The 243,793-nt window shown below is 43.6% G+C and overlaps 2 protein-coding genes, 1 long non-coding RNA gene and 1 pseudogene across 5 annotated transcripts; 2 read left to right on the forward strand and 2 right to left on the reverse strand.

Moving 5' to 3' along the window:
- Positions 1-46,732: 46,732 nt before the first annotated feature.
- LOC131276137 (uncharacterized) lies at positions 46,733-50,793 on the reverse strand. Its single transcript, XR_009183611.1, has 2 exons — positions 50,530-50,793; positions 46,733-47,787 (listed from the first exon to the last, which is right to left on the reverse strand). It is a non-coding gene; the product is annotated as an uncharacterized lncRNA (long non-coding RNA).
- An 8,378-nt stretch (positions 50,794-59,171) lies between these two features.
- On the forward strand, positions 59,172-242,616 carry SH3GL3 (SH3 domain containing GRB2 like 3, endophilin A3). Of its 3 annotated transcripts, XM_058294748.2 has the most exons (10): positions 59,172-59,307; positions 159,706-159,774; positions 163,983-164,055; positions 166,466-166,609; positions 170,259-170,392; positions 195,450-195,608; positions 206,513-206,616; positions 207,733-207,842; positions 234,756-234,950; positions 242,122-242,616. In XM_058294748.2, exons 1-9 carry the CDS (start codon positions 59,263-59,265, stop codon positions 234,782-234,784), a joined length of 867 nt encoding a protein of 288 aa, XP_058150731.1. In that variant the 5' UTR covers positions 59,172-59,262; the 3' UTR covers positions 234,785-234,950; positions 242,122-242,616. The 3 variants fall into 3 exon arrangements, with proteins under 3 accessions (XP_058150731.1, XP_004472141.2, XP_004472142.1); XM_004472084.4 differs by lacking the exon at positions 234,756-234,950; XM_004472085.4 differs by lacking the exons at positions 59,172-59,307; positions 159,706-159,774; positions 234,756-234,950 and having other exon boundaries at positions 166,473-166,609.
- On the reverse strand, positions 76,203-113,980 carry LOC139438261 (kelch domain-containing protein 9 pseudogene; annotated as a pseudogene).
- Positions 116,156-116,800, forward strand: LOC131278064 (ubiquitin-conjugating enzyme E2 N). The gene has a single exon (XM_058294749.1). It carries the CDS (start codon positions 116,191-116,193, stop codon positions 116,647-116,649), a length of 459 nt encoding a protein of 152 aa, XP_058150732.1. The 5' UTR covers positions 116,156-116,190; the 3' UTR covers positions 116,650-116,800.
- Positions 242,617-243,793: the final 1,177 nt, after the last annotated feature.

The following is a 243,793-nucleotide window of genomic DNA, read 5'->3' on the forward strand; positions in this document are numbered from 1 at the left end:
CCGTCCCCGCAGGGGGCGCCCCGGCCGCCCGCCGCCCGCCGACGCCGCCCCCTCGCCCTCGTGCTTGGCGTAGTTCACATTCTAGCCGCGCTCGCGGCCTCGCCGCCCCGTGACACCCGGCAGTGATAAATCAGCGGGCGGGCCGGCTCCCCGGCACCGGCTGGTACGGGCGGCGCGGGCCCCGCCAGCCCCGCGCTCCTGCCCGCGGCCGCGCCCGCCGCCTCCCCCTGCCCGCGGGGAGCGCCCCGCAGCCGGGCCTTGACCACCGACAGGGGCTGCGCGATCTGCTTTGTCCTTTTCGTTTCTCTCTTCCCCTTCCACCTCTCCCCTTGCTTTGCCGGGCTTAGGAGGCCCTTTCAGGCCAATGAACATGTTATCAAGTCACAGGCAACGCGGATATATTTTTCATAAATAAACGAGGCGCCCTTAAAACCATCTTGCCGCCTCCTTTTCTCTGTAGTGCCTGGAGGACCACGAGGGTGAAAAGGCGTATTTTAGGGTGGAGAAACATTTAACCCTGACACTGACTTTTCAGCAGCTTTACTGAGCTCTAGTGTGCATCCCACGAAATTCATCTGTATTTGGGAATTGTGCTTCCCTAGCCATGTCCTAACTTTAGAACATTCTCACACACACCCCAAAAGAAACCTCAGCGCCCTGGTGCAGTCACTTCTCTTTTCCACCCCAGCCTCAGGCGACGGTGAATCTGTCTTCCGTCTCCAGAGCTTTGCCTTTTCTGGACATTTCTTACGAATGGAGTTATACAATAGGCCGACTTTTGTACCTGGCTTCGTTCCCTTAGCCTCGTTTTTGAGGTTCAGTGCTAATGGTTTTTTTTTTTTTTTTTAAAGATTTATTTATTTATTTAATTTCCCCCCCTCCCCCGGTTGTCTGTTCTTGGTGTCTATTTGCTGCGTCTTGTTTCTTTGTCCGCCTCTGTTGTCGTCAGCGGCACGGGAAGTGGGGCGGCGCCATTCCTGGGCAGGCTGCTCTTTCTTTTCACGCTGGGCGGCTCTCCTTACGGGCGCACTCCTTGCGCGTGGGGCTCCCCCACGCGGGGGACACCCCTGCGTGGCAGGGCACTCCTTGCGCGCATCAGCACTGCGCATGGCCAGCTCCACACGGGTCAAGGAGGCCCGGGGTTTGAACCGCGGACCTCCCATGTGGTAGACGGACGCCCTAACCACTGGGCCAAAGTCCGTTTCCCGCTAATGGTTTTTATAATAGAGCCAAGCGCTGTGGAAGGCCCCCTCTGGTTAGGGGCAATGGGGGGCAGTCAAGGGTCACAGGAAACACAAAGCATCACAACTAGTAGTTGGTATTGGTTTCTGTTCTCGAAAGATCCAATTCACCTCCTCAATTCACCTGCTGTTGAACTGACAGATCAAGGCCATTTAACTTTATGAGAAAAGGGCTTTCGCGCTCTCCCCATTCATATGGTTTAATGGAGCTCATGTTGAAGTATGCCGCATCCTGCAAAGCGTCCCCATGTGGAAAGCTTTTTTAAAAACTAGTATTAAGTAGTTTTGAGGGAGAGAGAAATGAAAAGACAGAAGGGAAGAGCTAGGGCAAGAAAAAGGAAAAAGGGAAAGAGGGGAGAGTCAGGGACTGAGGTTTGTGGGGGCGGCGGGGAGGAGCACGAGAGAGGACCTGTGTGTCCTGCCCAGGCTACAGTCGCCGCAGTGAGCCTGGAGCATTCATCATGGAGTGTTCACAGCAGCTGCCTTCCCCGGGGAATCCTGCAGCCGAGGGGGTACTGGAGCGCCAGGGTGGCTGCGCGTTGGAGTCACCAGGGGAGCTTTGAAACAAGGCCCAGCCCAGCCTCAGCCCTCAAGCAGTTTAGGGTTTATTCTCTGGAGGTGGGGCCTGGGCCTAAGGGGGTTTGAGAAGCTTCCTGGGTGATTCCAATGCTAACCGGTGGGCGAGGTGGAGCAGCGCTTCCCAACACTTGCACTTACAAGAATGACATGAAGTTCTCGTTCAACTGCAGATCCTGGTTCAGTAGGTCCCAGGTGGAGACCTGGGCGTCTACTTTTTCGAAAGAAGCTCCCAGGTGGCGGCGCTGGTGCTGCTGGCCCCCGGGCCACACTTTGCAAGGTGTGGAGCTACAGGAAATCCAAGGTTTTTGGCACAGCATAGGGGTGTTCCATCATCTTCTGTGGTTCTCAAAGTGTATTCCCTAGATCAGCAACATCAGCATTGCCTAAGGACTTGTTAGAAAGGCAAAGAAAGGCTTGTTAGAAAGCCCCACCCCAGTCTTACCTGAATCAGAAACTCTGGAAGTAGGGCCCAGCAACTGGTGTTTCAACAAGCCCTCCAGGTACAGATGCATATGAAGACAAGATCTACTTGTCTTTCCCACAATGCTATGCCTTTCTATACGTGTTCCTTCTGTCTGGGATCCTGCTTATCCCTGTCTACCCCTCTGTCCAAAGCTCCCCACCAAACTCCTATTCATCCCTCAAAACTTATCTCTTCTGTGACACCTTCTATCCAGTGGTATGTCGACAAGTGTTTCACATCTGGCTCTCCAGACCCTATTTTGTAGTATTTGCTGATTTCTGTGGTGTAAATTCTCCCACCATGGCCATTTTTAAGTCATCAAGATGGAGAAACTGAAAGCAGAGTTGGCAAGAGGTGGGCACAATTGGCTCTTACTAGCCAGTTGCCGTGTACCATTACTTCTTTATCTTTCTACTTAACCTATTGTATTGCATATTTGGCTGCAAATCTATCTTCTCGCTAGATGATGAGTGTCTTGAGCTGCTTCCATGTCATTCCTCTTTGCTGTCCTCCATCACCCCCAGATTGGGGCCTGCATGTATTTTTGTTGAATTGAACTGTGTCTATTGCAACAGCAGTATATACCCATACCCACACAAGCAAATGAACCATCAAAATAAAAAATTTTAGTGGAATAATTATTTTAACTTTAAAAATAATTAGATCTAGATTGAGCACAATAAAATGATAAATGTGTCATTTGTATTTTATCACCAGGGTTTGGATACATGACAAATTTAATTCTGAAAGTGTATATTAGAAAACTTGTGAATTAGAAACACGGCTTTTGCTTAGTTGAAAGGTTTGCATAGATGTGGAAGGTTCCAGAGAGGGGGCCTCACATGGAGAAGGGAGCGAGGAGCCCAGGGAGGGACATCTAGCTAAGCCTCTGACTGGGTTTCCTTATTGCCCTCCTCCACAGTTCTCATTTGCAACTTAGGGCACTGGTTTAGATTGCTAGCCCTAAAGATCTGTTTTACTCCCAGTTGCTAATTTACAATTTAGGATTTCAAAAGCTCTTCAACCTGGGAAGAAAGCATGGATTCGGAAATGCTGCTTTCTCCATTTTTTTTTTTAAAAAAAGCATTTCTAGTTTATGGGAAAGGGTTAATTGCCTCGTATGCTCTAACGAGCCAAGGGCTTGTCTTGGCATCTTGCCCTCCTTCCTCCTGATGAATTGCCTGACACTTGCCTGATCCTTCCGTCCTTCTCCTTAGAAAATAACATTTGGTTCTGGCCAAGGCAGAAGTCCGGCTTTGCTGATTTAAGACCATAAGGAATGTGACAGGAAATTTAAATACCTTCATATCTCTGAAAGCATGAGTCCTAAATAGGAGTGTTAACATAAAAATTCCATGTTGGTTCTGCAAGTACAACAGATTTGCTTTAATGTCAGTAGTTCAGTTACTATTTGTTCATCACCAGTTCTCTTTTGAAACTTCAAAACTAGGATTCAGCTGAAATTTCATATAGTGCTAGACGACTTTAAGCCTGAACCGTAATTTCAGGTTCAGATTTCAATGGCTAAATTTTATTGTGTGAAGAATCAGGAGGCAAACACTTTTTCTCTTATTAATTTAATCTTGCATTTCAAGTGATCACAACATTGATTCTATAGAGCTAGAATTTTCAATACACTGTATTGTGTTATTTTAAAATACATATAAACAACTGTGCTGATTGAAAAGACAATTTTGAAAGATTCTCCAAGGTTTAAAAACGTTTGGCAAGTGGGAGTTAAAGAGTAACTATTTTGCAACGCAAAAACGTAAATGTTTTAGAAAATGCTAGAGAAGAAGACGTGCTGATCACTTTGAGCTCTAATTAAGCAGCTTCTTTTTAAAGTTCAGGCTTTAATTTAATTCAAGATATTCTTCTCTTGCTACTCAAACACTGTCACAGATTCATCTACTTCAAGATCATTTGTATTATATTTTTACTTGGGTTTACAACTTGGGTTTTGACATCATGCAAAGGAAAAGAATAAAAACTAGTCTTATATTTAAACAAATATGCAATTCCAGAAAAGAAAACCAAAATGAATTGACAGGAGGAAATGAAGATCTCAGCAAAGCTTTTATCCCTTTCTTACTCAGGTCTCCCTAGTGCATCGAACTGAAGGTATAAGAGTGGAATTGTCACAGATGTCAGCCCAGGGCTCTGTAGTTCCTCACTGGTCCAGTCAGTCCCCCAGTCTCAAATCCCGGGGAGTTTTTCTTTCTACCCTGTCTTTCATAGTCCATTTCCAGACAATTGTTAAGTCCTGCCAACTGTTACTCATTATGCATCTAGACTATATGCCCTTTTTCTGTTCCTTCTCAGCTTAACTGTGTACCACAGTGACCTGGGGTGTCCCATAAGAGTCTACAGTTCTAGGGTTCTTCCCTCAAGGTTCTGATTCAAGGTGTCCAAGGTGGGTCCTAAGAAGCTGCATTTCTAACACGGCAGCCAGGGGATTTTGAGGGACTCTCATGGGGAGCCAGGGAGGTTTTCCTAAGGACGCCTGGGGGGATGAGCCACAGGATTAAAGCTAAGAGGGGGAAGCATGTTCCAGACAGCCAGACCAGCAGGTGAATGCCCTGGGAAGGAAGGAGGTACAGGAAGAAGACCTGGGAGGCTGGAGAGCAACCTCCCCAGGGCACCCCAAGGGCAGGGGGGCCGCCCTCCCAGGCTACACGAAACAGCTCCGCCTTGGGCAGGCAGAATCTGAGGTGCCTATGAAAATGTCAACTGGAAGCAGGAGTCAACTCCTGATGAGCCAGTGAAAACGATGGGGAAGAAAGAGAAGCACTGAAAAAATCAAGAGAAAGGAGCCTTTTAAGAGAGGGGAAGGGGTTGACTTGATCCACGTCACCCTAAACAGAGCAGGTATGTAATGAATGTTTGCTGAACCGAATAGAAGTGGCGCCCTGGCCAGGAAGGTAAGGGTGGTGGCAAGGCTGCTGAGGGCAGCAAGTAGAGGGTCCCCATGTGACCTTGGTGAAGGCAGGCTCAGGGGAGGGGGTGGGTGGGCGGTGGTGACTGAGGAAGGACTAAGTGATGTGTCTGTGGAGATGGTGAGTGCTCACACTGGGTAAACATCCCTGAACAAGGTAAGGGGTGTTAGTTGGATGGTGAAGCAACATCGGGGGGGCACTAGTTTGAGGAGGGGAGAGTAGTAAAGAAGCAATGAGGGCAACTCTAGCCTTCCCTGAATATGTGACCTCTTTCCTCCTGCCACATGGGCTTTCGACACCTGAGCTAATGAAGACTTCCCTCGCAGCTTCCCCATCTTTGTGATCGTTCACATTGTTGAAAATTTCCTTTTTCAAAATCCCGCACCCACAGAAACATTTCTTTTTAGGTGAGAGCCATGGTTCACGTTAGGTTATCTCCACAGTGTTTGGCATCTGCTTTCCTGAACCAAGGATTCGTGAGCTCTAATGCTCTCTGAGCGTGCTCAGCACCAGGTCAGGTGCTCTAGCATCGCGTCAGAATCCTCTAGGTGAGTATTGTTAGCCACACTGCTCTTATGGGGAAACTGACCTTCCACCACCCCTCCACTGGTGCATGGTCAAGCTGGAGTTCTAGCCTAGTTCTGCATGGCTTAGAAGCCCCCTTAACCCAAGCTACCCCTGCTTCAACTGTATAAATTCCAAAATGACATGACCACTTTTTCCCAAAGTTCCCAATCTGTTCGCATTCCAGAAGGTTCTATTTTTTTTTAAAGATTTATTTTTTATTTATTTCTCTCCCTTTCCCTCCCAATGCCCCTGTTGTCTGCTCTGTGTCCATTCGCTGCATGTTCTTCTTTGTCTGCTTCTGTGGTTGTCAATGGCATGGGAATCTGTGTTTCTTTTTGTTGCGTCATCTTGTGTGTCAGCTCTCCATGTGTGCGGCACCATTCCTGGGCAGGCTGCACTTTCTTTTGCGCTGGGCAGCTCTCCTTAAGGGCGCACTCCTTTTGCGCATGGGATTCCCCTACGTGGGGGACACCCCTGCCTGGCACGGCACTCCTTGCAGGCATCAGCACTGTGCATGGGCCAGCTCCACACGGATCAAGGAGGCCCGGGGTTTGAACCGCAGACCTCCCATGTGGTAGGTGGACGCCCTATCCACTGGGCCAAGCCCGCTTCCTGAAGGTTCTTTCTAATTGAGGTGTAAGTAGTCTCTTCAGGGGCTCAAGGCAAAGTCCTTGCTACTCTGCTCCCAGCTTCCCCCTTCTGCCTCACCCTCTTCACAAACCTCATGGAGAGTCAGCCCAGGGAAGGTGCCTGCTGCTCACCTCCCAGAGGCACAGGTCTGCCCTGCTCTGTGCCACTTTGCTGCCTCTGCCTCCTGAAGCAGGAGCGTGCCTGAGCCAGCCTGGTGTGGGGTACAGCAGCTCTGACCGAGGCACTTCCAGCTTGGAGAGAAATCACAGCTACTCAGCACTCTTATCAAAACGTTGGGCACTATGGGAGGTGCTGGTGGATGGTAGCTCATTTAATCCTCCCAGGGCAATCATCTCCCCTGCACAAGTGAACTGCCTCAGAGAGGGGAGGTGACTTCCAAGGTCCCCTACCAGGGGGTGTTGGAGCTGCGACTCAGCCCAGGTCTACCCACCTCCCAAGCCCACTTACTACATCATCTCCCCTGCAAGGGTGAAAGTAGAGCAGAGGGTTCTTCAGGTCTTAGAGCTGGACTTTTCCAGGAAGGATTCAGAAAGGAAGACTCAGGAGTAGCAACTGCTTAAGATAACCTGTCACTATTTCTCATGTCTTGGTAAATTTAATGTTTTAATAATGAATCTATCAAATTCCACATTCCCACTAGTAGGGATCCATTTAGCAATATGTCTTTTCGTGCTTTTCCATTTGGTGTTCAACCAATGATGGATTCCTAAAACTATTTCTGGTTGCACCTGTTACAGACACATTTCTGACAGGAAGAATTTGACCCAAAGTCCAGCAAATTAGTTCAAAGAGTAGATAGAGGTGAACCACCTGGAGGGGAAAGTCATCTTCAGGTCAACTCAGCTGATCTCCTGGAATACCTTCAGCCCAGCTCATGCTGAAAGGAACAGAACTGCATGACTCCCAGCCTCTGCAGGTACACAAAGCCAGTGAAGGTGCAGCTCAGAGGGGGTCAAAGGTGTGCTCGCAGTCCCCAGAGCCAGGGACACCAGCAGACTTGGTCCTGGGACCCTGCCGATGCCGAGCACCTACTCGTTTGGGATCACTGAGGCATGCTCCCACCCCAGGACCAGAGCGCAAACAGTGACTGACCCCTTGCACCTCTGCTACACTGGTGGCCTCCTTTCAGCCAGAAGAGCAGACACCGTTCAGAGCATTTATCACACAGGCTACAAGGAGCCAGAGGGAATCTTCGTCCATCATCTACACCAATGTTGCCAGGGCTAAGAGCTGTGGTACACCTGTGCCCACTTGGGAATGAATTCTAAATGTCTGGGGTTCTTAACAAGGGGTCTGTGAGCTTGAAGTGAAATTCAAAAAAACATTATTCTTGTGGGGATGTGTTGGTGCAGGTGTGATATATTTATTAAATAATACACAGTATAATGTGGACTTGGTAAGGGTTCCTCAGTTTTCACCTGACTGGCAAAGGGGTCTGTGGAATGAAAAAGGTTAAGAACTCTTGCTCTAGATTTAAAAATGGAAAGCAAAGTAAGTTTATGAATTTTATAAAGCTCTCATTGTCTTTTAAAAATGCTACTGCCACACTCTGTACCCATTAAATTATGTTGTGCTTTCATTTTCATTCATCTTTAAGAACTTTTAAATTTCCTTTGTGATTCCTTCTTTCATCCCCATTGGTTGTTTAGGAGAATGTGGTTTAGTTTCTAAACATTTGTGAATGTTCCTAGCTTTTGTTATTGATTCCTAGCTCCATTCCATTATGGTTGGAGGAGATGCTTTGCATGATTTCAATCTTTTAAAATTTATTGATGCTTGTTTTGTGACTTAGCATATGGTCTGTCTTGGAAAGTGATTCATATGTAATTGAGCAGATATATATTATATTATTGAATGAAATGTTCTATATTTGTCTGTTAGGTCTAGTTGGTCTATAGTATTTTCAAGTCCTGTTACCTAATTGATTTTCTGTCTAAATTTTCTATCCATTATTAAAAGTGGTATGTTGAAGTCTCCAACTACTATTGTAGAACTGTCTATTTCTCCTTTCAATTCTGCCAATTTTTTTCTGTGTATTTTTGGGCTCTGTTGTTGGGTGCATGTGCATTTATAATCACTATATCTTCTGGATGAATTGACTCTTTTATTATTAATATATAATGCTTATCTTTGTCTCCTGTAACAGTTTTTGACTTACAGTGTATTTTGTTTGACATTAGTCTAGTCACTCCATCTTTCTTTTGGTTACTAGTTGCATGGACTATTTTTTTCTTTTTCCATTCTTCCACTTTCAACCTACTTGTATTTTTGGATCCGTAGTGAGTCTCTTGTAAACAGAATATAGTTGGATCATGCTTTTTTATCCATTCTTTGAATCTCTGCCTTTTGAATACATTTCAAGTAATTACTGATAAGTCAGGACTTACTTCAGCCATTTTGCCATTTTTTGTATGTATTAGATCTTTTTTGCCACTCGTCTCTTCTATTACTGTTCTCTTTTGTATTTAGTTGCTCTTTTGTAGTGAACCACTTTGATTCCTTCCTAATTTGCATTTCTGTATATATTTTAGATATTTTCTTTGTCTTTACAATGGGGTTTACACTTAACATCCAGGATCTATAACAACCTACTTTGAATTGACACCATATTAACTTCAGTAGCATGCAGATCTAAGCTCCGGTACTCCTCCATCCCCCTCTTTATGTTGTTCTTGTCACAAATTAAGTCGTTACATTTGTGTGCCCAGTAACATAGATGTATGATTATTTTTATGCATTTGTATTTTAGATAATATGAGAAATAAAAGTGCAATTATAAACCAAGAATTCAATAATGCTGTATTTGCATTTAGTCATGTAGATACCTTTATAATGGATCTTTAAGAACTGTGTAGTGTCCTTTCCTTTCCTCCTGAAGGTCTCCCTTCAGCATTTCTTATAAGGTAGGTCTAGTGGTAATGATCACCCTCAGCTTTTGTTTCCTCCCTCAGTTTTGAAGGACAGTTTTGCCTGATGCAGAATTCTTATTTGGTATTTTTTCTCAGCATTTTAAATATATCATTCCATGGTCTTCTGGCCACCATGGCTTCTGAGAAATAGGCACTTAATTTTATTGAGGCTCCCTTGTGTATGACAAGTAGCTTCTTTTTTCTGCTTTTAGGATTCTTGTTTTATCTTTGGCATTTGGCAGTTTGATTACAATGTGCCTCAGTGTAGCTCTTTTTGAGTTTATCCTACTTGGAGTTTGTAGAGCTTCTTGGATGTGTGCATTCATGTATTTCCTCAAATTTGGGAAGTTTTCAGCCATAATTTCTTCAGATATTCTTTTTGCCCTTTTTATTTTCTCTCCTCCTTCTGAGAGTCCCATATGCATATGTGCGTACAATTCATGGGTTCCACAGGTCCCTTAGGCCCTATTCACTTTTTCCTCATCCCTTTTTCTTTCTGTTCCTCATACTGAAAAATTTCACCTACCCTATTTTCAAGGTTGCTGATTCTTTCTTGTGCCTATTCAAACCTGCTATTAAACTCTTCTAGAGGATTTTTAAAATTTCAGCTATTACACTTTTCATATCCAGTTTTTTTGGTTGGTTTCTGCTTAAAGTGTCTTTCTATTGAATTCCTCTTTTTTGTTCATGTATTGTTTTCCTAATTTCCTTCAGTTCTTTGTCCGCATTTTTCTTTAGATCATGAACTTATTTAGGAAAGTTGACTTAACATAACATTTTGATTAATAATTCCAATTTCCAATTTCTGGGATTCCAGAGAGATGACCATCTTTTCCAGTTTCTTTGTATGCCTTGCAATTTTTTCTTGTTGTTGAAACCTGGACATCTGAATACTTTAATGTGTTAACTCTTGAAGTAAGATTCTCTACTTTCCTCAGAGTTTTTCCCTTATTGTTGAAACCTATAGTGGCCTATTTATTTGGTGATTTCTTTCTAAACATGTGTCCTGCCCTGCACATATGCATGGACATATAAATTCCCTGGAATATAGGAATACTTCAAATACCCCATTTTTTCCAGGAAGTTCTCTGAAGTCTTTTCTCCTGGGCCCCAGGTACTCAACTGTATGTACTAACCATGTCATCTTTGTCCCAGTGGGTACTGTTTTATTGCTCTTTTATACTGTGCTAGTGGCCATGCCTGCTGTTTCTCCATCCAGAGTAAGTTCTGGGAAAGGCAACACAGAAATGAATATCTTGAAACAGTCCTTCAGTCTGTTACCAGACAGATTGGAAGAGACATACATACACACACCCATCAATCTATGAATAAGTAGGACTCTGTTTCCACTTAACAGGGACCTACACTGGAGATGTAAGCTACAGCTACACTGAACCACAGAATGGGTGGGGGAAGTGTTAGTAAAAGCACCAAGAGGCTTTCTTAGCAGTTTTTGTTTTTGAAGTTGTTCATTTATTCCCAGCCCATCGGTCTTTCCACTAGTGCAGTGGTTTTCAACCTTGCGGCAGGTCGACATGTCCTGGGGAGTTAAGAAACTTTCCCCTAGAGATACAGATTTAACTGGTGAGGGGAGTGGTCTGGACATTAGGTTGTTTGTTTTTTTTTAATTACAGTAGTTTGTCATAGCAAACTACTGACTCATACAGAATGATAGGAGCCACCTTTTTAGTAGTAGGTGAGCTTAGATAAATTCGCTAAGGGGTACTAGTTAATAGAGTCAAGTTTGCTAAGTTCTGGTTAGGGATATGGAAATGACCTGAAGGAAACTTCTCTCTGGTTCAATTAACTTTGCTGGGTTCCAGTATCTCAAAGGTAAAATATTAAAAATAATCTCAGAGCCCTACACTAAGAAGAGATTTTAGATATGATCCAGTATAATCACCTTGTTTTACCAAAGAGGAGTCAGAGGCCTAAAGTTTTAATGGGATATATTCAACACTCCCAGTAATGATAGTGGCAAGTCAGAGATCAAACTCTTGAGTTGGCACCCAACCAGTTACTGCAGTCTTTTAACTATTTCCCATATTTTTGAGGAAGGGAACTGTCTTTGAGATTCCTCGGCTGCTTTTGCCACAACTTACCAGCCTTTCCCTCCAGGTCTTCTTGGAGGCTGCACAGTGTTCCACTAGACTCTGGAACGTTACAGTAGTTGATTCACACAATTCCTACAAGTTCAATAGTTGTTTTGCTGGAGGGACTGATTTCTGGAGCTTCCTACTCTGCCATCTTCCCACAGTCTTTTCCTAGCAGTTTTAAGTTGCTTTTTTCTTGACCCAGTGTTCACTTCGTTGTTGTAAAACATTGATTGTTCTCCAGAGTCCTGAGAGCTGATGCAAGCGTCTGCTTGTTTTTCACTATCTCTGTGGAGGGACAGGTTTACAAAAGCCATCTTGCTGGTGTCACTCTCCAGTATTTTCTCCGGTTGTGAAGCAGTTCCTTAGGAATCCCCTAGGTGGTGTGTGTTAAGACACCTCTGGAAACAGTCACCCCAAGAATATCCTCTTCCTTGGGGTAGTTCTAGACTCCAGCCTCCTAGCCAAACGCCCAGCCCTTGAGGTAGTGGTGGTAGAACTGGGGTTGATGACACCCCCATGGTGTCAGGTGGCCGGAGACTCCTTCGAGTACGTGTAATATTTTGTGTGTCTGCACAGATACACATTTTTCTCCTCCATAATGTCATCGGATTCTCGAAGGTTCCTTGGACCCAAAGGTCAAAATGCCACTTGCTTTGTGTCTCTGAAACAATGATCAGGCAGGACTGTATGAAAAGAAGAAAGAGGAAATGTTAAAAATTAAAAAAATAAAAGAACTTTAGTAGAAAGTGGAGTTTCACCTCTGCTGGGAGGTCATTGGTGGGGAGGCTGGGTCAGAGTGCTTCTTCTGGGTGCACTTTGATGAGCAGATTTTACTTCTCTTGTTTTAGGTGCCAGGTAGGGCTAGGGAAGTCAGGGAAGGCAGTGGGGGGAAATGCCAGCAGTCTTAGGAAATCCTACCTTCACAATTAAGCTTCTTCAAAGAGTTGTCCCTGCTGGATTCTCTCCATTTCTAGTTCCCCATTCATCACTCAAACCGCTGCATCTGACCTCTCCTCTCACCAGTAGAAACTGCCCTCTCCAACACTGTAACTGACTCCATTTTAAATATCCTTCAGATGCTTTGCAATTCCTGCCCTACTTGAGTTGCTTATAGTTCTTTACACAGATTTAAATAATTAATCTTTATCTTAGTCAAAGCATGCCCTGCCTACAACACTTTTAGCCTAAACGTATCTATTTGATATATTATGAGTATATTCTCTGGAAAAGAAATGGATTTAAAAAATTTAAACATGAATTCTGACTCTGCTAAGTAGGCTTGATATCCACATTCATACATTCCTTAAATATGTAGTAAAATCACATTGGGTGCCCATCACTGGATGCAATGGCCAGCCTGTCTTGGCCAACACAGTAGCTTTCTGCATGTTACAGGCAAGCAACAAGTGAGGTCTGGGAACTCTTAAGAGAATTAGTCTGTGGTTAGGGTTTCACTTGTTCCAACTGAAACTACATTATTCATCCAGTTGGTCTAGTGGCCCTGGAGAGCTTAGTCCTTCACACAAAGTTAAGACAATCAGAAGGTACTTTTCCATTTCACACACACACACACACACACACACACATACACACCCACAGAGTCAGCCACCATTCAAAAGTCAGGCTAAAATGATCAGTTGGGTGGTGATTTTCCAAAGTGTTATCAAGAGACCCAAGGTGAATGTAGATTGAGGAAGAATTTGGTGCCAAAGTAGTAGGAAAATCAGGACGTATAGAATAGGTGCAGCTTCATCTTCTGAAGTTTCTAATATTTGACAGGGAGAGAAGGCTGTGTAGCCATGTGGTCTGAATATATGTCTAAAAGTACAAAGAATGAATCAAGACAGTGAGAGGACTAGAGAGGGATTTTCCTGTTATCTTGGAATCTCAGTTAAGTGGGTAAGGGTCTCAATCTTGAGTGCTGCCAAAAATCTGCCCCCAAGAGTAGTCACTACTTGCAAGACCTGCTGGGAGTTGCAAGATGGTCCCTGCTCCCAGAGACCTACCTGCTCCCCACCTTCAGTTGAAGAAGAGCTTGGAGTCATGAGACTGTCGCTGGCCTTGAGGGAAGCTTGGCATGCTTGGGCTATGCTTTGTCTTGTTGGTGTCCCGACCTGTTCAGACCTGACTATCCAATCATCCACCCGCCCATCCATCCATCCATCCACCCACCCATCTGTCCACTCATGCCACACATCAGGGGAGCTCACAGGTCAGGAATGGAAGGCCACACAGGGTATCTGATTCCCCAACCCAATAGGGGAAAGGAAGACTCTTGGCTCAGAACCGCTCCAGGGGTGAACCCGCGGTGCGGGGCGTGGAGGAGCGGTCACCACCCGGCTCCGCAGCCACTCGCGAGGGGCTCCAGCCTGGACAGGCCTCCTGCCTTGCGCCTCCCTGCGCGCTGCGGCCTGGAGAAGGCACAGCATAGCCGCGGCGGGGGCCCCGGCGCGCCTCTCCTGGGTGGGCGCCCCCGCGGCGCGCCGAGCCCCGGCTCCGCTGCAGACGGCGCGTCCCGCGCGGGCAGTGCCACGCGCGCATGGCAAGCCCTCGGCCCGGCACTCCTGCTGTCGCTTTCCTCCGGGAGTGTCGCCCCCCTGGCCGGGCGGGCGCCCCCCGCCGCGCCCCCCGCCAGGCCCCATCCCAGGGCACCCCACGTGCCCCCACCCGCTACCCGTAACCCTGTCCAGAGGGACGGGATCGGGCAGGCGGGGCGCTCGGGGCCGAGGGTAAGGGGCTCTGAAACCCGCAAATCCTTTAAACCTCGAGACTCCAAGGGCCCTCCCTGCGCCCTCGAGGACCCCGCGGGCGGCGCCCCTCCAGGCCCCGGCTGCCAGAGGCCGCCCGGGCGCCGCGCCCCGGCACACTCAGCGTGAGGTCATCTGCCAAAAGGAATTTCCTGTCCCTTAACCACTAACTGGAGACGGTCCCCGCCCTCCGCCCGGTCCCCGGGCTCCGCGATTCACCGAATCCCTCAGGCATTTACTGCGGGGCAGCCCGGCCCCGCCCTGCAGCCTCGTCACCGCCGCAGACGCGGGCCGAGTTTCCCCACCGACGGCAGAAAGGGCCGCCACGTGAGCGCGCGGGGGCTGCGGCGTCCCCGCGTCCCCGAGCGGCGGCCCCGCGTCCTCCCTCCCGGGGCCCACTCCTCCGGGGCTGGGCAGAGCCCGGGCAGGGGCAGGGGTCTCCGGGGGAAACTGAGGCCTGCTGTCTACAGGGTGCGCTGGAGAACGCTTCCCATAGCAGAAGCTGGACAACAGTAGGAGACAAAGTGAACGGGTGACTCTTAGGCTAAGAATCTAGCTATTCAGGCAAAATAGGTCTCTTCCTAGGGAAATGATGAAGACGCAAAGGCCCCCTCCTGCTGGGGTGTGTGTGGGGGGTGCAAGTTCCTGGGCGTGTGCTAATCCCCGTTTCTAACCCGGTCTGCGCACAAAAGGAACACATTAAATGTTTGTGACTTAAAGCTGGGAGGAATATTTTTCCTAGCGCTTGTGCCTTTGGGTTTGGGGTGCCCGATGGGGGAGGGGCCTTGCGCCCGTGAGTGGGGGAGGGGGCTGGAGGATCAGATGGCCCTGGCAAGACAGGCCCCTGGTGGGACGGGGGGGGGGGCTTCAGGATTCTAGGTGAGGTCCACTGAGACAGGGACTGAAGGCAGGAGGGAGGGAGGGGTTTGGGGGGCGGGGATCCTGGGGGACAATGTGTCAAAGTGTGAGCAGGATTGATGAGGGGGGCTTCTCCCCACTTCTGGCTTGGGCTGGGGGTGTGAGGACACCAGGTGCCCTGGCCTGACGTGGGCTTGCTATTTGGAGCTTCAGGGCATGGCACCGTCGCCCGGCTCTCACCGGGCAGGTCCCTCTGGCCCGAGTCACAGCCACAGCGGGGAGCGCCCTCCAGTGGCACCGCAGGTGCAGACCTGCAGGGGAGCGGGGATGGCCCTCCCAGAGGTGAGCTCCGCAGGTGAGTACCTGTGCGCGCCCCTCCTCCTCCTCCCCCCAGAAATAACTTCAGCGAGGCTTTGAGGGAGCCCGATAGAGTGGCTCGTCCAGGGACATTGCAAACAGGAAGGATTATTGACAATGTGTCTCCCCTGGAGAGAGCTCAGAGAAGCGGAGTATTTAGAGAAGGGGGTCTTTTCCTCCTCATTGTTTGATTTGCCTCCCAACAATCGTAATTTTAAAAATAGCATTTCTCTGGGTTTTCTGATGGTAAGCCAGTTATTTGCTTATGAAGAAAATTTGGACCATATAGAAAAACCACAGAAAAATAAAAATGCCTCCTCACCCTATCCCCAGAGGCAGCCACTCTTTCTATTATATATTATGCGTATTGTTCTGATTTACTTTATCCACTTAAAAGTATACCGTGAATCTTTCTACATGTCAATAAAGATTCTTTTACATTATTTTTTAATGATCGTTTAGCATTCCTTTCTGTAGGTCTGCCAAAAATTATTTAACCAATCCTTCTATTGGGCATTAAGTTTCCATCTGTTAGCCATAAAACGAGGCTGTTACGAAGAGAGCTACGGACCAATGTACGCGTACATACATAATGAGGTTTGTAGGATAAATTCCTAGAAAGTTTGTTGGTCAGAAGATGTGCACATTATTAAGACTTTTGATTCACAACAGCAAATTGCCCTCCAGAAAGCTTGTTTCAATGAACACTGCCACCTGTAAGCGTGAGAATGCCCATTTCCCCACAACCTCACCTAAACTGAATATTTTCAATCTTTGAAAATGTTTGCCAACTTGAGAGTGGAAAACGATAATGTTTATTTGTTTAAATTTCCATTTCTTTAATTATTAGTAAGGATAGGCAAAGCATCCTTTCACCATTTTCATTTCTTATGTAAATTGCCTATTTATACTGTGTTTATTTTATTAAATGTTTATTATGTACTAAACATTGGGCATTTTCTACTGTGTTTTTGGCTTTTACTTATTAATTTTCAAGAGCCTTTATAAAACAATGTTATCTTTTTGTTTATCACACAGTGAAAGCTTCACTATGTGCCATTTAACTTTAAGCTTTTTTTTTTTTTGGCTTACAGAGGTTTTAAAATCAACAAAATTTTATATTATCTTTCCACTTTTATAAAGTCCTCTTTTTTATCTATGCCTTTATTTTGATGTCTGGCATAAGGTAAGAGCCTAATTTAATTTTTTTTGAAAAGTTGGGCCAATTTCCCTGACATTATTGAGAACTCTATCCTTTACCCCAAAGATTTAAAATATTGCTTTGATTAATATTTCCTTGATTTTTCATATGCTTATTAACCATTTGCATTTCTTCTTTAACAAATGTCTTAAGATATTTGACAATTTTTCATCTTCTATTGATTAGGGAGAGAAATTTATAAAATAAGGGTATAAATACATTTGTCCCATTCATGTTGCAACTGTATACCTCAGTTTGCCCTTTAAGAATTAATTTCCATAGACTGTTTTGGCATACAGAGGCTTTATATTTTCTTTAGTCATATTAATCACTTTATTTATGGTTTCCGGTTTGTTTGTTTTTTTTAAGATTAAAAAAAAATGTATTTATTTCCCCTCCCTCCATTGTTTGCTCTCTGTGTCCATTCATTGTGTGTTCTTCAGTGTCTGCTTGTATTAAGCAGCTCTGGGAACCAATCCTGGGACCTTCTGGAGTGTGAGAGAGGCGACCATTCTCTTACACCACCTCAGCTCCCCGGTCTGCTGCATCTCTTATTGTCTCTCCTCTGTGTCTCTTTATTGCCTCATCTTGCTGTGCCCGCTCTCCACATGGGCCACACTGTGTGTGAGGCAGCACTCCATGTGCTTCCCCAGGCACCTGCCTTCACCAGGAGGCCCTGGGTATCAAACCCTGGACCTCCTATATGGGAGATGGGAGCCCAATTGCTTGAGCCACATCTGCTTCCCCATTCGTTTTTTATGCTTAGAAAAGCCAAAGTTCATATAAATTGTCACCTCTATTTTCTTCTACTTCATTTTGTTTTCTCCGTCCCCTTCCCTCTCCCCCTCTTCTTTCCTCCCTTTCAGCTTCCATTCTAATTTATCTGTGCTTTATCTTGTATGTTACATTAGGCAGGAATTCTATCCACTGTCCATGACTCGGGACACTGCAGCCCTCCATCAGCGCAGAGACTTGGGCGCTGACGTCTGGGGCAAACATCCCAGCGTGCACCCTAGTCCTGGAGGACCCTCTGTTCTACACAGCCTCCTCTCGGCTGAGTTGACCAGAGGCGCAACCCGGTCACTCCAGAGCACTGAAGGGGTGTGGGCGGTGGACTGACCGGCAGAGGGTGAGGGGAGTTGAAGAGGCCCGGTGCCTGGGGAGCCCAGCGCGGTGCTGGATTCTTGGTGCCTTTAGGGCTTCATGTGGGTGGAGCCAGGCAGGGCACCGATGCACCGCGGTGATGCCAGCGGGTGTTTGTGAGAGCTGGAAATGCTCAGCATCAGGCCAGGCCACTCCATGCTTGGAGCAGCAGTTAGCACAGGGGACAGAGGGGGCGGCGGGGTTCTCGGGGCTGAAAATGCACGGTCAGGGCAACGACCTCTGCCTGGTGCGTGGGGAATGGCCTGTCCCCGCGTTTCAGGACCGTCCTGATGCCCACCCTGCTCAGCCTGCGCGGAGGAAGGGGCTCTGGGGATCTGGGACAGCCTGCCAGCCCTGCAACCCCCACCCTAGGGGGTCTGTGCTCCTTCTCTGCCCTGAGTGCTCCCAGACAGGACCGAGGGCACCTCTCCTGGCCACGGCCTGTGACCCCCGGGCAGCTTTGCTGGCCCTTCCTGGCTTGCTGCAGAAGCCCCTGGGACCACCCTTTCTTGCATCTGTTTGCAAACGTGGACTTAAGAAGTATGGGCTTTACGGAAGCTACCTGGACCCCCCACCCCCGATAGTTGAGCTCGTTTCTTTGGAGAATCCCCAGGGTCCCCCAGGACCCCCCCTGAATTCCTTCTTGCAAGAAAAACAACAAAGCCCCACGCTCTGGAGGGAACATGACCCTGGATTTCTGGAACCGTAACAAACACCTTTAGGTTCAAATTCAGGTTGAGGATTCACCCCCCGTGCTCAGCCAGAGGAAAGAGCCAAGACGAGGCGAAATATCCCTGTGGGCTGTCACGGCTTCGGAGAGCTTTATTTATTTTAGAAATAGTTCTCTTGTGTCCCAGAGCTTACAAAAATTTTTTTTTTTTGTCTGCCCCAAGCTTCTGGCCTGGCCCCTCACGTGTACACACGCCTGACGGGAGGTTGCCTTCAGAAGTGGGAAGTCGTCGCAAGGGGCGGCAGGGGAAGGCAGACCCCAGGACTTCTGAGAAGTTAGCTGTCATTTACGGCGGGGAGGCTGACATATCTGGGAAGCAGCAGGACTGCGGCCACCAAACCAGCCCAACTTGAGAAGCAGATGGGGCATTGCTAGGGCAGCGTCAAGCGCTGGGCCAATGGCGCGTTTCGTTAAGTATCAGAAATCGCAGGCCTCGGCCAAGCCTCTTCCTCCTTCCATCTGATCCCAGCCGCCCCAGCCGGTCTTTTATACAGTATGTATTTATTTGAGGAGGAAGCACTTCTATTGCCCACGGGGTCTGAGTCTCCACTTTGGCTTCCTGAATTTAGAGTTGAGTATGTCATTTGTTGGCTTAGGAGTAAGCTTTGATGGGGGTGTTTACCCGGTTAGTAAATGTTTGGAGGTATAAAGTGCCCTCAGAGGTCTACCGTCCCCATCTCCCATGCTGGAAAGGAATCTCCTCTGTGTCAGTTCTGCTCAAGGTTTGGAAACAGAAAACTCAACTCAAACTGGCTCGGACAATAAAGGCGTTTATTGGTTCTTATAGCCAGAAGACCAGAAACGGGGGTGGGCTTCAGGGCTGGTTCGATCCAGGGGCTGAGTGAGGCTGTTAAGGATGGGGTTTACTTTGTTTCATCCTCTCTGACAGCGTCATCCTAAAACTGGTCTCCCACAAGCGGCGCACTGGCTGCAGCAGATCTGGACTTCATGTATGGACACCATGCTCTCCAGAAGATGGGAGAGTGTCCCCTCCTAGAGCACCCTCAGAAAGATGAGCAAACTCCCTCCCCCCCCCCCAGAAGGCCCTCACCTTGCCCAGAGACCTGGATTGTGTCACGTGCCCACAGGGGAATGCGAGTGGCTCAGGCAACCATGGTGGCAACCATGATCTAAGCCTGGTTGGCTTAGACCAAAGAGAACTCACTCTTGGAACCTTCAAATCATACGAGCTCTGCACAGTAGGATGTGGGTAAGGAGTGAGTGTTGGTGGCATTCCCACAGCGCCATCCGCACCGTCCCTGGCACCCCTGGCAGGTGGTTGCCAGCTTTCAGGGGTGGAACACGCGACTGCCACTGTAGGTCGGCTGGGGCTGGGACACGGTCCCTTGTTGGGTGGGCGATGGGCTGCCTCAGGACCTGTCCCAGTGCCATCACCTGATGCCTCGTAGAATGAGGCCAGTTCCTCCTTCAAGAGATGGCCCTTCTCCTTTTTGATCAGAGAAGGGGACGAGATAGGACAATGACTTGACTGTCCACACCTTCTTGGTGTCGTGGACTGCGGCCGGGGTGGCGGCGGGGGGCGGCCTATTACCGATACTCCAGCGGCGGGGCGGAGGAGGTCTTGAAGAAGCGTACCGTGGGAGAGTCTTCGCTGTGCCTGTCGGAAGGCGGCGCTTGCTCACACGTATCGGGGAGGGAGCCCCTCTTGCCGGGCCAGTTTAGTGTCCTGTGGGATTGTGGTGTTTTGAAAGATTAGACCTGACTCCTGGGTGTCAGGGCTCACCTGGCCTCGTGAGTGCCTTGTGAGCACAAGTGCTTTGCTGCAGCCTAAAGTACTATAATTTCAGAGATAAAAGAAGCCACTTCACCGGAGTGGATGTGGCTCAAGCAGTTGGGCACCCGCCTCCCCCACGGGAGGCCCCTGGTTCAGTTCCTGGTGCCTCATAGAGAAGAGGAGCGCAAGGAGCCACAACGCGCCGTGAACAGAAGTGGCTCAAGGGGTAGGGCATTCACCTCCCACCTGGGGGTTCCTGGGTTCCGTTCCTGGTGCCTCCTGAGGGAGCTGGGGAGCGGGGGGGATTAAAAAAAAAGAAAGCCGACTCTGGCCCCAAATACCAACCCACTGGCCAAAATGTATCCTTATACCATAAGCTAGTGCTAAGAGATGTAATTAAAGCCACCCGAAAATAATGATGTAGCTAAACCCTTATTCCAATCTTTACTCCTCATTTCCTTCTCACCTCTTACTGTATCAGAAGAACATTCCTTAATCGATAACAATGGTAGCTGTCAGTAAACCTGGTGACAGAGAGATTATTTTCATGTGACTTTGTATTGCAGCACCTAGTGTCTGGGACATAGTAGATGCTCAGTGCTTCTTGGCGGGAGGAAGGAAAGAGACAAGGAAGGAAATGGGGGATCTCGGTTTTGTTCCTTGGCTTAAGGGGACTGCTTCTAACTTTTCACCATTTCACGTAACTGGCTTTTGTTTCAGAGTAAGTATTGTTTAAAGTACTAAGAAATGCTTTTCATCAGTTATTTAATTTTCATCAATTTATTTAGTTATTTAATTTCCATCAGTTTATTTAATTTTCATCAGTTTATTTAGTTTTTCTCAGTAAAGGTAGTTCCTCAAATTTTGGAGCGATGGACAGAGTGCAGTAGCAGCACCTGGACTTCCCGTTAAATATCGATGAAGATAGGCCAATAGGAAAATCCTCACCCAGCGTCAAGGACGCAGGAGAAGCCTTGAGCCGGAGCTGGGAGGCACTGGCACCCCATATGCCACCCAAACCACGTGACTCTATGGGACCCAGCCGTGGCCGGGGCCCCCGGTTTCTTTGCCAGCAGAGTTAGCCAGGCTGTGCCCTGCCCTCCGGCTTCCCAACAGGGCAGACTCTGGGTTCCGAATTCATGTCTGCCGAGGAGGGTCCCCCCCAGCCAGAGAACCCGAAGGTGGGCGGGAACGACTTGCCCTCTTCAGTCGAGGCTGCCAGGCCTGCGGGAGAGGAGCAGGCCAAGCCTCTCCCGGCAGCGTCTTGCCCGGGTGGGCCGGGAAGTCCAGCGCCTGGTTCTGCTTGCCTGCTCCTCCTCCTCTGGGACTTAGTCACACCAGCAGGGCTGTGCTCCTGGCGCTCTTTGGCTTGCCTGGATAGGGGACCACACAGAACAAGGAACGGCTCGGGCCTCACAAGGCAGCGAGCAGGCCCGGCTGGGCGAGGAGGGAGACGGGGCCAGCACCCACGGGGCTCGCGGAGCGCTCCCGGGGCACCGAGGGCCCCCGCGCACACTGGCCGCACCGTCCGAGGAGGGCTGCGCGGCGGGCACCAGGGTGGGCTTTGGGGGGTGGGGGATCTGCAGCCCCAGGAAAGAGGCCCCTGGCCCTGAAGGCTGGCAGGCAGGTCCTTTGTTTTAGCCCATCTCCTGGGACGGATTGGACACATATTAGCTGCTTGACAACTATGTTTTGAAGAGTGAGTATAACACAAAAACATTTTACTAAGTACCTGCTTTGCATTTTTGATACATGGCAAGATGTTATTTCCTTTGTTAAAACAAAGACCAGTCTTGCAAAGAAAAGAATGTAATGTCTGAAGAAGTGACGGACCCTCTTGAATCACGATGATAAAATGTGGGTTCTGATTCAGTCGTTCTGGGGGGGCACCCACGAGTCTGTGTTTCTAATAATCTCCCAGATGAGGGGGTGCTGCTGGGCTGGAGCACACTGTGAGGAGTGAGAACTTGACCATTTCGGAAGGAGCTCTTGCCGGAAGCTTTCCTTTCTGCTCCCCTCTCAGCACCAAGATGTACAGCTGACATCTCCTGAGCTACTGAAAACACAAGCGATGGCCCTGCCGATCCCTCCGGAAGTAAAAGCAAAAAAAAAAAAAAACCCCAAAGAAACCCAGAAAACAACATAGATTTTGTTTCCACTACGAAGGACATGAAGTTCTTGGGAAGCCCTTTTCAGAAACGAAACCTTTTCATCATGCTTTGATTAAAGGTGCAGCATTTGCTTAATCGAGCTCCATGGACCGAACAGCTGGACAAATCCCAGTTTGGAAAATTATTGCCAAATGTTGTAGAATCTCCCTTCCACCACTGGGTTGGGATTCTGTGCTTGGGACAGACGGGTGTTTAGGAAATTGCTTGCTTCGCTGGACGTTGCCGACCCTGGGATTTGTGTGTGATTATTACCGAAACCATGGCTCACGAACGCTTTTCCAAATTATGACTCACTCCCCCTCGCTGACGCCTCCCCACGTTTGCTAGCCGTAGCCATCCTGATCACTCCTTTTGTCATCTGACTCGCAGACGGGTTCCTGATCTCCTTTGATATACTGTACATGACATCCTAACAAGCCCTTCTCTTTAATCAGAGGCCTCACACATACGCCACCTTCAGAAGTCAGGGTGGGGCGAACACGGAGCAGATGTGTTTCTGCAGGTCAGATGGAATGAGTGGATTTGGAACATACACTTGGCATAATCTTTAAATTAACCCTGGGATCTAATTTTAAAATAAAACCCCACCTTTTTCTTGGGGCTGAGACATGGTAGCAAGCCGCTTTTAGCAGCAGGGAGAAAGCCCAAGCCCTGGGATAACTTTTCATAAATCTGTCTGGAAGGATGGGATTTCATGTGGAAATTCTTGGCCCGGGGGGGTCTCACTGTTTAAAAATCTCTCGGGGAAAAAGCACATCCGTGTTCAGGCACCCAAACGGCTACATACCTGTGGCTTTTAGGAAGCCTCGTGAAAAGGGGTCAGTGCACTATCAGCCTCCACATATGGAGTTTTCAAAATCATGTTGCTGGACGTGTGCCCACAGTAGGATGAAAATAAGTTAGGGTTCTTTGTCTGCCTTGATGGACGTGTTCGAGAAGGGCTGCGATGAGATGCAGATGGTGAGCCGAAGGTTGGGCTAATTATCCAGGAAGGGCCCTTTTAAGCCTGTGATATCTTAATTCCGTGTCTGACACATCCCCCCGTTTCCTCCACTCCAGCTTCAGGCTGCTGCACGTGGCTGAGGAAGGGACGTGCCGGATGTGGCTCTGTGGGTCCCCCGCCTTCCCACGTGGACCTGCCTGCCCTGGGTCCCCAGTGCTGCCTGCCCAGCCTGTCCCCAGCAGTCCCCATCCTGCCCTGCAGTGGCTTTTCCATGAGTCCCAGCTTTCCTGGCAAACGACACCGGCTCGCCGCTCCCAGCCCACCCCTTTTGGCCATCAGTGTCACCCCAGGAAAGGAAGAGACCAGTTGGACTGCTCTCCCAGAATTTCTCTTCCTTACCCACAAATGGGAGCATTTCCATTGTTTTCTCCTTTGGGAGGCAGGGTGAGGTCATGGAAAATACCTCAGTTCTTCAGTTGAAATAGATTTGAATCCTAGCCTTGCTCGTGCCCTTGAGAGACCTGGGCGATCTCTCCGAGCCTCTTTGCTAACCATATTATTCTGCATTTATTCAATGTGGATTGACCTTGTGCCGCATGGCAAGCACCGAGCTAGGTTTGGGAGGTCTGAGGGTGAATACGCCACAATCCCTGCCCCCAAGGAGCTTGATCTAGGGGGGAGGGCTGGAAATAACCTGGAAATAATAATACAAGGTGTAGGCGACAGTGGGGTCAGTAAGGACATGGCGAGAGCCCACGGGAGAAGCACCTGCTCAGGCTCGTCTTCTCGGAGGAGGCGCTTGTGGTGGGAAGGGAGGACCAGGGCATGGAGAGTGGGGGGCAGCGACGGCAAGGGCACAGCGCATCCAGGGGACCGCGGGGGGACGCTGGTGGCTGAAGCTTGGAACGGGGAAGGACGTGGGGGAGGAAGGGGCAGCAGTGGGACGCGAGGCTCGAGAGGAATCAGAGCTGGAGCACGGAGGCCCCTGCGAGCTGGAAGGCAGGACCGTGGACAGGGCTCCCGAGGCGGACAGGAGGTCAGCGTCCCCCTTTCTCCGCCCGCGTCCTCCGCCTCCTCGGCGGGTCCCGCCGCTCTGCTTCCAGAACCCCATCCGGAGCCGCCGCCTCCTCCCCACCCCCGCCGCCGTCTTCCTCCAGGAGGTTCAAAACCAAACGGGCCAAGGCCAGGTTGAGCGAGAGATGATGATGGTCCGAGCTAAAGCCGTGGGTACGGAGAAACGTGGATTTTCCTGGGTGCCCCTAGGGAGAGAAAACCTTCAGTTCCTCAGCTGGGTGCTGGAGATACGAAGATGAATGAAAGCCAAGGCAGCCCCTGAGTATGATGGAGGTGGACTCAGATGTGACCTTCCTACACATGCCTCTTCTGTCACTTTTACTGAACCTGTGGTTGGCGCTGGGGTTGGTGTATGCTCAGGAGACTTGAATCTCTGGACTGGCCATGAGCCAGCTGGGCCCTGAGCCTCAGCAGAGTTGCATCTCCTACTCTCTGGTTCTTTGGACTTACCCAGGTCAGCTAACAGGGAGGTGAGGAAGGTCAACCACCACACCAGGGAAACGAGAGTGCCTACAACTGCAAGCAGGAGACTCGCATCCATCAGCCATGTGGGAACTAAGCCCCCTCTCGATATAGAGATGGAGTGGACCTCACCATCCCAGGGTCCGATGGAGGAATAAAATATGGATTAGAGTGGACTTACTGATATTTTACTATAGAACTATTGTGACTAGTAATAGAAGAAATTATAGCATTGAGATGGAGAAAAGTGGCCAGAGTAGTTGCTGAAGGTAGGGACAGGGAAGAAAAGATGTGATGTGGGGGCATTTTCTGGACTTGGAGTTGTCCTGAATGATATTGCAGGGACAGATGCAGGACTTTATTTATCCTGCCATAACCCACTGCATGTACTGGGGGAAGAGTGTGAACTACAGGGTAAACTATTATCCATGTGGTGTAGCAGCGCTCCACAATATGTTCACCGAGTGTGATGAGTGTGCCACAATGATGGGGGAGGTTGTTGGTGTGGGAGGAGGGGGGTCAGGAGGTGGGGGGTATATGGAGACCTCTTACGTTTTTTAATGTAACATTTTTTGAGATATATATAGCTTCAAAAAAATACAATTTACAAAAATGATGGGGTGGGGGGTGAGGAGTGGGTTATATGGGAACCTGTTATGTTTTTTAATGTAACGTTCTTTGTGATCTATCAACTTTAATAAAAAAAAGTGTTAAATAAAAAAAAAAAATTGAAAGCCAACGTAGCCTCCAGGAGAGATGGGCCGGAATCAAACAAGCCTGCACGTCAAGGTCAGGTTGATGTTTGATGAGGCTAAGGAGGGCGGCCCGTGGTCCACGTCCCCCTGGTACCATGGCCGCCTTTGAAGGCAGGAGCTGTCCAGCTGGGGCGGCCAGGGCACGCTTCCCTAGGAGGGTTTGACTTGTGCTGAATTCCAAGGACTAGTGGCGGCAGCTCCACAGGGAAGGGCAGCCTGGGCCTGGCCGAGGGGACAGACGGTGAGGAGCGTGGGGGCACCAAGGCAGGTGGGGGCACTGAGGCAGGCCGGGGCCAGCAGAGAGCCAGGGGCGGCGGGGCCAGCTGAGGGCCAGGTCGGGTGGTGGCCAGGTCTCCTGGCCATGTGAGGGGGCACCCTCTTCCTCCAAGGAGCAGAGGCCAGGCTGGAAGCTGCTGGTGTATCGGGGTGCCATGAGGAGGCTGTGGACATATTTCAGGGCTTGGGGGTGAGGAATGGCGAAGCTGGGGGCGGGGGGTACATGCATCAGAACTTGGTGATGAGGCGGGCATCCCAGCTGACCTCAGAGAGTGGTGCACGTCCCTTCTTTTCAGACCCGTCGGTCCAAAGCGACGTCCCCTGTCCATCCCCGGTGGCAGAGTGACCCGGGAGAGGCTGTCTTCAGCTCGGTGGGCCCAAGCAGCTAAAATTCAGAAGTTCTACGGAAAGGAAGAAGTGGAATGGATATCGGGGCACAACTGGCCTTCTCTGCCACGGAGGCGAACCCGACCCAATGAGGACAAACCAAATCTAAGGTGCAAACTGCTCCTCCAGGACCACTGAGTCTGCCCCGGAAAGGGGAGGAGCCCACATCCCCAAATCGGGGCCTGAAGGGCTGGTGCGGTCGCGGAGGCCACGTCTGCTCTGGGCCGGGCTTCTCTAGTGTTGGATGGGCAGGGGGGCGTCTCTGAGGGGGGCGTGGAGGAAACGACCACCCTGGAGAAGAGCGCTGGGAAGGCAGGCCCTGGGGCGCCTTGCTCCGTGTCCTTGCGTGGGCGCGGGTAGACTGCGAACCCCACCAGTGAGCGGGCGCGAGGTGGGGTCGGAGCTCCTCGCCTGCTGTGCGGGGGGCAGCTCAGGAGGATGCGCGTCTTCCTGGCCTGGTGGTGATGCATTTAAAAAATGTCCCCCGCCTCGTTGTTTGTGCTCGCTGTCTGCTCTCTGTTGTGCGCTCTCTGTGTCTACTCGTCTTCTTTTTTAGGAGGCACTGGGAACTAAACCCAGGGCCTTTCCTGTGGGAGGGAGGCGCCCAATCACTTGAGGTACCTCCCTTCCCTGCTTATTGTGTCTCATTGTGGTTCCTCATTGTGTCCTCTTGTTGCATCACCTCCTTGTGTCATCTCATTGCATCAGCTCACTGCGCCAGCTTGCTGTCTTGCTCATCTTCTTTAGGAGGCACCGGGAACCAAACCCAGGACCTCCCATGCGGTATAGGCAGGTGCCCAACTGCTTGAGCCACATCCGCTTCCTAGATGAAGTGTTTTTATCATCACAGGAAATTATTCATCAATCAGTGTTCACTGTGACCTTCAACTAAGCAATAACAACCGAAGACATGAAAGCGTGTCTTCACCTTTTGGGAACAGATGATCATGGCAACAGGTATTTCAGGATCCCGTGAGATAAAAGCCCTCTAGGCTAAATGGACTCTCGTGATATTTAAGGGATACCTCTTGTGTGACAGAACTCCCTATTCCAGCTCACTTTCGTTACTCGTGCACACCCCTGTGTTTCCTTTCTCTCACTAAGCTACTGGAATGGATCCTACGGCTGCCATAACAGAGCCCGCAAACTGGCCGGCTACACACAGCAGAAAGGCCTTCTCGTCCAGCTCCAGAGGCCAGAAGCCCAGAACCGAGGTGTTGGCAGGTCCTTCCTCCTCTGACCGTTCTAGGGAAGGCCGCCTCCTCGCCTGTCCCTCCCCTGGGGGTCGCTGGCCGTCCTTTGCGTTTCTCAGCTCGTCGCTGCCCCCTCCACTTCCTGCCCCGCTTCCCATGCCTTCTTCCCTGTTTTGACTCCTCTGTGTCTCTGTGCGTCCTTTCCCTTATAAAGACACCAGTCGTCAGGTTTAGGGTCCACCCCGATCCAGTATGACCTTTCCTAAACTTGATTCCATCTGCAAAGACCCCCTTTCCAAATGAGGGCACGTCCTCAGGTGCCGGAGGCCAGGACTTTGGGGGACACCATTCCATCCCCCACACAGAGTAAGTGACAGCGGAGCAGAACAGAAGTTTCTGAATATAAAGGGCCGAAGGCACATGGGTGTGACTTCATTGGCAAGAGGGGCCCACAGCCCAGGCCATGGCGTCCTGGGAGGGGGAGGATGGCAAACGACTCACCTGCCGGGCTGCGTTCACTCGGTGCTCGAGGCAAATTACCTGCTACGTGCATTTTCTTTCTTTTCTTTTTTTCCTAAGCAAAATAGAGGGGACCCACTCCCACCACATGGAAGGATTTCCAGATTGCAAAACTCTTCCAGGAAAAATAAACTTTGCTAGTATAGTAAAATGCAACGTGGATTTCCAAACACTGCTAGAACCACGTCGCCCGTCTGAAATGAAGACAGATTCTCATGACAGGAAAGAACCACGTTGCGAAAGGAAGGGAGGCGGCAGAGAGAGGGCGCTCATCCCTTTCTGCGGCTGTTTCCCTCCATCCAGGGGCCGCTTCCGGCCACAGCTCCTGCCTGGTAGCAGCCTCGGGAGGGGTGGCTTGCCCAGCATCTCCGGGGAACTAAAATTGCAAACGCTACCTCTCCATGCTCAATTATTTTGTCTGTGGACAAGATGACACCCAAAGAGTTGGAACGAGGTGGAGCGGCCCGACCCTTCTCGGGCACAAGCAGCCCCCTTTTCCAGAAGCCCCAGTCAATAGTGGGAAATGCCTGCTGGCAGGAAGCTTTTAAGTTACCCAGCCCATTAGACACAGCCGACGGGACCTGAGCAAACGTCTCTTAGAGTCCAGCTATGAATGGATAATGGAATCTATGAAAGGAAGGATCAATGAGGTGGTGTAATTTGCAATAGAGAGGGACGGAGGATGGCTGGGGAGACAACTGAGCGCTGGGCTTACACCTCGCCCATGTTTTTACAGAAGCCTTGAGTTAGGAGAAAACAGATGGACTGTCAAGTTATTATTTTATAGTCTTTTGTAAGATTTCTGGGTAAGACAATGATCCTCAACCAGGGGCAATTTTGCCCCTGTAGGGACATGTGGCATTGTTGGGTGTGTTGGGGGCGGGTGCTAAACGTCCTACAGCGCACAGGGCCCATCCCGCTGCCCCCACCCCCACCCCCGTCCCCACCACAGAGTTATCAGGTGCAAAACGTCGACAGTGGCAAGGCTGAGACACCTGGTGTGATAGGATGGCCACATGAAAGAGAAAAAGGGGGAAGGCACCGTTCTGGGAAGGAAGTCTGCTCTGCCCCATGAGGCTGGACTCTCCAAGGAGGCGTGAGGGAAGCTGCGCTCATGCTGTAAGACTTGTTTCAAGGCAAAGCAGAAAGAAGAGATGGGACAGCTCAGGCAGTGCGTGCAGGTGGATTATGCAGTTCACCTCTGCTGCGCTTTTAGTTGCTGTCTGGGCCTGCTAGAATCAATTCTTTTTGAGAATCTTGAGTGCACAGTCAAGTAACAGAGAAAAAAAATGATTAATAAAACCAAAAAGAATTGTTGCCAGCCTGTGTGGGCTGCTACAGATCTCTTGGGTCCAGATACAAAGGCAGATTCACAAGTGTTGGTATCGGGGCTACTTCAAGTCATGTGCTGGGGCAATCCCAGAAAGTCCCAGCATTTTGGTTTTGGGTGCAGGCGCCCCGCTGGACAAGCCTACCCTTCCAGCACCAAATGTCCCAGGGTCTGCATGGCCCCGCCTTTGGGCTCCTCCTGTTTTTTTGCCATGTTTTCTATAGCAGGTGAAAGAAACTCTTCTCTGCTTGCAAGTCTTAAAACCAGCTAGGATTTGGAAGGGCAGAGAATTTTGTCTCAATTCAAATGTATTTTAAGTTTTTAGATGTCCATGAATCCAGGGTCCGTCTTCCCTGCCTGCTCTTCGAAGGCTCGGTCTTCCCTGTCCGGCCCACTGGCCTCTTCGGTATCTTTTCTTGTTCTTGCTCTTTCTGTTCTTCTTATCTGCACACCTAAAACCTCAGCCCTAGAAAAGAAACCCAGCAAACAGCACTCCGCCCATCAATGGTGTGCCCTGCAATCGTGCAACCTGGTGCTACTGTGCCAACCTTGTGGAGCTGATGCAGAGTAAATGAGTCCGTGCATGGAAAGCTCAAACTGTGTTTGGCAAGAGATAAGGGGTCAATAAATGGTAGCTGTGTATTACATTTCAGTGACTTCAGTGCTTGCCATCACTCCTTTCAACACATCCTCCGAGTCCTGAGTTGCTTATTTATTTTTTTAAGATTTATTTATTTCCCTGCTTACCCTCCCTGCTGTTTTTGCTCTCTGTGTCCATTTGCTGTGTGATCTTTTATATCTGTTTCTCTTTTTGTCTTTTCTCATTTTTTGTCCTCTAGGGTTCACCAGGATTTGATCCTGGGGATCTCTGATGTGGAGAAAGGTTCCCTGTCAGCTGCGCCACCTGGTTTCTGCTGTGCTTCACCTTGACTCTCCCCTTTGTCTCTCTTTTGTTGTGTCATCATCTTGCTGTGTGACTCACTTGCGCAGGCACTGGCTTGCCATGTGGGCACTGGCTCACTGTGCAGACGTGGCTACTCGGCTCACCATGCGGGCACTCAGCTCACCCCGTGGGCACTCGGCTTACTGCACAGGCACTGGCTCGCCACGCGGGCATGCTTTCTCTTCTTTTTCACCAGGAGGCCTCAGGGATCGAACCCCGGTCCTCCCATATGATAGGCGGAAGCCCTATCACTTGAGCCACGTCCACTCCCCCTGAGTTGCTTACTTCAACCCAACGCCTGGATGCTCTAATTCATAAACTCTTGCCTGTGTGCCTGAGCGTGTTATTCTGTGTGTGTGTTTTTAGAGGACATCTTGGCTGCATATACGACTCTTGAGTTACATTTTCATTTTCTTATGATTTTGTGGACATTTCTCACAAAGGGTTGCCGTGGGAAAGTCTAAGGTAAACCCGATTGCCCGCCTCCATCCGTGTTTATGATTGGCTTTTTTGGTCTGGGTTCCCATAGGAATCTTTCTCTGTACTTAAGTGTAATGTCTTCACCAGAATCTATCTTGGTGTTGGTCACTCTGTATCATTTTCTCCCCTTGAGGTCTTTTTAAAAATTTACTGTGGGAATATATATATATACATATAACATAAAATTTTCCATTTTAATCATTTTAAGTGTACTATTCAGTGACATTAAATACATCCTCAGTATCGTGCTACCATCACCACCATCTATTACCAAAACCTTTTCATCAACCCAAACAGAAACTACCTATTAAGCAATAACTCCTCATTTCCCCTTCTCACCAGCCCGTGGTAAACTCTTATCCACCTTTCTGTCTCTGTGAATTTCCTTGTTCTAGATATTTCATGTGAGTGGAATCATACAATAGTTGTCTTTTTGTATCTTCCTTATTTCACTTAGCATAATGTTTCCAAGGTCCATCCATGTTGTAGAATGTATTAGAACTTTATTCCTTTTTACAACTAAATAAAATTCCATTGTATGGATATACCATATTTTAAAATATCCATTCATCCATTGATAGACTGTTGCTTTCACCTTTTGGCTATTAATAATGCTGCTAAGAATACTGGCATATGTTATCTGAGTCCCTGTTTTCTATTCTTTTAGGTATATACCTAGAAGTGGAATTGCTGGGTCATATGATAATTCTATGTTTAACTTTGTGGATTCCTTGGGGTCTTTGATCTCAAGATTTAAATTTTTAATTCAGACAAAATGTCTTGATTTTTTTCTGTTCTCTTCTTCAGGAACACTAAATTAGTTATATGAGCAATTTCCTTTTTTTCCATATCTGTATTTCCTCAATGATTTTAAATATCTTTATTTTTTCTCTTTCATTTGAGTGATTTTATTAAACATATATGCATAAACCTGACGATATTTTCAGCCACAATTTACATGCCTTTATATGATTCTGTAGTATTTTTATTTTTCTTCATTTCTTTCCTAACATCTGCCAACTAACTTGACATCTTGTGTTCATTGTCTCCTCCGTGAACTCTTCTATCACTTGCATCTCTTCTTTTGAGTCTCTTTCTTTTAAAATAAACCATGTTGTTCTATAATTTTATTGAGATAATAGAGGACTATTTGTCTAAATTCTTTCCATATGTCTTTGAATAATTTCTCTTGAGTTACTTTGTGTTTTTTTAGTGGAAAGTTCCAGCTTGCATTTCCTCTTCTTTGAATGGGGTTAACTACTAAAAAAGAGTAAAAAGGATTAGAGTCTCCAGCTTTCACTTTATTATTCTTCATTTCTCCCTCTGGAGTTTGTTATGGTTCACAGACAGCCCTTCACATCCCAGATTCCCTCTGCTGTGGACTGACCACCTTCCCCCATCCTTCCTGCTCCCTGTTTCCTCTGGAACCTTCCTCGTCTAGGTGCTCAGCCATGGACTTAGGCTATAGCATCCAATGGCATTGAACTATGCCCCTCCGGTCCACCAACCAGATCTCAAAGGGTCCTTTCATAATGGTGACCCCTTCCTTTTGGGGAAGCATGTACGCTGCTCCTTTAGAGGTTCTGAAAGTCGCTTGTCACAGGCGCATCACTCATACCCGCGCAGCTGCTAGGTGTGCTCCTGGCAGGCAGCCCTCAGCTGTCAGCCCTCTTTGCAATACTTACTAGAGAGGCTGTGATCCAATAACTGGCTGATGCAGGGATATAAAAATCAGCCCCCTCATCCCAACTGGTGACATCTCTGAGGGTCCACCTAGCGTTCCAGTCCAGCTCCTTTCTCTGCCCAGTCCTGCTTCCGCTCACTTCTTGCACAGGTGTTGCTCTCAAGAGACCCCTTCATGAAGGTTCTGCTTCTGGGGATACGCAACCGGCAGCCATGTTGGCTCTCAGCCTGCCCCTTGCCTCCACCCACACTGCAGAGATTTGGGCAGATTTGCCTCCTCTTTTAATATCTACACCAGGATATATCTTGGTGTTGGTTATTCTGTATCATTTTCTCCCCTTGGGATCTTTTAAAAACTTTTTTGTGGTTATATATATATATTATAAAATTTACCCTTTAAACCACTTTTAAGTGTACAATTCAGTGAGGATAATTTCATATACAATACTGTGCTACATTCCCACCATCCATTACCAAAACCTTTCATCAATGCTGTTTCTATTAAGCAATAACCCCCCTTCCCCTTCTCACCTCTCTATTTTGACTCTGGGTTCTTTTTAAATACAGTAAGAATGAAAGCATTTTCACTCCATTCACATACCTCAAAACTCATGGACAAAATAGAGAGTCATCCATGTTGCTGCGTGTATCAGTTGTCACACTCATTTTTATTGCTGAGAAGTAGCTTATTGTATGCGTATACTAAAATCTGCTTATCTGTTCTCCTATTGATGAATGTTTGGCTGTTTTTGGCAATTATGAATAAAGTTACTAGAAACATTCACATTCACGTACAAGTCTCTTTACGGACAGATGTTTTCACTTTTCTAGGGTAGATACCTGGCAGTTCGTTGGAGGGTTGGTTGTTTAACTTCATAAGAAACAGCCAAACTATTTTCCAAACAGTTTCCAAATTGTTTCATTGTGCATTCCTACCAGCAATGCATGAACGCTCCAGTTGCTTCACATTTTTGCCAACATTTGGTATAATAACTCTTTTTACTTGTAGTCATTCTAGTGAATGTGAGACGGCATCTCATTATAGTTTTAACTTGAATTTCCCTCACAACAAATGATGCTGAGCATCAAGCTTGTGCTTGATGATGTGTCTATTCAAATCTTTTGCCCATTTTTAATTGGGCTGTTTGTCTTTTCATTATGGATTTGTAGGAGTTCTTTATATATTCTGAATATGAGTCTGTTAGATATAGGTATTGTGATTACTTTTTCCCAGCCTGTGACTCTTTTTCATTTTCTCCATGGTGTCTTTTGATAAGCAGATTTTTATTTTGATGCAGTCTAGTTTATAAAAATTTTATTTTATGTTTAGTGCTTTTTGTATCCTTTCTAAGAAATCTTTACCTATTCTCCTGCTTTTTTCCCTAGGAGTTTTATAGATTTAGCTTTATGTTTAGATCCAGTCCAAAGTAATGTTTGTGTGTGGTGTGTGATAGGGAACATACATTTATCCACTTGTTTCAACTCCAGTTGTTGAAAGACTGTCTTTTCCTCATTGAATTGCCTGGTGTCTTGGTTGGAAATAAATTTTCTTTATATATGTGGGTCTGTTTCTAGACTCTATTCTCTTCAATTGGCCTATTTATCCATCCTCTACCAACACCACATTCTTTTAGTTACTGTAGCTTTATAGTAAAATTTTGAAATCAGGTAGTCTGTGCTTAAGCCTTGTTCTTCTTTTTCAGGATTGCTTTGATTATTCTACATCCTTTGCATTTCCACAAACACATCAGAATTAACTCAGATTTCTAAAAAAAGTAATGCTTTGATGGATTTTTGTTGGATTGATTTGCATCTATAGGTGGAGTTTGGGCAGAATTGAAATCTTGGCATTAACGGGTCTTCCAATCTGTTATCTTGGTGTGGACTTCAGTTAGACTTTGACCCTTGATGTTCTTGCTCAGGATGTGTACATTAATGTATGTAAGTATACGTATGTTCGACAGCTGAGCCATAGAAAGTTCCTTGCTCTTCTTCCACGGAGCTGAAAACTATCTTCAATCTCTAGCACCTGCCCTCTGGCTCAGCAAAGCGAGATTGTGTTTATAATCTACCGCTGGGAAGAGTTAGCAGTCAGGCATGGGTTCCTTTTTACTTGTAGATGGCAGGGCCATGGTTCCGCTGAGTGATGGCCCAGTGTAGCTCACAGCGCCCACGGGAAGAGAGTGGCTGGAAACGGGAAGAGGCACCCCAGGTTAATATTATGGAATCCTGGGAGAGAGAGAACTTGTGAAAGCTCTGGCTGAAATGGCTGGTTATTTGATAAAAATGATGGAAACACCAGCCACTCTAGGCAGATGTGTCCCATGTAAACATATTTATTTTTTCCCCAAGAAGCGTATGTCCCTTTCGGGGCTCGGCTCAGGCTTTGGATCTGAAAAGATAAACAGGCCTTCACCTCCTCGTCTCTCTGCGCAGCATTGATCTGTATTCATTTTAAATCTCACAGTCGAAATGCCCCTGGGTCCTCATCATCCTGGGGGAAACCCCACTGATGTCTAATTTACCTTCTTGGCAATTCCTCTTCCCCATAAATCTAGACCAAGGCCAGGGTGAGCGTCTCTGTCGGAATCTGTCTCGACCATGCCTTAATTAGCCCAATGGAGATGGAACACCATGGCCATCAGGCCTGGAAATTAGGCCTGGGAAATCCCTGGTGGTGTTTAGGCCATTATTACTCAGCCTGGGTTGGCTTCTGAGCTTTTAAGTGCATTAGCACACTCTGCATTGCCTAGGCCGGCCGCTCGTGCTGCTTACTTGTCAAATTATTTCTCATGTGCGCAGCTCACCTGACGATGGTGAAGCACTTTCCTGGCATTGGGAGCTGCTAGTTATCCTGAGGGCTCTGGGGTCTGGGCCTAGTTTTATAGATGGGGAAGCAGTAGACCTGGCTGAATTGAGCGAGTGTATTTTTGGTCTCCTTCAAACGCTTCACGCTTGGAACTGGAGCCGTTTTTTCACAAGGCTGGATCTAAAGTTTCCATCTGGCAGCCTGAGTGAGGCCGTGATTGGGGTATCAGAGTGAAGCAGAGATGGGAACTGCTTCAGTATGTGGCCCTGGAGCGCACCCAAAGGGGTAGCTCTAGTGTGGACAGCCATTGTCACAGTTATGGATTCATGGGGTGGTGGGCTGAAGTTACACAGCTGTCCATGTTCCTCAATAGAAGTGGTTTCCTGGAGGCTACCCAAGGGTGACAGCAGAACCAGGACAGACCCAGGGCTTTATGACATCAGCCTACATCAGAGCCACCTCCCCCACATGGGGGGAGGGGCTGTGTGGAAGAGAGGGAAGCAGTCATTCATTCATTCAGCCATCACGGGGTAGATGTAGAGTCTGAAGGAGATGTGCAGCCAGGCAATGAGTCTCCAGACTTGGCTCAGGGAAAAAGCATCCAAGGAGGCAGCAGCTGGGGCCAGGGGCTCCGTCCCCCAGGACACATTAAAACAGGGAGTCACAGCAGCCCAGCCTATGAGCTGGATCTCAGGTTGGAGGAAGAGCCCGGGGTTGGCGTGGGAGCACCTTATCCTTGGCCAGTTGCCGGGAGGCATGACCTTACTCTAAGTCCTGACCCAGCTGAGGAAGGGGAACTTGAGGACTTCCTATCTCAAGCCTGGATCCTGGGCTCTAGGAGTTGGGCTGAAGCTTTGAGAAGGGACACCAGGACTCCAGAGATGGGTTTCTAAGACCATCTCAGAAGGGACAAGTTCAGGGCGTAAGACAGGGGCTCACGGCAAGATTTTCCAGATATACTAATTTGGAAAAATATCGCTTTTGCCAGTTCTAATATCAAGAAGAGCCCTCCCAGCCAGGTGCACAGACTTACCACTCTACAAAGGCTCAATTCTCTACTCTAGTAAAGTTCTGAAATATGTGGAGGCATAAGAATCATTGGGGGGTTGATAAAATGCTCCTTCCTTAGCCTTGACCCTATGGATTTGGATTCAGTGGGTCTGGTGTGGGATGGGAGAGGTTTGCTTCGGGTAGGGAGGTAGCTCAGGCATCTGTATTTTTAACATACCAACGAAGAGATTCAGAGGCACGCCTGTGATCCATGGGGACAGTTTTAGAAACACTGCCAAGTGCCACTGGAGCGCAACTTTGGCCTGGGGCCAGATGCAGAAGGGAGTCCCTGGCACAGCAGCCTTGGATCAGGATCCTCAAACGTTCCTGTGGCTATAGCTCAAGATCTGTTTCATGGGCCACTTGCCTAGATCAGATTATGGATCTAGGATCTCGCCCAAATACCCAGGCCATTTGCTAGATCTGATTACGGATCTAGGATCCAGTCCAGATGATGTTATTTAGGTCCCTGCCCTTTGTTCTTCAAACTCTTAGCCCTGGTTCTTTCGCCTCACCACTTTGCTCACTCGCTCCACTCTTCTCACCATCACCTGCCCTGGGTGGTCTCCTGGGATCTACCAATTCTCATCCAGATCCTCTCTTAGCCCTTTCTCCAGCCTCCATCCTAGGCCAGTGACCTTTGACTGCCACCTGTTACTAGTAAGACCTTGCAAACGAAAAACTTCTAAAAGCTGCTGATCCAGGTAAGATGGGGTATTTGTAACCAACTTTAAATTGGTGATGGGCCACGGAGGCTGAAACCTTGTGACTTCTGCTGGCTTTTTCTTTTGGTACAAGAAAGGGATAGCCGGTTCAGTTACAAAACCTTGTGAATTTTGTTTCAGAAATCTAAGACTGCTTTGGGAACCCTAGCTGTGGTATCATGTAAGTAGGAGGCTCACATATTCATGTTGATTCTATATTTCACATGAAGAAACAGCCTTTCCTGGTGTTCAAAAGCAGAGGCAGCCCATGCAAAAGTTTTAAGTTTGTGAAGTTCTTTCCTTGCTCCTCACTTCCCGTTTTCAGAAATCTTGTTTGGACTTCCCCATAATATCTAGGACTCACTGCCTGATCCTCCTACCAAGACAAAAAGGAAGCAACAGATAAATTAATAGTGGAGTGAAAATTAGTTCCATGTGTGACCACTACCAGGAATGTGTGTTTGGAAAGAGGGTCCATGGAAAGAGAAGCTCCAAAAAGCAACATGCCAAGGGCGTGATTTGAGACATGCAGGCCAGTGGTGGAGGGAGATATTTTGGGTCTGTGTATCTTCCTGGACTTCAAGAGTCCACTGGTCTCACCTTTGCATGCAGGTGGCTCTGCACAGAATGGTACCTTTGGAAAGCCCTCATGTGGGAACTCTGGCTTGCTTTTTTTTATTTAAAGATTGACTTTTTATTTACTCCCCCCCCTCCCCCGCCCCGACCAGGTGTCTGCTGTGTCCATTCACTGTATTCTTCTATGTCCACTTGTATTCTTGTCAGCACCTGGAATCTTTGTCTCTTTTTGTTGTATCATCCTTCTGTGTCAGCTCTGTGTGTACGGCACCACTCCTGGGCAGGCTGCACTTTTTTCACGTGGGGTGGCTCCCCTTATGGGACACACTCCTTGTGTGTGGGGCTCCCCTATGTGGGGGACACCCCTGCGTTTCACGGCACTCCTTGCGCGCATCAGCACTGTGCATGGGCCAGCGCACCACACAGGTCAGGAGGCCCTGGGTTTGAACCCTGGACCTCCCATGTGGTAGGCGGGCACTCTATCCATTGAGCCAAATCCACTTCCCTCTGGCTTGCTTTAAACTAGTAAGACTAGTCCATGGCAAGCAGCACCTCTGATAGGGTCGTGATTGGGCACTTGACTCCAACTGAGCTGCTCACCCTACCCCCGTCCCACCCAGCCTCAAATTATTGCTACAATCATGGGGATTTGACCCAAACTGGACCAGTCAGAGGCCTTCCCTGGGATAGGAGAGCAAGCTCCTTCCCTCCAGTGGAATGCCGCACTATGTGGGGCAGGAGAACTGCTGCTGTCCATGACTCCAGCCCTGGGGAAGCTGGGCTGAGTGAAGGAAGCCACCAATGGGGAGAAAAATGCAGAGAGAAGGCCAGGCAGAGACCTACCAGGGTCATCTGGGAGTCTCCGGCACGAGCAGAGCTGCATCAGGGCTTAGGAACGGAGCAGAGCACACAGGTGCTGCCACCTCTGTCCCAAACTCCAAGGGCTCAGCAGCTATGGCAAATGGGATCTTCTCTCAGCATATTTCTCTTTGGATACTGTTGGTAGGCAGAAATTTTTAGGGTCTTGATATATTGGAGAGAGCAACCCACTGCCTTGTGATGCAGATTGCAAATATTTTCCTAGTCTGTCATTTTTCTTTCTACCTTGTCCATACGGTATTTTTTTTTTTTGCCATGCAATTAAAAAATATTTTATATAGTGGCATTTATCTGTCTTTACTTTTATTGTTTCTGAATGTTGAGTGAGAGTTGTGTTCTCTTTTGTGATAGAGGTAAGTATAAAAAAGCTGGCAGGGAGGGAAGTGGCTGTGGCTCAATCAGATGAGCTCCCATCTACCATATAGGAGGCCCTGGGTTCACGTCCCGGGGCCTCCTTGTGAAGGCAGGCTCGCCTGCACGCCACGGAGTGCTGCCCGGCCGGCAAGCAGCGTGGAGAGCCAACTCAGCAAGGTGATGCAACGAAGGAGGGAGACAAGCAAGAACACATAAGAACGCGCAGTGAATGAACACAGAGAACAGACAGCAAGCAAGCTGCAAGGGGGGAGGGAAAATAAAATAGTAAATACGGACTCAGAAGAACGCGCAGTGAATGGACACAGAGAGCAGACAGCACGCAAAAAAAAGCCACGGGGGGGTGGGTGGGGGATAAAAAAAGAAAAGCTGGCAGGGAAGCTGGGGAGATGGGTGTGGCTGGAGTGCTAGAATACAGTACGGAGGGCAGACACGACTGAGGCCGGGCCTTGTTTCTCAGCGGCAGTGATGGCTGAGGAAAGTATTTCCCTGCCCGCTTGATAGGTGCTGTCCCCTAGCCAACACCCTGTCCCCACACCCATACCAAGACCAGCCTTTGAAAGAAGTCATCTTCAACGTGCCAGGGCCTGCAGGTGCTGCTCCCTTTCCAGGAGCACAGAGGGAGGCTGGGCAGGGGTGAGGGCGGGGCAGGGCATGAACGAGACACAGTCGACGACATGTCAAACGTCCAAGGCAGTTGTGGCCCAGAATGCAGAGCCTATAACTGAGAGCGACTCGGGACTGAACTGTCGTTCGCTGCTCTCGTGCGTGCCGTCTGGAATCGTCAGATGCGAGCAGGACTGGCCAAGAGGCATCCTTCTCTGATGTGGGCTCAGCGCGGCCAGAAAGATTGGAGTCTTACCACAGCTGCCCCTCTTTCAAAAGTTATGTCTTGTTTGAAAGAAATGACAGAGTCATTGAAAGAAGATAAAAAATCTCTGCGTGATACGACTCAGGATTTACGGACCTGTGTCATTAAAAAATAATAGGCCCCCATTCGCTGTGACGGCTGTTGCCTCTAAAATCCTTTCTGGGCAGGGGTTTAGGTTCAGCCCAACGAGCCTGGCTTGTTCCTCAAATTCCTCCTTAAGAGGAATGCAGAATTTCAGACACTGTCAAAAGCCCCTCTGGAGTGACAGAGGTGGATTCTGTGAGCTCTGGAGCTCAAGCCACCGGGGCGTCAAAGCCCTTCCTTAGGGTCAGCTCGTTCTCCAGGGCCGAGGAAGCTGCGGCCCCAGCGCGCCCAAGGCTTGGCACCCTGCCCCTGCTCGGCCCTGGGGGGTCCCTCTTCCACATGGGTCACATTCCCAGGGACGCCTCACTGCCCCCCACCTCCCCCCCAGGCCCTCACTCCCAGCCATCGAAAAAAGTGGGGGTGGGGGAGTTACAGGACTTTGAAGCTATTTCTAAACTATCATCACTTAAGAAACACAGTTTCATCAATGATTCAAGACTGAATTACTTTTCTGCTCTCTCTGTAGAAAATATATCATGAAATCATTGTCATGTGAAGAGGCAGTTAACATCAGAGAGTACGAAGCCAAAAAGGATAGGAAAAATGTGTGCCAGCATTTTGTGGGGGAGTGAGTGAGTGAGGGAATGAATGACGCTGCTGTGATCATGGCATTTAGCTGGATGTTGGTGCTTACCAGTTACCACGTCCTGCCTCCCTGCTCCTTCTACCCTTCTTTGCCCTGCTTCGTGATCCTGCAGCTGGACTCTGGAACTATTTCTCCGTTGCCAGCTGGCTTAATGCCAGGCTTTGTCCGAGGAAGCTGCTGGAGGAACGCTGGAGGAAAAGAGGACCTTCTTGATCTGCTTCTGGCAGGCATCCCTCTTTTCTTGCTTCGGGGCATTTGGCCACGCCCAGTGGTATAAACCCCACAAGTTTCAGGGGTGCCCCAGGGAGTGGCTTCCCAGTGGGTTCTTTCAGCGGCCCAGCGTCTTCCTAGGGAGTCTTCCAGGCACCCCGGGGGCTTCCCAGCAGGTCTAGTCTACACCCCAGCAGGTGTACTGCTTGCCTGCCCCCGCCTGCGACTCCTCAGGAGACCTCTCTGCGGCGGGCCGGAGCCACGCCCTTCCCACTGAGGTCAAGGACGTCTTCCACTTCAGGTAATGGGCTAGGGAACCCGGACCAAGCCTCCCTCAAACAGCAATGAGAGAAGCTGGATGAAACATCAAGTCTCGAAGCTGCCAGAGACCTGGAGAGGCAGTGAGAAGGAACAGTGCCAGCATCTCAGAGGCCACGGCGAGCCTGAAATGTGAGCCTAGCATTTGGGGCTACTTCCCCCCTTGGGTCATGGGCCAGTTCCTGCAGAGGCAGTTGAGGTAGGCTCTTGCAGCCTGGCGGCCTGGCGGGTCATCACGGACAAATCTCTTCCTCATCCAATCCGTCATCAAATCCGGACACGCATCCCTGAGACCCTTTCTGGATCCAGGCCCTTCTTCTACCTCCCAGAACCGCCGTGGCTCAAGCCCCCAGCGCCTCCTGCCTGGCCTGGGGCCATGCTGGCGCCTCTCCAGTCTGTTCTTCATGGGAGGCTCCTCCACACCTGCAGCCAGGACCACCAGGCTTCTCCCCTGCTTACTGCTCGAACATCTCCGTGATTCCTCATTGTTTTGAGGATGCAGCCCCAGATCTCTAACAGGACTGACGAGGCTACCGCGCCAGGCTGTCTTGGCACCGTGCGCCCCCCTGCTCTGGCACTGCGGGGCTTCTTGCGGTTCTATGCCCTCTCCTGTGCCAGAGCCCTTGGATGTGCTGCCGCTTCTGCTGGAATACTCTTTCCCTGGGGCAGAATATCTTCAGGAGGCGGAAGTTAGAATCGGGGTGACTTCTGTGTCCCATGACCTGAAAGAGTAGCTGTTTGAAGCTGGCCTCCCCTCGTCTCGGTCTCGTGTCCTCTCTGGATGTTGCTCGCAGCGTGGCTTTCTCTTGCCCAGCTGGCCAGGTTGGTCTGATCACCCGCACTCCCCAGCTGAGTGTTTAACCAGACCTATCAGCGTGTACAGTGCAGGCAGAACAAAACGTTCAAGAAGAAAATTAGGTGAACGGTCTCGTCCAGCATTTCATGGGATCCAGTTCACTGTACAGGGATTTGAGCCAAGGACAGAATTAGGAGCAGACTTCCTACTGGGCAAGGGTTTTATCTAATAAAATCTATGTGAACGCTTCCTTCTTTGAGAAGGGGTGTTTGTGTGGGGACTTTGCTACACAGAGAGCACCAGGGTCACGTGGTGGTTAGCCCAGTTCCCGGGTTGTGCAGGCTGAGCAGTCTCCTCTAAGTTACCCTGGGAAACAAGGGGCCACAGCTATTTGGGGCAGAGCGTGAGTGCCGAAAACTCCAGGAGGAAATGGGTGTTCTGCCCAAATCTGCGGGGTGATCACATGTGACCCCAGCACTTTCAGCACGTTCGGGTGTGCACAGTGAGCATCCTCAAAAGGAAAACAATCTGCTGTGCTCCTTCACTGGCCAAATCACGGCACTAAGAGATGAACTCTTAGGGAGTTGACCGGAAACACTGGAAACGGGAAAATGAGGATGTGAGATATTCCTAACGCAAGAGAACAACCGACAGAGTGTGGGGGAAAGCACAGCGCCGTCTCTGAAAAGATTGTTCTAGTATCTGGTTGTAAGATTTTCTATTCCCTCTTAAAACCTGGGTGTTCTCACCATGTGCCCTGAGTCACCTGGGAAATGCTACACATTTGTCTGAGTTGCTGTAGAACCAGGGCTCTCCATCCACTCCTCCTTTGGGGCATCACAGCCTTGGGCCCTCAGGCCACTGGGCCCAGTACCCTTCCTTCCCAGGCATCTGCTCACAGCACTGTGTGATCACAGTCCACAGACCCTGTCCATACAATCACCCAGACGTGGCTGGCCCAGCCTTGAAGATTTTAATCAGAAGCGCTTTCTCCAATAGTGTTTTGATGGTTATCTAGACTGTCATCTTCTCAGTTAAAAGCCCAGTCCTGCCTTTTACTTCACTGAATCCCCTTTCCAATGGTCAAAGCCCCTATCTAACCAGTAACTACTAAAGAACCTATACCCCCACACGCACCCTGATTGGGTTACATTAAGTGCAGTTGCATCAACATGACAATGGACCAAGAATTTTTTTTAGGAGGTACTGGGGATTGAACGGAGGACTTGTACATGCTCAACCACTGAGCTACATCTGCTTCCCTAGACTAAGATCTTATCATCGTCCTCTATCTGCCCCTAAAGCTTCTTTCCAGCCTTCTCTCCCTCTGAACTATTTCCCATTTCCTGAATCTGCCTCTTCCCAACTTTCAAATCCCATTTCCACCACCTGAATCCCTCACCCATACACATTTGTGTGTGCACATGTGTACACACACACACACACGTATGGAAGTCTAAAACCAGGGCATACTCACGGTAGTCATACCTCTTTATTTGGAAGAGTCAAGGTGAAAACCAGATTTCACTGGCTTGGGCAAGCAGGCAGTGAAATTTGCTGAAATAGAACCAAAATTAGCAGGGAAGATGATGTCATTAATGGATATGTTGAGTTTGAGATGCTTATGGATATCCAACTAGTGATATATAGTAGACTCTTGTATATAAATTATGGCTCAGGAGCTCACACAGAGCTATGATAATAACATCTATAACAACAGCAAGAATATCATGGTTAACATCTACGTAGTACTTACTAAGAGCCAGGCATAAGATTAAATATCTTTATTTATTCTCTTAATCTTCACAATGTCTCTATGAGGTATATAGTATTATTGCTGCTGATTTACAGATGAAGAAATGGAGACTAAAAGAGATTAATATTTGCCTAAGATCACAAATTGACATAGATTTAGGAGTGATCAATATATAGGTAATAATCAAAGCCCTAGGAATAGATGTGATGATCCAGAAGAATAAAAATGTAGAGTGAAGAGAAAATAGTTAAGGGAAGAACCCTGAGAAATTAAAATATTTAAGGAATGGATGAAGGAAGAAGAGCCTGTGAAAGAGACTGAGGTAGAAAAACCATAGAAGTAGAAGGAAAAACATGGAGCTTGAGGGAAATGAGTATTTCAGGAATAAATGAGGAAGCTTAACAAACCAAAAGCATAGCACAGGAAGATAAAAATTAATACCAAATATGTCAGTTGTAATAATAAATTTAAATGTAAAACTAAATGTTATACTTTATCAAAATATTGGTTCAATATATAAAATCCAATGTTGTGCTGCTGACAAGAGACAACTTATGCGATGGTATGACATGAAAAAATTAATAAAAGGATGGGAAAAGATCTGTCAGGCATTTAAAAGAGGATTTGAGATGTGCATGTCAGGTAAAGTAGAATTAAACACAAAAAGTATAATTTTATATGAATAAATAGTACAGTTGCAATGAAGAGGTAAATCATGAAACCCTAGGTATTAAATAATAGTTTGGCAAAACACACCCATTTAAAAAATGATCAGAAATGCAAGGCGGTAACTTTTTGTTCAGAATTATTGTCTGCCCAGCAGGTCCAGTGCAGTTTCTCCTGGCTTCTCATTAAAATATCCATTAAACATTTTGGGAAAAAAAAAGAGAAAAGGAAAACTCATCATAATATTGAGAAATAATGTGCAGATAGCTTAATAAAAGCTTCTAAGCAGAAAATAACCTTAAATTAGAAGGCAGACAGCACTGTTTTGAAAAGTAGCCTGTGAAAGTTGTGTTTGGAATTCTAGAAAGTGGAGGGCAATAAAATATATGTGACGGTATAATGGCCAAAAGTTTTCCAAATTTATTTTAAAAAAATATAAACACACTGGTCCAAGAAAATCAGCATATCCCTGGAAAGACAAAGTAAACCACAGTGAATCACTTCAAAATCAAGTAGCTGAAAACAAAGGATAAAGAGAAAAACCCAAAAAGCAGCTGGAAATTAAAGGAACATTACATACAAAGGAACAAAGATAAGAACTACATACTATTTGTCAGAAAATATGCACCTCAGATGCAATGGACTAGCATCTTTAAAGTACCAAAAGAAGAAAACCTAGAATTCTGTACTTACTGAGAATCTTTCTAAAATGAATGTGGAATAAACTTTTCTCAAACTGAAAAGCTGAGGTAATTCATTGCCATTAGACCTGCTTTACACAAAATGTTAAAGGAAAATGATACCAAATGTAAACTGGGATTTACACAAAGGAAGGAATGAAAAGCATCAGAATTGTAAACATATGGGTAAATATAAAAATAATTTTTCTTGCATTTAAAATTTCACTTTAAACATAATTGACTATTTAAAGCAAATGCAACAACAATGTATTACAGGGTTTACAACATATAGAGGTAAAATGTATGATAACACAAAATAGAAGTACACTCTTGTAAGTTTCACCTATCATATGTGAAGTATATTATTTGTAAATAGACTGTCATGTTAGAATTGAATATTTTAAGTCCAAGAGCAACTACAAAACAAAGCAAAACAAAAACTACAAAGAGCTATAGCTAATAAAATAGTGGAAATAAAATGGAATACTAAAAAAACGTTTATTTAACACAAAAGAGGATATGAAAAAAGAAAAAAAAGAATGAAGGACAGATGGGAGAAACAGAAACAAATATCAAGATGTTTGATTTAAGCCCAACCATAGAAATGATTGCGTTAAATGTAAATGGCTTAAGCACTCCAGTCAAAAGTCAGAGCTGGTCAGACAGGATTAGAAAAAAGACCCAATTATATGCTATCTATAAGAAACCCAGTTTTCATATGAAAACATAGATGCATGAAAAATAAAGGATGAAAAATGTACCAAGAAAGCATAATTAAGCACCCAGAAGTTCATGTATTTACTACACCAGCAAATGTGGAAGACCAGCTCCACCATTTTGTCCATGCATTTGCCATCCCTCTAGAAGTGACTCAACTTAAAAAAAGTTGCACCACACAATGTGTTTATACCTACTAGTTTTTTTCAGGCACATCCCCTGGCATCTCTTCTGAGAGGCACTGCATGGGAATGTCCATGGTGTGGGCCTTTTGTGTTGCAAAATAAGGTGTAATCACAGCCATGTGTTACACATTCATTCCCAAGTGCAGTACTCTTCCAGTAGCTCTAGCACCAATATCACTGCTGCCTCTCTACAGCCTAATCTCTTTCCCCCTGAGCAACATTACCACTCAAGTTCAGGCTACTTTACCCCTGAGAACCATTCTTTTTAGCTGCCAAGGCAGGGTATCCCATGGCTTAGTTTTATGGAATTCAAATGGGCACCCACTATAGTCCCATAATCCCAGACAACTATGCTCTTTAGGTTGGAAGGAAGGACGGAGGAGACAACAAACCAAATCAGTCTTACTGGTCAGCTGCTACGCTGATTCCATGCTGTGGTAGCTTTGAATCTTCTTAAACCTTGAAGAAATCCACGTATCTGCTCATGATTGGGTATGTGTGTTTAGACGTCCACAAAATTCCTTTTAAAAATGTAACTAAATTCTTACTACAGCAATACGTGTGCCTCATTTGAAAAGTCAGATAATACTACATGGCTTATAAGGAAAGTAAGCAGTCTCCAACCCCAGCCTACCTGAACTCCAATTTCTACTCCCCATGTCCACGCCTCAAAAGAAATGCTTTAAGCTATTTCAGCTTTTCTCCTATTTTAAAATTTTGATATTTCAATTAAAATACTTTGTTTTTTAAAATTCTAAATGTGGATAACATGCTTATACTATTTATGATTTTTAAAATTTTAGAAATCACCACGTGACTTCCTCTTAGGGAAGATGAAAATATTTCCTAAACTACCATACTTCCCCTTTCCCCATCCTCTCAATTTAGCTATAACAGATTTTCCACATTAATGTTTTGTATAGCCATTATTACGATTATCCAAATATTGTTCACAGCTGGATCACGAAATATATTATGATTACATTTCCCTTATTATACTATTGTAAATAATCACTTTATTTCTTAGTTACTTAGTTTTCTATGTCTTTATCACTGATTAAGCCCCAAAATTTCTCAAAGACCTCTTCTTGAAGCATGCCAGACACACCAAGTATTTATCAATTTCATGTCTTTCCCTTATAGACACCCCTTTGGAAGCCAGCGTTCTCCAGAAGGGAGGAGGTGGAGGCAAGGAGGGCCTCACTGGGCAGGAAGCAGATTTCCACTTCTCCACTTTCAGGCATGCCTGGTGTGTCTAATTCAGAGTTTCTCTGGAGACTAAGAGCCTCCTGTCTTCTGCAAAGAGGGGGAAGGTCACTCTCTCACTGTGCACTTGGGGTAGGAATCTGGAGGCACAACTGCTCTTTATTCAGGTTTGAAACTTGTCCTGCTTTCAGGTCCTTTTGGAGGTAACTTTGCCTCCAATTCCTGAAACTTCCCAGGCTTCTGCACTGGGAATCCATTTGCTTCTCACCAGCTTCTCTTCCGCAGGCAGGTTTCTGCTTTCACAGCTCGGCTAAGTCAACACCATTCATTCAACTGCTTTCTATTTCTCCAAAATTTGGTGACATCTCTAACCTATCATCTCTTCTTCTATTTTCCTTGTCCTCGAGAGTTAGAGCTTTCTTATTCCTTTAGTGTTCTTTTATGTGGTTTTGAGAAGTGGAGATAAACACATGTGTTATGTCTGCCTTGTTTAGGTAGAACCTCTTCAGTGAACTTCATGTTTAGGTGATGCAATAAAATCTGTTTTGGGTAATGTTTTAATCTGTTAAAAGCTGCTCAAGCAGATACCATAAAATGGGTTAGCTTCTAACAATGGGAATTTGAAGCTTATGGTTTCCAGGCTGACAAAAATGTCCAAATCAAGGTATCACCAGGCAATGCTTTCTCCCTGAAGACGGGCTGCTGGTGATGCCGACTCCGCGGTCACACGGTGAAGCACATGATGGCATCTGCTGGGCTCTCCCTTCTCCTCCGGGCTTCCTTGCCTTCACTTCCTGCTTCTGTGGCTCTCTCTCTTCTCTCCATATTTATACCTTTTATGAAGAAATCCAGCAAGAGGATTAAGACCAACCCTGGGGCATGCTTTAACCGAATCACCCCATCAAAAGTTCCTGCTTTTAATAAGTTTAGAGCCACAGGAATGGATTAGCTTTAAGAACATGATTTTCTCGGGGACACATAATCAACTTCAAGCCATCACAGGTAAAAAGGAGTGGTGGAGAATTAATCTACACAATTCATCCCCATGTCACATCTGTGAGCACTAGGTCTATTTCCTAGAGTTTTGGGGGCACTCTACATGGACATTTTTATTTGTCTTCTTGGTATGTCTTCCATGCTCATCCTCATTTTGTAATAACACTGCTCAGTGCATAAGCAAAAGCAATTTCTCCCAGAATCACCTTTGGTCTTTTTACTTCCCCCCTCCCCCTCCCCCTTCCCCTCCCCCTTTCCCTTTTTATCTTTCTTTCTTTCTTTTGAAATGGCCCCTTTTGGCCATGGCCATGGGTGTGTGTTTTCATTCTGTGGATTTAGCCTCTAGAGTGGATTTCTCCATTTTGCCCAGACTCACTGCTGGAGACAGCGTGAGTGGAGCTTCAGATCCTGCAGGTGGAATGGAAAAGGGCCATTATGGTCATCTGGTCTCCAGGTGGACTATCTAAGATAGACCAGCTATCTTGTGCTGTTGGCATAGCTCCTGTACTTTATTATTCTGAAGAGTGTCTGCCTTTTTCTCAGACTCGGATTATATTACGGGCATCCCTTTCAATTATCTTAGCCTTGGAAGGCTCAGCCTCCAGGAAGAGAATGGAGAGAACTTGCCCTGTCACAAAAATACATATTTTTAAATTCAAGCAAATAACGTTGGGTGGATCAATGAGTATTTTGTGGTCCCTACTTTTTTTAGTGATTTATTTTTATGTCTTCAAAAGCAGTACAATGGAGCCAAATATACTTTTGTTACAGCATTGTCTCTTTCCATTCTTTCCATCTGGGCAGGCCTTGCTAATTCAGCATAAACCACCTGTATGCTATAATTTGCTTAATAAATCCCTCTGGTGTACGAAGTTCTGTAAAATCCATTTTTCAAGTACAGTAAAGTAGATTTGAGATACTTCAAAGAGATAAATCTGATACCTTGGATATAAATTCTGGGAATTTTTAAGGTACATAATAGAAACATGAACATAAGGTAGAAGTATCCTTAGAAGGATTGGCTAAATTAGTTATTGACATGAACAAAAGCAGAGGAAGCAGAAAGAAACCACAAGTTACCTAAAATGTCACCAAAGCAGGTTGTGACTTGGATAAGATACCCAGGCAACGAAGCAAGCTCACACTCTGCTCCTCAGATTAGGTGCCATAGGGCTGCGTCCTACAAGAGGGGACACCTTTTCCTAATTTACAAAGGTGATGGAGGGGCTGGGGACAGACCTGAGAGCAAAGGCTGCTTTATCATATGCAGATTAGAACAGATCATACAATTATGAATTATAGGAAAATGTGTCATTAAGGGAAAATTGATGCTTTGGCTTTTAGGCAAATTAGGCTTCTCCAGGACACTCCAGCAGACTGGGACCCAAATCGGGTGTCCCCTGGTGCTTCCCAGGTGGCCATTTTATTTGAGTCTTGTGGAGGAGAGAAAGACAAGGCCTGGAAGCCAGCATCTCCGCGCACAGTTGTAGCACATGGTTTATAGCGTTAAGAACGTTCTAGGTATTCCTAAAAACTCAAGTGTTTCCGTCTATTCCAATTAAATTATCTGCAAGCGCCTGAACATCTAGACTTGCAAAACTACTTAAAATTGAACTCCGTATATGTTTGGAAAACAAGTAAGTATAAGGCAAAATTCAATGGGCCAAGATTGTGAATTCACACATCTCGGGGGAGAATATCTTCCAGGAGATAGGAAGAGGCTCAAAAGCTCTTTCCCTGGAACTGAAGACCTTGGAAATGAGTTGGGGCAGTTCTGCCTGGGGGTGGAGGTGCCCCCTCCTGGGGACGCGTCTGGAATTTAACTGCCAAGGGGAGAAGAGGAGGGAAGGGCTCCTCTTCCTCATAATCAGAGAGAAGTGTGGGAGGGAAACGGGGTTCCCAGGATCGTGCTCATGTGGAGATGTGGGGGTTGGTGGGAGCCCTCGCCAGATGGACCTGATTTTCCATCTAAAAACCAGGTGAGGTCATCCGACAAGTGCCGGTGTCGGGGGGGGGGGGCGGGGGCGCAGAATGCAGAACAGAGGTGACGGGCTGTTTTTGAAGTTTTCAGACTTCAGCGTATTGCATGGGGGTGGCCAGGATTATGTATTTGGTGATTTGTTTTAAAACAGAAGTAACAGACCAGCAAAGGAGAAAACGTGGGGCATTTGTGCATTGGTTTAAGCACTATAACTTAGCTCTTGTTTTTAGGATTGCTGCTCTATGTAATCAAAATTGTTGAAAGCTATGAGCTTTGAAAATTTTTTTTACATGTGTGAAAGTGCACACGCCATAAGGATATTTGACGAATTTTCCTAACTTAAACCCTTTCGTGTAACCGGTGGCCAGATTGGGACGTGGAATATTCCAGCGCCCAGAGGTCCCACGGTGACTCCTTACCAGTCATACGGCACCTGCCGAGGGACCAGGATCCCGATTTCTAATAGCTTTGGTCAAGTTTGCTTACAAGTCAATGAACTTTAAAGCCCACCCCCTGCTCTCAGAACCTACGGAGAAGATCTTAAATCATGCATTTGCTTCTCAGATTTTGTGGACTGACATGGTGTCACGCTCTGTACCTGTCAGTGTGCATCCGTGTGTGTGTGCGGGACGAGCTTGATCAAGGCTTGCGCTCGGTGCATGGGGAGGCTGGGCGTAGAGAGCCTCCTGCCAATAGGTCTGGCAGACGCCGTTGCGTGAGCTGCGTGGGCTGTGCGGCTCCCAGAGTGCGTGGGCAGAGGATGTGTGCATGGGAGGGACAGTCTGGAGCCCGAAGTCACAGGGAGGGACGGTGGTCACCGATTCAACAAGTGCTTACTATCCCTTTTTTTCCAGCTCAGAGTCTGGAGAGAACAAAAGCAACAACGAACTGCAATGAAAGAAGGGTCATATTAGGGTACAAAGTAATTCTGCCACCAAATATACTACTATGTAACACCAACAGAGCATTCCGCCTTACCCAGGTCAGGAAAAAGCACCCCAAGGGGCTAGATGGGGGTAAACATTCAGCGCCTCGCCAGACGCCAGCTTCTCCCAAGCTTTTATGGGAGGGACACTCTAAGGAAACCTGCTCCCCTTTTTCAAGTGTCAGCTCCTACAGGACAAACAGATTCATCTCTGCTGGCCCAGTCCCCAGCATGAGGCCAGGCACAGAGTAGGTGCTCAATAAACGGGCACTTTACTGAATGTACGCACGGATGGTCATTGTACCTTAGAGCAAGGGAGACTCAAAGCTTCTCAATCCCGACTCTTCCCAGCCCATGCGTGGACTGCGGAGACCTGCATCACGAGGTCTCAGCTGGTTGTGGCCTGAAGTGGGGGCCACGCACACCTCACAGCGCCCCACGAGGGTGCGTAGCGGGGCCGACGTGCCCAGGGCGCACTGAGACTTCCTCTCCCCTGCGCATCTAGGGGCGTCCTGTGGCCTGGGCCGTGGAAGGGGTGCACGCCGGCCTGCCCCCTCTTTCCCAGCTTCAGGGGTGACAGCCTGTTCTTCTCTTTGGGCAGAAGCAGGCTTGGGCTCCTGCACCCACGTGGGCCAAGGTGACAATGCAGAGTGTTCGCCTCTAAAGTTTCCCAGCCAAGGTGTCGGGCCTCCGGGAGAGAATGCGATGCCACCACCGTAGGGAAAGACCCCCCTCGCACGCCGGCCAGCTCATCAGAAATGCAGGAGCCGTTGGCCGTGCCTGTTCACTCTTCATAAAGGGAATGTGTGTTAAATACAAAGCGGCATCCTGGGGCTCTGCGACACTGCCCAAGCCTTGTCACTTGCGCTACTCAAAGCGTTGGTCCTCGCCCAGCAGTTGCAGCAGCAGCACTTGGGACCTTTTAGAAACACAGAATCCCAGGTCCCCTGAGACCCATTGCTTCAGAATCTTATTTTAACCAGATCTCCAGGAGATCCCTGTGCACATTAAAGATTGAGAAGCTCTGCTTTCCAGCGCCATGGAGCCACGTGTTTGACCGTCTGTTGATGCTCTGCTTTCACTTTTAGGTCCCTTGCTGCCCCCTACTGACCAGAGTCATAGCCGCAATTAACTAAACTATCCGCCCACCCAGGGACAGACCCTGCATCGCCTGCTTTCTTGTAAGCGTAGAGGCACATACAGGACACGTGGGCGATGCCTGAAAAGCAAGACACTAAGTAGGTCCCTGCTACGTATAAAGACAGCGAAACCCTTTGCATGAAGGGAAGCACAACCGCTGCTCAAGAAGACAGTGGAAAGTAGGAACCCCACCTGGGGACTGACCTTTCTGTAGCTCGTAGAAGAATGGGTGGAGGAAGGGACACTGTCTCCTGGCAGAGAGTCTTTTCTTAAAATTGGATGTCTGCGTCCTTCTGTCTGGGCCCTCCTAGGGAGTACAATTCCATGGCTGTCACTCACATCTAAGTCCTGACAACAGTAGATACGGCACCTTCGGGCATCGCAGAAAGGTCGACTGCAAAGAGCTGCCCTTGAGCTTTTGTTGGCTCTGGTGGTGGCTGATGATGCACACAATCAGAGAGCTCAAATAGCAGGTAAAGCGTGGTGCAGGACTCCAATGTCAGTAAAGGGGCTAGAACGAGCCCTGGGTGGCAGGGGGCGGCTCTCGTGGCCACTTCCCCTTCCTTGAAATTCCTCCCTTGGTGCCCCAACAGCAGCTCTCTTTGAGCTTCTCCCGCTTCTCTGGCTCACGCCATGGTACTGGAGCAGCCCTTCTCAAGACGCGAGAGGATAGCAGCTGGAGTCCCAGCCATGGCCCAGGACCTCCAGTGTCCTCAAGCTGCAGCCACTGTTTGGCACAGAGCACCAGTCACGTGAGCTGAAGGCGCTGGTGTGCTCTTAAAAAGCTTTGAGATGTGAGTAAATGGCCTGCTCACGGCCAGGCGCTGAAGGCTCAGGTTTACCTCTGCTACTTCCCAGCAAAACCACCAGGGGGCAGCAGGAGCTTAGGAAAGCCCCCAGCTCAGCTCCTGCATCTCCACACCGAGTCTGCACATCTATTTACCAGAAGGGAAGGGTAAAAATATGGAAATGTAAAGCGACACCTCCGTAACTAACTGACAGAGCCTAGCTAGACTACGCCCTGACTCAGGATTCTGTTTATAGAATCCAGAACTCTGCAGGTAAATGGGATATGAGTTCATTCACCAGCAAATTCTATTTGCCTTCTCTGTTGAGATGCTGCCCTTCACCCAATCCTCACTTTTAAATAAAGGAAAACGCTTCGGCTCTTTCTTTTTCCCCTCTGCGTTTTAAAGTGAAAAGGTTTCTCTGGCCTTTCCTTGAACCGATCAATTGCTTTTCCATCAGCTTCATGTAAAACAATAAGTGGAGAAAATCTATACATTTGTTCCTCGTTGTGATCTTGCGAGTTCAAGGCAAATTGCCATGTTCCACATCTGGGATTCATCATGTCTGCTTCGTTGCCTCGTGGACGGGCATACATCTTTCCCAGATGTGCACACATGGAGACCTGAAAGGGCTACGGAGTTACAAGGAAAGAAAATAACACACATGCGCTCACCTTTCTGCTGGCAGCCAGGTATGTGAGGCTATTGCTATGAAACGGAGGGAAAGAGCGCGTCCTCACCTGGGCTATCTACCTGGCACACTGCGCGGATGCTGTGCCGGGGGCCGCAGCCCGAGCAGCGCAGGATGCTTCTTGAGAAGGGCCTCTGGGTGGGAGTTTTCTGGGGTAAAAAGAGAGACAAAGCTGGAAACGGAGTAGTCACGGTTAATCTGCTATCTAAGGGTAGATGGAAGTCGTCAGTATTTAGATCAGCTCTCCAAGGAATGCCAAGACCTGCATTCTGGAACTTGTGTCAGGTCATATGACGGGTTTTTTAAATGACATGGAGTTTACGGCAAATGGAAGACACAAATCCATGATTCTTTGCCCCCCTTTCACTTTTTTCTATAGTTTCTTCTCTAATGGCCATGTATCGTGGGAGTGACTATAACCATGTCACATGTACATCAATTTGCACTTAGAATTGTTCAAATCCTTTGATGCACTAATTTTACACCTGGGAATCCATCCTAAGGAACTATTCATAAATACATGGGAAAAAACCCTACTATAGAAAAAGATGTTTAATGCAGTGTTATTTAAATCACGAAAAATTTAGGGAAAAATCTTTAACTGTGAACTAATAGGAAAATGTCATTGAGAGAACAAAGCAGAAAATGAAGGAATATGCATAGTTGTGGCATTGCCATATCTAAGTTTTGCATAGAGAAAAGAAAGACTGTGAAAGTAAAATATACAAAATATTAAGAATGGTTGGTTGGATGGTGATTCCAAAGGTAATTTTTGATTCCTTTTACTTTTCAATATTTTCTTTGTATTTTAGAATCGAAAATATATACTTACAAAAATGTTTCTACTGAATTGAAGACAATTTTGTTACTCTTTTATCTCAAAATTTACAATTAAATTGTCTTAACTTCATCTTTTCCTCCCTGCCTTAGAGCGACATCATGCACCCCAGGATGCACTTGAACTGGCTCGTTTGCTGTTGCAGAGAAAGGAATGTGGGCCCACCTGGTCTCTGCAGGGGGCCTCTCAGAGGGCTGGGGCCAGAGCACCAGGTGGGCTGAGAAGAAGAGATTGGGCCGCCCCAGGCCGTGTGCCCTCCCCTCAGCTCATTATGCTCCTGTCCTGGCTTCCAGGCAGGGTTTTATTGATGTTGATAGAGAACATAAATTCAGCTATTCTACGGGCTAATGGCAAGCACTGGGTGAATAAAAATAAAGTGTCTAATTTCCAAAAGAAAAAGGGCCCGAAACTCAGAGAAAACGTGAGTAACAAACAGATAATAGTGATGAAAGAAGGAACTTTTATAAGAAAACAGATCGCATGTAATAAAATGACAAAACAAAGACCAAGTATGTTCTTTTCATTGTAAATGTGAATGCTTTAAATCTCTCTAGGAAAAGGCAAAGACACATTTTGGCTCACAAACAAAATTAAATGTTATTCTGTTTTTAAGAGCGCACGTCTTAAAAAAAAAAAGGGAGGCGTAAAAAGAATAAATGACCAATTAAGACACATGAAGTAAATGCGAACAAAAGTAGGGATGTTAAGTATTGGCATGTGATAAAGTAACATAGAAGGCCAAAAGTCATAAATAGAACAAAATATCTTACTTTCTCTAGATAAAAGGTCCAGTCCACAAGGAAAATGTGAGAGCCATCAACACCTATAGACCGAACAACGTAATGTTGGAAAGTGTATAGCTAAGCTCCCAACATCAGGTACCAGAGACACAATCACGGTGTCAGCTAGACACTGTCAAATGCTTTCTTGGTGTTTGCTAGGCGAAGTAGAAAAAAAATCAGGAAACAGAGCATTTGAATGATAAATCCAAAAGCCTTATTAAGAGCTATATGGTGGGATAATACGTTGGAACATTCATTACTGTGCTTCCTGCTCCCATCCGCTCACGCAGGTGGATTGCTCCCTCGTTGCAGAACCACAGACCGGGACTGCAGATACTCACTCGATTAGAAAAACTGGCCCAAGCACACGGTGGAGGGATGTCAGTGCACACGCGCTTAAGACTCTGCTCCAGGGGCGGGAACGGGGAGGTGAGAGCCAAGCACCACGACGAAAGGAGCACAGGGGACTGAGAACACGCAAGCCTCTGCGGGGACAGGGCCAGCTGTCCAGAGTGCTAGGGACGGCCAAGCGGTCCTCTTGTCACTAACCTGTGAAGACCAACAAATGCCCAAAGTTTGCAGTAAGGCTTGGGTGTGCCTCAGGATTCTTCCCGGGCTCCCTCGGTTTCATGCCGTGGGGTCAACTCCCCGTCAAACAGCACAAGGCACGTGTAGGCTTCTCACCTAAGTGGAGAGGCAGGAGCTGTCAGCCCTTGGGTGCCTGGCGGGGTGATGGTGAGATGTAGGGGAGGTACTGAACTGGCCAAGGTGGCACCAACCAGCGTGAGTTGGAAATCTCTGTGCCAGGAACTTCAGTAGAATGCATGGCTCCTGCTACAGATGAATTAAAAAAAAAAAAAAGCATCCTAGAAACTGAGGATGCACATTCTTTCAAATCTCAATGGGACATTTATAAAATTTAACGTATTAATAGGCTATGTAGCAAAACTTCAAGACACTTTATTTGACACTAGTACTACATCTGAAAATTAATGTATCGTCAATAAAAGACATCAAACCACCTAGAAAACACTTTTTTGTTGCCGTAGTAACATTTGGGTCGAAGAGGAAATCAAAACTGCAATTACCTGTTGTATTAGTCAGCCTAAGGGGTGCTGATGCAAAATACCAGAAATCTGTTGGCTTTTATAAAGGGTATTTATTTGGGGTAGGAGCTTACAGTTACCAGGCCATCCAGCACAGGTTACCTCCCTCACCAAGGTCTATTGCCACGTGTTGGAGCAAGATGGCTGCTGATGTCTGCCAGGGTTCAGGCTTCTTGGGTTCCTCTCTTCCTGGAGCTTGCCTCTCTCTGGACTCAGCTGCTTTGTTAAATCCACAAGGTCAACTGTAGACTATTAGGTGAACGGCTCTCTATGCCCAGGGCTTCTGTCATGTCTAAGGAGCCATCTCTATTCCTCTGTGTTCTTCTCCTATGTGTTCACTTCCCGAGCTCCAGTTCAAAGCTCCAGCATCAAAAACTCCAACTCTGTCCTTCGCCATGTCTTTTATCTGTGAGTCCCCACTCACCAAGGGGGAAGGACCCAACACCCTACCGACGTGGCCCAATCAAAGCCCTAGTCATAATTTAATCATGCCCAGGTACAGACCAGTTTAAAAACATAATCCAGTATCTGTTTTTGGAATTCACGAACCATATCAAACTGCTACATTCGTTTATTTAGGGAAAAAAAGAGAACAATATTGCCTACGAAAACAAGGTGTGAAACCAGTCATACTCAGAAGGAAAAGCCATAGCTTTATATGTACTGACTGAAAAACGAGAAGGAATGAAAATAAACAAACCACATATTCAATTCAAGGGACCCAAATAAACTCAAATACAGTGGGCATTTGTTGTCGTTGCTGTTGCTTTTTTAGATAAATATTTTTGGCTGCCTAGCATCTGAGCGTCTTCCTGTACTAGGGAAATCCACCGTGGTGTGAATCTCAGGCTTGCAGCGCTTGGGCACAGCCCCTAGACGCGGCCAGTCAGATGCTCCTCCCAGAACTGTGGCTCTCAGGAGCAGCTGCGCTTCGGTTCCCGGCGCAGCCAGCCCCTCCAGCCAGGCTGCCTGTGGGTGCTCCGTGGCTGCAGACCTGCTGCCTCGGGTTCCTGAAGCTTGCTTCCTGCTCACCTGTGCCCTACCCACCTCCATGACCTCTGGACTGCCAGAATGCCTTTTTTTTTTTTTTTTCAACATACACCCATCAGGGACAGATTCTGTTGTCAAAAACCTCAAACCCTGACCGGTCCTCTGCACAAAACAGAAGGAAGGAAAGTATAAGAATCAAGTCAGCAATAAATCCACAAGAGAACAAATCTATAGCAATGATGAATAAACTCAAGGCTTCCTGAAAAGACCCAGTAACATTGATTCTTATCACTGGAAAAAACAAATACTTTTGCAAAGGAAAAAAAACATATACAAAAGATTCTGAGAAATGGTGAGAATGTGATCTACAACTCTACACTTAATTAAATTAAGGAGATCCAACTTACCAAAATCAGTGGAAGAAACTTGAATGTACTAGCGGCCATGGAAGAAATGCAACAAAGTTATTCCAAAAATCACTCCCGCCCCCAAAGGCCAAAGAGATTTAAAGGGTTGGGGACAAATGCCTCCAATCTCTGCCATTTAAACCACTGTTGGATATGGAGAAAGAAGGCAGATGAGCACATCCTCCCATGCAGCCCTGGCGCAATCCTAAGCCCAGCTCACGCTCTGCCTTAGTGCCGCAGTTACCTTGCGGGGGAGCCCGTTGTCGCTGACCCAGCTGTCCCCGCCCTCACCTTTTAGTTACCCACCAGCAGGTGGTGCCAGTCACACCGCAGGCTGTCAAACCACAGCACGTGCCCAGGTTATCCCATTAGACCGAGGACCGGCTGCCTTCACCTCCTGCACTAAGTTCACGCAAAACGCGTCCACCTCTTCCGAGCGCAGCCGAGGGACAGGGAGGTGTCGTTCCCAGCCGAATCCTCCCTGTGAGGGGGTCGGGGCTTAGGACTCAAGACAGGGCTGGGAGCTGGGAGCCGATGGCCAGCGGAAAGGCTGCGCTGGAGTGGACGCCAGCCCGGAGGTTTAACCAGAATCGACCCAGGGAAACGGGGTCTCTGGTCACCCCAGATGGGCCTGGCGAGGACGAGAGAAACTTCTTTCTTTTGGGTGGGGACTGGAGGAGGCAGGTGTTCGTGGCTTTCAGTGTTAAGAGTTCCCAAGAGTTCTAGGTCTTGGCAGGTCAGGTTCAGCGCAGGCGCTGACCTGTTGGGGGGCAGCTCCGACACGCGGGTCAACGGGGCGCTCCGGGTCCCTGGCTGGCCCTTGGGCGTGGGACTTTGACCTGTGGATCCTGTGCTAGGTGACACTCTGTAAGGACCATGCCGGCAGGAGTTGCTGAGCGCCTTGGCGAATCCCCCAGGTACTGAACGGGCTCTTTCCAGCACCTTGGAGAGAGTTGCCTTAAGTTGCTCTTAAGGCAGTGCCCTGGGCGGCGCTGCAAAGAGGCGGGCACCGGGTCACTCTCCCCTTCCCAGGGGAACAACAGTGCTTGGGCAGATTTTGCACTCCGAGCAGCGCGTGGGGAAAGAAGTCAAAACCCAGACCGCTTCCTCCCTCTCCTGCTGCACTTCTGTCTCTCCGGGGGCTATTTCTGAGCATCCCTTTCTTAAATCGTGAACCCACCGACCTGCTCTGCAGGGGGTGAGCAGTTCCTGGGTGCCAAAGCAGGTGACGTGCCGCGTCCCCGGGGCCACCCCCTCTGGCCGCGCACCTGACAGTCGCGGTCAGATGCACGTGCCCCGCGCGCAGCAGGCCGGCTGAGGCGGCTCCGCTCCTCCAGCCCCGCAGGGCGCCCAGCCCCCAGGCCCCGCTTCCAGGCGCAGCCCGCGCGCGCGGTCTCCACGCAACAATGAAGCGTGGGCGGCCCGGCGGCCTCATTTGCATACCGCCGCGGCTTGGCCAATGGGCTGCGCGAGGGCTGTGGAACTCGGTGTTGCCATCTGCGTGCGCGCGGGAGCGCGGCTGACAGCGGCCGTGGCCGTGGCCGTGGGAGGCGGCCCGGCGGAGCCCAGCCGCGGGGGACCGCCCGGGCTCCCGCCCTCCCAGCGCGTGGCGGCCGCGTGGCCCGGCCCGGCCTCCCCCCGAGCCCCGGGCGCCCGCAGCCGCGATGTCGATGGCTGGGCTCAAGAAGCAGTTCCACAAAGCCAGCCAGGTAGGGGGCGGCCCGGGGGCGCGCGGCGGGGGGCCCCGAGGTTTCCGGGCGCCGGGGCTCGGGCTCCCCGCGGGCCCTCGCTCTCGGCTCGGTTTCTTCCCGCCCAGGAGGACGCGGGGTGGGCTGCGGGGCGGCCGCCTGCCCTCCCCTTCGCAGCCCCTGGCTCGTGCCCGGCCGCTGGAACCCTGCGAGCAGGGCGCAGTGGTGGCGCCGCGGGGTCCCGGGCGCTGGAGAGCGGGGGCGTCCCGAGGCGCCGAGGGGCCTTTCCCCGACCCGCGCTTGGAGGGGCGCCGCGGGCCGGGCAGGCCCTCCCTCGAGCCTCCCGCCTTCGGCTGGGGCCACGAGCGCCCCAGGGGCAATTTCGCCGCCTTTGGGCTGGCGCGCAGGCACCGGCGGTTCCGGGGCGGGGGGGGGGGGGGGAGCTGTGTGCCTGGCGACCCCCTCCCCGCCGCGTTGCCCCGCGCGCCCCTCGAAATCGACCCCATTAGATTGCGCCCGAGGCTTGGCACCAGGCATCTGCTCTCCAAGGGCTGTGTGATGGGGAGCCGCGGGCACAGGCACGTACACGGGGCGTGCACAGCGAGACTCGTCTCCGCGCACAGAGGATGGCACATGACACAGTGGGCCGTCAGGGAAAGCTTCCCGGAGGAGGAGTCATTTGAGGATTAAGTGTGAGGAGGAATTGTGGTGGTGGTGGTGGGGGGGGGGGAAGAGTAAAGGAGAAAGGGCGTTCTGAGCAGGGGCAAGGGGAAAAGAGGCGACCATGGAATTGGTGTGTGTAAGAGGGTGGGTGGAGTGAACGGGGGTGGGTGGGAAGGTGTTGACATACAAATGTGTATTTCCAGCGTGCAGGCCCCGCCAGCCCTGGCAGCGTTTGCGTCCTAAGACCTCTCCCCCATCCCTGGCGCCCGATCTGTTGCTCCACCCCTCCCCGCCCAGTTTTGCCCGGGTGGGCGGATTTCATTGAGAATTCAAATTTGTGATGAGCTCCCACCTGCTCCTGCTTTAAGTTGGTGCCTGAAAAGCAGCTGGACTTAGAGCATTCTCTTGTAGTCCCAGCCCCGGGCTCTGCTGCCCCCTTCCACGAGGAAACTAGGTGATGCCCAGTTCCTGGCAGGGTGCACTGGAAGGACAGTTGGTGCTGCGTTCAGCATGATGAGCCAGCCTTGCCTGGGCGGGGGGTCGGGTGGGAAGAAGTGCTCTGCTGGACCTGGGCACTTTGAGGGGTCTGCGGGACATGACGTTCCTGGCTTGGGGGCAGGTGCGGGGCCTCACCTGGGCTCAGGGGGTGAGGCCAAGGCTGGCGTGACAGGTTTTTTCCCAGCCTCGGTGGAAATGTCAATAGATAAGTCTGCATCAAAACAAGAAGTGCACAGCAGGCTGAATTCGGGCCCCAGGGAGCGCCCACAGTAGGACAGCACCCAGCCCCGTCATCGTTGTGTATTTATTGAACAAATGATTTCTTTGGGTGCAGGAGCGTGGAGGAAAGAACTAAGAGAACCCAACAGAGGGAAGAGTGGTGCGAACCCAGAAAGAGGGGAGCGGAGGCGGAAGCAGTCAACAGTGCTGCTGTGAGCTGATAACTGACGCTTGTCGCAGCCGGGGCAGCCAGGGGGCTGATTGTCACTGTGGTCAGGACAGTCCAGGGTAACTGCTGGCCACGCTTGTTACACAGCAGCCTTACTTAGCACAGGCAGGGAACTAGCCGCCTTCTTAGGAAAAAAATGTGTTGGGTACAGATTTTCTAGGAGCAAGTTTCAGGGGGTAACTGAGACGTAAGCCCTTAGATGATTTAATTTGGTTTCTGACCTCTCATCAGAGGGAATGGTTGAAATCCTAGGAAGTTACTGGCGCTGGAGAAATGCTATGCAAGTGATGAAGCAGTTTAACTACCTGTGATAAGTCTGCTTGGAACAAAACAAGCAGGGGATCTAATTGAGCCCTTTTTTGCGTGAGCTTAAATAGTTGGTGATTTTATCTGAAATGAAAGGCATCACAGATTCTCTCTGGGCTTGCAAACCATATTTTGTGGTTGAAATGCCCAATAGATATGTTTTTTTTTTTTTTTAAATCAGTTCTAGAAGTCTTTCTAAGCAATCTTGTAATGCAATAGATTTGGTAGAAAATTAGAGTTTAATAGAATAAGAAGGAGCCCAGTAATAAAAAAATGCCAGATGTTCTTTTCAGACAACATTTTAACAGTGGGCTTTAATTCCTGTAGAACTTTCTCAGTGTCAGGGAAAGGGAGTTCTGGGTGATGCCAGTGGCTCAGGAGTTCTGGGGGATCCAGGCCTCGCTCTGCCACTGGCTGGACCTGCAACTTTGGGAATGTGGCTAGCTTGTCTGGACCTTGGCCTTCACTTTGTATAACGAGTTGGACCAGGGTTTCTTAACCTTTCTTCTTTCACGGACCCCTTTGCCATGGACTCCCTACTAAGCCCACAACATACTGTGTATTATTTATTCAATATATCACACCTGCACCAGCACGTCCCCACACGAATAATGCTTCTTGGGATTTCAATTCAAGCTCACGCACCCCCTGTTAAGAACCCCTGAGTTAGAGGATGTAAAAGGGGTGTTCCTGTTCTAACATTGGCTCTGATAACGGCTGCTCTGCTCCGTGAATAGGCTAAGAACCATCGAATTGAGCTCTTGAAATGGGCAAATTGTATGGTGTGTGAGTTATATCGCAGGTGCCCCAGTTCTGAAGTTCTTAAGGAACTCAAATTATGTCGGAGAAAGACAAAGGTGATCAATAGATCTTTTATAGACCAGCAAACCTGGACCATGGCAAACTGAGATTTTTCTCAGCCATAGGCAAGGTAAACTGGCTTATAAACTCCTGGCTCACTGGTTCTTCTTGCCTAGATCTTACCTGTCTCTGAGCAAAATCCCCGGTAAACCCAGCACTTTGGCAGCACGTGGGGAAAGGAGAGGATGAAATAAACCCAAACTAGAAGAAAAGAGGTTGCATTAATAACAGTTAATTTGTTGCTGCAGCATTTGGGATTAGAACCCACATTTCCTGAGTTCATAATTAAATACTTTCTCTCCACAAGAAGTTTTAATAGAGCTACCGGCTCTTGTACAGATAGGGATGCAGCCTGAGCCATTAGAAAGAAATACAGAGAGCGTCTGGATGGCCTTGTGGTTTCTTGGTAAATGCTGCGCCTGACCCATGAAGTCCTAATGCAATAATTACATTAGTGTCACCACTCCTTGATTTGTATTCCTTAAGCTTATTTTGTTGTCATCTTACTTTTGACAGAGGTTATCTCTGGACACTCACATTCTTTTCCTTTCTGGCCTTCCATGCCTTCTAGGGCCTTTTTTCCAAATCCCGTAAAAGGCCAGGGAACAGTTTTCCCTTTCAGCTTTTTCTCCTCCCCACCCCCCCGACTGCCTGTGAGGACAGCCCTCTGGGTCCAGCTGCACGTAAATTCTCTTCTTTTTGCTCTTCTGTAGCAGTGACCTTTAACCTGTCTTGTGATCCAGCAACATAGTCGGAACGGGAAGCCCTTAAGGCAGGTTTTTTTGGTAACTGCCCCCCTTTCTCTTTTAATGCATCAACCAGAAAAGTGATGGGAGACCCCCCGCCTCCCCTGGGGCCCACGCTGACTCCCGCGGTGCCTGGCTGCCAGCTGGCCATCTACGGATAAACACTTGAGGAAGGGATGTTCTTTGTACACGGCCAGATTCTCCAGGGAGGCGATGCTGGCTCCTGTTTCACTTTCTCATTGGAGAGAAAGATAAAAATGCACTTTGCAAAATCCATGATGATGTATCTTTTTGGTCTTAGATGCATCCGAAAACATAGTAAAGCCGAAACATTTTTGTTCCTTTCCATGCAGATTGCGTGATTAAATAATCCATAAATCCGTGTGGTAAATTCTGTGCGTCAGTGTGCCAGGCTAGATGTTCAGACCAAATTGATTTTTATCTTTTTAATATCTGAAGGTACAATGTAAGCCAAACATTTCTTACCACCGGGGACTGACTTTTTCTCTACAAAGTAAATATAACTCAGGTATTATTTGGAATTTGATTGAAAAATACATTTGAAGGTAAGTTTTTTCCCTCTATTGTTCCAGATTAGTTTTCGGCTCTATTAGAAAATTGAATGCCATTTCCTACCCCCCCCCCCCCACCAAATTAAGGTGTGTGTGTGTGTGTGTGTGTGTGTGTGCACGCGCGAAATCTTTGAGAAGTGAGCTAGGGTCATCATGAGTATTTGGGGGATGTTTTACCAGTAGAATAAAAGTGTCAATAAACAAAATGGCCTCACTACTTTAATTGGGTAAATAATAGGTGAATGTATTCTGGAGATTTTTGCATCAGCACAATGTGTAGTGTAGTTAGAGTTTGCAGTGTGGACCTGGGGAAGTGTTGACTTGGGGGGAAAGACCTGGGGGAAGCACAAGGGATGGCAGCAGGGAGGCATTGCTGCCCTTTTAAACTTCCAGTTCTCGGTGAACATGCCTTCCCACGGCGATCCCACGTGTGGTTTTTTCCCACCGAACTGGCAGCCAGTGATCTTCCTGAGCCCCGTGGGTGGGGGTCTTTCTGGCTTTCCTTCTGATCCGTGGGATGACAGTGCTTTGTACCCTGGCTTTGGACGCTTCTTTCTAAAACACTGATGTCACCGAGTCCTTGGCCTGCTCAAATCATCCATCAGTAGTAGAGGCTGCTGCTGTTTCAGGCTGGATGACTTGAATTGGATATTAGGTCATATCTTGTCATCCACATCCAGAGAGTTTCTTCCTTGTGGATCACACATTCAAAAGTCTGAGGGGCCCGGCAGCTAATGGGCAAATAGATGCCCCTCCGATTTCTCCTAGTGCAGTGATGGGTGGCACGTGTCCAGCTAGTCCCTCTGCTTCAGACCCCATCTCTTCTCATCTTCTCAGCGACTTTGTTCCAGTCTTCTGCACTCTGTTTTCTTCTCTCCTGGATCAATTCTAGCAGCACAATGGCATGCTTTCTAGTATCCTTCCCAGCAAAATTTCTGTAGGCAGTTGTCATTGCCCCTGTCTCTACTTTCTCAGAACCCGTTCTCTTCTCAACCCAGCCCACTTGGCTTTCTTTTTTTTAGAAACACCAGAGTCCATGGAGGCATTTTGTTTGCATGTATGTTTTACATCCCTCGAAAAAGAATCCCAGGATTTTTCCTCCTGTGTGTTTTCGCCTTGCTTCCTTGTGGTCCATGATGCCAGCTAAGGTCATCAATACAATGAAACCAAGCTGACGGGATGGGAGCAGATTATTCTGCCATTTTTCTAGATCTTTGAGTTGCACATCAAATCTGGGACTAATCACTCCACACTTGTTTAACCTCCCTGTGAGGTTCACAACACTTTTCCCAGCTCTGTGATCATCAAAGATTTTAAATTCGCCAATGTACCCATGCTTCGTCATCACAGTTAGAAACCTGACGATGACTTTGGAGCATGGTCTGATAAGAACCTGGCGTTTGCCTCTCTTCTCAGCATTGTTGATGCTCTTGAGAGCATCAGCCAGGACGTTCATGCACACCATTGTGGTGGCACAGAAAGATGGCAGAAAGAGCCCACCTGACTTTTTTTTTCACTGCTCTGAGGCCATGCTTGTTTGGTCTTGGGTAACCTCATTTACCTGTTGGACTCTCAGAAGCAGTTGACCCAGCTGACCCATTCTCTTCTTAAAACACAGTCTATATACCTTGGCTCAGCTCTCCTGTGTCCTCAGGGGCTGCTCCTTCAAGTTTCCTTTCACACCTCCTTCTCATCTCCTGGGCCTCTTAATCCCAGAGTGCCTGGCCCTACCTCTCTTCTAGCCTCGTACTCTCCCTGGGTGGCTTGTTCTGTCCCACGGGTTTACATACAGTGTAAACATTGATTACTCTCTGTGTTCTATTTCTAGCCTTGGCTCACAAATCTAACTGCCTACATCGTCTCTTCCCTTGGACATTTAAAAGGCATTTCACAGTTAGAGATCCAGATCCGAATTCTTTCTTTCTCTCTCTCCCCCCCTTCCCCCCCCCCCCCCCGTTGTCTGTTCTCTCTGTCTATTTGCTGTGTCTTCTTCTTTGTCTGCTTCTGTTGTTGTCAGTGGCACAGGAGTCTGTGTTTCTTTTTGTTGCGTCATCTGGCTGCGTCAGCTCTCCATGTGTGTGGTGCCATTCCTGGGCAGGCTGCACTTTCTTTGGAGTTCGGCGGCTCTCCTTACGGGGCGCACTCCTTGCGTGTGGGGCTCCCCTACACCCCTGCGTGGCAGGGCACTCCTCGCGCACATCAGCACTGCACATGGGCCAGCTCCACACGGGTCAAGGAGGCCCGGGGTTAGAACCGCGGACCTCCCATATGGTAGATGGACGTCCTAACCACTGGGCCAAGTCTGCTTCCCCAAATCTGAATTCTTAATTCCTTCCACCCCGCTGGTTTTCCTCTGGTGGTCTCTATGCCAGTATACTGCACCACCACCTCTGCTCAGCTGCTCAAGTAAAACTAAACGAAACAAAAACTCAGACTCATATCTCATGCTGTTCTTTCCCTCGTCCCCAATTCACCAGCAAGCCCTGCTTTCAAAATACACTTTTACTTCATTCACATTGTCCATCCCAGTCCCGTTCACCATCATGTCTTGCCCACCAGGCTGCAGTAGCCCCCTAACTACTTTCCAGAACCTCACTCTACCCAGAGGCAACGCATTTCCTCCCAGCCGCCAGCGTGCTTTTTAAAAAGTGTAACTCAGATCATGTCGTTCTTCTGTGTCAGTCTTCATGTCATTCATTCTTGCAGGCCTTCGTTGCTTCCAGATACATTCAGAATAAAACCCAATTCCCTTCTCTGGCCCACGAAGCCTCCCATGATTTGGCCACTCCCGTCTCTGTTCTGCGGTGTTCAGCCACACTGACCTCTCATGCCCTTAACGTGCGAATGTCTTCCCGTCTCGGGATCATCGTCGGGGCCCTTCCCTCGGCCTGGCATGTCTTTCCCCTTGGTCTTTGCAAAGGGCCTTCTTCTTGTCATTTAGATCACAGCACAGATTAAAACTCACCTCTTGGGGAGGTCTTCCCTGACCACCCCATTAAAATAGGCACATGCCGTCTGTTTTGTTACCCATTTTTGTATTGTTCTGTTTACTGGTTCACAAACTTTTTCTTATTTTGATAACTATTTCAGTATAACTGGTTTCCTTTATAATCCCATGTATAATTTAATTGAACTTTAAATTAAAAAAAAAATTTTTTTATTCTCCTCCCCCCACCCCATTATTTGAGGTCACTGTCTGCTCCCTGTGTCCATTTGCTGTGTGCTCTCTGTGTCTGCTTGTCTTCTCTTTAGGAGGCACCAGGAACCAAACCTGGGGCCTCCCATGTGGAAGAGGGGTACGCAATCACTCAAGCCACCTCAGCTCCCTGGTTTGTTGTGTCTCTCATTGTCTCTCTTTGTGTCTCTTTGTTGCATCATCTTGTTGCGTCAGCTTGCTGTGTCTGCCTGTCACGCCAGCTTGCCTTCTCTAGGAGGCACTGGGAACTGAACCCAGGACCTCCCATGTGGTAGGTGGAAGCCCAAATGCCTGAGCCACATCTGCTTCCCTAAACTTTAAATTCTGAGTTGTATATTCACATGAAGTTGTAAGAAATTACACAGAGGCACTCCTTGTACCCATAACCCAGTTTCCCCCAATGGTAGCATCTTGTAAAATTATAGTGTCACTACCAGGGTATTGACGTTGGTGCAGGCAAGATACAGAGCAGTTCCATCCTGAGAACCACTCATGTGGCTCTCTTATAGCTACACCCACTTTCCTTCTGCCCCCACCCCCTCTTTATCCCCCAGCAAGCACTAATGGGTCTCCATTTCTATAATATTACGTAAATGGATTTGTATAGTATGAAGACTCCTGGGATTTGGCTTTCATTCTCTCAGTGTAATTCTGTGGGAATTAATTCAAGGTGTTGTGTGTTTCAAGAGTTAGTTCTTTTTTATTGCTGAGTAGTATTCCATGGCATGAATGTATCACAGGCCAGCCATTCACCTTTTGAAGGAGATTGGGGTTGCTTCCAGTTCGGGGCAATTATGAATAAAACTGCTGTAAACATTTCTTTAATGTGGACAAAAATTTTCATTTCTTCAGGATAAATCCCTAGGAGTGCAATTGCTGGATCCTATTGTAGTTGCATATTTCGTTTTCTAAGAACCACCAAACTGTTTTCCAGAGGGGCTGTATCATTTTATAAACCTACCCGCAGTGTGTGAGTTATCCAGATTTTCTGCATCACTTGTTTGCCGCTGTTATTTATCTTAGCTTTGGTACTAGGTGTGTAGTGACATCTCATTGTGGCTTTAATTTGCATCTTCCTCATTGATAGGGAACATCTTTTCATGTGCTTATTTGCCCTCTGTATATTTTCTTAGGTGAAATGTCCGTTGATATCTTTTGCTCATTTTCTATTTGGATTTTTTTAATTGCTGATTTTTTGAGAGTTTTTTTTTTTACATACTCTAGATACTGGCCCTTTGTTGGATATATGTTTTTTTTTAAAGATTTATTTTTATTTATTTAATTCCCTCCCCTCCCCCGGTTGTCTGTTTTCTGTGTCTTTTTGCTGCGTCTTGTTTCTTTGTCCGCTTCTGTTGTCAGCAGCACGGGAAGTGTGGGCGGCGCCATTCCTGGGCAGGCTGCTCCCTCCTTTGCGCTGGGCCGCTCTCCTTATGAGTGCACTCCTTGCGTGTGGGGCTCCCCTACGCGGGGGACACCCCTTCGTGGCAGGGCACTCCTTGCGCGCATCAGCACTGCGCATGGGCCAGCTCCACACGGGTCAAGGAGGCTCGGGGCTTGAACCGCCGGCCTCCCATGTGGTAGACGGACGCCCTAACCACTGGGCCAAAGTCCATTTCCAGGATATATGGTTTTACAGATATTTTCTCCTGGTCCTTAGCTGGTCTTTTCATCCTCTTAACTGGGTCCTTCAGGAGCAAAGCTTTTGAATTCTGATCAAGTCCAATTTATGAATTTTTCCTTTTATGGATTATGCTTTTGATATCAAATCTAAGTACTCTTTCATTAGTCCTAGATTCTGAATTATTTTCCCCTACACCATTTTCTAAAAGTTTTGTAGTTTTACATTTTATGTATTTAAGTCCATGATGTACTTTGAGTTAATTTTTTATAAGGTCCTAGGTTAAAGCCTTTTATTTTCTTTTTTTCCCCTCCCCACCTCTCCCCTCCCCTCTTAGGAATGTCTTCTGGTTCCAGCACCATTTGCCATTTGTGGAAAGGCTATCTTCCCTGTATTGAATTTCTTTTGCACCTTTGTCAAAAATCTGTTGGGCATATTTGTGTGGGTCTCTTCCTGTGTTCTCCATTTTAGTTCATTGCCTTTTGAAATACTACCCAGTCTTGAGGACTGTAGCTACATAATAAGGTATAGGAAAGAAAATGGGAGCCTTTTTCTTCCTACTTTCTTCTTTATAAAAACCTCATTTAAGCTATTTTAGTTCCTTTGATGTCGCATATATTTGTTAGAATAATCTTGTCTCTCTCTACAAAAAAATCTTATTGGTATTTTGATAGGAATTGTGCCTAACTTGTGTATCATTTTGAAGACAGTTGACACCTTTTCTATGTTGAATCTTTGAATACGTGGACATGATGTCTCTCCATGTATTTAGATCTTTGATTTCTTTCATCAGCATTTTGTAGTTTTTGCTGTTTAAGCCCTCCACATGTTTTGTCAGATTTGCACCTAAATATTTCATGCTCTTTAAAAAACAATTGTAACTTCCCAACAAAGAAAAATCCAGGACCAGATGGATTTACTGAAGAATTTTACTCAACATTCAAAGAAGAATTAACCCCGATCCTTCTCAAAGACTTCAAAAAATTTGAAGAGAGAACACTCAATTCATCCTATGAAGCCAGTATCACCCGAAAAACAAAGCTAGATAAAGATATCACAAGGGAAGAAAATTACAGACCAATATCCTTTTTGAATATAGATGTAGAAATCCTCAGCACAATCCTAGTAAACTGAATCCAAAAGCACATTAGAAGGATTATACATCATGGCCAAATGGGATTTATCCCAGGACTACCCGGGCAGTTCAACGTAAGTACATCAATGAATGTTGTAGGCCATATAATAATAGAATCAAGAGTAATAATAATAATAATAAAACATGATCACCTCAATTGATATAGAAATGGCATTTGAAAAATCCAGCACCTATTCTGGATAAAAATATTTGGAAAACTGGCAATAGAAGGAAACGTCCTCAACAAAATGATTTAATTAGGTATCCCAGGAAAAAAACATGTTCTGAATCTTAAATCATTCCCATGGATGTGAACTCCTTGTAAGTAGTATCTTTTGAAGATGTTATTTTTAGTTAAGGTGTGGCCATCTGAATGAGGGTGCAGCTTAACCCTATCACTAGAGGCCACCCAGAGCTAAAGAAGCTGGAAGTCAACAGAATCCAGAGAAAGGAGAGAACATTGCTATGACGGTTAAGTTCATGTGTCAACTTGGGTAGGTTTTGGTATCTAATTGTTGGGTCAAACAAACACTGGCCTGATTGTTAACGTGAGGATATTTCATGGATTTAATTCATCAGTAAGTTGATTGCATCTTTGGCTGATTACATCTACAGTCAACAAAGGAGAATGCCTTCAGCAATGAGAGAAGTCTCATCTAATCAGCTGAAGGCCTTAAAAGGAAAACCGATGATTTCAGCAGTCAGAAGGAAGAATTTCCATCTCTATTTTGGCCAGCCAGCTTCTCCTGGGGAATTCATCACAAACCTTCATTGGAGTTCCCCGCTTAGGCTTGCCCTATGGAATTCAGACTTCCCTATCCCTATAGTCATATGAGCCAATTCTCATAATAAATCTCATAATATTGACATATATATCCTGTTGCTTCTGTTTCCCTGAAGAACCCTGACTAATATAGATTACCATGTGTTGGGAAGGCTGAGGAACCCAAGGATTTCTGGCCACCCATAGTGCTCCTGATCCTGGGAGGAAGCAAGCCTTCTGCCTCTGAAACCATGAGCCAGTAAATTCCTGTTCTTAGGTCAACTTATTGTGCGGTACTTGTCTTAGCAGCTTGGAAACTGAGACAAGGACAAATGTGAAAAACCACAGCTAATACCATACTCAATAGTGAAAGATTGAAAGCTTTCCCTATAAGATCAGGAACAATGCAAGGATGCCCACTTTCACCGCTGCTGTTCAACACTGTCCTAGAAGTGCTAGCTGGCCCAGTGAGGCAAGAAAACCAAATAAAATGAATCTAAATTGGAAAGGAAGAAGTAAAACTTTCCCTATTAGTGAACAAAATGGTTCAATATGTAGAAAATCCTGAAGAATCTATAAGACAGCTACTAGAGATAATAAATGAATTCAGCAAAGTGTGTGGGGGGGGTACAAGATCAATACTCAAAAATCAGTGGTGTTTATATATACAAGCATCAAACAATCCGAAAGGGAAATAAAAACATTTCCATTTATAGTAGCAACTAAAAGAATAAAAAAGTATCAAGGAATAAATTTAACCAAGAATGTCAAGGACTTGTAAACAGAAAACTACAAAATATTGCTGAAAGAAATTAATGACAACCTAAATAAAAAGAAAGATGTCTTGTACTCATGGATTGAAAGACTTAATATTGTTAAGATGTCATTATGACCCAAAGATTCAATGAAATCCCAACAAAAGTTCTGAAAGCCTTCCTCAAAAAATGGAAAAGCCATTCACCAAATTCATATGGAAGGGCAAAGGATCCCAAATAGCTAAAGTCATCTTGAAAAGGGAGAATTAAATTGGAGGACTTACAGTTTCTGATTTCAAAACTTATTACAAAACTACAGTAATCAAAACAGGGTGGTACTGGCTCAAGGAATAAAACTGAAGGTTCAGAATTAAACCCTCACATCTACAACTGATTAATTTTTTTCTATTTTAAAAATTTATTAGAGAAGAGTGCCCATATATCCCCATAAACACACAGTTTTCCTTATCAACACTTTGCATTAGTGTTGTACCTTTGTTACAATTGATGAAACAATATTACTAATAGTTAGGTTGTTAACTATAGTTCATAGTTTACATTAGGGTTCACTGTTTGTATTGTACAGTATTATGGATTTTTTTTTTTTTTTCAGTATTGGGGTTGAACCTGGGACCTCGTATATGAGAAGCCAGCACTCAACCACTGAGCCACATTGGCTTCCCTGAGTTGTTTTTTTCATTTGTTTTGCTTGTTGTTTGTTTTTGTATTTTCAGGAGGCACCAGGAACTGAACTTGGGACCTCCCACCCATGTGGGAAGCAGGTGCTTAACTGCTTGAGCCACATCTGCTCCCTACCAATTGATTTTTTAAAAATTTTCTCCCCTTCCCCACTCCCCCCCCCCCCCCGGTTGTCTGCTCTCTGTGTCCATTCACTGTGTGTTCTTCTGTGTCCGCTTGTGTCAGCAGCACCCAGAATCTGTGTCTCATTTTGTTGTGTCTTCTTGCTGCATCAGCTCTCTGTGTGTGTGGCGTCATTCCTGGGCAGCCTGCACTTTTTTTGCGCTGGGTGGCTCTCCTTATGGGGTGCACTTCTTGTGCATGGGTCTCCCCTATGCAGGGGACACCCCTGTGTGGCATGGCACTTCTTGCACACATCGGCCCTGCACATGGGCCAGCTCATCACATGGGTCAGGAGACCCTGGGTTTGAACCTTGGACCTCCCATGTGGTAGGCAGACGCCCTATCCATTGGGCCAAATCTGCTTCCACCAACTGATTTTTGACAAGGGTGCCAAGTCCACTCAATGGGAAAGAATAGTTTCTTCAAAAATGGTGCTGGGAAAACTGGATATCCACATTCAAAAGAATGACTCCATCACACCACATACAAAAATTAATTTAAAATGAATCTATGGCTGAAATATAAGACCTAGAACTATTAAACTCTTAAAAGAAAACATGAGGAATTGTGGGAAAAAGAGTTTAGATTGTATTTGAACTTTCTATGACCTGTTCCTTATTGTAGATGTTGCACTTGTTCCCTATTATTGTAGATGATGTTGCAGTTCTGATAGCAAAAGCTGCTCGGTAGTTTCCAATAAATACAATGTGGAAACTAGGGTTGAGACTCTCAGTTCCAGAAGCTGCGAGTGCCCTGGTCCCATTTTTATCTCTTCTCTTGTGTCTTTCTCTTGGTCCTTTATTTAAGTTCTGCTTCACCTTCCCTTTGAGTGAACCTATCCCTGAGCCGATCTCATTAGGGAATATATCTAGGACCTTGTGTTTAGAGATAGGATTCTTAGACTTTACACTTTACGTGAGCAACAAGAGAAAAAATAAATAGACTTCATTAAAAAAAAAAAACCCACAACTTTTGTGCATCAAAGGACATTATCACAAAAGTGAGAAGATAACTTAAAAAGTGGAAAATGTTTAGAAACCATGTGTATGATAAAGTCTTAATTTACAGAATATATAAGGAACTCCTACCAATCAAAACAACAAAAATGCAAATAACCCAATTAAAAATGGGGAAAGGACTAGAATAGACATTTTTCCAAAGAAAATATATAAATGTCCAAAAACACATGAAAAGATGCTCAGCATTATTAGTCACCAAGGAAACTCAAATCAAAACTACAATGCAGTTTTCAGGAGGTAACTCAGGCAATATATAATACTAGGCTAAGTTTCAATTTCACAAGAAAAGGTTCATAAGTACAATAATCAATATCAAGGGCCTGGCATAATTGTCTGCCTTACTTCAATAAGCACTGCCCATGTACTTGGGGGAAATCTTGATGTTTTATTAAAGAATGTAGCAGGATTCCCCAGGACCTCCTGAAAGCCTTCTGGTTGCTCAAATGTGGCCTCTCTCTCAGACAGACTCAGCGTAAAAATGCACTACTTTCCCCCCAGCCTCGGACATGACTTCTGGGGATGAGCCTCTCTGGTACTGAGGGATTATTACCAAGCACCAGCTAGCAATGCATCTGGAAAAAGACCTTGATGAAAAGGGGGAAATATTAAATACAAATATGTTTTTATGGCTAAGGGATTTCAAAATGAGTTGGGAGATTATTTCAGAGGTTATGCTTATGCATGTCTCAGCAGATCTCATTGACTGCCACAATAAACTGTATCTCAAACAGCAGGGCTCCTGAGGGCTATAGAGACATTTGGACACTCTAAGCAGGGCAGAAAAGCTCAGAAATTTGGCACCTGGTCAGTGGGCCTTACTTTGGAATTTAACAGACTCATTTATAGTTCTCCTACACATGGCTCTTCTATCTCTGTTTCTTAAACCTATAATTAGCAGTAAACTTGTTAAATATGTGTCCCAGAGTCTTAAATCTTTGGTCTGTTCACATGCTATTTGAGCCCTGAATCTTAGCAGACTTACAACATCTACTCTCCCATGCATTGGACTCATCCAAGACAACTGACAAGGAGATGATGATGGACAATGACTATTCCAAAGAACAGATAGTGTCTGCAAATGCAAGCAAGACAGTTCTAGCCATTTTCCCCATGGGATCTAAGCCATGGGATCTCAATTAGAAACAGATTGGGTATCACCATCCCAAAACCCTCAAGATTGGGGAATGAACAATGGACTATAAAGTAGACTTATTATTATTCTATTATAGACAATATTATTCTAGCAATGGAAGAACTTTTATCATCAATATAAAGGCAGTGGCCACCAGAGATTTTGAGGGAAGAATAGGTGTAACATGGGGACATTTTTGGGACATTGGAATTGGTCTGGGTGACATTGCAATGGCAGATACGGCCATTATACATTTTGTCATAACCTATAAAATTGTTTGGGGCAGAGTGTAAATGATAATGTAAACTATAGTCCATGGTTAGTAGCAGTGCTTCAATATATGTTCATTAATTGTAAAAAATGTACCACACTAATGAAAGCTGTTAATGTGGGAAAGTGTGGGAGAGGGAGGGTGTGGCGAATAGGGGAATCCCGTATATTTTTAAAGAATAAATATTTTAAAGTAAAAAAGAAAAACAACCCACAATGAGATACAATCTACTAGAATGGTTATTTAAAAATAGAAAGTAAGTGTTGGTTAAGATGTGGAGAAAAAGAACCCTCACACATTATTGGTGGGAATTAAAATGGTGCAGCTGTTGTGGAAAACAATTTGGTGGTTCCTCAAAATGCTAAACATTGAATTACCATCTGACTCAGCAATCCCACCTCTAGGTATATATTAAAATGAATTGAAAGCAGGATACTTGTACACCAGTGTTCACAGCAGCATTGTTCACAGTAGCCAAAAGGTAGAAACAACCCAAAGTGTCCATCAGCAGATGAATGGATAAACAAAGTGTGGTATGCATATGCAATGGAATATTATTCAACCATAAAAAAGAACAGAGTTCTGATACATGCTATAGGACGGATGCATCTTGAACACATAATGTTGAATGATGTAATCTAGACACAAAATGCAACTATTATATTATTCCACTTATATGAAATAACTATAGGCTATGCAATGTGAATAGAGATAAAAATCAGATGACCAGTTACAAGGGGTGGGGGTAGGTGTGGGGAGAGGGGAGCTCATGCTTAGTTGGTAGAGTTTCTCTTTGGAGTGATGGAAAAGTTTTGGTAATGGATAGTGATAATAGTAGCACATTGTGAATGCAATTAATATCAGTGAATTGTTTACTTTATTGTGATACCACAATGAAAATTTTTAAAAAAGAAATTGTAAAAGGTACTATATTTTTAATTTTGATGTCCACATTTTATGGCCAGTGTATAGAAATACAATTGATTTTTGTATGTTTATCTTGTATCCTGCTACCTTGCTGAACTCATTTATGTGCTCTGAAAACATTTTTGTATAGAGTCCTTGGAAATTTCTATGTAAACAATCATTTATTTAAAAATAGGGAGTTTTATTTCTTCCTCTCTGGTATGTTTGCCTTTTATTTCCTTTTCTTGCCTTAGTTCACTGGCTAAAACTTCCTTTACTACTTGAGTCAGAGTGGTGAGAGTGGGCATCCTTGCCTTGTTTCCCCTGTTAGGGGAAAACACTGTTACCATTATGTTAAATATTAGATGTGGATTTTTGGTAGCTGCTCTTTATCAAGTTGAAGAAGTTCCCTTCTATTTGTTTTTCTGATAGTTTTTTTTTGAATGAGTGTTGAACCTTGTCAAATGCTTTTTCTGCATCAGTTGATATGACCATGCAATTTTTTTTCTGTAGCTTGCTAATATGGTAGATTACATTGATTAATATTTGAATATTAAACCAGCCTTGCATCCCTGGAATAAACCCCATGTGGTTCTGGTGTGTAATTCTTTTTATAGCTTGATAAATTCTATTTGCTAATTGTCAGATATTTTTGTCTATATTCATGAAGAATGTTTGTCTTTATTTTTATTTTTTGTATTGTCTTTGTCTGGTTTTGGTATCAGGGTATTATTTGCTTTATAAAATGAATTTGGAAATGTTCCTTCCTCTTTTATTTTCTGGAGGAGATTGACTAGAATTGGTGTTAATTCTTCTTTAAATATTTAGTTGAATTTTCACGGAAAGCCATCTGGGCCTGGAGATTTCTCATCTGGGAAATTAATTAAAAATTCAATTTCCTTAACAGTTACAGGACTATTTAAATTATTTATTTCACATTGAATGAGTTTTGTTAGTTTGTGTTTTTTGAGGAATTGGACCATTTAATCTAAGTTTTCAAATTTGTGTGAAAAATTGTTCATTGTATTTCCTTATTATCCCCCCCCCCTTTTTTTTTAACTCCAAGATTGAAATTTAATAAGCATTTGAAATGAGGCAGATAATTCTGGTGAACATCCTTTACGGGTTTGCAACAAAACAGAGGCAGTAGGTCTTGACAATATTCTTTAGACCAAGAGGTCCGGGATACAAGCCTGTGGACTAGCTGTCCTGCCATACTCACCCCAGCCCCCAGCCAGGTGCAGCTGATCATTCCAAAGTCTGCACCTGGGAAGTGGACCACAGTGAAGGATGCTTGTGGGTGTCGTAGCTATAGAGGTCACTGCAGATGCTCAGTCTAGCGCTGGCCAACAGTGCCGCCACCAAACAGCACAGAAAAGGGCCCCGCCATGGGACACGAGTGATGCCATAGGCCCTGGGGCCCCTGCGTGGACCCCTGTACACTGCTCACAAGCCTCACAAGCTGCTCAATCAAATGAGGGGCAACAGATGCTTCCTCTTGAATCTTTCCATGACTCCTGTTCCCAGCTACTTCTGATTGAGCCGAGTTGCAAACCCCCCAAAAGCAATAGCTGATGGCATGGGTGGGTCGCAGAGGTTTGGAGCAGGGCAGTGCCGTGTCCTGAGCATGAGGCTGAGTGGCAGCCTTTTTCCTTGGAGCAGTAGGTGTGGGCACCGGGGTCCACCCTTACCAGGTAGACGCTTTCATAGCATCACTGGAGGAACCGCCCTCTTGGCTAGCCGCCCACAGCTGTCTGTTACAGAGGTGGGTGCAGGTGTGACTACTAAGGCCAGCGGTGGACAGTTCCCATGGGCTGTAGTCCATGTCTCCCTTGCTCCTTGCTCCTTGTCCAGGGTTGCTACTGTGCCCAGGTGGGCCCCAACCCAAGAGCCAGCACCCCACCATAGGTGCCTGTTGTGGAGGCTGCACCTGCAGCCCTGGGCTTCCCCTGCACCTCCTGGCTCCCAGCCTCCATTTTACTGCTGGCTTCTCTTGTTCCTCCTGCTAGGAGAGCCCCTGCCAGACAGAAATGTCCCCGCAGTTGGGTGAATGAATGCAAGGCCCACATCAGGAGCTGTCTTGTGCCCAGCCCAAGCACCCCGCCCTGACTGGAGGCACTGCCACTGCCATGGCTCAGGGTGGAAGGGAAGGTTGCGGGCTCTGCTGCTCAGTGTGTCTTAGAGGGTGGTCCATGCACCTTGCCTTTTGTGGGCTTCTCTGGGGACCGCCTCCCCATTATACTTTAAAAAATTTTTTTGTCCCCTCCTCCTTGTGGCTTTTTTTCCCCCATGCTGTCTCTGTGTCCATTTGTGCATTCTTCTGTGCCTGTATTTATTTATTTCCCCTCCCCCCTTGCGGCTTGCTTGCTGTCTGCTCTCTGTGTCCATTCACTGTGCCCTCTTCTGTGTTTTTGCTTGTCTCCCTTTTTTTTCCTTCTGTTGCATCACCTTGCTGAGTTGGCTCTCTGCGGTGCTTGCAGGCCAGGTGGCTCTCCGAAGCGTGTGGGCGAGCCTGCCTTCACAAGGAGGCCCTGGGACACAAACCCAGGGCCTCCCATATGGTAGACGGGAGCCCAGCTGATGGAGCCACAGCTGCTTCCCCCCATTATACTTTTGATGTCGGCAGGGCCTGTAGTAATATCCCCTCTTTTGTTGCTGCTATTGGTAATTTGTACCTTCTTTCTTTTTTTGTCAATCTTTGCTAAGAATTTGTAAGTTTTATTGCTATTTTTAAAGAACCAGCTCTGTGTTCCATTGATTTTTTTCCCCCTTGTTTTTCTGCTTTCAATTTCATTGATTTCTTCTCTTTATTATTTCCTTCTTTCTGCTTACTTTGGTTTTATTTTGCTTTATTATATATTTTTTGCTAGGTTCTTGAGGTGGGGCTTAGATTATTGATTTGAAGTGTTTCCTCTTTTCTAATATATGCATTTAGTGTTACAAATTCCCCTTTCCACACTGCTGGCTCTCCCGCCACACCGCATTTTGTTTTGTTGTATTCTCATTTTCATTTGATTCAATGTATTTTTAAAATTTCCCTTTAGACCAGGCGTTTTTAACCTTTTCTGTTCCACCATCCCCTTTGCCAGTCAGGTGAAAACTATGGACTCCTTACTAAGTCCACACAATACTATGTATTATTTAATAATATATCACAACTGCACCAAGAAGTTCCCACAAGAATATTGCTTTTTTGAATTTCAGTTCCAGCTCATGGACCCCTGGTTAAGAATCTCTACTTTAGACTTTCTTGTTGATCCATGGGTTTTTTAAGAATTGCGTTGTTTAGTTTCCACGTGTTTGAAGATTTTCCTGCTATGTTTTTGTTATTGATTTCTAATTTGAATCCAGTGTGGTTGGAGAACACACTCTATACAATTTCAATTCTTATGAATTTGTTAAGGATTATTTTATGGCTCAGGATATAGGCAATCTTAATATACATTCTGTGGGTATCTGCTGTTGTTGGGTGGAGTATTCTAAAATAGGGATTAGAGCCCGTTGATTAATAGTATTGTTGGATTATTCTATATCTTTACTGATTTTCTGTCTAGTTCTATTAATTGTTGAAAGAAGTCTCCAGTGATAATTGTGGATTTGCCTATTTCTTTCTGTTCTATCAGTTTTTGCTTTGCATAATTTGCTGCTGTTTGGTGTATACACATTTAGGATTTCTATGTCTACTTGGTGAATCTACCCTTTTATCATTATGTAATGGCCCTCTCCATCTCTGGTAATTTTCTTTGCTCTGAAGTCTACTGTCTCTGATATTAATATAGTCAGTACTGTTTTGTTGATTGTTTACATGTTGGAGAAAAACGGCATTCACTGGGACACAGAGACTGGTATGACCACAGGGAGAGGAAAAATGTGTTGAGAAGCTCTCCCAATGAAGTATGAAGAACAGACTTTCAGCCTCCCCACCAGCAATGGTAGGAGTCTGAAGAGAGGATTCAGCCCACTCCTGGAAGGGGGAAATTTGAATTCATACAGTACATTCTTAGGCGGGGAAACGATACTAGTGGGAGGGGGGTTGAAGGTCCGAGTGAAGTGCAGGAACCAATAGGAAGCCCTGGAGATGAAAATTTTCTCTGATAATGACTAGAGAATAGTGGGTTAGGGAGTTTCTTGGAATGCTGCAGGAGCAGATGTTTCTTTTGATCTGTAGGGATGAAAGGGTTTCTTTACCTCCTTTTGATAGGTAAATAGTGAAGGTTTCCATCTTCCTCTGATATGCAGGTAGTGAAGGTCTCTCTCTCCCTTTATTCCTGTCTGTCTGTGGTTTCTTTGTTTAACCTGTGGGAAAGTGCTGTGCCTTCAGACATGGGGAAGAGGGTTAGCCTTTCCCCAGTGCATATCAGGGGAAACTGAGCTACAGCTTGTTAATTATTGCAAACCTCTGACATATAATATATCTTTTTTCCAGCCTTTACTTTCAACCTGCCTATATCATTTATTTAAAGTGGGTTTCTTATAGACAATATATAATTAGGTCATGCTTTTTAGTCTGCTCTGCCTATCTGTTTTTTAATTGGGAATGTTAGGGATTGAATTATAACCTTACAAAAGGTATATTCAGATCCCAACCCCTGGTCCCATGGTTGGGAACCCATTTGTAAGCAGGACTTTTGAAGATGCTGTTAGTTAAGGTGTGCCAAAACTGTATGAGGATGGGCCTTAATCCAATATGGCTGAAGTCCTTATAAGCAAAGAAAATTGAACATGGAAGGAGAAGCCACAGGGAGCTAGAAGCTAGAAGTCAATAGAACTCATAGGACAAAGTAGAAGATATCACATGTACATTACCATGTGATGGAAATCCAAGGAACCCCAAGACTTCTGGCCAGCTAGAAGATTCCAGCCCCAGGAGGAAGCAAGCCATTTAGTCTCTGAAATTGTAAGTCAGTAATTGTTATGCCAACCCATTATATGGTGTTTGCTTTAGTAGCCAGGAAACAAAAACAGTGTATGCAGGCCATTTACATTTAATGTAATTATTTACATGATAGGGCTTAAGTTTGCCATTTTATTTATTTTTCTTGTCCTCTCTGTTTTTTTCCTGTTTGGGTTACATGAACATTAAAAAAAAGTTCCATATATAGTATTTTTTTGTACATAGTGTTTTTGAGTATATCTCTTTGTGTAGTCTTTTTAGGGGCTGTTCTAGGTATTACATTATATATTCATAATTTATCACAGTCTACTGGTGTTATCATTTTACCAGTTTGAGTGAAGAAAATTTATCTCCCGTTTTATCCCTTTACCCTCCTCCATTTGTAATTGTCCAAAATCTTCTACATACATTGATACATATCAGACAGTGTTATAATCTTTTTGCTCCAAACATCAAACATAATTTAGAAAACTAAAGAGGAAAAAGAAAGTTGATTGTTTTTACACATGTTTTTGCTTACTGTGTTCTTTCTTCCAAGCTTTCTTCTTTTATCATTTCCTTTCTGTTTAGGGATCCTCCTTTAGCATTCTTTTTAGGGTAAGTCTCCTGGTGACAGATTCCCTTAGTTTACCTTCATCTGAAAATGTCTCAATTTCTTTTTCATTTCTGAAGGATATTTTCACTGGATGTAGATTTTTGAGTTGATGGCTCCTTTCCTTCTGCCCTTGAAAAATATACCACTTCCTTTTGCCCCTCTATGATTTCTGATGAGAGATCTGCTATAATTCAAATTGATTTTCCTCCTGTATAGGTAAGGTGTAATTACTCTCTTCCTGCTCCCAAAATTTCTTCATTTTTAGTTTTTAGAAGTTTGACTATGATTTGTCGTATGGATTTCTCATTTTGTCCTATTTGGGGTTTGCACAACTTCTTGAATCTGTAGGTTTATATCTTTTGACAGATTGGAAAGATTTTAGCCATTATCCCTTCATGTACTTTTGTTACTTCCAGGTGGACATAGAAATACATGTTCTCCACTCAGATGCCATTGACACCCAAGATGAGAGGGGGTTTCTCTTTACTGCTGAGTGGCAGTGGGAGTTCTGGCTCCCCACTAGGTCTCCGCTTTACCTCCCTGCCTGGGGGTAGGAGTAACCCCTCCTTACCCGTGCCACGAGAGAGAGTTGTCTCAGAACCACCAGGTTAAGGAGGTTAAGGCTTCGACTCTCCGCTAGGGCTCCTTTGACACCACCCTGGAGGGAGGGGCTCCTGGGTACTGATGGCAAAGAGGGGTGGAAGCCCAGGCTCTCTGCTCAGCATTCTTTGACACCCCCTGGTGAGAGGGTGGGGGCACTTCCTTATAGTCTGGGAAGAGTGGGAGTCTAGTGGGAGTCTAGGGTCACCACTCACCCTTCACTGGTGTGGGTGGGGATAGGACTGCAGGATTTATTTTTGGTATTTGGCTGGAGTAGAGCAGTCGTTGTCTGAAAGGTCTCTGTTTTGCTAGACTGCCCCTTTCCTGGCCCTTTGGCTCGGGAGAGCTGGCTTTTGTTGTGGTCCTGTTTGACGGCAACCGTTGGCAGTTTTGGATGCCAACTTCTTCAGCTCCTAGTCTGGAATATATGAGGGGAAAGAAAAATCAGGGAATTAACCAACGTTATTTCTTGGGTTCTGAGGTCCCTTCTCTCTACTTTTTATAGTCTTCTTATGTTTATATTATATGAAATATCCAGGATTTAAAAATGTAATTAATGGGAAGAATAGGGAAATGTACAGCTATTCCATCTTCCTAGAGGCAATAGTCTCCTGTGTGACCAATTTTAAATCCCTTTTTAGCAGATGTTACTGTCTGATAATTTCTTGCTTGTTTTTCCCTTATTATTTGTCTTCCTCCATGAGATCTGGGATTTTGTCCTATTTATGCCTTATGGCATCCCAAGCCCTTCAAACATTGCCTGGCATATAATAGGTCCTTAGGAATTCTCTGTTAATTTTGAATGAACATTTAGCAGATAGCAATGATGGTGCACTGGAGCCTGGATGGCCTGCTAATGTTTACCTCCAGCCTGTCGTTGCCTAGATCCTCTTTATCTGGTGGAAGTGGTGGGTGGGATGTTTGAAATCCAGATTTTACATGAAATTTCCCAGTTTTGAAATGTTGGTAATTTAAATTTTTAAAAAGCTGTGCAGTCAAAAGAAACATATGTGGTGAATTAATATGGTCCACTGCCAAATGTTGGCAACTTTCCCCCTGAAGTCTTAGATGAGCCTGTATTGCTTGGATGGCTTCATCTGAAGGTCATCTTTTTCTCAGGTGGCAACAAGAAAACGATGATTCCTGGTCACTCTTGGTATTGTCAGCACTTGCCCTGGAGATGAATATGGTGTCTATGGAGAGAGCACCTGTCTTGTTGCCTGGGGATGTTCCTGGAAACCTTGTTGGAAGGCAGATTGGCTGTACCTGAACTGAGCAAATTTGCCCAAGTGCTGTTGTGTGTCTCTTGGAACGAACTTGGCTGGCAGAGTGTGGAAACCTTGGCTTAATCAGATATCAGGACTGAAAGATGTCAAGTCATGATACAGATTTGACAGTGCTGAGTGGGCAGAGCAGCAGAAGGCAGGCTAGGAGCTGAGTGGGCAGCCTGACACGACTTGGCAAATGCTAGCAAGAAATGCGGTGGAGCTAGTGCTTTGTTTGTGACCTATTTAGGAATATTTTGATAAGGGGATACAAGAATGGTTAGTTTCTAGAACATTGTAAGGCTGATATAATCCCTTTCTTTGGTGGTCCCATTAAGCCTTAGCATCTCTTAAGGTTATGTACCTTCACAAAACAGATTTTAATAAATTTTATGTAACTTTTAAAATTTGTTTTAAAGAAACTTTAACCAACATTCTTGAAATTTGTCCATCCTGGATCCATACTATTCAGATTGTTGTTTTGAACCCAAGTGCTTTTTCCAAGAAAAGACCAGTGTTATTGTCTAACTACTTGGCCATATTTCTTTAAGGGTTGATTTCTCAGTATCATGGAGCTACATCCTGGCTCAGGGGTCATGTTCCAAGGTCAGCCTGTAATACAGAAATTTCAGAGTAAAAAGAACCTATAGAATCCCAGCATTTTTCCATAAATAGCAAGGATATTGGCCTATGGTAGCTCAAGAGTCAAGGATTAGCTTCTTTTGATTATCTTCAGCTGTGGAGAAGATGTAGTGGCCCATCTTTATTTTAAAAGAGTAGGAGTGGGAGCAACTGGGCAAATAAAGCATTTTCCCTTTTCTTTTTTTTTCCTTGAGTAGACATTGTTAAATCAAGTATATTAAATGTGCCTTTCATTCAACTACACTCTGCAGTATTGTAAAGTCAAACTGCCGGGTATTGAACCTGTCTTGATGTGCGTGGATGGAGGTTTGGACTGCAGAGGCTGAAGCCCTGGCTTGAATACTAGTCATGCCATTGTATGTATCTGTGAGCCAGTTTGCTCATCTGGAAAATGGGGGCGCTAATAGCCTCACCAGGTGGGCATGAATTGAGTAGATGCAGGTGAAAGGGCAAACAAGCTCAATGCCAAGAGAGGTGGCTTGGAGTACTAGAACTACAGTGAGATTTGCAGTTGGAAAAACTAGGTTTCCCAGGTGTGTGACATTGGGAGCGAAACTTAACCCTCCTTGTGGTGTGGTTTTCCCATCTGTAAAGAGGGAGAGCAATATCAGAGGTTGTGCGTGGCAGTTTCCATTTCTTGAGCATTTTTTGTTTGCACAGACTGTAGTAGGTTTTTGCACAGGTATTATTAGTCAGACAAAGGGGTGCTGATGCAAAGTACCAGACATCTGTTGGTTTTTATAATGGGGGTTTATTTGGGGTAAAAGCTTATACTACCAAAGCCGTGGAAAGTCCAACTCAAGGCACTGTAAGAGGTGCCTTCTCACCAAAGCCGGTGGCCATGTGTTGAAGCAAGGTGGCCACGGATCTCTGGCTGGTCTCTGCCTTCCCCTCTGGGCTCACTCTTTCCTCTTGAGCTCTGTGTACCTAGCGTCTTGAGGCTTTGTGCTTAAATGCTCCTGTAGTCCTCTCTCTCTCTCCTGACATTGGACTTGTTTCTTTTTGGGCCTCCTTATCGGTCTCAGCTGTAAGCTATCAGGCAAAATGGCTCATCTCTCCCTAGGGCTGCAGCTGTTTGAGCCTTCTCTTTTCTCTCATACGGCAGGAACAAAAATGACAGAGCTCTCTCTTCTTGTGTCTGTGTGAGTGTCCCTTTATATCAGACCCAGCAAGGGGTAGGGGCTCAACCTGAGTAGTCAAATCAAAGCCCCAAAGCAATCTTATCAAATAATCTAATCAAAAGCCCCTCAGCTGAATTTAATGCAATCAAAGGGTATCACACTCGGTTTACAAACATAATCTTTCTCTTTTTGGAATTCATAAAATACCAAATAAGTGAAGAGGCCCAGAGAGGAAAAAGGGATGGTCACATCTTAGAGGGCTTGAACTCAGCAGGTCTGAGGGTCCCCACACCTGCTGTTGTTTTCTGCATAATTACTATGGTTTCTCTGGAATGAGTGAATGAATGAATGAGTGAATGCCTTATTCTAAATGAATTCTATGGAATAGAGAAGAAAGGTTTGCAAGATTTTGCATGCCATCATGATGGCTTTAAAACTGAATGTTTAAAGCTAGATATTAAATTGTGTTTGAATCTGTTGATAGCATTTTGTTGTATGCACCACGTTTCCAGGAACTATACAGGGAGCATGTAGGAAATATTCCTTGTGTATTTGATACAACAGGGTATGTTACTGATGCCTATGCTTGTGAGTGTGTGTGTGTTCTCCTTGCCTTCTTTCTCCCTGTTCCTGGGCTGTTCTTGTCTTTGAGGCTGGCCATTGCCAGCCCACGAGTAACAGAGACCAGCAGTCCATATCACCCATCTGTCCTGGAGTCCACCATCTTCCTCTCTTGGCTATTTTTGTGTTTCTTATTTAAAATTGGTCCATCTTTTTCATTCTCTCAGCCTCAACACCCAGTCATCAAGGCCCATGTAGGGTCAACCTTCTCCCCTTTGCCCACTCCTTGTCACCCCTGGCATCCCCTCTGCTCCTCATGGATCACGGCTCCTGCCTAATTGAAATATGTGCCTTGTTGCCACCAGTGGACATTTGACTCTGTCATTCCCCTGCGGGGACTCTTCATGGGGTCTCCAGAGGCACAGGGTTGACTCTCAATTCCTTGACTTGTCCAGTGGGACCGTCCCTGCCATCTGAGCCCATTCCAGCCCCGGCATTTCTCCCTGCACTATCACCCTCTCTCCATTCTCCAGCAGCCTCATGCTCGTTCGTTCCTCTTCATGCTGTTTCTTCTGCCTCAAGTTTGTTCCCCATCTCCGGAGCCTGGTGAACTCCAGCTCATCCATTTTAACTGTTACCTTGTGTTCTTCCTCCTTCCTCCCTGTTTTAGTTTGCTAAAGCTGCTTGGAGCAAAATTCCAGAAATGGTGGGGGCTTTTATCATGGAATTTATTGGGGTGAAATCATACAGTTCCGAGGCTGTGAATATGTCCAAATCGAGGTATCATCAGAGATGCTGTCTTGCCAAAGGCTCCTGGATCCCTGACTCCTGCCACATGGCAAGGCAACATGGCAGGTCTGCCAGTCTCACTCTGTCTGCTCCTCCAGGCTCACCTCCTCTTTCAACTTCGAGCTGCTCTGTGGGCCTGGCCTTGTGGAGGCCTTGTTGCTTCAGCCTCTGATTCCAGCCTCTGGCTTCTCCCTCAGTCTCTGAGGGTTTCTCTGTCTTTCAGCGGCTGTAGGCGATCCTGGAGTCCTCCCTCCCATGGCAGGGTGAAACAATAGAGCTCTTTCTCCGTGTTCTCCTCTGTTTATTTATGACTACAGTCAAAAGATTAGGACCCACCCTGGGCCCAGCAATCTGATCAAAGACCCTTAACTAAATTAGATCAAAGGTGATCTAATCAAAAGGTCCCTTAAGTGAATCTAACCAAAAGGTCCCACATAAAATAGGCTTACATGTACAGGATGGGTTAGCTTAAGAACATATTCTTCTGGGGTCCACAAAAGACTCAAACCAGGACATGCCCCAAAGTCATACAGTCCCACCTCACTGCTGTCTGAGCCCTGCAGGTATATACATTGTATCAACATTATTTTGGTTACGCTTTGGACCTTCATACTAGACTCTAAACCAGTGGTCTGCAAATTATGGCTCGTGGCCAAACAAGACCTGCTGCCTGATTTTTGTCTGACCTCTGAACTCAGAATGATTTTTATATTAATGATTGAAAATAATAAGAAGTTTAATAATACTTTATGACACATGGTAAGTATAAGAATTTTGACTTTCAGGGTCCATAAATAAAGTTTTACTGAAACACAGCTCTGCTCATTTGTTTCCACGTTTTCTAAACCTGCTTTTGTGCTACAAGGGTAGAGTTGAGTAGTTGCAACAGAAACAGTATGGCATACAAAGCCTGAAATATTTATTATCTGACTCTTTACAGAAAAACTTAGCCAAACCCTGCTCTAAACTCAAGTCTGGGGAATTTATATATGGTGGTATGTATGTTTCTGAAGTCCTGGTCAAATGCTAAAAAATCTTTGAATGTATAATTTGGTTATGTGTGTTTTTGGAGGGTCTCCAATAAAGTAACAATTCTGATTCATCTTGGTGACCTGGGAAAGACCCCTTTCTGGAATACATTCTTATTTTGTAGTCCAGGAGACTCAAGGACACACAAGTCACCTTTTCACCCAGCTGACATAACTCCAATATTGCTGTACCGGAGGAGGAGGACAACAATATGTTTACTTGGATGGGGAAATAGGGAACTCAAGAAGTGTTTTTTGTGTACAGGTTCTTTGGCCTTTGGCCACGTGCCCCATTCTACCTCCTCCTCGGGAGCCAGTGCTTTCTGCCCTGGCTGGATTCATTCTACTTCCATCATCTCTCCTTTCTTGTTTTTAATTATTTAATTAAAAAGAGAAGACTTAATTTTGTCTTCTCTTTTTCTTCATCTTGAAAGCGTTCCAATTTGCTTTTCTTGCCAGTTTTTTATGTACTTTTCCCAGTATTCAAAAATACTTCTTGGGGAAGATGTCATTTTCATGTTGATTTTCCTCTCCAGCGTGTCTTTGATTAGATATGTATATTTTAATTTGTGAGCTGTGTTGAGCCTATCTCCTTGAAAGAACTGTGGCCAGTTTCAGCTTTTGTTAACCGCAATCAATCTGTGCAATAACAATGGAATATTTGGGCTTTTATTGGAACAGGAGTGGATCATATATATTCTATGGGTTTTACAGAAATTTCATGTAGAAATTATATTATGTGAACCAGATGGTAACCTTTTGAGTTGCCAGACATGGATATTTTAAAGAAATGTGGTGTATTTATTCTTCTTGCGAGACTTAGAGGGGGTTCTTTGGGAATGGAAATAAGCTGAAATTGTCATAATTGAAATATTATCTGGAGCTTGCCATCAGAATAAGAAGTGTAGATCAGATCAGTGTAGATTGTTGAGGAGCAAATGTTATTAGATTTATTGAATTCACTTCCTGAGAATGAAAATTCTCCAGGATTTAGGCAGAAAGAAGTAACATCCATGACATGCTTGTCCTTATCAAAGGCCGTTGATTTGTTCACTTTGGCCTCTTAGGGGCATTTAGGGCAGTGGGAGTAGGTAGGAGAGAGTGTAGGGACCCCAGAGGATGAAGGGAGAGTGGGGGCCAAGTTATTAAAAGGAAAGCGAAAGGGGCAGGGCCAAGCCACTTTGCAGAGACACAACTTGGAGGGCCTGGCTCCTGTGCAGATCATGGAAGGGGCTCCTTCTGTGGGAGAACAGCCGATGGGCTCCTCTGAGCCGGCAGGAGTGTTAGGGCAGTCAAGTGGAGGGCTTTGATTGCAGAGGCAGTGCAGGCTGTGTCTCTGCAGGTGGTGTGGAGAGCAGAATGGAACCCAGAGCCCCAGTGTGTTAGCCAAAGGGGTGCTGATGCGAAATACCAGAAATCGGTTGGTCTTTATAAAGGGTATTTATCTGGGGTAGGAGCTTACAGATACCAGGCCACAGAGCATAAGTTACTTCCCTCTCCAAAGTCTATTTGGAGCAAGATGGCTGCCGACGTCTGCCAGGGTTCAGGCTTTCTGGGTTCCTACGTTCCTGGGGCTTGCTTTTCTCTGGGTTCAAGGTTCCTTCCTTCCAGGCTCTTGCTTCTCTTTCCTCTGCGGGCTGACTTTCCAGGGCTCCAGTTAAGTCTTCAGTATCAAACTCCAACATCAAAACTCCAACATCAGAAACCCTCAACTCTGTTCTTCACTATGCCTTTTATCTGGTGGGTGGGGACTCACCACCCTAATCATAACTCAGTCATGCCCAGGTACAGATCAGATTACGAGAAATAATCCAATATTTCTTTTTGGAATTCATGAATTATATCAAACTGCTACACCCAGCCTTGGCTCTTTGTGCTGGGAATGGCTGACTCTTTTACTTTAGGGAGATGACTTTTTGTGCTTTGGTTTTCCAATCTATGTGCTTTAGTTTTCCAATCCATGGAGTTACTACTTCATGGATTATGTATTTATGTACACCTAATACTGATGTATTGATATATTTGTGAAACTTAACAGTATCTGGTCAATTCTAACTTGTACAGTTGGGGTGAGGAGGAGAAAGTATTTATCAAACTTTGGTTTGATAAACCATAATGTATGGTTCAGGAAATGATAGCTTTTATTATAACTGCCATTTAGCAGGGGAGGTGGGTAACACAGTAGTGAAGAGTTTGGGTTCCGAGTCAGAGAGACCTGGTTGGAATCCTAATTTGGCAGTTTGGGAGCTGTGTGACCTTGAGCAAGTCACTTGCTTCCATAAGCCTCAGGCTCCTATTTTGGACAATGGGGCTAATAAAAGCTCCTACATAGTGGACTCCCCACAAGGATTAAATGAGTTTATGCATGGGAAGTGCTAGAACAGGGGCTCAGAACATAATAAACTCACAATAAACCCCACCTGTTAAACTTACTCAGCTGATCTCCTGCACGGGACAGAAAATTAAATTCTGTTTCCTAAAACAAAAACTTGTCTAGCTGTACCCTCAACAGCCAACTGCTATTGGAAATCCCATCTTTGTACCCCATGCGAACCCTCTCCTGGGTCCCTGGCAAAGCAGGAGGTCTGCTTGGGTGAAGTCTTATGCTCGTCAAATCCTCCCTGCCCTTCCCCAACACCACACGTTTCCATGCTGCCTGCAGGTAAGGCTGCACTTCACATTCACAGCTGAAGGGCCGAGCAGCTATGGTACCAGCTCTTCAGAGGTGGGCACAGTGAGGATTGGCACTGATGGACACAGGCCGTGTTTTAGTTTGCCAAGGGCTGCCAATGCAAAAACACCAGACAGGGGTGGGCTTTTGTAATAGGAATTTATTAGGGTAAAAGATGTGCAACTGTCCAAGTCAAGGCATCATCAGAGATGCCATCTCGCCAAAGGTCGGCTGCTGGATCTTGGACTCCTGCCACATGGCGAGGCAACATGGCAGGTCTGTCAGTCTCTCTCTGCCTGCTCCTCCAGGCTCACCTCCTCTTTCAGCTTCGAGTTGCTCTGTGGGCCTGGTGTCTTGGAGGCCTTGTTGCTTCAGCCTCTGATTCCAGCCTCTGGCCTCTCCCTCGGCCTCTTGGGGTTTCTCTGTCTTTCTGCGGCTGTCAGCAATCCTGGAGTCCTCCCTCCTATGGTTGGGTAAAGGGGCAGAGCTCTCTCTCTCTGTCTGTCTGCATCTTTCTCCCATTTATGTAGGACTCCAGCAAGAGGACGCAAACCGCAGGTCCTGCCTCAATGAAGTAATCCAGTCAAAGGGCCCCATACCCGATGGATTAACTCCAAGAAAGTGATCTTTTCTGGGATTCACGAAAGCTTCAAACTCTCCCAGCCTGGTCTAGCCTGGTGGTTAGAGCAGAGGGGACTCGGGAGCCCGACTGCATAGAACGTTTTCTTGGTTTGGGTTCCCTCAGCAGCAGACCTTGAGACAAGGATCTGTGTAGAGGGACTTTATTTTGGAGGTGATCTCCGGGAAACCAGTGGAGTGGGGAAGAGAAGGAACCAACAGAGGGTGTGCTGTTGAGTTAGTTACCTCTGAGGGCAACTGGACCTCAGTCCTGCTGGGGAACTCTCCGAGACAGCGCAGAAGCCACCAGAGACTTATCCCAGCTGAGAGGCAGCGGGCTGGGACGTTGCCGTCCCAGCTGACCCGCTGTCATTGGCTGAGGGCTGTTGCTGGGAGAATTCCCTCTCTGGCACGTCCAGCTGATGTTGTTCCTGTGGCTATAAAAAGAGCCTGCAGGCAGAAAGTCATAGGTGTTTGCAGTAAATAATCTATAGCATGGGCTTGTAGGGGTGAGTCCTGAGGGACCATGGGTGGGTACTGAGAGCATCTGCTACCCTTGTCTCTGCCACCTACCAGTGCTGTGCTCTTGGACATGCTACTTATTGCACTCTAGTTTTCTCGTCTGTTAATGGGGATGATGATAGTACCTCCTTCCTAGACCTGTGGTGAAGATTAATTGAATGGGTAAGTGTAAGGCATTAGGTAGAACAGAGTGCATAGATGTGGTAGATTGAATTAGGTACCCAGATTTAGACATGCTCTTGGTCTTGATCTGCATTCCTGTGGGTGTAAATAGGATTGCAAATAGGTCCACTGTAAATTGGATCTCTTGAAGGTGTTATTTTAGTTAAGGTGTGGCCCAGGTGAATTAGATTACTGGAGATCCTTATATGCTGAAAGAAATTCAGAGAGAGGAAGCCACTGGGAGGCTTCTGGAACCCAGAAGAGAAAGGAGAGGCCATCACCATGTGGTGGAAAGCAGGGGTGCAAGTCAAGAACCCCAAGGATGACCAGCCCAGAACGCTGCTGACCCAGGGAGGAAACCAGCCTTCCAGCCTCTGTAACCGTAGGACAAATGTAAGCCAACCCACTGTGTGGTCTTTGTCAGAGCAGGTAGGAAACTTAAGTGCGCCATTACCTGGCCAAGTTGACACATGGACTTAACCATCACATAAGATAATATAGAATATAACAATTGCTAAATAAGTGCTAGCTTTTATTATTAGGCAATTTTATTTCATGTAATTGAGTTTTTCTTCATATTCTCGGTCAGTGTAATTAAATTTACCGTATTCGTTGGGATGTAAGATGAAAGTACTTTGAATTAAAAGTAATTTTTAATTGTTTCCTTAGGCATCAAAATCATCTTACCAACTTTTGATTTAAAACCAATACAACATAAATGAAAATTTTAAGGAAGAAAATTCTCATAAATCTACTACCTGTAAGCAGTTATTTTTATCTTCTTGTTTGCCTTAGTCAGCCAAAGAGGTGCTGATGCAAAGTACCAGAAATCTATTGGTTTTTATAAAGGGTATTTATTTGGGGTAAAAACTTACAGTTACAAGGCCCTAACAGTCCAACTCAAGGTTACTTCCTTACCAAACTCTGTTGCGGGTGATGGCGGGTGATGTCTGAGAGGGTCCAGCCTTCCTCTTCATTCGTAAGGCTCCTTGAGCCCAGCTTCTTCCCATGTAGGCATTGGACCTGTTTCTCTTTCCAGGGATCATTTCTTTCTGGGCTTAGCTGCTCTGTTCTCTTCACAAGGTCAGCTATCAGGCAAATGGTTCATCACTCTTCCTGGGCCTCTGCCATGTCTATGGAGCTGTCTCTCTTCCTGTGTATCTGCTTCTTTGTGTCTACTCTGAGTTCTTGGCTGAGCATCTCTTTATATAGCCCACCACGGGGGCAGGGACTCAAACTGAGTTGCCTTAATGACCTGGTCGAATCAAAGCCCTAATCTTTTTTTTTTTTTAATTAATTTATTTATTTCCCTCCCTTCCACCCCCACTCCGGTTGTCTGTTCCCTGTGTCTGTTTGCTGCGTCTTCTTTGTCCGCTTCTGTTGTTGTCAGTGGCACGAGAATCTGTGTTTCTTTTTGTTGCATCATCTTGTTGTGTCAGTTCTCCGGTGTGCGGTACCATTCCTGGGCAGGCTGCACTTTCTTTCATGCTGGGCGGCTCTCCTTACAGGGCACACTCCTTGCGCGTGGGGCTCCCCTATGTGGGGGACACCCCTGCGTGGCAGGGCGCTCCTTGCGTGCATCAGCATTGTGCATGGGCCAGCTCCACACGGGTCAAGGAGGCCCGGGGTTTGAACCGCGGACCTCCCATGTGGTAGACGGATGCCCTAACCACTGGGCCAAGTCCGCCGCCCAAGCCCTAATCTTAACATAATTTAATCAAAGGCATCTTAACTGAATCTAATACAATCAAAGGTTATCACGCCCAGAGGAATAGACCAGTTTACAAACATAGTATCTCTTTTTGGAGTTCATAAATAATATCAAACTGCCACATTGTTCCTTTAGAGCCTGTAGCAGTTTGGTATTATTTATGATACCAAAAATAGATATTGGGTTATATTTGTATGTTGGTCTATTCTTCTGGGTACATTAGATTGTATTGGATTCAGAAGTTTCAATCTTAATTAAATTATGATTAAGGCTTTGATTGGACCACATCAGTACAACATTGAGTCCCCTCCCACCAAGAGGGTGGGGACTTACAGAAAATGACTAGGCAGAGGAGTTGGAGTTTTGGATGCTGGAGCCCCAGGAAGTAAATACACAGAGAAGCAGATATGTGAGGAAAGACAGAAGGCTACATTAGATATGGCAGAGGTCCCAGGAAGAGAGATAAGCCATTTGACTGATAGTTATAGCTGGCCTTGTAGAGTGAGCAGAGTGGCTGAGCCTGGAAAGAAATGAGCCCTGGGAGAGAAACAGGACTTGTCCCAGCCAACAGCTGATATTGGAAGAAGCTGGGGCCATGGAATCCTAAGAGGAAGAAGAAACCGGAACCCTTACAGACATCAGCAGCCATCTTGCTCCCATACGTGGCAACAGACTTTGGTGAGGGCAGTAACTTATGCTTTATGGCCTGGTAACTGTAAGCTTCTACCCCAAATAAATACTCTCTTATAAAAGCCAACAGATTTCTGATATTTTGCACTGACTAATACAAAGTCTATGAATATATATTCATATTTCTACACTGTTATGCCTTAATAACATCATCAAAAGGTTAAACATATCATTACCATATGGCTCATCAATTCTGCTCCTAATTATATGTCCAAGAAAAATTAAAACATTTACACACAGAAACTTGTACATTAACGTTTATAACAGCATTATTCATAATAGCCAAAAGGTGGAAACAACCTAAATATCCATCAAGGGATGAATGGATAAATGAATTGTGGTATATCCATACAGTGGAATATTATTCAGCCATAAAAAGGTATGAAATATTGATTCATGCTACAATATAAATGGATTTTGAAAACATTATCTTAAGTGAAAGGAGTTAGATGCAAAAGATTTCATCTTTTATTCTGTCTTTTTTAAAATGTTACATTAAAAAAATATGAGGTCCCCATATACCCCCCACCCCTCTCACCCCACTCCTCCCATAACAATAACCTCCTCCGTCATCATAGGACATTCTTTGCACTTGGTGAATACATCTCTGAGCAATGCTGCACCACATGGTCAATGGTCCACATTATAGTTTACACTCTCCCCCAGTCCACCCAGTGGGCCCTGGCAGGACATACAATGTCCAGCATCTGTCCCTGCAGTACCACCCAGGACAACTCCAAGTCCTGAAAATGCCCCCACATCACATCTCTTCTTCCCACTCCCTACCCTCAGCAGCTACCATGGCCACTTTCTCCATATCAGTTCTCCATTTTCTTTGATTACTAATCACAATAGTTCATGAATAGAATATCAGTAAGTCCACTCCAATCCATACTCTATTCCTCCATCCTGTGGACCCTGGAATGGTTATGTCCACTCCACATCTATATTGAGAGGGGGCTTAGATTCCACATGGATGCTGGATGCAATTCTCTTGCTTTCAGTTGTAGGCACTCTTGGCTCCCTGGTGTGGTGGTTGACCTTCTTCACCTCCATGTTAGCTGACTGGGGTAAGTCCAATAAACCAGAGGGTAGGAGTTGCAAGTTTATTGAGGCTCTGGGCCTGGCTATCCCATGGACAGTCCAGAAATTCAGGTCCCCTGAGTATACACTACACCCCAGTGCCAACTGCAGGTCTGATAAAAGTAACAGAAGAAGTTTGTGAACAAAGATCACATCTGAGTCCAATTCCATCGCACTTAGGAACACAAACTCCAAAGTAGAGCCAACTGACATGGCACTGAACTCCATCTGCCATGATCATAGAACCTGTGGGTCTTTGTAGCCCTCAGAAGAACCAATACATGGGGTTGTATTTACTTTAGCTGTCACTGGGACTCTGCTGAGGTGTGCGTAAAGGTGACCCCTCTGATGACGTCCCAGCTCTTTTGGAGGCTCATAGCCATATAAACTCATTTGTCCTTTCCATTTCCCCCTTTTATTCAAGGTCAAAAAGTATTTTTAACTCCAGATATTACATGTAGCCTGAGGTATTCTGCTGGTCTAAGTTGATCCTTTTATTCAAGGTCGTTTTCTAGTTACATCATCAGCTGGTACTTGGTAGTAATCCCTTGGAACCAGGGAAGCTCATCCCTGGGAGTCATGTCCCACGCTGGGGGAAGGCAATGCATATGATTCCTTTTCTATGAAATATCCAGAGTAAGCAAATCCATGGAGACTGAAAGCAGATGAGTGGTCACGAGGGGCTGACGGTGGGGGGAAATGGGGAGTGATGACTTAAGGGTATGAAAAAAGTTTGAAACTAGAGAGAGGCGGTAGATGCACAACATTGTGAATGCACTAAATGCCACTGAATTGTACACTTGAAAATGGTTAATTTTAAGTTATGTGAATTTAACTTCAATCTTAAAAAGTTTTATTATAAAAAGAGAATGAATGACAAACTTCATTTTAATCACTATTTGATATAATAATAACCGCATGTACCAGGCATGCTTTACATGGTTTGTCTCATCCAGTTCTGACAAAGAAGATGCTGTTATCCCATTTTATATGAGAAAATGGATGCAGAGATTATGCAGCTTTTTTCAAATGATGCAACCAGTACTTTGTGGGACCAGGATAAGCCAGAGATGACTGCAAAGCTCAGGCTTCCCATCTGCTTGGGTGCCTCTCTCTGTGGCTGAAATGGATTCCAACTTGGAAGTACCTTCATTGGGACATAACATCTGTTGTGGTTTGGAGCTGTATATACTCCAGAAAAACATGTTCTTAGACTTAATCCATTTCTGTGGGTATGAAACCATTGTAGGTTGGACCATTTGATGAAGCTCTTCAGGTAAAGTGTGACCCCCATTAATCAGAATGGGTCTTAATCCTGTCACTGGAGCCCTTTCTACAGCCAATGAATTTTGGCTAGAAGCCAAAATTCAACAGCACCCAGAAGAAAACTGAGCGATCCAGAGATGCTGCCACATGCATTGCAAGTGACAAACTGAGGACCGAGGATCGCAGCCGCCAGTCCCAGTGCACCAGTATTTGGGACAAAAGCATTGCCTTGATCTGAACTTTCCTTAGCTTTAAAATCATGAGCTAATACATTCCATTTCACGGTATTTGCTTGAGTAGCCAAGGAAATTAAAACTCCATCTTTCCTGCCATTTGCTCATTTTTGGCATTTCTTTGTGGAATCAGGGAAATTCCTGTAACAGAGAATGGAGACATGCTGCAATTATTTTCAGTGGAAGACTTTGGGAACCAGAGGTGATGTGACCGGAGGTGGTTAAGTGGGCATTGGATTTCCCAGTGATGTGTCAGTTTTGCTTTACTGAAGTGGCGCTGCTTGCATTTAAACTACTTCCGCTTCCCCATTCTCCCTTTTGATAGCATTCACTTCAGAAATGGCTTGATTTAATTTATTTGAATTTGAATTGTTAAGTCAGGCAAAAACATTTTTCAAGAATTGCAGTTTCAGGTTGGTAAAAGGAAACAATGCAGCGTCTTTTTTTATTAGGGCTTTGAAAGAACACAGCAGTGAATTACGGCCACGGTTCATGCCGTAGCAGTGCTGAAGGGGTTTTGGAGACCAAAGGATTGCTCATTTTATCTGAATATAGCACCTCCTTTGACTTGTGCAGAGGGTTTGGGCTGCATTGAAAGAAAGCTACTCTTGCTGTTTCTGTCTCACAGAGATTATGCTTTTGGTTTTGGTATTTTCTACTTGAGACAATTCAAACTTGAGAGAGAAATATTACAAAAAACCATTAGTGGGACATTGGAGACTGTTGTGGGGAAAGAAATAATATTTAATTTTCGTTTTAAAGGAAGATGGCATTAAAGAAGGGACAGTCATTTCCAAACTATTACCTGACAAAAAGTATATTTCAATTTATCCTTCCGTCAACAGTATTTAAAAGTGCCTCCTTCGCATATCCTTGCCAACACTGGGTATTGTCATTGGTTTTAAAGTTTTGCCATCATGTTAAATTAAAAAAAATATGTTGTCTTGTTTTGATTTGCATATATTGCTTTCATTTATGTGCCGGCCATTTGCATTTCTTCTTTTATGAATCATTTTTTGATATTTTACGTTTTTTCTGTTTGAATACCATTTTCAAATTTGTCTTTATATAAGTACATTAAGCCATTGTCATATATCTTGTAATGATTTATTTTGAAAAACCTCTGAGGGTAGACATTTGTGTTGTTTTCCTTTTTGTAATTATTATTACAAATTATGTCCATTTTGGGGGCCATAAAGTAGCCTTTACTTTTTATATAGTTTGTTCTTTCCTCTATATATGGACGTTTTGATATTACGTGTATTGGCCTCCCAGGGCTTGTTCTTCAAATTGCTTTTCTTTTTGTTAATACATGTATATTAACCTCTTGGCCCTTTTGTTAAATTTCCTAGAGAATTTTTTCAAACTTCTCTTCTATGTCTCTTGTTTGGTTTCCTTTGATATACAGTCTTGTTTTGCAATGCCATTCTGCTTTTAATTTGACAATTATGTTTTGTTGGGTGGAATTTGTGATCTGTCTTTTCTCGAGAGATACATCATGAATCCCTCTTGGGAATAGGAATAAGTAAACTGTCTTCATGTTTTCTTCTATTACTTTCTTTTTTTAAAGATTTATTTATTTCTCTCCCCTGCGCCCCTCCCCCCCTCCCCTCCCCCCCTTCCTACTCTCTGTGTCCATTTGCTGTGTGTTCTGTGTCCACTTGTATTCTTGTCAGCGGCACCGGGAATCTGTGTCTCTTTTTGTTGCGTCATCTTGCTACATCAGCTTTCCGTGTGTGCGGCGCCCCTCCTGGGCAGGCTGTGCTTTTTAGGCACGGGGCGGCTCTCCTTGCGGGGCGCACTCCTTGTGCATAGGGTTCCCCTATGCAGGGGACACCCCTGCGTGGCACGGCACTCCTTGTGTGCGTCAGCACTGCGCGTGGGCCAGCTCACCACATGGGTCAGGAGGCCCTGGGTTTGAACCCTGGACCTCCCATGTGGTAGGCGGACGCTCTGTCTGTTGAGCCACATTCACTTCCCTTTATTGCTTTCTGTATATCTGTTTCTTATGGGCACATTTTTCATGTCTCATAATGGTTCTGTTATTTTGAATTACTGACTGACTTCATATGTCAGGTGGGTTTTTTCCTTCGCCTTAAAGAGGGTGGTTAGTGTGTCTACTTGTAAGGTGAGACTTGCTGTCTGCAGGCCCGGAAAGAGTGGGAAGGGAGGGCTTTCCATGGACAGTTTCGCTTTCTCAAAGGAAGGTTACAGTTCCCTTCGGGGAGCAGGAAAAGACTTGCTGTAGAGCAGGAGCTCTTAACCAGGGGACTTCAGGGGATGTATACGCTTGAATGGAAAATTTAAAAACACCTTGTTCTTGTGGGGACGTGGTGGTGCGGGTGTGGTATATTTGTTAAATAACACACGGTCTAGTGTGGACTTAGCAAGGCGTCTGTGGGTTTCACCTGACTGGCAAAGGCTCCGCGGAACAACAAAGGTTAAGAACTTCTGCTCTAGAGCAACCCGGTGCAACAGCACTTCCTGCCGTGATGGAAATGTTGCGGGTCTGCGCCGCCCGCGGTCTATGAAGCGCTTGCAGTGTGGCCAGAGCGACGGAGCTACGGAGCTTTAAAATGGTTTAATTTTTGTTACTTTAAATTTACGGAGCCACATGTGGCTACCTATGGTTGTGAGGTCAGGAGTCACGTGTGGTGCTGTGTTCGCGGGACCTGACACATAGCAGGCACTTAATAACATCGGTTGAAATAAGGCAGCTGGAGGAAACCTTGGACCCAGGCTGTGCCAGCGGTTCCCTTTTCCTAGGTGTGTGCCCAAAGGTAGGTAAGCCGCCCCATGCTCTTCCGAGGCCACCACTAGTGCTGTTTTTCAGGGGATCTGGGGGCACCCCCCTTTGTGTATCCCACTGAGTGTGCTTCTGTGACCAGTATGCGATGTGCCCTCAGGCATTCCTGCTTGTTGTATGCATTTCAGAAAATCTCAGAATTGCTGCCAGGTAGGTGGGAGTTGCCAGGTGTCCAAGGTGCATCCAGACGTTTCCCCATTTGAGGGTCCGTTGGTCATTTCAGGGAGACTACTGGTTCTGGAGAGATGAGGACTCAGATTGAGATATATATTTGTTCATTTAAAAAAATTTTTATTGAAGTATATCATGCATCCATGACCATACATAAACAATAAATGTCTAGTAAAAGTTGTGAACTTAGAAAACAAGCATGCATTTAAAAATTTTAAATTCAGGAGCCTAAGTTGTTTTCCTCTCTGTTTCATGGTTCTGTGTATCTTGATGAAAAAAGTTCTTTTTTGGGCCAAGTCTTCACTACCAATTGTATCTTTTAGCAATTACCCCCTCTCTATTCTTTTTCTCACATTTGCCTTCATATTTCAGCATAGCATTATAGTGTCATTTTAAAAGGTTTTTAAGGAGGAGGTAATATGATTTTTTAAAAAATGAACCAATTTTGATGGTTTTTGCCTAGTATGTAATGAGGGAATTTAAGCCGTATACATCACTGACATAATGTTAAGTGGTCATCTCTCATTAACTTTCCTTAGTCATTACTTTCAGTTATATCTTTACATTAATTTACAATTTTTACTTTTATCTTACACCTTCATTTGGATTATAGTTATGCCATTTCTAATTCTAGCAGTGGGTTTTATTAAAAATTTCAAGAAGCTTATTAAATTTATATTTATGAAATTACTGAAATTAAGAAAAAATATTTTCCTTTATCTGAGAGAAAATCCTAAATTTCTTTCTCTCTGAGAGAAAATCCTAAATTTCTTACTTTCTTTTTTTTCTTTTGGTTTGTTTTCTGTCTTCTTTTTCTTTTTCCCCATCCCTTTAGAGTTTTGGCAATTTAAAGCTATTGAAGTCATCATTTAAATATAATCTATTTTAATGGTTTCCTTTTGTCTTTTGTATCCACTTTTGTATTCCTTTTATAAATTATGCCTACATTGCTGTTATGCTTGTTTGAAGCTTACTTCACTGTTCTTGAGTGTTTAGCTTTCCCAACTTTCACAAGAAACACATTTTCAAGTATATTTTTCAAGAAGGGTAAACCATAGTTTTCTGAGACTTTGTATATTTGTCTTTTTTTTTTCTTCTGTTGCCTTCTGTCAAAAGTGTCTGAATATTGTATTTTTCAGTCACAAGCCTTTTCTTTGAAAATATATGCGTTGTTGCATTATCTTCTGATACCTCCTGTTGGGGGAAAACATTGAAGTCGTTCTGATTTTTATCCCCTTGCAGATGAAACTCTCCGTCTTTCATTCTTCGCCCCCCTGCTTCTCCTTCCCTTTCTTCCTTCTCTTTTCCTCTCTTCCTCTCTCTGGCTTAGTTCTTATTTATCTTTGATATTAAAAAGTGTTACCAGGCCACATCTAATGGTGAATTCTTTTTATTAATTTTACTTGATATATAGGAAGACATTTGCTATCTGGTGAGACAATTCTCCTGCCTGCACATTGATGTCTGTTTTCTGCTAAAGTGCTTGTTTATTGTTTCTATACCTTTACTTTTTCCTTTTTTTCTTTTTTTTTTGAGGGAGGATAATTATGCATTGGTTGGATGTTTGTTCTTTGTTCTTTTATCTGCTGGCTTAGGTGCCTTAAAACTGGGGGAAGAATACAGGTCATAAGAAAAAATGTTACCTTCTTTGTAGTAATTTTTACTTTGGGGCCATTTTTGCTCCATTTTAAAGTAATTCCACTCTTTTGCTGATGACATTTTTTTGCATCCTAAAGTGTGTGAAGTTTGTTTTTGCTGCCTACTCTGTGGATTTGCTTTTTACTTTTAAATTATGAAAATTCAAATATAGAACACTCAAGATAAAAAATACAGTGAGTACCTCTATTCCATCATGTAGATCAGATAATTGTTAACATTCTGCTATCTTTGCTTCATCTTTTTTTTCTTGAAGTATTTTAGCAATCATCGCAATAGTTCATGATCAAATACTTCTGGATCACATCTGAAAACAAGGGACATTTTTCTACCTAATCATGTCACCTTTATCATACTTAACAAAGACTCTTTATATGTTCAATGTCTAGCCTATATTCCAATTTCCCTAATTGTCCCCATATGTCTTTTATAGTTGGCCTCTTCAAACCAGGAGCTAATCAAGGATCACACATTATATTTGATTGTTATGCCTCTCATATCCACTTTTAAATAACTGAGGTGAAATTCACATGACATGAAATTAACTATTTTAAAGGGAACAGTTCAGTGGCATTTACAACAGTCATAATATTGTGCAACCACCACCTCTCTCGAGTGCCGAAACATTTTTATGACTCCAAAATAAAACTCTGTACCCATTAAGCAGTTACTCCCCATTTTCTGCCCCCCTCATCTCTTAGCAACCACGAATCTGCTTTCTCTCTATGAAGTTGCCTGTTCTATTGGAATGATACAATATTTGTCCTTTTGTGTCTGACTTCTTTCAGTTAGCATCATGTTTTCGAGGTTCATCCATGCTTTAGCCTGTAGCAGAACTTCATTCCTTCGTATGGCTGAACAGCATTCCACTGGATGGAAAGACCACAGCTGGTTTAGCTGGTCATCCTTGATGGACATTTGGCTCATTTCCGTCTTGGGGCTATTGTGAATCATGCTGCTATGAACAGTCACGTGCAAGTATTTGTGTATCTGTTTTCAATTCTTTTGGTAGGTACTTAAGAGTGGAATTGTAGGCTGTTCTTAATCTCTTAAGCTAGAAGAGTCCCCTTACGCTTTTGGATTTTTCTCTTTCCTTCTCTTTTCATTTCTTTTCCCCCATGACCTCAATTTGTTGCGGTGACCAGGCTTGGTGTCCCACCTTTTAGCTTTGTCTGTTTCATCATTCTGTTTTACAGCATGTTCCTCTATGCCCTGCATTTCCTATAATTTGCCTACAATGTTTTTATTTTCTCTGCTGTTTCTTTTTCTTCTCCATATATTCTGTTTCATGTACTTGCGTCTTCTCTTTTGTACTCAGCCTGTCCCTGGGGAATGTGCCGGCATTTCTCCTGCAGACTCAGTACTCTTTCCTGCAGGAAATCTATGTGCGAGAAGGCCTGTGCTCTTGTTCTTCGAGGAACTGCTCTAGTTCTCTCGTGCTTTAGATTCTGGCCACAGGCCTCAGACTATTGTTTTATTATATTTGTTTTTCCGTGAATAGGCCTGTTGTTGGCACGTGGACGCCATACACTGATGGTTCATTGTGCTTTCATTATCCTTACTGATGCTAGTAAAATTTTTTCCATATGATGCCAGAGGCTGAGCTGGTGGCACCTCTGATGGCATAGGCAGTGGCAGGTCTTGGGCAGCGCTTTTTGGCTGACAGCGTTTCTTATTTTCCGCCCCCATCCCCCATTTTCTGACAAGGGACAGTTGCTCACTTGTCAGGATGTGAGGCCATCTCTGATCAGCCTTGCACCTGCCTGCAGGTCCCATTCCCTGGTGAGGAGACCACCCCCCAGGAATGCAGCTAGACTCCCCAGCAGGCTCTGCAGCTGCCCCGGCTGGCCTGCTTCCTAGGACTTGTGCTTGGGAACGGATTAGGAGTGACCGTCAAGGATGGGACATGGGGACGCGACCTCTTGGCAAAAGACTTCCCAGCAGCGTCGGTGTGTCCGTGTGGTTTGGATTGAATTCGTATTCAGTGGGATCAGGATCTCTATAGGGACTCTCCCTCAAGACACTTTTCCTTCCATGGGTGGGAAAATTGTTGTGCTCTACTGAGATGGTTAGAACAGGGTACTTGACGGCCACCCGTTAGAAGACTGGACAAGTACGCAGGTCCACAGTCAGTGCTGGGAGGCGTGTGTTCCTTTGGTGTGGCATGGTGGTCACTGCCTTGCTGCTCGCTGCCCGTGCAGCCACCCTGGCTGGTGTTGATGAGTCACCGACTGTATACATGAATTGCTTCCCATCCGTGGAAGATCCTCCTGAGAGTGGTATATGGTCAACTCTCATCCTTATTTTCCAGCCCTATTGCTAACTCTCCCCCAACCCCATCAGTCTGCATGGGGACTTTAGTGGGCAGCAGGCACCGTTAGTGACCAGCTGCCCTAATCCAGAAGGCCTGTGTTGGCTTTTTGACAAGGATCCTGGCCACGCCTCAAGCTATAAAGCTGTCCCCCAGGGCTGAGAATCCAGTGTTGCTTCCCTGGCTGTGCCTGGGATGGCAGAACGGAGGGAGGGCCCCGTAAATAGCCAGGCTGGTGTGTAGCACGTGGAGTGCTTCATCTCTTCTGACTGCATTTTCCAGGCAGGTGTCACATCGTGGGTGACTCCCAGGTAATGGGGCTGCTTCCCTGCCTGTGCCTCTGGGAATCAGGCTCATGGTCTCACATTTTCTAATTATGCTGATAAATATCTAGACAAGAGGAAAACTCAAACAGCACAGGAAAGCTAAAGGGAAAAGAGAAAATGTACCCAAATTTCTATTATCCAGAGGTAACTGCTGTTCCTTCCACTTCCCCGTTGCTGTACCATTCCCTGTTTCCACCCTCGTGCAAGTTAATGGAGACAAGACATTGTAATTGACTTTTCCAGATGGTTCCTGCTTCATTTGGTGGGGGCACAGCCTCTCCCTAACTCCTAACTCCCCCTGCAGTGACTGATTCTCTTTTGCCGGTTCAGTGGCCCGGGTTTGACAGCCCAAGGGTGACTTTTTGTATTTGCAAATGGAATTATTCTTCAGTAACTGGAAATGCAAGGTTCCTTTACTGTTAAATGGCCCAGTATTCCTGGGGCACTGCAGCTTTAGCTCTTGATCAGTTTCATTGCTGTGTAATCTTGGGAAAGTCACTTAACCCTTCTGGGCCTTTACTTCTATCCTATTTAAAAAGAAGGGGCTGAACTAAAATGCCCTTTCCAGGTGAAATTAAGCAAGAGAGTTAGGCCTCTTTGGGAATTAGAGAACAGCCTTTGGGGCAGTTTGTGCCTGTTGCCATTGATAGAGTACAGTGGGAATTGTCAGAAAAGGCTAAATAAAGAGGAACTGAGAACTGTCTCTGTGGCCTAGGCATGTTTACCAGAAAGGGAGAACGGGATCACTGGGGACAGAATCATAAGTCTAAAAGACTGGGAAGGGGTTGATGACGTGTGGGAACCAGCTTCAGGGAAGGACCCGTGGGGCCCTCACGGGGCCACCGTGCATGTCCATTTGGCTCCCCCCGCCCCGCAGAGCTGGGCTGCCTGCCTTCTACTGTGATCTTTGTTAACACTGCCCTTTTGTCAGTGCTTCGCCCTTGCTTTTTTGTTTCCCCGCCCACCTTAATTAGCAGGGTTTTCCTCTACTCGCTGCGAACCCCCGATGACTCTTCTGTGCTGGTTACTGGTGGGAAGAGGACAAAAGGACAGGAGGGAGTCGTCAGGATGGCTCAGCCTCCACGCAGAGAGGAGGGTCTTGGGATGAAAACCTCTTTCTTCTGATCCGTGTAGCAGTACAAAATGTTATTTACGGGTGTATTAGTCAGCCAAAGGGGTGCTGATGCAAAATACCAGAAATTGGTTGGTTTTCATAAAGGGTATTTATTTGGGGTAGGAGCCATAAAGCATAAGTTACTTCCCTCACCAAAGTCTATTTGGAGCAAGATGGCTGCCGACGTCTGCCAGGGTTCAGGCTTTCTGGGTTCCTACCTTCCTGGGGCTTGCTTTCCTTAGGGTTCAAGGTTCCTTCCTTCCTAGGGCTGGCTTCTCTTTCCCCGGTGAGCTTACTTGCTGGGGCTCCAGTCTTCAGCATCAAATTCCAACATCAAAACTCCAGCATCAGAAATTCTCAACTCTGTTCTTTGCCATGCCCTAATCATAACTCAAGCATGCCCAGGTACAGATCAGATTACAAGCATAATCCAGTATCTATTTTTGGAATTCATAACCATATCAAACTGCTACAACAGGCTTTGAAACATTCACCATGGGCATATATGTGGAAGGGGAGGGCACTTGGAAGAGCCATAGGAAGCTTTGGCTCACTTCCTTGGCCCAGAAGCAATTGCATGACCTCTGTGATGTCCAAAATCAGCTTCACTCGATACCCCGGTTCTGCACAATGCAGCTGTATATAAAAACTGCCCGTGGGTTTCTGTCTGGGTGGGCAAGCACCTGGACATGAGGCAAAACAGACCACGCTCACACAAGAGCAATATCGCCCTCTAGAATCCGTTCACTTTCAATTCTGTATTAGCAAGGAGTTTTAAAATTAATGAGATCGTTTGCCTGATGTCATAAACATTGAAGACTTGCTTGAGTCAGAATATGAATGAATGGATGTCATCATCATAGGGAGACATTATGTAATCCAGCTGTGTCTTTCCTGGACCTAAGAATAATGGATGGACAAATGTGAGGTGAAGAGGGTATTAGAGAAGAATAACAAACTTTGAAAAACCATTTCATCAGCCTAGAATCGTTGGAAGAAAAACAGGCACTCCTGAGGACCTTAGTGGTGAAAGGTGGAAACCCTACCTTATCAGGGAATGGGAACCTCCTGTGTGGTGGACAGGGTCCTAGATCCCATGGATACAGAGGAAAGTAAGACATGATACCTATACTTTGAAAAGTCCTGCTCTAAGTATGGTGGGACAAAATTATAAATAGTTAATTCCAGTGTAACGTGAGAAGAGTGGTGACACGAAGCCGCAGAACTGCAGCACGTGGCCACAGTGACCCAAGCACCACTATCTCTGGGCTGTGTTTTGTAACTCAAGGCGTCTTTATGACATCATTTGTCTGGACATGTTATTAGAAGAGACACAACATTCACAGTATCTCTGATGGCTTTAAGAAGATGTGTAGGCTGGAATATTGTTAGACTGGAATGATGTTGAAGGAATTGGGTCACAGAGGAGATCAAGAGAAACCCTTCCCACAAGTGGCCAGGACAGTTTCTAAGCTCACGTAGTGTTCCTTGAATGAATGAATTTGATGTCATGGTCTCAAGTCTGGAGAAAGCTTGATGGAGGCCAGTGGAAATGATCCTGGAGAATTAACCAAATACAATAAAGTTCCTTCCCAAACACTAATTACTGGAGACCTTCAACTTGTCAGTATTGTATGAAATACTACATTGGACTAGATGGTTCTCAGAATTTAATTTTAGCATTCCTTTAAGAACCTTGATCTGTTTCTTTAGCATACACTGTATGTGCATTATATGCTTAAGTCAACTTTTCTTATGAAATGGGGTAGATACGATGTAGAGCATCTGAATGTCACTCCTCTTCAGAATTCACTGAAGCTAAAGTATATACAGCTTCACACATCCAAAATTCAAAGTCAGAAATACACGTGGTGCTTACACTGCTCTATGTGAGTTGGCTTCCAAAGGAGCTTAGTATTTGAAAGTTGTTCTTAGGCGTAGGAGAATAAATGGCATTGTCAGGTGTTTGTTCTAAGTCACAAGCAAACCCTGCTTGGAATATGCCAGCAAGACCTTTGAATGGCACAGAGCCTGACTTGTCTACTTCCTATTTGTCCAGCTTCCACAGCATATGGAAGAAGTTGACCTGTCTGGAAATATTCCAAATGAAGCCACATAACCAATGAATTAAAGGGAAAGGAAGCTTGTTTCAGACTAGGCAAAGTTTCATAGATGTGTTGATGTGACGCAGTAGGATTGACACAGCCTCACCTCTAGGTCTTCTTGCCAAAAAGTAGAATCTGGTTCTCATCAATCTTCTGTCCAGTTTACAGTCAATGTAAAAGATTGGGGAACATATTAAAACCATGAGAATGCAATCCACCAAATCTGGGATATGAAAATCCTATAGGACAAAGGACACATTTCTTCAATAAATAGATGGCAAAGAAAAAAACCAGGGAGACACGTGAAGATGAAAAGAGATTTTTAAGAGACTTTGGCAGATGCTTTTGTTGCTATGCTTTCATTCCCTCTGCATCTACCTCTATAGCTCACTGAAGGCTGCTGCCTGGGACACCTGTGATTCTCTGGCTGAGAGCTTTTCTTCCATCCACAGGATTGAACTTGGCAAGCAGAGCAGAGTGCTGGAGAATTAATGGCCTGGAGAGTTAATGCCCCTGGAAGCAGTCCTCAGCCAATGATGGAAGGCAGCTGGTGGAGAAATAGTCCAGCCTCCTCCCTCTCTGGTTGGGATAATTGTGTGCCCACTGCCTTCCAGGGTTGCTCAAAGGAATTGGGCTCCTTTTGCCCCCACTGGTAATGCCCCCTTTCTTGGCTTTCTTCTCTTCCCCCTCTCACTTCCCTACCCTCCTACCAGGTTTCCTGGGATCACTTCCTAAATAAACTGTGCTTGAATCATTGCCCTAGGTCCTGTTTCTGTGGGAAACGAAATTAAGATAGAGACATATCAATCCAGTACAACGTGGGGTGGACCTTATTTAGATCCTGATTCAAACAAACTTGTAAAAAAGGCATTTATGAGTCTATCAAGGAATTATCACCATGTCTGGATGTTAGATGATATTAAGGAATTATTGTTAAATTTTTAGGTGTGAACTTTTTTTTATGTTAAAAACAGTGCTTATTTCTTAGAGATACATACAGAAGTATGTACAAATGAAATGATAAGATGTCTGAGATTTGCTTTGAAATAATCTATTGTGGTGGGGTATAGGGTGGGGAGTAAAGAAGTCAGATGGACAGAATGTTGACAATCATTGAAGCTGGGTGATGGGTATGTGATAGTTCATTACATTGTTCTGTCTACTTTTGTGATATGTTCAAACTTTCTGTAATAAAATAATAAAAAATGAAAAGAAGCACATGCACACATTCTGGTCCCTTCTCCTCTGAGGCAAGACTTTAAATTATCCTGTTCCCATCCTTGGCACCCTAACATGACAGCCTCGTCGTGGACGGGTCAGCAACTCAGTGGGTGAATTCTTGGCTTCTCAGTTTTTGGCCCTACTCCATGCTGACAGCTTCCACTTCCCCACTGCATCCACTCACTCCCATAGTCAGACTGCCAATTTTGGCATCACCTAGACCTGTTTCACCTCTGAAATCTAAAATTCAGTCCTACAAACTTCTGCTCTTAAATAGACCTATTTGTCTGGCTCTGTTGCACCTGCTTTCCAACCTCTAGGCCTGCAATGCATAATGGGTCTTAACTGTTTGTGCCAGAACTTATGAGGTGCACAGATGGGGAGAGGTGGGCCTGAGGGCCTCGTAACGGGCCTTCTCCTTTAGGGTGATATTCAGCAACTCTAGTGGGATAGACAAGAGGGGATGTGTTGACATCAGCCTTGGCAGTACCTCAGAGTTGTCACAGTGGGGGGGAGCCCCAGAGGGGAGGAAGTGCTATTATGATTCTAAAATGAGAAATGGAAACCCCAACCAAGGGAGGGAAACAACACGGGAAATGTTCAGTCCTTAGGGAGAGAGCATTGGCAGAAGCTAGGAGTGTTATCAGGGCATTGGCCAAATGGTCTGGATTTTTCCAGAGGGAAACAGGAATATAATCAGGAAACTGAGGCAGAAGCCCCTAAGATGAATCAGCTGCCCACAGGCATTGCAGGCTTCAGACAGCAAGATGAAGAGAAGAGCTCAGCCCCTGAAAGGGGTGGAGCACCCGTGCCCACAGGGCAGTGTCCTGATGGGCTTGGTCCCTGGAGCAGGTAGGGTGAGGGACTAGGAGAACCTGCAGGCTGAAGGTCTTTTCTATTTGTATTGTTTATAGAGAGGTCACAAGTTGGCTTATAAATATGAACTGGTTTCATTTTTGCCTTTATTGTATCCATGGGCTGCTTCTTCTACTCTTCCTGGTGACTCTTCCAGACCCCTTTGTCCAGGAGACATCAAGGCATCAGCCCCAGCCTCTTCCCCCTTCAGCCTCAACGTCTCCCTCGCTGATACTTACTCAAGTTGGTCCCTTCTTTGAATCCTTCCCTAAACTCTGTCTGCCCTGAAGCTTCCCCCATCTCTCTTTTCTTCATTGCTAGGTATTTTCAAAGCCTATCTCTATCCATTGCCTCCACGTCCTCATCATATATCCCATGTACCCACTCTCAACGCAGGGTATATACCTTTCCCTCTTACTCTATGGAACCGCTTCAGTTAAGGTCACCAGTGACTTCCTAAAAGAGGAATCCAGGAGGTATTTGTATCTTTATCTTGTTTTGGTCACTTTTCTTATACTTCTCTTAACTGTCTGTCCACTACAGTTTTAAAATTTTTTTATGGCTTCTCTTTCTCTTTCTGCCTCTTTAAAATCAGTGATTGGTAGAAGTTTGGTCCTGAGCTGCTTGTCTTTTCACTCTGTTCATACTTGAAGGATGATCCCATCCGCTCTCCTCATGACCCATGCCACCTCCAATTTTTAACTTCCCACTCTTTATTTCTGTCTCCTGACATTTCTCTTGAGCTTTAGCCCCTTTCCTGTATATCTCCACTTGGAAGTTCCATGTGTATCTCAAATTAAATTTGTCCAAAATAGGGCTTTTAAAAAAATTTCACCCAAACCTTTTCATCAGTCCAGTTGTCTATGCTAGAAACCACAGAACCAGCCTTCACCTTTGGGAAAAGAGCTCTGAAGTTAGATTACCCAGGTTCCAATCCTGGCTCCCCTCCCAAGTAGCTGTGAGTTTGGCAAATAATCTAATTTCTTTGTGCCTCAGTTTCCTCACTTGGAAAAATAGGGAAAGTAAACATAACTGCCTAAAAGGATTGATGTGAAGATGAAATGGATAATAAAGACAAAGCTCTCAGCTTTGTCATTGTTGTCATTGTTTCAGTCATCATTGTTAAACATTGAATGTCCTCAGTTATTTACTGGGCATAGTGCTGGCACTCATTCCATACACATGTCTCCAGGTGCCATATCCTATAGATTTTTTTACTGAAGTGTTCAAAACCTATCAGTCTCTCTCTGGGCCCACTATCACTGACTCAGGGAAGGGTGTCTTTACTTATCACATGCATTGCCACTTCCCCCATCTGTTTTCTCTCCCTCCAGGCTATCTTCCACACTGCTGACAGAGGGATTTTCCTAAAATACAAATCTGATTATGTCATGCCCTACTAAAAATTCTTCAGTGGCTCCTCAAGATAAATCTGTACAGCTTTCCGTGGCTGCCAAGCCCACCCCTCCTCTCCCTGTGTCTGCTGGTGCACCTGCAGTCTATCTTGAACCACTTGCAGTTTCCACTCCAGGCAATGGTTTACCCCCCTGGACCTGTGCCAGTGCTCTGCTCTTCTAAGATATGTTTTCCCTGACCTCCTCCATTGCCCACCTGGTGTTTTGCCTTCTCTTCCTTTAAGACTGTTGAAACATTACCTGCTTTAGGAATTCTTACCTTTGTTTCCTTCCTGCTCCAGGGGAAAGTTGGTTGCTCCATCTTCTGAATCCAGGGACTATATATTTTTTGTCTATTAATTTTTAATGACTAGGGCTCAGAAAGGGAGATTAAAACACTATTACTGGGTGGCGGACTTGGCCCAGTGGTTAGGGCATCTGTCTACCACATGGGAGGTCCGTAGTTCAAACCCTGGGCCTCTTGACCCGTGTGCAGCTGGCCCATGCACAGTGCTGATGTGCACAAGGAGTGCTGTGCCATGCAGGGGTGTCCCCCGCGTAGGGGAGCCCCACGCGCAAGGAGTGCACCCGTAAGGGGAGCTGCCCAGCACGAAAGGAAGTGCAGCCTGCCCAGGAATGGTGCTGCACACACGGAGAGCTGACACAACAAAATGACGCAACGAAAAGAAACACAGATTTCCATGCCGCTGACAACAACAGAAGCAGACAAAGACGACGCAGCAAATAGACACAGAGAACAGACAACTGGGGTGGGAGGTGGGGAGGGGAGAGAAATAAATAAATAAATTTAAAAATCTTAAAAAAAAAAAAAAGAGTCTATCCAAAAGCTCCTAGTGTAACATTAAAAAAAAAAAACACTATTACCAGTGTTTTCATCAATATTTGATTCATTAAAGTAATTAATGTAATTTAAACTTTTAAAAACGTCTTACCAATCTTGAAAATTCATTTATAAATCTAGTAATATGTGTGTGAAAATAAGAGGTACCAATTTCACTTATTCTTTTGGTATAATGCTCAATTTATAAATTAACAACTTAAAATCCTCAATTAATTCATGTATAAATTAGTTAATTAATTTCTCTTATGGATTTTAAAGTGTAATCACTAGTTCTATGTGTAAGATTCGCCTAAGTACTCTAAACCCCATAAAAGCAGACAAAACATACATTAAAAATGTCTACAAAGCTTATTTTTATCATTATACATTATTACTACCATTATATCCAAGACAGAAGCATGAACACCAGGCATTTGATATATATTTTTATCCCACAGTCACAAGCTACTTACCTAACCAAGGGGCACATGATCACCATTTCAGGCGGCTGTGGTTACTCTTCCAAATATCAGGAGTCAGTGCAGCCAAGAGCCCTGTTCTTGATTAGAGATTGGAACCTGGATTCTGAATGTGCCTGGTCCTTCCAGAATGATTCTACCTGAGCTGGCGTTTGTGCAGCAGGCCCCTTACTGATAATAATCAGCTTCTGCCATACCAATAGTCTATAGGACTTCCCTACCCCATGCTTGTCAGCAGAGTCTTGCCCAATTTCATGTGTCAGCTTTTCTGCAGACAGGCATCTTTTCTTGAAATAACCCTTCCTGTAAATTAGCTCGGATTTGCTAGGTGTTTGGGTTGTAGTTCTGTTTTGGAGGATTTTATTCAGCTCTTTCACTCTCTGCCCAGGTCCTGTCATGTAGTTGTATATTGGTTTGCTCTCAAGACCTATGTAGACTGATGGGATTTTTTTGTACTTTGCTTAGGTTGCAGTAACACTGGTTAAAAACTGGTAATCATTTACTCCGGTTTTATAATGTGTATGATTCTCATTATTTACCATTCTGTGGTCCTTTTAGGCCTAGAGCAGTGTCTAGTATACATGGTGGACACTCAATAAGCATTTGTTCAATAAATGATGTCTGTTTTCACTGAGTCGTTATTATAGGGGCTGCGAGAGATTTAAGGTTGAATAAGATATAACAACTGTACTCAACGAGCTTAAGTTAAATAAATGTACTTTTAAAAAAGCTAACCTACTCTAAAATGTGATAGGGTCCTGGAATTTACAAACCTATAAGTGAGAAGTTTTATATTTCTCCATTTTTCTGTGTTTAGTGCTTTGGATTATTTAATTTTTCAAATTATTCATGTATTTCACATGCAATCTACAGGCATGACAAAAAAATTATAAAACACAAAGGAAAAAAAATTACCCACAGTGTCATTACCACGAATTACATTACTCTTAATCTTACTTTCTCTGATAGTATTACATTTATATATGTTTGTAAAAACACAAAACTGATATGCACTGGTTCCTTAACTGCTTTTCTCACTTACTATTTTGTGGTCATATTTCTTAATACCTTTATAGATCCACATCATAATTTTTGGTGGCTGCATAATATGGATATACTAAAATTTAATTTATATAACCAATTTCTTATTGCTGGGTATTGAAGTCATTTTCAGTATTTCAGTAAGAATAGGGAAAATTTGTTGGGTCCTTAGGATGTGCCAGGTGATGAATTTAAGACTTTTATTCATAGTGATTTATCGAAACCTCTCAAAACCCTAAAGAATAGGTGTTATTCTCTTCCCCATTTTGCAGATGAGGAAACTGAGGTGCAAAACAATATGCCCAAAGTCAAAAGTAAGTGCTAGAGCTGGCATTTTTGTCCTAACAATCAGCCTCACAGTTCGGGCTCTTAACTAGAGTTGTGTATAGGGACTGTGTGCTACTGTCTTTGATACTTGTTTGGTAATTTCTTAGGGATAAAACTATCCTAGAAATAAATTGCTGAGCCACCACTGCATATTTTAATGACTTTTGTTATATATGATTGAATTACATTCTTGAAAAATTTTCCCTCCAACTGTGTAAGAGAATATACATTTCTTTTTTTTTTTTTTTCCCTAAAGATTTATTTTTTATTTATTTAATTCCCCTCCCCTCCCCCGGTTGTCTGTTTTCTGTGTCTTTTTGCTGCGTCTTGTTTCTTTGTCCGCTTCTGTTGTCGTCAGCGGCACGGGAAGTGTGGGCGGCGCCATTCCTGGGCAGGCTGCTCCCTCCTTCGCGCTGGGCGGCTGTCCTTACGGGGCACACTCCTTGCGCATGGGGCACCCCTACGCGGGGGACACCCCTGCGTGGCGCGGCACTCCTTGCGCACATCAGCACTGCGCATGGGCCAGCTCCACACGGGTCAAGGAGGCCCGGGGCTTGAACCGCGGACCTCCCATGTGGTAGACGGACGCCCTAACCACTGGGCCAAAGTCCGTTTCCCGAGAATATACATTTCCTTACATTTTTATCAAGACAAGGGCTAAAGATATTGAATATTGGAGTACATTATTATTTTAATTTGCATTTCTTAAATTCTGAAATGAAATGTTCTTGTATTTTTATTGGCATTTTTAGTTTTTTTCTGACTTATTTAGTTCCCCTGGGGTGTTTGTCTCTTATTGATTTCCAAGAACTCTTCATAGTTTCCATAGTGTCAAACTCTGACAAATCATTTTTCCTAGTCAGTGGAAATTGAAATAGATGGTGAAATGTTTTTTTCCTTGTGAAATCAGACCACGACATAGAATGTACATGTGCTGCTTATCACGTAATTATGAAGGGAACCGCTGCTCCCATCGCCAGGTGGGGAACTGGCATCTTGCCGGCTCCCCGGAAGCCCCGTGCGTTCCTTCCTGACCCTACCCGCCTCCCCGCTGTTGTGGGCCGGCCTTCCGGACGCCCCAGCGACTCCTCCTGCTGGTGCTTGCACCCCTCCACGGTGCTCCAGGGTTGGCCTGAGTGGCAGGAGGACATGGCAGCCGTAGGGAGGGGCCATTTCCCAGATTAGGTTTAAAAAGGCTGCGGCCTCCGTCTTGGGCTCCCTCACTCTTTTGGAGCCCTCGCTCCGAGGACAGCCAGCTGCCAGGTCTGCAGGACACCCGGGCAAGGTCCAGGTAGTGAGAAACGGAGGCCCTGGCCCCGGGACCCTTGAGGAACAACCTGCCCACAACCACGCGGGTGAGCTCGGAGGCGGGTCCTCCAGCCTCTGGCCCACGCGGCCCTGGCCCACAGCTTGGCTGCAGCCTGGCCTTCGCTTGCAGGGCTGCCCTGGCAAGGTGCACGAGCCCCGGGAACTTACTGTCCTCCAGTGCTGGAGGCTGAAAGTCCAAAATCAAGGTGTCGGCAGGGCCACGTTCCCTCTGAAGGCTGTCGGGCGCTGGTGGTGACTTGCCAGCGATCGTGGCGTGACTCCCTCTCCTGGGCCACGTGGCTGCCTCTGGTCGTCTCTGCCTGAATTTCTTCTCCTTCTAAGGACGCCAGTCATATTGGCTCAGGGCCCACCTTCATCCAGTTTGACTTTATCTTCAAAGATCCTATTTACAGTAAGTTTGCACTCCCAGGACTGGGCGTTCGGACTTGAGCATGTCCTTTTGGGGACACAGTTCAACTCTTAACTGACCTCGTGAGAAGCCCTGAGCCAGAATCACCGAGCTGTGCTGCTTCTGCATTCCCGACCCCCAGAAATGATGAGAGGTAAGGAATGTGTGTTCTGTAAGCTGCTGAGTTGCGGAGTAATTTTTTACATTGCAGTAGACAACTAAAAACAACTCTCCTGACTTATAATAACACCCTTGCCTTTTTTGTTTTTAAATTTTTTTAAGGAGGTGCTGGGGATTGAACCCAGGATCTCTTACATGTGAAGCAGGTGCTCAACCACTGAGCTACAGCTGCTCCCCAAAGAAAGCTGTTTTTTTCAGTTCGTTTGTTTTTAGGAGGTATGGGGGATCAAACTCAGGACCTGGGAAGCAGGTGCTCAACCACTTGCGCTACAACCCCCCCGCAATATCCTTGCTTTTAATTACAGTTCTATCACCGACGTGTGTATATTTCTAAATAAAACAATTTGCTTTTGCTTTTTTTTTTACTTTTCATAAATGGAATTGTGTTATGTTTTCTATTGGCTCTTACCTCAACATTGTGTATAATTTTATCCATGCGGTTGTCCATAGCTGTAGTTTTTTTTTTTTTTCCAGTCTAGAGAGTCATTGTATCTGTATGCCCGCTATTGGTGATATTTAGGTGTCCGCCTGTCGATGGACACCTGTGCGGTCTCCAGTTTGGGACTGTCATCACAGTGCTGCTCTCTGGACAGAATTGGGGGGCCTGTTTCCAGGTACAGGTCTCTCCTCTGTGTTTACCTGGTGGTGCAATCGCTCGCTTAAAGGGTATGGGCTTTGTGATGGTGAAGTCCGCGGGACGCTTTGGCTACATTTTTGTGTCTGGCTGTTGGGTCAAGCCAGCACTGACTTCGTCGTTACTGGGAAGATATTTCCTGGGTTTGACTCAGCAGTCAGCCGATTGCATCTAAGGCTGATAACATTCAGCAATGAGGGAAGTCTCATCAACCAGGGGAAGGCCTGAAAGGGAGAAAGAAGAGTTCCCATCTCTCCTTCCTCAGCCAGCCAGCTTCTCCTGGGAATTCATCCCAGCTTGTGGCCTGCCTTATGGATTCTGGACTTGCCAATCCCCAAGGTTTTGTGAGTCAGTTCCTAGGAAAAGTCTCATAATATTTACATGCACGTTTGTGGCCTGTCAGTTCTGTTTCCCTGGAGAACCCTGGCTAATTCCGGAATCTTCTTTAACTTTATTGGATGCAGTGACTTGAATAATGGTCCCCAAAAAGATATGTCTGAGTTTAACCTCTGGAACCTGTGATCGTGATCTTATTTGGAAAAAGGGTCTCTATAGAGGTGGTTAAGTTAGAGATCACTGGACTCTAAATCCAGGGACAGGTGTCCTTGTAAGAGAAAAAGGCAGAGGGAGATTTGAGAGGCAGAAGCACAGAGAAGAGGCTGCGGAAACCGAGGCAGGGGTCGGAGTTGCCGGAGCCCCAGAAGCTGGAAGGGGCTCGGAAGGGTTCTGCCCCAGCGCCCTCCACGGGGACATCGTCCTGCCAAGGCCTTGACCTGGACTTTGGGCCTCAGAACCAAGACAGAATACGTGTCTGTTGCTTTTAAGCCACCCAGTGCGTCGTCTTTAGCTCTGGCAGCCCCTGAACTCACACAGTAGGTGATGCCAGACTTTACGTTCCCGCCGGCAGGCTATGAGGGCCCCGTTGCTCTACGTCCTTGTCCACACTTGGTATTATCAGACTTTCTCATTTTTGCCCATTGGGTGGGCACGGAGGTTTTAATTTGCGTTTCCTGGGACTAATAGACTCATTTATTGTCTCCCGAATTTCCTTTTTAGTGACATGTGCTAAGTATTTTGTCCATTTAAAATTTTTACTTTTTATTTACAAGAGCTCTTTATATATTGGAGTTGTGTTTTGCAAATAGCTTCTAGGACTCTATGACTTGTCTTTTCATTCTTGGAAGACTGAGGTGTCTTGATATGAAGAAATTATTTTTAAAATAATAGGATTTATCAGTCTTTTTACCATTTTTGGTCTTTGTTTTAATGAGCAGTTTATTTTTTGGTAGCCTGTTTTATCAGTGTTTTCCATTAAGATTTCTGACTGAAATCATGTTTAGAAAAGCTTCCTTACTCAGAGATTACACAATATTTGCTAAACATTGTGGTTTTATTTTTATGGTTTCATATTTAAAGCTATTTAAACCATTATTTCATCAGGATTTTTTGAAGCTACGGTAATAGCAGTTTAAAAATGTAATGAGGCTGGAGACGAGACCAGAGGCCGAACTCGGGATCTGACAAGATGGCCGGGCTGCCCCGCAGGATTATCAAGGAAACCCAGCGTTTGCTGGCAGAACCAGTTCCCGGTATTAAAGCAGAACCAGATGAGAGCAACGCCCGTTATTTTCATGTGGTCATTGCTGGCCCCCAAGATTCCCCCTTTGAGGGAGGGACTTTTAAACTTGAACTATTCCTTCCAGAAGAATACCCAATGGCAGCCCCTAAAGTACGTTTCATGACCAAAATTTATCACCCTAATGTAGACAAGTTGGGAAGAATATGTTTAGATATTTTGAAAGATAAGTGGTCCCCAGCACTGCAGATTCGCACAGTTCTGCTATCGATCCAGGCTTTGTTAAGTGCTCCCAATCCAGATGATCCATTAGCAAATGATGTAGCGGAGCAGTGGAAGACCAACGAAGCCCAAGCCATAGAAACAGCTAGAGCATGGACTAGGCTATATGCCATGAATAATATTTAAATCGATCTGATCATCAAGTGTGCATCTCCTGTTCTGCCAAGACTTCTTCCTTTTTTGTTTGCATTTAATGGACACAGTCTTAGAAACATTACAGAATAAAAGCCCAGACATCTTCAGTCCTTTGGTGATTAAATGCACATTAGCAAATCTATGTCTTGTCCTGATTCACTGTTGTAAAGCATGAGCAGAGGCTAGAAGTATCATCTGGATTGTTGCAAAACGTTTAAAAGCAGTGGCCCCTCTCCTGCTTTTATTCAGTTCCCCCATCATGGTTTAAGTATAAAAGCACTGTGAATGAAGGTAGTTGTCAGGGTTAGCTGCAGGGGTGTGGGTGTTTTTATTTTATTTTTATTTTTGAGGAGGGAGGTAGTTTTATTTTAATTTTATGAGCCCCCCCCCCTTTTAATGGTAATCTAATTAAATGCATTGGTTAAAAGCAGCTAACCAGTTCTGTAGAATATACCCTCTAGCCAAGTCTAACTTTAGAAGCTGTAGATGGACAAGCTTGATTAAACCAAAATGGGAACATTAAACAAACATCACAGCCATCACTAATAACATTGTGACTTTGCTGTCAAGTGTAGACTCCTCCCTTCAAAAAAAAAAAATCTTGTGACTTTTGTATGGCTTGTCTGGAAACTTCTGTAAATCTTATGTTTTAGTAAAATATTTTTTGTTATTCTAAAAAAAAAAAAAAAAAAAAAAAAAAAAAATAAAAATAAAAATGTAATGAATAGTTATCAAGTTTATTGGAGAATCTAGCCTCTTCCTATTTATCTGAAATGTTACCTGTACATAAAATGAGTTCTGACACTTCCTTTAGTGACTGCTAACCTTGGGGTACATCTGTGATGGGACAATTCTCTGCTCGTTATTCTCGGGTTTCAGCATTTCTCTGCCATTTCTTCAGATTTTCTCAGTGAACTTTAGGCTCCTTTTGTTAATTTCCTCAAGACATCGGCGGCAGCATCATTATTGGGACTGTGTTCTAGATTTATTTGTGGAAAAACTGACTCGTTTGCAATTTTGTTTTGTCATTTATTTGTGAATTATTTTCCTCAGTAAAATTTTTGCATTTTTTATTTCCATATAGGTCTGGCACATTCTGCTTAAGTATTCTGAGTATATAATGCTTTTTGTTGCTTTTTGTGAATTGATCCTTTTCTCCTGTGTTTCTAATGTACGTATTTTCAAACCACGACGCCTTTGGAGGCGTGGCCAGAAGGCCAGCTCTCTGGTCAGCTCTTACGTTTGCTGTACTGAGTTTTGTTTACAGAAATCATGCTGCTGCTGAAAATATATATAACTTTTCTGAATGGTTATTATTATTTGAAAACTTTTTTGTATATACTTATTTTTAATTAATACCCTTTATTGGTTTTAGTTACTTTTTAGTGATTTGTCTTGGATTTTCCAGGTGTTCATTTATTCATTCAAAATGTATTTATTGAGTGCCTACTGTGGATCAGACATTTTTCTAGGTGCTTGAGCTGTATCTGTGAATAAAACAGATGAGTGTATTATAGGTTTGAAAGTGATAAGCACTATAGAAAAAAAGAAAATGGAAAGCAAAGCAAAGAGGGAGCAGGAGAGCTGCAGGTGGGCTATGGGGGTCAGTTGCAGGTTTTAACAGGCTGATCAGCATAGGCCTCCCTGGGAAGGTGACATGGGCATGGCGGGGAGCTGGCCACGTGGACACAAAGGCATGGCGGGGAGGGAGCTGGCCACGTGGACACAAAGGCAAGGCGGGGAGGGAGCTGGCCACGTGGACACAAGCTGGACATGTGTGGTAGGCAGAGGGCATAGCCTGTGCAAGGCAGGAGCCGGCCCAGGGTGTTTGAAGACCAGGGAGGAAAGGGGTTGGCACACTGGAGGGGAGAGGGAGATGGCTGGTGAGGGAGGATTGGGGGCAGAAGGGCATTCGTGCAGGATTTTATCTTACCGTAGATGAAGCACTTGGTGAACATCTGTAGAATGAATTAAAAAAAAAAATAGACATTGAGTATTCAGAGTGCATAAAAACACATTTAAAAGAATACATGGGGAAGCGGATGTGACTCAAGTGACAAAGCGTCTGCCTACCACATGGGAGGTCCAGGATTCAAACCCAGGGCCTCCTTGACCCGTGTGGAGCTGGCCCATGCGCAGTGCTGATGCACGCGAGGAGTGCGGTGCCACGCAGGGGTGTCCCCCATGTAGGGGAGCCCCACATGCAAGGAGTGCACCCCACAAGGAGAACCACTCCACACAAAAAAGGAGCAGCCTGCCCAGGAGTGGTACTGCACACACGAAGAGCTGATGCAGCAAGATGACGCAACAAAAGGAGATGCAGATTCCTGGTGCCGCTGACAAGAATACAGCGGGCATAGAAGAACACACAGTGAATGTACAGAGAGAGCAGACAATGGGGGGGGGTGGGGAGGATGGGGAAGGGGAAATTAAAAAAAAAATAATACATGCTTTTCTTGAGGCAGAAATGGGGCAGGAGAGTGAGGGCGGTGGAAAAGCGTATGGACTGGCTGTTTTGCTTAGGTCTTATCCTGGCTGGGGAGGATGGGGCCAAAAAGTTTGACTTCCCTTGGAGGTTACAAATGGGGAGGCCTGCCCTGTGCGCCATGAGAGCAGAACCCTGTAAGTGCTTTCTTGGGGTGAAATACCTCCCGCTGACCCTGGAGAGGGTGAGGCGGGTGGCAGGGAGGATTATGAAGAAGGAAATCAGTTGGTTCCAACTGAGGACTGTGGCTTCAGGCTTCGTTTCTGCCGTCTCACTTTTTAGCTCAGCTCTTAAGTATCCAGGAGACCAGAACTCCTTTGTAACTTGTTGCTCCACAATGGGAGTAATGAAGAACTGTGTTTTTAAGTTGTCTTCCTATTTCAATTGCAATTCAATGATCAATGGTCAGTGTTGGTTCTTGTTAAATTTATGAGCTCTAATAGCACTTTCAAAAAAGATGATTTACCCTTTTGGAGAGGGAAAGAAGGAAAAGTTCTTTAAAAATACGCTCTTTTATAATACCTTCCGAATTATTCATAGGTTTAACACTAGAATAAGTATCAGTGATCCTTTTGCTGTGTTGAAGGAGCTTTCAGTCTCTTTGGAGAGATTCTGCTCACCCACCCACCGCACCCTATACACATGATTTGATAATGGTTTTCTTAAATTTCAACTATGGAAAAAATTCAACCCAAAAGTATTAAATAATATCTGGTGTGGGATTTCACATTTCTTTCATACAAGTCTCTCCCTTTTGGCCCACCCAGTTTCACCACCCTTACAACACACTTTAGCGAGATTCGAAGTGAATACGTTAATGTATGTTTGCCCATCAATGCCTTGTGTTGAGGGAAATACAGAGGAGAGTGTGGTGGAAGGCTCAGGATTTGCTTGCTTTCTTTGTAATACAAAGTGCTTTTTGTTGTTCTGTGTATGTGCCATCATCAGACAACTTCATCTAGAATGCACAGCAATTCTGTAATATGGCTCTGCCTGGTGCAAAATACCTCATTTTGTATAGAAATGCAGAATTGCTTCGTGTAGATAGAATAGAAAGAATCTTTGCTTCATTCACATATGAATAAGAACTCTGTTCATGGAAGAGACAAGTGCCTCTTATTGTTTGGAAGCTGTATGAATTTTAAATTAAGCTGATGGCCTACTATATTATATTTTTCAGTGGAAAATACAGCTTTGCTTATCCACGTTTGGAGCTTTATGCCAGATGAATTTTGTTGTGAAGTTTTGTTACTACCTAAAGGACGTTGTGGTTGCCCCAGTGATTGGCGATCAGTGAATTGCTTTAGCAAAATGGTATAATTTTAACTTTTAAAAAAATTGTGTTCATTTATATTCTCTTGTCCCACTTAGCATTGGAAGTAGCTTGTAAGAACATAAAACAGTGAATTGTGAATAGGAATGATGAATCATATTGAGGGGAAATGCAAATGCCATGTAGAAAAGTTAAGGCTTGTGGAGGTCTGGGGTGGTTGTGGCAGTGGAACATAAATACACATATAAAAAGGTCTGTAGAGTTACTGTCAAGTTTGATGTGCTTCCTGGCAGCCAAAGGGAAAAGGGAAAAGCAATCCATTACACACTTAATCCTTTCTCTGCCTACCACTGAGCTGGGGTAAGACGGGCTTTCTCAAAAGAAAGGTGGCCAATCAGAAGAGCAGATTAAGTGAAGGAACGCCTTGGGCTCTTCCTCTCTAAAGGCGCTGCGTCTGGCCTGCCACCTGCAGGGCTTCAGGGAGAAACAGGCCTGGGGAGTGCCTGGTGCCAGTCCCACCAGCTCTGTTCAAGGTGTGACCTTCTGACCTTTGAAGGTCCTTAGCAACAGGAGAAAAAATAAGGAAAAATGAGTGAGTTTCCATCAAATCTGAATTTACTCAATTTCTGAGCTTATATTCTTATAATTTTAGATTTGAAGGTCCATTTTTATATGAAACAATGACAATAGTGAAAAAATAAGTCCTTACCTGGGAAGGTGAAAAGTTGGAAACACTTTGTGGCATGTGTATTTTTTTTTTTCCCAAAGATTTATTTTTATTAATTTCTCTCCCCCTGCTCCCCCCACCCTTAGTTGTCTGTTCTCTGTGTCCATTTGCTGTGTGTTCTCCTTTGTCCACTTCTGTTGTCAGCGGCACGGGAATCTGTGTGTCTTTTTGTTGCATCATCTTGTTGTGTCAGCTCTCTGTGTGTGCGGTGCCATTCCTGGGCAGGCTGAACTTTCGCATTGGGTGGCTTTCCTTACGGGGTGCACTCCTTACACGTGGGGCTCCCCTACGCGGGGGACACCCCTGTGTGGCAGGGCACTCCTTGCGTGCATCAGCACTGCACATGGGCCAGCTCCACACGGGTCAAGGAGGCCCGGGGTTTGAACCGTGGACCTCCCATGTGGTAGACGGACGCCCTAACTACTGGGCCAAGTCCGTTTCCCACGTGAATTTTTATGATGGATATTTACTGCTTGCACAATCCCAAAGTCGGGAAACTTCTCTCGGGTATGGGCATTCCTCCACGGGCCTCGTCTCCTAGGTCACGGTGAAGTTCCCCGGATGTTCTCTTTGCAGTGTGCGCGCCCCCCGCGCAGCCCCTCCTGGCTCCCGGAAGCCACGCCCTTGCCCTTTGCCATCCCTGCAGGGGCTTCCCCCTGGCAGCACACCCCAGTGTTGCACAGCAGCAAGCTGGCAGGGGCCCAGGGTAAGGGGACAGTGCTGTCCTCGGCCAAGAGGGCGCCGACCCCGGGAAGGACTGACGCGCGCCTGCCGTGAGCTTCTGATGATGGCTGCAGCGCGGACTTGCTGCGGGGGAAATCCCGCGTGGAGAAGCCCAGGGTTCGGGGTTGTGCAGGCCTGTGTCCCCTGAAGACGGCCCAGGGAGGGGTCAAATGCCGCCTGCTGCGGAAGGAGACTCGGCGCAACCCGCTCACAGGGTCAAGGGCTCACAAGGTTCAACTTCTCAGGAAGTCCTAGCGCCCAGGTCGAGGTGGGCCTGGGGGCCGGGCCTCTGGCCCAGGTGCAGGGCATCAGCCACCTGGTGTGGTAGGAGAGAGGCCTCGTCTAGTCCCTTTAAAAGCCCACTGAGTAAATGCTACGAAGGCTTTCCTCTTTGGTCCTCATACCTCTACAACGCCGTACTGTTCGTCTACTTCTTGACTTTCCTGTGGTCTCAGTAGATTTCATTTTTTAAAAATGAAAAAAAATTTTTTATTTTATTTCTTTCTTTCTCTCCCCCCACCCGTTGTCTCCTCTCTGAGTCCATTCGTGTCTGCTTGGATTCTTTTCAGTGGCACCGGGAATCTGTGTCTCTTTTTGTTGCGTCATCTTGCTGCGTCAGCTCTCCGTGTGTGCGGCGCCACACCTGGGCGGGCTGTGCTTTCTTCACAAAGGGCGGCTCTCCTTACAGGGCACACTCTTTGTGTGTGGGGCTCCCCTACGCGGGGACACCCCTACGTGGCACGGCGCTCCTTCGCGCATCAGCACTGCGCATGGGCCAGCTCCACACGGGTCAAGGAGGCCCGGGGTTTGAACCGCGGACCTCCCATGTGGTAGGTGGATGCTCTATCAGTTGAGCCAATTCCACTTCCCGGTAGATTTCATTTTGAAGCTACTCCTTGGGTTAGAAGTCCTGGAGGTGCTTATGTCGCAAAGAGCCTGCTTTTTAGCAGCCTTCACGGTGTGTAAGCCCACCGCCTTCCTGTTCTCGGAGTCAGAAGAGCTACTTTGGGCTTGGATGGCCACTCAGGTCTGGTTTTCCTGCACTTCAGAGGTGAAAAGCCCCTGTATCTTCCTTGCCTGGTAGCAGAGAGCAACAAAGGCCCCCAGTGTGGCTGTGCGCTGACGTAATCTCTCCCCGACTTCTCCCTCCCCCCTGCCCCTCTCCCCCACTACTCACACACACACTCACTAGCTGTAATCAGCACTTCTTTTTATTTATCTATTTTAATAATAAATTGCCATTTTAAAAAGATATATAAATCACAAAAAATGTTACATTAAAAAATATAAGAGGCTCCCACATACCCCACTTCCCACCCCTGTGCTCCTCCCACATCGGCAACCTCTTTCATCATTGTTCCCCCACCTTGGCCTTGCTGCCACCCACCTCACTCCATCCCTCCCACCCCGCCAGCTCCCTCCAGCTTGGAGCACATCGACAACACCAACTAGATGAAGAAGCTACCAGCAGCATTTTAAAAATTTATTTTTCTCTTTCCCTGCCCCCCATTGTCTGCTCTCTGCATCCATTCACTGTGTGTTCTTCTGTGTCTGCTTGGATTCTTGTCAGCAGCACCGGGAATCTCTATCTCTTTTTGTTGCGTCATCTTGTGTGTCAACTCTCTGTGTGTGTGTCGCCATCCTGGGCAGACTGCACTTTTTTTCACACGGGGTGGCTCTCCTTCTGGGGCGCACTCCTTGCATGTGGGGCTCCCCTACGTGGGGGACACCCCTGCATGGCACAGCACCTCTTGCGTGCATCAGCACTGTGCATGGGCCAGCTCACCACACAGGTCAGGAGGCCCTGGTTTTGAACCCTGGACCTCCCATGTGGTAGGTGGATGCTCTATCAGTTGAGCCACGTCCGCTTCCCTATTTTTATTTTTTGTTTTCTAACATGGCAGTCTTGTTTTTATTTTTTTAAATTTTTGTTTTCCTACTTGACAGTCTTGAGTTTGAAATTCGCAGGGGAGGCTGACAGGTTGGACACGTAGGAGCTGATGTCACAGTCTTGACCCAGTTTCTTCTTCCTCTGGAAACCTCAGTCTTCTGCTCTTAAGGCCCTCAAGTGATTGGTTGAGGTCCACCTGCATTATCCAGTAAGGTCAATTGACGTCAGTTGATAATCACAGCCGCAGAAGACCTTTACAGCAACATCTAGGCTAGCATTTGACCGAACAGCTGGGTCCCGTAGTCTATCCAAGTTGGCTCATAAAATCAGCCATCACACACCTTAGTGATAGCTTTCGTGATCCTAACCCAACTCCCCTCTCCGTTCTCGCTCCAGCCAAACCCTCCACAGCTGAGCCACGGTAGCTCTGTCACTGTCTGTCCCTAGCAATACTTGACACCTGCATGCTTCAGTGCCTGAGCCCAGGCATCCCCCTCACTTGGGAATATCCCCCCACTCCTCTTAGCCTCTGCAGATGCTGCTCACTCTCCAGGGCCTGCTTTCCATCCTATTTTCCTTAGTGAGTTTTTCCTACCTGCCCAGGCCATACCCTTGTTTTCTACCGTAGACTCTACTTCACGCTGCTTGGTCCTTGGTTAGTGGTGGACACATCTGCCTCTCCCCCTGCATTGTGACCCTGTGTTCATTTCTGCTTCCAGGCCAACGAGGGCACAGTAGGTGCTCCATGTGTCTTTGCTGAATGGAAGTTTCCATCCAACCCTAACAGCCACCAGGGCAGAAAATCAGAAATGAATAAGGAGCATCAATGGACGATCATTGTAGCAGTTTGATATGGTTATGAATTCCAAAAATAGATATTGGATTATGTTTGTAAACTGGCCTGAACCTGGGGTTGATTGAGTTATGATTAGGGCTTTGATTGGGCCATGTCATTGGAGCGTCGAGTTCCCATCCTTTGGTGGGTGGGGACTCACAGATAAAAGGTATGGCAAAGGACAGAGTTGGGGGTTTCTGATGTTGGAATTTTGATGCTGGAGTTTGATGGTGAAGACTTAAACTGGAGCCCTTGGAAGTAAGCTCACAGAAGAAAGAGAAGCCAGCGCCAGGAAGAAAGGAACCTTGAACCCAGAGAAGAGCAAGTGCCGGGAACGTAGGAACCCAGGAAGCCTGAACCCTCACAGATGTCGGCAGCCATCTTGCTCCAAGTAGACTTTGGTGAGGGAAGTAACTTATGCTTTATGGCCTGGTATCTGTAGGCTCCTACCCCAAATAAATACCCTTTATAAAAACCAACCAATTTCTGGTATTTTGCATTAGCACCCCTTTGGCTGGTTAATACAGTCATCTTAAATGAGATTATAGGTGAATTCAAAGTGGAGATCCCTGATTGATACAGCCCAGGACATGGAAAACACCACGTGAAACAGTCCCTGGGGGGGTGCTCCCTCCCCCGGCCCACCCCTCTGTGTTGTCTGGTAGCCAGCCTCACCGGCCTTCCTGGATGGTGGTAGAGATTGTGTATGAGCCAAAGGGGCTAACATCTCAGGGCCCAGACTTTCCGATAATAGTATGTGAACATGTTTTTTTTTGTACTAGGAGGTGTAATGTTCTATAATTTCTCTGTAAATGAGAAATTATCTCAAAATTAAGTGTTTTTTCTTTTTAAATCAAAAGTCAAATTCTATGGATGGATATCCAGTTAAAAAGATCACGATGACTGCCAAGAAAGGTTGTGTTTCCCTTTCTCTAGGCAGATATTAGTTGTGGCTTGCAGTTTAGGAGCAGTTTGCAGAGACGTTAATTATATTTTGGGGCAGGAATTTTTGTGCCCTTTTTGACACCTTGACATTTACGTAAAGGAATCGTGGGCTCAGTTTATTCACAGCTGTTATGGGTCAGGTATCTGCTCCCTGGCTGAATAATGATCCCTAAGACGTTTGTGTCCCAGCCCCTGGGAATTGTGAATATTACCGTATATGACAAAAGGCACTTTGCAGATGTGGTTAAGTTAAGGATCTTGAGAAGGGGAGATTATCCTGGATTTCCTGGGTGGGTGCAATGCAATCAGGGATATTTGTAAGAGGGAGAGAGGGCAGAGAAAGAGAAGGCAATGGGAAGATGGAAGCAAGAAGTTAGAGTGATGTGAGGAAGGGGCTGTGAGCCTAGGAATGCAGGCAGCCTCTAGATGTGAGAAAAGGGACGGAAACGGATTCTCCTCTGGCGCTGCCAGCAGAAGCCAGCCCTGCAAGCCCCTTGATATTAGGCCGGTAAGACTAACTGTAGACTTCTGACCTCCAGAACTGTAAGGGCAAACATTTGAGTTGTTGAAAGCCACACTGCTCTTGCTAATTTGTTTTAGCAGCAGTAGGAAACAAATACACTGGGTGAAGGCTTTTCCATGCCCGGGTTCGTACTTACGCCATAGTGATGCCTCAGTATGCACCATGGTTAGTGCCATTAGCATTTCAGACCCTGACCTGGCCTGGAAAAACTCTTTTGATGCTTTGCTTACTCGCTGGTACCTTATTCTAGCCCCCCACTTTGATCACCTGTATGTCAAGTGGAATTGGAATGAATCCCAGAGCTAACAGGTGGTGAGCCCAATGTCACTTCCCAAAAATGTCATGGGTGCTTTGGAAAGTGTTTAGCTTGGAAGTGCCTGATTTTAGGTATCAAGTCATTTTGAGCCAGGGTAAAGGGAGGTGGGTGGGAGGGTAAAGTCAGAGGGAATGGAAACGATTCTTAGGCAGGATTTCTCAAACCTGTGAGAATTAAGGAGGCCCCCTCCCCCTTTTTAAAAAGGGGTTCCTCCTGTTGACTTAAATTGAATTTTATTATACTGTTTACTTAAATATGTATGAACATAATAACAAGTATAGACTTACGCTTACAGCTTTAAGCCAACTATAAGCCCAAATTTACTTAAAATTAAATGCAAATAAAATACAAATCCAAGAAAATTCAAATGAACATCACTGAGTTAATGTTGTGGATAATGTTTTGCTAAATCTAAATTGGTGTTCCCAATATATTTTCATGCACACTTGTAAAGTTCGAGCACGTTATCTTTGTTTCAACTGAAGTGTATTTAACTCATAACAAAGATATTATGTTGAAATAAACATATAAACGAGAGTAATTGATCTACCAAGAACAGTTTTCAGACTGAAGTGTAGAAGTTCAATTGATATCATTTGTGTATATATAAAACCAGACAAAGGCGACCAAAGTATTTAGGGATGCTCATTTAAGGATTAAAGTCAAGAAGGCTCTTACCTATGGTGAGGAAGGGCTGTGGGGACTTCTGGGTTGCTGGCGGTGTTCAGTTTCACAACCCAAGTATTGGTTTCTTGAACCTGTTTTGGGGGCTTATTATTTTTTTTTTTTTAAGATTTATGTGTTTATTTCTCCTCCCTTCTGCCCCACCCCCGCCCCAGCCGTCTGCTCTCTGTGTCCATTTGCTGCGTCTTCTTCTTGGTCCGCTTCTGTTGTCAGCGGCAGGGGAATCCGTGCTTCGTTTGGTTGCGTCATCTTGCTGTGTCAGCTCTCCGTGTGGGTAGTGCCATTCCTGGGCAGGCTGCACCCTCCTCCACGCTGGGCGGCATCCCTTATGGGGTGCACCCCCGCAAGTGGGTCTCCCCCACGTGGGGTCACCCCCATGTGGCACGGCACTCCCTGCACTCATCAGCACTGCGCGTGGGCCAGCTCTACACGGGTCAAGGAGGCCCGGGGTTTGAACCGCGGACCTCCCAGTGGTGGATGGACGCCCCAACCGCTGGGCCAAGTCGGCCTCCCAGGGCTTATTTTTTAAAGACTTAAAAACACCAGCTTGTTGGATTATTATGGAGTGAACAGTAGGGTAACCCCATCAAGGACAAGGGTTAGAATGTGGCCAGGACCCCAGAAGCCCCCCAGGTAGCCTTTCACAGTTACACGCTCCCTCTCCCTCCAAGGATAACCATTATCCTATTTTCGTGGCAATCACTTGCTGCATTTGTTTACAGTTTGACAACCTAACTGTGCATCCCTAAATACCATGCATACTCTGACCTATTTTTGAACTTTATAAAAACAGGGTCACATTGTATCTTTCTTTTGTGTTGGACTTTTCACTCAACATTTATCTTTTGAGTTCTGTCCACGTTGGTCTGCTGTATAGGATACCATTTTGTATAACTACACCATAACTGATTTATCCATTCTCCTAATGATGGACTTCTGGATTACTTTTAGTTTGGAAGTATTCCAAATAATGCTGCTAGGATCATGCTCAGGCATGTCTCTTGGAACTTGTATCTAGGAGTAGATTGTTGGGTCATACAGTGTGCATTATTGTAAAATAGTACACTGTTTACCAAAATGTTTCTCTGTGGTGGTTTTCATTTTAATTTGTAGTTACCTGATTTTGAATGAAGCTGAGTAAATTTTTATATGTTTATTGCCCACTCGGATTTCCTCTTTTGGGAAGCATCTGTTCAAATATTTTGCCTGTTTTTCTGTTTGTCTTTTTTTCTTATTGCTTTATGGGATATGTGCAATTTAGAGGTAAGATATTGTCCATTGTATGTTGATATTAAATTATTTATTATTGCAGAGATCTTTCCCATTCTCTTAATGGTGTCTGTTGATGAATGGAAGGCCCTGATTTTAATGTAGTCAAGTTTATCCATTTTTTTTTCCCTTGGAAAAACACTTTTATATATTCTGCATAAGAAATTTAGAATTTGAAAGTTTAGTTACAGGACTCATGGACCCAGAACTTTTTGCATGCCCAGCTGGCCTTTTCTGAGGCTTCAGTTTCCTCTTACTGATATTTACTCTTCCCTTTCCAGTGTCAAAAGCCTGCTCCTTAGAGAATAAATGGTTACCAAACGTACAGCTTCCTGTGGCAGAAAGAGAGATTTTACATGAGCAAAACCTGAACTCTCTAATAAAACAAACCAAAGCATAGAGCAAAAGAGATTCTGTATCCTAAGTCAGAGGCCAGCCAGGATACAGAAACCCTGCTAGGTATTTCAGATAAAAGGGATTTAATACAGAGATCTGCCTGCAGAGGTACCGGAAGGCTGAAAAGAACAAGAGTGGATGTTGCGGTCATCTAGAGGGTGGTAACTGCAGGGGGCACCTGCCACCCCTGAGGGGCTGAGGGAGCACAAGGAGAGAGGTGGAGACTCCCAAACCTAAGCGCTCAGGAGGGGCTCCCCTGGCCCTGCCACCACCCCAGCGGGTGGGGACAGCCGGACTTGAGGGGCCGAGCGGGCACCACGTGTGGTCACTGGCTGTCCCAGGAGCCTGGGAGCCGGAGCCTTGGCTGCTGTGGGAAGGGAGCTGCCGGCGGCTGGAAGCAGGAGCATGGCTTGTTCTTCTCACTCCCTCCTTGAGCCGTGAGAACGGAACTAGCGGGCGGCCTCAGGGACGCTGAGATCTGCAGGTAGATGAGCACTAGCTCCAGCGTCACCGGGTCCCCGTGGGAGGGTGGGTGCGGGGCCAGGAGATGTTAGGTGAACGGGTGGCAGGGGTTCTGAGCGGGCAGTTGTCCAGATGAGAACATCTCACAACAATGGGAGAAGGGTCACGCTCATCTCATCGCCGATTCGATGGACTCTGGCCCACGGGCCAGCAGGGGATACGATTGGCGGTCCAGTCCCCTGCGGGGATGTGCCTGTCCCTGAGCAGGGGCAGTGTCTGAGCCAAGCTGGCCGGGCTGAAGGAGGCTCTGGGGCAGTGTTTGCTGCTTGTGACATGTCTGAGTGTTTTCCAACATCAACTTGAGTCAATTTTGGATTTGTAGCAAGGTCAAGTTTAGAAGTCATGCCATTGGAGGCCTTGCTCTAGTCCCATTTTTTATTACCTGGGTAATTGTTTCTTCCGGGAGGGGCAATGGGGAGAAGCGGGTTGGGCATCCCGAGCGAGAGGGAAAGGATGAGTTCAGCGTGGGGCAGGCTGAATCTGGACATCCAGGAGGCAGCTGGATTCAGGGATCTGGAGCTCAGGGAATGGAGCTTTTGGGCTAAAGGTATAAATTTGGATAATTAATAGTAATTGAAGCCTTTGAGAGTGTATATAATTTCCCAGGAGAGAATGTGATAGAGCGAGAGGAAATGAGAGGAGGGTTGGAAACCAGATGCTTTGGAGGACACCAACATTTTAAAGTTAGGCAATCCAGCAGGGGCGAGAGAAGAGACCATCCTAATGGAAAGCTCTTCTTTAGAGCAGATTATTTGCTTTTGACTTTCATCTGGAGTGTAACTTATTTGCACGGCCGTGGAATGCACCTGTAACACTATGATGTAAGTTTAAACCCCAAAGTGTTATTTCTCATGGGCAGTGTCCCTCAAACCTCATCTTCCACCCATGTTGTTTTAGGCAGTGCCCACCCATCTCATGCCTCAACAGGGCGAGAGAGGAGAGCCAGGCCCTGGCAGGCTTGTTGGACCGCACTTAGACGTTGCATGACCTTCGTACCCACAGAAGCCTGGACGCCTTAATTTGGCTTTGGAATTGGGTTTGATCCACTTCGCAGATTTTCTTTTCTTGCTTTGTCATTATAGCTGCTATTTAAAAAACAAAATTAACAAACTTTCTGAGCCAATAATTTCCATTAGGCAAAGAAGAGGTGACATACATGCAGGCTCTGAAAACTACTTTGAGATCTCAAAGTGGTCTTTTCAGGACTTGGCTCAATGGATAGAGCATCCGCCTACCACATGGGAGGTCCAGGGTTCAAACCCAGGGCCTCCTGACCCATGTGGTAAGCTGGCCCATGCACAGTGCTCATGTGTGCAAGGAGTGCCATGCCATGTGGGGGTGTCCCCCGCGTAGGGGAGCCCCACGCACAAGGAGTGCACCCTGTAAGGAGAGCTGCCCTGTGTGAAAGAAAGTGCAGCCTGCCCAGGAGTGGCGCTCATGCATGGAGAGCTGACACAACAAGATGATGCAACAAAAAGAGACACAGATTCCTGGTGCTACTGATGAGAATACAAGCAGACACAGAAGAACACACAGTGAATGGACACAGAGAGCAGACAATGGGGTCTGGGGAAGGGGAGAGAAATAAAAAATCTTAAAAACAAACAAACAAAAAAACTGGTGATTCTGCCAATTGGGAAGGGAATATATGGGGGAGAAGCAGATTTGGGGAGTGGAAGGATGAGTTTAACAATTTTCAGATTTTGCCTTTGATGTGTTTTTGGAGTATCCAAAGAAAATTTTCACCAGACAATTGGGTGTGAAAAAAATTGATGTTTAGTAGAGAAGTTTGGCCTGGAGTTACGGATTTTCAAGTCATCAGCATATATAGGTGATTGACAAAATCTGTGGGAAGATAAGAGCTTGCCCGGGGAGATTATGTAGTGTGAGGAAGACAGAAGGCCAAGGCTGTGATCTTGGTAGAAGACAATGAACTTTAGGAAGTAATTGAGGAGTATCTAGGGAGAAAGGGGATGAAACCTAGGTCACAGAGACCAAGAAACGATATAGTTTCAAGAAGAGAATGATCAGTAGAGTCAAAATACCTCAGAGACGATTTAAGCTAAGAGCTGAAGTTTATTTTATGGATTTAGAACTTAGAATGTCATTGAAGAGAGCAGTTTAAATGGACCTGCATTGTAAGGTATATCAATTAGGAATGAGTTTAGCTGCGAGTAACAGAATATCTAACTACAGTGGTTTATAGATTGGAAATTACCTTTTTCATATAACACCAAGTCTGGGGGTTGGAAGCTGCCAGTATTTGCTCAGAAATTTAATGATGTTGGGGTCTGCATCTCTGCAAATCTTGAGGCCTTTCCTGACGGCCTCAACCTGGCTACTATAGCCACAGACCTCATGCCCATGTTCAAGGTAGGAAGAAAGGAAAAATGGAAAGTACTAGATCTGTTTACCCCCCCCTTTTTTCCTCGTTATATATTTTTAAATGTTATATTAAAAAATATATGAGGTCCCCATATACCCCCCACCCCCTTCACCCCACTCCTCCCACATCAACAACCTCTTTCATAATCATGGCACATTTATTGCATTTGGTGAATACATTTTGGAGCACTGCTGCACCTCATGGATGGTTTCCATTGTAGTTTTGTCTACCCCTTTACATCAGGAAACCAAAAGCTTCCCAGAAATCCCCACCCCAGAAGACGTCCACTGAAGTCTCATTGGCTATAACTGAGACCCCTTGTAGTTGAAGGGAATGCTGGGAAAGCAGGGAATAGGACTCTCACTTCTGACAGAGACCTTTCACCCGGGCTGGATCCGTTGCTACCCTGTACAACATCTGGGTTCTATTAGCATGAAAGAGGAAAGGTGGCTAATAGTGTTGCCCTATACGGGTTGAAAAGTGAATAGGAAGTGAGAAAACGGGGACAGCGGTCTGTGTCCATGGCTCCTTAAGAACTTGATCTGAGACGTATGGATTACAGAAGGTGGTAGCCAAAGGGGAATACGGTAAAATAAGGGAAGGCTACTTTTTAGAATGTGAAAGGCTTCAGTACATGTAAATGTTGATTCTGGGGAGTGGGCGAAGTTGAAGATGCACAGAGGTTTTCATGTCCGGGAGATGTGGGTGAGTGAGGGGAGTGTTTTTCTTTTGGAAAGAGGGAGGGCTGTGGATTCAGGAGACTTTTCAGACAAATAAGCTGTAAACAGGAGTACGGAGAGAGGTTGAGGATCTAGAAATTTATTCCACTGAGACTCTCCATGCTCAATGTCCAAATGTCCCGTGTGAAGACTGCTGCTTTAAGCCATGGAACGGTTTCAGGTTGGTCATCAGAAGGTCCAGTTCCATGTGATAATGACAACCTGAGCTGTGACCTAGAGGTAATCCCCTCTCCTTTCTCAGCTAGGGCTGGCTGGGAACCTGCCAGGTGGCCCAGTTACCACCTGGGAGGGCAGATGGTGGCTCTGTTCTTTCTTTGAATCTTCTGTCCCAGAGTATGTGGCCTCTGGCTCTCTGGGTTTGGTGTGGGAGGAGGGAAAAGTGGGGCAGGGGCTGGTCCCTGGCAGGTGTTCACAGCTGACTTTCTAACAGTGCCGCGGTGCCCCCTGGTTAGTGTTTGCTTGACTCACGCGGTGCACTTCCTTTTGGGGTTACTCTGACCTTCTCTGTTGGGATCTTCTTGGGGAGGAGGCCCTTCATACCTTGGTCCCACTTCTGGTGCCCAGAGTGTGCCCCCATCTGGTCATCGTTGAGATGGAGGTGCAGCCGCTTCCCGGGGCAGCGGTTGCTCTCTCTTCCCCTTTCTCCAGTTCCCTCTTCTTCCTGTTGACTTAGCTCAGTAGCCACAGCTTCTTGATCTTAGAGTGTGTCTATAGATTTTTTTTTAAAAAGTCACAGATTCTCTAAAGTTCAAAGAGTTTCCATGAAGACCAAGCAGAGTTATTGGGGAAAAAGACACTTGATTTTATGTGCTAAGATAAAGAATCCCTACAAATGAAAAGTCAGAAAAAGAATTACCTACGAATCTTTCTATAAAACTTGTTCTTTTTAAGTGCCAGAAAACAAAAGAGCTTGCAATGCCTTCAGAATACTGAGGAGGGAATAGAATGATGCCAAAAATAGTAAACTTATCTTGATGCAAAGAAGGCAGTCACGTATTTGGTGAGTGAATGCCTGAATGCAAAGATCTCTTCTCTGGGGGTGTTTGCAGATATATATGTATAACTCATTGTCACTTTTGTAAATAGAAACGTGTGTGGGTGGGTGGATGAATTTAGGAAAATGGTGGAAAGAATTGTCCCAAACTGAATACAGTGATTGCATCAGGGAATATGTGGATTTTTGCTGCTAAACTCTTAAAATTAAGTCAAAATTTTATTAATTCTCAGTGATATTTTATATTTTATATTTTTCAGTATTTTTCAATTTATAAAATACTGTCTGTACAAAAGTAAATAACAGCTATCATAGGTCAATAACTTACAGAAAGTTTTACTTAAAACAAGGTGTTCTTATTGTTTATGTTAAAGAGCAGGTGTATTATTATGCTGAAACCTCTCTATAAACTCACATTTATTGTCGAGCATTAGGAATACAACATTTTCAGGTTCAACTTTCTACCTTCTTTTGAAGATAATGAAATCTTCCTAGGATGGACTGGATGGCATGAAGGAAATGAAAACATTTTTTTCCAGCCAAACTATTTCATGTACTTCAGACTCATTCTATCATTCTGTTATATACCTGAAGAGCTACTCAACACTGTACTTATCAGTTCTTTGCCTCGCTAAGCCAAGGAAAGGAACCAATCCCACAAACAAAGGAAAAGTTACCTCCTCCCCAATCCCAGTGGAACCCCAGCTTCCATGCAGACCTGTCTGTGGTCTGGCTTTGGGCACAAGTGGGTCCTGGGAGCAGAGGGTCCCAGAAACAAGCAACTTCAATGATTAATCCCCCTTCTGAAGACTGCCTTAATCACTCAGGATCTTCTACAAAGAAAATTCTGAGAGACCACATTCTGCTACAAAAGGGACCAAACACAAAATACCAGTTAGAAACCAAACTTTTAAACAGGTCAGAAGTATAGAGGCTACAACTACCAGTCATTAGTGTGGGTATGTGTTGGCAAACTTTTAAAGGAGCATAAAGAGATTGATAGGAAACCCAAATGGAAGTGACCTTCAGAAAATATAAAAATGGATGGAAACCACTTCAGTGCTGGAAACTAGAGAAGGGCACCGCTGACGTGCCACCAGCTTTGAGGAAGTTCTGCCAAGTATAGTGCAAACTGCAAGAAGCCACGAGGGCCAAACTGTAAATATTCTCCCTGAGAAAAGACTAGAGAGTGCAAAATGTAAGTACAAGTTCCACTAGACTGACCCTCAGGAATAGCCCATAGTTTCTAGGTGGGAAAGCTGAGAAGGGGTCAGACTCTGAACAGACTTGGAGTGCTTGGTTCAGTTGGGTCCCTTTTCCCTATAGATGGGCCACAATTTGGAAGAAGCCCCTGACAGGAAGGGCAAAGCCAAGCAAGTCCAAGGTCAGCAGACCTTCTTGCTGATACAGTGACTGGAGCAACCAAAAGATGCTCAGTTCTGGGCATGCTCAGCCAAGAAGAGGTTGGGGCAGACTTCTTTCTACTTCCTATCTCATAGGCTTACTGCTCTAGGTTCTGAGATATTTCCTTCAGTCTGTCTTCCAGATAAGCAATTCAGCCTTCAGCTTTGTCCATTCTTCTCACATCCTTTTTTTTTCTTTAGTTTTTTTCCCCCTCTGATTGCTTCTTCTTATTTTTTTATCCTCCTCCCCCTTGCAGCTTGCTTGTTGTTTGTTCCCTGTGTCCATTTGCTGCGTGCTCCTCTGTGTTTTTACTTGTCTACCTTTTTGTTGCATCACCTTGCTGAGTCAGCTTTCCACGGCGCTTGCAGGCCGGTGATGCTCCGTGGCGTGTGGGCGAGTCTTCCTTCACAAGGAGGCCCCAGGACGTGAACCCAGGGTCTCCCATATGGTAGATGGGAGCCCAACTGATTGAGCCACAGCTGCTTCCCTCTGACTGCTTCTTTTTCATAGTAAGATTTTCTTGTTTTATGCATACAATATCTTCTCAAATTTCCCTGGGGATATTAACGAGAACTTCTAAAATTCTTGTTGATATCTTTATCATCTATTTCTTCCGGATCATTTTAAAGTCTCTTCTTTGATGGGTTCTTTCATGCTTCTGGTTTTCCTCAAATTTCTATGATTATGCAGGTTGTCTGTTTATATGGTTGGTTTTGTCTTTTTCTCTGACAGTCTTCCCTCCCTCCTGGAAGGACTGAGTGTGTATGTGTGTGGGGAAACTGGTGGGCGTTTCCCTAGGGTCGTTGGCCATGGGTGACCAGGCAGGGAGGCTGGAAATAAGGGGTTTTACCCTGAGAACAGAGGACTTTTGCTCTTGGATGACTTTTCTTAGGTCTTCACACCCATTTGGGGGCCCACCCTATCAGAGCAACCCACTTTCTGGAGATTGTGGGTGCAGCCTTTCAGTCAGGGGACAAACACCCTAGCTGCCTGGTACTCAGCTGGTAAGATTAATCACTAATATAAAACGAGACTTCAAAGTGCCAGATAATTGCTTTCTATCCCTTGATCCTTATTAGGCAGGTACTCTTATTATCCTCATTTTGCAGATAAGAAATTGGAGGCACGGAGAGCTTCAGTAATTTGCCTGGAGTTGTCTCTAGCTAGTGGTGGAGCAGGGATTTGAACCAAGACTGTGGACTGCAGAACCTGTCCTTGGGTGTGGAGGTGAAGGCTGAGGGGGGGCTCCAGTGGTCCTTATTGCTTTCATTGCAGTTTTAAATTTTTAAAAACCAGTTACCTCATGTTTTCCTGGCACTCACTCCTGTTCATTTTATGTCCACTTTAGACTTGGAAATTTTCTGTATCAGCTTTTATCGTGGGAGTGATTTCTACTGTGTAGAAAACTACATGGTTGAGCTGCAGTTTCCTCAGCTCTCTGATTCCATCTGCTCTGTCTTCTAGGAATTTCTCACCCTTTCTGATTTGCTGCCGGCACCTGTCTTGTTTTTCAGCTCTGATACAGATACGTCCTGTGTATTTCTATTTACTAATGAGTTAATTTAAAGGTTCTTGGTACAGCAGAGAGGAAGATGTGTGCATCGTTCCACCATCTGCAGTGTTTTCTTTATTTTTATCTATTTACTTCCTCATGGTGGGAATAATTAATTTTTCTATAATGCTGTTATAGGGATTAAACTTGAAGTAGCATCTAGGGCATAGTCACAATATAATAGCCTCTAGGCTAATCATTCTTTTGTCTATGGCTTATTAGACTGTGTCTAGTTTAGTTGTGCTTCTACTCAACAGAGACTTCCAGATGTGAATGAATAATCAGACATGGCCTTTATTTATTCTATTAAAACAAAGGAGGAAGAGGGGGCCCAGTATGGTTTGTGAAACTTCCTTCTAAACAAAGAAATCAGGATAAACATAGTGTGTGCAAATACTGAAAACATCCAATGCAAGGTTCTTGCAGGAGTTTGAACGTTTTATTGAACTAAATCTATGTACAGGGAGTGGAGGTGGGTCAAGCCATTGGGTGCCTCCCCCCCACATGGGAGGCCCTGGGTTTGGTTCTTGGTGCCTCCTAAAAAGAAGGTGAGCAAGACAGCAGACAGACACAGAGAGCAAAAAAGTGCAAAAAACAATGTAGTGGGCGTGGGGGGGGGGGCGTTGAGAAATAAGTAAATAAAATAAATCTTTATATATACTGTATATTATATATACTTGTACTATATATATTCATTAAATGCATTATAGATGCATAGATACATTGCACAAATGTATAAATAAAATTATACAAATGACATAAAAAAAAATCTTTAAAAAAACCACTATATACAGGGAGGGGAGCAGGTGTGGCTCAGTGGTTGCAAGCCTGCTTCGCATGGACGAGGCCCCAGGTTTGTTCCTCGGTTCCTCCTAAAAAACAAAACAAAACAAACAAAACCCCAAATGCTACATTCAGAGAAGTGGCCTAACATTAGTATACAGCTCCTGAAGTTTAACTAAGTGAGCACACCCATGTAACCAGAAGCCAGTTCAAGATACAGAAAATTACCAGCACCCTAGAAGGCTCCCTTGTAACTCTAACTCTACCCTAAAGGTAGCAACTATAATTATCACTCTAGATCAGTTTTGACCATTTTTGAATTTTATGTGATAAATAATACAGTATGTACTGTTTCATTTTGAAGCTTATATAACTTTTTTTTTTTTGTGCTTCTCTCATGCAACATTATGCATCTGTGTGGCTTGTGATAGTTCATTGTTTTAAATTGCTATTATACAAATAGCTAGAATTTGTTTATCCGTTCTGCTAGTAATGGACATTTGGATTGTTTTCAGTTTCTTTGTTATTATAAATAATGCTGTCTGTACATATGTGCATATAGGAATTTTTGCTGGGTACATACCTAAAATAGAATTTCTGAGGCATAGGATATGGCTCTTTACATATTCAGCTTTAGCCGATTCTTCCATGCTGTTTTCCAAAGTAGCTGTACCAATGTATAGTTTTACCAATAATGTTTAAATGATCTGGTTGTTCCATTATCCTTGGAAACACTTATTTTTTGTGTTTTAAATAATTTTAGCCATTCTTCTAGCTAGGGTAGTGGTATCTCATTGTGGCTTAATTAGCATTTCCCTAATGATAATGAGGTTAAAAATCGTTTAATTTGCTTTTTGGCCATTTGGATATCTTCTTTTTGTGAAATTGCCTGTACAAGACTTTTGCTTATTTAAAAAAAAATTTTTTTTTCTTCCTACATTCCAATTTATTTATTTACTTATTTTTCTTTTCTTTTAAACGTTACATTAAAAAAATATGAAGTCCCCATATACCCCCCCACCCCTTCCACCCCACCCTTCCCACATCAACAAACTCTTCCATTATCACGGCACATCCACTGCACCTGGCGAATACATTCTGGAGCGCCGCTGCACCACATGGACAGTGGTCTACATTGTAGTCCACATTCTCCCCCAGTCCCCCCAGTGGGCCACAGCAGGACACACAATGTCCAGCATCCATCCCTGCAACACCAGCCAGGACAACTCCAAATCCTGAAAATGCCCCCACACCATATCTCTTCTTCCATCTCCCTACCATCAGCAGCCACCGTGGCCACCCTTTCCACATCATTACTACAATTTCTACCCTTACTAATCACAATAGTTCCCCAGCAGAACACCAGTAAGTCCACTCTAATCCATACTCTAGTCCTCCATCCTGTGGACCCTGGGACGGTTATGTCCAGTCCCCCTCTACATCAAGAGGGGCTTAGATTCCACATGGATGATGGATGTGATTCTCCTGCTTGCAGCTGTAGGCACTCTTGGCTCCCTGGTGTGGTGGTTGGCCTTCACCTCCCTGTCAGCTGTCCAGGGTAAGTCCAACAAACCAGAGGGTAGGAGCTGCAAGTCTGCTGAGGCCCAGGGCCTGGCCGTTACATGGACAGTCTAGAGACTCAGGTCTCTTGAGTATATACCAACCCAAACGCCAACCACAGGTCCAGTAAAAGTAACAGAAGAGGCGTGTGTAGAAAGGTCATATCTGAGTCCAACTCCATCACACTCAGGAACACAAACTCCAAAGTAGGGCCAGCTGACATGGCCTTGAACTCCAGAGCCATCTGCCATGACCGTAGAACTTGTGGGTCTCTGCAGCCCTCAGGAGAACCAGCACCTGGGTTTCCATCTACCTTGGCTGTCTCTGGTACCCTGCTGAGGTGTGCATAAGTATCACTCCTCTGACGACCTCCCAAATCTTTTTTGGAGACTCAGCCATATAAACTCACTTGTCCTTTCCATTTCCCCCTTTTATCCAATGTCAAAAAGCAGTTTTTAACTCCCGATATTTACATGTAGGCTAAGATATATTGCTGGTCTGATTTGACCCCTTTATTCAAGGTCTTTTTCTAGTTACATCATCAGCTGGTGCTTGGTAGTAATCCCTTGGTGCCAGGGAGGCTTATCCCCAGGAGTCATGTCCCACACTGGGGGTAAGGCAATGCATGTACATGCTGAGTTTGGCTTAGAGAGTGGCCACATTTGAGCAACATGGAGGCTCTCAGGAGGTAACTCTTATGCATCTCACAGCTCTAGACCTAGTTCATATTTCAGGCACACAGGCTCATAATTGGAGCCATGAGTACAAGGGCTCATCCTTGGACAATCCATCTTTGTTGGTCTTTGCCATTGCACTTGGGGGATTGTTGCTGTTCCATTGGGGAATACAATAGAGCACCCCTGGGCAGGAACTCAGCACTCTCTCAGCTGTCGTTTCTAACTGAAACCACTATGAAAATACCCAAACATTTCTATGTACCCTGTATACATGCCCTGGAGAACTCCCTCCTAACCATGTGCCCCCCACCAATAACACCCCATACAAGTGCTCTTCCCCCACCATAGTTGAACCTCTCTATAGTCCAAAACTTCTTCAAAAAAGAAGCCCAATATATTTCCAGGTTCCATTAATAGTAAAATGGAATATAGTGATGGGTTTAAAGTTTAGATATAGAATACATAGTAATTTAGAAAAATTAAATAAAGGAAAAATAAATTGGGGTATCAAAAAATGAAAAAATGAAAAAGCTTTGTTTTTGACATTTTGCCTTTTATCACTGCTATAGGTGTTGCCCTGTATGTACAGTGGCAAGGCAATTTCTTCCATTTCTTCCTCAGTGTCTGCATCCTTTCTTTTTTTTATTTTTCTGAATATTAAATTTGTCTTCATTCAAGTTTTAGATCACAGTAATTCCCATATACAATATATGGTACTCCCACATATCCAACATCAAACCCTTTGTCCCTTCCCCAGCAATGATCGTTTTACATGTTCCTATTATATTTGCTGCAGCTGATGTACAGATATTGAAACAATAGCTTTCAAACATGGTTCCATTTGGGTTTACATTATGATTTACATTTAGATTATACATTTTTCTAAATTTTTAGTTATCTTATGTTTTACATTATAGTTTACATTTTAGCCTTTAGACTTTTATACACTTTGGGGTGTAATTTAACATGTCCTATATTCTTCATTGCATGATCTTGTGGAACACTTCCACTGACCCACAGTTACACTGATTCCATGTATTCAACACCTCTTTCCCCCTCTCCTCAGGGCCCACCATGACAATCAATCTTCATTACTTGAACGACCATATTCAGAGATACTTACAACAATGTTTAGGGCTTGACATACTTGACTGCCCTAACCCTTTGGGAGCCACCAATTCTCTCGAGAGATACAATTCCCTCTGTTTGAGAACATCAGTCCTCCCCGGGATGGTATGGGTCTCCACCCAATGATATAACCCACTATGACAAAATGAGCACTCACACACTCCCTGGAAGCTTGCCCTGTGTCAGATGCCCCCCCTTAAGCATCTTAAACAGGTAACCTTCCGTGTTATTTTTTTCTAAAGAGTTTTCTCTATTATAATTTCAACCATATACCTGACAATCTCCTATGTTCAAGTGTTCCCCCTAAACTCCCCCCAATTTCTTGGGCCATCTGACCCATCCTCCCATCCCTAGCCCCCCTCAAGCCCACAAAGCCCCACCCAAAGGTATCTCTATGCCCCTTTTTTAACCCTTCCCTGTACAATACTTACCTCCAGCTTATCATAGATTTCACCCATGTAGGTGTCAGCTTGCAACCTTCCTCTACCCCCAATTTCCTTTAAGTTTATCTTCCAGTCTCTAGCTCTCTGAGACAGCTTGGCTTACTTATTTCATATCAGAGAGGCCATGTAGTATTAGTCCTTCAATGTCTGGGTTGCTTCACTCAACATAAGGTCCTCAAGATTCATCCATGTCATCACATGTGTTTGTACTGTATTTGTTCTTATAGCTGAGTAGTATTCCGTTGTATGTATATACCACATTTTATTTATCCATTCATCTGTTGATGGGCATTTGGGTTGATTCCAACTTTTGGAAATAGTGAATAGTGCTGCTGTGAACATTGGTGTGCATATATTGGTTTGTGTCCTTGTTTTCAGTTCTTCTGGGTATATACCCAGCAGTGGAATTGCTGGGTCATATGGCAAATCTATAGCTAGTTTTTTGAGAAACCGCCAAACTGTCCTCCAGAATCTTTCTGCATTCCCACCAACAATCCTCTCCAATAATTGTAGTCTTCTGAATTTTTGACAGCTGCCAGTCTTATGGGAGTAAGATGGTATCTCATTGTTTTGATTTGCATTTCCCTAAGAGCTAGTGATTTTGAGCATTTTTTCATGTGTTTTTTAGCCATTTGTTTATCTTCTTTGGAGAAGTGGCTGTTCAGATCTTTCTCTCATTTTTTAAATGGGCTGTTTGTCTTTTTATTTTTGTGACATAGAAGTTCTTTATATATGCAGGATATAAATCTCCTATCAGATATATGGTTACCAAATATTTTCTCCCATTGTGTAAGCTCTCTTTTCACTTTCTTGACAGACTCCTTTGAGGTGCAGAAGGCTTTAATTTTGAGGAAGTCCCATTTATCTATTTGTTCTTTTGTTGCTCATGCTTTTGGTGTGAAGTTCATGAAGCCGTTTCCTATTACAAGGTCCTGTAGATGCTTCCCTACATTGCTTTCCAAGGCCTTTACTCTTCTCTTTTGGCCTTTGATCCATCTTGAGTTGATTTTTGTATAAGGTGTGAGTTGGTAATCCTCTTTCATTCTTTTACATATGGATATCCAGTTCTCCATGCACCATTTGTTGAAGTGGCCATTCTCTCCCAGTTGAGAGGATTTGGTGGCCTTGTCAAATACCACATGGCTGTATATATGAGGACCTATATTAGAACCCTCAATTTGGTTCCATTGGTCAGTGTGTCTATCCTTGTGTCAATACCATGCTGTTTTCACTACTGTAGCTTTTTTAGTATGTTTTGAAGTCAGGTAGTATGATTCCTCCAATTTCATTGTTCTTTTTCAATATGTCTTTGGCTATTCAGGGCCTCTTTCCTTTGCAAATAAATTTCATAGTTAGTTTCTCTAGTTCATTAAAAAATGCTGTGTTGATTTTTATTGGGATTGCATTGAATCTGTAGATCAGTTTTGGTAAGATAGACAACTTAATAATATTTAGTCTTCCTATCCATGAACAGAGAATATTCTTCCATTTAGTTAGGTCTTCTTTGATTTCCTTGAACAGTGTTGTGTAGTTTTCTGTGTATAAGTCTTTTACATCTTTAGTTAAATTTATTCCTAAGTATTTTATTTTTTTATTTACTATTGTGAATGGTATTTGATTCCTGATTTCCTCCTCAGATTGGTCATTTTTGGTGTACAGAAATGCTACTGATTTTTGCACATTGATCTTATAACCTGTGACTTTACTGAACTCATTTATAAGTTCTAGAATCTTTGTTGTAGACTTCTCAGGGTTTTCTATGTATAGGATCATATCATCTGCAAATAGTGAAATTTTGATTTCTTCCTTTCCAATTTGGATGCCTTTTATGTCTGGTTCTTGCCTCAGTGCTTGAGCAAGTACTTCTAAGACGATGTTAAATAGGAGGGGTGATAGTGGGCATCCTTGTCTTGTTCCTGATCTTAGAGGGAAAGATTTAAGATTTCACTATTGTAAACGATGTTGGCTGTGGGTTTTTCATATATACTCTTTATCATGTTCAGAAAGTTTCCTTCTATTCCGATCTTTTGCAGTGTTTTTATCATGAAAGGATGCTGTATTTTGTCATGCATTTTCTGCATCTATAGATTTGATCATGTGATTTTTTTCCCCCTTCAATCTGTTTATATGGTGTATTACATTAATTTATTTTCTTGTGTTGAACCTGCATACCAGGAATGAATCCCACTTGGTCATGGTGTATGATTTGTTTAATGTGTTGTTGAATACAATTAGCAAATATTTTTTTGAGGATTTTCATGTCTAGGTTCATTAGAGAGATTGGTCTGTAATTTTCCTGTCTTGTGGTATCTCTGTTTGGCTTTGGTACTAGAGTAATGTTGGCATCATAGAATGAGTTAGGCAATGTTTCTTCTGTTTCGATTTTTTGGAAGAGTTTAAGCAAGATTGCTGTTAGTTCTTTCCAGAATGTTTGATAGAATTCACCTGTGAGGCCATCTGGCCCAGGGTTCTTTCTAGTTGGGAGGTTTTTAATGACTGATTCCATCTCTTTACTTGTGATTGGTTTGTTGAGATCATTAATTACTTCTTTTGTCAATGTGGACTGCTTATGTGTTTCTAGGAATTTGTCCATTTCCTCTAAATTGTCATTTTTGTTGGAATATAGTTTTTCAAAGTATCCTCTTATGATAGTCTTTATTTCTGTGGGGTCAGTGGTGATATTTCTTTTCTCATTTCTTATTTTGTGTATTTGCATCTTCTCTCTTTTATTCTTTGTTAGTTTAGCTAAGGGTTAGTCTATTTTATTGATTTTCTGCAAGAACCAGCTCTTGGTTTTGTTTATTTTTTCAAGTACTTTCTTATTTTCTATTTCATTTAGTTCTGCTCTGATTTTTGTTGTTTCTTTCTTTCTTCTTCATTTGGGGTTAGTTTGTTGTTTTTTTTTACTAATTCCTCCAAGTATGCAGTTAGTTCTCCAATTTTAGCTCTTTCTTCTTTTGTGGTATGAATTTATGGCTATAAATTTCCCTCTCAGTACAGCTTTTGCTGCATCCCATAAGTTCTGATATGTTGTGCTATCATTTTCATTAGTTTCAAGGTAATTATTAATTTCTTTTGAGATTTCCTCTTTGACCCACTGTTTTTCTAAGAGTGTGTTGTTTAACTTCCAAATCTTAGTGCCAAATCTGGCCCTTGCAGATTTCAGCTTCATTCCACTGTGGTCAGAGAAATTATTTTGTATGATTTAAATCTTTCTGAATTCATTGAGACTTTTTCTGTGGCCTAGCATGTGGTCTATCTTGGAGAATGATCCATGTGCACTTGAGAAGAATGTATATCCTGCTGTAGTTGGGTGTAATGTTCTGTATCTATTAGGTCCATCTCCTTTAATATATTGTTCAAAGTCTTTGTTTCTCTATTGATTCGCTTTTGAGATGTTCTGTTCAAAGTTGATAGTGGTGTATTAAAGTCCCCCACTATAATTGTAGAGACATCTATTCCTTCACTTAGTTTTTCCAGTGTTTGTCTCACATATTTGGAGGTACCCTTGTTAGGAGCATAAACGTTTATGATTGTTCTTTCTTCTTGAAAGATTATCCCTTTCGCTAAAGATGTAGTGTCCATCTTTGTCTCTCACAATTGTTTTGCATTTAGTCTATTTTGTCTGATATTAATATAGCTATTCCTGCCCTTTTTTGGTTATTGTTTGCTTGTAAGACTGTTTTCCAGTCCTTCACTTTCAACCTCCTTGAATCCCTGGGTCTAAGATGTGTTTCTTGTAGACAGTATATAGATAGGTCATATTTCCTTATCCAATCTTCCAGTCTGAGTCTCTTGACAGGTGAGTTTAATCCATTGACATTTAGTGTTATTACTTTCAAGGAATTATTTATATTAGCCATATTTTCTTTGGATTTGTGTTTGTCATATTTTGTTTGATTAACTTTTTCTGTTTTTCTCTTTTTAGCTGCTCTTACACTTTCCTCCAACTCCGTCCCTCTTGTTTTTTTTTCCTTCTTCCTGCAGAACTCCTTTTAGTATTTCTTGAAGGGCAGGATTCTTGTTGGCATACTCTCTTAATTTTTGTTTATCTGTGAATATTTTGAATTCACCATTTTTGAATGCTAACTTTGCTGGATAGAGTAGTCTTGGTTGGAAATTTTTTTCTTTTAGTACCTTGACTATGTCATACCACTGCCTTCTTGACTCCATGGTTTTGGAAGAGAAATCAGCACTTAATCTTATGGAGCCTCCCTTGTATTGGATGGTTCTCTTTTCTCTTGCTGCTTTTAGTATTTTCTCTTTGTCTTGAGCACTGGATAACCTGACAAGTATATGTCTTGGGGTAGGCCTGTTGGGATTTATGCTGTTTGGGGTGCATTGTGCTTCCTGGACAAGTACATCCATCTCCTTCAATAGGATTGGGAAGTTTTCAGCCATTATTTCCTCCAACACCCCTTCTGTCCCCTTTCCCTTCTCTTTTCCTTCTGGGATGCCTCTAATGCATATGTTTGCATGTTTTGCATTGTCATACAGGTCCCTAAGTCCCTGCTGGATTTTTTCTGTCTTTTTATCTATCAGTTCTACTGTCTGTTTGATTTCAGATGTATTGTCTTCCACATCACTAATTCTTTCCTCTGCCTCTTCAAGTCTGCTGTTATTTGCTTAGAGTGTATTTTTGATTTCTTGAATTGTGCTGTTCATCACCATCATATCCATTATCTTTTTGTGCATGATTGTAATTTCTTCTGTATTCTCTGCAAGTGTTTTCTTCATATTTTTAATCTCTTCCTTCACTTCATCAAATTGGTCCCTAATATATGTTTTGAGTGCTTTAATTACTTGTTCAATGTTCTGTTCCTCTACCTGGTTTTTAGTTTGTTCATTGGATTGGGGCATGTTTTCCTGATTATTAGTATGGTTTGTAGTTTTTTGTTGCTGTCTGGTCATCATTTTATCTTGATGGGTTTAATCAGTTGCTTAGCTTCTTTGTCTAGTTTGGGGTTTAATTAGTAGTTGTTTTTGTGTAAGTGTTATGTCTTCTCTTTGTCGCTTTGTTCTTCTTATTCTATTTCCTTGTGGTTGGCTAAATTCACTTGAAGGAAAATATTAGGGCCAGAGAAAGCAAAAAGAGTAAGAAAAGAAAATGAATAACAGTAATATTGGCAGTAAATATTAACAGAGGAACCATGTGAGATCTAGGAGAATGGATATTAGACTCATGTAAGTTATGTAGAGTTATAACAGTAAGAAAAGTAGAGTGCATATAATGAGACAGTAAACTGAATATGGGGAGGAATGTAGTGTGAATTAAAAGGCCAGTTTGTTCAGGAGAGAGGGAAAGAGAAAAGAAAGAACAATAATATAAAGAGTGAATATAACACAGAAAACAGAGCAAATGTATTAGAAATAAAAAGTCAGAAAAATAGGGGGCAAACAAAGAGAGGTGTAATGTAAGAGGAACAGTAAATGATGGAGGATAGAAAGATGTAGAGGAAAGGAGATAGTGTTGGTGGCTAAAATCAATACACAAAGAAAAGAGGAAATGGAGGATGAGGAAATACAGCAAATGTGAAGCACTCCCTGCAGCACCTAATATAAAAAGAATAACAAAGAAGAGAAAGAAAGAAAAAGGGACAAAAGGGAGGGGGGAAGCAAGCAAGAAAAAGAAAAAGAAAAAAAAGAAAAAAGAAAGAAAAAAGGGCCTTGGGAGAATAAAGAGGAAGGAAAAACAAGAAGACAAACCAACAAAATAGTAGACAAAGTTTCAAGCAAGGAATCCTCTTTGTAGTTAAATAAAATGCTTAGGGATCTGAATTTTCCGCTTTCTCCCTTCTCACTTCCCTCTCTCCCAGGCAGCAGGAAAGCTGCCTGAGAGGTCTGGTAGGAGACTCAAGCGGGCCCTGTTGTACCAGCTCCGCACAGAAAACCATGACTCTTAATTTCCAGAGAGAAGCACCCACACCTCACCAGGAACCCCAAGTATGCTATTGGAAGCTTGGAAAGCACCTCCTACAGTCCCTCTCCTTTAGGTGTGCTACGAGAGGGCTAGTTGATTTTCTGACTCCACCTTCTCCCAGACCAAGGTTCCTTTCCCAGGGTATTTAGGTGAATTGGGCTTTCTCAGCAGATTCACCACTCCTCTCTTTCCAGGTTCTCCCCAAGCCAGTTGGTATGCTCCTCCAAGGGCAAAAAAATAAAGGGGGGCGGGGGAGAGACCAGAAAATTGAACCTGCACTCACCCAGCACTTCTGGTGCACTCCCCACCGAATCCCTCCCACTCACAGAGTCAGTCCAAAAACGGAGGGCTAGGGCAATCCCGGACCTCTGGGAGCACTGGACACCGCAGACTCAGGGTATGTAGGTCTGTGGAATGCGGGCTATGGGGGCTTAGGGGACAGGGACCTGGGGACCACGCATCTGGGGATCACTGGGCCCAGGAATGCTGCCGCAATGCCCCCACACCACCGACAGTTCTTGGGGAACACCACAGCAGCAAGCGCTAGGGGAAAGGGTCCCGCCTCCCCACAGCCTCCAACCTCTGTACTTGCAACCCGCAGTTCTGCCTTTATCAAGCACTGTCTCTGTCACTGTCTCTCCAAATCGACATCCACACACCTCCTGCCTCGCAAGCCCCAAAACAGCCCACTCGAACCGTCTGCAGATTGCGCATGAGCCCAGACGTGCGCATGAGCCCACACGTGCTGGCCCTCCTAATAAAGTCTCCTGTTTCTTCCGACCGGTGTTCGTGTGAGTTCGTAGCCTGGTCCTCTTCGCTGCAGCTGGTTTGTGGCCCCGGCGGCGGTTCCCTGAGCGAGGCAAGAGAGGTCGCCCCGACAACCCGTATCTCACACTGGCAGTGTGAGGAAGGCCCTCTCCCCCCGCGGAGCAGGTCCACGAGCTGCAGCCGACTGGCCGCCTTCAGTACCACACTAACGCAAAATGGTAATAGGGAAAACTGCATGTGACTGGGAGGTATAAGGGAATGTTCTGAACAATTTTTCTGTAAACTTAAAGCTGCTCTAATAAAAAAAAAATTGGTCAAAAAAAAAAACAAAAAAAAAAAAACAGCCCACTCTGGCAAGACTCCTCCCCCACTTAGCCGCCTCTTTGCAGGAGAGACTGTGAGGTGCATTTACTCAGGTGCCATCTTGCCCCGCCTCTCACTTTTGCCTATTAAAAAAAAATCAAGTCTATTGCATTTTTAAAATGACTTGTAGAAGTTATTTTTAAATAAGATTTTCTGTTTTTGTCAGACAGATATTTTGCAAATATCTTCTTCCACTCTGTGGCTCATTTTTTACTCTCTCAATCTTCTCTTATATTTAATTAAGCCCAACATAATATCTTAAAATACTAAATATTAATTAGTTAATATTTTGGGAACTGGCCAAGCTCTTTCCTAACCCAAGCTCATATTATTTTCTAGTCTGTATTATTTTGCCTTTCACATTTAGCCTATGTTCAATGAGGCCTTATTTATACACACACACGTATTTGTTATTGTTGTGCCTTAGATCCCCCTTGTTATTAACACCTTGCTTTGGTGTGGTACCTTTGTTACAACTGAAAGAATGAGGCATTATTTTTGATAATGTGCTGTAAGGTCAGGTAAGAATATAGAAGGGTCCTGAGGCCAAAAAGTTTTAGAACTGGTGATTTAAAGCTAGGTCTCTCAAGCACAGCTTTAATTTCACAAGCTTAGATGTATCTATACGTCATTACTCATTTCAAAGTATTTTCTAATCCCACAATGATTTCATCTTTGACTCATGTTATTGAGAAAAGAGTTGTTTAATTTCCAAATGTCTGGAGATTTTGCTGGTATTGATTTCTATCTTCACTGTGGTCAAGAACTTATTTTGAATAATTTTAGATGTGATATAGGACTTGGTGTATGGTCTATATTGATAAATGTTCTGTGTCTACCTGAAAATAATCTTAATTCTGTAGTTGTTTGGAATCATGTTTTAACATGTAAGTTAGATTATTCAAGCAAGTCAATCTACTGAATTTTTTGCCTGTTCATTTTCAGTTACTTGGAGAGTGTGCTGAAAATTGAAATACATGGAACTGTTTATTTCTCATTTTAGTTTGATCAAGTTTTGCTTTATACATTTTGAGGCTATGTTATTATGGCTACTGATTTAGGATTGCTATGTCTTTTTGTTGAGTTGACCTTTAAGAATTTTTAACTGTCTCTCATTATTTTAGCAATAATGCATTTTTCATAAAACCTATTTTGTATGATTTTGGTATATTTCCACCAAGTGTTTTTTTTTTTTTTTGTTAGATTTTGCAAGATGTATCTTTCCGCATCTCTTTTCTTTCCATGCTATTAAATATATATATATATATATATTTAAAAGATTTATTTTATTTATTCTGCCCCCCTTTGTTGTTTGTGCTCACTGTCTGCTATCTTTGTTTGTTGTGTGCTTATCTTCTTTTTAGGAGGCACCAGGAACTAAACCTGGGACCTCCCATGTGGAAGGGAGGTGTTCCATCATTTGAGCCACCTCCGTTTCCTGCTTGCTATGTTTCTCATCGTGTTTTCCTCATTGTGTCTTTTCATTACATTACCTTGTTGCATCATCTTGTGTCAGCTTGTCATTTTGCTAGTCTTCTTTAGAGGGCACCAGGAACCGAACCAGGGACTTGCTATGTGGTAGGTGGGCAGCCAACTACTTGGGACACATCCACTTCCCCTCCATTATATTTAATATGCATGTCTTATAGGAGCATATAGCTCTTCTATAAGCTCCTATAAGACATGCATGTAAGAACTTTATATCTTTGCTTATACTTTCTGTCTTTTAATTGGAATACTTAATCCATTTACATTTAATGTAGTTAAAAATTTTTTTGCATTTAAATCTGCTGTGTTGTTTTCTATTTGTCTCATTCATTCGTTTTTCCCTTTTTCCCTTCTTTTAGATTAACCAATACTTTTTAAATTCCATTTTACTCCTCTAGTATGTAGGTGTATATATTATTTTATTATTATTTTAAAAGTAATTCTAGATATTATAACATGTATTTTTATGTGGTGGAGTCTTCCTTAAGTTGGTACTTTTTTGCTTCTGAGCAATGTAAAATCTTACAACAATTTCACTCTATACCCTCTTAGTGGCTTTTGTACTATAGTGTTCATGTTTCAAAATTCTACATATATTTAGAATCTCACAGATACCATTTTTTTGAAGTTGTAATATTTATCTTTTAGTGCTTTTATTTCCACAATTTGTTTCCATCTAGGATATTTTTCTGTTACTTGAAGAATTCCCTTCTTTTGGTGTGTGCCTGTGGATGAGGAATTCTCTCAATGTTTTGTCTGGAAAGTTCTTTAATTTTGCCTTCATTTACAATGGAAATTTTCATTGGGTATAGAATTTTATGTTGACAGATATTTTCTGTCAGCATTTTTAAGATGCAATTTCATTGTCTTGTGGCTTCCATCATTTCTGTTGAAAAATCAGCTAACCATCTAATTATTGCTCCATTGAATGAAACCTGTATTTTTTATCTGTGGTTGCTTTTAAATTTCTCTCTTTGCCTTTGATCTTCAGCAGTTTGATTATGATGTGCTGAAGTGTGACTTTTTAATATTTATCCTCTTGGGATCTATAGAGAATCTTGAATCTGTAATTTGATGTCTTTCATCCAAATATACATATGTTGTTTTCATGTGTCTGATATGTTTATAAATGTTCTGTTTTGTATTTTTAGTTCTCTTTTCCTCTTTGTTTCAATTTGGATACTTTCTATTGACTTACCTTCTAATTATATATTTTCTGTTTAAATATGTTTTTAAACCTCTCTGTTGAATTCTTAATGTCAGTTCTTGAATTTTTCATCAGAAACTTTTATTTGCTTTTTATCTTTTTCAGTTCTTTTGTGGAAATTTACACAGTCGTCTATTTTCTTGAACATTTCAAGAAATAACTTCAATATCAGGGTTTTCTCTTAGTTTATTTCTATTATCTATTATTTTCTTGATTTTTAGTCATTTGCTTCTGCTTCCTGGTGTGCCAGGTGATTTTTCATTTTAGTGGCAGACACTGTGTGAAGAATTGTGGTAGTTCTGTGTGTTGTTATCTTAATTTTATTCTGGCAGGCAAAGAGTTAATCAGGCTGATGACCTGATTCAAAAAGGGATGGACAAGATCCATGGCTGGATTTCAGATTTGTGAGGACTCTCCATTTCTAGCTTGCTATTCCCCCCTAGCCCTTAACCCTTTAGTGGTTAAGCCCTGGGTATTTATCAGAGTACCTTTTATTGGTAAGTTCTGAATTCCAGTTTTTGTATCTTGATCACAGTGAGACTGCAAAAATCTCTGCTTGCACTGTCAGCCTGTTAACATTGTCTTTGTGCTGGTTTCTTAGCTTCTTGAAACTAAGCGTAGGAATTGTCAAAGTAGAGAAAATTGCACATAGCCCGTCAAGCTTGCTTCTCCATGTTGCCTTTTTTCCCTGGGATTTTGGTCTTGCTTGTCCTGGTTTCCTTGGTTACAGTGCACTCCAATTTTCCTCTTCCAAGCCCAGCAAGAGTGCTGGGGGTGCTAGGCTGGTGTTCCTGCTCAGTCTTTACATTCTGTGTTTAAGTCAGAAAATTCCCCAAAAGGGAAAATGCAGCTATGAACATACAGCTTGGTATATTTACCTTTGTCCCAAAATCACTGCCTTGTGTCTCTCTGATGCCCTCAGAGATTTCCTTTTAATTTTTGATTTAAAAATAATTTTCAACTTGCAGGAAAGTTGCAAAATTATTACAGGGGGTACAACTATACCTTTTACTCGTCTTCTCTAATGTTAACAACTTACTTAAATTTAATTATTTGTTCTTAATGTTGAATACTGCCATATTCTCCAAGCTAATAAAAGCAGAGCATGATAGACTACTTGGTGAAAGGGAAAACAAAGGAGCTCAGCGGGCTGGGGCAGGGCTTCTCGAAGTGTGTTCCTCAGAACATGCCTACTCTAAAAATCTCCCTCTTATTAGAAGGCTCCCATGGCCAAATAAGTGTGGGAGATGCTACACCATATATACACCCCCTTGGAAGTCCACAATGCCCATTTTAAAGCCTCAGAAAAGATTTTTGGTAAGGATATCTGCTTAATTTTCTGCATCCCAGTGTTTTCCAAGCTTACATGGTCAAAGAGCTTTTTTTTTTTTTTTTTTTTTTTTTTTTTGCCTGAACCTCATTCACATCCCGAGGAACTAATGTTCTATGGCACATATATTAGAGAACATTGTCATGGAGCAATTTCTAAAATCCCGAGGTATAAATTTTGCTTTTTTACATTTTTCTCCTTGATTCTGGCTTTCTTGCTGTTTAATTTCTTGCTTCATAAAAGGGAGGAAGACGGAGAAGCCCAGGTTTCTTTGAAAATATATTTGCACAAGAAGAAGGTCAAGGCTGTGTTAACATTTACCATTAAAAATCTTAACACATGGAACGAAAGCCAAATGCAAAAGCTCCATGTTTACCAAATAAATTTATTTTATTATTTGTCCCTGCTCTGTTGTAGTCTTTGGAAATGGTTTTTATTCTCCTATTATTGAGACTGTAGCCTGCCAAGAAATAGATAGTGGGCAAGGATTTTATCTCTGACTATAGCACCAGGGCATCCTGAGATAGGTTTAATTTGCAGCATAAATCCTCTCTTTTTCCATTGAGGAAAATCATGCCCGCCACCTTGACTTAGCCACATATCTGTAGTTTAGATTTTCAGCTTCCATCTATGGAGCCCGGGTTGGATATAAAGTTTGTGGTGGGGAAGCTGAATGGGTGAGGGTTTGAAGCTGAAGAAGGCAGTTAGGAGGTTGAGAGTGAAATTTTGACACACTCTTCCCCAGCCTACCTGTTCATCTAGTGCATGTGTCTTATTATTTCCTAGCTGATCTCCCTTTATACTTTCTGGGCCCTTCCGGCACAGTTGTCCCTTGGCCACCTGGGTGATTTGTCTGAAATGCATATCTGATCATATCAGTCACCTGCATAAAAATCTTCATGGCCCACAGGATGAAGTTCTACCTAATGATCTGGCCCCTGCCTGTATGTTCATCTTCATCTCGATTCAGCCATCCGTATCAGTTATCCTCATTGAATTATGCTATGCTTGTTCATGAACATCTCCCTTTTATTTTAATAGTTCATGTCTTTGCAAAGGATAGTCTCTCTTCCAGAAATGTCTCTTCTCCTCTTGTCTCCTCGTAAATTCCATACATCTTTCTAGACTTTGTTCTTGAACTTTCCTGGCACCTTCCCATCCATATAATTTGCTTCCTTCCATCTGATTTCTCATACCAAGTTCTGCATCTCTCTGTTTTGGCGTAGTACTTACCTCATAATGTTAGGGCTATTTGTTTAATGTTTCTGGCTTCTCAGTGGGCTTGTGGGTGATTGATCTTTTTATCTCTAGAGATGTTTTTTGAATTAGACTGAATTGTATTGTGTCAGTTTGAAATGTAGTGTTTTTTAAGACAAAAATTTAAAACCTGTTTAAGTTATACATTGATTTCTAAATAGTACTTTTTTGCTGCATCCCACAGGCTTTCATGTGTAATATTTCATTGTAGTTAGGTTAAAATATTTTTTGTAATTTCTATTGGGGATTCCTTTTTAGTTCATTGTTATTTAGTTCTGAATCCTAAGATTTTGTACATATGTAATTATCTTTATGCTGATTTTAAATTTAATTGCATCATGTTCAAGGAACATATTCTATGTAGTATTTTTTTTTATTGACTTTGTAATAATATTACATTAAAAATATATATATATGTGAGGTCCCATTCAACCCCACCCCCCCACCCCCCCTCTCCCCCCCCAACAACACTCGTTCCCATCATCATGACACATCCATTGGATTTGGTAAGTACATCTTTGGGCACCTCTGCACCTCATAGTCAATGGTCCACATCATGGCCCATACTCTCCTCCATTCCATCCAGTGGGCCCTGTGAGGATTTACAATGTCCGGTGATTACCTCTGAGGCACCATCCAGGGCAGCTCCATGTCCCAAAGACGCCTCCACCTCTCATCTCTTCCTGCCTTTCCCCATACCCATCGTCCACCATGTCCACTTTTCCCAATCCAATGCCACCTCTTCTATGTGGACATTGGATTGGTTGTGTCCATTGCACCTCTATGTCAAGAGGAGGCTCAGATTCCACATGGATGCTGGATGCAATCCTCCCATTTTCAGTTGTAATCACTCTAGGCTCCATGGTGTGGTGATTGTCCTTCTTCAACTCCATCTTAGCTGAGTGTGGTAAGTCCAATAAATCAGATTGTAGGTGCTGGAGTCTGTTGAGGCTCAGGACCTGGCTATCACATTGTCAGTCCAGAGATTCAAATCCCCTAAATATATCTTAAACCCCAACATTAACTGCACCTCCAGCACATTAGCATGAAAGTCTTATGAAGGGAGATCCCATCTGAGTCCAGATTCATCACACATAAACACCATTTCCAAAGAGGGGCCATCTGCCCTGGTAGTTAACCCCATCGGCCATGACCATAACTCTCATGGGTCTCTTTAGCCTTCAAAGGAACCAATATCTGGGGGTTGTATCTGCTTTATCTGTCTCTCTGACTCTGCTCAGTTGTGCATGAGGGCAATCCTTCTGCCAGCCTCCAGACTCTTTTTTAGAAACTCGTAGCCATATAAACTCATTTCTCCTTTCCATTTCCCCCTTACTTTAGGTCAAACAGCATTTTAAAGTCATGTTATTTTATGTAGACATGGATATTCTGCTGATCCGCATTGAACCTTCCGTATAAGGTCCTTTTCCAGTTGCATCATCAGTTGGTAGTTGATAGTGGTCCCTCGTTGCCAGGGAGGCTCATCCCCGGGTGTCATGTCCCACGCTGGAGGGAAGGCATTGCATTTACATGCTGAGTTTGGCTTCGAGACTGGCCACATTTGAGTAACATGAAGGCTGACAGGAGGAAATTCCCAGGCACAATGTTGCTCTAGGCCTTGTTCTTATTTTAGGTTTATCAGCTCACAAGCATAGTCATTAGCATCAGGGGCTCACTGTTGAACCCTCACTCCCTCCCGGTCCCCGCCGCTGTACCTGGGAGACTGTCGCTGCTCCCCTAGGGACCACGACAGAGCACCACTGGCCAGGAACCCAGTACCCCCCCTGCTGTGGTTTTTAATTGTTGCCACTATGAGTATATCCAATCATTACCATGCACCCTGGACATATGTTCTGTACAGCTCCCTGTCAGCCATATATCACCTGTCATTGGTACCCCATACCAGTATCCCTCCATTGCCATTGTTGAAACACTCTGTGATCCAGAACTCCCCGAAATTTGAAGCCCAATATAATGTCATGGTCCCTTACTAGGGAATGGCATATAGCGATGGGTTTAAAGGATAGATAAAGAACTTGGATAAAGTTAGATAAAGAACTTAGATAAAGAATGTTGATTTGAAAAAATTCCACATCCTATCCCTTTTTTTTTCCCCCCCCTAATTATTCAGCATTTCTTCACAGAAGTCCTAGACCACAGCAATGCATATATATAATATACAGCACTCCCACACATCCACCAGAAAACCTTTTCCCTTCCACAGTGATACTCTTACGCCCTATTCATATCATATTTACTTAAGGTGATGTACAGAGTCTGAGATATTAGCTTTCTAACAAGGTAATATCTGTGCTTACATTATGGTGCATACTTTAGGATACACAGTTCTTTACATTTTTAGTTATCCTATGTTTTACATTATGGTTTACATTATCAGTCTGTCATCTCCTTTATGTTATGGTGTATTATTACATGTTTTATATCCATCCTTGTGTACTCTCAAGAAACTCCTCTCTTGCCCCCCATTTACTTTGGTTCCACACATTTAACGTCCATTTTCCCTTCCACCTTGTTGCCCACAGTGACAGCCAACCTCCGTTTCCTGAGGAGCCACTTCCAGAGATAGATGGAATAGTGTTCAGGGCCTAACTTGCTCAACTGCCCCAATGCCCTGGGAGCCACCCTTTCTCTCGAGGGATACAGTTCCCTCTATTTGATGGCATTAGTCCTCTCCAGGATGTGGGTCCACCCCCACTCTCACTACTTGGGATTCCACCCCATGGTGTCACCCACTCTGGCAGAATGAGCATTTAGACATTCCCCAGGAGCCCGTCCTGCATCAGACCCTCCCCTCCGAGCATTCTGAACAGGTAACCCTCTTTATTATATTTTGATATGATTTTCTCGGCATTTTACTCTCCACCACCTCCTGACCCTCTCCTGTGTTCGTATGCTACCCCTCCCTCCCCCCACTTTTGGGCAACGTTACCCATCCGTCCCTCCCCAGCCACCCTCAAACCCGTAAAGCCCCAACCAAAGGCAACCCCTTGCCCCCCTTTTATCTCTTCTTTGTGTTCATACTTACCACCATCTCGTCTTAAATTCCACCCCTGCAGACATCGGCTCATATCCTTCCTCCACCCTCCGATTTCCTGTAAGCCTATCGTTCAGTCTCTTGCTATCTAGGGCAGCTTGTTTATTTCATATCATTGAGGTCATGTAGTATTTGTCCTTCAATGTCTGGGTTGCTTCACTCAACATAAGGTTCTCAAGATTCATCCATGTTATCACATGTGTTTGTAGTGTGTTTGTTCTTACAGCCGAGTAGTATTCCATTGTGTGTATATACCACATTTTATTGATCCACTCATCTGTTGATGGGCATTTGGGTTGATTCCAACTTTTGGCAATAGTGAACAATGCTGCTATGAACATTGGTGTACATATATTAGTTTGTGTCCTTGTTTTCAGTTCTTCTGGGTATATACCCAGCAGTGGTATTGCTGGGTCATATGGTATTCTATGTAGTATTGATAGATTTTGTGATCTATACCTGGTCAGGTTTTGTAATGTTCTATATGTACTTACAAAGAACATTGTCTATTTGTTGGGCTGGAGGAAGAGATGTGTATGTACATATTTGATCAAGGTTATAATCTGGTCATTCAGATTGTCTGTATCCCTCCCAAGTTTTTTTATTGTGTTTGATCAAACAATTCCTGATAGTTTTATTTAAAATCTCCTGCTACGATTGTGGATTTGTCGATTTCAATAATTTTTTAGGTTTTGCATTATATATTTTGAGATTATGCTGCTATGTGTGTACAAAATCATTATAGCATCCTTTGGTGGTTTGTTTGTACCTTTTATTTTTAAGTTGAATCTCTATCCATATTAACATTTGCATTAAAGTCTTTTTTGTCTGATATTATTGCTACCAGCATTATTTTGATTAGTATTTTCCTAATATGTACATTTTATCCATTCATTTCTGTATGACTTTGTTTTAGGTGTATCTCTTAAAAGCAGAATATAGCTAGATTTAAAAAATCTAATCTTAACCATTTATCCTGTAAAATGTTGATTTTAATTCATTTGATATGTAATGATGACTGGTCTATTTGGACTTATTACTGTTTTATTTTGTGGTTTCCATTTGCCACCCCATATGTACTCTCCTCCTTTCCTGTTTTCTTTTGGATCAGAAAACATTGGTTTGTTGCCAGTGTGCTGGTGTGGATATTATGCTATAATATACATAGTACCGTAGTTGATCCTCATATGTCTGCAAATCCACCTACTCACTAAAATTAATCTAAAACCCCCTGATGCAATACTCATGGTCCTTTCATGGTCATTTATGGACATGTGCAGAGAAGCAAAATATTTGAGTTGCCTGACACATTCCCAACTGAGGTCAAGCAAGGCAATATTCTGCCTTCTTGTATCAGCTCTTGTACTGTAAACAGGTGTTCTTTTTGCAGTATATTTAGTGCCACGATTGTGCATTTTGTGCTCTTTGTTGGTGATTTTGCTGTTTGAATGACCCCACATGTAGTCCTGAAGCGCTGTCTAGTGTTCCTAAATGAAGCAGGCTATGATGTGCCTTACGAAGAAAAGATATGGGTTATATAAGTTGGCCATGAGTTCATTGTTAATAAATTAACTATGTGACTCCAACTCTTGATAGGAGGAGCTAAGATGTCAGATGAAAAAGGGGCATAGATACAGGGAAGGGTGGGGATTTGTGACCATTTTTACAGTCTACTGGTTCTGGCCACCATTATTCATTTTCCTCCTATATGTAGAATATGATTACTCCTATCCTAGGACCCCCAATGCTCTCAACAATTAATTTAGCTCTTACTTCTGTGGACTTGTCAATGAGGTGGCCTCAGCTGGAAGTTTTCCTGATTTTATCAGGTAGTTGGCTCTGGTTCTGGGGGTTGGCTCGCCACATCTCTCTCCTTATCCAACAGGCTAGCCCAGGCTTGTTAACGTGGTAGCACCAGGGACCACATGAAGTGAATAGAAGCATGAAAGCTCAGGACTGGTGCGGCGACACTTCTGGCACATCCTGTTGGCCAGTCCATATCACAAGACCAGTTCCAGATTCAAGGGGTGGGGAGGTAGAGACCAACTCTTGATATGAGGAACTGTACTGCCTCAGGTAAAGGGAGGATGGAGAATTGGACCATTTTTGTGATCACCCATATCTATTCTCTCCAAAGTAATTCTTTCTCAGACTTTAAATTTAAGTTAAATATTGTCTCCATTTATTTTCCTCCCATTAAATGATACTACAGTGTTTGCAACGCATGATCAAAATAGAAGCAGTAAACCACACTTGCATTTAAAACAGTCTACAAACCTTTACGCGTCAATTGATGGTACCCACTTTACCACGGATTTTCACATTCATATACATATTTTAAAGATGTCAATGAATTGTGTTGATATACTTTTCTATGAAAAGTGATTTAATGTATTTTCTTCTTCCAATCCATCTTGTTCTCTAAGCCAATGCACACTGGTACCAGAGTTGCTTTCTAAAAGGTTCCTCTAGTTGCATCATGTTTGGTGAAGAATCCTCAATCATATTCTTTAGCTTGCATTTGAGAATCTGTGTGATTGGGCTCCTGCCTAACTTTCAGATCTTGTTTTCCTCCATTCTGTCTTGATCACTACTCATTATAGTCAAACCAAATTCCTTGCTGTTTCCCTACACCCTTAGTGCTCAACTGAGGATACTTTGGTTGCCACAGGATATTTGTCAATGTCTGGGAACATTTTTGGTTGTCTGAATTGGGGTGTGTGTGTGCTGTCTCTGTGTGCATGGCACCTAGGGGGTAGAAGCCAAGGATACAGGTAAGCATCCTACAATGCATGGGGCAGCTCCCACAAGAAAGAACTGGCTGGTCCAAATGTCAGCAGTGCCAAGGTGGAGAAACTGCGCTGTATGTGCATGCTCTTTTTTTTTCATGAAGGTCTTTCCTTCAATGCTGCCTGTTGAAATGCCGCCTGTTCCTAAAAAGCCAGCTCAAATAGCTCAAATGCCAAGTCTTTTAGGAGACAGGTCCTGGATGATCCCTCCTCTCCCCTCTCCCCACCCCAGGTTCTCAGAATCCTTTCAATGCATTCCTAAAGTGCCTGGCACTCAGCCTGTTTACGGTGATTTGTATCAGTACTGTTATTTTGTGTTATTGCTCCTCCCTGTATTTTAGTTGAATGTTTGTGTATTAGCTCTTTTTGAGACTGTATGCACTTACCATGTACCTTACACATAATGCGTAGTAAGTATCTGTTGAGTGAGCCCGAAGTGTATGTTTTTCAGTGTCCTTAAAGATAACTATTCCATCCAACAATTTTCTCAAAAGGCTTCAGTTTAAAAAACCCAGCAAGTTAAATCTGTTTTATTTTTCTTTTAAAATAATTTAGGTCAAAAGCTTTGAAAACAATTAATTACACAGTGCAATTACTTGTGTTTATTTCTGCAGCTACTTAGTGAAAAAATAAGTGGTGTCGAAGGAACAAAACTAGATGAAGAATTTCAAGACATGGAAAGGGTAAGAGAGAATTTTAATATGTAAATTACATTACGAATTAACTTGCATTGTAAAATGAGATCTACCAATACTATAAAGTATATTAGAGTACGAGTCCAGGAGGTTTAAATACAGGCATAAATTATGGAGTCCAAACGGGGAATTCTTTTCCAATTCCAAGCCAGTCTAGGCAGGTTCATGAAGACAGGACATGGCTTACTGGTTCCCTCTGGTGGAAGGAAGTCAAAATGCTCCAAAGATGGGCAATCTTATCAAACAATTATTGGAAAAAAAAGGGCAAAAGTACTTGTGGTTATATGTTCTGGAGGATTAAGTCCCTTCATATACATAAAGATTGATTCACTGTGTTAAAGACTGTTTCCCATGTGCCACAGCAGCTGCATGGTAAAACTTTTATCTTGGTTCTGCCACTAGAACTACCAGGATGAACTTGGATTAGCTATTTCATCTTTTCTGAACTTTAGCATAAGGATAATAATGTGTGCCTTGCTTGTTTCACATGGAGGTTGTGAGAATTAGGCAAATATTTAACATATTTGAAAGCATTTACAAAAATGTGACAGACTTGTTAGGGAAATCTCCGAAGGAATATTGTAGACTCCATGTCTCTTAAGTTGTTTCCTGGGCAGCTGTGTTTAGGTGGAGGCAGAGCTGGGATCATCAGTATTTACCACCTTCCTCATTCTTGGTCTATTTAATCAAAGCCTTATTTTAATAATTAGACTCCTCATGTGAGAGAGGGAGGAGATAAAGCAAAGCATCTGCTCCAGGAGTAAACTGAAGGCTACAGGGTATAGCAGGTTGCAAAGACGTCAGAAGATGCTGGGGAAGGAAGTCCAGTCCTGGCAGCCTGTCCTACTTGTTTTCTGGATGACAGCTATTAAGTTTCTAGAAATGTTAATGCCTTGAGGAGAAAAGGTGACTTTGTTTTTGCTTTTTTTAAAAAAAAGATTTATTTTTTAATTTATTTCTCTCCCTGCCCCTCCCCCCCCCGCCAGTTGTCTGTTCTCCGTGTCCACTTGCCGCGTGTTCCTCTGTGACCACTTGTATCCTTATCAGCGGCACTGGGAATCTATGTTTCTTTTTGTTGCATCATCTTGCTGTGTCAGCTCTCTGTGTGTGGCACCGTTCTTGGGCAGGCTGCACTTTCTTTCGCGCTGGGCGGCTCTCCTTATGGGGTGCATTCCTTGCGCGTGGGGCTCCCTACGCGGGGAACACCCCTGCGTGGCACGGCACTCCTTGTGTGCATCAGCACTGCGCATGGGCCAGCTCCACATGGGTCAAGGAGGCCCGGGGTTTGAACCGTGGACCTCCCATGTGGTAGGCGGATGCCCTATCCATTGGGCCAAGTCTGCTTCCCTGTTTTTGTTTTTGAAAATAAATTAACTTCTGAAAATTGAAAAATCACGGGAATACTTTAATATCATTTACATACCAAAAATTGCTTTTTAAAATCTCTTGATATTTAGAGATATGTGTAACTTTGTTACTCACAACATCACTCAAACTTGAAAGCACATTTCAGGAGTTTTAGTTTCAGTTGATGGATTGAAATCTCCTGTTTACCTACTTTCCCTTCCTCAAACCCTGTGAATAACAGAAAATGTATAAAAATAAAATATATTAATAAAACAAAGTGAAAAGTGTAAAAATGTATAACCTGTGCACCAGAAGTTTTAAGGAATTTCAGGAAGAAAAGAATTTGGTGGGATCTGATCCACCTGAAACATGACACAGAAATGACAGAGTAATGGAGAAAGATTATATGGCAAATGATAAACACACAAAAAAGGAGCAATAGTAACATCAAAGTAAAATTTGATGCAAAAAATACTAAATGGGAAAAGGGTTTATAAAAAAAATATAAAAAGATGCAGATGGGGAGCAGATGTAGCTCAATTATTGAGCACCTGCTTACCATGTGCTAGGTCATGGGTTCAACCCCTGGTACCTCCTAAAAAAAAAAGATGCAGTCATATAGTCTATCAGGAAGTTGTAACAGTTGTGAACCATTATGCACCACAAAACATAACATGTAAATATGTGTGATAAAGTTTCAGAAATACATGGAGAAAGGACAAAAATCAGAGCAAATGATCTCACATATCTCTTTCATAAAAGAATAGATTAATTGGACACATAATGATAAGCTTATGGCAGACTTGTATCATATACGACTTTGATTATACATATAGATGTCTGCATTCCTCAAACAGAGAATGTACATTTTCTTCAAATACCTTTGGAACAATTACAATAATTAATCATGTTATTAGGCCACAGGAAAAAAATAAATAAATTTCCAAAAGTAAATTCATAGAGGTGAGTTTCCCTGGTCACAAGGAAGGTATATTTGGAAACCATATCTGGGTGTTTGGAAATAATTCTTAAAGAATAAATGCAACGTAAAGTTACAGATCATTTAATTGTGACTGACAGAATTCCACATATCAAAATCTGTGATAAATGGCTAAATATTAAATTCACTTAATAGAAAATAAGTGTTGGGAGAGAATGAATAAACCATTTTCAAGAAGCTAGGGAAAAAAATAGCAAATTATTCTAGGTAGAAGGAAGAAATCAATACTGATAAAGGAGCCATTAATGAAACAGAAAACAATAACAACAGAAAGAATCAATAAATAAACTAAGAATCTTTTTTCTGGAAAGCCATAAAATGATAACTTCTACTAAGTCTGAGGGAGAAAAGGGAAAAATATAAATTACATAAGGAATAAGAACATGGATTCTTTATTTCTTTTCCTCTCCCTACTTGTTTACCCCGTTCCCCACATTTTCCCTGCTCCTCCATCTTATCTTTTTATGTTTCCATCGTGCTATGAAAAGGCCCACTATTCCATACTCTTACAATTCCTAATATTAGGCATATTCGATTTTTCAAAAAAAATTTTTTCTCAGTCTGGTGAGTGGGAGGTATCTCCTTTTAGTTTACAATTCTTTGGATATTTTTCAAATGTTTATAGGCAACTTGTATTTTTCCTTTTTTGTGGATTTTCAATTTGTGGTCTTTCAGTGTTGTTTGTCTTTTCCTTTTCAACTTGTATTAGTTCTAAATATGGATGCTAACTCTTTGTTCTTTATAAATTTTTCTTTCTATTTACTACTTTTAAACTTTTTGTATTTTGTCTTTTTCTATTCAGTCCTTAATTTTTATGGAGTAAGATTTATTGGTCTTTTCCTTTATGACATTTGGGTTTCAGGTAATGCTTGGAAAACTCCTTCCCACGCCAGTTAAAAGTATTCTTGTCTCTATTTGAGTACTTTCATAGTTTGTTTTTTATCTTATATATAGGGTGAGATATGAATCTAACTTTATTATCCATTGGTTAAATTTCGACAAAAAAGAGAGAAAAACTTGAAATTGTGGTGAAATTTGAATGATTTTTGCACATTAATTTGGAGAGGACTTACATCTTTCCAAAATAGAGTTTTCCATTTAGTAATGTAGTTTATCATATAGGTATTGTGCATTTCTTATAATACTCATTCCTTGCTATTGTTGTGTTTTATTGCCCTTGTAAAAAGGGATTTCTGTTTTCTTTACATATTCTTTCAGACTATTGATGGTTATAAAACAAAGCTGCTGACGTTTGCATATTTAACTTTATTGAATATTCTCATATTCTCTGGTTAACAAACAGCCAGAAAGTCCAGGAATGGTTTTGTGGAAGAAAAGATTCAGTATTAACAAAGGCAGGGGAACCTTTGACAATTACCCTCTTCAGACCACATGTAAATGAGCATGCTTATTTTAGTTATAATGATGATTCTTTTATTGTTGATTTACCAAAGTAGTTTCTACTATGGATCATTATTAGAGCAGCCTTATATACATATACAAATTTAAGTTCACCCAAGCAAATAGGAAAGTTTGGCTCAGAAATGCCTAGTCTTTGTTTTGAGAGACCTTCAAGTATATCCAGTAATTGAGTTCTCTAGATATATACATTAATATTCATCTTAATGTTAAAAAGAAAAATTAATGTTCTCCAGCATCCCTGGGAGAAGGTAATGTCACAAAATCAAAAAATGAGAAAATTCTGCCTCTCCCCAAAACATTGAAAACATTCATGTGGATTAAAAGCACAGTAATTTTTAAAGTATTCAGTCAGTGAAAGTTACTTCTCTTATTTATTCTTCTATGTCATTTACTTTTATGTATGTTGTTGTTTTTGTTTTTTTTTAAGAAAATAGATGTTACCAATAAAGCGATTGCAGAAATTATTTCAAAATCCACAGAATATCTTCAGCCAAATCCAGGTAAAGTTAAAAAATGTCTTGAAATAGTCTGTTTTTCAATTGCTGCCATGGACTCTAATAACCCATGTTTATTTGTCACACTGTTGACATGATCTAGAGCAATGTCTTTCTGTGTCCACACAATGAAATTTGGTTTTTTATAAAGTTGAATCTCCAGTGACCAAAGAGCACAGTGAATCCTAGCTGATTAGAGAGAGCAGGTCTCCTGTGAACTTCATTGGATGGAGTCTTGATCCCAGGAACAAGGCACCATTAAGCAAAGACATTTTTATGAGATGCTTCAGAAAGCCACTTAACATTGTGTAAGCATTTTCTTAGTCTTATTTCCTCTTTCAAAAAAATATTTCTGTCATCCTGTTCCAAAGGTGTATATTAATTTTAAGTGAATTTCATTCAAGGATTAGATGATTAATAAACGAGACAGCCCGGATATGAAACACAACATTAGAAAACCCAGTGTTAACATCAGCTTCTCAAAACAAAGTCTTTAATTCTTAGTTCCACTGAGGAGCTTCTGCGAGGCTGCAAATTATAAAAGCCAGTAGAGGGTGCCCGGGGCTTGCGTTCTGGGGCTTTCTGAAGCTGCCTTGACTTTTTAGGAATTTATTATTTACATGCAATCACTGTGGTTCCGTTGAGCGCAGGAATCAGTACAGGCGTTATCTGAAAATCTAGAAAGTACAAATGTACGAACATAAATTTTATAAAAGATTATATCCAGGGAGAATGGCAGTATAAAATTCTTTACCACTGTGTAGATGATTAGGGCATGAAAACCATAATAGTCTGTCTCTTCGCGACCTCTTCAGTGCTCGAAGTGATAAATCAGCAAATATTTACCAAGCGCCCCTCCCTGCCAGGGGCTGTCCTGGGCGCTGGGATGCCCTGTCACGTGGGACAGAGACCCCCCCCCCTCAAAGCGCTGACCTTCAAATGGAGGAGGGGGGCGCTGGCCACCAGTGGAAGTGTCCACGTGGCTGCAGGGCTCTAGTGAGACCCAGGGAAAAGGAAGGGGGGCCGGGCAGCCTCTAACCCACTGAACGCGCCCTCCCACGTGCTCGCTACTTCCCAGACTCCACCCTGGCAGAGGGAAGGCGGCGCGCCGTGCGCGCATGCGTGTGCGTGTGCTGCGGGACGTTACGGCGGGGGGCGAGTGTGCGTGACCGTGGGTCTGCGTGAGCCGGCCCGGGAGGGTGTGCTGTGAGGCCGAGGTCCGCGGGCCTGGAGGAGGCTGCCTCCGGGAGAAGCTGAAACCTCCCGCCTCCAACCCTGGCCCACAGACCTCTCGGTCCCCGGGGCGAGACCGCTAGACACGCAGAATTGGGGGCTTCCCTCAGACCAGCTGACTCAGACTCTGCGTTGGAACAGGGCCCGCAGCTGGTTTCCCTGCACGGGACAGTTTGTGAAGCCGTGGTCTCGAGTACACTAATATAAATACGCGGGGATGAAGGTGGAATCACGTACAAGTCATTGCTGACGAAAATGATCTCCACTGCCCCAAGCCGGCGGGTGCCTCACCGTCGGGCTACGGAATAGAACCCCCAGTGCCTCGTGGGTGTTCCAGTCCTGGTCCCACTTGACCACAGATGGCTCGCGTTTCCTCCCGTGGGCATTCCTTCCTGGGTCAGAGCAGCCACCCCCTTGCCCCCCGTCCCACCCTAAGCGTTCCCCACACGCTCACGTTCCCGCACCTCTCAGGGGCGCCCTTCCTGCCGTCTTGTCCTCTCCCTGCTCCCCGCCAGGCTGCACCCTCATAATTACACCCTGGATGTCCTCTCTTGCCAGTAGCAAGACCGTGAGCCCCTGCAGGGCGGAAGCTGTCTGGGGGCTCGCTGCCTGCCAGGCCTTAGCGCGGGGGTCGCCCAGGACCGGGGATCAGGACCTGTCATTGCTGAGCCGGACTCAGCCGGGACTAGGGGCGCCCCCCCGGGATTGCAGAGGCCCCCATCCGGGTGTCGATTCCGGGGCTGGGGGACCAGCACGACCAGCTGGTAGTGTGAAACATTGACCCCAGCGTTACAATTAGTGTACGCTTGGTCCCCAAGATAATTAGTGCCAGGAACGATTGACTGCAGGGACCGCAGTGGATGACTTAGTGTCCTAGCAATTCCAAGCCTTCCTGAAGGTCTCTCTGTGGGCGGTGCTGATAACGCCCCCCTCACTATCATTTGGGGTCAACCATGCGGGCCATAATTTTTCTTTATTCTGTGATGGCTGTGCACCTGCATGCTCAGCACCGACCTGGGTTAAAAAAGGCCATCTAGTAAACCAGGTGAGAAAATGAAATAGGAGGCACACTGTCCTTTTTGTCTGAGGTGACCTTGGTTTTGGCAGTCGCATGCGTTCAGTGCTTTGTACCTGTCACTCCACCGTGTGACTTTAGGGAATTACAAATGACAATGTTTTTAAGCATACAGAGCTAAGCTAGGAATGCTGAACACTGTGTCGAAGATCCGAGGCCAGGTGAAAACCACGGGGTACCCACAGACGGAAGGCTTGCTGGCCGACTGCATGCTCAAGTACGGGAAGGAGCTCGGGGACGACTCGGCCTTTGGTGAGCAAAGGGCGCTTTCCTGGGTGGTGCTGGGTTATGCCCAAGCCTTCATTTTAACAGCCTTCTTTACTCTTTCCTGTTACCCAATTTGTATATGTTCACTGCAGAAGATTTAGAAAACAGGCAAGTAAAAACAAAATGTTAACGTCCCTGCCATCCCATAACCCCAATGACGGCCCCTATTCTTTGTTGTGCATCTTTTATGTCATGCATATATTCACGTATACCTTTACAAAATAAAAACAAGGCTCTAGTATACATATTCCTTTGTAACTTTTTTTCCTGACTGTATCATGATCCGTGTGATAAAATAATTAATCTACAATATCACTGAAAAGGCTGCATAATAGTCCATGTATCACCGTTTGTTCCCAGTTACTGGATATTCAGATGTTTTCCTTTACACACAAAAAAATTCTCATAGTATTTATCATGACCATCTTTTTTAAAAAAACTTTATTTTGTAAAGAAGTTTTCAATTTACGTTTACAGAGAAATTACACTGAAAGTATAGGAATTCCCATATAACCCCTCTCCCCCCCACACCCTCATACAGTTTCCTCCACTACTAACACCTCAGATTAGTGTGGTGCATTTGCTGCTATAAGTGACTTTGCTGAATCAAGCGTGCACCTGTTTTTTTAGGTTTTTGAAGCATATTCCCAAATGACCCTCTGGGAAGATGTACTGGTTTGCTATTTATGCCAAGAGTGTATGACAGGATGTTGCCTGACATGATTACTGGGAATTCTCTTTTTCGTTTACTTTTAAATGACTAATAATTTTATGTATAATATTTCAAAATGATAACTTGGTGCTGTTTTAACTTCATATTTTGGATTATGTGTGAGGAAGAATTTTTTTTTCATATGTGCCATTCATTTTTGTGAAGGGTACTTTTGTTTCCTTTGCTTATTTTTCCATTGGAGTCATCATCATCTTTTGTTTTTTTCAACTTGTTTATGAACACTTTAAATGGTAAGGGTATTTGCTCCTAGCCTGCATTATATGTTGAGAAAGTTTTGTTCCGGGTTGGCATTTAATTTCTGAGCTCATGTATGTTCATGGAGAAAGAAAGATGTTTGGTTTTGATGACGTGGAGCTCACTAGTCTCCCTGGTTTCTCGCTTTGATGTTGTTTTTAGAAAGTTGTTTTCCATCCCATTACGAAATTATGTAAATGATTATTTATACTTTCTTTTGATACATATATTCTTTATTTTACCTTTAAATTTTCAAGCTTCTGAGTTTATTGGAAGTATACTGTACAATAGGGATCTGATTTTGTTCCCCCACAGATAAATAGCCAGTTGTCTTGACACGTTTTTGAAAAGTCTAACCTTTTTTTAATTTGAGATGACCCTCATCTACTAAGTGTTTGTATTTTAAGTTTGTTTCTAGTCTTTGTCCTCTGATCTCCTTCTCTGTTTGGTTCTGTTGTCTCTTGAAAATATATATTCTGGTATATTTTACTAAAATTGCCCCTACTTGTTTTATTACAGAAATTTCATGGTTATACTCACTTATTTGTTTAATTATTTATTTAGGAGGAATTGGGAATTGAACCCAGGACCTTGTACATAGGAAGCAGGTGCTCAACCACTCGAGCTACATCTACTCCCCACTTATTTATTTTTTTATGGTGAAACTTAGAGTCATTTTAAGTCCCTTTCTAAAAAAAACTCATTAAATTTTGATTGAGATCGTGTTAAATTCAATCTTAGTTACATTTAAAATTGTAAGTTTAGTTGGGAGAGAACTGAACTTTGGGAGAATTTGCTCTTCAGATGGTGGTAACAGGGCAGGATAAAGAAATTGGGTGTTGTAATATTTGACTGTGGTAACTGTTGTAGGAATTTGGGAAAAAAAGCTCTCATAAACTTTTATTTAAACCCCACACATTAAAACATTACTAAGTGCTGGAGGGTCACAGTGTCCTTTAGAGCAGTGTAATGTGAGTTTTCTTCTGTGGGTTAATGGGAACTAGCAGACCTGCCCCTGGTCCTGCAGGCAGGGCAGTGGAGGAGCGGAGGGAGCCTGGCAGGCAGGCCCTGAAATCCAAGGGTGCTCCTGCCTGGCCCTGCGATGGGATGGACAACTCGGTAGCTCCACAAGTGCCCAGCAACCTAAGGCAACTTGGGTTAAGGAAGAAAGCCGCTGTCAGGAGGAAAGGAAGGGATGGGGCGTTGGCCGTTGCCAAGATGCTTTCTTCTTTGGGAGCACCTCCTGGAGCTCCCTAAAGTGCATGCTTCTCAGTAGGCAGAGGCCAAGCCCTGTGCCCCTGGGAAACACGACTGTGCAAATCTTGGCCAAGGAGATAGAATGTCCTTCCAGAGAGCCAATCCTCAGAATGTCATCTTTGGTCTTCAGAGGAACATGTTTGAAAATGTTTTTGTCAGAGCTGAAAGGACTGAGCCTGAGGCACAGGCACTGGTGGCAGAGCACGTGGTGGTCCCGGGAGCAATACCTGGCCAGTTGGAGGGGAAGGGTCCCCTGACTAAGGAAGGACAGTCCGTCTCCATCGAAGAAAGATCTGGAGCCAGACCCTGGAGAAGGGAATTAAGGGAATTTAGCTTCCCAGGAGGAATGAAGCTAGTAGTGGGTCAAAATGGAGTCTCGAGCAGCTTTAGTTTGGAGGAACAGTTTCCATTTAGACTTTGCAAGGCCCTATAATATACAGTATCTTATATATATAAAGCGAGGTGAGGCAGATACTGCTGTCCCTGTTTTACAGGCGAGTGACCTGTGTGCCCTTGACTGGTAGATGAAAGATCTCAAAGGTCAGACTTGAGCTGGACCTTAAAGTCATCTTGTCTTCCAGTTGAGAGCCCCTAACTCCACTTTTTAAAAAAGACCAATTTGGGAAACCCAAAATATAGGAAAAAATACTTTGCATTAGTACCCATTTCCTAGAGATGCCTTTCAGAGGTCACGCAACCCTGCTTGTACCTAACTGTCAAGACACCCACGATTGCAAATTACTGTTTAGCTGTGGCCAAGAGCCAGGGCACACTCTAGTGAAAGCTGCCTCCCTCTGCCCAAGCCTCAGAAGGGTATCCTGGTCCCACTGCACGAGCAGACACTGTCCACCCTGCTCAGAGAGTGTTCCATGTCACCCTGCCAGGCTTTTTTTCACATCAGAGGGGGTGGAGAGCCAAAGAACTGTCTAAAGAATACAAGAACTGGCCCCAAGATCTGATAGCTGGAAGCTGAGAATGAAGTTTTGTTTGTTTACTTCTGTTGTAGTCTTTATGGTTAATACTTAGCCCCTGATGAATGAATCCTTTTATTGTTGTGAAGAGGGATTTTGTTCTTAAGCTTCTAAGGAACCCTTGGTGCCAGGAATGCACAAAAGTGCGCCTCTTTTTTAAAAAAATCACTTTATCCCCATCTAGTGGCCAAAATGGTAAGTGCCTCAGTCTGGCTTCACCTGAATGTTTTATTTTATATGGTGGGGATAGTCTAGAATGTAGAGAGCAATCTAGAAAACAGCAAGACTTTCTTTTTTTCTGGGACACAGACTCAAAGATCCTAGGAGTAAGGACCTTGTTACACCATTATTTACAAACTTTTGGTGCCGTATTAAATAAATCTCACTGCTTCCCTAGCATACTCACCTGAAGCACCTCTATTTTCATTTTCTGTTCAAGGCAACGCATTGATAGATGTTGGCGAATCCCTGAAGCTAATGGCTGAGGTGAAAGACTCTCTTGATATTAATGTAAAGCAAACTTTCATTGATCCTCTTCAGTTATTACAAGACAAAGATTTAAAAGAGATCGGGGTAAGTCTTCCAGGCTATAAATATACCTGTTGCTACATAAAGTGACGTTAAGATTTAAAGTCATTTCAGTATTTCTGTAGGGACTCACTGAAATCATCATCTTGTGGGCAGAGAAAAAAAATACTATGGTTACCTGGGTGTGCTGGGATGGCGTAGCAAGATCAACCAGCCCTGTGTGCTGTGGGCATGGTGCATGGCGATAGTGGGGATATCAGCCGTGTCTCTTCTGCTCTAAAATTCTGTATCTTATTGCAGGCCACTAGAAGCCAGGCTCAAGATCCGTATTTTTTCAGTCATTTCTCATGTGAAAAATGACTCCTCAACTTTGCAATAGATTTAAAATTTAGCAAAGCAAATTTATTGATACATGTTAATAAAGCATAAATCCATTGAAAATGTACAATCAGTGATATTAGGTATAATCACCATATTTGTGCATTCATCACTTCAGGCATTCTTAGGACCCTTTCATTATTCTAATAGTAATTATAATAAACAACAGACAAACAGAACTCATCACCTCTCAATCTCTCTATGCTTCCCCTGCTGTACATAGCTGCTATTCTTTTTCCTTCTCTCTCATATATTGGTATTAATATTTTTTAAAAATAGTCTTATATATGCAATATCACCCATATTCATGTTTGACATGAGGTTTTACTATTTTATATAGTCCCATGTTAGAGTTTTTAGCTTTCTTTCTAGTCATATACGTGACTTAACACTTTACCTTTCAACTACTGTCATACCCATATAGTAGCCCTACTAGTCCTCACAAACACCATGATATGCTTTCACCATTTTTCTTCATTTCCAAAGATTTACAAACAACCTTTTTACCAATTTTGCACAGATTAACCCTCAGCTTTCCATCCTCTACCCTCATTCTGTTTTCTGGTAACCTATATTCTAATTGTTAACTTCATGAGTTTACACAATATATTTAGTTTGTAATAGCTCAGTCATACAATATTCGTCCTTCTGTGTCCTCCAGGTTCTTCCATGTTGCCATATGCTTCACGACGACATTTCTTCTTACTGCTGCAAAATATTCCATGTTGTGTACACACCACAAATTGTTTATTCATTCATCAGTTAATAGTCACCTGGGTTGTTTCTATCTTTTGGCAATTGTGAATAATGCTGTGCTATGAACATAAGTGTGCAAACGTCTGTTTGTGTCACTGCTTTCAGTTCTTCTGGGTATATACCTACTAATGGTATCGCAGGGTCCCATGGCAAGTCTATATTCAACTTCCTTAGGACCTGCCAACAGTCCTCCACAGTGGCTGTACCGTTCTACATCCCACCAGCAGGGAATAAGTGTTCCTATCTCTCCACATCCTCTCTAACATTTACAGTTTCCGACTTTTTAATAGCGGCCAGCCTAATAGGTGTGAAATGACATCTCAGTGTAGTTTTGATTTGTATCTCCCTAATTGCTAGTGATGTTGAACATTTTTTCATGTGTTTCTTTGCCATTTGTATTTCTTCATTGGACAATTGTCTTTTCGTCTTTTCAAGTCTTTTGCCCATTTTTTAATTAGGTAGTTTGTCTTTTTATTGTTGATCTCTTTGTATATCGTGGATATTAAACCTTATAGGATATATGATTGCCAAATATTTTCTCCCATTGAGTTGGCCACCTTTTCACCCTTTTTACAAAGTCCTGTGAGGTACAAAAGTGTATAAGTATGAGGAGGTGCCATTTATCTATTTTTTCTGTTGTTGCTTGGGGTACCACCTACCACAAGATCTTGAAGATGTTGGAGTTTTGTGGTTGTTGCTTTTATATTTAGGTCCTTGATCCTTTTGAGTTAATTTTTGTGTAAAGTGTGAAATAGGGGTCCCCTTTCTTTCTTTTGGATATGGATATCCAGTTCTCCAAGCACAATTTGTTAAATAGACTGTTTTGGCCCAGCTGGGAGGGCTTGATTGCCTTGTCAAAAATCTCTTGGCTGTAGATGTGAGGGTCCATTTCTGAGTTCTTGATTCAGTTCCACTGTTCACTGCGTCTGTCTTTATGCCAGTACCATGTTGTTTTTACCACTGTAGCTAATTAATATGCCTTAAAGCCCAGAAGTGAGAGTCCTCCAACTTGGTTCTTCTTTTTCAAGATCTCTTTGGCTATTCAGGACCCCTTACCATTTCAATTTGATAATTGGTTTTTCCATTTCTGCAAAAAAGGCTGTTGAGATTTTTATTGGGATTACATTGAATCTATAAATCAGTTTGGGTAGAATTGACATCTTGACAATACTTAGTCTTCGAATTCGTGAACATGGAATGTCCTTCCATTTATTTAAGTCTTCTTCAGTTTCTTTTAGCAATGTTTTGAAGTTTTCCGAATACAGGTCCTTTATGTCCTTAGTTAAGTTTATTCTTAAATATTTGATTATTTCAATTGCTATTGTAAATGGAATTTTAAAAAATTTCCTTCTCAGATTGCACATCAGTCGTGTATAGAAACGCTATTGATGTTTGCATATTAATCTTGTATACCCCCACTTTGCGAAACTTGTCTATTAGTTCTGGAAGTTTTCTTGTGGAATTTTCAGAAGAGTCTAGGTATAGGATCATGTCATCTGCAAATAGGGAAAGTTTTACTTCTTCCTTATATATTTGGGTGCCTTTTATTTCTATATCTAGCCTAAATTGCTCTAGATAGAACCTCTAACACAATATTGAATAACAGTGGTGACAGTGGGCATCCTTGTATTGCTCCTGATCTCATGGGAAAGATTTCAGTCTTTCACCATTGAGTACAAAGCTAGCTGTAGGTTTTTTATATATGCATTTTACCATATTGAGAAAGCTTCCTTCTAGTCCTATCTTTTGGAGTGTTTTTATTAAGAAAGAGTGCTGTGTTTTTCAAATGCCTTTTCGGTGTCAATCAAGAGAATCATGTGGTTTCTCCTCTTCAATTTATCAATGTAGTTTATTACACTAATTGATTTTTTTGTGTTGTGCCACTCTTGCATACCTGGGATAAAACCCACTTGATCAAGGTGTATAATTCTTTTAATGTGCTTTTGGATTTTGTTTGCAAGTATTGAGGATTTTTGCATCTATATTCATTAGAGATATTGGTCTGTAATTTTCTTTTCTTTTTTCTTTTTGTAGTATTTTTATCTGGTTTTGATATTAGGGTGATGTTGGCTTCATAGAATGAATGAGTTTGGTAGCATTCTTTTCTTGTTCATTTTTTGCAAGAGCTTGAGTAAGATTGGTATTAGTTTGTCTTTGAATGATTGGTAAAATTCACCTGTGAAGCCATCTGGTCCAGTGCTTTTCATCTTTGGGAGGTTTTTTTTTAATTACTTTCTCATTCTTTTCACTTGTGATTGGTTTGTTGAGGTCTCCTATTTCTTCTAGGGTCAGTGTGGATGGTATGTGCGTTTCTAGGAATTTGTCCATCTCCTCTATGTTGTTAGTTTTTTGGTGTACAGTTGTTCAGAGTATCCTCTTATGATCTCTTATTTCTGACTCTCCTTTTCTGATTTTATTTATTTGAATTTTCTCTCTTTTTTTTTCTTTATTAGTCTGGCTAAGAGTTTGTCAGTTTTGTTAAACCAACTTTTGGATTTGTTGATTCTCTCTTGTTTTTTTTTTTTTTTGTTATTGTTCTTGATTTCATTTATTTCTGCTTTGATCTTTACTATTTCTTTCCTTTGGCTTGGTTTGGGATTAGTTTGCTGTTCTTTTTCTAGCTCCCCTAGGTGTGCAGTTAGGTCTTCAATTTTAATGTAATCATTCAGGGCTATAAATTTCCCTTTCAGCACTACCTTTGTGGTATCCCATAGGTTTCGATATGTTGTGTTCTCATTTTCATTCTTCTCATGATATTTGCTGAATTCTCTTGCAGTTTCTTCTTTGACCCACTGATTATTTAAGAGTGCACTGTTTAATCTCCATTTATTTATGAGTTTTTGCTTTTTCCATCCATTATTGATTTCCAGCTTTATTCTGTTATGTTCAGAGAAGTGTTTTGTATAATTTTTTTAAAAAGATTTAATTTTTATTTCTTTCTTTCCCCTCCCTTGCTCCCCTGTTGTCCACTCTCTGTGTTCACTTGCTGAGTGATCTTCTTGTCCACTTGCATTCTTGTCAGCGGCGCCGGGAACCTGCGTCTCTTTTTGTTGCATCATCTTGCTGCATCAGCTCTCGGCGTGTGTGGTGCCACTGCTGGGCAGGCTGTGCTTTATTTTTTTGCGCAGGATGGCTCTCCTTGCAGGGTGCACTCCTTACACATGGGGCTCCCCTATGCGGGGGACACCCCTGTGTGGCACGGCACTCCTTGCGCGCATCAGCACTGCGCATGGGCCAGCTCACCACATGGGCCAGGAGGCCCTGGGTTTGAACCCTAGACCTCCCATGTGGTAGGCGGATGCTCTATCAGTTGAGCCAAATCCACTTCCCATATAATTTCAATCTTTTTAAATTATTGAGACTTGTCTTGTGATACAACATATGGTCTATTCTGGAAAAGAATTCATGAGCACTTGAAAAGAATGTATGTCCTCCTGCTTTGGGGTGCAGTGTTCTATAAATGTCTGTTAGGTCAAGTTCATTTATCGTATTATTCAAATTCTCTGTTTCTTTATTTTTTAAGATTTATTTATCCCCCCCCCCCCTTGTTGTTTGTGCTCACTGTGTCTGTTCATACGTGCTCGTCGTCTTTTTAGGAGGCACTGGAGCTAAACTAGGGACCTCCCATGTGGGAGGGAGGTGCCTAATTGCTTCAGCCACTTCTGCTCCCTGCTTTTTTTGGTCTCTCATTGTGTTTTCCTACTTGTGTCTCTTTGTTGCTTCACCTTCTTGTGTCAGCTTGCTGTGCCAGTCTGTCATGTCAGCTTGCTGTCTTGCTTGTCTTCTTTAGGAGGTACCGGGAACCAAATCCAGGACCCTCAACTGCTTGAGCCACATCCACTTCTCTCTATTTCTTTCTTTATCCTCTGTCCAGATGTTCTATCCAATATTGAGAGTGGTGAATTGAAGTCTCCAACTATTATTGTAGAGACATCTATTTTTCCCTTTAGTTTTTCAAGTGTGCACCTCATGTATCTTGGGATACTCAGGTTAGGTGCATAAATATTTAGCATAGTTATTTCTTTTTGGTGAATTACCCTTTTTGTTAATATATAATGACCTTCTTCATCTCTTATAACAGTTTTGCATTTGAAATCTATTTTGTCCAATATTAATATTACTACTCCAGCTCTTTTTTGGTTATTGTTTTCATGGAATACCTTTTTCCAACCTTTGACTTTTAACCTGGTTGTGTCCTTATATGTAAGGTGGGTCTCTTGTAGACAACGTATAGATAGCGCATGTTTTTTAATTCATTCTATCAGTCTATGTGTTTTGATTAGGAAGTTCAAGCTATTCATATTCATTGTTATTACCGTAACTTCTTCCATTTTGTCCTTTGGCTCTCTGTTGTCATATTGTTCTATTGTCTGCCTTCTTACCCTTTAGTTTATCCTTCCTAAAAATCTTCATTTCTACATTCTTCTCCAAATCTCTCACCCTTGTTTTTTCCTTTCAGGCTAGAGCACTCCCTTTACTATCTCTTGTTTTTCTGGTCTTTTGGAAACATAATTCTATCAATTTTTCCTTCTCTGTGAATAACTTTGAACTCACCCTCATTTTTGAAGGAGAGTTTTGCCAGATCCAGAATTCTTGGCTGGCCATTTTTCTCTTTCAGTACCTTAAATACATCATCCTACTTTCTTCTCACTTCCATGGTTTCTGATGATAGGTTGGCATTTAATCTTATCAAGTTTCCCTTGTATGCTTTTCTCTTGTTGCTTTCAGAATCTTATCTTTATCTCTGATATTTGTCATTCTGAATAGTAGACATCTCAGGGTTGATCTTTTAGGGTTTATTCTGTTTGCAGTGCTTTGTCCTTCTTGGATATTGATATTTATGTCTTTCATAAAGGTTGGGAAGGTTTTGGTCTTTATTTCCTCAAATATTCCTTCTGCCTCTCTTCATTCTCTTCTCCTTCTGGGATACCAGTAAGGCAGATGTTTTGTTTGTATTTTTCACATTGTCATTCAGTTCCCTGGGACTCTGTTCCATTTTTTTCCCCCATTCCCTTCTCTTTTTGTTCTCCTGTTTTTTCCAGTTCAGATGTTCCATCTTCAAAATCACTAATTCTGTCTTAGAACAATTCAAACCTGCTCTTCTTATGTGTCTCTAATGTATTTTTTTCCTCTAAAATTTTTTATTAGAGAAGTTGTATGTTTAGAGAACAATCATGCAGAAAATACAGAGTCCTCATACAACTCCCCCCCCCCACACACACAGTTTTCCCTATTAACACTTTGCATTGTCATGGTACATTTGTTAAAATTGATGAAATATTATAATTATACTGTTACCTCCAGTCCATAGTTTACATTAGGATTCTCTGTGTAAACCAAGCTATGTTTTTTTTAATTTTTATTTTAGTAACATAGAAACATTCTGAAGATTTCCCCCTTTAACCATATTCAATTATATAATTCACTAGTGTTAATTATACTCACAATGTTGTGCTACCATCACCACCATTCATTGCCAAAACTTATCCAGTACTCCAAACAGAAACTTTTTACCAAGTCAGCATTTACTCCACATTCCCTACCCTAACCCCACCTCCAGTCACTTGTATTTTAGTTTTTGGCTTTATGAATTTGCTTATTCTAAAGATTTCATATCAGTGAGCTCATACAGTATTTGTCCTTTTGTGACAGGCTTGTAACACTCAACACGATGTCTCCAAGGTTCATCCATGTTGTCACATATATAAAAACTTCTTTCTTTTTATGGCTGAATAAAATTCCATTGTATGTATACACCTAATTTTGTTGATCCATTCATTGGGTTGCTTCTGCCTATGTACAGTTGCCAATAATGCCACTACCATCAGTGTGCAAACATCTGTGAGTCTCTGCTTTCAATTCTTTTGATGTATACCTGGAAGTAGGATTGCCAGGTAACATGGTAATTCTATACTTGATTTTCTGAGGAACTAACAAACTGTTTTCTACAGTGGCCATACCATTCTACATTGGCACCAGCAATGATTAAGTGTTCCTGTTTCTCCAAGCTTCTCCAATATTTTTCCATTTCTTTTTAGTAATAGCCATTCTAGTGGGTGTGGTTTGATTTGCATTTCCCTAGTGTGTAATGATGTTGAGCATCTTTAAATGTGCTTATTGGCTATTTACATGTCTTCTTTGGAGAAATGTCAATTCAAATCTTTTGCCCATTTAAAAAAAATAGGGCTGTTTGCCTTTTCGTTGTTGAGTAGTAGGATTCCTTTATAAATTCTTGATATGAAACCTTTATGGAATATATGGTTTTGAAATATTTTCTCTCATTGTTTTTTTTTTTTCAAGATTTATTTTATTTCTCTTCCCCTTACCTGCCCCCCCCACCATTGTTTGCTGTCTTTGTCCATTTGCTGTGTGTTCTTCTGTGTCTGCTTGCATTCTCGGTGGCACTGGGAATCTGTGTCTCTTTTTGTTGCACCATCTCTACAAGTGTGTGGTGCCACTCCTGGATGGGCTGAGCTTTTTTTGTGCTTGATGGCTCTCCTTGCGGAGCACACTCCTTGTGTGTGGGGCTCCCCTACATGGGGAACACCCCTGTGTGGCATGGTACCTCTTGTGTGCGGCAGCACTGTGTGTAGGCCAGGTCACCACACAGGCCAGGAGGCTCTGGGTTTGAATCCTATATGGTAGGCGATGCTCTATCAGTTGAGCCACATCCACTTCCCTCATTGTTTTTTTATGTTCATGCCAAAGTCCTTTGATGCACTAAAGTTTTAAATTCTGATAATATCCCATTTATCTATTTTTCCTTTGGCATTTAGTGTAGTCTAAAAAAAATCATTTTCTACCATAAGGTCCGGAAGATGCTTTCTTCTTTTCTTCTATGGATTTTATAGTTTTGGTTCTTTTATTTAGGTCTTTGATCCATTTTGAGTTAATTTTTATACGTAGTATAAGATAGGTGTCCACTTTCATTCTTTTGCATATGGATATACAGTTTTCCAAGTCCATTTGTTGAGGAAACTATTCTTTCCCAGTTGAGTGAACTTGGCAGCCTTTTCCTATATCAGTTGGCTATAGATGTGAGGGTCTATTTCTGAACTCTCAATTTATAATTCCATTGGTCAACATATCTATCCTTATGCCAGTACCATACAGTTTTAACCACTGTAGCTTTGTAATATCTTTAAAATCAGGAAGTGTAAGTCCACCAATTTAATTCTTTTTTTTTTCCCAAGATGTTTTTGGCCATTTGAATCCTTTTACCCTTTAAAGTAAATTTGATAATTGACTTTTCCATTTCTGTGAAGTAGGTTTGTTGCAATTTTGATTGGGATTGTGTTGAACCTGTAAAGCAATTTGGGTAGAATTGACATCTTAATGATATTTAGTCTTCCAATTCTTGAACATGGATGTCCTTCCATTTACTTAGGTCTTCCTTGATTTTTTTTAAAGCCTGTTTTTGTGGTTTTCTATGTATAAAAGTCCTTATTGTCCTGGATTATATTTATTCCTAGATATTTGATTCTTTTAGTTGCTATTGTAAATGGAATTTTTTTCTTGATTTCCTCCCCAAATTGTTCATTACTAGTGTATAGAAACACTACTGATTTTGGCAGGTTGATCTTGTATCCTACCACTTTGCTGAACTTGTTTATTAGCTCCAGTAGCTTTGTTGTTGATTTTTGGGACTTTCTGTATTTAGAATCATGGCATCTGCTAGTGAAAATATTACTTCTTCATTTCCATTTTGATTGTCTTTTATTTCTTTTTCTTGTTTAACTGCTCTGGCTGTAACTTCTAGCATAACGTAGAATAACAGTGGTGACAGGGCACATTCTTGTATTATTCCAGATATAGAGGGAAAGCCTTAAGTCTTTCACCATGGAACATGATGTTAAAGCTGTGGATTTTTCATATATGCCCTTTATCATACTGAGGAAGCTTCCTTTTATTTGTATTTTATAAAATGTTTTTTTTAAATACATGTTTTTATTGAAGTATATCACTTATACATAAACATGCATAAACAGTAAGTGTATAGTAAAGGTTGTAAACTTAAAAAATAAACAGGGATAACATCATACAGGGGCCCCATATATCACCCCTTCTCCAACACTTGCATTGTTGTGAAACATTTGTTAAAAACTATGCAAGAGCGTGGTTTATTACTAACTATAATCCCTATGTTACAGTTGGTGTATTTCCCCCCCCCAACCCACCCTATTTTTTAAAAATATATTTTTATTACAAAGGTCGTAAACTTACAAAACAGCCAGGCACATGTGTAGAATTCTCATACAACATCCCTTCACCAACACACCACACTGTGGTAGAATATTTGTTACAGATTATGAGATAATATCATCAGACTATTACCGTATCATCAGACTGTTACCACCAACCATGGTCCATAGCATACCTTTGGCACACTTTTTCCATACCCCTCAATATCAACATAGTATGTTCTTGGCATTATGCAAGACTATCACAGTGTTGCTGTTAACCACAGTCCACAGGTCACACCAACTATAATTTTCCCATGCTTCTTCACATTCCCACCACCCTGCAATAGTGATGTATATCTGCTCTAGCTCACAAAAGGACACCCTTGAATCTATACCATCAGCCACAATTCTCATCCACTTCTAGGTTCACTGTGTTAGTCAGTCCCTAGATTATTCTTTAGCTTTCTTTCAATTGACATTTACTTCCCCAGACTACCCTTTTCAGCCACAATCCCATTCATAAATCAGCTGCTACTCACTATAATGTGTTACCATTAACTCTATCCATTTCCATACTTTTACAGTCAAGTTAATTAAAACTTCTACATACATTAAGCATCAGTAGTTTTTCTCAACCATCCTCTTATCTTGTAATAACCTATACTATAGGTTTTAGCTCCATGCATTTATTCTTCTTTATATTTAGATCATATTAATGAAACTATGCAATATTTGTGCTTTTGTGTCTGGCTTACTTCCCTTAACATAAATGTCTTCAAGAGTCATCCATGTTATCATATGTGTCCCAACTTCATTTCTTCTTACCACAGCATAGTATCCCACCATATGTATATACCACATTTTGTTTATCCATTCATCAGTTGATGGACACTTGGGTTGTTTCCATCTTTTGGTAATTGTAAATAATGCTGCTATGAACATTGGTGTGCAGATGTCTGTTCATGTCATAGTTTTTAGTTTTTCTGGATATATTCCTGTAGAGGAATTCATGGATTATATGGCAGTTCTATATTTAGCTTACTGAGGAACTGAAAAACTGTTTTCCATAGAGACCACACCATTTTACAATCCCACCAACAGTAAAAAGAAGTGATCCTATTTCTCCTCATCCTCTCCAGGACTTACTGTCTTTTTTTTTTTTTTTTTTTTAATAATGACTGTTCTATGCTGTTTTGGATGATATCTTGTTTGATTTGCATTTCCTTAATATGATACGGAACATTTTCATGTGCTTTTTGGCCATTTGTATTTCTTCTTTGGAGAAATATCTGTTTAAATCTTTTGCCCATTTTTAATTGGATTGCTTGCTCTTTTATTGTTGAGTTGTATGATTTCTTTATATAGAAGAGAAATCAAACCCTTATCAGATATGTGGTTTCCAAATATTTTCTCCCTTTGAGTGGGCTGCCTTTCACCTTCTTGATGAAGTCCTTTGAATCACAGAAGTGTTTAAGTTTGAGGAAGTCCCATTTGTCCATGTTTTCTTTCATTGCTCATGCTTTTGATGTAAGGTTTAAGAATCCACCACCTATCAACAGGTCTTGAAGATGTTTCCCTACATTTTCTTCTAGGAGCTTTATGGTTCTTGCTTTTATAATTTGGTCTTTGATCCATTGTGAGTTAATTTTTGTATAGGGTGTGAGATATAGTGGTCCTCTTTCTTTCTTTTGTGTATGGATATCCAGTTCTCCCAGCACCATTTGTTGAATAGACTGTTCTGCCCCAGCTGGGTGGGTTTGACAGGCTTGTCAAAAGTTCCTTGGCCATAGATGTGAGGGTCTGTTTCTGAATCATCATTTCAGTTCCATTGGACTACATGTCAATCTTTATGGCAATATCATGCTGTTTGTTTTTTTAACCACTGTAACTAGGTAATATGACTTGAAGTCCAGAAATGAGAATCTTCCAACTTCACTTTTCCTTTTTAAGGTATTTCTGGCTATTCAGAGTCGCTTACCCTTCCAGATAAATTTGACAATTGTGTTTTCCATTTGTTTAGAAAATATGGTTAGAATTTTTATTGGGATTGCATTGAATCTGTATAACAATCTGGGTAGAAGGGACATTTTAATGATATTTAGTCTTCCAATCCATGAGCAAGGGATGTTCTTCCAATTATTTAGGTCTTTTAAAATTTGTTTTAGCAATGCATTGTAGTTTTCTGAATACAAGTGCTTTACATCCTTGGTTAAGCTTATTCCTGAATATTTGATTCTTTTAGTTGCTATTGAAATTGAAATTTTTTTCCTGACTTCTTCCTCAGATTGTGCTTTATAATTGCATAGAAACATCACTGATTTTTGCATATTGATCTTGTGTATCCTGACACTCTATTGAAATTGTTTATTAGCTCTAGCAGCTTTGTTATAGATTTTTCAGGACTTTCTAGTTATAAGATGATATCATCTGCAAATAGTGAAAGTTTTATTTCTTTTCTGATTTGGATGCCTTTTATTTCTTTTTCTTGCCTCATTGCTCTAGCTAGAACCTGTAGCACTATATTGAACAACAGTGGTGAGAGTGGGCATCCTTGTCTTGTCCCTGATCTCAAAAGGAAAGCTTTCAGTCTTTCACCATTGAGTACAGTGTCCGCTGTGGGTTTTTCCTATATGGCTTTTCTCATGTTGAGAAAGTTTATTTCAATTCCTATCTTTTGTAGTATTTTAATCAAGAAAGGATGCTGTATTTTGTCAAATTCCCTTTCTGTGTCAATTGATAAGATCATGTGATTTTTCTTCTTGGATTTATTAATGCGGTGTTATGTTGATTGACTTTCTTGTGTTGAACCACCCTTGCATGCCTGGTATAAAACTCACTTGATCATGATGAATAATTCTTTTAATGTGTTGTTGGATTCGATTAACAAATATTTTATTGAGGATTTTTGCATCTGTATTTATTAGAGAAATGGCTCTGTGATTTTCTTTTTTAGCAATATCTTTTTCTGGCTTTGGCAGTAGGGTGATACTGGCTTCATAGAATGAGTTTGGTAGTGTTCCTTCTTGTTCAATTTTTTAGAAGAGCTTGAGTATGATTGGTATTGTCTTTTTTAAAAAAAAATTTGTATTTTTTAATATTTAATTACATAAGTGTTACATAAAAAATATAGGGGATTCCCATATGCCTCACTCCCCACACTACCCACATTTACCCACATTAACAACGTCCTTCATTAGGTGGTATATTCATTGCAATTGATGAGCACATTTTGGAGCATTGCCACTAAGCATGGATTATAGTTTACATTGTAGTTTGCACTCTCTCCCACACAATTCTATAGGTTATGCCAAGATATATAATGGCCTGTATCTGTCATTGCATTGTCATTCAGGACAACTCCCAAGTCCTGAAAATGCCCCTGTATTACACCTGTTTCCCCTCTCCCTGCCCTCAGAACCTCCAGTGGCCACTGCCTCCACATGGATGATATAAGTTCTTCCACTGCTAGAATCACAATAAATCTATAGTAGCTTACCAGTAAGTCCACTCTTGTCCATAGTTCATTCTCCAATCCTGAGTATTCTGGGATGGTGATGCCCACTCCACCTCTAATTGAGAGGGTGCTTCAGTTCCTTATGGCTGATGGATGGGACTCTCTTCCTTGTAGTTGTAGACTCTCTTGGTTCCTTGTATGGTGGTTGTCCATTATCACCTCTTTGTTAGTTGTCCTGGGTGAGTCTGTTGAACTGGAAAGTAGGTGTTGCAACTCTTTTGAGGCTCAGGGCCCACCTGGCATATGGACAGCCCAAAGATTCAAGTTTCTTGGATGTATACCTACCAACTCCAGTACCAACTGTAGATTCAAATAGAAGGGACAGAAGAGTCACGTGTAAGGAAACAACAACTGAGTCCAGTTGTGTCGCATGGGGAGCACAAACTCCAAAGTAGGGCCCACTGGCAAGGCACCAAACTCATGAGCTATCTGCCCTGACCATAGTGCCTTGGTGTCTCCAGAGCTCTCAGGAGCTGCATTATTTGGGCAGTGTCTAATTTGGCAGTTCATGAGAGCCTGCTGAGATACGCACAAGCGTAACCTCTAGAATGACCTCCTGACACACTTTTAAGTATGTTAGCCATATAAACTAATTTGTCTTTATCTTTTCCTCTTTTGGTCAAGGTCTTTTTCCAGTTGCATTGCTGGTTGGTGCTTGGTAGTAATCTGTTGGTGCCAGGGAAACTTATCCCTGAGAGTCATGTCCCATGCTGGGGGGAGGTTATTGTATTTATATTCTAAGTTCGGCTTAGGGAGAGGCCACATTTTAACAATGAGGCTCTCAGAAGGTAATGCCTAGGCACCCTGTAATACTAGGCTAAATTTCAATATTGAGAGTAAAGGTTCATAATCACAGTCACCAATATCAAGGGCCCATCAATGGACCATCCTCCTTCACTAGCCATTGCCTCTATACTTGGAGGGTTCTTGCTGTTCCATTAGAGAATGTGGTAGAGGTCCCCAGGATAGGAATTCAATATTCTTTCAGTTATTGTGTGAATATCCACCCACCAAGACAGTGTGCCATGAACATTTGAACACATTTATATGCCATATATATATATGCCCAGGTGAACTTCCTCCCATGTATCCCCAATCACTGACACAACAAATAGTCCTTCCCTGCCACAGTTTTAATCCTTCTGTGATCCAAAGCTTCTTCAAAAATGAAGCCAGTAAAATAGCCCAATACAATTAATAAGAAAATGAAATAATGACAGTTTTAAAAATAAATAAAATACAAAAAATAAAAAAATAGAAAATTAAAAATCAGGGCTAACAAACAATGAAAAAATTAAAAAATTTTTTTGATATTTTGCCTTTCATCACTGTAAGAGCTGTTATTCTGTAAATACAGTGCCATTTTCTTCCATTTATTCCCCTGATGTCTTACTTTTTTCATTTTTTCTTCCAAGAACTTTTAGGTCATAGCAAAGTCACGTACAGAATATAGGGGACTCCCATATATCTAATATCTTCCCTCTTCTCCCCCTTCTCCTGTGAATAACATTTTATATGTGGATGGTACATTTGTTACAACTAATGTACAAATACTGAAACATAGCTACCAAACATGGTCAATGGTTTATATTATGGTTTATATTTTGGACCATACACTTTCATAAATTTTGATGAAACTTAACATGGCCTGTATCCATCATTGCAAGATCATGTAGAACACTTCCATTGCCCTCAAAATGCCACCTGTTCCATCTGTTCTTTTCCTCCCTCCTCCTCTCTTTGGGACCCATGGCAGCCACCAGGCTTCACTCTTTGCAGGGCCAGATTCATAGTTACTTACAACAACACTGAGGGCTTTCCTACCCTATTGGGCACACCCATGCTCTCGAGAGACTCTCAACCCTCTATTTGAGAACATAGCAGGCCTCCCCAAGATGGAAGTCCAACACCTTCCTGCTCATTAAGTGGGTCTCCACCCACTGAAATAACACACTATGTCAAGATGAACACTCACACACTCCCAAAAGCCTGCCCCAGATGCACCCTGTCCTGAACCCCCATATCCAAAGCCCTAAACCAGTAACCCTATGAAGGCGAGTGCTGGAGGGCCTCGTTGCCGGCAGGGCCTCGCAGCAGGTAGGACCGACACGAGGGATACTCACGGAGACTGGCTGATGGCGCAGGTCTGCTTTATTGCGGAAGCACACGCACTTTTATAGGGTACCGGGTGACGTGTAAGCCGCTCATTGGCCCAGCCACTGGAGGCCTCTGATTGGCTACCCTGGGCGGTTGCTAGGGAAAGGTTTGAATTAGGGGGACGGTTTTTATCAATGGGCAGCCAGCAGGGTTGGCGGGCTGCAGAGAAAAGGCAGAAAAAGGCTTGAGGGGAGGCGTTGGCCACCTCGACCCTGATGCCTTCCAAGGGAGACGGTTTCCGATCTCAAACCTTGGATTCTGCCAGGCTTGCCAGCCACACCTGTGCCTGCCGGGGAGTAAATACTCCCTCAACCCTACCTTGCTCTATTGCCAAATGAGCATTCCTAACATTGTAGTTTCAACCATGTACCCACCAATCCCCAGTGTTCAATTGCTTTTTCCCCAACCCTCCCTCAGTTCCATGGACATTCCAACCCTTCTCTCCACACCCTACTCTCCTAATATACCTGCACCACCTAACCCAATAGTATCACTGTACCACTGTCATGCCCCTCCACTGCATTACTACACAATTCCATCTTATCATAGATTTTGCCCATATGGGCATTGACTCACAGCCTTCTTTTCCCTTTGTTTCCTATAGACCTGTCTTCCAGACTCTAGCTCTTTGACTCTGCTCAATTTGCTTATTTCATATCAGTGAGTTCATGTAATATTTGTCCTTCAGTACCTGGCTTGCTTCACCCAACATAAGATCCTCAAGATTTATCTGTATTACCCCATGTGTTAATACTGAATTCCTTCTTACAGCCAAGTAATATTCCATTGTATATATATACCACAATTTGTTTATCCATTCATCTGTTGAAGGCCATTTGGGTTGATTCCAACTTTTGGCAATAATGAATAATGCTGCTGTGAACATTGGTGTGCATATATCTGTTCATGTCCTTGCTTTCAATTCTTCTGGGTATATACCCAGCAGTGGGATTGCTGGATCATATGACAGTTCTGTAGTTAGTTTTCCGAGGAACCACCATGCTGTCCTCTACAATGGTTGCACCAATTCTGTATTCTCACCAGCAGTGGATGAGGGTTCCCATTCCTCCACATACTCTACAACACTTGTAGTCCTCTGATTTTTAATAGCTGCCAGTCTAATGGGTATAAGATGATATCTCATTTTAGTTTTGATTTGCATTTCCCTAATAGCTAGTGATGTTGAGCATGTTTTCATGTGCTTTTTAGCCATTTTCATTTCTTCTTTGGAGAAGTATCTGTTCAAATCACTTGCCCATTTTTTAAAATAGGTTGCTCGTCTTTTTATTTTTGAGATGTAGGATTTCTTTATGTATGTAGGATATTAGGCCCTTAGCAGTTAAATGGTTACCAAGTATTTTCTCCCATTGAGTAGGCTGCCTTTTCACTTTCTTAACAAACTCCTTTGAGGTGCAAAATTTTAAATTATAAGGAAGTCCTATTTATCTATTTTTCTGCTGCTTGTGCTTTGGGTGTGAAGTTCATGAAACCATCTCCTATTACAGGATCCTATAGACACCTCCTTATATTATCTTCCAAGGTCTTTATGGTCTTGGCTCTTTGATCCATCTTGAGTTAATTTTTGTATAAGGTGTGAGATGGTGGTCTGCTCTTATTCTTTTTTATATGGATATCCAGTTCTCCAAGCACCATTTGTTGAAGAGGCCATTCTCTCTCCCAGTTGAATGGGCTTGGTGGCCTTGTTGAGTAACAGTTGAGTGTATATGTGAGAATCTATATCATAACTCTCAGTTTGGGTTCCATTGATCAGTATGTCTATCCTTGTGGCAATACCATGCAGTTGTTTTTTTTTTTTTTAAGATTTATTTTTTTATTTATCCCCCCCTCCCAATGTGTCTGCTCTCTGTGTCCATTTGCTGTGTGTTTTTCTGTGTCCGCTTGCATTCTTGTCGGCGGCACTGGGAATCTGTGTCTCTTTTTGTTGCGTCATCTTGCTGCGTCAGTTCCCTGTGTGTACAATGCCACTCCTGGGTGGGCTGCACTTTTTTTGTGTGGGGCAGCTCTCCATGCAGGGTGCACTCCTTGTGCTTGGGGCTCCCTTATGGGGGGGACACCCCTGCGTGGCACGGCACTCCTTGCATGCATCAGCACTGCGCTTGGGCCAGATCACCACACGGGTCAGGAGGCCCTGGGTTTGAACCCTGGACCTCCCATATGGTAGATAGATGCTCTATCAGTTGAGCCACATCCACTTCCCAGTACCATCAGTTTTGATCACTGTAGCTTTGTAGTGTGTTTTAAAGTCAGGTAGTAAGATTCCTTTGATTTCATTTTTCTTTTTTAATATGTCTGGCTATATGGGGCCTTGTGATCTTCCAAATAAATTTCATAGTTTTTCCAATTCTGTGAAAAATGTTATGGTGATTTTTATTGGGATTGTATTAAGTCTGGAGATCATTTTGGGTATGATTGACATCTTAATGATGTTTAGTCTTCCTATTCATGAACAGGGAATATTCTTTCATTTGTTTAAGTCTTCTTTAATTTCCTTTAACAGTGGTTTGTAGTTTTCTGCAATTAAATTTATTCCTAGGTATTTGATTCTTTTAGTTGCTATTGTAAATGGGATTTTTTTTTCTTGATTTCCTCCTCAGATTGCTCATTATTGGTGTACAGAAATGCTACTGATTTTTGCACATTGATCTTATAACCTGCCACTTTACTGAACTCATTTATAAGCTCTAGAAGCTTTGTTGTAGATTTCTCAGAATTTTCTCTGTATAGAATCATGTCGTCTGCAAATAGTGAAATCTTTACTTCTTCCTTTCTAATTCAGATGACTTTTATATCTTTTTCTTGCCTAAGTGCTGGAGCAAGTACTTTTAACACAATGTTAAATAGGAGTAGTGAAAGGGGGCATCCTTGTCTTGTTCCCAATCTTAGAGGGAATGCTTTAGGATTTCTCCATTGAATATGATGTTAGCTATGGGTTTTTCATATGCATCCTTTATCATGTGGAAGAAGTTACCTTCTATTACTATCTTTGGTAGTGCTTTTATCAGGAAAGGGGGTTGTATTTTGTCAAATGCTTTTTCTGCATCTATAGAAATGATCATTTGATTTGTTTTCTTTTGATCTATTTATGTGGCATGTTACATTGATTGATTTTCTTATGTTGAAACATCCTTGCATACCAGGGATGAAACCCACTTGGTCATGGTGTATAATTCATTTGATGTGTTGTTGAATATGATTAGCAAGTATTTTCTTGAGGATTTTAACATCTAGGTTTGTTGGAGAGATTGGTCTCTAGTTTTCCTTTCTTGTGGTGCCTTTGTTTGGCTTTGGTATTAGGGTAATATTGGCATCATAGAATGAGTTAGGGAATGTTTCCTCCACTTCTATTCTTTGGAAGAATTTAAGCAGAATTGGTGTTAGTTCTTTCCAGAATGTTTGGTAGAATTCACCTTTGAAGCCATCTGGTTCTGGGCTCTCCTTATTTGGGAGACTTTTGTTGACTAATTCTATCTCATTACTTGTGATGGGTCTGTTGTGCTCAATTTCTTCTTTTGTCAATGAAGGCTGCTTGTGTATTTCTAGGAATTTGTCCATTTCCTCTAAATTATCCAGTGTTTGGGCATCTCTGATTAGTTGTTCCATGTTCTGCATCTCCTCCTGTTTTTTAATTGGTTCATTGGACTGGGCCATGCCTTCCTATTTCTTAATATGGGTTGTAATTTTTTGTTGTCTTCACATCTGGCTTACTAGATGTATTTCTTCTGGGTGCAGTTTCTCCCTTTAGTTTAGGGCTTCCTTGTCTTTTCTCCCTTGATGGTTGTGTAGTAGGAGCCAAGGATGTAGTTGGTTCTGTAAGCTATAGAAGCTGAAGCTGCCCATGTTGCCCCAGGAATTGGTGAAGCTTCTCCCACCTTTTTCCTTTGCCAGGGGTAGGGACAGAACTACAGCCATGTGTAATAATCCAAGTTGGGTAGGACAACACTCTGCAGAGAGACCGATGAAACTTCGCACCCCTTCCTCCTCTACCTGGGAAGGGGATGGAACTCCAGTTGTGAGCAGCAATCTATGCCATGTGGGTCCAAAATGACCACAGTTGCCCAGGTAAACTGATGTAGCACCAACCCTCCCTCCCTCCCTCTGGAGTGCCCAACATTCTAATCTTTGTGGGCCAAATACGCCTGCAGGTACCCTGAGAGGCTGAGCGAGTACTGTCTCTTCTGGCCTTTAGGGGGTGGGAATGGAACCAGTGACACCTGACAGTCCAGTCTGTGCAGGCCGAAAGGGCCTGCTATTGCCTGGAGAGGCCAAGGAAACATAAGTCCCTTCCTTTCCTACTGGGGGCTTGGAATGGATCACAAGTACCCACCAGTCCAGGCTGTGTGGGCCAAAACACCTGCAGTTACCCAGTGAGGCTGGGCAAACACAGTACCTCTCTTGTCCTATTGGGGAAGGGAGTGGAGCCACAGGTGCCCAACGGTTGGGTTTGTGCAGGTCAAAAGCACCTGCAGTTGCCCTGAGAGGCTGAGGGAACATCAGCCCCCTCCTATCCTATGGGGGGGGACAGAGGTGGAGAGGGTCTCAAAAGTGCTCAGCAAACTAGTTCACGTAGGCTGAAAACACCTGCCATTCCCCAGAGAGGCTGAGGAAATCCAACTCTTCTCCTATCCTATTGGGGTGTGGGGATTGCAGCCCTGGGTTCAACTATTCAGTGTGTTCCAGCTGAAAGCACCTGCAGTTGTCTGGAGAGCCTGATGCAGGTCCCACCAGCTTCCGGGAGGTGGGGTTGGAGCCTAGGCTAGGACTGCAGTCCGACCTTGGTGGAAAGAAGCCAGTCCCTAACTTCACTATGATTTTCAGTCAGCCTGTCTTCCCCTTTTGCTGGGGGTGGAGTCAAAATGGTGGCTACTGGCCTTTTTCCTACTTGGACAGGTTCAAACCCTCGCTGTTCCTAGGATTATGCATTAGCCAGTCTAGTCCACCAATCAGTACCCAAAATCGGTGGACAACTGTCTCTTCCTCCTCCATTTATGGGAAATGAAACTTTTAATACCAGGCACAGAATAACTCTGAGGTGGCTTATACTGCTAGGGTTGGATGGGCACTGGGGTCTGTGGTGTGGCCTGCAGTTTCCCAGTTTCCCAGAGAGGTGGCACAGTCCCCTAGCTTCCTCCCAGCTGGAGGTGGGGCTGGGGGCTTAGTCTAGGGCTGCAGTTAGATCTGGGTGGAAAGAGGCTGGTCCCTTCCAGCACTGTGATTTTCAGTGAGCCTGATTTCCCCTCATACTGGGGGCAGAATCAAAATGGCAGCTACCAGCCTCTTTCTGACTTGGATAGTTTTAAACTTGAGCTGTTCTTAGGTTTATACTTTAGCCAACTGAATTTACTAATCAGTAGCTGAAGTTGGTGCCTCACTGTGTCTTCCTCCCCTGTTTTGGGGAGATGGAGTTTCCAACTTCAGCCACGGAATAGCTCCCGAGGTGGCTTGCACCACAGGCACTGGCCACCACAGGCACCGGCCTCTGCAGAATGGAGGGCTCTGTTCACAAATCTTCTCTGCAGATGGGCAGGCTCCTCTTTCCATTCTTTCTGGGCTATTGCAGAATGCTCTTCTGGTCTCCTGGGACCCCCAGGCAGGTGCTTTAGATAGCTCTGGGTGATTGCTAACTGACCTGTAGGATGAGCTGACTCTAGGAGCACCATACTATGCTGCCATCTTGGCTCCCCCCTCACAGTGATGTACTTTTAATCTCATCCATTGTGTCTTCCATTCCCATAAGGTCTGTTACTTTTCTCTGCAAGCTTTCAAAGTGTTCTTTATGTCCTCCTGTTTTCTCCTTAATATCCTTTATTTCTTTAGTCATATTTTCTTTAAATTCATGATTTAGGAGAGTTGTGTGATTATCACAGATTGTCTTAAATCCTGTATCTCTTCAGGATATTTGTTTTGTTCCTTTGGCTGGGTCATCTCTTCCTGTTTCCCAGTATGTCTGGTAATTTTTTGCTGATGTTTAGGCATCTGGATATGTTGGTGAATTTACTCTGATGGCCAATTTCTATCTTTGCTTATTGTGCTTTTCCCACAGTTCTTTGATATTTGGTTCAACTTATTCTAAGTTTTTAATATTGCCTAGCTTAAATTGACAAAAATTGGGCTAGGGACTCACTAATGGGGTACAGATTTTCTCCCAGGGATTAGGATACAGAAAGAACCGAAAACAGTTTTGGTCCACAATTTCCAGAGCCGCCAGCAGATGGCATTCGTCGGCACACCTTTCCACAGAGATGTTCCAGTTTGGACTTTGTTGTGTTCCTTGTGTTGAATCTCTAGAGCGGATGTTCAAAGCAGGCTCTGCTGGCCTAATTCACCAAAGAAAAGCCCCCCAACTCCCCTTCCCTTTTCCCTTGAAACACCTGACAGGGAGGAAGATGTCTGCTCCCCTCTCAGTTGGCTGCAGTGAGCCAGGGTTTTACCCCAGCTTGCTATCTTGGGGGTGGGGCGGGGAGCCCTTCATGGCTGCTGTGGGGGCTTGGTAACTCTCGTTTGTCTTTTCATCATCTTCATCTCTCTGTCCCTCACCCTCCTGGGAGTTGTGTAGCACTGTCCTGGTCTGCTGACCCCCAAAGCAAGTCCCTCAGAGAGCTTTGGGCTCTTTCTCAGTTGTTTTGTGAGAGCCCTGAGCCCTGTTTGTTAGTATGATGCCATCTTCCCACAATCCTCTGCAGTGGATTTTTGATGATAAAATGGGACCATATTAGTTACATTATCAGATTTGCTGTGCTAGCGGTAATTGTTCCCCGTTGCTTTCAAGGATATCTATATCTAGGAATTGATATTTTCCACTGGGAGACTAAAATGGCCTTTCAGAAGAAACATGGGAACTTTCAGGGACCCATAGGTAACTACATGCCACTAGTGTGATGGTGTTTCTGTAGATATGAGACTTTTCCTCCTCTAAGACACCTGCCCTGGAGGTACAGCCTGTGTGGAGACCTCCCTGGACTGCTGTCTTCTAGAGTTGCCCAGAGGACCTTCCCCAGTGCCTTCGGGGGCATCTGGGTGGAACCCCTGGCCAACTTGGAGATTATTTCAACCTTGGAGATGCCCTCTTTGCTTTCTTCCAGCCGGCCAGCATTGGTACCACCTGGGAAGTTCTTCGAAACACAGATGTTCAGGCCCTACCCCAGACCTGCTCCATCAGAAATTCCATGGGCCCAGCACTCTGTGTTTTTACAAGTCCTCCAAGTGATTCTGATGTGGCTAAAGTTTGAGAACCGCTGTTCCAGCTCACGACTAAGACACCAACCTCCATTGGTGTAGACTGCAGGGTGGTGGCATGTGGCCTTCTCTGGTTCCATGGTGGGCCAGGGAAGGAACCAGTGGGTGTCTGTTCATTGGTTCTTCAGTGGTCTTCCCATTCAGTTATTCATCCAACAACTGTACTGAGGACCTGCTGTGCATGGCTGCCGTGAGCTGGCTGGCCAGGATGCTGGCTGTGACCTAGTGTCTGCCCTCTCCAAGCATGTGGTTGCAGGGGAAGAGTCAAGTGAGCATTTCTCATACACTGTGAGAGGTGTTGGTGGGGAGGCAAGCCCAGGAACACGGTGGAGGGCGTCCTCTCAGCCTGGCTGGTCTGGGAAGGCTTCCTGGAGGAGGCAAAGCAACCAGACAGGCTGGAGTAGGGCCAACCTCTAGTGCAAATGATGTTCCAGGCCATGAGAGCAGGTGGATGAGGAGCCTCAGCTGGGTAGTCTGGCCAGGCACAGAGTGGGGTCCTGGCTGGGGAGGGGGATGCTGCGAGTCATGGAAAGGCCTGGATACTGGAATAGGCCTTTAGAGTTTATCCTAAACAGCAAAGCCTGTGAAGGGAGCCCAGGGGCGTAGAAGGGAAAAGGAAGTCACCATCCCGGAGCTCCCTGGACATCCCACCGTCTCTCCGGGACATCCCTCAGCCTCCTCACCCAGGCCCTCCTCTTTCCCGCCTTCTCCCACTGTGCCCTTGACCAGCCCTCCTCTGGTCCTAGCGTGCACCCCCTCGGGGCCTTTGCCTCGTCCATCTGGGTCTTCATTCTTTTCTCCTTCTCTCTGTTGGTTTCTTCTAGTTAACATTTACAACATCAGCATAGTATCCCTGAATCACCCTCTCCAGCCCACTCTCTGCAGCAGTTAGAGCAGGGGCTCTTAACCTTTTTTATTCCATGGACCCTTTGCCAGTCAGGTGAAAACCACAGACCCCTTATTAATCCACACTCGACTGTGTATTATGTAATAAGTATATCACCAGCACAATCCACAAGAATAATGTTTTTGAATTTCAATTCAAGCTCGCGGACTCTTGGTTAAGTACCCCTGCTCTACAGCTTTATGGTGACTCCTTCACCACCTGAACTCTGTCCAGCTGCACCGTATGACTTGCAGTTCCCAGTTGCTCTTTGGGCTGTTTCTCTATTTGTTGTCTTTCTCCTCTCACCCCTTCTCTTGGCCAAGCTCACCAATCAGATCTCCGTTTGGGGTCTTTCCTTGGGAAGCTCCCTGCTCTGTCCTCGACTTAATTAGGTGCTCTTTTCGGGAGCCCCATGAGCTCCCCGTGCTAGGAGCGTTGCTCTAGTGCATTGTCGTCTTCTCTTGTGGGGCAGTGAGTCCCTCAGGGAAAGGAACTGTGTTTTGCCCATTATTGCAGCCATAATGTGGGCAAATGGTGTATGATCAAGATCTGGATTGAATGGAGGATCTAGAGAGAAAGTGACATTTTGGAGCATGGCATGCCAAAACATCTTCCCCAAGTGCAGGGCCTTAAAAGCAAATACCTCCTTTGGTGAAATGCAAAATGTCATTTCTGCCTGTATGGCTATGAGGAAGGTCCCAGGGACAGCCTCCTGGATGACACTGCTGTCCCTCTGGGCTCAGATCAGTCAGGAATGCGAACGCTGGCTCCAAGAAGGGAGGGAAAGGAGTGTGTACAATGCACTTCTTTTTAAAGGTTGCAGTTTCCTCTGCAACAGAATAATTTTAAAAGGTGTCTCTTGGCATTCAGAGGTTGTTTGGTATAGGAACTCTATAAATCAAAACTTAAATCATATAGATGATAAAGGGATAAGAGTCTAAGTGGCTGAAGGTCTTTCAGAGTCAGAGCAATCCCAGAAATCAGGGGCAGAGATTCCCTAAAATGGTTTCCAAGGACTTTCACAAACATTTCTTCAGTTTACAACTGGTCATCAGAAGTACGGAGGAATTTAGGGACTTGCCCAAAGAGAGATGCTTCTGACTCTTAGTCCCATATGCTTTTTTCACCTAATTGTTATGAAAGTTAGAACCAGTGCTTCCCGCTAAAATGAATAGTGAAAGTTACCCCTGTGTTGGAATGGGATGATCCATTCTCTTACACATTTTAGATATTAAGTAGCTGGTTTCCAAGGATTACAATCATAAACTCTCAGAGAACCCTCCCTTGTCCTGTCCTCTCCAAAGTGTTTCTGACATGGGATCTCTCTGCTTGAATACAAAGTGTGATGGGGAACTTGCTACCACACAGGCAGCCCATTCCGTGAATGTCCAGCTCTACTGGTTATAATGGTGATATTTTGCTAAAGGGATTACAATGTTTTTCAGAAATTTCAACATTTTAGAGGTTGACTGTGAATATCTCTTTCTTACTATATCATGTTCATTGATAGCATTTATTCACCTTATTCTATAATTATTTGGGAACTTTGTGGAAGATTGGTAAATATTCTAGGGGATGCTAGATTTCTGTGTTCTTATATTCTACTTAGTGAGCAGATGACAGTAATACAGAAAAGGAATGCCTTTATTTTTGATATAGTTAATTTGGTTAAATACAATCTGGGCACTCTCAGAGCTGAAATGAGTGGTTCTATAAAGATATTGCATCATGATGTTCCATATAGACCCTCATTCAGTCAGTCATCCATTCACCATTCATTCATTCATTCTATAAATATTCTTTGAGGACCTGCAGCAAGAGGATCCTCCAACATGTGCTGAGGTTCATACATAAGATGGGCTACTGCCCCCTAGGATTTAGGCTGAGAAAGCCATGGCAAAAGCCATAGAAATATTTTTTTTGTGCCACTTTTGAATGTAACAGTTTTCTGAGGGACCCCTTTCTTTCTTTCAGCACCACTTGAAAAAGCTGGAAGGCCGCCGCCTGGATTATGATTATAAGAGGAAGCGAGTAGGTAAGATACCAGACGAAGAAATCAGACAAGCAGTAGAAAAATTTGAAGAGTCAAAGGAGTTGGCTGAAAGAAGCATGTTTAATTTTTTAGAAAATGATGTAAGTATTTGAACCAAACAGGAGACTTTAATGTAAATAAACAAGACATTGAATCTATGACTAGGATCAGCATGTTGAGAAACTCTAGGGGCCTTAATTGTTACAGAGTTTCCAGAGTTTTCTGTAGCCATCATCTCCTGCCTCAGAAATGGCCTCAGACATCTGGCAAGTCTTGACTCAGAGCCCTCGGGAAGCCTTTGTTTCTCCCAGGACTTTTTTCTGAGAGAGGAGGCCCTGGGAAAGTAGGGCATTTGGGGGAACTGCACAGTAGATTGTCAGTTTTGAGGCCAAATTGTGTATAGTCTCACAGGAGAACGGAAAGCCCATGTTGGGTGGTGATTTTCAAATTTCCGAGTCCCTGAGAAGCACCCTGTGAGGCCCACCTGAAAGTCAGCAGAGCTCTTTGTGAGCTGGAGGCTTGCTCTCTGAAGCATTTCCTTGTCATGGCGGAACATTCCGGATACAAAAGAGTGACGCACATTTCTCCGCTGTTCTGTAATGGAATCTGTGAATTAGGAGAGCATGAAGTCTTGGGACAAGTCCCACAGAAGTGCTGGTATTCTATTGTGTGTGATTCTCTCCACTCAGCTCTTATTTGTCTAGTTGCAGACAGAGTAAATGGAACCTTAGGGGATAGTAACCCCCGACCAGCAACGTGCTTTCTGAGGCCGTCCGTCTCTGCCCTGGTGGCGAGGGGTCTTGGCATTTTTCAGTGCTCGAGTGGAAGAGGCTTTGGACCCCTGCCTTAAGCCTGGCTTTGGTGCCACCTCGTCCAGCAGTAGCTCTGGACCTATTTGTGAAACTTTCAAATCTGCAGGGATGAATCAGGGGATTTGTTTATCCTCAAACCACATTGTACCTCTAATAGTTTATTAAAAGGTACACCAAGGGCTTTCATCTTTTGATTTTAGTCAAACAAAAAGTACCAAGGACCTTTTAATTGCCATGATGGTATGTGTGAGAATTAAGTCTAGGAGTACAAGGTACTAATGCCAATTTGAAATTTCCCATGCCCATTAAACCATCAAGTACAGAAAAATACACTGTATTATGTTTCTCCTTTTAAAATTTTTCCAGGGTTTTAACATTTTATGGGGTTGTGGGAGGAGGTGTAATAGTTTGCTCTATTTTTCTGTTTTTGGTTTGTCTGTTTTTCTTAAAAAATATAAATTTTCTTTTGAAATTTTCTCCTAGCAGCAGACTATTGTTTTGAGTGCTATATTTAAAATTTCTTTGAAGTATTTAGAAAGTATTTTTAAAGAATTAATTTTATTTTGAAAACTCTGAAACATATGCTTTATACCCACCAAGCAACAAGTCCCCTTTACCCCCCTTCCATCCCTTTCTATCTCTACATATTTGCTATTTTTAGATAGTTCATCTGAGTGGAATGGTTTGAATCGTATATTTGTCTTTATGTGCCTTGCTCATTTCACTGAGCATAGTATCTGCAGGGTTCATCTCTGCTGCAGCATGTCTCAGAACCTCCTTCCTTCTTATGGCTGAGTAATATTCCATTGTTTGTATGTACAATGCTTTGTTTATCCATAGAAACTGTCTTAGATGTATAACACGTGTTGGGTGTACGTCATTCCTTGTGGGGCCTTAGGCCCTGCGCCCAGGGGAGGTGGATGTAAGTTTTCAGGTTTTCTCTGGTGTGTCAGGCATGCTGCCTAACTCATGTGCTTTGTTCATTATCTTCATTCATGAACCACAGTGATCGGTGTTTGCAAAGTATTGCGTTAGGGCAGCCTGTACTCAGCTGTTTGTACCCTTACCTTGGCAGCTGACCCAAGAGACCTCAGTTTCCCCTTCAATATCAATCGGAAGTCAGAAATCATCCCTTCATTATAAAAGTCCAGTCATTTGTCCAACCTTTGACAGTGATGAGTATTCTGCTTGTCACAAATGGGTTACCCCTACCTGCCCCGCTCCACCCCATAAGTAAGAGCTAGTTCTTGACTCACCCATACGGGCCCCTGGCGTTGGTCCTGCAGTGGCACACATTGAGTGTTTACCTAACGTTTCCCAGGGGAGTTTACCTGGAGGTGAGTGGGGCAGTCCTTTCTGCTCTGGGGAGTCTGGGCTGCTGCTCAGCCCAAGGTCTGGCTTCTCCACCTGCACCAGGCAGGCTGCTCTGCTAGTATTGGGGCTGGCCTGGCGACTTCTACACAATCCTTTGCTGGGGAGGTGGGAGGAGACCAAGGTAATGAAGGCAGACCCCTTGCCTGCCTGGCGTTGCCTTTTCATGTGCCGTCTTTAGCTGCAGGGGGCCCTGTTTGCTAGGATGATTTGATTCTTATAGTAATGACGATGTTGGTGATAAAGACATTGGTGGTTATGATGACGAGGATACTGACGAGCTACCATTTGCTGAGCGCCCCACAGTAGAGGCTAAGGGGGTGCTGGTGATAGCCCCTCTGTCTTGACCCACTTGCTGTTACCTTTCCCCTTCTCAGGTTTATAGCCCAGAAAACTCACACATTACTACCTAAGCACCAGGAGACTGTCTTCATTCTCTGCTTGAGGTAACAGCAATTAGAACAAGAAGGGGTCGCCTCGTTCTTTTCCATGCCAGTGTGTCAATGCCAATCTCTCCTGTTGCCCAGGCAAGGGATAGAAGTTCTTCTCCACTTCTCCCATTGTACCTGAAATGGTCATGTCAAAGTGTCCTGGTCCCTGGGGATAAACGGTGGGCATGACTTGGTGGGAGAAAGACAAAGTATCAAAGTGGTGGGGTGGGGCTATGTGTGGAGCCCTTAGCCCTGTCCTTGGCCCTGCTCTGAATGCCAGACCAGGCCCAGTGGTTCTGCAGCCCACTGGACCCTCACTTCTCACTCCCTCTGGGTCACCAAGCATGTGTCCAGCCTTTGACACTTGGCCTCTTTTAGGCATGTCTGCTTCCTTTCATGGTGGAGAACCCTGAATGAGCAGCTGTGCTTCAGCGTGGGTGGTCATGGCCGGGTTTTCTTCTAGGAACTGATGCTGAAACGAAAGATGGCTGCAATCTGGTCTAACCCCAAGGTTAAATCCAGTGGGACTGCAGACCCTGCCCTTGCCTGATGGGCTAGAGAGCCCCTGACCTAGCACCTGCTGGAGACAAGGTGTGCTCCTACATCTCGAGGATGGATAGATGCTGTCAAACTCATGACCTCAAGGGAAACCTGGGAGGTGCTTACCTTCCTCTGCTTATGCTACTGTAGGTTAGAGTTTGGGGGGTGTCAGCCATAGCCTTTATCCCTATCAGGTTCTGACCAATTGAGGACTTGACACATGAAGCCAGATGAGAATGAAGGCTCAGCTCTTTTAATGCTGCAAACACCCAACTCTTGATACTGGCCTCCTGGAAAACTGGCTTGAACCTCAAGTTCAGATGGCACTTTCAGGTGATGAAATAGAAACCCTTAATTGATGAAAGCCCGCCCAGTGTGAGCCACCCCAAGTTGCTTACTCCCATACAGTCTGAGAAGCTGAAACTGGACAAGCAGGCTCGTCTGTCATCTGGCCATTGAGAGCCACCACTTTCTTTTTTTTTTTTTTTTTGAGGCAGGGTAACCCATTGTGCTAATTAAAGCTCTTTCCCTACTCTCATCCCTAGGAGGAGAGGTGAAGAGGGGCTGGAGAGAGGGCGCGGCAGTTTGGTATTGTTTACGAATTCCAAAAATAGATACTGGATTTTGTTTGTAAACTGGCCCATTTTTCTGGGCATGTTAGATTGTATTAGATTCAGAGATTTCACTTTTACTTTATTAAGTCAAGAGTAGGGCTTTTACTTGACCACGTTATTAGGGTGACTTGGTTTGAGTCCCTGACCCCCCCAACTCCTTTGTGGGCTCTGTAGATGGATGCTCAATCAAAGACAGGGAAGTAAACGTGGAGAAGGAGGACACAGAGAGTTTAGTATCGTATGCTGGAGCCCCAGAGGGGAGAGAGCTGAGCCATTCACCTGATAGTTTGCAGCTGAAGAGACCAGAGCCCTGAACAGCTGAGAAAGCCCAGAAAGAAATGAGCGCTGGGGAGAGTGATGAGCCCTGTGCCAGCCTACAGCTGAGATCAGAAGGAGCTGGGACCATGGAGTCTTAGGAGGAAGAGGAAGCCTGAACCCTTGCAGGGTCTGGCAGCCATCTCGCTCCAGCACGTGGCAACAGACTTTGGTGAGGGAAGTAACTTACTGTTTATGGCCTGATGACTGTAAGCTTCTACCCCAAATAAATACCCTTTATAAAAGCCAACAGAGTTCTGGTACTTTGCATCAGCACCCTTTGGCTGACTAATACTGAGGGCTTGGAAGTACTTATCCCAAAGAGAAAGTGAGCAGGAGAGGACAGTGAATAAAGGGAAAGAATTTGGGGTAGTGAGCCTGGTGCTCTGGTGCCACCTGCCCATCGCTGTCTGGCCCAAGCTATTCAAAGGCCAAAATCTCACTCTCCAGGGAGCATTTGACACTTTGTCCAGCCCTCACACCCTGCAGTCCTGGCTGGGACGTGATAAAAGCTGAACCAGATAATGCCTGCAAAACCTGCTTGCCAATGCCTTGCCTGATGTTTGGAGAGCCCTGACTGGAACAAACAGACTTCGTCTTTTCTCAGTCTCCAAATGGAGATTATACAACTATTCCTAGGATTTGGGAATCCCAGGGGTGTGGCCGCTCACCCATCCTCACATCTGTATCCTCCCAACTGAGAAACAAGCAAGGGTATTCAGACAGCTCCTTTTCCCAGAGGACAGGGTTTTTTGGAAAGCCATGTTGGGGGCGCAGCTTGGGCCCGGGCCCACTGTGGGACATCCACCTACCCGTCCCAGCCCTTGGAGTCTAGCCCTGGGAACCCACCACAGGAAGGGGGAAGTGGGCAGAGCACAAAGCCAGGTGCGTGTGTCATCTGTCAGCCACGTCACCAACCCAGTTTCTTAAGAACTAGACAGCCAAGAGCCGGGCCTCTGCTGCCTTCCAGGGCAGTGTCCCAGCACCCAGGGGGCTGATCACACTGACCACATCTGAGGGCTGGAAGGAGGCAAGGGGTGGTGAAAGGGACCCGAGAGATTTGCTCCAACATTCCTAAGCAAAAGTCTCATCTATTTTCAGCAGATTTGGGAATGGGGAGGGGAGGACAAGTCTCCTTTGGCCCTACAATCCAGTCCTCGGTTGCCTTGCCAGTTGGAGACCTTCGAGTGTCACTTCACCTCTTGAGACTGAGTAGCTCCGTTATTCTATCAGCAGTGATCCAGGCAGGAGGTAGTTTGGCCCACCAGCATTCTAGGGATCCCAGAGGGGCAGAATTAGGAATTGATTCCTTCTGCTGTGCCAGGCTGGAACTGGCAGTGTTCCCAGAGGCACCCAGGGCAGCCCCCCGACCCCTTGGAGAAGGGCCACTGGGTCTTCCATAATTAGCTTTGAGGTAGGGGTGCAGGAAACTCTCCAGGTTTGTTCCCAATGTCCACCTCCATTTCTTGGGAATGGTAAATCAACCACAGACCTGTGAACACATCCCCTCTCTCTCCTTCTGTCATTGAAGAGAAGTTTATTTTCACAGCTTGACTAACTGATGTCTGTCTGCCATTAGCAGAACAAGAGGTACTGAACAGAAGGTGCCCATTTCAGACTAGTGGGGCCAAGCACCTGCAGGATTTTCTAGCTCTCTTGGTACGAATCCCCCAGCCAAGGAATCCTTCCCTCACCCATGGGCTCCCAAGACAAGTGGAATTACTAGATCCAAGATTCCTGGTTTTTTTCCCCCATTGGTCTAGAGTAGCATTTTCCAAAATTCTAGAATAACATCTAGAGATATTAATGTATATTGCAGTAGTAATGCCCCTCCAGTGAAATAATTTTGGGAAACCCTAAACAGGTTTTATCACAAGATTTTTCAGTCTTTAAATGCTAATATGCAAGATTAATGTCTAGGGAAATTCCTAGGTGGGGTTACAGTGGAGAGTTTCCCAAAGTTATTTATTTATTTTCTTTTAAATGTTACATTAAAAAAATATGAGGTCCCCATATATCCCCCACTCCCCTACCCTACTCCTCCCACATGAACAACCTCTTCCATCATCATGGCACATTCACTGCACCTGATCAATACACTTTGGAGCACTGCTGCACCACATGGACAGTGGTCCACATTGTAGTCCACACTCTCCCCCAGTCCACCCAGTGGGCCACAGCAGGACACACAACATCCAGCATATGTTCCTGCAGCACCACCCAGGACAAGTCCAAATCCTGAAAATGCCCCCACATCATATCTATTCTCCCCTCTCCCTACCATCAGCAGCCACCGTGGCCACTTTATCCACATCAATACTATAATTTCTTCCCTTACTAATCACAATAGTCCCCCAGCAGAACATCAGTAAGTCCACTCTAATCCATACTCTATTCCTCCATCCTGTGCACCCTGGGATGGTTATGTCCAGTCCCCCTCTACATCAAGAGGGGACTTAGATTCCACATGGATGAAGGATGCAATTCTCCTGCTTGCAGTTGTAGGCACTCTTGGCTCCCTGGTGTAATGGTTGACGTTCTTCACCTGCCTGTTAGCCATCCAGAGTAAGTCCAATAAACTAGAGGGTAGGAGTTGCAAGTCTGCTGAGGCTCAGCCTGGCTGTCACATGGAGAGTCCAGAGATTCAGGTCTCCTGAGTATACACCAATGCAAATGCCAACCACAGGTCTGGTAAAAGTAACAGAAGAGGCATGTGTAGAAAGGTCATATCTAAGTAAAATGCCATCACACTCAGGAACACAAACTCCGAACTAGGGCCAACTGTTATGGCCCTGAACTCCAGAGCCATCTGCCATGACCATAGAACCTGTGGGTCTCTGTAGACCTCAGGAGAACCAGTACCTGGGTTTCCATCTACCTTGGCTGTCTCTGGTACCTTGCTGAGGCGTGCATAAGCATTACCCTTCTGATGACTGCCCGCCTCTTTTTTGGAGACTCATAGCCATATAAACTCACTTGTCTTTTCCATTTCCCTCTTTTATCCAAAGTCAAAAAGCAGTTTTTAATACCTGATATTACAAGTAGGTTGAGATGTTCTGCTGGTCTGAGTTGACCCTTTTATTCAAGGTCTTTTTCTAGTTAACATCATCAGCTTGTACTTACCAAAGTTATTTGACCACATGTGGTAGGTTGAATTATGTACCCCAGAAAAAAAGTGTGCTTAATCTGCATCTAGCCTTTGGGTGTGAACCCATTATAAACAGTCCCTTTGGAAGGTGTTCTTTTTAGCTAAGACATGACTCAACCAAATGAGGATGGGTCTTAATGGTATTACTGGAAGCCTTATGAAGAGAAAATCAGATGGCAGAGCTGGAAGCTCTAAGTCAGCAGGACCTGGAAGAGAAAGGAGAAGACGTCGCCATGTGATGGGAAAGCCAAGGAACCCAAGGACTACTGGCCCACAGGAACACTCCCAATCCTGAGGGAAATGAGCCTTCTAGCCTCTGAAACTGTGAGCTCATACATTTCTGTTTTTTCTGTGTGGTATTGGTCTTAGCAGCCAGAAAGCAAAGATACCATAGAACTCCTCAACAGTCTTACTATTTTAGGGAGATCTTTCATGGGACTAGTGGTATGTGGAATAATACTCCTTAGGAAATACTAGACCAGGAGAAAGCAGACCCAACCAAGAGTGGAAGATCTGAGTCCTGGCTCTGGTTTAGCTTCTGCTGAGCCCCTGGGAAAGTCACTTTCGCTTCACAAGGGCCTGGCAAGTGAGAACACATGAGAACTGCATGTGCACAAGAAATTCTTTAGAAATGTGTAAGTGGAGAATCAAAAGGTAAGGGGCTATTATCCATGTTACACATTTAATTGTCTTCCTCAAACTTTTGCAGAGCAACATGTAATGTGAATCAAGGCCCGGTACAGGAGATTGAGTCCCTCTCTGTCCTGTGTTCCCTGCTGGGAAGCGTGAGGGGCCACGGGGTGGGGCTGCGTTGGGAAGGCAGTCCCAGGCCTTCCACAGCGGGTTCATTACCACCGCAAGTTCGTTCATAGCGTCTCGAGGCCACAACTCCTATCCCCCATGAACAGGGGCTGTTGGCCAGAACTGTCCCATTGTTAGGCCTGGCTTGGTATGAGAAGGGGCTAAAGTAGCTTTGTAGGATGAGTTTCTAGTTGCTGCTATAACAAGTTGCCAAAAAATGTGTGGTTTGAAACAACCCAAATTTATCATCGTACAGTTCTGGAGGCCAAGTCCTAAAATCAAGATGCTGTTATTCCCTCTGGAGGCTCTGGGGAGGGTCGGTTTCCTGGCCCTTTATGCCTTCCAGAAGCTGCCTGCTTTCCTTGGCCCCTTCCTTCATCCTCCAAGCCAGCAGTGTAGCATCTTCAAGGCTCTCACTCTGATCTCTGCTTCCATTGTCACATCTCTGATTCTGTACCTCCAGCCTCCTTTGTGTAAGAACCCTTGCAATTACAATGGGCCCATCTGCCTAGGCCAGGATAATCTCCTGTCTCAGAATTCTTCACTTAGTTACTACTCTATAGTCCCTTAGGCCTTATCAGGTAACATCTTCCCTGGTCAGGGGACTAGAGTGTGGACCTCTTTGGACACCGTTACTCTGGCTAGCACAGGCTCCTTGTGGTTTGATGGGTCCGTGAATCTCCCAGGTAACCCCACTCACTTGCCAGCCACCATTGCCTGGTTCTGGAAGTCTGCATTGTGAGCTGCTGGAGCCGGGTGGAACCCCATCTGTAAGAAGCGGTACGCTTCACTTTCAGAGAAGGGAGCTCGTTCTCCGGAAACTGCTCTCTGCATGTGTTGTGAATTTTTCTTTAGGGCCAGGTTACATGTTGCTCTTAAGTTGGCACCCGGCAAAATGGCAGCCTAGATGTGGAATTCTGTTTCTTCTCATCCCAGGTGAACTTTGCTTAGTCAACAGGTGGATTTAACCAGATTGAGTGATGTGGCGCAGGGAACAAATCTTTTCCTTACTGGGACAGGCCTTGGCTCTTTACGAAGCCCGAGTTTATTGCTCTACCTTGGTTTTGCCTGTCCAGGTATTTAACTGTGCTTTGGGAAGCAGAGACCACCTGCGCTGGCCCCCAGCACAGCTCACTGCTCCAGGTCCCGGGGGTAGCTGGAAGCTTCTGCTTTCTGGTGGGAAGAGGAAGATCACCCACTCATGGCACCCTGTGCCTCCCCTGTTAACAGAGAATCCTACAATTTTAGTAACTTGCTGGAGTACCTACTGTTGCCAGACTCTGCTGTCTCCCCAGCTTCAAGGTAGCCCTGGATTCATTTCCTTCCCAAAGTCAGCTTTCAAAAGGAATAGCTACCAATGAACCTGCAGATTCATAATCTTAGCCACATCAGAGAGGGTAGCTGGGGATCCCCTCACAACCCTACATATGTTTCAGAGAATGTTCATTCAGCTGCCTTTCACCGTTTAAAAATTGTAAACTATCAGACATAGTTCAAAATGGGTATTACAATAAAATTAATAAAGACAGAGAGGTATGGCACAGATTTTACCAAGCATACGACTCTGTGTTATAAGGATGAAAAATTCTTTCTGTTGCAAGTGCCATCACATTAGGCTGTGGAGCTGAACTTGTGGAAAAGCACATCTAAATGCCAAAGAGATGAAACCTAAGAAATCCGTAGGATTTTGTAGGGGCCAGGCTGTCTTTGTTTTGTTTATTGGGTTTTTGGAAATTTAAGGCTAGGATTGTTGGCCTGTTTTTCTAGCCCTGGAGCTCGGTAAAGTGAATGTAACTTGATGGAATCTCATTGTTCAGACGCTGACCACAGTTTGGCACCATGGAAGATCATGTATATCTTAAATGCATATTGAGCTCATGTTTAAAATAGTATAAGTGGGTAAGGAAAATTAAAGTACAGGCAACTAAAGAATGGTTTGCAATGACAAATTAAAACAGTTTGGATCTTCAAAGACCAACAAATCGATGGTTGCTTACACAGGGCGAGAATGCACGAGTGAATAAGCAGGGCAGATTTTCCTCACAGCTGATGATGAAATGAAGGCAGGAAAAGGCATGGAGTCTTTCGGGAAACCTGGGAAGAGCGGGGTTGATTTCGGTGTGTGTCTTTGCTTGGATGTGGAGTTTGTGGGAGCGATGCCAGGCTGCCCCATCACCTCTCGCCAGTGGGTCTGGGGCATCCAGAAATATACGTTTAATGAATCCTGGTCCAGTGGCAGCTCCTTAGATACCTGGAGGGCTCTCTCAGGCCCTCCTGGAAACTGCTCTTTCTCAAATGCATCCCTGGGTCTTCCCGAATTTGCTCGCATGACCTCGCTTTTTTTGGGTTTAACATCCACCATAGATTGGTTGATAATTTAGCCTTGATTTGTGGGAAAGGGAGATGCCAGAGTCTTTATAGTTCATTCCTTTCAGCTGGATGTTTTGGAGAAAATACTTTGTGCTGACAGCGACAAAAACATGGTGGGGGCTGGCAATTCTTTTCTTGACTTCCTGGTTCCCCTTCTTTATCTGAAAATACCTTAATCTACTTTGTTTCTTGATTTAGCTTGCGAGTGCCCACAAAGACCCTTCACTAAGCAAGCAGCTCAGTTACTGAATGTTGGCTGTGCTTGTAACTGGAAAAGCTCTCTCGGTTTTCAGATTCACAAACTTAATAGCATAACAGTCTCCCAAGAATATCATATAATTGGGGGAAAAGCAAGACTTTAATGCATTAAATCAAATTCATATTTTCAAGTTAAGTTGGAAATGTGCCTTCAGCATGTCCAGCCGTGTCCCTCGACCTCTGTGGTCACTGTGCAGGGCTCCGAGGTGAAATGCACTGCAGTGGCGCAGCGCCCAGGTGGATGCCGGGCTTGCCTGCGGAGCTGGGTCTCGTTGCTGGCCTCCCCTTCTCTGGGTATTCTATACCCGGAGGCCTCCATGGAGTCGTTTCCCACTTCTGCTGCAGGTAGAGCAAGTCAGCCAGCTGGCCGTGCTTATAGAGGCAGCATTAGACTACCACCGACAGACCGCTGAGATTTTGCAGGAGCTGCAGGGCAAGCTACGGGCACGGTAAGAGCCTTCACGTTCCTTGGCATCTAGGGTTGTAGATTCAGAATCCGTCTCTTCCCCCACCCCCTTTTCTAGTCTGGTTTGAATTTTCTTTAGCTGGCTTTTGTGGTTGGCTGTGGGGTGGGACTGAGATAATATGTAGCTTTGGCCCATAGGACAGAACTGGGAACATGTCCTCCTTTTTCTTTTTATCCTAGCATGAAAGCCCTTTTTCTTGACCCATGTTTAGGGCAAACAAAGTTGCTTACCCACCTTGGAGATCAGCTATGGTGGAGCTCTCCTAGCCTCACTGCTGATTCCCATTTACAAGCCGGGGCTGGCGGCAATGACTCGTCCCTCCCCAACTTCCAGGAATGTGGGGAAGGATGAGATGATATTCAGAAAGTATGTAAATATCTGGAAAAAGATGTGTTTTCACTTCACCAGCGCAAAATCAGGCCATGTTTATAATATTGACTAAATTAAAGATTTACTGCTATGTTCCTTATGGCTTTAATAATAAATGCATCTTAGATTTTTTTCCCCCTGAAAATTGCTAATATATGTGGTATACATGGTAATCCTATTATTTAAAATATCAGGTTAAAAATCTATCTTTTTTTAAATCAAGTTTGATAACAGAAAATTGTTTTATACATGATTCTGATAATGAATAAATTTTGAGAGATTTCCATGTAAATGACTGCTATAATTGTAGAGGGAACTTAAAAGGCAGGTCCAGTCTCTAAAACATCCACTTCTGTAGGCAGATAGTTCTCTAGCATTCGTATGACCTTATTTCCTTCTCTGTAATTCTGTTATCTATAAGAGGAGAAAGAGGTAGAGGCAACTAGCATTTGTTGAACTCCTTCTGAGTTCCAGGCCTTGCTGGAATGTCTCATTGACTACAGGAGAGACAATACTCTTATTCTAGAAGAATTTCATTTAAAGATTTGAAAAATTCAGAAGACTGCATTTGAGATACCACATCTGTCAATACAGGTGATTTGAGAAAAATGGTAAAAATTACCCCTTTCCTGACCACTGCCTAGAACCCAAGCAAGTAAGGCGAATGTATGTTTGGAGCCTTTGCTTTCTCAGGCCAATGTCTGATCCCTCTTAAAACGTGTGTTCCAGAATATTGTCTGCATCCAAGCTCGCCAGACGAGAGTACAAGCCAAGGCCCATACAGAGAAGCTCTAGTGAACACAATGGGATTGCCACCACCTCTTCCACAAAGACAGCAGGTGAGAGGACCGTTCTGTGTGCCCTGCAGTCAGGCCCATTTTTCCTGCTTCCTGATTTGAGGTGCTTGAATCAATTTTTGAAAATCACCACCAGGAGGTATTATTCCATTACTTTACCTATTGCCTTCTCATAGGCCATAGAATCCCCAGGGCTACAGTTTCTTTAGATTAAAATGCTAATATGTAAAAGAGCCAATTAACATTTGCTGAGCACCTGCTATATATGTAGGCACTGTCTTACATGCAGCATGCTTTTAATTATGCAAATGACACACGAATATATTCCTGAGTAAAATACTCAAACTGGGGAAAAAAATCATTTAAATGGTATAAATCATGCTGTACTCTCCTGTTCTCACCCACTTCATTGCCATCCCCTCCCTAGAGCTCTAACAATAGCTACTCTTTACAATTTGATTTGGTATGAATGAAGTCAGATCTATTTATGTACATATATATATTTATATATATACACACACACACATATACAATGCAGTTTAGGATTGCTTTCTCTTGTTTTAAATGTAGCATCATCGTACTACTGTATTGTTTCTGCAGCTAACTTTTTAAAATCGTACCACTATTTCCTGGAGATATTTCCATGTCATCCATACAGATCTGTCCCACTATTTATAACAGCATCATAGTTTTCCATTATATATATAATTCCCTGTTAATGGAGATTAAGATTGTTTCCAGTTATTTGCTATTTCAAATGAATTGCAATGAATTGGCAATGATTGCCTCCCTGTGCTGATGTGAATTTCTAGGAAGTGGGATTGCATGGTAAGAGATATTGCCAAATCACCCTCCAAAATGACTACCCAACTATTAATGTATGAGTACCTGTTTCCCACACCCTGGTCATTAGACTTCCATTTTTGCCAATTATGCATAGTTAAAAAATGGTGTTCAATTTTAATTTGAGTTTCTGTGATTGCTAGAGAGGTTGAACATTTCCCCTCTATATTTTAATTTTCCATTTGAATTTCCTCATGTCTTAATTGTTTATGTCATTTGTTCATTTCCTCTGAGACATTGCTTTATCATATTGGTTTATAGGAATTCTTTATATATTGGGGACAGTAATTGTTTTTTTTTCCCCCAGTTTGCCAGTTATCTTTAAACTTATTGAATGATATGTGTTTTTATTTGCTTTATTTAGTTTTGTTTTGAGTATACATAAGTTTTTATTTTGATGTAGTCAAATTTATCAACCTTTTCACATAAGACTTTTGCATTTTATGCTTTGTTAAGAAGTCTTCCTATCCCCACAGTCATAAGCATGTTCTCCTACAGTTTTCTACTACTTTTATATCTTGCTTAATATTTAGATCTTTAGCATATGGATTTTATTTTGTAAATCATCTGAGGTAAGGAATCTAACTTCAGTTTTTCCCCAAGTGAAAACTAATTTTCCCAACATTGTTCTTCCTCCATAACTTTGAAATGTTGCCTTTAGCATAAACTAGCTTTCCTCTTACTCATAGGTCTGTTTCTGGAAACTGTTTTGTTCCATCAGTATATTTGTCTAACTTTATAAAAATAACCAGCTGTTTTAATTACTATAGTTTTATAATGTGCTTTGATATCTGGGCAATAAGTATCCCTTTTCTTTATCCATACGCGTTTGGAATAAACATGAAAAATCCTGTTGAGATTTTGGGATATTGGGATTGCAATGAATTCATAGATTAATTTCAAAAGAATTGACATTATTATAAGATTGACAGTTGTCATCCAGGCACATGATATCCCTCTCTTCATTTTGCCAGATTGTCTCTGATGTCCTCGAGCAGGGTTTTACCAATTTCTCCATATAAATCTTCTACATTTCTTGTTAGATGTATTCCTATGTGTTTTATAGCTTTTATTACTATTGCAAATTAGACTTCTTTTGTATCACATTTTCTAACCAGTTATTGCTGATGTCCCTGAAAGATAGTAATTTTGATTTTTGCTCTTGTACCTTACCTCCTTGCTGCTGATTGCATTTTCTCCTTTTCTTGGATTTTATTTGTAGTGAATTTGAAAAATAGCTTTTTTTGATATTGCAGGGACAGGTGCTAGACATTATATATCCTGCCATAACGCACTGAATGTACTGGGGGAGGGTGTAAACTACCATGTAAACTATAATCCATGTGGTGCAGCAGTGCTGCAAAATGTATTCACCAAATGGAATGAATGTGCCACAGTGATGAAAGAGGCTGTTGATGTGGGAGGAATGGTGGGGGGGAGGGTAGGATGTGGGGTATGTGGGAACCTCTTATATTTTTTAGTGTAACATTTTTTGGGATCTATGTACCTTATAAAAAAGACAATTTAATAAAAATAAAATAAAAAAATTAAAAATAAAAAAAAAGCTTTTTAAGATATAATTCTCATGCCATGAAGTTGACTTGTTTAAAGCATGTAATTCAATGTTTTTAGTATATTTATAATGTTCACAACCATCACCATAATCTAATTTTAGAATATTTTCATCATCCCTCAAAGAAACCTTGTCCACATTAGCAGAGATTCCCCAATCCTTTTTCCATCACCCCTCTGCCCTTCCTTCCTAGTCCTAAGCAACCGCTAAAATTAGTGTTTACTGTCTCTATAGATTAGCCTATTTCAGACATTTTATTTAAATGGAATTGTATAATATGTGGTCTTCTATGATTAGCTTCTTTCTCTTAGTGTAATGTTTTAGAGGTTCATTTATGTCGTAGCAATTATCTGTTCTCTTTTTTATCACTATTAAAAAAAAACGATTCTCGTGTATTTTCAGGTAGACAATAACATGTTTTTTCCCCTTCTCATTTACTTTTTTTATTTTTGTGTATAATGGGGAATTTTATTTTCTTTCCAATATTTATTCATCATATATATTCTTATCTTGTCTTATTTCATTGGTTAGGATTTCTCAGTAAAATGCTGACAATTAGCAGTTGTACTGGGATGTTCTACTATTATGTATGATGTTTCCATAAGCTTCTGACTACATACACCTTAATGAAGGAAGATAATTTTCACTAATTTTACAAAGATTTCTTTTTTCTTAATCAACAGTCCTGGATTTTACCAAACTTTTCAACATCTATATATTAAAAGATGTATTTTGTCCTTTAATTTGGTAATATTTTAAATGATGTATATATATTTATATTTTATTAGTTTGATGCTTTGCTGGATTAAATTTGTCAAGATATGTTTAGGATTTTTAATCTGTTTGTAAGAGAGATTAGCCTATGCTTTTCTGTTGCAGGCTTTGTCTATGGATTTTTGTTTTATTTATTAGGGTTATTATAATCTTCTAAAATATCTTGGGCATCTTTCCATTTTTTCTACTCTAAAATTATCTATACAACATGAAAACATGTCACAGAGTTATCCCACAAAAATACCTGGCCCAGTGCTTTTGGGGAAATAGTACTATCTTTTAAGTTATTTTGTGGAGATTAGCTTATTTCAGTTTTCTATTTCTTCTTGAGAGTAGCTTGATCATTTTTATTTTCCTAGAATGCTATTCATTTAATCAGTTTTTATTTTTTATTGATATAAAATAGAGCAAATATTCCTATAATGTTTAAATCTCTCTGAATCTATAACTACACCCATTTTTCTATTCTTCTTTTTACTCTTTGGTCAGATTTACTAAAAAATTGTTTATTTTAATGGTCATTAAAAAAATAAATCACTTAATGATTTTATTCATCTCCCATAATTTACTCCTGTTCCTTAATTCCTGTGTATATCTTTATTAAAAGCTTCCTTCCACTTTGGGGTTTAGATTTATACTTTTCATAGCTTCTTGAGTTGAAAATTTCATTGTCAACTTTTGTTGTTTCTAATAAGTATATTTAAGACAATAAATTTCCCTCTAAATCTTGTAGAGACTATTTTTACCACAGGCTTTGACATGTAGTATTCTCATTTTATTCATTTCCACATTGTGTGTATTTTGTTCAGTAATTAATTCTTTTAACCTTGAGTTATTGGAAGGTATCCTTTTATTTTTTTAATTTCTAGATGGGTAGCCTGAAATTTTTTCTGACGATTTATTGTAAATTTATGATATTATTGCATTGTTGTCAACATGGCAACATGTATAATTTTTAAAATATCTATACTGATTGATTCCTTTTCAGCCTACATGTGACTGTTCCTTTAGGTGTTCGAAGAGAATGCATATTATCTATCACGTACTAAGCTTACTCTATATATCTCTTACCTCCAGCTTGTTAATTAGGTTATTCACATAATTTCTATCCTTATTTTTTTGTGTGCATTTTGACTTTTGGGAATATACTGGTTTTTGTTTGTTTGTTTTTGTTTTTGAGGTACCAGGGACTGGGAATTGAACCCAGGATCTTGTATGTGGGAAGCTGGCGCTCAACCACTGAGCCACATTGGCTTCTCTGAGTTGTGTTTTTCATTTGTTTTGTTGGTTGGTTGTTTTTGTTTTTTCAGGAGGCACTGGAACTCAACCCAGGACCTCTCAGGTAGAAGGCAGAAGCTCAACCGCTTGAGCCACATCCATTCCCTGTGTTCTTTTTTCATATATTTTCTCTTAATAGTTTGGAAATCATCCATTCTCTCTTTCTGTTCTTAAATTTTTGACATGTATGCTTAAACTTAAAATTTTTTTCTGTCACTGTTGAGAGTTGATGAGTAACTCTAGCTTTCCTCTAAGTAAGAATAGAAGCTTAGCATGTTTTCCCTTCCTCTCCTCCTTCCACCTCCTAGGTTGAGAAAATCAAGGATGTTATTTCCACATTATTTCCACTTAGCTTGTTATTTTAAGTTATTTTAAATTAAGTTATTGGATTCTTTTTCAGATTGATCCTTGGGTCCCACTTTTTCACCTTGGATTTATTTTTCTTCTTGCTAGTGTGTAGCTAATTGTTTCAGCACCAATATGTGGAAAGTAACACTGAGTCTTTGTATTTCTGATAATCTTTTTCTTTAGCTCTCATACTTAGCTTTTTCCCTCAGCACTCTGAAGTTATTGCTTTATTGTTTTCTTACATCCAATATTGCTAATGAAAGTAGAATATCAATTGGATTCTCCTTCCTTTGTATATAATTTACTTGTTTGATTTTTCTCTTAACTAGTGGTTAGGGCTTCTTTTATTTATTTATTTTAAACAAATCAATTTTATAGATACATGTTATAAAGCATACAGTTCATCCAAAGTGTACAGTCAATGGTATTTGGTATAATCACATAGTTGTGCGTTCATCACTTCAATCATTATTAGAGCATTTTCATGATTTCAATAATGATAAACAAAAAGCAGACAAAGGAAATTCCTTACTTCTCAATCTCTCTCTATTTCCCCTGCTTTACATAGCTGCTATTTCTGGCTATTCTTGCACAATTATTTATTTGTTAAGCAGTTTTATTCAGGCATATTCAAATACCATGATCTATGATCTATCCAAAGTGTATAATCAGTGGCTTTTAGTATAATCATAATGTACATTCCTCATCTCAAAAATTTTAGAACAATTTCATTACTCCAAAAAGACAGACTCTGTGCCCCTTAGCGTTCCTTCCCCAGCCCTACATAACTACTAATCTAATTTCATCTTTATAAATTGATTTGTATTTACATTTTATATAAATGGAATCATACAATATGTAGTACTCTGTGTCTGGCCTCCATCACTTAGTATAATGTGTTTTTATTTTCTTTCTGATATTAACATTTTGTAGTATTAACCTACATTTGTTCAACTTCAAAGAAAAATAGTCTTATATGTGCAATTTTACCCAAATTCATATTAGTATCTTTATATTTCATATACTTAGCTCATAATAGCACAGTCATGCAGTATTTGTGCTTTTGCGTCTGCCTTACTTCACTCAACATAATGTCCTCCAGGTTCACCCGTATTGTCATATGTTTCACGACTTCGTTACATCTTACAGCTGCATAATATTCCATCATGTGTACACTCCACAGTTTGTTTATCCATTCATCAGTTGATGGACACCTGGGTTGTTTCCAACTTTTGGCAAGTGTGAATAATGCTGCTAAGAACATCAGTGTGCAGGTACCTATTCATGCCACTGCTCCCATTTCTTCTGGGTATATACTATCAATGGTATTGCAAGCCACATGTCAAGTCTATTTTCAATTTTCTTAGGAGCTGCTAAACAGTCCTCCCCAGTGGCCGTACCATTCTACATTCCCACCTACAGTGAATAAGCGTTCCTATCTCTCCACATCCTCTCCAACATTTACAGTTTTCCAACTTTTTGATAGCAGCCAAGCCACTAGGTGTGAAATGCTATCTCATTGTAATTTTGATTTGCATTTTCCTAATCGCTATTGATGCTGAACATTTTTTCAAGTGTTCCTTTGCCATTTGTATTTCTTCTTTGGACAGTTGTCTTTTCAAGTCTTTTGCCCATTTTTATATCAGATACTTTGTCTTTTACTGTTGAGTTGTATGAGCTCCTTATTCTGTGATTGCCAAATATTTTCCCCCATTGAGTTGGCTGGCTTTTCACCCTTTTGTACCCTGTGAATTGCAAAAGTTTTGAATTTTTAGGAGATCCCTATTATCTACTTTTTCTTTTGTTGCTCATGTTTTGGGTGTAAGGTTTAAGAAATTACTGCCTACCACAAGATCTTGAAGATGGTTTCCTACATTCTCTTCTAGAAGTTTTATGGTTATTTTTATATTTAGGTCCTTGATCCATCTTGAGTTGATTTTTATGTCAGGGGTCTTCTTTCTTTCTTTTGGATATGGCTATCCAGTACTCCCAGCACCAATTGTTGAATAGACTGTTCAGGCTCACCTGGGTGGGCTTGACAGCCTTGTCAAATATCACTTGACTGTGGATGTGAGGGTCTATATCTGAGTTCTTGATTTGGTTCCATTGGTCAATGTGTCTTTCTTTATGCCAGTACTGGCTGTTTTTAATGACTGTAGCTAAGTAACTTGCTTTAAAGTATGGAAGTGATTCATCCAATTTTGTTCTTCTTTTTGAAGACATTTTTGGCTATTTGGGGCCCTTTACCCTTCCAAATAAATTTGATTATTGGCTTTTTGATTTCTGCCAAAAAAGGCTGTTAGGATTTTGTTTTGGTTGCATTGAATATGTAAATCAGCTTGGGTAGAATTGACGGCTTGATGATATTTATTCTTGCAATCCATGAACACAGAATGTCCTTCCATTTATTTAATTCTTCAGTTTCTTTTAGCAATATTTTGTTTCCTAAATACAGGTGTTTTATGTCTTTGGTTATGTTTATTCCTAAATATTTGATTGCTTTAGTCATTATTAAAAGTGTAATTTTTTTTTCTGATTTTTTCCTCAGTGTATAGAAATGTTATTGTTTTCACATAATAATTTTGCATCCAACCACTTTGCTGAATCGTCTATTAATTCTAGTAGCTTTATTATAGATTTTTCACGATTTTCTAGATATACGATCATATCATCAGCGAATAGTGAACGTTTTACTTCTTCCTTCCCTATTTAGGTGCCTTTTATTTCATTGTCTAGCCTAATTGCTCTAGCTAGAACTTCTACCACAATTTCAAATAATAATGGTGACAACGGGAATCCTTGTCTCATTACTGATCTCAGCGGGAAAGCTTTCAGTCTTTCACCATTGAGTACAATCCTAGCTGTGGGATTTTCATATATGCTCTTTACCATATTGAGAAAGCTTCCTTCTATTCCTACATTCCTTTGGGAGTGTATTTAATCGGAAAGGGTGCTGTATTTTGTCAAATGCCTTTTCTCTGTCAGTCGGAGGATCATGTGATTTTTCTTTTTCAGTTTGGTATCAATGTGGTTTATGATGCTGACTGACTTTCCTGTGTTGAACCACCCTTGCATACCTGGAAAAAATCCTACTTGATTGTGATGTATAATTCTTTTAATGTCCTTTTGGATTCTGTTTGCAAGTATTTTGTTGAGTTCTGCATATATATTCATTAGAGATAGTGGTCTGTAATTTTCTTTTTTAATAATATCTTTATCTAGTGTTGGTATTAGAGTCATGTTGCCTTCATAGAATGAGTTTGGTAGCTTTCTTTCCTGTTTAAATTTTTGGAAGAACTTGAGCAGGATCAGTATTAGGTTCTTTTTGAATGATTGGTAGAATTCACCAGTGAACCCATCTGGTCTTGGGCTTTTCATCTTTGGGAGTTTTTTTTTTTTTTTAAAGATTTATTTATTTTATTTCTCTCCCTTCCCCCCCCCCACCCCAGTTGTCTGTTCTCTGTGTCTATTTGCTGTGTCTTGTTTCTTTGTCTGCTTCTGTTGTTGTCAGCGGCACGGGAATCTGTGTCTCTTTTTGTTGCGTCATCTTGTGTCAGCTCTCCGTGTGTGTGGCGCCATTCCTGGGCAGGCTGCACTTTTTTTCGCGCTGGGCGGCTCTCCTTACAGGGTGCACTTCTTGCACGTGGGACACCCCTACACGGGGGACACCCCTGTGTGGGGCAGCACTCCTTGCGCGCATCAGCACTGCGCATGGGCCAGCTCCACACGGGTCAAGGAAGTCCGGGATTTGAACCGCGGACCTCCCATGTGGTAGATGGATGCCCTAACCTCTGGGCCAAGTCCGCTTCCCTTTGGGAGTTTTTGAAGACTGTTTTAATCTCTTTACTAGTGATTGGTTTGTTGAGGTCTTCTAGTTCCTCTAGGATCAGTGTAGGTGGTTTGTATGTTTCTAGGAATTTGTCCATCTCATCTTCATTTTCTAGTTTTTTTGGCATACACTTGTTCATAGTACCCTCTTATGATCTCTCTTATTTCTGCGGGGTCAGTGGTAATGTCCACCCTCTCATTTCTGATTTTATTTATTTGTGTCTCCTCTCTTTTTTCTTTGACAGTCTAGCTAAGAGTTTTTTGATTTTGTCAATATTTTCAAGAACCAACTTTTGGTTTTGTTGATTCTCTCTTTTGTTTCTTTGTTCTTGATTTCATTTATTTCTGCTCTGATCTTTACTGTTTCTTTCCTTTGGCTTGGTTTGGGATTAGTTTGCTGTTCTTTTTCTGGCTCCTCCAGGTGTGCAGTTAGGTCTTCAGTATTAGCTCTTTCTTCTTTTTTAATGTAAGCATTAAAGGCTATAAATTTCCCTCTCAGCACTGCCTTTGCAGTGTCCTGTAGGTTTTGATATGTTGTGTTCTCATTTTCATTCTTCTCAAGATATTTGCTGAATTCTCCTGCAATTTCCTCTTTGACCAACTGATTATTAAGAGTGTGTTGTTTAATCTCCATATATTTATGAGTTTTCCCTTTTTCTGTCCATTATTGATTTCTAGCTTCAGTCCGTTATGATCAGAGAAAGTGTTTCTCTAACTAGTGGAGATAATCATCTTCAAGAGTGAAATAAATTATTGGTTTAGTTATTTATTTTCCATTTAGGCCATAATTCTTTCTAGATAATCAAATTCCTATTTGGGAATTCTTCACATCTTACTGAAATGAATTACAGCAGATAACAATTTGCCAACTCATGATTTTATGAGGCAGAAAAACTCAAAATCTTGTTCAACAGTAGTCATGCTAAATCATTATTGCTCCAGATGGGTTATTTTAATTAAAGAGTATGAATAAGAAAAGATTAAAGATAAATGAAGTATCCAAAAATATGTCTCTTTTCCAGCCCTCTTCATTTAAAAGCAAGTGTTGATTTTGTATGAAAAAATTTATAGAATACTGATCACAGGAACAATTTGTCAGTTGCACTGAGTAATTATTGCTCATATACTGTAATATTATTTTACATTTATCTGGTCTACTCCAGCTCTTTTATGGTTCCTATTTGCATGAATAACTTTTTCCAACCTTTGACTTTTAACTGGTAGTGTCCTTAGGTCGCAGGTGGGTTTTTTGTTGACAATGTGTAGACAGCTCATATGTTTTTATCCATTCTGTCAGTCTATGTCTTTTGATCGGGAAGTTCAGTCTATTAACATTCAGTGTTATTGCTGTAAAGGCATTACTTACTTTATCCATTTTGTTCTTCTGCTCTCTGTTGTCATATGGTTCTATCGTATATCTCCTTACTCTTTAGTTTCCTCTTCCTAATAATCTTCATTTCTAACCTTTTTTTCAAATCTCTTACCCTTGATTTTTTCCTTTTCTGGCTGCAGCAACCCCCTTAATATCTTTTTGCAAATCTGGTCTTTTAGTAACATATTCTATCAGTGTTTGCTTGTCTGTGAGGACTTGGAACTCACCCTCATTTTTGAAGGACAGCTTTGCCAAATACAGAATTCTTGGCTGGCTGTTTTTCTCTTTCAGTATTTAAGGTAAATCATACCACTTTCTTCTCTTCCATGGTTTCTGATGAGAGGTCAGCACTTTATCTTCAAATCTCTCACCTTTGTTTTTTCCTTTCATGCTTTAGTATCTCTTGTAATTCTGGTGTTTTGGTAACATTCTATCAGTTTTTGTCTGTGAAGACTTTGAACTCCCCTTCATTTTTGAAGGACAGATTTGCTGGATCCATAATTCTTGGCTAGCAGTTTTCCCCTTTCAGCTCTTTAAATACATCATATGACCTTTCTTCTCTCCTACCATGGTTTCTGATGAGAGGTTGGCACTTAATCTTATCAAGGTTCCCTTGTATGTGATGCTTTGCTTTTTTCTTGCTGCTTTCAGAATCTTCTGTTTATCTCTATTTGTCATTCTGAATAGTAGGTGTCTTGGGTTAGGTCTGTCAGATTTATTCTGTTTGGAGTATGTTGTCCTTCTTTGGTATTGACATTAATAAATATCAATAAAATAAGGGAAGTTTTTGGTCATTATTTCCTCAAATATTCTTTCTGCCCCTTTTCCCTTTTCTTCTCTTTCTGGGACACCAATAATGCGTATGTTTTTGCATTTCCCATTGTCATTTAATTCCCTGAGACCCTGTTTCAATGTTTTTCATTCTCTTCTCTTTCTGTTTTGTCTTTTCAGTTCAGATATTCAGTCTTCTAAATCACTAATTCTGTCTTTGAGCAATTCAGATCTGCTCTTATGTACCTCTAATGTGTTTTTAATCTTATCCATCATGTCTTTCATTCCCATAAGGTCTGTTACTTTCCTTTGCAGACTTTCAAATTGTTCTTTATGCTCACCCAGTGTCTTCTTAATATCCCTATCTCTTTAGTCATATTGTCTTTGAATTCTTTAAATTGATTTAGGGGAATTGTGTGATTATCATTAATTAATTGTCTTAAATCTTGTATTTCTTCAGGATATTTGGTTTGCTCCTTTGGCTAGGCCATCTCTTCCTCTTTCCTAGTATGGCTTGTGATGTCTAGGCATCTGAATATGTTGGTAAATTTACTCTGATGGTAAATTTCTATCTCTTCGCTATTGTTATTTTTTCATAGCTCTTCTTTGATATTTGGTTCAACTTATCCTAAGTCTTTAAAATTGCCCAGCTTAAGTTATCCAAATTGTGCCAAGTACTTACTAATGGGGCACAGATTTTACTCCCCAAATTAAGGAGTAGAGAGACCCAGTTGTAGTCTCTGTCCGTGCAGTTTCCAGATTGGCCATTAGATGGCATCTTTTCACAGAGGTGTATCTCTCAGTTTTCCTTTGTTTTGGTCTGGCCAGAGCAGAGATTCCGAGTGGACTGTGATGGCTGAATTCACTGAAGAAAAGCCCCTTGGCTTCCCCTCCTTTTTCCCTTTTAACAGCTGACAGGGAAGAAGACATCTACTCCCCTGTCAGTCAGCTGCAATGAGCCTGGGGTTTTACCCCTGCTTAATGTGTTGGAGGTTGGGGAGGGGAGTACTTCCTGGTGGCCTGGAAGTTTAGTAACTCACAGTTTGTTGTTTCTGGTTCTTTGTCTCTCTGTTCCTCACTCTCCTGGGAGTTGTGATGCACTGTCCTGTTCTGCTGACCCCCAAAGCAGGTTCCTCAGGCAGCTTTTGGCTCTTTCTCTGTTGCTTTTGTGAGAGAGCTGAGCCTTGTCTGCCCAGTCTGATACCATCTTCTCCTAGGGTTTCTTTTATCTTTTCATTTCTAAATGTCTCCCTTGGTGTGTTTAGGTGTTGGTTTGGTGTTTTAGTTTCCTTGGCTGCTCAAGCAAATACCATACATTGAGTCAGCTTAAACAATGGGAAATTATTAGCTCATGGTTTTGAGGCCAAGAAAAAGCACAAATCAAGAAGTCATCAAAATGATGCTTTCTTTCCAAAGACTGGCATTCTGGGTCTGGCTACCAGAAATCCTTGGTCCTTGGCCTCTCTGTCACATGGTGGCCTCTCTGGGTCTCTCCCTTCTCTTCTGGGTTCCGCTGACATTCTTGCTTCTTTTGTGGCTCTCTCTCCTGAATTTCATTCTGTTTATAAAGTACTCCAGTAATAGGATTAAGACCAGTCCTGATTGGATTGGGCCACACTTTAACTGATGTAACTTCATCAAAAGGTCCTGCTTTCAATGGGTCCACATCCACAGGAATGGATTAAGTTTAAGAACTTGATTTCCTGGGGTACATCCAGCTCCAAACTACCACATTTGGTTGGGCTGTGGAATGAGTCTCTATAGGTCATTAGTCCTCCAGAATTTGTACATTATATTCACAGCCCAGTTCTTACTTGCTGAGAGGTGAGCTGGCCAGTTTCCAGACTTTCTTATCTTTTAGCAGCTTACTCTGTAAACTCTGCTTGTCTTCTTCTGAGTGCCAGTCTAGATTCTTTTATTTTTTTGTGAAAACTGCTTACGATCCAAAACTTTGTGACAACTCCAATATGCTTAGCATCAAGTACAACTGAGCCACTCTGATTTTTCTTTCTGTTGGTATGTCTATGTGTCCCTGTTACTTTCAATTCAATTGCTTCTTTCTATGTTGTTTGCTGTAACTATATTAGGATTTGTAATAGAAAATTTGACCCATCATAATTTTAGTCCATAATATATTTTTTGGGGGTAGGGTGGTCTATGATTTTTTTTTAACTATTTATTTTGAGATAATTATAGATTCATAGTTGTCAGAAATATAATGCAGGGAGGTCCTGTCTTTTTCCAATCCCCCCACCCCATTTGCAATATCTTGCAGAACTATACTATAAATTAAACTACAAATTTTAATTTTGTCACTTCAAGAATGGTATATCAAGGAATCATACAGTATGTAACCTATTGGGATTTTTTTCTCAGCTACATAATTCTCCAGAGATTCATCCAGGTTGTATGTGCCATAGTTCCTTCTTTTTAATTTTTCTAAGTAATATTCCGTGGTATGGCTGTACCACAGTTTGCTTAAACAGTCACCTGTTGAACGACATTTGGATTGTTTCCAGTTTTGGGCTATTACAAGTAAAGCTGCTGTAAACACTCATATTCAGGCTTTTGGGTCTGCATTTTCATTTCCCTGGGATAGATATCCAGTAGTACAATTTCTGGGTCATATTGTAGTTGCATGTTTAGTTTTTTAAGAAATTTCTGAACTGTCTTCCATAGTGGCTGTACTATTTTACATTTCCACCAGCAATGTATGAGTGACCCAGTTTCTCGGCATCCCAACTAGCATGTGGTGTTTTCACTATTTTTTATATTTGCCACTTTTATAAACATCTAATGAGATCTCATTATGTTTTTAATCTGCATTTCCTTAATGACTAATGATTTTGAACATCTTTCTGTGTGTGTGTTTGCTCTCTGTGTATCCTCTTTGTTGAAATGTCTCTTCTTGTCTTTTGCCCCTTTTCTAATTGGATTGTTTGTTTATACTGATGAGTTCTGAGTGTTCTTTACATATTCTAGATACAAGTCTGTTCTTGGATTTGTGGTTTGCAAACATTTCTCTTACTCTGCAGCTTGTCTTTTTCTTGACCTTTTGGTTTTGGATGTTATAGGTTGACTTCCTTCTGTGAAAGATGAGGATTTATCTCCCTCTCCTTCAATCTCTCATACACTTCCTTCTCCCCCACCCTTACAATTTAATTGCAATCACAATTTAGTTAAATGGATATTTGTTCTGTTACCATCACTTCAAACATTCGGGATTCTTAGAAAGCCATGTTTCCCCCCACTGTCCCTTTAAAAGCATTCGTCTCTACTTCCTTGTGAAAATGTGGGCAGCCCCATGGCTTTTCTGGTTACTGTTAGTTAACCCAAGTTCTCCACTCACTTCAGAGTATAAAACACAGGCTCATGCAGGAGTCAAAATGTTAACTGTATATTGCATATATGAATTATTGTGATCTAAAACTTTGTGAAGATAAGCTTAATAATTAGGAAAAAAATAAAAGAAAAAGATTGAATGTAGACATTGAGGAAAAGACGGAAGTAGTTGCCTTTCCGATTTGCATACAGGGCAACACTTATTGCAGTGATGGAAGGCAAAATATCAAAAAGAAAGCTTTTGCATTTTTTAACTTTTTGATACCCCAATTTATTTTTACCTTAATTTTTCTAAATTAATATGTATTCTATATCTAACCTTTAAACTCACCACTATATTCCATTTTACTATTAATGGAACCTGGCAATATATTGGGCTTCATTTTTGAAGAAGTTTTGGATCACAGAGAGGTTCAACAATGGCAGGGGAGGAATACTGGTGTGGGGTATTATTGACAGGGGACACATGGTTGGCAGGGAGTTCTCCAGGGCATATATCCAGGGTACATAAAAATGTTTGGATATTTTCATAGTGGTTACAATTAAAAACAACAACTGAGGGAGCGCTGACTTCCTAGCCGGGGGAGCTCTATCACAGTGCCTAAAGGAACAGCAACAATCCCCTAAGTGGAATGGCAAAGACCAAAAAAGAAGGAAGGTCCAACAATGAGCCCTTGATACTAACGACTATGCTTGTGAGCCTGTGCACCTGAAATAAGAACAAGGCCTAGAGCTGCAGGGTGCTTAAGAGTTAACTCCTGAGAGCCTCCATGTTGCTCAAATGTGGCCAGTCTCAAAGCCAAACTCGGCATGTAAATGTGTTACCTTCCCCCCAGCATGGGACATGACTCCCGGGGATGAGCCTCCCTGGCACCGAAGGATTACTACCAAGTACCAGGTGATGATGTAACTAGAAAATGACCTTGAATAAAAGGGTCAACTCGAACCAGGAGAATATCTCAATCTACATGTAATACCAGGAGTTAAAAATGCTTTTTGACCTGAATAAAAGGGGGAAATGGAAAGGACAAATTAGTTTATATGGCTATGAGTCTCCAAAAAGAGCCGGGAGGTTATCAGAGGGGTTGCCTTTATGCACACCTGAGCAGAGTCCCAGAGACAGATAAAGTAGGTACAACCCCAGGTATTGGTTCTTCTGAGGGCTACAGAGACCCACAGGTTCTATGGTCATGGCAGATAGAGTTCAGTGCCATCTCAGTTGGCCCTACTTTGGAATTTATGTTTCTGTGTGATGGCGCTGGACTTAGATGTGATCTTTGTCCACAAGTCTCTCCTGTTACTTTTACTGGAATTGTAGTTGGTGCTGGGGTTTAATGTATACCTAGGGAACCTGAATCTCTGGACTGACCATGTGATAGCCAGGCCCTGAACCTCAACAGACTTGCAACTCCTACACTCTGATTTATTGGACTTATTACCCCACTCAGCTAACATGGAGGTGAAGAAGGTCAACCACCACACCAGGGAGCCAAGAGTGCCTACAACTGAAAGCAGGAAAATTGCATCCAGCATCCATGTGGAATCTAAGTCCCCTCTTGATATAGATGTGGAGTGGACATAACCATTCTAAGGTCCACAGGGTGGAGGAATAGAGTATGGATTAGAGTGGACTTACTGATATTCTATTCATGAACTATTGTGATTAGTAATCGAAGAAAATGTGGCATTGGTGTGGAGAAAATGGCCATGGTGGCTGCTGGGTGTAGGGAGTGGGAGGAAGAGCTGTGATGTGGGGGTGTTTTTGGGACTTGGAGTTGTCCTGGGTGGTGCTGCAGGGACAGTTACCAGACATTGTATGTTCTCCCATGGCCCACTGGGTGGACTGTGGGAGAGTGTGGGCTATGATGTGGACCATTGACCACGAGGTGCAGCGGTGCTCAGAGATGTATTCACCAAATGCAATGAATGTCTCATGATGATTGAGGAGGTTGTTATGGGCGGAGGAGTGGGGTGAGGGGGGTGGGAGGTATATGGGGACCTCATATTTTTTTAATGTAACATTAAAAAAATAAATAAAGACCAAAAAAAAATGTTAAGGCCCATGCCACAGCCAAAAGTACGGTCTTGAGTTAAAGTTGGGCTTCCCCTCCTCAAGCTCTGGCTTGAGCCCATCTTGTAGGTGGGAAGACTGGTGTCAGAGAAGGGCTTGTGTTTGGCCTTTTCTCTCTCTCTCTCCGTCTACCACTTCTGTTCTTCAAGCCCCAGGGAGCATATTTCAAGCTTTCTGATTTTTTTTAAGGCCTCCTCTGTGTTTTAAAATGTAAATTTTAAAAATATATTTGTATTAGAGAAGTTGTGAACTTACCAAACAGTCATGCACATGTGTGGAATTCCCTTACAGCACTCCTCCACCAACACACTGCATTGTTGTGGAATATTTGTTACAAATTATGGATAATATCATCAGACTATTACCATCAGTCTATACCTAAATCTCCTCTCTCTTGATGTCATATGAAATAGGAAGAATATAACATACCCCCTCCTCCATGCTGTCTCCAACAAATTCTCTAAAAATCCTTTATAATCTCCAGCTCCTGAACCATTTATGCCATTGATACATTGGAGGTTGAGTCATAAAACTGGTTTCTCCTACCTCTTCTGGTTTTGCTTACCATCAATTTTTTTGTTGTTTATTATTTATTTATTTATTTTTACAATCCTCAGGCCTCAACCAAAACTTCCATTTTATTTTACAATATTATAGACATGAAAATAATATCTATAACAGTGTTACATAGTGCACTATCATTACATTTCCATTCTTGTACTACTTTTTGTTGACTTCATTACTGTGGCTTTAGAGTAAGTCTTGAAGTCATGCAGCTTTAGTCCTACCTTTGTTCTTCTTTTTTTCTATTCTAATTTCTTTTTCATTCCATATGCATTTTAGAACCAGCTTTTCAATTTCTACAAAATAACACCACCTGTTTTGATTTTGATTGGGTTGAATCTATAGATCAATTTGGGGAGAATTGGCAGTTTAACAATATTGAGCCTTTCAATCTTGAACACAATCTATTTTATTTTCCATTTATTTAGGTCATCTTTAATTTCTATCAGCAATGTTTTTCCATTTTCATTACACAGGTATTGTACATTTTTTGCCGACCTCTAAATAGTTAATATTTTTGGTGTGAGTGTACGAAGTACTGGCTTTTTACTTTCTGTTTCTGGTATTTCATTGCTAATATGTAAAAATACAATTGATTTATATATATTGAGCTTGAAACCTGTCATCTGGCTAAACTCAGTTATTAATTCTAGTAGTTTTTTAAAAAATAGATTCCATAGACATTTCTATATAGATGAACCCCATACCATTTTCAAGTAAAGATGTTTTTACTTCTTCCTTTCCATTCTGCTTGCCTTTTATTTGTTGTTATTGCCTTTTTCACTGTCTAGAACCTTCTGTGTAAGGTTGAATAGAAATGGGTATGGACATCCTAAATGCTTTCAGTCTTTCATAATTGAGTACAATACTAACTGTGGGTTCTTCATAGATGATTCTTATCAGGTTGAGGAAGTTCCCTTCTAACTTTTTATTCCTAATTGATGAATGAATTTTTATTAAGAATATTTGTTTAATTTTGTCAAATGCTTTTTTTGCATCTATATATTTTGAGCTTGCTAATATGGGGAATTATATCATTTGATTTTAGGATGTTAAAACCATCTTGCATCCCTGGGATAAACTCTAGCTTGTTATCATCTATTTATTATAATTTTAATTTTTTTGATTGAACATATTAAAACATCAAGAGTTTTTTACATCTATAGCTATGAGGAGCAGTGGTCTCTTGTTTTCTTTTCTTGTGATGTCTTTGTCTGATTTTTCTGTTAGAGTTATGTTAACCTTATAGAATGGGTTGGAAGGGTTTGTGGAGAATTGATATTATTTCTTCCTTATATGTTTGATAGATTTCCTTAGTGAATTTATCTAGACCTGTAGTTTTCTTTGTCGGAAAGTTTTTTAAAATAAGCTTTTTGTTTTCTGTAAGGCTAAAACTGTTGTAAAAGTTGCAAAAATTGTGAAGAACATTCCCACATACCCCACATCCAGTTTCCCCCATTATTAACATCCTACATTAGTAAGGGACATTGGTTCCAGTAACTGAACCAATATTGATATATTATTATTAACAAAAGGCCATACTTGAGTCATATTTCCTTAGTTTTTACCTAACATCATTTTTTTGTGCAGGATTCCATGTGGGTTATATTACATTTTGTCATGTCCCATTGGAGTCATCCTTCTGATGACTCCCATAATGGTTTTAGGTAGCAAATGAATCACATTATAAGAAAAATATACTTCCTTCAATTCTCTTTTAGTCATTCTGATTTCAATGGGAATAGTTTTCTAATAGAATATTTTTCATGTCCAATTTTAACAAAGCTGCAGGTTAAAAGCTTTTTGCAGGCAAGAGTTTCTAACTTGAATTTAATGAAACTATCTATTTTTCATTGCAATTATTTTCATGGTTACAGTCTCTTTATAGCATGTGGTACTAGTTTTCAATTTACATTTTTGATGTAACATTTCATTTAAAGTAATTTGAATAAATTGATTTCATTAAATTATTATGAAGAGTATATTCTTTTGTATTAGGGTAACACTAATTTCTTTTAAAAAAAGACTCTGAAGTACAATGCTCAGCAAAATAGGATTTTATTTCTCATTCATGTAACAGTCCAGGGAGAGTATTCCAAGCGGGTGGGTGGCTCTCCTCCATGGAGCCACTCGAGGGCCTAGGCTGATGGCGGCTCTGCCATCTTCATCATGTGGCTTCCAAGGTGGTTCTAGTTGTTGCTACTCCAGTTGGCAGGAAGGGGAGAGAGAACAGGAGTCCCAAATTAGACACTTCTCTTATGCCAATGATGCAAAGAGGACACACACATTCCAGGGATGAGAACTCAAACTGTCACCCTTGGTGGCAAAGCAAGTTGGGAAGTGCATTGTCTACCTGGGAAGCCACAACCCAGTTACAATGGGAAATGCACAACAGGCTCTAGTCCATGACGTTGATGGACTTGTTGTGCTGGACAGGAGTTGTAGGACCCCTAGCTCTAGCAGTGAAGAAAGTACCTTGATTAGCCTCTGGTTCTGCTCTTGTGGGGAAGGGGATTTTTCAGGTTTTCCAGGGTTTAAGGGCCTTAAGGGTATTTTAAGGTTCAATAGATATAGATGTTTTCAGGTTAGGCTTGTACTTTTTTTTTTTATAGTTAAATGCCTTCAGAAACATAATGAGCTTCTAGTCTTTATACTTTCAGGCAGTACCTTGCTGCAGGAGTAACAGTCAAAGTTCTTTTCTAGATACAACTTTTCAGCATGCTTTATTTCTTTAATCCCTTGGCCAAGCTGTGCTTCTTTTCTCTTAACTTATGGAGCCTACCTTGAGGCTCAACAGACTTAAGTTGGAAAGCAATATCCTTTATCTAACCTTTGCTGCAGAGCTGGATTCCTTTGTTAGTCCAAGGAAGACCTCTGAGAAAGATCTGGAACAACTATCTGCCTGTCTTCTGCATTTGGGACCCAATCCCTGATGTTTCTCTCATCCCTTGTATCTTTGCTTACGAACTGCCCAGTTCTTGCCTGAGTTTATCTCTTTTATGTAATAACTTGCCAGAAGCACCAAGGAGTCGCTAACTTACACTGACATTCTGGTTTTAGCCAGCATCACTCTCTAGAGCTGTTGGCATGCTGTCTGCTTTCAAAGCTATCATAAACGAGTGCTTTACCAAATGTTTTGACATGACAAAACAAGGCTCACCAGCTGTCAAGCCTATTTGTTTTGTCTTTTTCCTTTTCATCACTGCCTGACTGCTGCATCAGTGCCACTAATTTTAGGTTTTCATTGTGGTAACACCCCACTTCTGGTACCAGTTTCTGTATTAGCTAGGATAACAGTAGCTACTGTTCCAAAGAGACACAAGAAGGCAATGGTTAAAACAAGATAGGAATTAAGAATGGAAGTGCAAGGCCAGGGATTTCCTCTTAAGGAAGTGAGACAGAAGTGGCTCACATCACTTCCTCTCACATTCTACTGGGAAGTGCTGAGTCCCGTGACCACATCTAGCTACAGGTGTTAGTGGTGGATTGAATAGCCATATCCCAGCTACAGCTGTATTAGGGTGGAAGAAGGAAAGAATGCACACTGGTGGCTGACTGGTAGTCTCTACCATATACATTTACTACAAATTTGTTGTGAAGAAAATGTCTGTTCTGTTTCTCATTGACCTCCATATAGGGTGTCAGATAATTTATTTCTGTATGAATTGTGGTATCAGGTACATTCTCTGATTGCTGGTAATATCCAGGAATATTTTATTAAGTTAGAATAACCCAGGGATCTGCAAAATTTTTCTGTAGTGGGCCAGAGTCCATCTTGTAGACTTTGTGGGTCATATTGTTTCTGTTGCAACAACTCAGTTCTGTTGTTACAGCACAAAAGCAGCCATACACGATGCATAAATGAAAGGGCTTGACTGTGGTCCAGTAAAACATTATTAGGCCCATAGGCTATAGTTTGCCCATGCATAGGATATAACCTATTGGGAAAGCAACTTAGCAGTATATTTGAAAATTAATAAAAATCCTTACACATTTTCAGTGACTTCACTCTTGCAAATGTATCTGAAAGAAATAATTTAGCAAAAGCATATTCTTGTGATAGCATTATATAGAGAAACAAAATGTTGTAAGTGGAAACAACCTAATGACATACATACATGCATATATATATGTATATATTAGGATAATGGTTAAGTAAATGATAGTATATCAAATGGAATTATGCAGCTATTCAAAATCATCAGTTTTTAATATGGGGATTATATAGAAAAACAAAAAGTAAAAGTTACAAGTATACTATGATGACAACTTTGTAAACCTGTATCTGCATGCAGACCAGGCTAAACAGTAGACTTGTGGGCAATATTTTTCTTTTTTTCAAGGTATTCTTTAAATTCTGTTTTCAACAAGAATATTCAAATATGCAAGAAATGCACTGACTAATGGGAAGAGCAGGTGTCCTTCCTTCTTTAAAGAAATTATATACTCCATGATCGTCTCCATTTGCCCTGACCACCAGGGAGCCCAGTGCCACAGTGAAGTCCAGCACAGCGGCTGTTGAGGCGACACGACTGCGGCCAGCACGCGCGCCCCTCCTCTTCTTTGTGCAAGGCTGACCGTACGTCCCAGTTTGCTGGGGATGGTCCTAATGTATGTCCTTTAGCCAGTGTAATTTTTATTAGTACCCACTTTACTCTCAAGAGTTCCGTGGTTTGGATGATAAATTATATTGTTTCCTTCCCTTTTTGGCTTTGTCATTCTATTTTGGATCTGAAAACTCTTTATTCTAAAAATACGTATTTTACTGTAGGTCACTTGAAATTTTCTTTTGAGAAAGAAACTGGATATAAACAAACAAAAGACTTTGAAAGGGAATCCAACCTCCCCGCCACTGCCCCCCACCCCCAGTGTATTATGTATGAATGCAGCGAAACCACAGGACCCGGGCCCAGGCACAGTCCCTGACCCATTGTCCCAAACAGGAGGGGATCTTAGGGACAGGGCCCCCGGCCGAGCTCCCAGACCACAAGAGCGAACTCAACTCTCCTTCAGAGGAGAGGGGGCTTCATCCACCAACAGGGAAACTAACTGACCTCCAAGCCAGGGATACTCAATTTGACCTCTGTAAGAATGAAAAGGTATTTTAGTTGAAGTATCACTTCAAAGCATAAGAACCTAACATTTTAAGTGCCTACAGTATGCCAGGTGTTATTATTTAATGCTTTCTATTTTTAACTCATTTCACCTTCAACAATATTGCAAGGAAGTGATAACAAAAGTACAACAATGTAAAATAATAGTATAGTGATAATAATAGTTATGCTTAAGTTCTTACTGTGGGTCAGATACCGTAGCAAATACTTTTTGAACATTTCTAGTACTGTTATACCCCCATTTTACAGATGAGTAAGTGGAGGCTCAGTGAGGTTGAATGCATAGGGAATGGTTTGTTTCCAAGATTTTCCATCACAGGAAATCTAACATTTCACTGAACAAGTGGTCACAGGGGAATCTATGTTCTGAGTTGCAGGAAGGGAACACTGATAGGAGAGTGTGTTCTTTGTCTTCTTCCTCCACACCAGCATGTCATGTCAGTACTTTTTAAAAATTATTATCTTTTTTTAAAAGATACATAGATCACACAAAATGTTACATTAAAAAATATAAGAGGTTCCCATATACCCCACACACCCCCACTCCTCCCACATCAACCACCTCTTTCATTAGTGTGGCAAATTCATTGCATTTGTGAATACATTTGGAGCACTGCTGCACTGCATGGATTATAGTTTACATTGTAGCTTACACTCTCTCCTAGTCCATTCAGTGGGTTATGGCAGGATATATGATGTCCAGCACCTGTCCCTACAATATCATTCTGGACAACTCCCAAGTCCTGAAAGTGCCCCCACATCACATCTCTTCTTCCATCTCCCTGCCCTCGGCAACTCTCATGGCCACTGTCTCCACATCAACGATACAGTTTCTTCCATTGTTAGAGTCACAACAGTTCTATAGTAGAATACCAGTAAGTCCACTATAGTCCATATTTTACTCCTCCATCCTGAGGACCCTGGGATGGCAATGTCCCTCCACCCCTAAATTGGGAGGGGGCTTAGATCCCACATGGCTGGTGGATGTGATTCTCCTGCTCCCACTTGTAGACTCTCTTGGTTCCCTGGTCAGTACTTTTGTTCTCTCTTTCACAGCCAGTAGCTCCATCCCTGGATACACTAAGTTGTTAAAAGGATGTTCAGCCAGAGAGCACAGATGTGCAAAAGATGGTGTTTAAGGAGGCTCAGGGCCCAATCACTGGATTCTCCTCTGCTGCACACTCTAAAATGCACCACTGTCGACATTTGCGGTACCTTCCTTAGGCTGCCTCTTCTGAGATTCCCCTGGTAGTAGCTTTGGTTCCCAACTCAAATAACCAGCATTGCACTTGCCTGTTTTGCCGGTAGAATTTGTGAACATACAGGGGTCCTGTACGCTTTGTTTCTGAGTCAGAATTTCAAAAGAAAATGGCATTTTTATAGCCTGTCTTAATGGGAAGTTACTTTCCGTTAGGATTCTGAATGATTTGCACATAGTGTTTATAAAGTGAAGGAAAAATGTCAAGCATTTCACTAACAATTTAAAGCAAAGCTTGCAAGACTTCTGCCAGGAATGAATTCCAAGAACATTTTCTTCATCATTTCTTCTTTCTAAAGGGAAAAAAAAAAAGAGAGAGAGAAAGGACTTCGGTTAATTAGGCTGAATCCATCCTTCGACTGAGATGGGATCTGTGATGAAATCATTGCTAGGTGGCTGAGGGAAAGAACACAGGGAGCCAGAAACAGAGGAGGAGGGACTCGCATCTTGAAATGATGGATTGCAGACCAAAGTCCAATGTCAGGCCTTGGCTAGGAGGAGCGACCGCCTGTCCAAGCCAGTGACTATGGGGTCATGCTGCTTGAGCCGCACACACTGCCCCTCTGTCCCCGACAGAGAAAAGTCCTTGGACTGAGATTGCGCAAGTGCCTGCGTATTGCCCAGAAAACCTTTGATTTTGAAGAAAATGGCATAGGAACCTGTGACCTAAGCTAAAGAATCTTCCCCACCCCTGTGTAATTTTTATCAGGCCCCAAGTAGTTACTTACTAAATTATAAATCTAAAGACTAAAGGTCAAAGGGTATATTATTCTTTTTTTTGTTGTTGTTACATTTTTAAAATCCACTCATTTATTATAAAGGTTTTTTCCCCCCATGGAAATTCTTGAGAAGGATACCACTTTATATAATTACATCTAAGAGTTAAAAATATTCCAAACTGAAATTGACTTAAAAAATGTACAAAGGCTGAGATTAGTTAACAAACGTGGATTCCAAATGTGTCCTACGGGTGTTGTAGAGGGAGGCAAAATAAATCTCTCAAATGGTTTATATTAAGACATTCTAACTCCCCTTAGGTATAAAAGAGACTTTTATAAATTTCTTGTAATTTCTAGAGCCAAAGTCATTCCCTCACTGGAGCAAAATCTCTAGGATTATTGGAAAACAAACATTTATTCAAAAGTAAAATGTGAAGTTTGAAAATTAAAGAAGACAGGCACTTAGCAAATAGAAATATACATATTTTTAACCTAAATATCCAAAGAGGAAATTAAAAGTTCAAAGAGCAGTGATGACGGTGATTGCTCACTCAGCAGGTTATTTCTCACTTTTCTCTTCTCTCCTTTTTCCTTTTCTTCTTTCCCATCCTCCCACCCCCGGCTGTCTCTGCACATCCTTCTGTGCATTACCAGTGGAAGTCAGAGTTATTGACAGAGAAATGAACAGGGAAACAGGAGGCCTGAGTTATATAGTTCAGGCACTTAATAGCTGTGCAACTTGGTAAATTTCTTAACATCTCTGGGCTGATTTGACCTTGCTCCTAAGTGAAGTGATTGGACTTGGTACTTACCAAGGTTCTTTTTAGCTAAGTACTATGGCTGCAATTTTTATCTTTAATGAAAATTTAGTATTTTTAAAAATCTGAAAAGTGAACAGGTTGAACATTTGATATAATCTATACTTTTTAAAAATACTATTTTTCTGTAAATTAAAAATTGAACTGTGATCGCCATTGTTGCTGAGAAGCCATTGATGTGGGAAAGGGGAAGAGTCTCTTATTTCAAATGTGAAGGAAGCTTTGCAGGGACATGTCTTCTCACTACAGGGAATGCTTCACTTCTAGCTTAGTTGTGGGAATTTTAAGACTACTTGGCTGAAATGGCTAAACGACTATATTATCTCAAATACTGCTTATTTTAACATCATAGTATGTATTTTACAATGGCACTTTTGATAAACTAAAATTTAAATACCATCATCCAAATATTAATATATAGGCTTTGCTTAAAAATATATTATTACAAGCATAGCAGCTGCTGAGCACAATTCCAGAGGCTGCTGTGCTTGAATGATGCCCCCTGGAGTTGTCCAAAGGGTGGCCCCACTTGCAAACTCTAATGCCACATTGTGGGGATGAGATACCTGGGGAGAGTATAAGACGAAAGTGCCAGGTCAGTGATGAATGGCAGCTGGTACCAGACCTCGAGTCAGGAGTGAGATGGGGAGAGGGGAGTCCACAGCCAGCAGAGAACCCTGGCCTGCCTGCAGGGGGCGACCGAGAGCCAACACCAGCTCCCTGATGCCTGAGAACGTGGGCCCTGGAGCCCTGCAGAGCCAGCCAGCCTTGCCAAGGTTTCAAGAGAACCTAGAACTCACATGTTTAAGCGAAATCTCTCGATTTTTAAGTATTGGCGGCTAATCCGCATTGTAAAAAGCAAGGAGCTGGCCAAAACAAACACCAGCTGCAAGCTGACCCCTGTACTAGTGGCCACAAAGCCACCTCTGATTAAGGTTGTCATTTGTCTTCCCCTTTCCCTTTATTCGGGGGGGGAGGGGCAAAAACAATCCACAAATGTTGGATCTGTCTGTATTAGAGGGTTCACCTCCCAGGAAGCTTTGATATGTAAATTGGGCACAGTTTCTGAAATATCTGCAAAAGTCAGCTCAATAGACAAATCAAGGCTTGGTAAGGTAGCGGGCACAAACTTTATCGGTTAAATTCATATACTATAATGCATGTTAATTGTAGGGAATTGAAATTATGGTTAAAATGAGTTATAGATTCATTATAGATTATAATGATTATATAATAATTTTAATAAGTCACATCACCTGTGGAAAAATACAAGGCTCTTATTTCTAGAAAGATAGTTCATAAGCATAGAGACTTTTAACAGACTACGCTTACTTAGTAGTTTACTACTTAGCCATTAAATAGAACAAAACTTAAAATTTGCAGATAAGAAAATTGGAACTCAAGGTCACACAGTTTGTTGCTATAAAAGCCAGAATTTCCATCAATATGTTCTTACCAGTGGACAAAACTAGCATTCCAGAGATGCTGAACAAATGGGTTTTGTGGTATTGATCAGAAGTACATACCAGTGCTGTCTGGGTCAGCTAAAGGAAAAGCTAAAAGAATTTTGCTATAAGAGCCTGAGATTTTAGGTTGGGGTGGGTGCAAAATAGATCTTTTGATAGGAGCTTGAACCAGCTATGCTTGTGCTCATTGAGCAGCGACACTCTCTAATGGGTTGCCATGTGGTGTCTGACCAGGGTACCCGCTTGAGAGGGTCTGAACTGGAAATCAGCTTGTAAATTCCAAATCAGGTTTTTGCTCCTCAACATCAGGAGATGAACTATCTAAATGGGCATCGCCGAGGCAGTCAAATCTCAGGGCGCCTTTTGACTGTGGGACCAAAGCCTCTGTAAGGGGCCTGGGGTTCCGCGTGCCCCATTGGGCCACTGCCTCCCCCCATTCCAGGGCACCTTCCTCTCTGCTCCTGAACTGGCCTGTCAGTAGCTTAGGGCTAATAAGGAGACACCGCTCAAGTTCCCAGCACCAGGAAGTGAGCAGAAGCTGATGCCATGGCAGCCCAAAGGGGTGTGCCCTGCCGCCCACTGTGGAACGGGCGTGGGAGTCCGAGGGTGGCCCAAAGCCTGGCTCTGTCATTTCATACCTCTGGGCTTCAATTTCCTCGCCGATGGAAGGGGGATTAGCACCCCTACTGCACAGGCTCATTCTAAGGGTAAAATTAGATGATGTGTGGCAGGCACTGAGCCCCAGACTTGCTACAGAGTCAGAGCCCCGAATCTGGTGCCTGCTGCTGCTCCCTAACCGGTTGTCTGATTTCCCAGCCTACAGCAGACTGGAAGCGGCAGAGTAGAAGGGCCTGAGGGACTGCTTCGGCAAGGCTCCTGGCAGCAGGAAAAAGTGACAGGTCGCAGCCTGGCTACAAGTGAGGAAAGAGGAAAGCTTTAAAAAGCAGGAACAAAAGCTCAAAGGGCACAGCAGCCTGGGGCATTTACTAAGAGGCCGAGCGCCCCCGCCAGGTCAGTAGCTTCCCACAGCCTCCTCCCCGCGCAGCCCGCCAGGCCCTCGCGCCCAGCACGGCCGCCCCCTCCCCCAACACAGGGCGGGCCCCTCCCCCAACACAGGGGCGGGCCCCCCTGCAGCCCGCCCTTCCCTTAGCTGGGGCTGTTCTGACCCCGCGCTTCCAGGTAACGAGACCCCCGTCAGGGCCGGCGGGGAGCGCACAGCGCAGCGGGCTCCTGTGGTCTGAGAGGAACCCCAGCTCGAGCACACCGGTGGAGCCAGGGTTTCTAGAGCTACAGAGGAGGGGTGCCCCCTGCCCCGCCGGCCACTCCGCTTCCCCCCCTCAGCCCAGGTTAGACGCAGGGCTGCGGTGAACGGGCTCCCGGGCCCTGGGGTGGCGCCGAGAGGGAGCGAGAGCAAGAAGGCACGAGCAGGCCAGGCCGGCCCCGCGCGCCACCCAGCCCACCGCCTGGGCGGACACCCGTTTTTCCTTTTAGTTGAAGGCTTGACCTGCTCGCTCTGACGCAGGCCCTCAGGCGAAGGAGAGCTGGACACGAAATACGTGCCCTGCGCGGGGCTGGCAGGGCTGGCCGGGCCTTCCTGGCTTTAGGGAGACGGCGCTTTGAGAGGCGCTCCCGGGGCACGCTGCGCCGAGCGCCCCGAGCCCCTTCCCAGGCCGGGCCAGCTGGTGAAGACGGCCCAGCGCTGGCCCGGCCCCTGGGCTGGGTGGGCTCAGAAAGCGAGCCGGAACCAACCCACAGGCAGAAGGTTCTCGGGGGCGCGTGGCCTGGTGATAAGAGCGTGGGCTCTAGACCGCGATGGAGGTTAACCATCACCATGGCCCCCGAAGTGCTTGGGACTCCTGCTTGCCTCAGTTTCTCCATCTATGAACCTGGAGGAAATAATGGTACCTCATCATATGATTTCTCTGAGAATTATATCCATTAATATATCTGAGGCACTTAGAGTATTTTCCTGGCGTATGGAAAATCTTAACAACTGAGAGCTGGGGCAGCGGGGAGCAGGTGCAGTTCAGTGGTTGAGCGCCTGCCTCCCATATACAAGGTCCCGGGTTCAATCCCTGGTACCTCCTAAAAAAATAACAACAACAACAACAAACAAAACAAAACCGAGAGCTATTATTATTTAATCCCTGTAGCTGAGTAGGGCTGAGGAACTGTGGGACTGCTGTTACTAGAACAAAATGCTCTGGGCATCTGTGTATATGCACTGGCCAACTCTGTATATGTGAGTTACCCTTCACAGTAGGGACCTGGGCAAAAAAAGGGGGGACTTGGAGCAGGGTGTGGGGGGAGAGGGAGCATTGCAGAGAATTTTCCTGCTGTTAAAATAAGAGACCCCGATATTGTTAGAAACAGGACTGCATTATTGCCAGCAGGGAAGTGCACATTACTTTCCCCCTTACAGTGTGGGGGTTTCACAGTTGTCACTCCCTGCCACCTTAAACCTTGGTAGGCTCTCCTTTATTTTCCAGTCCCCCTAATGGAGTGGAACAGAGCTTGAACAATAAATATTTAACAGGGACTCTCCCTTTTCTCTGTTCAAATCATCTTTGTCTCAGCCCTTTAACAAGGAAGACTGTGTTTCCCCGCCTCCCCTCTCCTGCTACCTTAAAGCCAGGTCTCAGGAGTGGGAGGAAAGGAGCCCGGGCTCCTGGCGAGGGCAGGCGCAGGCCGCGGCGTCCTCTGTGGGCCGTGCGGGGCCGGGGGCCTGCAGGACGCACGCGGGCCCACGGCAGGCAGGGGGCCCGGGGTCGCTGCTCCCCGGTGGTCGCGGGTGCCCGGCACCGAGCACGAGGGAGCCTGGAGGGGGGGCGGCCTGCGCAGAGGAGCCGTGTCCGCAGAGGCTGGCCGGGAGGACAGCTGCTTGTTAGTGAAGAGAAAATCTCAGCGGAGGGCCCGCTTCAGAGCGGGAAGCGCAGCCCTGCGGCCCCTGGGAGACGTCTGCTTCTAGTTTGGCTTGGAAGGCGCCCCTGAGGACACGTTCTTGCATCCGTGGGGACACTGACATGCCTTTTGTGTGGAGGGAACATTCACACCCAGTCACTCAGGTGGGCAGAAACTTCGCTTCTCTATAACTGAACTGACCTTACGAGCCTCCGTCTATACCAGTGGCGCAAACAACTTAATCTTTTTTCCATTTCCACTGTTGGCCAAAAAAAAAAAAATCTTTTTTCCATTTCTTCTAATGGTGGAAAGAACCATAATCTTGTCAGTTTAAGGTTTAGTCTCTTCCAATAGAAAGCATAGAATATCCATTTTTTAGTCAGTTCAGGACTTAAACACAGCCAGCTCTGAAATCCCCTGGCAGGGCCGTTGGCTTTTCTCAAAGGCTCTCCTCTGCCTTCTCCGCCTGAGGGTGGTGCTGGGTGGAAGGCAGCCTTGGGGGCCTCACGGGGTGCCCAGGAGGGGGTTCTGGGTCCTCACCGGGCTGCACAGCTGGGGTGGCTTGACAGGCCTGGCCCAGCACCCGTGCCAGGTGCACCGGGCTCTGCTCCCGCCCACGCACCTCAGGTCCACCTTCCTCATTTTCTGCAGGACGAGGGGTCTCTTCTCAGCACCGGCAGTGGGCGGGGAGCTGTGGTGCCCGCTCAGGCCCCTTTCTTCTCAGTGACACACGCTCCCTCCCCTGCCCTGCTCCATTCTCCCTGCCCCCCGTTGGCCAGGCCCCTGGGAGCCTGGCTTCTCCCACAGTTCCAGGGCAAGTGGGGCTGAATCCCCTCTTGCTTGGGCTGGCGTCCAGGGCGCACTTCATCGTCCTCGCTTGCCCTTGTCTCTCTCTCGGCCCCTTCCCTGCCTCCAGGAAGGGCTTGTGTCTCTTCTCCGTGTGGCAGGAAGCAGCCCTTCCTTCTCCGCGGCTTGTAATGAAACCTGTGAGTTCTTCCAGCTCTGGTTCTTTGGAACCTGAGAGTCAGTCCATCTCTTTCTCTGTCTTTAAATCTTACAAGAGCCTACCTCACTCTGGCAGGAAAGCCCGAAAGCCTTGGCTTTCCCTGCTTTTCACAGCATTTCACAACTGAAATGTCATTGTTTTGGAAAGCAAAAGCTAAACATTGACGGCCTTGTTCACATCTGGTTCTGCCTGCACCTAAAGTAAGGGAGGCACAGCTACTTGGGTTGAGAGCCCTGGCTAGCAAGGACAGCTCAGAAGGAAAAATGCATTGGACCTACTTCAAAATTCTGACCCAGAATGAAACATGCATTGGACGATATTTCAGAACATTGACCCAGAATGAAACATGCATTGGACGATATTTCAGAATTCTCCTGTTGCATTTGTCGTTGAGGGCAGGAAGGCTGCACTCTGGTTGCTGCCCACACTGTCGAGAACTGGGCTTGGTGCTGCGGGCAGCACAGCGCTGGGCCGGAAGCCAGGTGCGCGCACACACTACTCGAGTCAGGGGTCTCTGCACCCAGAGGTCTTCTCGAGAGAGATGGCTCCTTTTGGGGGTTTATTTACTGGTGGAGTGATGTCAGTGCTGGTCATTTCCCAGCTCTCAGAAGAGCAAAGTGGGCAACGTAGCAGGGGCCCCTTGCCTGGGCTGAATGAAGTGGCAAGTGGGCAGTGTGTCTTTGTCCAGGGTGCGTGTGCAGGGCGTGCACACACAGGTGGTGAGCTTGGATGAGTGTGTGCCTGCCATTGAGTCTTGGCTTTGGTCATTGTGGGTGGCTTGCAGGCTACTGGGAAAAAAAAATTAGTCAGCATCAGAGTCTACAGAATGCCTACATGCCTCGGCAAGCCTCAGCTGCATAGACCATGGAAGGTGTGACTTGGAACCCGTGTGGGCCTGGAGTCCTGGTGTCTCTTTCTCGCTGGTCTGTTACCTCTGGGTCCTGTCGTGACCTCTTGGAGGCATTTCTGCCTCTTTTTTAAAAAGAGAAGGGTGCATGTAAGATGGGCAGCTCCTCTTCTGGCATTAACATTGTGTGTTCAAGGAAATGCTTCCCAAGACGACCATGTGGTTTGGCACCTGGTCCTCTCTGTCCCAAACTGGTAATGGAAGAAATGCTTAAAGAACACTAATTATTTTTATAGACCACATTAAAACAGTTGTCCATGAATAAAACGTACTTTGACTTAAAGCTCAGGTTGCCGTGGATTTTCAGTGGCCAACCCTCCCTGCCCTTATAGGCACTGCATTTCCAAAGGAAAACGAGAAGTTCTGGGTTGTAATTATGCATTCCCCAGTGCTCTGAAATGACTGCATGGGATTCTGTTCAAATTCAAGACAATGAACTGAGCCCAAGTATTTAAATCCTTCCACCACCCCCCAACTCCTATCATTATGACAAAAGAAAAATACTAACTTGGGGTGGTGGAGGGGAATCTGGCATGGAAGGAGCCATCCAAGTGTGAGAAACATCAAGTGAATTCTGGAGATTATAGTGCAGGTAGACCCATATTTTAAAAGGCTGACCTACCTGCAAGACACCACCCGAGGAGGAGCTGCCCACCTGAGAGGAACAGGAGCCAATGGACGCTCCGTAACACCCCCAGAATCTGGTAAAAGGAAATGGAGGAGAGGAGGGCCATTACGCCGGTGGCTTGCCACCTTGGGTGGGGATTGGAAACGCCTGGGAAGTTTTGACACTACGGCTGCGGGGTCCCACTCCCCGAGATTCTGATTTTAATTGGCCTGGCATGGCCCGAGCAGCGGGCTTTTTACTCTGCAACAGGAACGCGATGCAGAGCCAGCCCATCTGGAGAAGTTCCTTGACCAGAGCTCCTGGGGTGAGGGAGGGCTTGATGCTCTCTCCCACCTGGGCAAGGACAGAGCGTCTGCCTGGGCAGCCCTTGGACCTCTGCCCACCCTCCGGCCTCCTCCAGCTCCTTCACATGGAACCGTGGAAACTGCGGAGGTCCTGCATGTCCCCTTCAGGACCTCTAGAGACGAGTGGGGTCCCAGGGCCACTAAGTTGCCACCATAAGCTACACTCTAGTAAGCACCCTGCGTTTAGAAAGCCACAGGCCCAGATAGTTTGGGGCAAGGTTTAATATTTAATGTTTAGAAAATAGAAAAAGAAGAAAAGTTGAGTTTATACAGCTGAAATAGTTCTGATAACAAAACCTGAAACAGCATAGAAAGGAAAACTACAGTCTAATTTCCCTTTTAAATACAGATGCAGAAATCTTTCATAGTGACAAACCAGTCCAGCCATAGAGTAAAAAGTATAAAGTATAACACATGAATAAGTATTGTTTCTTCAAGGCATGGAGTTGTCATTTATTTAAAAAAAAAAACTCCTAAAATTAATCTTATTAATACTTAAGGAAAAAACTCTTATGATCCAATTCAAATTGAAACGAGATTTTTTAGGGAAAGTTGGTACCCTGATACTAAAATTTACTTGGTTGAACGATTTCATCAAAATAGCTAGGGAATTTTAAAGTGGATTAATGATGAGGAACTTGTCTTATCAGTTATTAAAATTTATTTTAAAGCTAAAATATTTTAAATGCTATGGTACTGGTATAGAAATGGATCAGTGGAACAAAACAGAAAACCCTAAAATAGAATTACATTCACATGATGATTAAATGTATCATAAAGATAGATAGTATTTGAAAATCAGTAGAAAATGGATTATTTAACAAATTGTATTGGGACAACTGCTTAAGCATTGCTACTAAGAAAGAAAAATCCTCAACTCATACTATTCTCCTAAATCCAAATTGATTAAAAGTAAAAATTTTCATAAGAAAAAAAAGCAAAAATTATTGGAATGAAATATATTAGAATATTCACATATAATTGTTGAGGATAAACCATGAATGAAAAGTTTGATCAATTCGACTACGTATACTGTTGAAAATTTCTGTATGTATGCCAAAACAAAACAAACCGTGCCCTTAATACACACTCCAAAAGAAAATGGAAAACAGACAATAAGCTGGGGCTAATGCTTATATCAGTCATGAGAGATAAAGGGTTAAGATTTGTAATATAAAATGAGTCCTTCAATTTCTTTTTAGGAAAAAACGTGATAGAGAAATAGATTGACAGTAAATATCAAATGTCTTGGAAAAATTCAAGTACTATAACCAGCAAATCCCCTTCTAGGAATTTATTCTAAGGGATTAATTGTGCATGTTGGCAAATATATATATATATATTTTTTTTCAAAGAATTATGTGAAAACCGAGAGACAATGAAAGAAAAAGAAGAAAGGAATGAAGAAAGGAAGAGAGTGAGAAAGAAAGAGGAAAGGAGGGAGGGAAAAAGGAAGGAAGGTCCTTAAATGTCTAATAATAGGAGATTGGCTAAAGACATTTTTGTATTCATGCAGTTGACAACTGGTCAGGAATTAAAATAATCTGGAAAGATGTTCACAGTCAGAGGTGCAGGATGATTCTTTTATGGAAACAACTATATGTAAATATGTACACAAATATATTCATAGTGATATCTGGAAGTTTCTATGCCAAAATGCTAATTTAACATTGGTTCTGGGTTAATGGGTTACAGCTGGCTTTCTTCAATTTTGCATATATGTATTTTCTTTTTTTTTTTTTTTAACAATACTATGTTTTAGTTTGAAATCTAAAAAAAAGTATTTTACAAATGTTATTCTGAAGTTCGGTCTTGATTCAATAATCCGCAGACATTAGGCTGGTCTGTAAATGGTCTGCTCCTTATCCTGGTTCCTCCCCTCTGTCCCTCATCCTGGCCACGTTCCAGCGGGTCCACGTTCCAGCTCTAGGGCGTGCTCCCTAACCTCCTGGGCCTCCCCTCCTCCTCTCCCCTCCAAGCTTCTGAACCCTAAGAGATACACAGCCTCATCTCTGTTATTTAGATGTTTCTCCTCTTTGTGTCCTGACTCCACTAAGAAACTATTAGGGCACCCAAGGGTGAGACCTGGGCTCCTTCATGGCTCCAGACAGAGCTGTGTAGCTGCTGCAGGGAGATGGGCTGGGCAGGAACTCCCTGGCTGGGATTACCATGAGAGTGAGCTGAGCCCGGCAGCCCTGCCCAGGCACCAGGTGAAGGGCAGCTGGGTAGAGCTGGGGGAACCCGAGACCACACACAGCACCGTGAACTGAGCCTTGCCAAGGGAAGAAGGCAGAGGGCTGCCTTTAGTAGCTCTTCCATCCTTGCCAGGTTTCCAGGCTCCCATGGGTAATCTGTCATGTTAACCTATCCTTTTTGTCTCCATATGATGTGGACAGGTACTAAAGTTCCCATGGATCAACCCTGCTGTCGTGGTCTCTATGACTTTGAGCCAGAAAACCAAGGAGAACTAGGATTTAAAGAAGGGGACATCATTACATTAACCAATCAAATAGATGAAAACTGGTATGAAGGAATGATACGTGGGGAATCTGGCTTCTTCCCCATTAATTATGTTGAAGTGATCGTGCCTTTACCTCAGTAAATGTGTAACTCAAACTTTGGATATACTTTGATAACCGAAATGAATTCACACCAATGTTCTCTCAATGTGGTGTTCTGTGACATCCTTGCTCTTTGACCAACTTAATGACTTTTGTATGTGTGTTCTATTTTTAATGTATTTTGTATCCGCTTAATTTGTATAAATGATCTTGGCTTAGCTACATGAAAATATAGTTTTCTTTTTTGCTTATTGTCTTAAAAGTCACTGGTTATAAATGTATGTACATCTCGTTGCTAAAAATAAATCACATCCATTGCAGTTATGTCAATGAATTGCCTATATTCTTCCACTGCAGTGGTTTTAAAAAGCAACATGTGCAACTAAAAATGCTAAATATTTTGTTTCTTGACATTACTGATGGCATCTGGTCTTTCCCTTCAGCGTGTTTTAGCTTACCTGTATGGCCCAATAAATATGACACAATGTGTTGGCAAAAGGCCTTGTTATTCTCAATGCCGGGTTGATTTTTAAGCACAGCCTTCCAGGCACAAACTTGTCCTGGGCCCATGGCTGACCAGGGGGCACAGACGCCTAGATGCTGGCTCTGACGGCAGGTCAGGAGGCCTGCGGGTGGGCCTTCACTTCCCTCCTGCCTCAGCTAAAGGAGGCCAAATAGTAACACCAAGATTAAGTCCAGGAGCATTAAGCAGACGTCACAGCCTAGAGTCAGGGAGGATAAGTCCTAGTGAAGTGGGTTCAGCAGAAAGATACACCAGTGTTCAAACATCTGAATTACCTGTCTAGAAGATGCCCAAGACTTGTTCCAAGTTCCTTTGCCTTAAAGATTCTTATCTGCTTCAAAGGTAAGTCACTGGGAGGGGGCAGGAATCAAAGTGGATGTTATGGCTCCTCCAGGAAAAGTTGTGTCAGCTTGTTTTGGGACCAAGGGTTCCTGGGGACCTTTGGACTTAGCATAATTCAGGCTGAGGCTGTTCCTCTTAGGAGCTAGTTTTTGTGTCCTAACCCAAATGGAGGAAGAATTAGTTAGGTTTACCTCTGTGGAGTAGAGGTATGTCATTTGCTTTACATGGGTGTTCCTGTTTAACCTTAAGGCTACACTGTGAGGCAGTCCACCTACCCACCTTCCCAATGTTTAGGGAAAATGCCTCCTCATGGAAACCAGAAGAATGGGGAAGAGGTTTTTCTTTCCAACTTTGGGGAATGAAGACTGAGAGAAGCATACTTCAAAGAAGACTCAAGTTTTCAGAGGCCAAACTAGACTATAGGAAAGAGAAAAGGGACTATGTCTAAGATATAGCCTTATATAATTGCTTCTTAAAATGAGTAAGAGAAAGAAACAACTGGTGCAAAGAGTGAAAAGCAGAAATGTTTCTATATCCCAGCAACAATTATTCAGTGCTAAATTTAATAGTAAAATACTAAAAACAATACTATTTACATTAGCATCAGAAAACATAAGATACTTAGGAAATGAATTATCAAAA

Source organism: Dasypus novemcinctus, chromosome 3, assembly GCF_030445035.2.
Source record: "Dasypus novemcinctus isolate mDasNov1 chromosome 3, mDasNov1.1.hap2, whole genome shotgun sequence".
Lineage (NCBI taxonomy): Eukaryota > Metazoa > Chordata > Mammalia > Cingulata > Dasypodidae > Dasypus > Dasypus novemcinctus.

Coding starts and splice junctions, on each gene's coding strand:
- SH3GL3 (XM_004472084.4), top strand. CDS start 59,263: ATGTCGATGGCTGGGCTCAAGAAGCAGTTCCACAAAGCCAGCCAG. Junction 59,308..159,705: donor AGTTCCACAAAGCCAGCCAG/GTAGGGGGCGGC, acceptor TTATTTCTGCAG/CTACTTAGTGAAAAAATAAG. Junction 207,843..242,121: donor CTCTTCCACAAAGACAGCAG/GTGAGAGGACCG, acceptor TGATGTGGACAG/GTACTAAAGTTCCCATGGAT.
- LOC131278064 (XM_058294749.1), top strand. CDS start 116,191: ATGGCCGGGCTGCCCCGCAGGATTATCAAGGAAACCCAGCGTTTGCTG.